Source organism: Mustela putorius, unplaced genomic scaffold, assembly GCF_011764305.1.
Source record: "Mustela putorius furo isolate JIRA1106 unplaced genomic scaffold, ASM1176430v1.1 tig00537297_pilon_pilon_pilon, whole genome shotgun sequence".
Classification (NCBI taxonomy): domain Eukaryota; kingdom Metazoa; phylum Chordata; class Mammalia; order Carnivora; family Mustelidae; genus Mustela; species Mustela putorius.
The window spans coordinates 1,316,009-1,604,366 of record NW_025422435.1 but is presented as its reverse complement, the minus strand read 5'-3'; the positions used below and the strand labels follow the sequence as shown (position 1 = coordinate 1,604,366).

At 39.0% G+C, this 288,358-nt stretch overlaps 1 protein-coding gene across 3 annotated transcripts; it reads left to right on the top strand.

Moving 5' to 3' along the window:
• Window positions 1-138,538: 138,538 nt before the first annotated feature.
• PHKA1 (phosphorylase kinase regulatory subunit alpha 1) lies at window positions 138,539-287,111 on the top strand. 3 transcript variants are annotated; one of them, XM_013048219.2, is made up of 32 exons: window positions 138,539-138,978; window positions 139,757-139,915; window positions 147,309-147,356; window positions 149,200-149,368; window positions 169,971-170,053; window positions 172,855-172,935; window positions 182,574-182,672; window positions 183,663-183,809; window positions 184,774-184,827; window positions 186,349-186,471; window positions 189,634-189,729; window positions 190,634-190,741; window positions 192,665-192,743; window positions 210,463-210,597; window positions 233,289-233,398; window positions 234,359-234,503; window positions 245,706-245,784; window positions 248,387-248,553; window positions 252,805-252,896; window positions 253,408-253,547; window positions 265,412-265,568; window positions 266,221-266,300; window positions 267,546-267,624; window positions 267,735-267,864; window positions 273,007-273,108; window positions 274,097-274,212; window positions 274,349-274,387; window positions 276,014-276,064; window positions 278,582-278,752; window positions 281,104-281,157; window positions 283,045-283,245; window positions 284,455-287,111. In XM_013048219.2, the coding sequence occupies exons 1-32, from the start codon at window positions 138,901-138,903 to the stop codon at window positions 284,626-284,628; spliced, it is 3,546 nt and encodes a 1,181-aa protein (XP_012903673.1). In that variant the 5' UTR covers window positions 138,539-138,900; the 3' UTR covers window positions 284,629-287,111. The 3 variants fall into 3 exon arrangements, with proteins under 3 accessions (XP_012903673.1, XP_012903674.1, XP_044929945.1); XM_013048220.2 differs by lacking the exon at window positions 274,349-274,387; XM_045074010.1 differs by lacking the exons at window positions 274,349-274,387; window positions 276,014-276,064.
• The last annotated feature ends 1,247 nt before the right edge of the window (window positions 287,112-288,358 follow it).

The following is a 288,358-nucleotide window of genomic DNA, read 5'->3' as shown; positions in this document are numbered from 1 at the left end:
CCACACACAGTCTTCATATCTGGGAATAACTGGACAGTGCTTATATGGAGGGGAGAGGGAGGGACACATGCAAAGAGAATCTCTGGGGCCTAAGAAAACCTCTTAGACTCATATAGGTATAGTCCGCTCCCAAGCACCCGACTCAGGCACAAGACTGAGCCTCTTCAACAGGCGACCTCCTCTCTAACTACAGATTGCTCATTTTCATGGTGAGGTTCTCTTTCCCCTTTCCTGAGGTGGTCTTGATGTGTACTGCCTCATAATATCAGCACAGGTAGTCTATCAGAGTGGTTGGAGCATGTATGTCCCTCCAACCCGGCAACATGTAGAAGCCCCGCTAGATATTGCAACACCTAGAATCACCGGGCCAATGGCAAAAATACAGGATGTGTCCTTTAATACCAAAGAGCCTAACTAGCACACAGAAACACCAAAATATTTGTCCCCCCTAACTCATGTGGTCCCCTATACAAAACCAGGAGAGGAAAAAGTACTTGTACAGGGGCTTGCTGTGGCAAAAATACAGGATGTGTCCTTTAATATCAAAGAGCCTAACTAGCACACAGAAACACCAAAATATTTGTCCCCCCTAACTCATGTGGTCCCCTATACAAAACCAGGAGAGGAAAAAGTACTTGTACAGGGGCTTGCTGTGTGAATTCATTACCTTTAGTTGTTGTGGAGATCCAATGCCTTTAATGAAGACTCCCTAGTGAAGCTCAGGTGAGGTAGGGTTCGGGTACAAAACCACATTTGGGAGTCTCAGAGCCCTTTCATGGCCCCTTTCCTATATCCCTGAAGTGCAGCCAAGGTGGGACCCATAGGTACAGAACAGAGGAAGCTGTTAACTTAGTGCAACAGGTTTGCTTTAGGTCTGCTGTCTCAGCAGCCATTCCTGATGGCCTAGGAACCACCTCTCTTCCCACAATGCCTCTGTTGTCCTAACTCAGTGGCCCCCGACTCAATGGGAATGCTCAGCTCCATGTCACTGCTTCTTCAAAAGGCATTGAGATCTCACATCCTGGGTCTCAGCCCTGTCCAAAAGAAGAGAGGAGCTCCAACTCTTAGGGGCTGCAGAGACTGCTGGGCATCTGCTCCCTCACAGCTGCTGTCACATCAAGTCACCAGACACGACTGGGGGCGTCAGGGAGAGTCTGGGCATGCACATGCACGTGCACCTCCCTGTGCGTGCGTGCGTGTGTGTGCGTGTGTGTGTGTGTGTTAAGGATATGAACATTTGTGGAAACAAGAAATGATACGGTAAAATCTGATAGATAACCATCTGATAGATAAAATCTGATGGATAAACACAACTCGGAAGCCACACTCGAAACCTAAGCAGCAGAGATGGGAATTAATAAAGCAGGGCTTGGCAACAAGGAGCCCTCACTTTTGTTCCTCATCCTTGGCACAATTCCACCTTATCTAGGGATTCTCCAAACCGAGAATTTTATTTTCCAAGCCCTCTCCCCCGCCAGGCCCAGAGCCACCTGCCCACTACCCACCAGATGCTGACTGACTACCCAGACACAACCCTACACATCATCTCTCGAAAAGAGTGCCTCTGCTTTTGATTTGGCCTCAGACTGCCATCACCCACTTCAGCCCCTCTTAGCTTAGATACACCACGTGGCCTTCCCTGCCTCCCACTTTGTACAGGCCTTTGGATTCCACAGCCTCGCAGCAAAAGATACTTTCCTCTGCCAACCCCACACTCACAGGATATTCCTCCTTATGCCTCCCCATTAACATCCCTGTTCTCCCTCCTGGGAGAACCGTGATCTCTCTGGCTGACCTTGAGCAAGTCCTCCCCCTTTCTGTGAGCTCAGCACTTTTAGACATGATTGCCTGCATTTTCAGTAAGTCATCTTCTCCCAGCAGTGCCGGTCCTTAAGCCTTCTGGTTCTTCTCTAGCTGTGCAGGACTCAGAATCAGCCAATAAACACCCTCAAATATGCCCTCCCTTATTGTCCACCATGACTAGGATTGAGTGAATTTGTACACTCTCACAGGGGTCCCGTAACCCCATGAACAGTCGGAGCACACAAAGGCAATTACATGGTGGAGGGGGACAGAGAGGTCAGCAGTAGGGAAAGGTGTGGGTCATCAGTTTTCCATCTTTGTTTCTGAAATGTGACTGAACCCAAGTTCTGAGCTCTCCTCCTTTGCTTAGATCCCTACCCTGACCCTTAACTACATCAGCTCCCGAACCCTGAACCCGAGGGGATGGCTCCGTTGGTGAGGAAAGTGGACAGTTCCTCCGGGGGAGGCATGGGATCAGCAGGATCTCCTGGCTCTTATGGCGAACAAGATGACCATTGGCGTGTACAAGCAAGCAAGAGATTACGCATGTTTTGTTTGTGTTTTTGTTTTATCTCATCTACCCTCATTCTGTCTGGTCCTATATCCCAGTGAATCTTGAGCAGCCTTAGGAAGGGGGCAACGTGTGTCCTCTGCTCCGCCAAACATTGTATAGCCTACTGTGTTATAGGGGTTTCATGTGAGTCTGTTTTATTCTCCACTCATCCAAAACAAGGAGGGTGGTATGAACTCTGTTGTGAGGTCACACCAGCAGCATGGTATCCAGAGCCAGGATCTGGTCCCTGGTCGATCCACAACAAGGGCCCTTCCATTACAGCAGTGCAGCCCAAGCACCATTGTTCCCGGCTAGGAGCCATGAGCCCCAGCTCATTGTCTTAAAGATGGGGATTCTGTGGGCAGAAGACACGAGCAGACATTTCTCCAATGAAGACATACAAATGGCTACCAGACACATGGAAAAAAAAATGTTCATCATCACTAGCCATCAGGGACATTCAAATCAAAACCACATTGAGATATCACCTTACACCAGTTAGAATGCCCAAAATTCGCAAGACAGTAAATAATGTGTGTTGGAGAGGATGTGGAGAAAGGGGAACCCTCTTACACTCTTGGTGGGAATGCAAGTTGGTACAGCCACTTTGGAAAACAGTGTGGAGATTCCTGAAGAAATTAAAAATAGAGCTTCCCTATGACCCTGCCATTGCACTACTGGGTATTTACCCCAAGGATACAGATGTAGTGAAAAGAAGGGCCATCTCTACCCCAATGTTCATAGCAGCAATGGCCACGGTCGCCAAACTGTGGAAAGAACCAAGATGCCCTTCAACGGATGAATGGATAAGGAAGATGTGGTCCATATACACTATGGAGTATTATGCCTCCATCAGAAAGGATGAATACCCAACTTTTGTATCAACAGGGATGGGACTGGAAGAGATTATGCTGAGTGAAATAAGTCAAGCAGAGAGAGCCAATTATCATATGGTTTCAATTATTTGTGGAGCATAAGAAATAACACGGAGGACACAGGGAGATGGAGAGGAGAAGGGAGTTGGGGTAAATTGGAGAGGGAGATAAGCCATAAGAGACTGTGGACTCTGAAAAACCATCTGAGGATTTTGAAGGGGCGGGGGGTGGGAGGCTGGGTGAGCCTGGTGGTGGGTATTATGGAGGGCACGTATTGCATGGAACACTGAGTGTGGTACATAAACAATGAATTCTGGTACGCTGAAAATAAATTTAAAAAATAAAATAAAAAAAAAAAGATGGGGATTCTGTACTTGCAGTCCTACACCCAACAGAACTAAAACAGTAAGGGGGTCAGTGTTCCTTAAAAAAAAAAAAAGATTTGATTTATTCATTTATTTGAGAGAGAGAGTGGGGGGGGAGAGAGAGAGAAAGAGGAAGGGCATGGGGAGGAACAGAGGGAGAAGCAGGTTCCCCACCGAGCAGGGAGCACGACACAGGGCTCGATCCCAGGACCCTGGGATCATGGCCTGAGCTGAAGAAAGATGCTTAGCTGACTGAGCCATCCTGGTGCCCCGGTGGCGGAGGAGGGAGTTCAGGGTTCCTGGGTGATAAGGTCACCTAGAGACAGTTGCCACCACTCACTGGCCAATCTCATCCCATACAACACCCCACTGGGGTATTATTCCTGCTAATAAAATGATGGTGGGAACCCAATGAGAGAAAGAACTACATCTGCCATATGCTTCACCTATTGCTCCCTATGGTCCCCCGAGGCAATTCTACAGACCTCCAGGGAGCTCCCTAGCATGGTGTGAAAACCACTGGTCTCGTGCAAAAGATGGAGTTGAATGGTGGGCCTTTCAAGCACAGAATAATGAGAGAGCGAACGTCACAGGGGTCCCCATCAAATCAAACTAATCTTCTGTTTTCTTACTGTTTTGGGGAATGCTACATCTCAGTGGGACTTCCAGCGTGGGGCCCTCAGCTTCCCAGGGTGGGCAGCTCAACCTTTTAGCCTTCTCAAGGGAGAACACACTCCCAAGGACCAGTCCCACTCTGGAGGGACCATCCTCCCTGCACCAGTTATAAAGAGGGGCTTCATAACTGGTGACTGTGACTCCAGTGGTGTAAGGATATGTACTGAGATCTCGCCAGTGGGGGAGGGTGGGCAACATGGAGTTTGTTTGAATCCATGACCCTCTCAGCCAATTTTGTTCATCACTGTCCATCTTCAGACACTCCTGGTGTCAGTCACAGACGCAAGGCAGGCGGACAGAGAAATTGCACTCACAGAATGCCCTCTCACTTGTGGGTTTTAAAATGTGTGCTAAAATAGTAGTGGGAGAGGGGGTGAAGGGAAAGGGCATGCTTTGAGAGACGTTTCACATAGGGTAGGTAGGATGGCACTGTTTTAGTTTGGAGGTGGGCCCGGGTGGGGAAGGGCAAAGAGGAGCCAAGGATGACACTCGGGATTCCAGCTTGAGTGACCTGTGGTCTGGGGTTGCCATTCATCAAGATACGGATCACAGGTGGAGAAGCAGGATTCAGAGGGAGGCAGAAGACATCAGGTCCTGACTTGGACTCTGCTAAAATCCATAGAGCGGATGCGCTGACGACCAGCTACCTTACATATACTTTTAATGACAAAGGAAACCAACAGAATTCTATCCCACTTGTGTGTGTTTTTTTTTACATACATGATCACACACGTAATGAGAGTGTTGTGTTTTGTTGTATAGTGTAAAGGTGGGGCTTGATATTGGTGGCTCTTAGTCATTTGGGGAAATGCTAGTATGAAACTTTGATGTGAATGGAAGAGGCTGCCTTAGGCCCTGACTGGCTACCCAAGAGCTGACAGAACCCTATGTATTCCAGGGGCACCCATAAACCATTTGTGGCACACACCATGGGGGATGGATTACGAAGGTTCGACCTTGGATTACTTGCTCATCAATGTCCTCTGGGGGTGATGAGGGGAAGGTGAAGTATCTAGGCAGGAGCTAGACCTAGAAACCATAATCCTTATGCTCTCTACTTGCCATGAGAACTAAATGAGATAAAACCTGTAGAGGAGGGCCAGGCAAAACCTGGCCCCCAGTAACAGTGACTGGCCATATTTCCCTACAGGACAGAAACCATGATTTTCAGGGGGTGGCGTTTGTAACACTGCCAGGCATACGATCAGCAGTGGGCATTTAATAATGAACAGTGACAATAGTTACCATTCATCTCATATGGACTAGAAACAGCTCTGTTGTGTCTTTTTTTCCCCTGCAGTTAACCTGAATGGTCAACTTGGACTTGTATCATGCTCCATGCTTCTTAATATCTCCCAGTGCTCTTAGATTTACTTCATTAAACTCCACAGCATTCTTGAGGGGTTGAAGACTGATGTTGTTACCCTTTTGTGTGGGGGGAGGGGGACAAGTACTGGGACTCATAGGAACAATAGTGGTCTGCCTCAGGGTAGGGCTATGGGGATTATTTGGGACGCCCTTTCCACAGAGCAGCAGGTGTTGAACCGGGCCCAGAGCCAACACTCAGCAGTTTCCTTGAGGTCAGGCCGTTCAGTGTAGGCTTTGGATCTGATTTGTCCTCCAGACCTGGGCCAGCATCCATTTGCATGAATATCATGAAGACACTAGCAATAGCTGAGAGCTCTTGCTATGAGGAGGATTACGGGCTGACGAAATGACTGCTGGATGAATACCACATCTTCTTTTTCAATCAAGCTGGGGTCCAAGAATCCCCCTTCACTCCAACTCAAGAAGTGAGGGTCAGAACTGTTACTTTGGTGTTAGAGAAGTGGCCAAGAGAGACTCCATTACTTAGCCAACGTCACAGTCAGTGAGGGGTCTGGATCTGCCCTTTAGATCTCCTGACCCTCATTAGAGTCTTCTTCTGTCCAGCAGGCCCCATGTCATGCCCCATTCTTCTGCAACACCTTGTTGTGGGGGTCTAAAGTAGGCTCACTCTTTTGCAGGTAAAAGGGGGATAGTTTTGCTATGTACTTTATTCCCTCTGTGCTTGGGAGGAGGCAGGGGTGAAGAGGGGCCTTAGTGTTTGCTGACAGCCTGCCACGGGCCGGACTCATTACTTAGTTTCCAATTCTTGCACACACAAAGTTAGGATCTCAGATTAGCATCTGGGGGCAAATCATTGTACCTTCTCAAAGTCCTGCTTTCCCAGTTTAAAAAATTGGGGCAAGTATTACCAATTTCGCATGGTTGTGGTGAAGACTAAATAAAGCAGCCAGTATGTACACCCCCCAGATGAAAAGCAGCCATATGAGAAGACACAAGAAGTGCAAAGAGAAGTGGGGTCCTGGGAGAAAACATGTTCTTCAATTAGGACAGACCAAAAATCATATTTACGACGCGCAGAGAACTCTGATGAAACAATTCAAGAAACACACACCCACAAACAACAATAGGAAGGTTAGCAACAAATTGAACAGGCCACGTACAGCATTGCAAATGGCCAATACCAAAGGAATGGGAGCTCAACAGCACAGGCAATAACGGAGACAAAATAGCAAAATGAGTTTACATTTTTCAAGTTGCAAATTGAAAAACATTTTAAAAAATTCATGATGCCAAATGGGTATCACACACTGATGTTTTGTGGTTCTTTGGATTCTTTGGAGATTCTTTGGAGAGTCACTCTAGCACAGAATAACCAACTGTAATATATTTACCCAAAGTCTCCTTCTTCCTGCTGCCACAGACCAAAACCAGAAGCAGTGTGGGACAACGGATGTTTCCTAGCACAGGGCCCTGGGGGCGCGGATGTCATGGCCTTTAGACCCATTCCAGTGTTCTAGTAAGCCATTTTTTGAGCCCCGGACACTCCCCTTGAGCATCCTCAAGGTCAGGACCTTGGGAGGGATTCCCAGAGCCGAGCCTGAGCCTTGATGGAGCAGCCTGACACTCAAAGAATTACAGACAAAGGTCTTGGGGTTCTCTTTGAGACACAGGTTTCTAGATCTGTGCTTCCTTCAATTGTCCTACCCTGGCTTTCACTAACACATGGAGGAGAAACCTGGAGTTTGACTATGCATCGCTAGCAAAGCTAGGGCTCTGCTCATTGGGGAATTGGGGGGGGGGGGGGGGGCGTCCTCAGAAATTTGGCAGAGCCTTCCTATCTACAAACTGAGATTTTGCATATGAGGAGGGGGCTGGTGAGGGGAAAGGGCAACTGACAGTGACCTGGGTTTGAATTTCATTAGAGCTCAAAATAATGCACAAATCAGACTTCCCTTAAGTCTTTGGGCTTATATAGTCATAAAAAGAGTAATGTAAAAGTTGGGAGCCATCAATTCCGATTAGTCCCCTAACCATCTATGTTCTATGTTAATGTAGAGTGGGGAAGCTGGAAGCCTGATTAGAGTGTGTTTAAGTGAGAGTGAGGGAGGAGAAAGGGAAACAATGATATTAGTCAGTGAGGCATCTCAGTACTTGAAGGAGTGGCAGAGAAATGCCTGAACACAGTGTACCTAGCTGCAGGATGGGATGATGGAAATCCGGGCCAGGGAGGCGGGGTGGAGTTTCAAGGAGGGGACAGGCCCTTAACACCTCTACAGCCAGTAGCATGAAGAATTCTGCTGGCCTCGGACAATAACTCCTTTCACACACGCCATGCACATTGCACTCTCAGAAAACATGAACTTCCCTGGCAGTCTGTGGCTGCTGCTGCTGCTGCTGCTGCTGCTGCTGCTGCTGCTGCTGCTGCTGCTGCTGGGTCCTGACCTGGTGAGTCTGATTTCCCTCCAGCATCAAGGCTAGATCATCAGCCCCAGGAGGGCTGGGATCTAGGTCTCTAGAGAGTTCACTGTTGTATCCCCAGTGCCGAAAACTGAGCCTTGTGTGCACATAGTGGGTAGGCCCTCAGCAAACACTTGATGAAAGAAGGAATGTCAGTCCTGGGCAGAATGATTTTTCTCTATTTTCCAGAACAGGACTGACTCAGCTGAAGACACTGTGCCTTTCATGTATTTTTGTCAGCATCGTGCAGAACGCATTCAAAGGCACAGCCTGGCCCGGGGAGCCTGCCGGTCCCCAAGGGTCTTGGAAGAACTGGCGCCAGAGAGCCCTGGCATGTTTCACCAGGTCCTTCGGGTGAGAGCTCAGAGCCAGCCTCTGCCTCTCTCACTGCTCACAGCCAAGCCAGCACACCTCCCCTTCCTGCGCAAGCCAGAGGGCCCCCAGGCCAGGCCTGAATTCCCCGAGGGCTCCCAAGGGCCCAGTTGTCACTCCACTTTGCCCTTATAGGGGAGAATACTGGAAACTCGGAAACTGAGACCACAGGACCTGCACACACCTATGAAGAGTAATCCAGCTCCCCCTCTGCTGCCACATGCCCCTATTTTCCCCGTTCCTCAGTCACTAGGCTTAAAATAAATGGGGCACACTCGATTCCTTTGGCTTCATGATAGTTATTGTCCTTTTACACACCAGCAGCTGCCTCCTGTGGTTTATGGTTTGCCTCTTTTGGTGGGGGCACTGGGGGAGGGTGGTGCTGGGGAGAGGGAGTTACCCCATTACTTAGGCATATGAATCGGTACTCCTGTGCCTTGGAACAGTACTGCTTATTTCTCAGCCGCTGTTGGGATAGGACTGTGTTGACAGAGAGTAATCGTTCCACTGGTTCCAAACACTTCAAAAAGGATGGCTGTTGGACCATGATTGACTGACAGTCATAGGGGTGGCGGACGAGACTAGTGAGTGGAGGGACAGGGAGGTTGGGGTCAGAAGGAGAGGAGCTGTTGCAGAACCCAAGGCAAAATTTTAGAGGTGTGAGCACCACTAAGTTCTAATCTGACCACAACGACTCTCACCGCACCTTTGGAAAGAGTTCCTCACAGCACAGGGCCTCACTCGTCCGTTGCCTCAGGTCAGTTATCTCCTATTGTGACACCATGTCTCTTTGTAAGCTGCTCTAAGTAGTATTGCAGTGAAGTATCAGCAGGGGAAGATCTGAGTCTGGGGAGTACTTCCGGGAACTGGGAAATGTCTGAGATTTTCTGGGACTGTTCTGCTCCTGGCTAAGGCTGTACTAAGGGAGTCCCACCCCCTGCAGTCCATACCCCCATGGCCTAATGGAACCACTTGGTGCCTGGGAAACTCCTGAGCCCACCGGCCTCTCGACTTCCTGCATTTGGCTCCAAGTCACACTGAGGAAATGTGGGGTGCAGAGGCTCTGAGACTCCATTCTTCTCTTGTATTTTCCACTTTTAGAGTACTTTCTCCTATAATGTTCCAAACTTGCAGAAGAACAGAGAGAACAATACAGCAGTCACCACCCATACCTAACACCACTTTGCCATACGTGCTTCAGCTCCCTCTCCACCTTTGAGTTAAATATCATGGACACATGTAAATTATCCCCAGCCCATGCTCACTCATCTCCTTCCTAAATTAGGTCCCCTCCCCGGTGTCGGAATAATCCTAGGTAGGTCTTCATGCAGCTTCGGAGCAGTTCCCCCTCCTGCATGGTTGGCCCCCACATCACCTTAGAAATGGCCCCCTGATGCCTCCCAGTGAACATGGGGGATTCTACACCCCTGAATCCCAACCCAGAGGGCAAAAGCAAGAGCACCACCACAGCTTTTACAGATAACCCAGAACCCAGCCCTCTCCCACCCATAAACTTGTTCTGTTGAGGTGGGCCCCGTCACACTGTGGCAGCTGAGCTCTTCATCTGTTTTATTCAGAGAGGCCAGGAACACCACCCTGGGTCCTGGCCATGCTCAAGTGTTCCATCCACACAGGTAGATGGTCTTTTGCCTGCTGCTGTCTGCACCCCAAGGGCTCAGTGACCATCCCAATGGTGGCGATGGGGAAGAAGGCAGGACCAGGCAGACCTGAGTCCTGATGAGACCCATCCAGTGGGCCTACTGGAAGCTGGCTGGGATAACCAGGCCATACAGCACTGTTCAAGGTGACCCACCAACCATTAGCTCCATCAAGGCACCTGATACCTGCAAGGGCTCACTCTACTGAAACAGGGACAGAGGGTTTGTGTGGTAGGTTGCGTTCTAAAAGGGCTTCTACAGATCCCTACATCCTGGCACTCATTCCCTGGTACAATCCCTTCCCTTTGAGTGTGGGCTAGACCTAGTAACTTGCTTCTAACCAACAGAATTTGGCAAAAGTGATGGCATGCCATTTCTGAATTTAGGCTAGGCCAAGTCTGTGACTTTCATCTTGCTGGAATTCATTCTCTCTCTCCCTGGCTCTTCTTGTGTTCTTGTTCTGATGGAGAGAGCCACATGGCAAGGAGCTGATGGCAGTCTCTGGCCAACAGCCTGAGAGGAACTGAGGCCCTCAGACCAACAGCCCACGAGGAACTGCATCCTGACAGGAGCCACATGAGTGAGCTTGGAATTGGATCTTCCCCCAGTCAAGTCTTTCGATGAGACCACCATCCCTGGGCTGACAGAGACTTGATCGCATCCTTGTGAGAGATGGGAAGTAGAGGATCCCGCTAAGTCATACCCATGGTGGTTCCTGATCCACAAGCCCCTGAGATAGTAACCATGTATCATTTTAAGGTACCATGTTTGGGGGTGATCTGTTATGCAGTGGTGAACAGTAATGAAGGTAGCAGCAATCTCTGGAGGCTAGGGGCAAGAGACAGAGGCCTGACTCAGGCTGGGAAGGGCTTCCCAGGGGCCAGAGTGACATAGAACGTGCCCACATCCTAGTCTGACCTGCTGTCTAGTCCCAGCCTTGTCACTAATCACCTGTGTCACCTTCGGCAAATCATGTAAAGTCTGGCTCAGTTTGTTCTTTTGTACCATTTGACTGATAACCAGCTTGCAGGACTGTTGGAAAGAAACCTGTCAATTTAAAACCCACACGACAGAATGTCTGATAGATACTAGGCCCTCAGTAAATGGCAACCATGAGTCTTAACATAGTTGATCTGGGACCCTGCATGCACCTTACAGGAGCTCTCCAGTGATCCAGGAGGATTTCAGTACTCAATAACAAGCAAACATGCAAACCAACCAACGAAACAGCCAACCAACATGCAAGAACCAAACAAAACCCAGGCAAAAATATCTTTCTACCAAGTGGTACAAAAGCGTTTGTTCTCTAGGAAGGGAGGCATATCAGAGTGGATACTTTTCTAAAAAATTCTGATGTGAGGGAGGCAGTCCCAGCTGAAGGCTATATCCCTTTTACAAAGGAACCAATATTCGCATTTCTCTCCCCCTCTCCCTCCCTCCCTCCATTATTGTTCTCTTCCTTACTCCCTCACTCCCTCCTTCCCTTCCTCTCTCTCAGTTGCCTGTTTCCAAGATCCCATCCCCACAATGCTGCCTCTTCTCACACACTTCACACCTACTAAATACGCAGCACCTTCTTATGATTTCCTTGTTTTAGTTGAGATAAACTCATATCAATATTCTCATTTTGTGCTGGTCTCCAGGTCCCCCAGGCAACAGAGGATAGCCCCTGGTTACTGGCTTCCGGGTGGTGGTGGGGGAAACAGCTCAAATTAGGTGGCCCTCTCCATAATTCCCTAGAGCTGGTGCATTTAGAAAGACCCATTTACACAATATAGAAATCTGCACAGGGATGGGAGCTCAGGACACAGTCCAGACCAGGAATGGAAACATCTTTCTGGACTACCCAGATACAAAATAAGACAATTCTGTAAGAGCCCCTTCCCACTTTCCATCCAGGATTTTTGTCTCCAGGACCTTCCTTCAGACCTTGCACCTAAACATTTGGACTCTGCTTCTCTCCTACAGTTCTCTCTCCTCTCTCTCTCTCTCTCTCTCTCTCTCTCTCTCATGTCTAAAATTTGCCTTCTGACCCCAAAAGGAACGTTCAATTCTACCCTGTCTAATGGTGCACTCCTCTGACACCACAATTTCCCTAACTCAGCTTTCCACTTGTCCTTCTGGTCTTTTGTATTCTTACCCCTATAAAAATTGTCCTTCCTTGTAACCATATCTCCCCAGCCCTTGGTCGCCTGTTCCTCCTCTGCTGTGCACACAAACACACAGGATCCTTTCCCCCATCACAGCATTTCATATGTTAAACTGTCACCTCTGGAGGGTTCATTTACATGACTGTCTCACCCAGACTCTCTTCTCTGGGGCAGGAACAACCAGTCCCTGATGCAGGGATTTTACATACAGCAGGGACCCAACAAATGTTTACTGAAAAAATGAGTGAGTGGGTGTGTTTTCTTCTTTAAGCCTTTATTGTGCCTATACACTCTAGTCAGGATACAATGGTGAGCAGTATCCTTCTTTTATTTCTTCCATCGTGGAGTCCAGAGCTTCCTGCCCAGCAGAAGCTGGATGTTTCCAAAGTCTGGGCTGAGAGCAGTCTTCCTGGAAGTGCCAAAGGCCTTTCTGCATTCCTGAAATGTATGTGATCTGGCCAAGTGTAAGCAGGGCAAAGTGTGTGAGACCACGGAGGATGCAGAGATAGATGTAGCTGCTGCCCTCCTGACAGATCCTAGGCCCAAGAAGCAAGGTTATTAGACCTCCTCACTTCCTCTTTCAGTTCAGGACAGTGCTTGGAGGCAGAACCCTTGGCTGTGATGGTGCCACTCTCCAGCCAGTCCAGTCGATAAACAGGGGGTATAACTTGGCATCAGCATGACAAACTCAAGTGGCAATGGTGAGATTTAATGGAGCAAGACTTGGCAATAAGACTTCACCTGTATTTCTCAGCAACCCCTAACAAATATATTCACCACCACCAGAGGGCTTGACCTACACACACACACACACATACACACACACACACACTCTCACACACACAGAGCATCACACATTATACCCTTACAGGAACAGCCCTGCTGATTGATTTGGATCCTGGCTGTCCTGACCCACCTCAGAACTTCGTTGCAATGATGGCCCATTTGGATCTGTGCACCTGCCTCTTTGCCCAGGCCCTTTGCTTTTGAAGCTTCTCAGCTCCAGAGGAAGACATGTCTGATCTATCAATATGAATCACACTGTTCTCACTCACCATCTGACTACAAATACCCCTGTTCTCATTCTGTCTGCCTAGGGGAGACATCAAACCCCCGTTCAGGTTCAGACAAGCTCCTACCTTGTTCCACTCAGGCCTCAGTTTCCCCGTGTGTAACACGAAATCTTGAACAGTTTGCCTCTCACAACCAGTGATGGTATGCCATTCAGAGGACTGCCTTCTGTGTCAGCCACAGAGACTTGATATAGAATCGCCATGGGCACTGTTGCACTGGGGTCTCTTTTCCATGTGGCTTCCCATTGGGGCTTTTTCCTAAGATGCTGGCTGACACCTCAGGCTCCTCATCCTACCCAGAGCTTCCAACTCCATAGGTCAGAGCTGTGGGGTCAATGGCATCTCCTAGCCCAGGTCTCTGGTGATGAAGGCAGATATCGTGGCCTTAAGCCACACTGAGACTTTTCAGGAGCTTTAGATAATGCCCTGGATATATTCTGGTGCAACCTAGAGGGAAAGAACTTGGAAGGGTTACCCAGGGTTCTGTCCGGTCCCGAATGAACTTCGAGATTTTTAATAACGGCGTTAAAGTGCTCCGGGTCACGCCAGGCCATGATTTTCTAATCCTGTTCTGCCTCCCGTGGCTGACCTCGACTTCCACTAATGCACAGAAGACAAAGCTGGGTCTGGTTGCCTGCCGCTGCACAAACTCAAACTGTGTTGGACCTCTTGGGGTACTGACGCTGGCTGACTTCTTTCCTTACTCACTTAAGGATTTCCCTCCATCGGGCAACCTTTACCGACCCCCAATTTATCACCTAACACTGAGTGTTCAGCCCGAGCTCTCTCAGAATCCCAAAGTCTCTTTCCAACCCTCTCTATTATAATTGTCCAATTTCTTGTCCCCTGTAGTCCAGGAGCTGAGGCGGTAGCTGAGTTTCATTCATCTCTGTATCTCCAGGGCCTGACGTGTGAAAGGACCCAACGGAAGACCAGCCATGCACCCTCACTGTTTATGTAAGGGAGACTTTCACCAACACCTCCCCATAATCCAACCATAAAATTTGCAGAATTTTAAAATGTTGACATCATCAAATGTGAAGGATGAAGAAAAATGGATGCCATCCTATACTATGCCCACGAGTGTGAATTAGTATTGCGTTTTTGGACAGTCACTTGCCAGAGCTTATCAATATCTAAACACATATATCTCTTTCTTATTGAGATATAGTTCACGTACAATAAAAATCACCCTCTTAAGGTGTACAATTCAGTGGTTTTTAGTATATTTTCAGACCTTTGAAACCATCACCAGTCAATTTCAGAACAGCTTCATGATTCCCAAAAGAAACCCCATGTCCATTAGCAGTCATTCTCCATTGCCCCCAACCCTCAGCTCTACAAAACCATTCATCTATTTTCTGTCTTGTAGATTTCCCTATTCTGGAGACTTCATGTAAATGGAATTATACAATATGTGGTTTTTCTGATGGCTTATTTCACTTAACATAATATTTACAAGGTTCACCCATGTTGTGTCATGTATCAGTACTTCATTTTCTTTTCCAGATGAAAATATTCTACTATATGGATATACCACTGATGTCTATCTCTTGCTCAAATAATGGACATTTGGGTTGTTTACACCTTTTAGCTATTTTAAATATTGACATTATGATCAATCCTATACAAGTTTATGTGTGGACCTATGTTTGCAAATTGTTTGGGGCATATACCTAGGAGTGCAATTATTGGTTCATAAGGTTTATGTTTAACCACTTGAGGAACTGCCATACTGTTCTGCACAGGGGTCGCACCATTTTACATTCCCACCAGCAATGTGGGAGAGCTCTAGTTTCTCCACATACTCTCTAGCTTTTGTTATTGTCTGTCTTTTTATTATAGCCATCCTGTTGGTTGTGAACTGGCACCCCACTGTCGTCCTGATTTGTATTTCCTTAATGACTAAGCATCTTTTTGTGTACTTATTGGCCACTGGAATATTGCCTTTATTCTATATTTTTAAAGTTTATTTGTTTATTTGAAAGAGAAAGAGAAAGAGAGAGAGAGAGAGAGTGCATGAAGGGAGGGAATGATGGGGGGAGGGGAAGTAGACTCCCTGTTAAGCAGAGAGCCTAATTCTGAGCTTGCTCTCAGGACCCTGAAATCATGACCTGAGCCAAAACCAAGGGTTGGACGCTTAACCGACTGAGCCACCCAGGTGCCCCTGGAATATTGCCTTTAGAGAAATAGTGATTCAGGTCTTTGCCCGAATATTTTAGCATTTTTTCTAGCTTTACTTCTTTCCATATCGGGCACAATGGACACTGAAGCACAAATCAACAACAAGAAAAAAGAGAGAGAGAGAGATCCACTAGAGATTACTTACATTACAGTTACCTAACAAAATTTATATATTAGTAGACATACATTCAGTTCTTAGGTGTTAGGTTAGCCAACCTTTTTATTTTTAATTTTATAACTGAGATACAACATGAAGTTTAAAGTGTATGAGGTATTGATTCGATACCAAAAGTAGAAATAAAGAAAACAATCCCCTTTACAAAAATCAGAAATGATTACCACCCTGGGTCTTACACCTCCATCACCTCACATTATTATTTACTTTTTCTTTTTTGGGGGGTGAGAATTCTTAGGATCCACACTCAGGGAATTTCAAGTGCATAATACAGCATTATTAACTATAATCACCATGCTGTACATTTTATAAGTCTTTAATCCATTTCAGCTTAATGGCTGTGAGTGGTGTGAGACAGGGATCCAGTTACATTCTTCTGCATGTGGTTTTCCAGTTTTCCCAACCCCATTTTTGAAGAATTATCCTTTCACCGTTGAATATTTTTGGTTCCCTTGCCAAATCTTTTTGGCTTTATAAGGGAGGGATTATTTCTGGGCTCTTAAATCTGTTCCATTGGTTCATGTATCCATTTCTATGCCACCACCACTGTTTTGCTTAAAATGGCTTTGTAGTATAATTTGAAATCAGGAAGTGTGATGTGCCCAGATTTCAGCTTCTTTCTCAGGATTCTTTTGACTCTTCAAGGGATTTTGTGGTTCCCTATAAATTTTAGAATTGTTTTTTTTTCTATTTATGTGAAAAAAATGCTTTAGGAATTTTTACAAGGATTGTATTGAATCTATATCTGGCTTTGGGGAGTATGGACTTTTTAACAGTATTCGTTCTTCCAATCTATGGATGCAGATACCTTTCAATTTGTGCCTTCTTCAATTGCTTTCATCAGAGTCCAGTAGTTTTCACTGTACAGATCATTCACTTCCTTGGTTAAATGTACTTCTAAGCAAAAAAAAAAAAAAATTAATTTAAAAAGTTTATTTCTAAGTATTTTATTGTTTTGGGTGATTTTTGTAAAGGGGATTGTTTTCTTTATTTCTACTTTTGGTAATTTGTTGTTAGTGCATAGAGACATAACTGATTTCTGTATGTTGATTTTGTGTCCTGCAACTTTAAGTTAGCTGATTAATTCTAATAAGTTTTGCAAGACTCTTTAGGATGTTTTCTGTATAAGATTTTTTTTTTTATTATGTTCGATTAGCCAACATATAGTACATCATTAGTTTTTGATGTAGTGTACAACGATTTATTAGTTGTGTGTAACCCAGTGCTCATCACAACACCTGCCCTCCTCAATACCCACCACTCGGTTAGCCCAATCCTTCATCCCCCTCCCTTCTCTAACCCCCAGTTTGTTTCTCAGAGTCCAGAGTCTCTCATGCTTTGTCTCCCTCTCTGATTTCTTCCCATTCAGTTTTCCCTCTCTTTCCCTGTGGTCCTCTGTGCTATTCCTTATGTTCCACATATGAGTGGAACCATACGATAATTGGCTTTCTCTGCTTGACTTATTTCATTAGCACAGTCCCCTCCAGTTCCATCCATATCGATGCAAACGGTGGGTATTCATCCTTTCTAAGTAATATTCCACTGAGTAATATTCCATTGTATGTATAAGATTATATCATCTGCAAACAAAGACAATTTCACTTCTTCTCTTCTGATTTAGATGCTATTTCTTTCTTTCTTTTTTTTTTTTTTTTCTCGCCTGATTGCCCTGGCTAAGACTTTCCTGTACTATGTTACATAAGAATGGGGACAGTGGGCACTCTTGTCTTATTCCTGATTTTAGAGGAAAATATTTCAACCTCTCACCGTTGTGTATGAAGTTAGCTTTGGGCTTATCAGGTATGGCCTTTACCGGTCTGAAGTATTTTCCTTCTACATCCCGTTTTTTGAGAGATTTTTATAATGAAAGGATGTTGTATTTTGCCAAAAGCCTTTTTGTATGAGTTTTAGTTCCATTTTATTAATGGGGTGTACCCCATTTATTGATTTGTGTATGTTGAGCCACCCTTGCATTTCAGGGATAAATTTCACTTGATTATGATGGATTATCCTTTCAGTATCTGGTTGAATTCAGTTTGTGAATATTTTGTTGAGGATTTTTGCACCTATATTCATCAGGGATATTGGACTGCAGTTTCATTTCTTGCAGTGCTTCTGTCTGGCATTGGTACCAGGGTAATGCTGGATATGTGAAATGAGTTTGGCTGTGTTTCATCTTCTGCAATTATCCGGAAGACTTTGAGAAGAATTGGAGTGAATTCTTCTTTAAACATTTGATATACTTCACCAGTGAAACGTTCTGATCTTGAGCTTTTCTTTGTTGGGAGGTTTTTTCTTTTCTCAAAGATTTATTTATTTATTTATTCATTTATTCATTTATTTATTTATTTTAGAGAGAGAACAAGTGCTAATGCGGGGGTGGGGGGGCGCAGACTGAGAGAAATCTCAAGCAGACTCCCACTGAGTGCAGGGCCCAATGCAGGGTTCAGTCCCCCAACCCATGAAATCATGACCTGAACCAAAATCAGGAGTCATATATCCAACTGACTGAGACACCCAGGCACCCCAGGAGGTTTTTAATTACTAATTCAATCTCCTTAGCAATTGGTCCGATCATATTTCCTACTTTTTAATGAATCAGTCTTGGTAGGGTGAAAGTTTCTAAAAATTTAACCTTTCTTTTGGATTACCCAAATTTTGGCATATAGTTGTTGTTCAGTGAACTTTCTTATGATCCGTTGTCTTTCTGAAGTATCAGTTGTAATGTCTCCTCTTTCATCTCTGATTTCTTTTTTTGAGTCTTCTCTCTTTTTTCCGGGTCTTCTAAAGGTTTGTCAATTTTGTGTATTTCTTTGGGAAAACAAAAAACAAAAAAAACCAGCTCTTAGTTTCACTGATCATCTTATTGTTTCTCTGACCTCTATATAATTTGTACCTGTTCTGATTTTTGTAATATCATACCTTCTGATAACATTGGGCTTAGTTTGTTCTTTTTCTAGTTTCAGTTTTAAAATTAGGTTTTTTGTATCTGATCGTTTGCTTTTTAAGGTGGGTGTTTATTGCCACAAAACTTCCCTCTTGGAACTACATTTGTTGCATCCCACACGTTTTGGTATGGTGTGTTTCCACTTTCTTTTCTTTCAATATATTTTTTAATACCCCTTTTGATTTCTTCTTTGGCCCACTGGCTGTTCAGGAGCATGTTGCTTAATTTCCACTTATCTGTGAGTTCTCTAGCCTTCCTCCTGTTATTGATTACTAATTTCACATCACTATGTCTAGAAAAGATACATGGTATGATCTGAATCTTAAATTTGCTTAGTCTTATGTTATGAACTGTTGTATGATGTATCATGTGAAATGTTCTGTTTCCAATTTCAGAGAATGTGTATTCTGCTGCTTTTGTGTTGTACGTTCTGCATATGTCTGTTAGGTCCATTTGGTCTAAGTATTGTTCAAGTCTAAGTTTCCCTTACTGATTTTAGGTCTGGATGATATCTTCACTGTTGAAAGTGGGGTATTCAATATCCCTACTATTATGTTGTTATCTATTTCTTCCTTCACATCTCTTAGTATCTGAAGGATCTCTCAGATCTGCTGGTTTAATATATCTGCTGCTCCAATGTTGGGTGCATGTATATTTACAATTGCTGTATCTTCTTGATGAACTAAAGCCTCAATCATTATGTAATAGCCTTTTTGGTGTCTTGTTACATTTTTGGCTTAATTGTATTTTGTCTTATGTAAGTGTAGTTACTCTTGTTCTGTTTTGAATTCTACTTGCATGGAGTATCTCCTTCTGACTCTTCCCCTGTGCGCTTATTTGCACCCTTTTAGCACAAGTGAGTCTCTTGTAGGCAGCATGCATTAAGTCTTGTTTCTGTTTTGTTTTCTTTTGCTTTTAAATGCACCCAACCATTCTAGATCATATGTTTGGAGAATTTAATCCATTTGTATTTAGAGTAACTCTTGATAAAAAATTTATAAATTCCATCTTATTAATATTTTCTGGTTGTTTTCTTCCTATCTGGCTGCTGCTTTTGTGAACTGATGATGTTCTACAGTGGTATGCTTTTTCCCTTAGTTTTGTTTTTTTTTCCTCCTCATCCCATTTTTTAATTTGTAATATTTCTTTAATCTGAGTATAATTGACACATAATGTTACATTAATGGGTTTAAGACCTAAGTATGAGACCTAAATCCATACAAATCTGGAAGAGAACATAGTTGGTAATTTCTTTGACTTCAGCCCTAGCAACATTTTCTAGATATGTCCCCTCAGGCAAGGGAAATGAACCAAAGCAAAAATAAACCACTGTGACTACATCAAAGTAAAAAAGCCTTTGCACAGAGAAGGAAGCCATCAACAAACCAAAAAGGCAACTTACTGAATGTAGTGGTGTGTTTTGAGTCCCTTCTCTTTATCATCTGTGAATCTGCTATAGGCTTTTGCTTTCTGGTTACCAGGAGACTTACATAAAACACCTTATAACAGTCTGTTTTATGCTAGCAACTTAACTTCAATGACATACAAAATTCTACTCTTTCTTTTCTTCTTTTATGTTTTTGATGTCACCCTCTGCCTCTTCTTATATTGTGTATTCATTAACAAACAATTGTAACTGTAGTTATTTTTACTACTCTTGTCTTTTTACCTTTTATGCTAAGTTTAACTGGTTAACAGATCACCACATTACAGTATTAGAATATTCTGGAACTTGGCTATGTACTTACCTTTGCCGCTCTTTCATATGCTTTCATGTTACCAATTTTCACCCTTTCATTTCACCTTAAAGAACTCCTCTCCACATCTCTTGTAAGGTAGGTCATAGGTCTGGTGGTGATGAATTCCCTCAGCTTTCGTTTGCTGGGAAATCTTCATCTATCCTTCCTTTCTAAAGAATAACTTTGGTGGATAGAATATTCTTGGATGGCAGGTTTTTTCTTTCATCGCTTTCAATTATTATCTCACTCTCATCTGGCCTATAAAGTCTCTGGAGAGAAACCTTCTGAGAGCCTTATTTGTGTTCCCTTGTAAGTTATGGCTTCTTTTCTTTTTCTGGTTTTTTTTTTTTTAAACACATACTGTATTATTTGCTTCAGGGGTACAGGTCTGTGAATCATCAGTCTTACACAATTCATTGCACTCACCATAGCACATACACTCCCCAATGTCCATAACCCAGCCACCCAATTCCTTCCCCCTACCCCCCACCCCAGGAACCCTCAGTTTGTCTCCTGAGATTAAGAGTCTCATATGGTTTGTCTCCCTCCCCAGTCCCATCTTGTTTTATTTTTTACCCTTCCTTCCTCCCACAGCCCCATCTTGTTGTATTTTTTTTCCCTCATTTCCTCCCACAGCCTCAAATACAATGAAATTGTATCTCCAGATTCTTTTTTTTTTTTTTTTTTTTCTTGCGCTCCTGTGACTTCTCTTGGTCTTTCACACACCAGCCCAGGTGCTGCTAGTCTCCCTTTCCTTTTCATAAAGTGGCACTAAAGCTCAAGATTGTGTTCTCTCCCTGGCCCACAGTTTTGGACCAATTTTCTGTGCATGTTCGCTAGCCATCTCCCAAAGGTCACTGTCACTGCCAACAGGTGCTTGCACAAGAAGCCTACCATAGAGTGTGTGTGTGAGAGAGAGGGGGATTGGGGGGGGGGGGTTGAAGTGAACTGAGTACTGGGGCTTTCTGAGGGCCAGTCAGTGTGTATGACTGACATTTCTAATGGCTCATGAGTGGCTTTCTTGGCGTTCACAAATGCAGCTAATAGGATCCATGTTTCTTTAATGCCCTCTGGAGTCCCATCTGCTACTCTCCCTGCGTCTTCTAGGTCCCCTCACCCAGTCAGTGCAGTGTATGATTCAGTAGTCTTCTCCAATGCATTCACACTGCATTTTGTTTCATTTTGATTTTGTTTTTGTTTTCCTTGCCCCAGTGGTGTGCTGTAACTTCTGCTCTGGTTATCTTGACTGCCACAAAAGCTCTCTCCTCTGTGGGTGATTGTCTAAAGCAGGCAAGGATGCTTGTGACATAGGGACAAAGTGAAAGAAAGTTTAAAGAACATATCTGCATTGCTTGATTAGCTTTCACTGAGAATGTATGACATAAGAATTACCTCCATAAGAAAACACAACAAATGAAACAGCTCAAAATTAATTGGCCAAAATAATACAGGTTTTCTGTTTATGACATAAAGTGATAAACGATCTTGGAGACAAGATCATTGCATTTATAACCAGGGTTTCAACATTGACAACATTTCTGAACTCTACTCCCTCACATTGGTGTTTTGTTTTGTTTTGTTTTTTTTGTTTTGGTTTGTTTTTGTTTTGTTTTGTTTTGTTTTGTCAGCTCTCATGCCTATATCATACTCTTTCAAATACTGCAAGTTTAGAAAACCTTTTTGGCATATGTTAGTGCAAGCATACCTATGTTACAATCTCCTCAAAACGGTTTTGGCTATTTTATTGTCCCACATGAACTTGAGAATCAAATATTACAAGTTCCCTCTAAAGATGTGCTTGGATTATCCGCCCATAATTGCATGAGCAATAGAGAGAGATACAGGGAGGATATAATGTATTTACACTAGAAAAACCTCTCTTATTTGAAAATTAATGGACATCTGCTAATTTAAGGATTTCTTTTTGCATTCCTCATATAAGGCTTAGAGGGGTTTTTAAAATATGGCTTTCACTTATATTCATGTAAATCTTATACTAGATGCTATTGCTAATGTAATCCCTTTTTAAAATTTGAGGTACAATTGACATATGATATTGTATTAGTTTTAAGTGCATGACATAATGATTTGGTATAGGTCTGTACTGTAAAATGATTACTGTAAGTTTAGTTAACATCTGTCATGGGACATACTTACAAATTTATTTTCTTGTGATGAGAAATTCTAAGATCTACTCTCTTTGCAACCTCAAATATACACTAAAGTATTGTTTACTATACTCACTATACAGTACATTACATACCCAGAACATATTTATTTTACAACTGGAAGCCTGTATGTTCTGAACACTTTCATCCATTTTGCTCATCCACCAACCCTCCAGATATGTGGTATATGTAAGATACGTATATATCTCATTGTTCTTTTCCTTCATTTGTTTTATGGTTTTGTTTTTTTAAATCTTTTTTAAAAAATTTTTGGTTTTTTTTCCCGTGTTCCAAAATTCATTGTTTATGCACCACACCCAGTGCTCCATGCAGTACGTGCCCTCCATAATACCCAACAGCAGGCTCACCCAACTCCCCACACACCCCCCTCCAAAACCCTCAGTTTGTTTCTCAGAGTCCACAGTCTCTCATGATTTGTCTCACCCTCCGATTTCCCCCAACTCACTTCTCCTCTCCATCTCCCAACGTCCTCCATGTTATTCCTTATGCTACACAAGTAAGTGAAACCATATGATAATTGACTCTCTCTGCTTGACTTATTTTATAAATTCCAGTTAGTTAACATACAGAGTAACATTAGTTTCTGGTATACAACATAGTGATTCAACACTTCCATACAATACCTGGGGCTCATTACAAGTGCACTCCTTAAACACCATCACCTATTTAACCAATCCCCCACCTACCTCCCCTCTCGTAACCATCAGTTTTGTTTGGTTTTTAGTTTCAATTGTTTAAATTCCAGTTAGGTAAAGCACAGTGTAATACTAGTTTCGGGTGTAGAATTTAGGGATTCATCTCTTACATACAACACCCAGTGCTCATCACAAGAAGTGCCTGCCTTACTTAATACTCTTCACCCATTTAACCCATCCCCCCCACCCACCTCCCCTTCAGGTACCCTCATTTGTTTTCCATAGTTGAGGATCTTTTATGGCTTGCCTCTCTTTTTCTTCCCCTCATGTTCTTCTGTTTTGTCTCTTAAATTCCACATATGAGGGAACACATATGGTATTTGTTTTTGCTTAGCATAATGCTCTCCAGCTCCATCCACGTCATTGCAAATGGCAAGATTTCATTCTTTTTTTGCCTGAATAATATTTCATTGTTCATATATACCACATCTTCTTTATCCAACATCAGCTGATGGACATTTGGCCTCTTTCCATAATTTGGCTCTTGTTGATAATGCTGCAATAAATATCAGGATGCACGTATCCCTTTGAATCAGTATTTTTTTGTACTTTGGGTAAATATCTAACAGTACAGTTGCCAGATCATAGGGTAGTCCTATTTTTAACTTTGTGAGGAAACGTCATACTGCTTACCAGAGTGGCTGCACCAGCTTGCACCAGTCCCCAACAACAGTGTAACGGGGTTCCCCTTTCTCCACATCCTCACCAACATATGTTGTTTCCTGTCTGTTAATTTTAGCCATTCTAACAGGTTTGAGGTCCTATCTCATTCTAGATTTGATTTGCATTTCTCTGATGGTGGGTGATGTTGAGCATCTTTTCATGTGTCTCTTGGACATCTGTATGTTCTCTTTGGAAAAAAGTCTATTCATGTCTTCAGCTTATTTTTTAACTGGATTATTTGGTATTGTGGGTTGAGTTGTATAAGTTCTTCATAGATTTTTGAATACTATCCCTTTATCAGATATGTCATTTGCAAATATCTTCTCCCATTCTGAATGTTGCCTTTTAGTTTTGTTGATTACTTACTTCTCTGTACAAAAGTTTTTTATCTTGATGAAGTCCCAATAGTTTATCTTTGCTTTTCTTTCCTTCGCCTCGGCAGATGTATCTAGTAAGAAGTTGCTATGGATGATGTCAAAGAGGCTACTGCATCTTCTCCACTAGGATTCTGATGGTCTCCTGTCTTACATGTAGGTCTTTCATTCATTTTGATTTTATTTTCAAGACTGGAGTAAGAAAGCGATCCAGTTTCATTCTTCTGCATGCCACTGTCCAGTTTCCCCAGCATCATTTGTTGAAGCGACTGCCTTTATTCCCTTGCTTTGTCCAAGATTAGTTGACCATATAGTTGTGGGTCCATTTCTGGGTTTTCTATCCTGTTCCATAGATCCATGTGTCTGTTTTTCGGCCAGTACTGTACTGACCTGATCACTATACCTCAGTAAGATAACTTGAAATCTGAAATTGCGGTGACTGCGGCTTTGCCTTTCTCCTTCAAGATTGTTATGGCTATTGGGGATCTTCTGTGCCTCCATACAGATTTCTGAATGGTTTCTTCTAGCTCTGTGAAACGTACTCGTGGTATTTTGGTAAGAATTGTATTAAGTGTGTAGATTGCTTTGGGTAGTATGGACATTTTAGGGATTTTATTTATTTATTTATTTGAGAGAGAGAGAATAAGCAGGAGCAGGAGGTTGTGCAGAGGGAGAAAGATAAGTGAACTCCCTCACTGAGCAGGGAGCTCCATGTGGGGCTCGATCCCAGGACCTCAGGATCGTGACCTGAGTGAAGACAGATGCTTAAACTACTGAGCCACCCAGGCGTCCCAGCAAAGACATTTTAATAATGTTTGTCCTTCCAATCCACAAGCATAGAATATTTTTCAATTTCTTTGTGGCATCTTCAATTTCTTTTATCAGTGTTATAGTTTTCAGAGTATAGATTTTTACTTCTTCTGTTAGGTTTATTCCTGGGTATCTTATGGGGTTTGGTGCAGTTGTAAAGGGAATTAATTTCTTGAGTTATCCTGATGCTTCATTACTGCTGTATAGAAAAGCAACAGATTTCGGTACATTGATTTTATACCTTGTGACTTTACTGAATCTGTTTATCAGTGCCAGCATTTTTTTTTTGGAGGAGTTTTTGGGTTTTCTACATGGAATATTATGTCATTTGCAAATAGCAAACGTTTGACTACTTCTTTGCCAATCTGGGTGCCTTTACTTCTTTTTGATGTCTGATTGCTGACTAGGACTTCCAGCACTATGTTAAATGACAGTGGTGAGAGTGAACATCCTTGTTTTGCTCCCGAACATAGAGGAAAACCTCTCAGATTTCCCAATTGAGGATGATAGTAACTGTGGGTCTTTCTTATATGGCCCTTGTGATGTTGAGTTATGTTCCCTCTATTCCTGCTTTGTTCAGAGTTTCTATCAAGAATGAAAGCTATACTTTGCCAAATGCTTTCTCTGTGTCTCCTGGGAGGATCGTATAGTTCTTATCCTTTATTGTATTAATGCAGTGTATCATGTCATCTGATCTGTGAATATTGAACCACCCTTGCAACCCTGGAATACAGCCCACTTGATCATGACAAATGGTTCTTTTAATGTATTGTTGGATTTGAAGTGCGGTATTTTGTCTAGAATTTTTGCACCCATGTTCATCAGGGATTTTGGCCTGTAGTTTCTTTTTAACTGGACTCTTTGTCTGGTTTTGAAATCGTAATGTTGGCCGTTGTAGAATGAGCTTGGAAGTTTTTCCTTCCATTTTGGTTTTTGTGGGTTTTTTTTTTTTTTGACTAGTTTAATAAGAATAGGTATTAACTCTTCCTTAAATGTTTGGTAGATTCCGATAAAAATTCCACTGGTATTATTCAAAGAGCTGGAGCAAATAATTCAAAAATTTGTATAGAATCAGAAGAGACCCCGGATCGCTAAGGAAAGGTTGAAAAACAAAAATAAAACTGGGGCATCACGTTACCTGATTTCAAGCTTTACTACAAAGCTGTGATCACCAAGACAGCATGATACTGGCATAAAAACAGACACATAGACCAGTGGAACAGAGTAGAGAGCCCAGATATGGACCTTCAACTCTACAATCAAATAATCTTCGACAAAACAGGAAAAAATAGACAGTGGAAAAAAGACAGTCTCTTCAATAAATGGTGCTGGGAAATCTGGACAGCTATATGTAGAAGAATGAAACCCGACCACTCTTTTACACCGTACACAATGAAACTCAAAATGGATAAAAGACCTCAATGTGAGACAGGAATCCATCAGAATCCTAGAGGAGAACATAGGCAGTAACCTCTTTGATATCAGCCACAGCAACTTCTTTCAAGATATGTCTCCAAAGGCAAAGGAAACAAAAGCTAAAATGAACTTTTGGGACTTCATCAAGATCAAAAGCTTCTGCACAGCAAAGGAAACAGTCAACAAAACAAAGAGGCAACAAACAGAAGAAGATATGGGAGAAGATATTTGCAAATGACCGTACAGACAAAGGTTGATATCCAGGATCTATAAAGAACTCCTCAAACTCAACACACACAAAACAGACAATCATATAAAAAATGGTCAGAAGATATGAACAGACACTTCTCCAATGAAGACATACAAATGGCTATCAGACACATGAAAAAATGTTCATCATCAGTAGCCATCAGGGAGATTCAAATTAAAACCACATTAAGATACCACCTTACACCAGTTAGAATGGCCAAAATTAGCAAGACAGGAAACAACATATGTTGGAGAGGATGTAGAGAAAGGGGAACCCTCTTACACTCTTGGTGGGAATGCAAGTTGGTGCAGCCTCTTTGGAAAAACAGTGTGGAGATTCCTGAAGAAATTAAAAATAGAACTTCCCTATGACCCTGCCATTGCACTACTGGGTATTTACCCCAAAGATACAGATGTAGTGAAAAGAAGGGCCATCTGTTCCCCAATGTCCATAGCAGCAATGGCCACAGTCGTCAAACTGTGGAAAGAAACAAGATGCCCCTCAACGGATGAATGGATAAGGAAGATGTGGTCCATATACACTATGGAGTATTATGCCTCCATCAGAAAGGATGAATACCCAACTTTTGTATCAACAGGGATGGGACTGGAAGAGATTATGCTGAGTGAAATAAGTCAAGCAGAGAGAGTCAATTATCATATGGTTTCACTTATTTGTGGAGCATAACAAATAGCATGGAGGACAAAGGGGAGATGGAGAGGAGAAGGGAGAGTTGAGGGAAATCGGAAGGGGAGGTGAACCACGAGAGACTATGGACTTTGAAAAACTATCTGAGGGTTTTGAAGGGGTGGGAGGTGAGAGGTTGGGGGAACCAGGTGGTGGGTATTAGAGAGGGCACGGATTGCATGGAGCACTGGGTGTGGTGCAAAAACCATGAATACTGTTACGCTGAAAAGAATTTTTAAAAAATGTTTGGTAGAATTCCCCTGTGAAGCCATCTGGACCGGGACATTTATTGGCTGAGAGATTTTTGATTACTGATTCAATTTTATGTGGGTTATTAGTCTGTTCAAATTTTCTATTTCTTCCTGTTTCAGTTTTGGTAGTTTATATGTTTTTAAGATTTTACCCATTTCTTCCAGATTGCCCAAATTCTTCACATGCAATTTCTTCATAATATTATCTTGTAACTGTTTGGATATCAGTGGTCTTGGTTGTGATTTTTGCCTCTCTCCTTTGCGGTTTTTATTTTTTAATTTGGGTCATTTCTTTTCTCTTTTCATTCCATCTTTCAAAGAACGAGCTCCTGGTTTCATTGATCTGTTCTACTGGGTTTTTCTGTTTCTGTATCATTTATTTGTACTCTAATCTTTATTATTTCCCTTCTTCTGCCAGACTTAGGCTTCATTTCTTGTTCTTCTTCTAATTTCTGTAGGTTTAAGGTTAGGCTGTGTATTTGAGCTTTTCTTGCTTCTTGAGGTAGGCCGCTATTGCAATATACTTCCTTCTTAGGATCGCTTTTGTAGCATCGCAAAAGTTTTGTATCATCGTGTTTTCTTTTTCATTAGTTTCCATGCATTTTTAAAATTTCTTCTTTAATTTTCTGGTTGATCCATTCATTCTTTAGTCATATGTTCTTTAAGCTTCATGTATTTGTGGTCTTTCCAAATATTTACTTGTGGTTGGCTTCAAGCTTCTTAGCACTGTGCTCAGAAAAGATGGATGACATGATCTCAATTGTTTTTCCTTGCTGTGGCCTGATTTGTGACTCAGTTTGTGATCTAACCTGGAGAATGTTCCATGTGCACTCAAAAAGAATTTCTATTCTGATGATTTATGATTAAATGTACTGAATATATCTGTTATTATATGTATTTATGCTTATAAGTATATGTATACTGCACACACACATATGTCAGAATATAATCTGTTGATTTTCTTCTTAGATGATCTGTCCATTGATGTAAATGGTGTTTTTATGTACCCTACTATTATTGTGTTATTATCTGTGAGTTCCTTTAAGTTTGTTTCTAATTGTTGTATATATTTGGATGCTCCTAATTTGGCACATAATTACTTACAATTGTTAGATCTTCTTGTTGGATAGACCCCTTTATTATGATATACTGCCCTTCTTCATGTCTTGTTAGTCTTTGGTTTAAAATATAGTTTGTCTGATATAAGTATGGCTACCCTGGCTTTCTTTCTATGTCCATCTGTGTGGTAAATGTTTCTCCATCCCCCCACTTTCAGTCAGCAGATGCTTTAGTTCTAAAATGAGTCTCTCAAAAAATAATTAAAATTAAATTAAAAAATAAATGAAATAATTCTCTTGTAGGCATCATATAGATGGGTTTTTTAAATCCATCCTGACACCCTATGTCTTTTGATTGGAGGATTTAGTCCATTTACATTCAGAATAATTATTGATACATATGAGTTTAGTATTGCCTTATTAATTATTTTGCCATTGTTTCTGGAAATTTTATCCATTCCTTTCTAGTCTTTGTCACTTTTGGTATTTCTTTCCCACTGAAGGAGTCCCCTTTTATGTTAATTTTTGTTTGTCTGGGAAACACCTCATCTCTTTCTTTTCTGAATGATAGCCTTGTTGCATAGAATGTCATTGGCTGCAGATTTTGCCCATTCAGCGCATTGACGATATCATGCCACTCTCTTCCGGGCTCCAAGTTTCTGTGGAGAGATGTGTTTGCTAACCTTATTTGTCTTCCCTTCTACGTTAGGGACTTCTTTTGTCTTGCTGCTTTTAACATTTTTTTCTTTATCTCAACGTTTTGCAAATTTAACTACAATATGTCTTGCTGTTGGCCTGCTTTTGTTGATTTCGATAGGACTTCTCTGTGCCTTCTGGATTTGGTAGTCTATTTATTTCCCCCAGATTAGGAAAGTTTTCAGATTTAATTTGCTCAAATAAATCTTCTGCTCCGTTTTCTCTTCTTCTGCTACTCCTATGATACGAATGTTATTGTGTTTCATGGAGTCACTGAGTTGCTTCAGTCTACTTTCGTGGTTCAATATTTCCCCCCCCCCGTTTTGATCAGCTCCATTACTTTCCAAATTCTATCTTCTATATCACTTATTCATTCCTTTGATTCTTCCATCTTTGGGCTCATTATACCCAGTAACTCTCAGGTAGTACACTTTTCATTTTGTCCTGATTTGCTTTATGCTCTTTTATCTCTGTGGTAAGGGTATCCCTGATGTCTTCTATGCTTTCCTCAAGTCCAACTAGTATCCTTACGATTGTTGCTTTAAATTCTTGATCAGCCATATTACTTATATCCATTTCAATTAAGTCTCTGGCTGTGACCTTTTCTGGTTCTTTGTTCTGGAATGAATTCTTCTGTCTTGGCACTGTGTCTAGGTCTCTGTCTTCTGTCTGTTAGGAAAGCCTGTTATGTTTCCTTCTTCTGAGAGTAATGGCTTCATGAAGAAGAAGTCATATAATGTCCAGGGCTTGGTGCTTCAGGAAGTGTCTCTGGTACATGTGGCATGCCTTCTGCTGTTGTGTTATGGCAGCACTATCCCCCAGGGCAGTCCTCTGCAGAGTTTCTCCTTGCCTGCTGTGGGGAGTTTTGGACCTTGGCCAGAGTGTGGTGAGGTTCAGCTAGGTGTGCTCCGGTCTGCTTGTTAAAAGAGACCTGGTGCTATTTTCACCACAGCAGAAACAGAAGTCTATGTTCATTAGATGTGGTGGGTGTAAGGGTTTGTGCTGGTCTTCTGGGGTAAGGGCCTGCTACACTGGTTCTCAGGCACAGCTGTCTGAGAAAAGCAGCACCAGCGGATTGCCATGTAATCTGTGTAAACAGATTAGGCAGCCAGTGTTATCACTGTGCTGTTTACACTGAGTTAGTTTATGCTGAGGGGCACAGGAATAGAATGGCACCAGCCAGCTCTTTTGTCCCTGGAGAGGGAGTTTGTGCTTGCTGCTCTTAGAGAAGCCCTCCTAGAAGAGCAAACAATTTCTCACACTGCATGCTAGCAATTTTTCTGATCGCTGTTCTCATACTGTCTGTGTCCAGGTTGCTTGTCTGCTTAGAGATATGTAATGTACTTTTGGGTTCTATCCCAGCCAGGCCAGCTAAGTTTTATAAAACTCCAAACTTTAGGGAGCTGGTGTGGTAGGGATTTGTGCTTGTCCTCCAGGGGCAGGTCTCGCCACACTGGGATTGATGCAGGTTTGACCCAGTGGGGCAGTGGCACCACAGCACAGGAGTGTGGGGGTTGGAACAAGCACATCAAAGAGCCAGGGCTCAGCTTAACCACCCTCAGCAGGTGTCTCTGTGCCTATGCTGAGAGGTGGGGGAGGGAAATGGCACCAACCAGCTCTTTTATTGCTCTTTTATTCCAAGAGAGGCAATGCCACCTCTCCTGGATGTGCTCCAAGAAGGGGAACCATCTCTCCCAGTGTATCTTAGGCGATCCTCAGATAGAGGCATCTGCTCCTGGGTTACCTGCCTGCCATTTCTATAGGAGAACTGCAATGCCCTCAGGCATGCTGCAGACTTCTGAAAGTCTATCATTTGAGCCCCACTAGCTGTAAAGATTCACAAAAACCAGCCTCTTTTGTTTTCCCAGCCAATGGCTTTGGGGAAGTGTTTTCCTTGTGCAATCCCTTGGGTGCTCCTCTCTCTCATGCCTCTCTCCAATGAGGGTGCCCTCCCCTCTGCAGCACCTCTGATCCCTTTTCCACACCTTTTACCTTCAACTTTCTGGCCTCCTCAGTTCCTCTGGTTGTGCAGTCAGTTCTGTCAGGTCCCAGATCGATGTCTTGGCTATTCGGATATTCATCTAGCTGTGTTTGAGGGCTGAGGCAAGCCTAGGGTTCTTATCCTACTCTGTGGTCTTTGTCAGATTTTCTTCATCCTTTCATCTGTTGATGGACACTTACATTGTTTCCATGTTTTGGCCATTGTAAATAATTCTGAATTGAACCAGGGGTGATGACATCGTTTCGAGACAGTGATTTTGTTTCCTTTGGATAAATACTCATAAGTGGAATTGCTGGATCAGATGGAGGTTCATTTTTAATTTTTTTTTAACATCACCCATACTCTTTTACATAGGGTAGGCACAAATAATATATGATGATTCTCTTTTCTCCAAATCTTCAACAACCCTTGTTCTTTCTTGTGCTTTGATAATAGACTTTGTGACAGGCATGATGTCATATCACATCTCTTTGTTGTTTTGATTTGCAATTCTTGGGTGATTTGTAATGTTGAGTACCTTTTTATGCACCTGTTAGCTATTTGTACATCTTTTGTGGAAAGATATCTATTCAGATTTTCTATACATTGTTATTCAGATTTTTTTCCTCTTGTATTGCATGAATTTATTATATATTTTGGATATTAACCCATTTTTAAATATATATGATTTAGAAATATTTCCTATCGTTAGTCAGTTGCCTTTTCATTTTATTTAACATCTTAATTCAATTTTATTTTTTTGTGTTCTACGATTCATTATTTTTGCACCGTACCCATTGCTCCATGCAATATGTGCCCTCCTTAATACCCACCACAGGCTCACTCCTCCCCTCATCCTCCTCCCCTCTACAACCCTCAGTTTGTTTCTCAGAGTCCACTATCCACAGTCTCTCATCTTCCCCTCCTATTTCCCCCAGTTCACTTTTCCTTTCCTTTTCCTATTGTCCTCCATGTAATTCCTTATGTTCCACAAGTAAATGAAACTGTATGTGTCGCGGCCAGCATGACAAATCGACCAGGAATGTGAGGGTAAGAGGATGAAGAAAAGAACTCAGGAAGCAGAGAGATGGGGGCAGGAGGAGCACTGAGGAGGATGTCCAACAGTGCTAAGTTTATTCAAAGCATTAAGGCCATATATATATAGTGATAATAGGAGAAGCAATACATCTGTGTCTAGTTAAACAACCACGAGTTCCCATAATAAGTTTCACAAGTAACTATAAGCAGACCTGGTGACGCCAAATGGCTGATGCCAGTACAATTGTTCTGTATTGATACAGCAAACCTGAAAGTAATTTATGGGCTGTACTAGGGCAGCAAAGACCAGCCACGAACTTATGACCCCAACCAAATTGTTCTCATTTGTTTAGCAAGCATGTGGGAAGTCACATAGGTGAGCGCACAACACATAGCACAGACCCTTTCTTAGTGTTAAAGAACCTTTTGTTAACCTAACCTTTTAATAACCTGTTAACCTTTTAATAACCTAAACCTTTTGTTAGGTTATTCAGACTTTAAAGGAGGCACAAGTCAGGCCCTGGTTTGGTCCTCGTCTCAAGCCTTATTGCAGCCTCCCACACGTATGATAAGTGACTTTCTCTGCTTGACTTATTTCACTCTGCGTTGTTCATGTTGTTATAAAAGTTGGGTATTCATCCTTTCTGATGGCTGCATAATATTCCATTATATATATGGTCCATATCTTCTTTATCCATTCATCTGTTGAAGGGCATCTTGGTTCTTTCTATACTTTGGCGATTGTAACCATTGTTGCTATGAACATTGGGGTATATATGCCCCTTCTTTTCACTACATCTGTATCTGTGTGGGTAAATACCCAGTACTGCAATTGCAGAGCTTGGAATAAACCTAACCAAAGAGGTAAATGATCTGTACTTGAGGAACTACAGAACACTCATGAAAGAAACTGAAGAAGACACAAAAGGATGGAAAAGCATTCCATGCTCATGGATTGGAAGAATAAACCTTGTTAAAATGTCTATACTGCCCAGAGCAATCTATATTTTCAATGCCATCCTGATCAAAATTCCACTGACATTTTTCAAAGTGCTGGAATAAACAATCATAAAATTTTTGTCACAACTAGAAAAAACCCTGAATCACTACTGAAATGTTGGAAAAGAAAAACAAAGCTGGAGGCATCATGTTGCATGACTTCAAGCTTTACTACAAAGCTGTGATCATCAAGAGGGCATAGTACTCACACAAAAACAGATGCATAAACCAATGGAACAGACTAGAGAGTCCAGATATGGACCCACAACTCTATGGTCAAGTAATCTTCAAAAAACAGGAAAAAATCCTGTGGAAAAAAGATAGTCCCTTCAATAAATTGTGTTGGGAAAATTGGGCAGCTATGTATACAGAATGAACCTCAACCATTCTCTTACACCATACACAAAGATAAACTCAAAATGGATGAAAGAACTCAACATGAGGCAGAAATCTATCAAAATCCTAGAGAAGAACATAGGCAGTATCCTCTTCGACATCAGCCACAACAAATTCTTTCAAGTCTTGTCTCCAAAGGCAAAGGAAATGAAAGGAAAAATGAACTTTTTGGACTTTATCAAGATTAAAAAGCTTTTGCACAGGAAAGGAAACAGTCAACAAAACAAAGAGTCAACCCACAGAATGGGAGAAGATATTCTTAAATGACACTAGAGACAAAGGGCTGATATCCAAGATGTATGAAGAACTCCTCAAACTCAATGCCCCCAAAACTGATAATCATGTAAAAAAAAAAAATGGGCAGATAACTTGGACAGTTCTCCAAAGAAGACATACATATAGCCTCTTTATTTTGATGATAGTTTCCTTTGCTGTACAGAGGATTTTAGTTCAAAATAGTCTCTCTCTTTTTCTCTCTCTCTTAGCTTAGCATCTCTTCCTTGTTCTTTTGGTGTCAAATCTAAGAAAACTTTTTTTTTTAATTTTTATAAACATATATTTTTATCCCCAGGGGTACAGGTCTGTGAATCACCAGGTTTACACACTTCACAGCACTCACCAAAGCACATACCCTCCCCAATGTCCATAATCCCACCCCCTTCTCCCAAACCCCCTCCCCCCAGCAACCCTCAGTTTGTTTTGTGAGATTAAGAGTCACTTATGGTTTGTCTCCCTCCCAATCCCATCTTGTTTCATTTATTCTTTTTTGAAGAAAAATACCAGGTAGCTTACCAATTATGTTTTCTTCTGGGTGCTTTATTGTTTCTGGACTTCCGTTCAAATGTTTAATCCATTTTTAGTTGAGTCTTATGTATGACGTAAGAATGCAGTTCCTCCTCATCTTTCTCCTCCCCCTCCTCCTTCTTTTCCTCCTGTTCCCCCTTCTCCTCCTACTCATACTCTTCCTCCTTCTCTTCCTACTCCTTCTTCTTCTTCTTCTTCTTCTTCCTCCTCCTCTTTCTTCCCTTCTTTATGTATGGGGCTGCTCAGGTTTCTCAATATCACTCATTGAAGAAACTATCCTTGTCCCATTGTACATTCGTGGTTCCTTTGTCATGAATTAATGGTCTATATATGCATGGGGTTATTTCTAAGATCTCTATTCTGTTGTATATGCCTATTTTTATGCCAATACCTGACTCTTTTGACTACTGTAGCCTTTATATAGTTTATGTAGTTGCTATATAGTTTCACATCAGGAAGTATAATGCTTCCAACTTTGCTTTTCTTTCTCTAGATTGCGTTGGCTATTCAGGACATTTTGTGATTTTACACAGATTTTAGGATCGCTTTTTCCATTTCTATGAAAAAGCCATTGGAATTTTGATACAGATTGAATGAGTCTGTATGTTCCTTTGGGTAGTATGGACATTTTAACAGTATTAATTCTTCTGATCCATGATGATAGAATATATTTCCCTTCATTTGTGTCTTCCTTCATTTCTTTCATCAGTGTCTTATAGTTTTTTAAGTGTTGGTCTTTTAATTCCTTGGATAAATCTATTCTTAGGCATTTCTGATGCAATCATATTTTGGTTTATTTCCTTAATTTCTCCTTCTGATAATTTGTTTGAGTGTATGGAAATGCAACTGATTTTTGTACATTCATTCTGTGTCCTGCAGTTTTACTAAATTCATTTATTTTAACAGTTTTTTTGGTGGAGTCTCTAGAGATTTTTATATACAATATCATATCATTTGCATACAGGCAATTTTACTTCTTCCTGTCCAATTTGGATGTCTTTTATTTATTTTTCTTGGCTAACTGCTTTGGCTAGGACTCCCATTGTTGAATAAAAGGGATGGACTGAGCATCCTTGTCTTTTTCCTCATCTTAGAGAATTGCTTTTAGCTTTTCACCATTAAGTGTGATGTTAGCTGTGTTCTTGTCATATATGGCCTTCATTATGTTGAGATGTATTCCCTCTATAGTTACTTGATTGAGAGTTGTTATCACAAATGGATGTTGTGGGAGGAGAAAGATGATAGGTGAGTAGGAGACCTAAATATCATTGGGTCCCAGGAGTGCAGCTAGATAATTATCAAATCATTCTGAACAACTAAAAAACAAAAGGAGATCAAATGAAAGAATAGCAGCTATTCTCGGAGCAGAAAAACAATCACTTTCTGGAAGGTAGAAGGTGAAGAGAAGTGAATCCAAGGCAATATATGGAAAGATAGGCTGTGGGAAAGGAACTGGTTCCCAGCAAGTGGTAGAGCAGCAGAACACAAAATTGGAAATTTTAGAAGTCTGCTCCACTGAGGAACATCACACCAGAGGTTAAGCAGGAGGTGGAGCCCTTGCTGGGAGAGTGTGGCATCAGGTCCCTTGGGGTCACAAGAAGAATGGTGGTGCCTGGAGTGTGCCAGAGCTCCCAGGTATCACAGTGGGGAAGCCAGCTGCAAAGACTGAGCCAAGGAGTGGGCTCTCAGCTTGAGGTTACCATAAACAGTGATCTCCAGCACAGTTGGGCCACTGCTGTTTGAGCAGGAACCCCACAAGTGGCAGGTCTGGGGAAACCTCCCCCCCCCCCTTTATCCACCAGGAAGAGTGGAGTAGGAGTGTGCAGCAGGAATCTTCTGGGTTTGGAGACTCCAGACAGGGCTGTGTGCCAGAGATAGAAATGGTTGGTCACAGGCCAGATAAGCACAGAGAGCAGCTGGAGACCAACGAGACAGGAGTGACTGACTGCTTTTCTCTGAGGGTGCACTGAGAAATGGGGCCCTGAGCTCTTGGCTCCTCTGGGTCAGAGATTGGGAGGCCACCATATTCATTCTCTTCCTCTAAAGCTGTGCAGAAAGTGTTCAAGGAACACTTGATATGGAGAGTGAACCCAAATCCAAGTAGATTACTTAGCCTGGCCTCTGGCAAGGGTGGGGCAATTCCACCTCGGGCAAAAACATTTGAGAATCACTGCAACAGACTTCTCCATCAGAAGATCAGCAAGAGCATCCAGCCAAGACCAAGTTCACCGATCAATGAGAACTGTGGAATTCCAGAGTGAGGGGAACGCCACACATACAATACATGGCTTCTTTCCTCAGAATTCTTTAGTCTTTCAAAGTTCAATTTTTTATGGTAAATTTTTCCACCTTCTCATTTTGTCCAGATAAGAGTATATGAAGGAGCAAGTAAAATACTAAAAGGGAGGCAACAAACCCAGGAAAATATGCTTTAACCAAATCAGAAGAGATCCCAAATCGTCAGGGGGGAGAAAGGGGATAAAAAGAGGTTCAGAAAGAAAGAAAGAAAAAAAAAGGAAAGAAAGAAAAGAATTTAAAAAAGAAAATAATTAAGAAAAGTATAAAAAATAAAATATATATATTAGATAAACTAGTTAAAAAACGTTAAAAAAGAAAAGAGTAAAAGTTAAAAGAATTTTTAGCAGAAGAAGAGAAAAAAATGAAAAAAAAAAAAAATTAAATTAACTGCATGACTAAATAATCATAGGGAGAAAGCCATGAGTTCCGTGCTTTGCTTTCTCCTCCTCTGGAATTCTGCTGCTCTCCTTGGTATTGAAACTGCACTCCTTGGTAGATGAACTTGGTCCTGGCTGGATTTCTTGTTGATCTTCTGGGGGAGGAGCCTGTTGTAGTGATTCTCAAGTGTCTTTGCCCCAGGCGGAATTGCACCGCCCTAACCAGGGGCCGGGCTGAGTAATCCACTCGGGTTTGCTTTCAGGAGCTTTTGTTCCCTGAGTGCTTTCCATAGAGTTCTGGAGGACGGGAATAAAAATGGTGGCCTCCCAGTCTCCAGCCCGGAGGATCTGAGAGCCCGGGGCCCCACTCCTCAGTGCGCCCTCAGAGAACAGCGCCCAGTAACTCCCGTCTGCCTGACCTCCGGCCGCGCTCCGAGCTCACCGAGCCTGCGACCCCCAGAGCTGTGAGCTCACTGTCGGCTCTGTCTCTGTAGCTGGCTTCCCCGTTCTAATACCTGTAAGCTCTGCGACACTCAGACAGCCCCTATCCTTCTGTGACCCTGCAAGACCTGAGGCCACGCTGACCCCGCGTGGGCTTCGCCCCGGTTTAGCCTCTGGAGCGATGTCCGTCAGCAGCACAGACTTTTAAAAGTCCTGATTTTGTGCTCCATTGCTCCGTTGCTTGCCGGGAGCTGGCCCCTCCCCCCCAGGGTCTATCTTCCCATCGCTTTGGATTCACTTCTCCTCCAGTCCTACCTTTCAGAAAGTGATTTTCTGTTTCTAGAATTGCTGTTCTTCTCTTCGATCTGCCGATGGATTTGTAGGTGTTTGCAATATTTAGATAAGCTATCTAGCTGATCTCCTGCTAGCTGAAGTAGTCTCAGCCTGCTACTTCTCCGCCATCTCGACTCCTCCCCTCCAAAGTTCAATTTTTTAAATGTTCCTTTTTTTTATTCTATTTAAAATTTTTTTCCTTTCCTATTTTAACCTATTTTAACTATTTTATCTTATCAATACCATTTTTAAAAAATCTTTTTAAATTTTCATTGTTATAGTCATATTCTATCTCTTCATTTTATTTAGCCTAATTTTTTATACATATAAGTTTTTCTTTCCTTAAAATATTGGGATACAGTTTCTTCTAACAGATCAAAATATACCCTAATTATAGCATATGGCTTTGTTCTAGTTTTCAGCCTGATCATATTCTCTCCCATTTTTTTTTCTTTGTTCAACCAACTTCTTGTTTTATCGATTCCTTTTTAAGAATCTTTTAAAATTTTCATCTGTACAGTCATAGTCCATCTCTTTATTATGTTTCCCCTTATTTTGTGTATATATAAGTTTTCTTTAAAATTTATTTAAAATTTGGGGAGGCAATTTCTTCTAACAGGCTAAAATACACCCAAAATCAAGTGTGTGGCTCTATTATAACCATGTATATACATGTATATATATTTTCCATTCTTTCTCCTTATTTCTTCTCTCTAGTTTTGGGTCTCTTCTGATTTGGATAGTGTATATTTTTCTGGGGTTGTTGCTACCCTTTTAGTATTTTGTTCTCTGATTCATCTATTCTTATCTGGATAAAATGATAAGGCTGAAAAAGCCACTTCACAAAAAAAAATAAAAAAGAACAAGAGGCAATATCGACAGCTAGGAACCTAATCAATATGGACATTAGTAATATGTCAAAACCAGAGTTCAGAATGACGATTATCAAGATGCTAGCTAGGCTTGACTGAGGGTTGCCAGGGGGAAGGGAGTAGGGAGAGGGTGGCTGGGTTGTGGACATTGGGGATGGTACGTGTTATGCTGAGTGCTGTGAAGTGTGTAAACCTGGTGATTCACAGACCTGTACGCCTGGGGCTAATAATACATTATATGTTAATAAATTTTTTTTTATAAAAAAGGTGCTAGCTGGGCTTGAAAAAGCACAGAAGATACTAGAGAATCCCTTTCTGAAGATACAAAAACCCTTTCCAGAGAAATACAAGAACTGAAATCTAACCAAGTTGAAATTTTAAAAATGTTATTAATGAGGTGCAATAAAAAATAGAAGTTCTTACTGCTAGGATAAATGAGGCAGAAGAGAGAATTAGTGATATAGAAGACCAAATGATGGAGAATAATGAAGCTGAGAAAAAGAGAGATAAACAATTACTGGACCACGAGGAAAGAATTTGAGAGGTAAGTGATACCATAAGATGAAACAATATTAGAATAATTGGGATCCCAGAAGAAGAATAAATAGAGAGAAGGGCAGAGGGAATATTGAAACAAATTATAGCAGAGAACGTCCCTAATTTGGGGACTGGAATAAGGATCAAAATCCTGGAAGTGCAGAGAACTCCCCTCAAATTCAACAAAAATGGGTCAACGCCTCATCATCTAATAGTAAAACTTACAAGTCTCAGTGACAAAGAGAAAATCCCAAAAGCAGCTCAGGACAAGAGGTCTGTAACCTACAGTGATAGAAATATTAGCTTCACAGCAGACCTATCCACAGAGACCTGGTAGGCCAGAAAGGACTGGCATGATATATTCAGAGCATTAAATGAGAAAAATATGCAACCAAAAATACTACATCCAGCTAGGCTGTCATTGAAAATGGAAGGAGGAATAAAAAGCTTCCAGGACAAACATAAACTAGAAGAATTTGAAAACACCAAACCAGCCCTACATGAAATATAGAAAGGGGTCCTCTAAGCAAAGAGAGGTCTCTTACCCTAAAAGTAAGAGACCAGAAAGGAACAGAGACAATATACAGTAACAGTCACTTTACAGGCAATACAATGGCACTAAAGTCACATCTTTCAATAGTTGCCCTGAATGTAAATGGGCTAAATGCCCCAATCAAAAGACACAGGGTATCAGAATGGAAACAAAAAAACAATATCCGCTGATATGCTGCCTGCAAGAAACTAATTTTAGATACAAAGACACCTCCAGATCTAAAGTGAGAGGGTGGAAGACAATTTACCATGCTAATGGACATCAAAAGAAAGCTGGGATGGCAGTCCTTATATTAGATAAATTATATTTTAAGCCAAAGACTAAAATAAGAGATGAGGAAGAAAACTATATCATACTTAAAGGGTCTGTCCAACAGGAAGATCCAACAATTTTAATTATCTATGCCCCTAACATGGGAGCAGCCAAATATATAAACCAATTAATAACAAAATCAAAGAATCACAGTAATAGTAGGGGACTTTAACATCCCTCTCACTGAAATGGACAGATTATGTAAGCAAAAGATCAACAAGGAAATAAAGAATTTAAATGAAACACTGGACCAGATGGACATCACAGATATATTCAGAACATTCCATCCCAAAGCAACAGAATACACATTCTTCTCTGATTCACATGGAACATTCTCTGGAATAAACCACATATTGGTTCATAAATCAGGTCTTGACCAGTACCAGAAGTTTGGGATCATTCCCTGGATATTTTCAGACTACAATGTTTTGAAACCAGAACTCAGCCACAAAAGGAAAATTGGAAAGAAGTCAAATACGTGGAGGCTAAAGAGCATCCTACTAAAGAATGAATGGGTCAATCAGGAAATTAAAGAAGAATTTAAAAATTCATGGAAACAAATGAAAATGAAAACACAATTATTCAAAATCTTTGGGATGCAGCAAAGGCGTACCTGAGAGGAAAGTATATAGCAACACAAGCCTTTCTCAAGAGACAAGAAAGGTCTCAAATACACAACCTAACCCTAAACCTCAAGGATCTGGAGAAAGAACAGCAAATAGAGCCTAAACCCAGTAGGAAAAGAGAAATAACAAAGATCAGAGCAGGGGAATAAGGGTGTATCAGTTGTTAAGCAGCTGCCTTCAGCTCAGGTCATGATTCCAGGATCCCAGGATTGAGCCCCACATCAGGCTCCCTGCTTGGTGGGAAGTCTACTTCTCCCTCTCCCATTCCCTCTGCTTGTGTTCCCTCTCTCGCTGTCTATCTCTCTGTCAAATAAATAAATAAATAGATAGATAGGTAGATAGATAGATAAAATATTAACCAAAAAATATCAGATCAGAAATCAATGAATTAGAAACCAAAAGAATAGTAGAACAGATCGACAAAACTAGGAGGTGGTTCTTTGAAAAAATTAATCAGATTGATCAACCCCTGGCTAGTCTTATCAAAAAGAGAAGAGAAAGGAAACAAATTAATAAAATCATGAATGTAAGAAGAGAGAAAGCAAAACCAACACCAAAGAAATATAAACAATTATAAGAACATATTATCAGCAACTATACACCAGCAAATTCGACAATCTGGAAGAAATAGATGTATTCCTAGAGATGTACAAACTACCAAAACAGAACCAGGAAGAAATAGAAAACCTGAACATATCCATGACCAGTAAGGAAATTGAAACAGTAATCAAAAAATCTCCCAACAAACAAGAGCCTAAGGCCAGACAGTTTCCCAGGGGAATTCTACCAAACATTTAAAGAGGAATTAATACCCATTATCCTGAAACTGTCCCAAAAAACAGAAATGGAAGGAAAACTTCCAAACTCGTTTTATGAGGCCAGCATTACCTTGATTCTAAAACCAAAGACCCCATCCAAAGGGAGAATTACAGACCAATGTCCCTGATGAACATGGATGCAAAAATTCTCACCAAAATACTAGCCAATAAGATCCAACAACCGAGATTAAATGGATTATTCACCAGACCAAGTGGGATTTATTCCAGGGCTGCAAAGTTGGTTCAACATCTGCAAATCAATCAATGTGATACAATACATTAATAAAAGAAAGAACAAGAACTATATGATACTCTCATTAAATGCTGAAAAAGCATTTGACAAAGTAGAGTAACCTTTGTTGATCAAAACTCTTCACAATATAGGGATAGATGGTACATATCTCAATATCATAAAAGCAATCTATGAAAAACCCACAGCAAATATCATTGTCAATGGGGAAAAACTGAGAGCTTTTCCCCTAAGGTCAGGAACAAACCAAAGCTGTCTACTACCACTACTGTTATTCAAGATAGTACTAGAAGTCTTAGCCTCAGCAACAGACCACAAAAAGAAATAAAAGTCATCTAAATCAACGAAGAAGTCAAACTCTCACTCTTTGTGGATGATATGATACTTTATATGGACAATTGAAAAGACCACTCCAAAACCACTAGAAGTCATACAGGAATTCAGTAAACTGTCAGGATATAAAATCAATGAACAGAAATCAGTTGCATTTCTATATACCAACAGCAAGACAGAGGAAAGAGAAACTAAGGTGTTGATCCCATTTACAATTGCACCCCAAACCATAAGATACTTAGGAATAAACCTAACCAAAGAAGCAAAGAATCTGCACTCACAAAACTATAAAGTCCTCATGAAAGAAATTGAGGAAGACACAAAGAAATGGAAAAACGTTCCATGCTCATGGATTGCATATTTGTTCAAATATGAAAATGTCTACACTACCTAATGCAATCTACACAATTAATGAAATCCTATCAAAATACCAACAATTTTTTTCAAAGAGATAGAATAAATAATCCTAAAATTTATATGGAACTGGAAAAGACCCTGAATAGCCAGAGAAGTGTTGAAAAAGAAAACAAAAGTTGGAGGCATCACAATGCCAGACTTCAAGCTCCATCACAAAGCTGTCATCATCAAGACAGTATGGTACTGGCACAAAAAGAGACACATCAATCAATGGAACAGAATAGAGAGCCCAGAAATGGACCCTCAACTCTATGGTCAACTAACCTTTGACAAAGCAAGAAAGAATGTCCAATGGAAAAAAGACAGCCTCTTCAACAAATGGTGTTGGGGAAATTGGACAGCCATGTGCAGAAAAATGAAACTGGACCATTTCCTTACACTACACAAAATAATAGACTCAAAATGGGTGAAAGACCTCAGTGTGAGACAAGAATCCATCAAAATCCTTGAGGAGAACACAGGCAGAAACCTCTTTGACCTGAGCCACAGCAACTTCTTCCTAGAAACATCACCAAAGGCAAGGGAAGCAAGGGCAAAAATGAACTATTGGGACTTCATCGAGATCAAAAGCTTTTGCACAGCAAAGGGAACATTAAACAAAACCAAAAGAGAAATGACAGAATGGGAAAATATGTTTGTAAATGACATATAGGATAAAGGGCTAGTATCCAAAATCTATAAAGAACTTATCAAGCTCAACACCCAAAGAACAAATAATCCAATCAAGAAATGGGCAGAACGCATGAACAGACATTTCTGCAAAGAAGACATCCAAATGGCCAACAGACACATGAAAAAGTGCTCAACATTACTTGGTATCAGGGAAATACAAATCAAAACCACAGTGAGATACCACTTCACACCAATCAGAATGGATAAAATTAACAAGTCAAGAAACGACAGGTGTTGGCAAGGATGTGAGAAAGGGGAACCCTCCTACATTGTTGGTGAGAATGCAAGCTGGTGAAGCCACTCTCAAAACAGTATGGAGGTTCCTCAAAAGGTTGAAAATAAAGATACTCTATGAGCCAGCAATCGCACTACTTGGTATTTACCCTACGATACAAATGTAGTGATCCAAAGGGGCATGTGTACCTGAATGTTGATAGCAGCAATGTCCAAAATAGCCAAACTATGGAAAGAACCTACATGTCCATCAACAGAAGAATGGAAGATGCGCTATATATACACAATGGAATAATATGTAGCCATCAAAACCTCAAAATCTTGCCATTTGTAATGATGTGGATGGAACTAGAGTACATTATGCTAAGAGAAATACATCAATCAGAGAAAGATAATTATCATATGATCTCTTTGATATGAGGAATTTGAGAGGCAGGGCTGGGATTAATGAGTAAAAGGGAGGGAAAAATGAAACAAGATGGGACTGGGAGGGAGACGAACCATAAGAGACTCTTAATCTCAGGAAACAAACCGAGGGTTGCTTGAGGGCAGTTGGGGAGGCATAGGGTAGCTGGGTGATGGACATCATGGAGGGTATGTGCTGTGGTGAGTGCTATGAATAAAAATTTTAAAAAATGATTTGTAGATGTCGAACCATCCTTGTATGCCTAGTATTAACCCCTCTTTTTCATGGTGTATCATGTTTTTGTGTATTATTAAGTTTGGTTTCCAAATATTTTGTTGAGGGATTTTGTATCTATATTCATCAAGAATATTGGCATATAATTTCCTCTTCTTGCAGTGTCCTTGTCTGGTTTTGGTGTCAGGATCCTCTTTACCTCATAAAATGCATTTTGAAGTATTCCCTCCTCTTCTGTTTTTTAAAGAGAGTTATGGAAGGATTGGAATTATTTTGTATTGAAATGCATGGTATAATTCATCAGTGAAGCAACCTGGTCCTGGATTTTTCATTGTTGGTAGGTATTTGATTATTGATTTATTCTCTTTACTAGAAATTGGCCTGTTCAGATTTTCTATTCTACATGGCTCCATCTTGGTAGGTTGTATGTTTTGAGGAATTTAGCCATTTTGTCTAGACGATCCAATTGTTGGTTTATAATAGTTCATGATGGTCTCTTGTGATCCTTTTTATTTCTGTGCTAACAATTGTTATTGTCTCCATTTTCATTAAAAATTTTACTTCTTTAATTTAATTTAAATAAAAAGGTTTGTTTATTCAAACCCTCTCTTTTCTTGGTGAGCCAAGCTAAATTCTTATCAATTTTTAAAATCTTTTTTAAAAAACCCTTTGTTTATTGATCTTTTCTATTGTCATTTAATGTCTATATTATTTGTATCCACTCTTATATTTGATATTTCCTTAATTTTGTGAACTTTGGGCTTTGTTCTTCTTTTCATAGTTTCTTGATGTTTAATATTAAGTTTTTTAATTTGAGATTCTCCTTATTTCCTTGTTTTCTTTTTTTTATTATTATTTTTTTTTTTTATTTTATTATTTTTTTTCATTTAAATTCAATTAGCTAATGTATAGTACATCATTAGTTTTTGATATAGTGTTCAATGGTTCATTATTCACATATAACACCCAGTGCTCATCACATCATGTGCCCTCCTTAATGCCCATTACCCAGTTACCCCATCCCCCCACCCACCTCCCCTTCTGCAACCTTCAGTTTGTTTCCTGGAGTCTAGAGTCTTAGATGTTTTATCTCTGTCTCTGATTTCTTCCTTTCCATTTTCCCTCCTTTCCTCTATAGTTCTCTGCACTATCCCTTATGTTCCATATATTAGTGAAACCGTATGATATTTGTCTTTCTCTGATTAACTTATTTCACTTGGCATCTTAATTCCTATAAGGTTCCCTCTTAGACACTTTTGCTGAATCCCGTCAGTTTAGGTATGCTGTCTTTCCATTTTCATTTGTATCAAGATTTTTTTATTTCTCTTTTGATTTCTTCTTTGACCTATTGATTGTTCACCAGCATGTGGCTTTGTCTCCACATATTTGTGAATTTTCCAGTTTTTGTCCTATAACTCTTTTCTAGTTTTATACCCTTGTATCAAAAATGCTTGATATGATTTTAATCTTTTAAGATTTACTAAGAGATACAGTGTAGTTGGACATAACAATGTACCCTGAGGATGTTCCATACACGCTTGATGAGAATGTTTATTCTGGTGCTGTTGGTTGGAATGCTCTGTAAATATCTGTTAAGTCCATTTGGTCTAATATATCATTTAAGCCCAGTGTTCTGAAATTCATTTTCCATCTGATCTATCCACTGTTAAATGTGGAGTATTAAAATCCTTACAATTATTGTATGGACTTCTATTTCTCTTATTAGGTCTGTTAATGTTTGTTCTATATATTTAGGTGTTAATTTTTTATGTGCGCAGATATTTACATGTATGACTTCTTGTTAGATTGGTCCATTTATCACTATATGTGACTTCTTTTTAGACTCCTATTTAAGTCTTACAATCTATTTTCTATGATATAAGTAAAGTTATCCCTGATTTCTTTTGTTTTGCATTTTCTTAGAATATTATTCCTTCCCTTTACTGTGTGCATGCCCTTAAACCTGAAATGATTCTTTTATAAGAAGCATATAGTTCGTTCTTGACTTTTTTTTTCTTTTAATTCATTCAGTCACTGAATGAATCTGGGTTTAGATTAGAGAATCTAGTTTTGCGATATTTGAAGTGATATTTGAAGTAATTATTGACAGGTATGGACTTACTATTGATATTTGGCTCATGGTTTTCTGGCTGTTTTGTAATTCTTTGTTCTTTTTTTCTTCTCTTGGTCTCTTCTTTTTTGACTTGATTTTTATCAAAATATCAAAAATATCAAAAATAGTGGTATGCTTTGATTCTCTTTATCTTTTGTGTATCTACTATAGGATTATGCTTTGTGCTTACCATGAGGATTATATCAAACATGCTATATTTATAACAGTCAATTTTAAGTTGATAACAACTTAACTTTGAATGCACTCTTAAACTTTATATTTCCAATCTCACCTTCCCAAAACAATTTATGTTTTTGATTAAATAATTTGCATATTTTTACTGGAATCAATTTTAATTACCATTTCATATTATTCTTTATTAATATGCAGAAATGAGACTAACTTTTGTATTCTGGAAATTTGGTGAATTTATTAGTACTAATGGACTTTTTGTAGATTCTTTAGTTTTTCCTGCATATATGTTCATGTCATGTATGACAGAATTAATGTTATATCTACCTTTCCAAATGTATGCCCTTTATTTCTTTTTCTTGCTTAATTGTCCTGGCTAGGTCTTGCAAAACTATGTTGACTAGAAATGCTAAAAACAGCATTCTGTTCTTATTTCTAATCTTGGAGAAAAAGCTTTACCATTTTGTAAGATGTTATACATGAGCTTTTCTTATATGGTTTTTATCACATTGAAGAGTTTCTTTCTAGTCCTGGTTTGTTGAATATTTTTTACCACAAAATATTGTTGAGTTTTTTACTCTAGATTTTTATTTAAATTCCAGTTACTTAATATATAGCACAATATTGGTTTCAGGAGTGAGTAGAATTTAGTGATTCATCATTTACATATCATATCTAGTGTTCATCATAACAATTTCCCTTCTTAATACCTATCAACCATTTAGCCCATCCCCCAACCACCTCCTTCAATCAACCCTCCGTTTATTCATTATTGTTAAGAGTCTCTTATGGTTTTCTCACCTCTCTCTTTTTTTCCCCCTTCCCCTATGTCCATCAGATTTGTTTCCTAAGTTCAATGTATGAATGAATGTGAGTGAAATCATATGGTATTTGTATTTCTTTGTTTGACTTATTTCACTTAGCTCCATCCATGCCATTGTGAATGGCAACATTTCATTCTTTTAGACTGCAGAATAATATTTCATCAGACACACATATATTTATATTTATATTTATATTTATATTTATATTTATATTCATGTCTTCTTTATTCACTCATCAGTTGATGGGCACTTGGGCTCTCTCCATTTTTGGCTATGCTATGGGAGAAGATACTTGCAATGACATATATGATAAAGGGGTAGTATCCAAAATTTATAATGTACTTATCAAACTCAACACCCAGAAAACAAATAATCCCATTAAGAAATGGGTAGAGGACAGAATCAGATATTTTTCCAAAGAAGACAGATGGATTGCTAATAGACACATGAAAAGGTGCTCAACATCACTCAGCATCAGGTAGTACAAATCAAAACCACAATGTGATATAACCTCAAACCTATCAGAATGGCTAAAATTAACAACACTGGAAACTACAGAGGTTGGCAAGGATGTGGAGAAAGGGAAACTCTCAGTGTTGGTGGGAATGAAAACTGGTGCAGACACTCTGGAGAACAACATAGAATTTCCTCAAAAATTTAAAAATAGAAATACTCTATCACCCAGCAATTGCACTACTAGGTCGTTTTATCACATTGATAAAGCTTAAGGATACAAAATAAGGATACAAAATAAGGATACAAAGGATACAAAAATAAGGATGATAAGGGGTAAATGCTCTCCAATGTTTATAACAGCACTATCAACAAGAACATCAAATTTTATCAAATATTTTCTCTGCATCAATTTAGATAATAAATTTCCCCTTCCTTCCATTTATTTGGTATGCTATATTGATTTTTATTATGTTGAATAAATCTTGAATTCCAAGATAAGTCCCATTTGGTCATGGTATATCATCCTTTTAATGTGCTGGTAAATTCTATTTGGAGGGTTTTGTTTGTTTTCCGAAGATCTTTGAAAAAAAAGTTCAAAAGTGATATTTGTCTGTAGTTTTATTTTCCCATAGTGTCTTTTCCTGCTTTGGGTATTAGAGTAATGCTGGAATCATATAGTATTTTGGAAGATTTTCAGAAGGATTGGTATTAATTTTTGTTTAGATGTTTGTCACTATTCACTTTTGAAGATTTTTTCCCCCAAGCTTTTCTTTTTTTCATTCATTTTTTAAAATTTTATTTTATTTTTTCAGCGTTCCAAGATTCATTGTTTATGCACCACACCCAGTGCTCCATGCAATACATGCCCTCCTTAATACCCACTATCAGACTCCCCCACTTCCCCACTCCCTCCCTTTCAAAACTCTCAGTTTGTTTCTCAGAGTCCACAGTCTCTCATGTTTTGCCTTCCCCTCTGATTTCTCCCAATTCACTTTTCCTTTCCTTCTCTTAATGTCCTAGATGTTATTCCTTATGCTCCACAAGTAAGTGAAACCATATAATAATTGACTCTCTCTGCTTGACTTATTTCACTCAGCACAATTTCTTCCAGTCCCATCCATGTTGATACAAAAGTTGGGTATTCATCCTTTCTGATGGAGCATAATACTCCATAACATATATATGGCCCATATATTCTTTATCCATTTGTCTGTTGAAGGACATCTTGGTTCCTTCCATAGTTTGGTGATTGTGGCCATTGCTGCTCTGAACATTGTAGTACATATGGCCTTTCTTTTTACTACATCTGTATCTTTGGGGTAAATACCCAGTAGTGCAATTGCAGGGTCATAGGGTAGCTCTATTTTTAATTTCTTAAGAAATCTCCACACTGCTTTTCAAAGTGGCTGTGCCAACTCGCATTCTCACCAACAGTGTAAGAGGGTTCCCCTTTTTCCACATCCTCTCCAACACTTGTTGTTTCCTGTCCTGATAATTTTGTCTAAGGTGCTATTAGATTGGCCACACCCTGGGAACTCTTATTTCCTGACTTTGGTAGCAATGTTCTGTCAAAGAGACTCATTATTGTACTTTGTGCTTCTTCATTTTCTTGACTTCCTGGAGCTCAAATATAAAAGAGGAGGTAAAAATTGAGAGACAAACAAAGTACATGGAGTTAACAGAAAAGACTTAATCAGTGTCTTGTGTTTCAGGAGCTGGAGGGAGAGGACAATCACAAGAATCATAGACCTTAAAGGTATACAACTACAGGTTAAAAGAAGGGGAGAGAGAAGCACAATGATTAAGCTGAGCTCTTTATTTTTTAACTTAGGGCATAATGTTTTAGTTTTTTAATTTGTGGAAATTTTAAAATTTCATATTATGTGACCTGAATTTTATAGTTGTGTACTTACACAGTGGGTAAGAGAAAGACTTGAACAGATTAGTTCTCCATTTTCTCCTTTAATTTGTCGTATCGGAGAAAATTGGCATGCCAGTGTTTAAATACTAGATAAACCTTGGAATTGGCTAACTATGTTCCAAAATTGTAGAGAGTCACTGTGTGAACAGAAAGGAATGGAACAGAGAGAAAGGATAGCTGGATAGGCCAAGATCAGCACTGCCAGAGCAGTCATGATCCAGGAGATACCTTAAATGAGTCAGCTGAACCAGACAAGACATGTGTAGAGAAGCATTTAGACAGAGGAGGTCTGTTGTATGCAACACATTACAAATGAAGTGGAAAAAAATATGGAAAAATGGAAACAATAGGAAATTAATAATGTAAGTTGAATAAGCATGGGGGAAATCTTCAATCCTCTCAGTTACCTCAGACATTTAAATTTAGTCAACAACAGAAGACAGAATTTTGGCTCTCACAATGATAGACTGCCACATAGTAAGCACTCAGTAAACATTTGTTAACAAATGAAGGAAAAATAAAAGAAAGACTGCCTTCATTTGGCAGTAGCATCTGAGATCATTTGAAGAGTCCTGGATGAACACTAACAATTATTTTATCATAGAATTATTCAATTTGCTGGGACAGATCCCACAATTGTCACAAAAAGTGTTTTCTATTTTAATAAAGAAAAAGAAACTGACCTTTCTATTTGTTTTTCAGATTAGGATCTGTGCCAATAGAAATGGCATGAGGACTTTTCCTACTAGGAGTAAAGAAGTAAAATGAAGCTATTAAGTGAAACAATTACATTATTTAGGATATTTAAGCTCAACTGATGCACCTGCTGGCCAGATTGTGTTTTCTGAGGATAACTTCCAAATAAAAATAGCCCATTCTCAAACAAGGGTGGGGGATGCAAAAGGGGTATCATAGCTCAAGAATCTGATGGTGGAAAGAAGGAGTGGATAGGTGTCTCTATTTTATTTCCTATCACAAACTTCAACCCTAGAGCTGGCCTTGTGTACACATTGTGACATCACTGAAGCAAAGAGCTTGGGGTCTTCCCCAGGTCTGAGTTAAAGAGAGAAATGACATGGCTGGTAGGGACTACTAGAGTGAGGATATTTCCTATCTTTCTACAAGCTGTCAGTGATCCAGATGAGGAGCCTGTGTTCTTTGCTGTATTAATTGATATGCAGAACCAATCTGAAGACAGTGGCTTGCCAAGCCAAACTGCTACTCCTGGCGAATCTTGAAAGACCCCATTCAGGAAAACTCTGGATTGTTTTACAAGGTGCTTTGGATGACAATGTCCCAAACTCTAACTCTCTTGACTTTTTCCCTTCTGAACTGTCTCTCCTTTCTGATAAACCAGGAGAATCCCTAGGTTTTCTAACTTCAAGGTTCTCCCAGGTCCAGCTGATCCTCTGCTTTCTTTCATAGGAAATTTCACAATTTGAGACCATGCATACTACAAACAAAGAACCATGGATATAACTATTCATCTGCAGCCACTTTCCTCTTATTTTTTACTGTTATTCTCTTGGTCATTTTATAATGCTGGCATGCTTGCTTGTTTTTCTATCATCATATTTGTAACATCTGTTTAAAACAGGCAGCACCTTCAGGTGGGATGGGGGTTGTCAGGATTGGTGGGAGTGGGGAATTCACTATAGGGAGCTACTACTCTACTTAGCCCTGTGACACTATACCTCCACCATAGAAGCAGTACTGCCTATTCCCAAGTCATTCATGGAATAAAACTATCATCAATGTACAGTGTTTCAGTTTTTCCCCCGACAGATGTCAGTTCTTATCCTGAGTGGGACTATACCATGAAGAGTTAAAAAAGAAATAACATCTGTCTACTCAGCCTTCAGCTCTCTCTCTATGCCAACACCTCATATGTGAGGGATATGAGCAATGATTCAGGAGAAGCATTAAGACAGAAGGTGTTTCCGGATTCTAGAGAAAGGCCCTAAACTTCATTACTGCAACAAATTCATGATCATCACTACTCTGCTGTCAGAGAGAACCCCGCCAACAGCATATCACCTCCAACATCAGTTTGTTTTTCCTCATTATAAGATTTATTTTTCTTCCTCAGCTTCCCTTGAAAGGTAACAGAACACACATTTTCAAGGAAAGAAGAAAAGTTTTGAAGCATAAGGTCAAAGTCTTTGACCTTAACTTCCACAAACCTGGAGGAGGCCTCCAGAAAATTTGTTTTAGGAATTTTCAAAATATTCCAGAATGAAAATGTATTATTACTTGCTAGATAAAATTATCAAAAGACCTTTAAAAACACTTAATTAGAAGTCTATGTGAACATCACTACTTATAAAAATTCTTTTATCAAAGCCTATTTCTTCCAATTCCACAAGATAAACAAGCCAAAACCATATGCCAGAATCAGTCATTTATGTGTATAAATCCATAAATGAGTAGATTTTAACAATTTAGAGAACACAGAAGAACTTCTCTGAAAAATCTGATGAAAACCATGAACACTCTCTGCTAAAGAATCCTTATACATCCCACAATATTTTTCACAGAGTTCATTGGTGAATTCAATGACTATATGGTGAAAATTAATGCTAACGATACCCAAATTTTATGAGGAAATAGAGCAAAGAACACATCCTAATTCATTTTACAAGGCCAGCATATTCTGGCAACAAACTTAGCAAAAATGTTAAAAGCAAAGTACATACCAATATCACTCATTAGGATAAATGAAAAGTCTCTAATATTGTCAAATTGAACCCAACATCTTGTAAAAAAAAAAAAAAAAAAGGATAATACATCACAAAAAATTAGGTATGACCAAAATATGGTTGGATTAACATTCAAATAGTAATCAAAATGGAAAACTTCAGCTTGTAAAGGACTCTTGTGATGAGGATGAAAAGAAAACTACCAGCTGGAAGGAAAAACTTGCAAAGAACTGACAAAGGTCTAGTATCTAGTATATATCTTTTCTAAAAGCCTCAGAATTAGCAACAACAAAAAAAGACCCCCAAAACTCCAATTAGAAAACAGGCAAAATATATGATCATTTTGCTGAAAAGGATATGTGGATGGCAACTAAATGCACGACAAGATGGTCCACTTCATTAAACATAAAGGAAATGTAAGTTAAAATGACAAGATATCACCACACATCTTACTGAAAAGCCATGATAAAGAAAAACAGTGATAACGACAAAAGCTAGCAGGGAAACATAAAAGCTGAGTCAGTCATACATTGCCTGTAGAAATATAAAATGACACAGAAATGATAAAAAAAAAAAAAGTTGGCAGTTTGTTTAAAAAAAAAAAAAAAAAAAAGCACCGAACATGCAGCTATCATATGACCCAGCAAATGTACGTCTGGGTATTTATCCCAGATAAATGCAAATTCATGTTTATACAAATTTGAGCACAGTTTATAGTAACTTCATTTATATTACCCCCAAATCGGGTACAACCAAGATATCCAACAATAGGTAAATACCACAGTTAATAGGAGTCTGGTTCAAGATGGTAATTTAGAAAAACTCCAAATTCACCATGGACACACCAAATCTACATCTATGTGCAGAGAAATTCTTCCTGAAAAATAACAGGGCTCACTGACCAGCTTCTGTGCAACAAAAAATAGACCACATAGAGAATGGCAAGAGAGAGACATGGTAAAGAAGGGAACACCCCATCCCCAGCATGGCAAACTGAGGGGATAGAAGGGAGGGATCGTACTGAGGGACTATGAGTAGATTTGTCTACCCTGGCACACAGAAAAAAGAAGCTATGGTTTAAAAAAGAAAAAGACTACTATATAAAAGATCCAGTCCTAGAACTCCACCAAAAAACAGGGAAGTTTCTAGAACTCCCTCTAGGATAGAGCAGTTGACAAGTGACACAGTTCATATTTGTCGTCCACTGTAGGTTCTAGCTACTATACTGACCTGCCACCTCAGTGAGCCCTGGAACCCTAGCTCACACCAACTCCAGCCATACCATCAGGGTGACTCACACTGGCACATCCTTGGTCAGTGCTCACTACAGCTTCAGCCAACTTGCTGAGGTGATACAGGCACAAAGTATCCCACAACACTCCAGGCCAACACTATTTTTGCTCAGGACAGTTTACTGGGGCACTCCCAACACAGAATACTCTGGAACCTCCTGGTTCATATCTGCTTTGGTTCCAGCCACCTCACCAGGGTAACCCTGCATGGAATACCCTGGGATACCCTGGCCCATGCTGGCCTTGGATCCAGTCACCCAAGCAGGGTGCCCCTAGCACTGAGCAGCCGTGGACACCATAACACCACAGCTCGCACCTACTTCAGCTACAGCTGTCCTCTCATGGTTCCCTGTGTACCAAGAGCTCTTGAAAACCTTGAATTGCACCTGTTTCAGCTTCAGCTGTTTTCCCAGAGCACCCTCTGCACAGAAAGCTCTGGGACCACCCCGCCCTATACTTACTTTGGCTATAGCTGCCCTGCCAGAAAGCCTTCTGCATGGAGAGCTCCAGGAACACACAGCTTGCTACTACTTCAGCTTTATCTGTCCTTCTAGGACACCTTCTGTGCAGAGAGCCCCAGGACTGTCCCAGTCCATGCCCATTTCATCTCTGGTCATTCCAGTATGGCAGCCCCATTACACTGTTCTGGGACCTCCAGCCCACATCAGACACAGCTCTAGCCAGCCAGCCAAGTCAGCAGGCACACAGTCTACATAGGGCATGACCATTCCTCCACAACCCAAGACCATTCCTTCAAGTTTAGGAGAAGTAGCCGTTCCATGTAATTCATATAAACAAACACAGAAAGTCATGTAAAATGGAGAGACAGGGATGTGCTCTAAATACAAACACAAGGCAAAACTCCAGAAAAAGAATTAAATGAAGAGTTGAAAGTAATTATAATAAATATGATCACTAGACTGTGGAGAAGAATAAGATTCAGAAGGAACTTGAATAAAAAGAGAAAACATTAAAAAGAATCAAAGTTGAAGAATACAATAAGTGAATGAAAAAATATATGACAATGAACCAACAGTATATTAGTGGATGCAGAAGAACAAATCAGTGATCTGGAAAACAAGATAATAAAAACACCCAAGTTGAACTGCAATAAACAAAAAGGAATTTTATTTGTTTATTTAAAATTTTTAATTGATTTATTCATTTAAGTAATCTCTACAACCAAAGCGGGGCTTGAACACATGACTTAAAAATCAAGAGAGGCATGGCCTTCTGACTGAGCCAGCCAGATGTCCCAAGGGAAAAAAAAAATAAAAAGAAGATAAGTTAAGAAATCTTTTTTTTTTTTTTTTTTTTTAATTTTTTATTTTTTATAAACATATATTTTTATCCCCAGGGGTACAGGTCTGTGAATCACCAGGTTTACACACTTCACAGCACTCACCAAATCACATACCCTCCCCAATGTCCATAATCCCACCCCCTTCTCCCAAACCCCCTCCCCCCGGCAACCCTCAGTTTGTTTGATGGCATCAAACAAACACACATTTACATGTTAGGGAGTCCCAGAAAAAAAGAGAGAGAGGGAGGGGCAGAAAACATACTTGAAGAAATAATAGCTGAAAAATTCCCTAACCTGGAGAAGGAAACAGGCATACAGGTTTTAGAAGCACAGAGAGTTCCAAACAAGATGAATTCAAGGAGGTTCAACACCACAACACATAATAATTAAAGCATCAAAGGTTAAAGATAAGTAATAATTCAACAGAGAGAGTCAATTATCATATGGTTTTACTTACTTATGGAACATAAGTAATGACACAGAGGGCATTGGGAGATGGAGAGGAGAAATGACTTGGGAGAAATCGGAAGGGGAGACAAACCATGAGGGACTATGGACTCTGAGAAACAAACTGAAGATTTTAGAGGGGAGGGAGGTGGGGGGGTTGGTAAGCCTGGTGGTGGTATGAAGGAGGGCATGTATTGCATGAAGTACTGGATGTGGTGTATAAAGAATGAATCTTGTAACACTGAAAAAAAAAATAAAATTACAAAAAAAAAGAGGAGGAGTGAATTTTAAAAGCAGCAAGAGAGATGTACAAAGTTATGGGTGAGAAAAACTGAATAAAGCTATTAGTTCATTTTTTTTGGCAGATATTATTCAGACCAGAAGGGAATAGCATGATATATTTAGAGCTTAAAGGAAAAAAAAAAAAAAAAACCTACAACAAAGAATAGTCTACCTGACAACTTAATAACTTCAGAATTTTTTTTAAAAAGTATAAAGAGTTTCCCAAAAAAACAACATTAAAGGAATTCCTAATGACTAAATTGGTCTTATGAGAAATGTTAAAAAGACTTCTTTAAGTGAAAAAGAAAAGCCCATAATTAGAAGAAAATTATGAATAAAAAGATGAAAATGTGACAACATATACATCAAATATGGAGTGGGTGAAAAAGTTTTTAAAGAATGTTTGAACTTAAGTCCCATCAACTTAATATAGGCAGCTATATACTTAAGGTGCTATATATGAACCTCATGGTAACCACAAAGTCAGAACTCATAACAGATACACAAAAAATAAAGAGAAAGAAAGCCAAATATAATATTAAAGAAAGTCGTCAATCGTAAGGAAATATAGCAAGAGAAGTAGAAAGGAATAGAGAAGAATTACAAAAACACCCAGAAAATGTCAAAATGGCAGTAAGTACATACTTATTAACAATTACTTTAAATGTAAATGGTCTAAAAGCTCTAATCAAAAGACACAGAGTGGTGGAATGGTTAAAAAGCAAGACCCATCTGTATGTTGCATACAAGAAACTCACTTCACACTTACACATACATTCAGACTGAAAGTGAAGGGATAGGAAAAAAAACACTCCATGTGAATGAAATGGTTAAAAAGCCATACTTATATTAAACAAAATATTTTTTTTTAGTTTTAAGTTTCATTTAAATTCTGGTTAGTTTGAACATATTAAACATACAGTTTAATATTAGTTTCAGGTGTAGAGTTTAGTAATTGATCACTTACCCTCCACATCCTATGCATTTCACAACCAGTGCCCTCCTTAATACCCATCACCCATTTAACCCTTTCCACCACTCACCTGGCTCCAGCAACCCTCAGTTTGTTCTCTATAGTTAACAGCCTATTTTATGGTTTGCCTCTCTCTTTTTTCCCTTATGTTCATTTATTTTGCATCTTAATTCCACATATGAGTGAAATCACATAAACTTAAAAAAAAGACTGTCAAAAAAGCCAAAAAATTATGATAAAGGAGCCCATCTTACAAAAGAATATGATGATTGAAAATATCTATGCACCCAACATTGTCACCCCTATTTACATAACAGACATAAAGGGAGAAATTTGTGTACAAGAATAGTGGGGGACTTGAGTATCCAGTTACATCAATGGATAAATCATCCAGGTAGAAAATCAATAAGGAAGCAGTCTCTTTGAATGACACATTAGTCACAGGGACATAGCAGAAATATGTAGAACATTTTATTCAAATAACAACAGAATATGCATTCTTTTTAAAGTGCTCATGGAACATTATCCGGGATAGATCTCATGTTAGGCCACAAAGCAAGTGCCAATAAATTTAAAACTATTGAAATAATATAATGCATCACTTCCAACCATGTTCCAATGACATAAAAATAGAATTCAATGACACAGACACAAAACTGGAGAGGAGGATGTGGAGGCTAAACAGCCTGCTACTAAAGAACCAGAGGATCAACAAAGAAACCAAAGAGAAAATAAGATTAACTGACCATATAGTTATGGGTTCATTTCTGGGTTTTCTATTCTGTTCCATTGATCTGTGTGTCTATTTTTGTGCCAGTACCACACTGTTTTTATTAGTACAGCTTTCTAATATAACTTAATGTCTGGAATTGTGATGCCTCCACCTTTACTTTTTTTCTTCTCTCTAGGTTGCTTTGGCTATTTGGGATCTTTCAGGGTTCCACACAAGCTTTAGCATCATTTGTTCTAGATCTGTGAAAAATACTGTTGATATTTTGAAGGGATTGCTTTAAACGTGTAGATTGTGTTGGGCAGTATAGACATATTAACAGTATTTGCTCTTCTAACCCATAAGCATGGAACAACATGGATGGAGTTAGAGAGTAATATGCTAAGTAAAGTAAGTCAGAGAAAGACAAATACCATATGATTTCATTCATATGTGGAATTTAAGAATCAAAACAAACAAGCAAAGAGGGGAAAAGAGAGATGGAGGCAAACTAAGAACCAGAATATTAACTATAAAGAACAAACCAATAATTACTACAGGGGAGGTGAGTTAGGGGATGTGTAAAATAGGTGATGGGAATTAAGGAGTGCACATGCTGTGATGAGCACCAGGGGTTGAATGGTACATTATATTTTATAGCTGAAGCTAATATTACACTGTATTTTAACTATCTGTAATTCAAATAACAATTAAAAAATAAAAATGGAGATGTATGAAAATAAAAATAAAACAATATATAAAAAATAAAGTAAAAAATAAATTTAAAAAAATTTTAAAAGAGGAAAAAAATACATGGAGATAAATAAAAATGAAAACCTAATGGTCCAAATATTTGGGACAACAGTAAAAGCAATTCTAAGAGAGAATATATAGTGATACAGGCCTACCTTGAGACACAAATAATTTCAGTCTAAAGTTATACCCAGTGAAACTAGAAAAACAAAAAAGGAGCAGAAACAAAGTCTAAGGTGAGTAGAAGAAAGGAAATAATAGAACTCAGAAATGAAATAAATGAAATGGAGACTAAAAAATAAAACAATAGAAAAGATCAATGAAGCCAAGAGTTGGTTCTTTCAAAAGATAGAAAATTGATAAACCTGATAGAGGGAGGGGCAAGATGGCAGAGAAGTAGGAGACCCTATTTCAATTGGTCCCCTAAAGTGAGCTGAATATCTACCAGAACACTCTGAACACCCATGAAATCAGCCTGAAATGTAAGATTATACACTTCTGGATCTCTATGGGGGCAGAAGACATCAGTGGAGTGGTAAAGTGGAGTGGGAATGCTGGGACTGATATTGGAGGATAAACAGAAGGGGGAGGAAGCCACCAGAAGTGACCCATTGGAAAGTAATACCCCAATATGAAAGTGCCCTGTGATTGAGGACTAGCATTAACTTGGAGTCTGGTTAAAAGCACTCAAGAAGAGCAAAAGATCTTAAGACCTTAAGTAGTAACTGGTGGAATTGGACGGTCACATGGCCTAAGCCCATGTTCCTAGGCTGGTCACCAACAGTGACCACTCATGCCAGAGTCTGGTGGGGCCTCCAGACTGTGGTCCCTGAGCCCGAGGCTTTCTGCTGCTTGCACCACAACTTGGCTGGGCGCACTCCCTCCTGTGCCTGAGAGAACCCAGCGTGATCTCCCATCAGGGTCCCTCAGCCCACAGCCTTCTGCAACCTGTGTGACCACAGGGTCTGAGCACACCCAGCATGGGCCTGGACTTCAGACAGCAGTCCTGGCAAAGGCAGCCACCAGTAACAGGCTCCCCAGACCAATATAGCTCAAGGTTTTAGTGGCACAGGGGTGCTAAGACAAGCGGGGGCCTCGGGTGACCACTGGGAGGGCGGCTGGGAGGGAGCACCACTTGTGGGAGGTTGCGCTGTTCAGTGGAATTTGCAGAGGGAGAGTCTGTGTGTTCTGGACCACCCAGAGGGCAACAATCTGAGGCTTCTCTTTGAGGTGGAGGTCTGGATGCAGACAGATTGTTTCTTTGCTCTGACCCTCCAAAAAGCCCCCCAAAAAGCTGCCAAAGAACAAAAACCTCTAGAGAACAAAAGCCTGAAAAACCGGATTCCACAGAGCCCAGCCCCTTGATAGTCTGGAGGGTGACTCAACCCAAGCAAGACTGACCAGAAAACAACGGAGCAGGCCCCTCCCTCAGAAGACAAGCCAAAAGAACAAGACAACAACCACCACAAGGTACCCATAAAACTGTAAACAATGAATCTTGGAACACTGAAAAGATAAAATTAAGTTAGAAAAAACTGTAAAACCCCCAAATCAGGGGAAAAATATATTAAGCTCCCTGTATTGCCCTAAAACCTGTATATTTCATAGATACAACTTTTCTTTCTTTCTTTTTTAAAAATTCATTCTCATGATTCTTGCTCTCCTAATATTTTTAACCTACTTACCATTACAACTAGAGGTTTAATAAAACATATTCCATAATAACGTCTTAACTTGAACTTTTTTATACATATACCTGTGTTTTTCTCTTTCTCTTTTCTTTTTTTTAAATATACATATAGATATATGTTTCAGAGTAATCCTTTTCCCCTATTCAAAACTACCCCAATATATATAAACAAGTGTTAATTTCCCTGTGCCTCTGAAAGGTTGAGTTCTTTAACAGAGTTAACAAGTACACCCAGAAAGAACCGAAATAACCTTCCTCACCCACATCAAGGATTTATAACATCCTCCCATCTTATTCTTCTGTCAGAGTTTCTGTGTATTTGTTTTTGTTCTCGTATTATATAAATCTTATCCTTGGGGTTCATTTTGGCTGGCTTCTTTTTTTTTGTCATTTAATTTTGTTGGTCTTTTTGTTTGTTCATTTTTGTTTAATATACCTTATAAATCTTAATTTCAGGCTCATTTTGGTGGGGTTTTCTCTTTTCTCTTTCTCTCTCTCTTTTTTTCTTTTTTCTTTCTTTTTGGTGGTTACTTCTGCTTGTTCCAACACTTTTCAGGGTGCACTTTGCCTGGATCATGATTGATATATTCAGCTATACATCCCCTCAACCACCTCTCACCAAAATGACTAGGAGGAGGAACACCCAACAGAGGAAAAAAATCATAGACTGTGCCCTCTGCCACAGAACTATTAGATATGGACATAAACAGTATGTCAGAAAGGGAATTCAGGGTAACAATTATCCAGGCAATGGAAAGGTTGGAGAAAACCATTAGTGACAACATAGAGTCTCTAAGGGCAGAAGTGAGAGCTGATCTGGCAGAAGTTAAAAATGCTAATAATGAGATCCAATCTAATCTAAATACTCTAACAGCTAGGGTAACTGAAGCAGAATAGAGAATTAGTGATCTAGAAGACAAACTGGTGGAAAAGAAGGATCAGGAGTAGGCCTGGAACAAACAGCTTAGAAGCCATGAAAACGAAATAGGGAAATAAATGATGTCATGAAACATTGCAACATAAGAATTATTGGGATCCCTGAGGGGGAAGAGAAAGAGAGAAGACTAGAAGATATATAGTTGAACAAATTTGGATGACAATTTCCCAAACCAGGGAATGGAAACAAGTGTTCATGTTCTAGAAGCAGAAAGGAAGCCCCCCAAGATCAATGAATCTAGAAAAACCTCCATACACTTAATTGTGAAATTCACAAATCATAATTTTAGACAAGAGGTCCTAAGGGCACCTAGAGTGAAGAGATTTCTTATGTACAGAGGAAGGTGCATCAGAATAACTTCAGACCTGTCCACAGAAATCTGGCAAGACAGAAAGGGCTAGCAAGACACATTCAGGACACTAAATGAGAAAAACATGCAGCCAAGAATACTTTATCCAGAAAGGCTGACATGGATGGAGAGATAAAGAACTTCCAAAAATGGCAAGATTTAAAAGAGTATTTGACCACCAGGCCAGCACTACAAGAAATATTAAGGGAGATCTGTAAAAGAAGAGAGAACCCAAGAGTGACATAGAACAGAAATTTACAGAGGCAATATATAGAAAAAGGACTTCACAGGCAACATGACTTCACAGGCAACATGATGTCAGTAAAAACTTATCTTTCAATAATTACTCTCAACTTGAATGGCCTAAATGCTCCCATAAAATGGCACAGGGTTGCAGATTGGATAAAATGACAGGACAAATCCATATGCTGTCTACAAGAGACCCATTTGGAACCTAAAGATACATCCAGACTGAAAGTGAAGGGATGGAGAACCATCTTTTATGCCAATGGGCCTCAAGAGAAAGCTGGGGTAATGATTCTTATATCAGATAAATTAGATTTTAAGCTAAAGACTGAGGTCAGAGATACAGAAGGACACTACATCATTCTTAAAAGGATAATCCACCAAGAATATATAATAATTATAAATATTTATGCCCCCAATATGGGAGCAGCCAACTACATAAGCCAAGTGTTATTCAAAATAAAGAGTTATATTGATATGAACACATTAATTGTAGGGGATCTGAACACACCATTCTCAGTAATACAGATCATCAAAGCAGAAAATCAATAAAGAAAGAAGAGCTTTGAATGACACATTGGACCAGATGGACCTCATAGATATATACAGAACATTCCACCCCCCCCCCCAAAAAAAAAAAAACAGACTACTCATTCTTCTTAAGTGCACATGGAACTTTCTCCAGAATAGACCACATACTGGGTCACAAGTCAGGGCTCAACCAACACCAAAAGACTGAGATCATTCCCTGCATATTCTCAGACCACAATGCTTTGAAACTAGAACTCAAACACAAGAAGAAGTTTGGAAGGAATTCAAACACTTGGAAGCTAAAGACCATCTTGCTCAAGAATGTTTGGATCAACCAGGAAATCAAAGAAGAACTTAAACAATTCATGGAAACCAATGAGAAATGAAGACACATCAGCCCAAAACCTATGGGGGAATCTTGACAACAGAGGCAAAGTGGTCCGAAGGGGAAATACATAACCATCCCTCAAAAAGATTATAAAATCCAGAATACACAAGATCTCTTTATACCTTGAAGAACTGGAAAATCAACAACAAATTAAGCCAACCCCATGCACAAGAAAGGCAATAATTAAGATTAGAGCAGAGATCTATGAGTTAGAAACTAGAGATGTAATAGAACACATCAATGAAACTAGATGCTGGTTCTTTGAAAGAACCAATAAGATGGATAAACCACAGGCCAAACTAATCCAAAAGAAAAGAGGGAGGACCCAAATTAATAGAATTATGAATGAAAGGAAATAGAACAACTAACACCAAGGAAATGGAAACAATCATCAGAAATTATTATGAACAGTTATATGCTAATTAGTTAAGCAACTTAGAGAAAATGGATGCATTCCTGGAAACCTGTAAACTTCCAAGACTGAAACAGAAAAAAATTGACAACCTGAATAGACCAATATCTAGTAACAAGATTGAGGCAATCATCAAAAACCTCCCAAAAAACAAGAGCCCAGGACCTGATGGATTCCCCGGGGAATTCTACCAAACATTCAAAGAAGAAATAGTACCTATTCACCTGAAGCTGTTTCAAAAAATAGACACAGAAGGAAAACTTCCAAACACTTTCTATGAAGCCAGCATTACCCTGATTCCCTAACCAGGTAAAGACCCCATCAAAAATGGTAATTTAAGACCAATATCCCTGATGAATATGGATACCAAGATTCTCAACAAGATTCTAGCTAATAGGATCCAATAGAACATTAAACACATTACCCAAAATGACAAGGTTGGATTTATCTCTGGGATGCAAGGGTTGTTCAACATTTGCAAATTAATCAATGTGACAGAACAAATCAATAAGAGAGAAGAACCACATGGTCCCCGCAATTGGTGCAGAAAAAGCATTTGACAAGATACAGCGTCCATTTCTGTTTAAAACACTTCAAAGTATAGGGATAGAAGGAACATTCCTCAACTTCATAAAATCTATCTATGAAAAACCCAAATACCAGTGAATACCATTCTCAATGGCGAAAAGCTGACCACTTTCCCTTTGAGATCAGGAACACAACGAAGATGACCACTCTCACCACTATTGTTCAACATAGTAATAGGAGTCCAAGCAACAGCAATCAGACAACAAAAAGAAATAAAATGTATTCAAATTGGCAAAGAAGAAGTCAAACTCTCTCTCTTCACAGAGACATGATGCTTTATGTGGAAAACCCCAAATACTCACCCCCAAATTACTAGAACGCATACAACAATTCAGTAATGTGTCAGAATACAAAATCAGTACACATAAATCAGTTGCTTTCTTACATACTAACAATTAAACCGTAAAAATGGAAATTAAAGAATTGATTCCATTTACAATAGCACCAAAACCATAAGATAACTTGGAATAAATCTAACCAAAAAGGTAAATGATCTATACTCAAGGAACTACAGAAAACTCATGAAAGAAATTGAAGACAAAAAAGATGGAAAAACATTCCATGCTCATGGATCACAATAATAAACATTGTTAACATATCTATGCTGCCCAGAGCAATCCATACTTTCAATGCCATCCCAATCAAAATACCACTGGCATTTTTCAAAGTGCTGGAACAAACAATCCTAAAATTTGTATGAAACCAGAAAAGACCCCAAATAGCCAAGGGAATGTTGCAAAAGAAAAACTAAGTTGGTGGCATCACCTTGTCTGATTTCAAGCTTTATTACAAAGCTGTGATCACCAAGACAGCATGGTACTGGCACAAAAATAGACACACAGACCAATGGAACAGCATAGAGAGCCCATATATGGATCCACACCTCTATGGCCAAATAATCTTTGAAGAAGCAGGAAAAAATATCCAATGTAAAAAAGACAGTCTCTTCAATAAATGGTGCTGGGAAAATTGGATGGCTATATACAGAAGAATGAAACTTGACCACTCTCTTACACCACACACAAAGATAAACTCAAAATGGATGAAAGACCTCAATGTGAGACAAGAGTCCATCAAAATCCTAGAGGAGAACGTAGGCAAGTAACCTCTTTGACATCGGCCACAGCAACTTCTTTCAAACTTTCTTGTCTCCAAAAGCAAAAGAAACAAAAGGGAAAATGAATTTTGGGGAATTCATCAAAATCAAAATCTTCTGCACAGCAAAGGAAACAGTCAACAAAACAAAGAGGCAACCCACAAATGGGAGAAGATATTCACAAATGACAATACAGACAAAGGTCTGATATCCAGGATCTATAAAGAACTCCTCAAACTCAACACACACAAAACAGATAATCATGTCAAAAAATGAGCAGAAGACATGAACAGACACTTCTCCAATGAAGACATACAGATGGCTAATAGGCACATGAAAAAATGTTCGTCATCACTAGCTATCAGCAAGATTCAAACCAAAACCACATTGAGATACCACCTTATACCAGTTAGAATGGCCAAAATTCACAAGGCATGAAACAACAAATACTGGAGAGGATGTAGAGAAAGGGGAACCCTTTTATGCTGTTGGTGGGAATGCAAGTTGGTGCAGCATCTTTGGAAAACAGTGTGAAGATTCCTTAAGAAATTAAAAATAGAGCTTCCCTATGACCTTGCAATTGCACTACTGGGTATTTACCCCAAGGATACAGATGTAGTGAAAAGAAGGACCGTCTGTACCCCCAATGTTTACAGCAGCAATGGCCACGGTCGCCAAACTGTGGAAAGAACCAAGATGCCCTTCAACAGATGAATGGATAAGGAAGATGTGCTCCATATACGCTATGGAGTATTATGCCTCCATCAGAAAGGACGAATACCCAACTTTTGTATCAACATGGACAGGACTGGAAGAGATTGTGCTGAGTGAAATAAGTCAAGCAGAGAGTCAATTATCACATGGTTTTGCTTATTTGTGGAGCATAATGAATAACGCTGAGGACATGGGGACCTGGAGAAGAGAAGGAAGTTGGGGGAAATTGGAGGGGAAGAAGAACCATGAGAGACTATGGACTCTGAAAAACAATCTGAGGGTTTTGGAGGTGTGGAGGGTGGAAGGTTGGGTGAGCCTAGTGGTAGGTATCATGAAGGGAACGTATTGCATGGAGCACTGGGTGTGGTGCTTGAACAACAAATTCCGGAACACTGAGAAGAAATTTTAAAAAAATAAAAATTAAAAAATAATTAAAAATTTAAAAAAGGGGGGGGGAATCCTTTGAGTGGAAAATAGAGACCAAAGGCAACAACAACTAGAAGAAACAAAGCAACTTTACAGGTAATATACTGGCACCAAATTCTTATCTATTAATGAGTTCTCTGAATTTATTTATTTATTTATTTTTGAATATTTTATTTATTTATTTGACAGAGAGAGAGTTCACAAGTAGGCAGAGAGGCAGGCAGAGAGAGAGAGGAGGAAGCAGGCTCCCTGATAAGCAGAGAGCCCGATGTGGGGCTCGATCCCAGGACCCTGGGATCATGACCTGAACCAAAGGCAGGGGCTTTAACCCACTGAGTCACCCAGGTGCCCCAGTACTCTGAATTTAAGTGGACTAAATGCTCAAATCAAAAAATAAGGTATCAGAATGAATAAAAAAAAAAAAGACCCATTCGTATATTGCTTATGAGACTCATTTTAGACCCAATGACACCTCCAGATTTAAAGTGAGAGGGGGTGGAAAACCATCTATCATGCTAATGAACATCAATAGAAGGCTGGAGTAGCCATCCTTCTACCAGACAGATTAGATTTTAAACTAAAGACTTTAATAAGAGACGAGGAGGCCCCCTATATCATAATAAAGGGGTTTATCCAACAAGAAAATCTAACAATTGTAAATATCTATGGCCCTAACTTTGGAGCACTCAAATATATAAATCAATTAATAAGAAATTTAAAGAAACTCACTGGTAATAAAACCGTGATAATACGGGACTTTAACACCCTACTCACATCAATGGATAGGTTATCTAAGGAGAAGATCAACAAAGAAACAAGGGGTTTGAATGGCATGCTCGACCAAATGGATTTCACAGATATATTCACAGCATTTCAACGCAAAGCTGGAGAATACACATTCTTTTCAAGTGGACATGGAACATTCTCCAGAGTAGATCACATACAAGGCCATAGATCAGGCTTCAACAAGTACAAAATGATGGAGATCATACCTTCATATTGTCAGACCACAATGCTATGAAACAAAATCATCCACAAGAAAAAATTTCAAAAGACCTCAAATACCTGGAGACTAAAGAACATCCTACTAAAGAATGGATGGGTTAACAAGGAAATTAAAGAAGAAATTTTAAAATACATAGAAGCAAATGACAGTTCAAAACTTTTTGGATGCAGCAAAGGCAGTCCTAAGAGGGAAGTATACAGCAATAGAGGTCTTCCTCAAGAAGGAAGAAAAGTCCCAAATACGCAAACTAATCTCACACCTAAAGAAGCTGGAAAAAGAACAGCAAATAAAGCCTAAAACCAGCAGAAGAGGGAAACACTTAAGATTAGAGCAGAAATAAGTGATATAGAAATCAAAAACACAGAATACATCAATAAAACTAGGGACTGGTTCTTTCAAAGAATTAACAAAATTGATAAACTCCTAGCCAGACTTATCAAAAAGAAAAGAGAAAGGACCCAAATAAATATAATCATGAATGAAAGAGATCACAACCAACACTGAAGAACAGAAATACAAACAGTGGTAAGAGAATATTATGAACAACTATATGACAAGTTGAGGAATCTAGAAGAAATAGATAAATTACTAGAACATATAAACTACCAAAACTGAAACACAAAGAAATAGAAAATTTGAACAGACCCATAACAAGCAAAGAATTTGAATCAATATTCAAAAATTTCCCATAAACTAGAGTCCAGGACCAGATGGCTTCCCAGGGGGATTCTATTAAACATTTAATGAAGAATTTATTCTCATTCTTCTGAAGCTGTTCCAAAAAAATAGAAATGGAAGGAAAACTTCCAAAGTCATTCTATTGAGGCCAGCATTACCTTGATTCCAAAACCAGAAAAAGACCCCTCTAAAACGGAGAATTACAAACTCATATCCCTGATGAATGTGGATGCAAAAATTCTCAACAGGATACTAGCTAATTGAATCCAGGAGTACATTAAAAGGATTATTCACCATGGTGAAGTAGGATTTATTCCTGGGCTGCAGGTGTGGATCAATATCTGCAAATCAACGTGATACACCACATTAATAAATGAAAGCTAAGAACCATATGATCCTCTCAATAGATACAGAAAAGTATTTGACAAAATGCAGTCTCCTTTCTTTATGAAAACCCTCAGGAAAGTAGGGATAGAAGAAACATTCATCAACATCATAAAAGGCATATACGAAAGACTCATACTTGATATCATCCTCAATGGGCAAAAACTGAGACCTTCTCCTTTAAGTTCAGAAACATGGCAAGGGTGTCCACTGTCTCCACTATTGTTCAGCATAGTACTGGAAGTCCTAGCTTCAGCAGTCCAATAACAAAAGGAAATAAGAAGCATCCAAATGATCAAGCAAGAAGTCAAACTTTCACTCTTTGCAGGTGACATTATACTCTATGATGAAAATCTGAAAGACTCCATCAAAAATTGCTAGAACTGATACACGAATTCAGCAAAGTTGCAGGATATAAAATCAACATACAGAAATCTGTTGCGTTTCTATACACCACTAACAAAGCAGCAGAAAGAGAAATCGAAGAATCAGTCTTGTTTACAATTGCACCAAAACCCATAAGATACCTAAGAATAAATCCAAGTAAAGAGGTAAAAGAACTGTATGCCAAAAGCTATAGAACAGTAATGAAAGAAATTAAAGAACACACAACGAAATGGTAAAACATTCCATGCTTGTGGATTAGAACAAATATTGTCAAAATATCTATAAAACCAAAGCAATCTACACATTCAATGTAATCCAGAAAAAATGCCACTAACATTTTTCACAAAAGTAGAACACACAATCCTAAGATTTGTACGGAACCAAGAAAGACCCTAAATGGTCAAACTAATGTTGAAAAAGAAAAGCAAAGAAGGAGGCATCACAATCCAGGCTTCAAGCTGTATTACAAAGTTGTAATCATCAAGACAGTATGGTACTGGCTCAAAAACCAGACACATAAGATCAATGGAACAGAATAGGGAACCCAGAAATGGACCCACAACTATATGGTCAACCAATCTTCGAAAAAATAGGGAAGAATATCCAATGGAAAAAGACAGTCTCTTCAACAAATGGTGTTGGGAAAACTGGACAGCGAGATGCTTAAGTATGAAACTGGACCACTTTCTTACACCATACACAAAAATAAATTCAAAATGGATGAAAAACCTAAATATAATACAGGAAACCATCAAAATCTTAGAGGAAAAAAGAGGCAGCAACATCTTTGACTTCGGCCACAGTAACTTCTTGGTAGATACGTCTCCAGAGGCAAGGGAAACAAAAGCCAAAATTAATGGCAGGTCTCTTTCAAGATAAAAAGCTTCTGTGTACATGAGACAGGAATCCATCAGAATCCTAGAGGAGAACATAGGCAGTAACCTCTTCGATATCAGCCACAGCAACTTCTTTCAAGATATGTCTCCAAAGGCAAAGGAAACAAAAGCTAAAATGAACTTTTGGGACTTCATCAAGATCAAAAGTCTGCACAGCAAAGGAAACAGTCAACAAAACAAAGAGGCAACCCACAGAATGGGAGAAGATATTTGCAAATGACAGTACAGACAAAAGGTTGATATCCAGGATGTATAAAGAACTTCTCAAACTCAACACACACAAAACTGATAATCATATCAAAAAATGGGCAGAAGATATGAACAGACACTTCTCCAATGAAGACATACAGATGGCTATCAGACACATGAAAAGATGTTCATCATCACTAGCCATTAGGGAGATTCAAATTAAAACCACATTGAGAAAGCCACTGATTTCTGTACATTGACAATGTATCGTGCCACGTTGCTGAATTGTTGTATGAGTTCTAGTAGTTTGGGGGTGGAGTCTTTTGGGTTTTCCATATAAAGAATCATGTCATCTGCAAAGAGAGAGAGTTTGACTTCTTCATTACCAATTTGGATACCTTTTATTTCTCTTTGTTGTCTGATTGCTGTTTCTAGGATTTCTAATACTACGTTGAACAAGAGTGGTGAGAGTGGGCATCCTTGTCGTGTTCCTGATCTCAACGGGAAGGCTGCAAGCTTTTCCCGTAGAGGATGATATTTGCTGTGGGTCTTTCATAGATATTTTTGATGAACACTAAGAATGAAAATACAGAAAGGGAAACTAGAGAATCGATGACATTTACTATAGCACCAAGAACCATAAGATACCTGGGGATAAACCTAACCAAAGAGGTAAAGGATCTGTATTCGAGGAACTACAGAACACTCATGAAAGAAATTGAAGAAGACAAAAAAAAAGATGGAAGACCATTCCATGCTCTTGGATCAGAAGAATAGACATTGTTGAAAATGTCTATACTGCCTAGAGCAATCTATACTTTTAATGCTATTCCAATCAAAATTCCACCAGTATTCTTCAAAGAGCTGGAGCAAATGATCCTAAAATTTGTATGGAATCAGAAGAGACACCAAATTGCTAAGGAAATGTTGAAAAACAAAAATAAAAACAGGGGGCATCACGTTACCTGATTTCAAGATTTACTACAAAGCTGTGATCACCAAGACAGCATGGTACTGGTATAAAAACAGACACATAGACCAGTGGAACACAGTAGAAAGCCCAGATATGGACCCTCAACTCTGTGGTCAAATAATCTTCGACAAAACAGGAAAAAATATACAATGGAAAAAAGACAGTCTCTTCAATAAATGGTGCTGGGAAAACTGGGCAGCTATATGTAGAAGAATGAAACTCGACCATTCTCTTACACCACACACAAAGATAAACTCAAAATGGATAAAAGACCTCAATGTGAGACAGGAATCCATCAGAATCCTAGAGGAGAACATAGGCAGTAATCTCTTCGATATCAGCCACAGCAACTTCTTTCAAGATATGTCTCCAAAGGCAAAGGAAACAAAAGGGAAAATGAACTTTTGGGACTTCATCAAAATCAAAAGCTTCTGCACAGCAAAGGAAACAGTCAAGAAAACAAAGAGGCAACCCACGGAATGGGAGAAGATATTTGCAAATGACAGTACAGACAAAAGGTTGATATCCAGGATCTATAATGAACTCCTCAAACTCAACACACACAAAACAGACAATCAAATAAAAAATGGGCAGAAGATATGGACAGACACTTCTCCAACAAAGACATACAAATGACTATCAGACACATGAAAAAAATGTTCATCATCACTAGCGATCAGGGAGATTCAAATTAAAACTACATTGAGATATCACCTTACACCAGTTAGAATGGCCAAAATTAGCAAGACAGGAAGCAACATGTGTTGGAGAGGATGTGGAGAAAGGGGAACCCTCTTACACTGTTGGTGGGAATGCAAGTTGGTGCAGCCTCTTTGGAGAACAGTGTGGAGATTCCTGAAGAAATTAAAAATAGAACTTCCCTATGACCCTGCCATTGCACTCCTGGGTATTTACCCCAAAGATACAGATGTAGTGAAAAGAAGGGGCCATCTGTACCCTAATGTTTATAGCAGCAATGGCCACAGTCGCCAAACTGTGGAAAGAACCAAGATGCCCTTCAACGGACGAATGGGTAAGGAAGATGTAGTCCATATACACTATGGAGTATTATGCCTCCATCAGAAAGGACGAATGCCCAACTTTTGTAGCAACATGGGCAGGACTGTAAGAGATTATGCTGAGTGAAATAAGTCAAGCAGAGAGAGTCAGTTATCATATGGTTTCACTTATTTGTGGAGCATAACAAAAAGCATGGAGGACATGGGGAGTTAGAGAGAAGGGGGTTGGGGTAAATTGAAAGCGGAGGTGACTCATGAGAGGCTATGGACTCTGAAAAACAATCTGAGGGGTTTGAAGTGGTGGGAGGGGGTGGGAGGTTGGGGTACCAGGTGGTGGGTATTATAGAGGGCACGTTTTGCATGGAGCACTGGGTGTGGTGGAAAAAATAATGATATTGTTATGCTGAAAATAAATAAATTAAAAAAAAAAACATATTGAGATACCACCCTACACAAGTTAGAATGGCCAAAATTAGCAAGACAAGAAACAACGTGTGTTGGAGAGGATGTGGAGAAAGGGGAACCCTCTTACACTCTTGGTGGCAATGCAAGTTGGTACAGCCACTTTGGAAAACAGTGTGGAGATTCCTTAAGAAATTAAAAATAGAGCTTCCCTATGACCCTGCCATTGCACTACTGGGTATTTACCCCAAAGATACAGATATAGTGAAAAGAAGGGCCATCTGTACCCCGATGTTTATAGCAGCAATGGTCATGGTCACCAAACTGTGGAAAGAACCAAAATACCCTTCAACGGATGAATGGATAAGGAAGATGTGTTCCATATACACTATGGAGTATTATGCCTCCATCAGAAAGGATGAATACCCAACTTTTGTAGCAACATGGGCAGGACTGTAAGAGATTATGCTGAGTGAAATATGTCAAGCAGAGAGAGCCAATTATCATATGGTTTCACTTATTTGTGGAGAATAACAAATAACATGGAGGACATGGGGAGCTGGAGAGGAGAAGGGAGTTGAGGGAAATTGGAAGGGGAGGTGAACCATGAGAGACTATGGAAACTGAAAAACAACCTGAGGGTTTTGAAGGGGCGGGAGGTGGGAGGTTGGGGGAACCAGGTGGTCGGTATTGGGGAGGGCACATATTGCATGGAGCATTGGGTGTGGTGCAAAAACAATGAATACTGTTACGCTGAAAAGAAATAAATTATATATATATAATAATTAGTATATAATTATATAATAATTATAATAATATTATAATAATTAATATAATAAAATATATATAATATATATAAAAGCATCTGTGTAGCAAAGGAAACACTCAACAAAACTAAAAGACAACCTTCAGAATGGGAGAAGATATTTGCAAATGACATGTCTTATAAAGGGCTAGTATCCAGAATCTACAAGGAACTCATCAAAATCAACATCCCAAAATAAATAATCCAGTTAAGAAATGGGCAGTCATCATGAACAGACATTTCTCCAAAGAAGACATAAATGTGGCTAACAGACACATGAAAAAATGCTCGACATCACTCATCATCAGGAAAATACCATAAAAAACTACAATGATTAACACCTCACACAACTCAGAATGGCTAACAACTCAGGAATTAACAGATGTTGGTGTAGATCTGGAGAAAGGGGAACACTTTTGCACTGTTGGTGGGAAGGCAAAGTGGTGCAGCCACTGTAGAAAATAGTATGAAGGTCCTTCAAAAAGTTAAAAATAGAACTACCATAGGACCCAGCAATTGCAGTACTAAGGATTTATCCAAAGGATACAAAAATGCTAATTCAAAGGGGCACATGCACCACAATGTTTACATCAACACTACCAAGAATAGCCAAATTGTGGAAATAGCCCAAATGTTCATCAACTGATGAATGGATAAAGAAGATTTTATATATATACACACACACAATGGAATATTACTCCACCATCAAAAGAATGAAATCTTGCTTTTTGCAACAACTTGGGTGGAACTAGAGTGTATTAGGTTAAGTGAAATAGGTCAGTCAGAAAGACAAATATCATGTGATTTCACTCATATGTGGAATTTAGGAAACAAAACAGATGAACATAGGGGAAGGGAGGAAAATAAGATAAAAATTGGAAGGGAGTCAAATTATAAGAAAATTTTAACTATAGAGAATAAACTGAAGATTGAGGGAAGGGAGGTGGAGAATGGGCTAAATGGGTGATGGGCATTAAGGAGGACACACGTTGCGATGAGTACTGGGTGTCATTATGTAAGTGATGAATCACTAAATTCTATTCCTGAAACCAATATTATACTATAGGTTAAATATCTTTCTTTCTTAAAGATTTTATTTATTTATTTGACAGAGAGATACATGGCAAGAGAGGGAACACAAGCAGGGGGAGTGGGAGAGGGAGAAGTAGATTTTCCACTGAGCAAGGAGCTTGATGCAGGGCTCAATCCCAGGACCCTGGGATCATGACCTGAGGTGAAGGCAGATGATTAATGACTGAGCCACCTAGGCACCCCTATATGTTAACTATCTTGAATTTAAATTTAAAAATGTAAAAATAAAAAGTTTATATATATATATATATACATATGTGTGTGTGTGTGTGTGTGTGCGCGCGCGCGTGCGCAATGGAACATTACTTAGCCATGAAAGAGGATGTGATCTTGCCATTTGTGACGCCATGGATGAACCTAGAAGGTATTATACTAAGTGATTTAAGTCAGACAGAGAATGACAAATACCCTATTGTTTTACTTACATGTAGAATTTGATAAACAAACCAATAATCAAAAAGCAGAAAAGTCCCATAAATACAGAGAACAAACATGATTGCCAAAGGGGAGGGTGTTGGGAGGATGGGCAAGATGTATGAAATGGACTGGGAGGAGCAGGCTTCCAATTGTGGAATAAATTAATCACGGGGATGAAAGGTCCAGCTTACCAACCATGTAAGAGGGTTCCCCCTTTCTCCATATACTCTCCAACATTTAGTTTCCTGCCTTATTAATTTTTGCCATTCTAAAGGGTGTAAGGTAATATCTCAGTGTGGTTTTGATTTGAATTTCCCTGATGGCTAATTCAAGTTGGTACAGCCACTTTGGAAAACAGTATGGGTGTTCTGCAAAAAGTTAAAAATAGAACTACACTATGACCCAACAATTGCACTACTGGGTATTTACCCCAAAGACACAGATGTAGTGAAAACAAGTGACATATGCACCCCAATGTTCATAAGAGCAATGTCCCCAGTAGCCAAACTGGAAGGAGCCAAGATGCCCTTCAACAGATGCATGGATGAAGAAGATGTGGTTCATATATACAATGGTATATTACTCACTCATCAGAAAGGATGAATACCTAACTTTTGCATCAACATGGATGGAACTGGAGGGAATTATGGTAAGTGAAATTAATCAAGCAGAGAAAGACAATTATTGTATGGTTTCACTTATATATGGAACATAAGGAATAGAATGGAGGACAATAGGGGAAGGAAGGGAAAAATGAAGGGGGGGAATCAGAGGGAGAGACAAACCATGACAGACTATGGCCTCCAGGAAACACACTGAGGGTTTCAGAGGGGAGGTGGTTGGAGGATGGGTTAGCATAGTGGTGGGTATTAAGGAGGGCACATATTGCATGGAACAATGGGTGTTATATGCAAAGAATGAATCATGGAACACTACATCAAAAACTAATGATGTACTGTATGGTGATCAACATAAGATAATAAAAAAAGGTACCACTTAAGGTATTGTAATAGCAGTGTATGATGAGAGATGGTAGCTACACTTGCGGTGAGCATAGCATAATCTATAGACTTGTCAAATCACAATATTTTATGCCTGAAAATGTAACATTGTGTGTCAACTCCAATAAAAAAATAATAAAGCAAGTCAACTGAAAAAAATCACAGTAAACAAATTGTGATATATCCCTACCATGGAATACTAGAAGCAATAAAAAGGAATGAACTGTTTGTATTTGTGATTGATGAAAATAAAAAGCCGGTGTTGAAAAGTCATGTATTGTTTGATTTCACTTATATATTTTTTGAAGTTTTAGAAGTTGAAATGGCAAAGTTACAGACATTGAAAACAGATTTGCGGTTGCCTGGGGTTATGGGTAGGGTGGAAGATAATTAAGTCATCATGATTTTAAAAGGGCAACATGTGGAAGAATTGTGGTAATAGAAATACCCTGTATCTTGACTGTGGTGGTAGAGACATAAACTTACAAAATTGAAATCTAATGTGACAAAACATAACAGATCCAATATGCGCACGCACACACACACACACACACACACACACACAGAGGAATAAAGGTAAAACTGGGAAAATCTGTACAAGATCAGCAGAGTATAGCAATACCAAATCCTGGATGTGATATTGTACTATATAGTTTTGCAGGATGTTACCATTGACAGAAACTGGACAAAGACCATACAGGATCACATTTTCATTTATCTCAAAATAACAAGTTCAATTTCTCAAAAAAAAATAACCATTGAAAATTCGCTTTCATTCCTTGGTGGACATTAATTATTATTATTATTTTTAAGGATTTTATTTATTTATTTGACAGACAGAGATCTACAAGTAGGCAGAGAAGCAGACAGAAAGAGAGGCGGAAGCAGGCTCCCTGCTGAGCAGAGAGCCAGATGTGGGTCTCGATCCCAGGACCATGAGATCATGACCCAAGCTGAAGGCAGAGGCATTAACCCACTGAGCCACCTAGGTGCCCCTAATTATTGTTTTTATTACTACTACCAGTCACTTTGCAACCTGGGTGGAGAGCAGAGGAGAAAGATTTCAGGAACCTGGTTGTTCATGATTTCATTGAGCCACTGGACCAACCAAATATGAATCCTTCTCAATCTCTGAACTTCTTATTATTCGAAATAATACTTTCCTCATGGTTTAAGACAATTTGAGTGAATTATTTGTTATTTGTTGCTTAAAATAATCTTGATGACATTCATATATCTGTGGCTGTTACTTGAATTTGATTTGCTGCAAGTTCACATGTGATGATTTTTTTGGATGTGTCTAATATGTCCAAGAGTGGAATTTTTTATTTTTTCCTAGAACATATTCAGTTCTCTTGATCTGCATGCTCACAACTTTTACTTAGTCTGATGTTCTTCACTTACATTTTGAATATTGCTTCAGTTGTAACTAGGGTGGATCATCTTCAGGAACATCCATTAATCTAGGGCCCTTTCCCTGTTTTCCCTTGTGCTAATTGCTCTTGTCATCCTTTTTACCCATCTACTTTTTGCAACAGATAGTTTAATTTCCTTGATGCCACTAATACTTGCTTTTCATTTTCCTACACAATACATTGTTTTTTTTCCCTGTTGCCTCAAATGTAGATTTTAAATCTGCTACTACAGTTTACTTTACCTGCCATTTCAGTGATGACTCTGGTTGGAAGATTGAAGAAAATGTCACAAGGGAAGGGAAGATAGTTGAAATAGGATTAAAACTCAGATGTGTCTGCCTCTAAAGTTGGTGCTTTGAGCCACAGTGCTCTTCTGAATTGCTAGTTGATAAGCAAGGAACGAATTTAGTTTTCTGTCACTGTTTTACTTTATAGTTAAAATCTTCAAGTAGAAATTAGTGGTAAGGTTATTTTAAAATCTGATAGACTTATGACTATGACAAAGAGGACAAATCGCATATGGCATGAAGTTTCATTCTGTCAGATTAAGCATCTTTTCATTCTCTCTCTCTCTCTCTCTCAGAATAAAAGAGGAAGGAATTTCTTACTGTGTTACTTGCTCGGGTAATGCCCTGATCCCCATAAATATGGGCCTTCCACCTTATTGGAGTTGGAGGGGATCCAGCTTGTAAATTACAAAGAAAAAAAAGATCATACGGATAGAATTGTCTCATTGGACAACCTTACTTTTCTCCTCTCTGCTCCCATCACTGATAACTGCAGGCATGTCCACTGCATCTAACCCTTGTCCCTGATTTCCTTCCTCTTGGTTCAGTTCTGTATCACATTCTAGGTATTGAGACATTGTTATGTACTGAATGTGTCCTCCCTAAATTTGTTTATTAAAATCATCCTATCTACTGTGATGGCATTTGGAGGTGGAACATTTGAAAGGTCGTTTAGTAAGGTCAGGGGATGGAACACGCATGTGATTAGTGTCTTTATAAAAGGAAGAAAGAAGAAATCTTTCCTTTTCTTTCCATGCACATGCATGGAGGAAAAACCATTCAAGTAGACATAAAGATGACTGCTGTCCACAAACCAGGAAGTGGACTTTCACTAAGAACTTAAAAAAGGAAGAAGGATCATAAAGGCAGTTCAGGGTTCATTGGGGCTGCCACTCCCACCACAGGCCCAGACTAAACAAGCCCAAAGCACAGAGCTGCCCCCACCTTGGATTCAGAGGGCAGGTTCACCACAGAGCACTGTGGCATGGGCAGAGCCTTTGTATAGAGCCATGTGGGTAGTGCCTTGCCCAGTTGAAGGATTGAGGCTGCTCCACTGAGTCTCAGAGGTATCACTTCTACTCCAGTTAGCCTAGAGGGCAGAGCATTGAATGAAAGATCACTCTCACACCTGAAGATCTAATGGATTTGCCTTACTAAATTTTGGACTTTCTTGGGTCCCATCATCCCTTCCTTCTTTCTTATTTCTACCTTTTGGAGTAGAAATATCTATCCTATGTCTGTTACATCATTGTATTTTAGAAGCATATAACTCATCTAGTTTCACAGGTTTATAGCTAGAGACGGATTTACCTCAATATGAATCATACTTTGAGTCTCACCATATCTGATTTGACATTTTGATGAGACTTTGGGCTTTAAACCTGAGATCTAATGTTGGGTAAAAATGAGTAAATCTTAGGGGCTATTGGAATGCAATAAATGATTTTATATGTGAAAAGGACATAATTTTTGGGAAACCAAAGAGTAGAATATTATGGGCTGAATGTGTCCCCCCAGATTTATATTTTGAATACCTAATCCTCAATGTGATGGCTTTTGAAAGTGGGGTCATTGCTAGGTAATTAGATTTTTTTTAAATTTTTATTCTTTATTATGTTATGTTAGTCACCATACAGTACATCACTAATTTTTGATGTAGTATTCTGTGATTCATTGTTTGTGTATAACATCCAGTGCTCCATGCAATACCTACCCTTGCTTAATATCCATCACCGAGCTCACCCATCCACTACCCCCCTCTAAAACCCTCAGTTTTTTTTTTCTTGGATTCCATAGTCCCTCATGGTCCATCTCCTCCTCTGATCCCCCCCCTTCATTTTCCCCTTCCTTCTCCCAAATCCTCCATTCTATTCCTTATGTTCCACAAATAAGTGAAACCATACAATAATTGACTTTCTCTGTTTGACTTATTCCACTTAGCATACACCCCTCTAGTCCCATCCACACTGATGCAAAAGTTGGGTATTTGTTCTTTCTGATGCCTGAGTAATATTCCATTGTATTTATGGACCATATCTTCTTTATCCATTCGTCTGTTGAAGGGCATCTCGGCTCTTTGCACAATTTGGCTATCATGGACATTGCTGCATGGACATTGGCCCTTCTATGAACACATTGGGGTACATGAGGGCCCTTCTTTCCGCTGCCTTCGGCTCACTAAGGATCCTGGGATGTATCTTTGCTCAGCAGGCAGCCTCTGCCTCTCTGCCTAAATACCCAAAATAATAAAATCTCTAAAAATAAATAAATAAATAAATAATACCCAGTAGTGCAATTGCCCGGTCATAAGGTAGCTCTTTTTTTTAATTCTTTAAGGAATCTCCACACTTTGGAAAACAGTGTGGAGATTCCTCAAAAATTTTTAAAAAAAGAGTCTCTTTATTGATTTGCCTCTCTCTCTCTTTTCCCCTTTGCTCATTTGTTTTGTTTCTTAAGTTCCACATATGAGTGACATCATATGGTATTTGTCTTTGACAGACTTATTTCTTTTAAAGTAATACTCTCTAGTTCCATCCACGTCATTGCAAGTGGCAAATTTTCATTCTTTTCTTTTGTCCGAGTAACATTCCAGTGTGTGTGTGTGTGTGTGTGTGTGTGTGTGTGTGTATCCCACATCTTACTCATCTATTCATTAGTCAATGGACATTTGAGCCTGTTTTCATAATTTGCCTACCATAGAAAATGCTGCTATAAACATGGAGGTTCATGTATCATAAATTAGTGTTTTTGTATTCTTTGGGTAAATACCTTAATACCTTGGAGTGCAACTGCTGGATCAGAGGGTAGTTCTATTTTTAACTTTTTGAGGAACCTACATACATGTCCATGTCATATGTGACAGAGTTAATGTTACATCTGCTTTTCCAAATGAAGTCCTTTATTTCTTTTTCTTGCCTAATTGTTCTGACTAGGTCTTCCAAAACTGTATCAAATAGAAATGGTGAAAACATCATTCTTGTCTTATTTCTAATCTTGGAGAAAATGTTTTAAATTGTGTAAGCTGTTATTCATGAGCTTTTCTTAATTGTTTTATCATATTGAAGTAGTTTCTTTCTAGTTTGTTGAGTGTTTTCATCATACAAGATCACTGAATTTTTTCTTCCAAACTTTAATTTATAATTCTAGTTACTTAACATATGGTGTATTATTGGTTTCACAAGTAGAATTTTGTGATTAATCACTTACATATAACACCCAGTGCTCTCCTTTCAAGTGCCCTTCTCACCCATTTAGCCTACCCACACCTACCTCCCCCCATCAACCCTCAGTTTGTTCTCTATTGTTAAGAGTCTCTTATGGTTTGTCTCCCTCCCAATCCCATTTTCTTTCATTTATTCTTCTCGTACCCACTTAAGCCCCCATGTTGCATCACCACTTCCTCTTAATCTCACAAAACAAACTGAGGGTTGCTGGGGGGAGGGGGTTTGGGAGAAGGGGGTGGGATTATGGACATTGGGGAGGGTATGTGCTTTGGTGAGTGCTGTGAAGTGTGTAAACCTGGTGATTCACAGACCTGTACCCCTGGGGATAAAAATATAAGTTTATAAAAAATAAAAAATTATATAAAAAAAAAAGTGTCTCTTATGGTTTGGGACACCTGGGTGGTTCAGTGGGTTAAGCCTCTGCCTTCAGCTCAGGTCACGATCTCAGGATTCTGAGATCGAGCCCCACATCAGGCTCTCTGCTCAGCAAGGAGCCTGCTTCCCCCTCTCTCTATGCCTGCCTCTCTGCCTACTTATGATCTCTCTCTGTCAAATAAATAAATTCTTTTTTTAAAAAAAGTGTCTCTTATGGTTTTCTCCTCTCTCTCTCTTTTTTCCCTTTCCTGTATGTTCATCAGATTTGTTTCCTAAATGCCACATATGAGTGACTATGAATGAAATCATATGGTATTTACATTTTCCTGACTGACTTATTTCATTTAACATAAAACCCTCTAGCTCCATTAATATCATTATACATGGCAAGATCTCATGAGATCCCAGTACAAATATTGAGATCTCAGTACAAATCTTGTGAGATCTCAGACACATCTTACATGATCTCTGCACAAATCTCATGAGATCTTAGTTCAAATCTTGTGAGATCTCTGTCCAAATCTCTAGAGACCTTACATCTAAATCTTGTGAGATCTTATGTACAAATATCGTGAGATCTCTGTCTCACGTTCATGAGATCTCAGTCGAAATCTCACGAGAACACGGTCCAAACCTCCTGCAAATTCAGGCACATCTCACAAGATTTGTACCCAAATCTCATGAGATGTTAGTCCAAATTCTGTGAGATCTTTGTCCATATCTCATGAGATCTCTATCCAAATCTCGTGATGTCTCACACCAAATCTTGTGTGATCTCAGTCCAAATACTGCAAAATCTCAGGCACAACTCACAAGATTATGATCCAAATTTCATGAAATTTCTGTCCAAATCCCTTGAGATCTCTGTCCAAATCCCATGAGAACGCATTCCCAATATCATGAGATCTCAGTCCATATCTCCTGAGATCTAAGGCACATCTCATGTGATTTCTACCCAAATCTCATGAGATCTTAGATTAAATCTCATGAGATCTCTGTCCACATTTTGTGAGAACTCAATACAAATCTTGCGAGATCTCACCCACATCTTGTGAGATTTCTCACCAAATCTCATGAGATCTCATCCAAATCTTGCCAGATTTCATTTCAAATATCTCATGAGCTTTCTACCCAAATCTCATGAGACCTCAGTCCAAATCTTGTGACATCTCAAGCTCATCTTGGGAGATTTCTACCCAAATATCATGAAATCTTCTTCCAAATCTCCTGAGACCTCATCCAAATCTCACCAGATCTCATTCCAAATGTTCTGAGATCTCAAGCTCATCTCTTCAAATTTCATGCCAAATCTCACAAGGTCACATCCAAATCTCACCAATCTCTGCCCACATTTCAAAAGAACTCATCCAAATCTCATGAGATCTCATCCAAACCTCACCCGATCTCATTCCAAATCTCATGAGAACTCAGTCCAATATCACATGATCTAATTCAAATCTTGCCAAATGCCCTCCAGGAAGGGCAGCAATCTCTCTCTGAGGGATCCAAAGGATCTCCTTGCCTCAACTTATTGTGCTGCACTTCTTCCAACTTGCTCCCCCTTCCTGAGTTTGTTCTGTAAACTGGGCTTCCTCCCTCTCTGGGCTACATGGCTTTCCAATATCCTAATTCAGGGCTTTGAAACTTGCCTCTGTCTCAACTGTACAGATTTGTTTCCTTCCCTCTCTGCAACTATACAGATTGTTTCCTTACTCCTCCAATTCTCTTCCTAGTTGTGCAAAAGAGTTGAATGTTGATCTAGCTGTATTTGAAGGACACTGCAAGTTCTCAATCCCCCTACTACTCTGCCATCTTGGAAATGTAACACACACAAAAACTTGTGTCTTAATGACAGAAAGATGTTGTTACTGTAGGGACACTTTAAACACAATGTAGTTTTGAGGGGGTTCCCTACTATGTATACATTTATACTATGTATGCACAGACACACATCTGAGTGAAAACGATGTTACTTGATCGGCTACTTAAGTAGTGTAGTTTCAAGAAGATAAGCTCACGCCTTTCCTAATGTTTTAACACATAATTTTAAAAAACACTATATATTCATGAAAGATGTCCCTTGACAAGTGGTTTAAACACAGTGTTGTTATGAGTTCAACCAATGGCTTTTAGTAGTCTTAGACACATAAAATAGAACGCATGTTCTAAGGAAAAGAGGATGTCCTTTGACATATGGATAAAAAAAAGTGTAGTTTCGAGAATGTATGCACCTGGCATTTCATTGTGTTAAATCTACAGGTGTGAAAATACTTCTTAACTTTATGAAACTGATATTTCCTGAAGATGTTTAAAGATGTTATCGTTTCAAGGAATGAAGTACATGGCCAATTTCTAGGAATTATAAACCTAAGTTTATGAACATATATGTGAGAAAAAGTTGTTACTTAACTGATGCTTTAAGCACAGAGTAGTTTCAAGAAGTTAAGAACTTTTTTTTTTTGCTAATGTGTCTTCACATAATTTTCAAATGAAAAGAAGATGTTAATTCAAGGACACTTTAAGCAGAGTGTAGTTTCAAGGAGGTAAACACATGGATATTTCCTAGTGTTCTACACATTCTATCACTTCTATCACATTTCAGTCTGTTGCTTCCTGATGGCACACAGGGGAAGAATGAGGCACAAACAAGTCATCTGCAAGAGAAAGGGAGCAGGGGACAACAGTAGAAAAGACTGTTGCCCCAAACAACTCCTCAGTCCTGTATTTATTAAATATAGACAGTAATCAACAAAGAAGCCAAAGAAGGCTACACATTAATCATATGCCTTGTAGGTAAACAAGAAGCAAGGCAAAATATATCTGGTCAAGCAGTATAAAGATTATAGAAAGATTATAGTTGAGCAAACACATTCAAATGGATAATCTAATTAGCCATGGGTGCTCTCTGGGGAAGGGGAGATAATGGAAAAATGAAGCAGGTGGCATTCCACACTCAAAAATGAGCCAGACATCCCCAGCTGCTCAGCTTCAAGAATGTATATCATCCTCTCTCCCAGAGGTCTGTTGCCAGTATATGTTTTTCTTAAGGCTGTATCTAAACATGCTTGATGGCTAGTACAATTTCTTGTAAGTTATATTTTAAGTAATACATTGTCCTGAGGGACAGTTACAACAATACTCATATCTTAATGAAGGGAATATGTTACTTGACACATGGTTTTAAGCACGGTGCAGTTTCAAATATATGCAAAGACCAGGACTTCCAAGACTATGTTCAATAACTTGCAAAAGAATGAAACTGGGCTCTTTCTTCCACCATACACAAAAAAGAAACTTCAAATGGATGAATAACCTAAATGTGAGACAGGAATCCATGAAAATCCTAGAGGAGAACAGAGGCAGCAACTTATTTGACCTAGGCTGCAGCAATTTCTTGCTAGACACAGTTCCAAGGCAAGGGAAACTGAAGCAGAAATGACCTATTTGGACTTCATCAGAAAACAAAGCTTTGACATGGCAAGGGAAACAGTCAACCAAACTAAAGGGCAACACATGGAGTGGGAAGAGGTATTTGTGAATGACTTACCAGATAAAAGACTAGTATCCAAAACAGTCAAGAAATCAGCAAACTCAACACCCAAAAACCCCAAAAACTCCACTCAGGAAATGCGCAGAAGACATAAACAGACAATTCTCCAAAGAAGACATACAAATGGTTCACAGACCCAGGAAAAAATGTTCCACATTACTTGGCATCAGAGAGCTACAAATTAAAATCACAAAGAGATACCACCTCACACCACTCAGAATGGCTAACATGAACAATTCAAGAAAGAACAGCTGTTGGCAAGGATGCAGAGAAAGGAGTACTCTCTTATTCTGTTGGTAAGAATGCAAACTGGTGCAGCCACTCTGGAAAACATTATAGGGGTCCCTCAAAAACATAAAAATACAACTACCTGTGACACAGTGATTACACTACTAGATATTTCTCTGAAAGTTAAAAAAGTGCTGATTCAAAGAGGCACATGTACTCCAGGGCTTAGAGCAGGAATGTCCACGGTAGCCAAACTATGGAAAGAATGGAAAGAGCCCAGATGTCCATCAACAGATGAATGGATAAAGAAGTTCACACACACACACACTGGAATACTACTCAGCCAACAAAAAGAATGACAACTTGCCATTTTATGCCAAGCTGAATAAGTCGGTCAAAGACAAGCATGTATGATTTCACTAAGATGTGTAACTTAAGAAACAAAACAGATGAACATAGGGGAAGGGAATGAAAAACAAATTAAGTTGAAAACAGTGAGGCAAACAATAAGAGAACTGTAGGAAATAAAGTGAGGGTTTGCTAGAAGAGAGGAGGCTGGGGAGAATGGTATAATTGGGTGACAGGCATTAAGGAGATGAGTCTAGGAAACTCCAGGAAACAAACTGAAGGTTGCTGGAAGAGTGGTGGTTGGGGAGACGGAGTAATTATGTGATGGGCATCAAGAAGGGCACTTGCTGTGGTGAGTGCTGGGTGTTATATGCAACTGATGAATCACTCAATTCTACCCCTGAAACTAACTTAAGCTAAACTGAACTAAACAGAACAACTCAGCTAAAATTTTTGAGGATTACACAGGCAGTGAATTCTTTGACTTTGTATGAAAATCTTAATAAATCTGTCTCCTGGGGTAAGAGAAACAGATTAAAAACAAAGTATTTGGGCTTCACAAGGAAATCTTCTGCACAATGAAAGAAACAATCAGCAAAACTAAAAGACAGCCTTCAGGATAAGAGAAGATATTTGCAAAGGACCTATTAGTAAAAGGTAGGATCCAAAATAGGTAAAGAAGTCCATGGGCAAAATAACATGAATAGACTTCTCTCCAAAGAAGACATCTAGATGGCCAAGAGACCTATGAAAAGACGCTCAATATTACTCATCATCAGGGAAATACAAATCAAAAATTCAAAGGGATATCACCTCTATCCAGTCAGAATGGCTCAAATTAACAACACAGGAAATGACAGGTGTTGGCATGGATGTGAAGAAAGAGAAACCCACTTACACTGTTGGGGGGAACACAAACTGATGCAGCCACACTGGAAAATAGTGTGGGAATTTTTCCAATAGTTAAAAATGAAACTACCCTACCACTCAACAATTGCATCTCTAGGTACTTACTCAATGGATACAAAAATACAGACTCAAAGGGGCACATGCACCCCAATGTTTATAGCAAGCCTATCAATAATAGCTAAACTATAGAAAGAGCTCAACTGTCCATCAATTGAGGAATGGGTAAAGGAGTTGGGACATGTATAGACATGTAAATATAGTTGTGACCTATGGAGCTAGAGTGTTGTGCTAATGAAATAAGTCAGAGAAAGACAAATAGCATAGGACTTCACTAAGAGGCAAAATTTAAAAAACAAACAGTTGAACATGTGGGAAGGGGAAGAAAAATAAAAGAGAGAGAAGCCAACCATGAGACACTCAACAATAGAGAACAAATGTGGTAGATGGAGGGAGCAAGGTGGGGATGGTCTAAATGGGTTATGGGTGGGCACATGTTACGATGAGCACAGGGCATTATAGGTAAGTGAAGAATCACTAAACTCTTCTCCTGAAGTGAATATTAGGCTAAATGCCAAATAATTAGAATTTAGATAAAAACCTAAACAACAAAAAGGAAACTCAGGATCCTAATCATGTTTTTGTGAGCATGGGAAGGGTTATGCTATTCATAATTTGGCTTCAGCACTATCTTGTCATCATGAGGCCTAGGGCATTTGACATTGTCCAGCAGAGAATGTTTGTGTGTAGGCAGGACCATGCCTTTTTGGGAAAAGCACTGGCCTCATCTCTGGGGCATATGGACATGAAGACATTGCCCCGATATTTCCATTCCTCTTCGAAATGTAGAACTTAACTCTTTTTGGAGCCATTCCCATATTGTTGCACAATTTCTAATGAGGCCTCATTCTCTCCAGGGCTGATGGGTATCCCACACAGCCAGCATCCAAGGATTGGTATCAAGTTCCCACTCTGATCCAGTGGTAAAGGAGAGAAATCAGTGTCTGATATCCCAAAAGAACAATGGCATTCATATTCCTGAGTGCTTGCTTGGTCAGCTGGTGGAAGCGTAGTGCTCAATAACCAGTTGGCTTCCCTCCCCTGGCTGATCCAGATGCCTTCATTATAAAGGACAGATAAGCCATGCATGGGCAGTATGGCTCAGGACCTGGTGAGTGCAGAATATGCCCTTTCAAAATACACTGAACCAAGGCCCCATTCTAAACACTTGAACATCAGTGACAAGCACCCACATGGTTTTGTTGAACCCCTGCTGTCTCCATCTATTAGTGTGATGGGTAGGGAAAACAGCCAAGTCCAGAAGATTTCCCTCTCCTTCTGAGGAGAGAATGTCAGTCTCTTGCCGACAGGGTTCTCCTATGTAAACAGTGGAGAGTTCTCTTTGCTCAAGTTCACAGATGTTAGCTATTCTGGAGGTAGCCCACTTGCCAGGAGATAGATTGTGAAACTCCATTCACCACATTAGGCCATTCTCATCTCTCATAATGAACTTTAACCTGTGTATCCATTTTGACCCTTTTATTCTTTTTTAGGGTTCATTTGCTTGTTTGAGAGAGAGGGATGGAGAGTGCACATGGCTTGGGGGAGGGGCAGAGTGAGAGAATCCTCAAGTAGACTCCCTGCTGAGCACACACCAGGACACAAGGCTCCATCCCACAACCCATGAGACTGTGACTTCATCTGTAACCCAGAGTCGGATGCTTAACCCACTGAGCCAACCAGGTGCCCCTACCCTTTTCTTTTTATCTGAAACTAGATGAACCCAAGAGACCAGTGGCTCAGAGCAATATCCTCTTTTTAAAGTGGGGACTCTCACAGAGTTCTTAAGACTGTGGTTATGCTGTACCACAGGGCCCCTCAAAATTTGGTTTCAGAACAATTGGGACATCAGGAAACTTCAGGTGTTTGAAGAGACTTAGCAGAAAATGTTTATGTGTAAGCCAAACTATAGGGTTTGGGTAGGAGGTGGCCTCATTCCTGGGGCCAGGAGAAACAAAGTTAGTTCTTTCCTTCCCAGGTTTTTTTTTTCTCTTTCCCCATTCCTGTGTGAAATGTGGGACAAGGATCCTCTTGGTAGGCATTCCCATAACCTTCCATATTTCTAACTAGGTCTTTGATGGAGCTCTCACTCACACTGCCATCTTCCGAATATTTTGATGAGTTCTCATTTTGTTTCTGTACTAAGTGAGCATAAGTGGTATCTGATAACCCCCCCCCCGCCGCCAGAAAAGATGGCCCTCCTGTCCCTGTACAGTTGCTGCTGAAAGTATTGTGGTCAGTGCACTGACAATTAGCCATACAATAACCACACACATGCCACTCTCACACCTGCATATACCACATACAAATGCACACCCCACAGACACCACCAAAACAGCAGACACTCACATGCTTCCATCACACACCAACAGCACAAACTACACATACACAGCATGCACAACACATAGCCTGCATACATAGCACCAATACATCCCACACACGTAGAACACATACACCACCTACACACACCACGTGCAGTACACCCATACAAGCCATACGCCATACAACACCACTCACACAGAACACATACATATACAATGCACTCACACTCCACACATAAAACACACAGAATATACATACATCACACATACCACACCTACACCACACACACATAAATACATATTACCACACCATCACCACACATACAGTGCTCTTATGCAACATACACCATGCATGTGACACATACAAACCTCTCTAACAACATACATAGCACATATCTGTAACAGACATACAGAACACACACCAAGTTTGCTACACACATACCCCATGCAACACATGATGCACACCACTCCCCTACTATACACACACCAACCAAAAACCATACACAGTAGACATACACCACACACACACATTTCATTTTCGTCATATACAACATGGTCACACCAAAAATGCCCAATATATTTAACACATATACATCACCTACAAGGAACATAGACATTACACATGCAAACACAGAAGGCACACACAACCCATATCCTACAGAAACTCACACACACCACGGATACCACATTCATACCTCATAAACAACACATTCACCACTCCTATACCACCCCTAGACACCACACATACACCTCACACACACAAAACATACGTCACACACACACTGCCAAACACACACACAATGCCTACAGACATGCAGACCACAAATACTAAATATGCACCACATGTACCACATTCATACACACACACATACATCACACATGTACCACATAATTACACATACATTACACACACAGAAACCCCACATATACCACACAGATGCCAAACACATATACCACAAAATAACCCCAGAAACTGAACACATATCACCCATCATAATTACACTGCACATACAACACCAAAACATGCAAATAACACGCAGACATGTACCATACATATACCACACTCACACATGCACCATGAAAACACATGAACACCACAAACAACACTCATAGTATACACACACCCAAGGGACACCAAACATACACACCACCATCATGGACACATCACACCTACAACACACGCCACCCCAATAGCACAAACACACACCACACACCATACAAATAATACACAACAAAAGATACCACACACATCCCACATGGAAACCACCTGTATAACCTATACACAAGAGATTCATACCACACATAGTTGACCCATGGACTACATGGACATCACAAACAACCTGGATATGACACACACAACACATAAACCACACACACCTACCCACATCATATAGGCCACACACATCACCCTATACAACACACACACTACATACATTCCACACATAACACATATCTCACACACCACATATATACAAAACACAAATCCACCAAAACACCACAAATACACTACACATACACAAACATGCCACTCATTCCCCTCACACACACTACACATGCAATAAGAAATCACCACACACACACACACAAAGAAATCACCACACATACAGCAGCCACACACCCTGCATACACTCTCTATACACCACAACTCTGCCACTTGCCCACACCTCACATCACCACACACTTACCACCGAAATTCAAAGTATTGATCTCACACACATACCAGACATACACCAAATGCACATACAGAAACCACACAAAAACTAACATATGCATAAATACTTTACACAAGGTAATGCACACCACACGTGCAACATAAATTACATACATATACTACATATGCACAGGTCACATAACAACACATGTCACAGATATACCAGAAACTCACAACACTGTTACCACAGAAAAGCATGCCAAACATACACAACATACACACCATATACACCATGCACAATAAACCACACACACCATGGATCTCCCACAAACATACCACATGTAGACCACATAAAAAGGTTCCACACACACACACCACAGATTCACCACACTCAGCACACATACACCACCCAAAACCACACTGTGCATACACTATGCACATAGCACACAAATAACCCATGCACAACACATACACCACAAAAACACTGCAGGTCTATCATCCATACACACCACTTATACCCCACCTGTATGAACTACACAAACACCAAACATACACCATACAAAACACATCTTCATCACACACAAACCACACATACAACACATGAAACACACACCACACACACACCACTCAATTACTGCGCACATACACCACACCTCTACAACAGAGCTATGCCCACATGTTCAACACAACTACATATACTACACATAAACACACAATCCAGAACACCTATCAGACTCACATCACACTCAAACACCATCTACACACACACGCATACACCACACCACACACTACTCCTATAATGAGCACAGAGACAGACACACACACATAAACACACAAAAACACACACAACTGCTTAGTTCTTGGTTGGCAAGAGTCAGCCTGCTGATTCATATCCAGCTTGTCTCGCTCCCCTGGCTGATTGACATGCCTTCATTATGAAGAGAAGACAGTACACCCATGCACAGAACACTTCATGGCATGGCCTGTGCAGAAAGAGCCCTTGTGTGGAATACTGCAACAAGTTCCAGTTAAAGAGACTTGAGATTCGCACCCCCCATACCACCCGTTCTATCCCTAAGCCACTGCTACCTGTATTCACTGATGGGAAGGACAAGAAAAAGAGCCAAGGCCAGAAGCTTTCTCTCTTTCAGCAGGAAAAATTCAGGCCTCTTGCTGACAGGGCTCCTAGGTATAGCCAATGGAAGTTCTCTTTGCCCAAGCCGACAGGAGTTTCTTATTCCTCATATGCTTACCTCACTGGGAAATTGTGCTAGTCACTTCATTTTCAACATTAGCACCTTCTCATTCCTATGGAAGAACTCTGGCCCTCTGTATCCATTTCCATTCAGTGTTTCATCCATACATACAAGGTTCAAACTTGAGGCCATTCAGATCATGTGTCTCAGAGAAATAGTCTCTCTTTTCAACTGGGAGACTGGCTGAGTCTTTGGGCCTATGCATTAAGTTGGGCTACAGGATCACCTGCAATTTGGTCTCAGAAATATATAGACATTGGGAGGGATAGGGCATTTTAATATGCCAACTAGGATGTTTGTGTGTAGGCTGGGCCAGAGGTTTTGAGAAGCAACTGGTCACATTTCTATAGCAAAGGAAACAAAGAGAACCATCTTTCCAGATGTATTCATTCCCACTGGAAGGGGAAACTTTGGCCCTCCTGGTAGCCATTCTCCTAAGCTTGCTGTATTTCCAACTAGACTTTGGTTCACATTCATGGGATACATAGCTGTCACTCACACAACCACCATTCAGTGGTTGGTGGCAAGTTTCCATTCTGATCCTGTCCTAAATGAGAGCAATCAGTATCTGATATCACCACAGAATTTGGTGGTCTTTCTTCTAATTGCTTGCTGCTTCACTGAATAGAATAAATACTCTAAAGGGTAGTCAGTTTGCCCTATTCTTTGACTCATGGAGATGCCTCCGTTCTGAAGACCAGATGGCGAGGGCAGGTAGAGCATTCTCCAGGTCCTGGTGAGTGCAGAAAGGGCATATTCAATGAATATTGACTGAAGGCCCAGTACCAAACACATGAGCATCAGCAGAGAGGACTCGCCTGCTTCCCCTGAACTGCTGCTGTCTCTATTCACTGATTTGAAGGCAAGGAGAAATATCCAAGGCCAGAAGTTTTCCCTCTACTTTAGAAAAAAGAATGAAAGCCTCTTGCTGACTCACTCTCTGGTGTAGCCAGTGGAAGTTTCCCTTTGCTTGAGCCCAGAGGTGTTTCGTATTCCTGAGAAAGCCAAGTCGTTAGGAGAGTGTGCTAGTATCTCTATTCTGAACATTATCCCATTTTCACCTGTCATGAATAACTGTGGCATGTTGTGTAGCCCTTTCCATCCCTTTTCTCTTTTTCACAACCAGACTCACCTTTCAAGAAATTCTGAGCCTGTTTTGGAGCAACTTCACCTATATTTAAACTAGGGGTTCTGGGCAGAGTCCTTGGACTATGGGGTAGGTATGGCCACTGGGCCCCTCAACGATTGGTTCTAGAACTCTCTAGGTGGTTAGAGGCCTAGAGCATGTGAAGGTTCCCAGCAAAGTGTGTTTATGTATAGGCTGGGCAGGAGGTTTTAGGAGGGTGCTGGCATTTCTGGGGCAATACAAACAAATTTAGACATCTCATTCCCAGATGTATCCATTCCTATTCGAAATGTAAAAATTTGGTTTTCCTGTGGCCATTCCCACCACCTTGCTATGTTTCTAACAAGTTCCTGGTTTATATTCCATGGCAATGGGACTCTGACTCATATAGCCAGCCCTCAGGGATTGTTGGTGAGTTCACACTCAAGTGTTCTGCTATGCAAGGGATTCATTGTCTGATATCTCCCCAACCCTGGAAAACCATATCAAACCAAACCAGCTGTGTGGTCTCTGAATGCTTGCTGCTTAGCTAGCTGCAGTGGGAATTGCAGGAGAAAGAGCCAAGGCTGAAAGCACTCTCTCTTCCTATGAATGAACAACACAGGCCTCTTGCTAACAGATTTCCCAGGTGTATCCAGTGGGGGTTTCCTTCAGCCAAAGTGCACTGGTGTTTCTTATTCCTGAGATGGCCAGCTTGCTAGGAAATTGGGCTAGCAACATTATTTCCAAAATCCATAGATGACAGTGTCTTAGAATCATACCCTCTGCTTGAAACGGAGGAGTCCAGCTGAGCCCTTGGGATTGTAGGGTAGGTAGAGCAAAAGGTTCCCTCAAAATTGGGTTTCAGAAGGATGTGGACATCAGATGATCTAGGACATTTGAAGGTGCTCAGTGTAGAATGATTGTGTTTAGAATGGGCCACAGGATTTGGGAGCAAGGTGGCCTCATTTTTGTGATAAAAGACAATGAATTGAAACCTTTGCTTCTCAGATATAGTCCATTCCCACTTAAAAAGAAGGACGTGTCCCTTCTGGTTGACATTCACATTCTCTTGCTGTATTTCAGACTCGATCTTCATTCACATTCAGGGGTGATGGGACTATAACTCATGCAGACAGCATGCAAAAATTGATAAACCATTTCCACTGTGTTCCTATGTCAAGCAAGTACAATCAGCATCTGATAACTCCAGAAAAGATGACCTTCCCATCCTAGAGCACTGGCTTCTCAGCCAGATGGGTAAGCCTGGATATGGGTAGCCAGTCTGCCTCCCATCCCTGGCTGCCCAAGATATTTCCATTCTGAAGAGCATGTGGTTTGCACATGCACCGCCTGCTTCAGGATCTGGTCATCCCAGAAAGAGCCCTTTCAGATACTACCCCAAAGCCTGGTTCCAAACCCTTGAGCCTTAGCCTGAGCAACCACCTGATAAAACTGAACTACCACTGGCTGCATCCCCTGGTTGGAAGGGCAAGGGCGAGAAGTTTTCCTTCTCTTTCCGAAGGAAGAATTCAGGCTTCTTCTCACAGATGTGGTCCATGGAGGTTTCCCTTTGCACAAGACTGTCACCCTCTCTTAGTCTTGAGACAGCCAGCTTGCAGGAAATTGTGCAAGTCACTTCATTTTCAACATTATCCCATTCTCATCCCAAGTGAGAGACCTTGGCTTCCCAAGTAGTTCCTTTCCAACCATTTGATGGATGGTTTCCCAATCTAGGTTCTCCAGGGGTGCCATCCAGATCCAATGTCTCAGAGTGATACCCTCTGCCTTCTACTCAGAATCTGGCCAAGTCCTTGAGACTGTGGGGCAGTTTGGGCCACAGAGCCCCTCTTAACATGGCTTCCCTTTTTCTTCAACCCACTTCTTATCAATCCCTTTTCTAAAATCTTTTTTAATTGTTATCTTAACAGTCATATTCCATTCCTTCATCATATTTATACTTATTTTGTGTGTATATATATAAATTTTTATTTCTTTAAAACCTTTTGGGAGGCAGTTTCTTATAACAGACCAAAATACACCCAAAATCAAGTGTGTGGTTCTATTCTATTCACCAGACTAATCGTATATATTTTTGTCCTTTCTTCCCCCAGTTTTGGGTCTTTTCTAATTTGGTTAGTGTATATTTTTCTGGGGTCACTGTTACTCTTTTAGCATTTTGTTCTCTCATTCATCTATTCTTCTCTGTACAAATGAAAAGGTGGAAAAATTTCAACTCAAATAAATAAATAAATAAATAACAAGGGGCGGTACTGACCTCTAGGGATTTAATCAATATGGACATTAGTAAAAAGTCAAAACTAGAGTTCAGAATGATGATTATTAAGATGCTGGCTGGGCTTGAAGAAAGTATAAAAGATACTACAAATCTGTCTCTGGAGAAATAAAAGAACTAAAATCTAACCAAGTTGAATTTTTTAAAAAGCTATTACTGAGGTACAATAAAAAATAGATGCTCTGGCTGCTAGGATAAATGAGGAAGAACAGAGAATTAGTAATATAGAAGACCAAATGATGGAGAATAAAGAAGTTGATAAAAAGATAGGTAAACAACTCCTGGACACAAGGGTAGAATTCAAGAGATAAGTGATACTATAAGACAAAACAATATTAGAATAATTGGGACCCCAGAAGAAGAAGAAAGAGAGAGAGAGGTAGAAGGTATATGGGAGCAAATTATAGCAGAGAACTTCCTTAATTTTGGGACGAAAACAAACATTAAAATCCAGGAGTCATACAGAAATGCCCTCAAAACCAATAAAAATAGATTAACACCTCCTCATCTAATAGTAAAATGTACAAGTCTCAGAAATAAAGGAAAAATACTGAAAGCAGTTCAGGACAAGAGGTCTGTAACCTACAACAGTAGAAATATTAGATTGGCAGCAGATCTATCCACAGAGACCTGGTAGGCCAGAAAGGACTGACATGATATATTCAGAGCATTAAACAAGAAAAATATGCAGCCAAGAACACTATATCCAGGTAGGCTGCCATTTAAAATGGAAGGAGAGGCTTCCGTTCAAGATGGCGGAGAAGTACCAGGCTGAGACTACTTCAGCTAGCCAGAGATCAGCTAGATAGCTTATCTAAAGATTGCAAACACCTGAAAATCCATCGACAGATCGAAGAGAAGAAGAACAACAATTCTGGAAACAGAAAAACAACCACTTTCTGAAAGGTAGGACCGGCGGAGAAGTGAATCCAAAACGACAGGAAGATAGACCCAGGGGGGAGGGGCCGGCGGAGCAATGGCGCACAAAATCAGGACTTTTAAAAGTCTGTTGCGCTGAGGGACATCACTCCAGAGGCTAAACTGGGGCGAAGCCACGCGGGGTCAGCGTGGCCTCAGGTCCCGCAGGGTCACAGAAGGATCGGGGGTGTCTGAGGGTCGCAGAGCTTGAGGGTATTGGAACGGGAAAGCTGGCTACAGAGACAGAGCCTACAGTAAGCTCACAGCTCAGTGTTACCTTGAACCGGCCGCAGGCTCGGTGAGCTCGGAGCGCAGCCGGAAGTCAGGCAGATGGGAGTAACTGGGCGCTGTTCTCTGAGGGCGCACCGAGGAGTGGGGCCCTGGGCTCTCGGCTCCTCCGGGCGGAGACCAGGAGGCTGCCATTTGTAATCCTGTCCTCCGGAACTCTACGGAAAGCGCTCAGGGAACAAAAGCTCCTGAAAGCAAACCTGAGGGGATTACTCAAACCGGCCCCTGGAAAGGGCGGTGCAATTCCGCCTGCGGCAAAGACACTTGAGAATCACTACACCAGGCCCCTACCTCAGAAGATCAACAAGAAATCCAGCCGAGACCAAGTTCACCTACCAAGGAGTGCGGTTTCAATACCAAGGAGAGCAGCAGAATTCCAGAGGAGGAGAAAGCCAAGCACGGAACTCATGGCTTTTTCCCTGTGATTTTTTTTTTAGTCTTGTAGTGAAATTTAATTTTTTTCTTTTTCATTTTTTGTTTCTCTTTCTCGCCTTCTGGTAAAATTTTTTTTTAACTTTTACCTTTTTCTTTTTTAACGTTTTTTAACTAGTTTATATAATATATATTTTTTTCTTTTTTATATTTTTATTTGTATTCTTTTTTTAAAATTCTTTTCTTTTCTTTTTTATTTTTTTTCTTTCTTCCTTTTTGAACCTCTTATTATCCCCTTTCTCCCCCCTCATGATTTGGGATCTCCTCTAATTTCGTTAAAGCATATTTTCCTGGGGTTGTTGCCACCCTTTTAGTGTTTTACTTGCTCCTTCATATACCCTTATCTGGACAAAAGGACAAGACGGAAAAATTCAACACAAAAAAAAGAATAAGAGGCAGTACCGAAGGCTAGGGACCCAATCAATACAGACATTGGTAATATGTCAGATCTAGAGTTCAGAATGACAATTCTCAAGGTTCTAGCCGGGCTCGAAAAAGGCATGGAAGATATTAGAGAAATCCTCTTGAGAGATATAAAAGCCCTTTCTGGAGAAATAAAAGAACTAAAGTCTAACCAAGTTGAAATCAAAAAAGCTATTAATGAGGTGCAATCAAAAATGGAGGCTCTCACTGCTAGGATAAATGAGGCAGAATAAAGAATTAGTGATATAGAAGACGAAATGACAGAGAATAAAGAAGCTGAGCAAAAGAGGGACAAACAGCTACTGGACCACAAGGGGAGAATTCGAGAGATAAGTGACACCATAGACGAAACAACATTAGAATAATTGGGATTCCAGAAGAAGAAGAAAGAGAGAGGGGAGCAGAAGGTATACTGGAGAGAATTATTGGGGAGAATTTCCCCAATATGGCAAAGGGAACGAGAATCAAAATTCAGGAGGTTCAGAGAACGCCCCTCAAAATCAATAAGAATAGGCCCACAACCCATCACCTAATAGTAACATTTACAAGTCTCAGTGACAAAGAGAAAATCCTGAAAGCAGCCTGGGAAAAGAAGTCTGTAACATACAATGGTAAAAATATTAGATTGGCAGCTGACTTATCCACAGAGACCTGGCAGGCCAGAAAGAGCTGGCATGATATTTTCAGAGCACTAAACGAGAAAAACATGCATCCAAGAATACTTTATCCAGCTAGGCTATCATTGAAAATAGAAGGAGAGATTAAAAGCTTCCAGGACAAACAAAAACTGAAAGAATTTGCAAATACCAAACCAGCTCTACAGGAAATATTGAAAGGGGTCCTCTGAGCAAAGAGAGAGCCTACAAGTGGTAGATCAGACAGGAACACAGACCATATACAGTAACAGTCACCTTACAGGCAATACAATGGCACTAAATTCATATCTCTCAATAGTTACCCTGAATGTTAATGGGCTCAATGCCCCTGTCAAAAGACATAGGGTATCAGAATGGATAAAAAAACAAAACCCATCTATATGCTGCCTCCAAGAAACTCATTTTAAGCCCGAAGACACCTCCAGATTTAAAGTGAGGGGGTGGAAAAGAATTTACCATGCTAATGGACATCAGAAGAAAGCAGGAGTGGCAATCCTTATATCAGATCAATTAGATTTTAAGCCAAAGACTATAATAAGAGATGAGGAAGGACACTATATCATACTCAAAGGGTCTGTCCAACAAGAAGATTTAACAATTTTTAATATCTATGCCTCCAACGTGGGAGCAGCAAACTATATAAACCAATTAATAACAAAATCAAAGAAACACATCAACAATAATACAATAATAGTAGGGGACTTTAACACTCCCCTCACTGAAATGGACAGATCATCCAAGCAAAAGATCAGCAAGGAAATAAAGGCCTTAAACGACACACTGGACCAGATGGACATCACAGATATATTCGGAACATTTCATCCCAAAGCAACAGAATACACATTCTTCTCTAGTGCACATGGAACATTCTCCAGAATAGATCACATCCTCGGTCCTAAATCAGGACTCAACCAGTATCAAAAGATTGGGATCATTCCCTGCATATTTTCAGACCACAATGATCTAAAGCTAGAACTCAAGCACAAAAGGAAGTTTGGAAAGAACCCAAATACATGGAGACTAAACAGCATCCTTCTAAAGAATGAATGGGTCAACCGGGAAATTAAAGAAGAATTGAAAAAAATCATGGAAACAAATGATAATGAAAATACAACGGTTCAAAATCTGTGGGACACAACAAAAGCAGTCCTGAGAGGAAAATATATAGCGGTACAAGCCTTTCTCAAGAAACAAGAAAGGTCTCAGATACACAACCTAACCCTACACCTAAAGGAGCTCGAGAAAGAACAAGAAAGAAACCCTAAGCCCAGCAGGAGAAGAGAAATCATAAAGATCAGAGCAGAAATCAATGTAATAGAAACCAAAAAAACAACGGAACGAATCAACGAAACTAGGAGCTGGTTCTTTGAAAGAATTAATAAAATTGATAAACCCCTGGCCCGACTTATCAAAAAAAAAAAAAGAGAGAAAGGCCCCAAATAAATAAAATCATGAATGAAAGAGGATAGATAACAACTAACACCAAAGAAATACAAACTATTATAAGAACATACTATGAGCAACTCTACGCCAATAAATTTGACAATCTGGAAGAAATGGACGCATTCCTAGAAACATATAAACTACACAACTGAACCAGGAAGAAATAGAAAGCCTGAACAGACCCATAACCAGTAAGGAGATTGAAACAGTCATTAAAAATCTCCAAACAAACAAAAGCCCAGGGCCAGACGGCTTCCTGGAGGAATTCTACCAAACATTTAAAGAAGAACTAATTCCTATTCTCCTGAAACTGTTCCAAAAAATAGAAATGGAAGCAAAACTTCCAAAGTCATTTTATGAGGCCAGCATCACCTTGATCCCAAAACCAGACAAGGATCCCATCAAAAAAGAGAGCTATAGACCAATATCCTTGAGGAACACAGATGCGAAAATACTCAACAAAATACTAGCCAATAGGATTCAACAGTACATTAAAAGGATTATTCACCACGACCAAGTGGGATTTATTCCAGGGCTGCAAGGTTGGTTCAACATCCGCAAATCAGTCAATGTGATACAACACATCAATAAAAGAAAGAACAAGAACCATATGATACTTTCAATAGATGCTGAAAAAGCATTTGACAAAGTACAGCATCCCTTCCTGATCCAAACTCTTCAAAGTGTAGGGATAGAGGGCACATACCTCAATATCATCAAAGCCATCTATGAAAAACCCACCGCAAATATCATTCTGAATGGAGAAAAACTGAAAGCTTTTCCGCTAAGGTCAGGAACACGGCAGGGATGTCCATTATCACCACTGCTATTCAACATAGTACTAGAGGTCCTAGACTCAGCAATCAGACAACAAAAGGAAATGAAAGGCATCCAAATTGGCAAAGAAGAAGTCAAATTATCACTCTTCGCAGATGATATGATACTATATGTGGAAAACCCAAAAGACTCCACTCCAAAACTGCTAGAACTTATACAGGAATTCAGTAAAGTGTCAGGATATAAAATCAATGCACAGAAATCACTTGCATTTCTCTACACCAACAGCAAGACAGAAGAAAGAGAAATTAAGGAGTCAATCCCATTTACAATTGCACCCAAAACCATTAGATACCTAGGAATAAACCTAAACAAAGAGGCACAGAATCTATACTCAGAAAACTATAAAGTACTCATGAAAGAAATTGAGGAAGACACAAAGAAATGGAAAAATGTTCCATGCTCCTGGATTAGAAGAATAAATATTGTGAAAATGTCTATGCTACCTAAAGCAATCTACACATTTAATGCAATTCCTATCAAAGTACCATCCATCTTTTTCAAAGAAATGGAACAAATAATTCTAAAATTTATATGGAACCAGAAAAGACCTCGAATAGCCAAAGGGATATTGAAAAAGAAAAGCCAACGTTGGTGGCATCACAATTCCGGACTTCAAGCTCTATTACAAAGCTGTCATCATCAAGACAGCATGGTACTGGCACAAAAACAGACACATAGATCAATGGAACAGAATAGAGAGCCCAGAAATAGACCCTCAACTCTACAGTCAACTAATCTTCGACAAAGCAGGAAAGAATGTCCAATGGAAAAAAGACAGCCTCTTCAATAAATGGTGCTGGGAAAATTGGACAGCCACATGCAGAAAAATGAAATTGGACCATTTCCTTACACCACACACAAAAATAGACTCAAAATGGATGAAGGACCTCAATGTGCGAAAGGAATCCATCAAAATCCTTGAGGAGAACACAGGCAGCAACCTCTTCGACCTCAGCCGCAGCAACATCTTCCTAGGAACAACGCCAAAGGCAAGGGAAGCAAGGGCAAAAATGAACTATTGGGATTTCATCAAGATCAAAAGCTTTTGCACAGCAAAGGAAACAGTTAACAAAATCAAAAGACAACTGACAGAATGGGAGAAGATATTTGCAAACGACATATCAGATAAAGGACTAGTGTCCAGAATCTATAAAGAACTTAGCAAACTCAGCACCCAAAGAACAAATAATCCAATCAAGAAATGGGCAGAGGACATGAAGAGACATTTCTGCAAAGAAGACATCCAGATGGCCAACAGACACATGAAAAAGTGTTCCATATCACTCAGCATCAGGGAAATACAAATTAAAACCACAATGAGATATCACCTCACACCAGTCAGAATGGCTAAAATAAACAAGTCAGGAAATGACAGATGCTGGCGAGGATGCGGAGAAAGGGGAACCCTCCTACACTGTTGGTGGGAATGCAAGCTGGTGCAGCCACTCTGGAAAACAGCATGGAGGTTCCTCAAAATGTTGAAAATACAACTGCCCTATGACCCAGCAATTGCACTATTGGGTATTTACCCTAAAGATACAAACGTAGTTATCCAAAGGGGCACGTGCACCCGAATGTTTATAGCAGCAATGTCCACAATAGCCAAACTGTGGAAAGAACCTAGATGTCCATCAACAGATGAATGGATCAAGAAGAGGTGGTATATATACACAATGGAATACTATGCAGCCATCAAAAGAAGTGAAATCTTGCCATTTGCGACAACATGGATGGAACTAGAGCGTATCATGCTTAGCGAAATAAGTCAAGCGGAGAAAGACAACTATCATATGATCTCCCTGATATGAGGAAGTGGTGATGCAACATGGGGGCTTAAGTGGGTAGGAGAAGAATCAATGAAACAAGATGGGATTGGGAGGGAGACAAACCATAAGTGACTCTTAATCTCACAAAACAAACTGAGGGTTGCTGGGGGGAGGGGGCTTGGGAGAAGGGGGTGGGATTATGGACATTGGGGAGGGTATGTGCTTTGGTGAGTGCTGTGAAGTGTGTAAACCTGGTGATTCACAGACCTGTACCCCTGGGGATAAAAATATATGTTTATAAAAAATAAAAAATTAAAAAAATAATAAAATAAAATAAAATGGAAGGAGAGATAAAAAGCTTCCAGGACAAACAAAAACTAAAAGAATTTGCAAACACCAAACCAACCCTACGGGAAATATTAAAGGGGGTCCTCTATGCAAATGGAGATCTTAAAAGTAACAGACCAGAAAAGAATAGAAGACTATACGCAGTAGCAGTCACCATACAGGCAATACAAATGACACTAAATTCATATCTTCCAATAGTTACCCTAAATGTAAATGGATTAAATGCCCCAATCAAAAGACACAGGGCATCAGAATGGACAAAAAAAAGACCCATCAATATGATGTCTGCAAGAGAGTCATTTTAGACCCAAAGACACCTCCAGATTTAAAGTGAGGGGGTGAAAAACAATTTACCATGCTAATGGACATCAAAAGAAAGCTGGGTAACAATCCTTATATCAGACAAATTAGATTTTAAACCAAGGACTATAATAAGAGATGAGGAAAGACACTGTATAATACTTAAAGGGTCTATCCAACAAGAAGATCTAACAATTTTAAATATCTTTGCCTCTAACATGGGAGCAGCCAATTATATAAACCAATTAATAACAAAATCAAAGAAACACACTGACAATATTATAATAATAGAGTGCACATTAACACTCCCATCACTGAAATGGACAAATCATCTAAGCAAAAGGTCAACAAAGAAATAAAAGTTTTAAAGGACACACTGGATGAGATGAACATCACAGGTACTTTCAGAACATTCCATCCCAAAGTAACAGAATACACATTCTTCTCTAGTGAACATGGAACATTCTTCAGAATAGATCACATCCTGAGCCACAAATCAGGTATCAACTCATACCAAAAGATTGGGATCATTCCCTGCATATTTTCAGACCACAATGCATTGAAACTAGAACTCAACCACAAGAGGAAAATTGGAAAGAACTCAAAAACATGGAGGCTAAAGAGCATCCTACTAAAGAATGAATGGGTCAACCAGGAAATTAAAGAAGAATTGAAAAATTTCATGGAAACAAATGAAAATGAAAACACAACCATTCAAAATCTTTGGGATGCAGCAAAGGAGGTCCTAAGAGGAAAGTATACAGCAATAGAAGCCTTTCTCAAGAAACAAGAACCTAACTCTACATCTAAAGGAACTGGAGAAAGAATAGCAAATAAAGCCTAAACCCAGCAGAAGAGAAATATAAAGATCAGAACAGAAATCAATGAAATAGAAACCAAAAGAACAGTAGAACAGATAACAAAACTAGGAACCCCTTCTTTGAAAGAATTAATAAGATTGATAAACCCCTGGCCAAACTTATCAAAAAGAAAAGAGAAAGAACCCAATGAATAAAAATTATAAATGAAAGAGAAGAGATCACAACCAACACCAAAGAAATACAAGCAATTACATGAGCATGTTAAGAACAACTATGTGCCGGGACACCTGGGTGGCTCAGTTGGTTGGACGGCTGCCTTCAGCTCAGGTCATGATCCCAGTGGCCTGGGATCAAGTCCCACATCAGGCTCCTAGCTGGGAGGGGAGCGTGCTTCTCCCTCTGCCTCTGCCTGCCACTCTGTCTGCCTGTGCTCACTCGCTCTCTTTCCCTCTCTCTCTCTGACAAATAAATAAAATCGTAAAAAAAAAAAAAAAAAACTATATGCCAGCAAATTTGACAGTCTGAAAGAAATGGATGCATTCCCAGAGATGTATAAACTACCAAAACTGAACCAGGAAGAAGCAGAAAATATTAACAGATGAATAACCAGTAAGGAGAGTGAAGCAGTAATAAAAAATCTCCCAACAAACAAGAGCTGAAGGCCAGATGGCTTCCCAGGGAAATTCCACCAAACATTTAAAGCGGAATTGATACCTATTCTCCTGAAAATGTTCCAAAAAACAGAAATGGAAGAAAAACTTCCAAACTCATTTTACGATGTCAGCATTACTTTGATCCCCAAATCAGACAAAGACACAATCAAAAGGGAAAATTACAGACCAATATCTCTGATGAACATGGATGCAAAAATTCTCACCAAAATACGAGCCAATAGGAACCAACAGTACACTAAAAGGATTATTCACCATGACCAAGTCGGAGTCATTCCTGAACTGCAAGGTAGGTTCAGCATCTGCAAATCAATCAATGTGATATAATACATTAATAAAAGAAAGAACAAGAACCATATGATACTCTCAATAGATGCTGAAAAAGCATTTGACAAGGTACTGCATCTTTCTTGATCAAAATACCTCAAAGTGTAGGGTTAGAGAGTACATACCTCAATATGATCAAAGCTATCTATGACAAAACCACAGCAAATATCATTCTGAATGGGAAAAAAATCTGAGAGTTTTCCCCCTAAGGTCAGGAACACAGCAGGGATGTCCATTATCACCACTGATGCCTCGGAAATCAGACAACAAAAAGAAACAAAAGCCATTCAAATCAGCAAAGAAGAAGTCAAACTCTCACTCTTTGCAGGTGATATGATACTTTATGTGGAAAACCAAAAAGGTTCCACTCCAAAACGGCTAGAACTCATACAGGAATTCAGCGAAGTAGCAGGATATAAAATCAATGCACAGAAATCATTTGTATTTCTATACAACAGGACAGAAGAAAGAGAAATTAAGGAGTCAATCCCATTTACAATTGCACCCAAAATCATAAGATACCTAGGGAAAAATCTAACCAAAGAGGCAACAAATATGTACTCAAAAATCTATAAAGTACTCATGAAAGAAATTGAGGAAAACAAAACGGAAAAACATTCCATGCTCATGCACTGGAAGAATAAATATTGCAAAAATGTCTATGCTACCTAGAGCAATCTACACATTCAACATAATCCCTATCAAAATACCATCAATTTTTTTCAAAGAAATAGTTCAAATAATCCTAAAATTTATATGGAACAAGAAAAGACCTCATATAATGACAGGAATGTTGAAAAAGAAAGCCAAAGTTGATGGCATCACAATTCCAGACTTCAAGCTCTATTACAAAGCTATAATCATCAAGACAGTATGGTATGGGCATGAAAACAGACCCACAGATCAATAGAACAGAATAGAGAGCCCAGAAATGGACCCTCAGCTCTATGGTCTACTAATCTTCAACAAAGCAGGAAAGAACATTCAATGGAAAAGAGACAGTCTCTTCAACAAATGGCACTGGGAAAATTGGACAGCCACATGCAGAAGAATGAAGCTGGACTATCTCCTTACATCACACACAAAAACAGACTCAAAATGGATGAAAGACCTCAATGTGAGATAGGAACCCATAAAAATCCTTGAAGGGAGCACAGGCAGCAACGTCTTTGACCTCAGCCACAGCAACTTCTTCCTAGAAACATCACGAAAGGCAACAAAAGTAAGGGCAAAAATGAGCTATTGAGACTTCAAGATAAAAAGCTTTTGCACAGCCAAGGGAACAGTCAACAAAACCAAAAGACAACTGACAGAATGGGAGAAGATATTTGCAAATGACATACTAGATAAAGTGCTAGTATCCAAAATCTAGAAAGAACTTATCAAACTCAACAGCCAAAGAACAAATAATCCAATCAAGAAATGGGCAGAAGTCATGAACAGTCATTTCTACAAAGAAGACATCCAAATGGCCAAGAGACACAGGAAAAAGTGCTCAACATCACTTGGCATCAGGGAAATACAAATCAAAACCACAGTGAGATACTGCCTCACACCAGTTAGAATGGCTAAAATTAACCAAGCAGGAAGTGACAAGTGTTGGCAAGGATTCGGAGAAAGGTGAACCCTCCTACACTGTTGGGAATCCAAGTTGGTGCAGCCACTCTGGAAAACAATATTCCTCAAAAAGTTGAAAATAGAGTTACCCTATTACCCAGTAATTGCACTAATGGATATTTACCCTAAAGATACAAATGTAGTGATCCAAAGGTCACGTGCGCCCGAATGTTTATAGCAGCCATGTCTACAATAGCCAAACTACGGAAAGAACCTAGGTGTCCATCAACAGATGAATGGATAAAGAAAATGTGCTATATAAATACAATGGAATATTATGCAGCTATAAAAAAAAGAAATCTAGCCATTTGCAATGACGAGGAACTAGATGGTATTGTGCTAAGCAAAATATGTCAATCAGAGAAAGATAATGATCATATGATCTCTCTGATATGAGGAATTTGAGAAACAAGACAGAGGATTACAGGGGAAGGAAGGTAAAAATGAAACAAGATGAAACCAGAGAAGGAGACAAACCAAAAGTGTCTCTTAATCTCAGGAAACAAACTCAGGGTTGCTGGAGGGGAAGGGGTGGGTTGGGTGGGGTGGGTTAAGGACATTGGGGAGGGTATGTGCTATGGGAAGTACTGTTAATTGTGTAAGACTGATAAATAACATAACTGTACCCCTGAAACAAATAATATATGTTTTTTTTCTTTTAAAATACATTGTATGTTAATAAAAAAAGAAAAGGGAAATCTGGTGTTAGCTCCCTTCAATTGCCCCTCTCCATGAATGGATAGAGGCTGCAGTGATTCAGGTATAGTCGTTTGGGACGTCCAGCTGATGCTCAAGGTCTTAGATGCAGGCCATGATGTAATATGTTTTTTTTTTTTTTTTTTTTTTTTTTTAAAGATTTTTATTTATTTATTTGACAGAGAGAAATCACAAGTAGATGGAGAGGCAGGCAGAGAGAGAGAGAGGGAAGCAGGCTCCCTGCTGAGCAGAGAGCCCGATGCGGGACTCGATCCCAGGACCCCGAGATCATGACCCGAGCCGAAGGCAGCAGCTCAACCCACTGAGCCACCCAGGCGTCCCGATGTAATATGTTTTTAAAGGGCACTTTCTGAGCTCACTAGGCCCTTTGGCACACAGCTTATTGGTGACAGTTTGGTTCTTCAGAAGGAGGGCATCTCAAGCTTAAGGAGTGCATGGCCACCTTTCCTTTGGGATATCAAACATGGATGCTCTCACATACCACAGGACTGAAGTGGGAACTCACAATCAATCCTTGGGTACTGGCTATGTGGGTAAAATCTCCCAGGCCCCCATAGGTAAACCAACTCTAAATCAAAAAAAAAAAAAAAAAATCAGCAAAGGGATGGAAATGGTACAAGGAAGGCCAAAAAATCTACAATAAAATTGGGAAAAGGGAATTGGTTTGGGGATTGTATACATTGTGCCATAAACATTGGGGTGCATGCCCCCTTTCAAATCAGTATGTATGCATCGTTTGGATAAATACCTAGGCATGCCATCAATGGGTCCTAGGTAGCTCTTTGGTAATAGGAACTGCCATCCAATTTTCCAGTGGGCCACACCAGTTTTCATTCTTACCAAGACTGCAAGATGGCTCCCTTTTCTCCAGATCCTCACCAACATCTGTTGTTTACATAGTTGTTCACTTTAGCCATTCTGATTAGTGTGCAGTGGTATCTCATTGTGGTTTCAATTTGTATTTCCCTGATGTGAGTGATGTTGAGCATCTTTCCACAGTCCTAAGGGAGAACACAGGCAGCAATCTGTTTGACAAATTCTTGCTAAACATGTATCCAAAGGCAAGGGAAACAAAACCCAAAATGAACAATTAGGACTTCATCAAGATAAAAAAAACTTTTGCACAGCAAAGGAAATGGTTGACAAAACCAAAAGACTCTCCCATAATGAATGGGAGAAGATGCCTGGTAGCATAATTGCTAGCACATGGACATTCCCATCCAGAGGAACTGGGGACCTCTGGCATTCCACAAAGCCCACAGATGCCATTCTGATGTTGGGGTCCAAACGGTGCACTGAAATAGGATTGAATGAGTTTGAGAAACCTTACTGACATTAGATTAGGAACGGTGAGACATGGGAGGTTTTTGTTTTTGTTTTTTTTGTTTTTTGTTTTTTGTTTTTTTTTTGGACAGACAGAGATCACAAGTAGGTTGAAAAGCAGGTAGAGAAGGGGAAGCAGGCTCTCCGCTGAGAAGGGAGCCCCATATGGGGCTTGATCCCAGGACCCCAAGATCACGACCCAAGCCAAAGGCAGAAGCTTAACCCACTGAGCCATGGGAGTGGGTTAGCCACTGGGTTAGCCACTGGCACTAACCCAGGTGCCCCACGGGAGGGTTTTCATTACAGGAAGACTCAAGGAGCCTGAAAGCAGGCTCATCTGAATACGCGGGAAGACTCCCTGGGTACCATCCCAGGCATTCCACCTTTCAGGACAGACTGTGTGAAACTCGTCAACTGCAGGAAGAAGACAGCTCCTGGCTTTGCCAGATCACATGTGATCTTGGGGCAGATCTCATGCAATCTCAGTCCAAATCTCGTGAGATGTCATTCAAGTCCCATGAGACCTCGGGCCACCCAGCAAATCTAGGGTCAAAATCCATAAGGTATCTGGCCAAAACTCTCAAGACCTTGGATGGAACTGGCACTCCCTAGCAGAGCCTGCTTTGTGCCCCTCAGGTAGGTAAGTACCAAACTTTATGAGATCTCAGTCCAAATTTCATGAGAGCTCCAGCACAACTCACAAGATTTCCCTCCAATCTCCTGAGATTTCCCAGGCATATCCCATGAAATTTCTACCCAAATCTAGTGAATTCTCCATTCAAATCTTGTGAGATCTCTGTCCAAATCTCATGAGAACTCACTCCAAATATCGTGAGATCTCAATCCAAATCTTGTGAGATCTCAGGCCCATCTCATGAGATTTCTCACCAAATCTTGTGAGATCTCATTCAAATCTCACCAGATCTTAGTACAAATCTCATGATATCTGAGGTACTTCTTGTATGATTTCTACCTAAATCTCGTGAGATCTTACCCCAAATCTCATGAGATTTCTGTCCAAATATCATGAGATCTCAGTATAATTTTCTTGTGATCGTGGTCCAAATCTCATGAGATCTCTGTCAAAATCTCATGAGATCTCAATCCAAATCATGTAAGATCTCAGGCACTTCTCACAAGATTTTGATACAAACCTCATAAGAATTCTGTCAAGGGGCACCTGAGTGGCTCAGTCAGTTAAGCATCTGCCTTCAGCTCAGGTCAGAATCCCAGAGTCCTGGCATCAAGCCCCACATCAGGTTCCCTGCTTAGCAGGGAGTCTGTTCTCCCTCTGCCTGCTGCTCCCTATGCTTGCGCTCTCTCTCACTCTTGTTCTATCTCAAATTAATAAATAAAAAAATTTTTTAAAGGTGTCAAAATCTCGTGAGATCTCAGGAACACCTCACAAGATTTCTATCCAAATCTCATGAGACCTCAGTTCAAACCTTGTGAAATCTCAGTCCATATCACATGAGTTCTCAGTCAAATCTCAGATCTCGGGCACATCACAGGTGATTTTGACCCAAATCTCCTGAATTCTTAGTTCAAATCTCCTGAAATCTCTGTCCAAATCTTGTGAGATCTTAGCCCAAATCTCTTGAGATCTCAGCCTGACTCTTGTGGAATTTCAGACACAACTCCAGACATTTTGATCCAAATGTCATGAGACTTCTGTCCAAATCTCGTGAGATCTCAGGCACATCTCATGTGATTTCTACCCAAATCTTGTGACATCTTAGACCAAATCTCGTGAAAGTGCTGTCCAAATCTAGTGTGACCTCAGGACAAATCTCATGTGATATCCTCAAATTCTCAGCAATCTCTGTCCAAATTTCGTGAGAATTCATCCAAATCTTGTGAGATCTCATGAAAATCTTGCCAGATCTCAGTCCAAATCTTGTGATATTACAGACATATCTTGCATGATTTCTACCCAAATCTCATGAGATTTTAGTCCAAGTCTCATGATATTTCTGTCCATATCTTGAGAGAACTCAGTACGATTATCATGAGATCTTAGTGAAACTCTCATGAGGACTCCATCCAAATTTTATGAGATCTTAGTCTAACTCTCATGAGATCTCTGTCAAATCTTTTGAGATCTTAGTCCAAATCTTGTGAGATCTTCGTCCATATCTGGTGAAATCTTAGTCCAAATCTCATGAGAGCTCTGTCCAAATATCATAATACCTCAAGCACATCTTGTGTGATTTCTTCACAAATCTCATGAAATCTTTGTCCAAATAGCATGAGATCTCAGTCCAAAACTTGTAAGATGTCAGGCACATCTCATGAGATTTCAATCAAATCTCACTTGATCTTAGCCAAAAGGCCGAGAAGCGATCAATCAAATCTCATAAGACTTTTGTCCAAATGTTGTGAGATCTCAGACAAAATTCAGGAGATTCCGATCCAAATCTCATGAGACTTCTGTCCAAATCAGATGTATTCACCACCAATCCTCTTGCGTAAAAATCCTCTTGGGTAAAAATGAGGAAGGCAAGGAAAGACACTTAACAACTGTCCCATGAAAAGATTTTTTAAAAAGGTATAGAACAGGGTGCCCAGGTGGCACAGTCAGTTAACGTCTGCCTTTGGATTAGGTCAAGATCCCAGGGTCCTGGGATTGAGCCCCAGGTCCTGGCACAAAGCCCCATGTGGGGCTCCTTGCTCTGTGGGACCTGGCTTCTCCCTCTCCCTTGCCCTCACCCTCTGCCTGCTGCTCTTCCACACGCTCTCTCTCGCTGTCAAATAAATAAAATCATTAATGAATAAATAAATAAATGAAAAGTTATAGAGCAGTGTACGTACATGCGTGCACTTGAGTGTGAGCTTTTGTGTGGGGAGGTGGGTGCTGATGCATCATCAGGCCTGAAAGGTTCTGCATAGAAGGGCAGGTGGGACTCAGAAAAATGAAAGGGTCCAGGGCAAAAGGGCTCACTCCTTCTCCCAGTCTCCATCACTTCATTTCTCTTTTCCTCCGTCTTCTTATACTGCATCCTTTAATTCCAGAAACACTCTTTTACCAAAACAGAGGGCACAATTGCAGAGCAGGGTTTTGGTCTTTTCCAGGCAACGCTGCTTCCTTTCTCTGTGAATATGTGGGCTTGTTTATCTACTATCCTGGAGAGAAGGGAATTCCGGATCACTGATTTAAATTACAAATGAGAGAAGGGACGAAAGCACAAGATGGTCCTCAGTCTTGACCTGTGTGCTGAATGCATGGTTATATGGCATTAAATAATGACGATAAGAAGCCTGACTTCTCAAGGCCTGAAACAAGAAAGCATAAGTTGTCATGAGATGTATTCACCACCAGTCCTCTTGGGTAAAAATGAAGGAGGCTAAGAAGGAAGGGGAAAACATGATAGGAAACAGGGCATATCCAGTGAAGCTTTCTGTCTTCGGGTAGGAGTCTCCAGTTTTACCTTTCTTTGGAACATCAGCAGAGGACTGAAAAACAAGGGCAGATAAGATCCGATCCACAGGGACACCTAGGTGGCTCAGAGGGTTAAAGCCTCTGCCTTTGGCTCAGGTCATGATCTCAGGGTCCTGGGAATGAGCCCCACATCAGGCTCTCTGTCAGCGGGGAGCTTACTTCCACCTCCCCTCTCTGCCTACCTCTCTGCCTACTTGTGATCCCTGTCTGTCAAATAAATGAGATCTTTAATTTAAAAAAAAAAAAAAGATCTGATCTACAACAACATACTGTTACCTAGAGTACAAAAAAAGAGACTACTTTTGAAAGACTATTCTGACTGGATGCCTGCCATTTCAAGATTTGAAACTTTCACTCAATGGTTGAGGTAGAGATCATTGTTTAGAAGGTTAATTATTAGCTAATTTAGGGCCTGGCAGAGAAGGGAGTTTTTTCCCATCCGTCTTTGGCTAAACATTTCCCCTAAAACCCTTGTGCAAGAGGGTGGTAATCATGCTTAGCTCAGAGAGCTGCTGGGAGGTTGTATGTGTTTAGCATACACGGGGCACAAAATAAATGCATGAATATGATTCTTCCTCATATTACGTGAGTCCTTCAAAAGGAGGATCTGGGTCTAATTCACCTCCCCTCTTTGATTCTTCTGGCCATGATTGGCTTCAGTGTCCCCCGCTATAGAGTACACATTGGACTAGAATCCAACCAGCATTCACTTGGCCATGGTTGGCCTGAACGGATGTTTTCTTTGGCCCATGTACAGGTCTTAAAGAAGAAACCAGAGCCGACATTTTAAAATGGAGATATTCTACATAGATATCTAGAATTCCGCTTTCTCTCGAAAAATCAGGAGCTGTGGCAGTGCAGAGTCCGCATTCCTGCATGGCAGCAATCGGCTGGAGCCAGGTGGCAGCTGGCCCCTTAGGTAGACCATGCACTGCCAGCTGGCCAGAGCCTGTCTGGACAGCTCCACTCATTTATAAGAACCTGCTTGACGCTGCAGACAACTCAACTTGGGGCCCTCTGGACAGCTGGAAACAGTCTATGCCAGGCGGAAGGTAGGCACTTACTTGCTCAGTGAGTAAAACTCTTTTATCATTTTTTATCTCTCCCGTTTTCTGGTCTAGTCGTGTTAAGAAATCCCAGTTACTGAGTAAGGTGATTCTCACTTTGAAAAGTAAATGGAACATGTCTGTTAGAGTCAGAACAGTCTACTTTATACTGTGACCACAAACAATGCCTCTATCTCACTGCCTTACAACAGCAAGCGTTTATTACTTATTCACACACATAAATGTAGACACGAAATGAAAATATCCTTAGATTTTGACAAGCTTGGACGTATATGTGGGTGCATGGCTATATTTGCAATCACAAGTCAAAAGAAAACTCAGGCATATGAACACCTGATCTCCCACAGACCCTAGTTATAGACTGTTCAGCTTAGATTTCACAGCTCTGTTTTTATAAGAGGCATAAGAAGGCCCCAAAATCTGAGGCAATAAGGAATGGAAGTACAAGAGTATCCACCCTCAGCCAAGGAAATACCCCACATAATAAAAAGGATCTGAAAAGCTTGTAAAAGGATGAGAAGGTTAAAAAAATGTTAAGTATATTCCATATGAAACATTTTGCAAATGCATAAATAGGCAGCACTCTAGTGAGGCCTCCTCTTCTGGGCTTCTAGTTCAAGAGGGAGATGCACCCCAGATGCCCAATAGGCAGAGAAATGGACCTAGCTGGCCTGGGTCGCAGAGAGGGGTTAGGAGGCTGGGGTCCTCTATCTTCAGCAGGATCTGCAGAGAGAGCGGAAGGCATCAGAGCCAGGTCACATCCATTTCCCCACCAGGCTCTCCCCAATCTTTTGTTCCACCCAAACTAGGCTTTCTCACCTGAACTACAGACTACAGCACAGCACACTTCCCCGCTGATTTGCCCATCTCGGGTTTTGCATCATCCAATCTCTCCATCAAAGCCACCACATTTCCTTTTGTGGAGCCCAGGATCTCTGAATATGCTTCCCCCTAGTTCACACATTCCCTGGCTCCTCACCACTCACAGTTTCTGATCTAGCCCCTAAGACTGGTATTCAGGACCTCTGTGATTGGCTGCCTCTCCAGCCTCATCCCCTTCTATTCCCAAAGTTCCGCCTTCACACAAGTTGCTGCTATTCTCACACATCATAACGCACCCAACATTTTGGTCTGGGAATGCCCAGCCTTTCCTCTCAGCCTTCCCAGGCTTCTACCTCTACTCAGACTCCCTCTGGTCCTTCCTCTCCAGGCTCATCATTGAAACTTAGCCACAAAGCACAACGGAACTCTGAAGGCATCCAGCTCCCCCTGGAGACAGGAATCAAAGACCAGATCTCCCTCCAGCCCAGGCTCTTATCACATATGTGTATGCTGCCCACCACAGCAGACTGCAGGGGTGTGGGTAGAGAGTGTGGGTAGAGAGCTCTGGGCTGGGAGTGAGGAGACCTGGTGTTCCACTTGATAGGCTGCATGCCCCAGGGCAAATTCCCTGCCACCAGAAGGACCTCAGTAACCTTGTTTCTCGACGCCAGGACCCTGAGCATTTGCTTGTTGAGCACAGAGCTGGACAAACTGATGATTCACCGAGCAACCAGCGATTGCCATCTCTGGCATCAGACCAAGGAGCTTGCGTACCTGAGCCCTAGGAGGTTCAACCCACCAACCCCGGCCTCCCAGTTAGACCCTGCTTACCACAACGCCCTCCCCTTTCCCAACCATCCCCACCACTCCTTGTTCTCCTTTCAAGGACAAGGCTACCTGTCGCCACACAGGGATGGAGCATGGAGCTGGAGCCAGAAGATGCCTGGGGAGAGTCTCTCAGAATCAGCAGAGCCTCGGCCGCTTCCAGTTTCCGCTGCCACTCTGAGGCGGAATCCGAGTCCTGGTCAGAAGATTCAGGAGCCTGCAATGGAAAGGGTGTGAGAGAATGGGACCTGAAAACCCATACCTCCGCACCTCATGGGGCCAGTGGCCCTTCAGTCCCCAGTTCCATTGAAGGTTCCGCCCACCCCCAGGGGCCTTCATCCCTTCCTATTCACTAATCCTGGCCCCTGCCAGGGTTCTGGACCCCACTATTTTCCCAGGATCTGTGGCTGCAGTAGGACAGGGCCAAGGGCGGCACAGGGCTGGAGGACCAGAGCTGAGTCTCTAGAGACAAGGAAAAGAGGGGCCATGGGATTAAACCCTCTGACAGATACATAATACCAGTAGAGAAACAGGACCAGGATCTTGCACAATCTGGATGTGGGAGTCTGAATGCCTGTTGGCTATTGGTCATTGTGGCTTGCACAAGTCTTTTCCCCTGTTTAGCCGATTTTCTTTTCTATGTCCTTCCTCAACTACTCTCCTGAAACACTAATTCCTGCCAGGATTTTCAAAACTCCCAGGCCAACAGTGATGGGTATGGAAAATCCCAGGTGCCTGTGGTCTAATCTGCATAGCACCTGGAGAAATGGGATCACTGTCCCTGCCCAGGAACTGCTTCTCACCTCCATATTCCCCAATCCCCATAGAACTTGAAGGACCAGCTAGGCTCATCTAATGGCCTGGGAACTTGAAGGACCAGCTTGGCTCATCTAATGGCCTGGGAGCTTTCTCTAATGACCTCTGGACTCTCCCTCTGGGCCCTGTGGCACTCACCATCCTGCCCACCCCCTTCAACAGGACCTTCTCTCCCATCTATCTGTTTCCCCTTGGAATAACAGCCTCCAGCAGTTGAAGTCCTGCTTTGTGGCACTCCTGGATCTAGTCCTCTTGTCTGTGCTATGTCAGGTGTGGGATATTGTCCCTATCAGTACACTGCTAGTACACTGGAAATTAGGCATGGAAATGTAAAGACATTTGTCCAAAGTCTAACAAGTAGGCAATGGCAAGGTTGGGAGAGCCCTGCCCTTGCCTGCTGGTCTGAGGTGCTGCTTCTCCACTCCTCCTCATTCTTCTGGCCCACCTCTTCTCCCCCTGCCACTGCTCCTCTCCCCCCCCCATCTTTTTCTTCCTCATCTGTCACCTCCCCACTTCCTCCTTCCATCTCCCATGGCATTAAGCACAAAGGTTGGGCACCCGATCATACAATATACATTTAGATCCATGGGCCTTCACACTTTACTCACATCCTTGGTAGTGCAGGAGTCTTGTTGGTACTCCTGGAAAGAGAAATTGTTAGTCGCGTCTTCAAGGCTGCTGGAGTCCAGAACCGAGACAAAGAGTTTGGGGTAGGACAAGTCAACAGAGCTCCTTGGGTGCTTGCCTGCAGGAGCAGAAAGAAAACAATGGAGCCGGGCACCATGTTGGCTATGGAGATATGTGTATGGGTATGTTCTTGGATGAGAATAGGAGCCCAAAATGTCAGAGCTGAGAGGACCTTGAAGACCAGTCAGTTCTTACTATTTATTTTCCACCAGCTGAAATGGGGGCCCCGAGAGGAAAAGTACTATTTCCCTAAATTTATGGCAAGCTGCAGAAGAATTAGCAAGGGAACCCATGTCTTCAGGATGTAGAGATGAGTCTGGGTAGTAGGTGAGATGGGAACTTCCTCCACAGGCCCCAGACTCTCCTTATCTCCCTAGGGGTTGGGCAGGTTTGGGTGGGCCTCAAGCTGGGACATGATGTTCTCCTTCCCAGCTATGGAAAGCTGGGGACACTTTGGGTGAGCCTTTCCCTCTGAGCTCACACCACTCTTCCTCGCCCTCAGTCTGAGGTCTCATCTCACCATGGACCATTATGACCCCCAGAGCTCTCCTTCCCACCAACACTTGGTAGATAATATTGATGAAGTTGGATAGGTGGGGCAGCTAAAGGCCCGAGGGGTAATTTGCCAAGGCGACATCAAAATTGGGTAGGAGGACTGGTGACAGAACAGCTCAGTGCTCCCTATCCCCAAACCCAGACACCTTTCCTGGCCAGAGACACTCACTGAGGGCTCCGGCTTGAATGGTCAACTTCTTGACATGGCTGTGAGCTTTGGGAGGGGAGGACTCACTCCTTATCTGTCCTTGAGCCAGGTGCCTCTTTAGGTTTGCCCCCTGATCCCTCTTCAAGGCACTCTCAGCAGGCAAGACACTGTGGTGTTCCCTAAAGTGGGGAATAGCAGGTCTACAGTCAGTCACATTTTGAGGAGGCTCACCACCCCCCCATTGTCAGACACTATACTCACGAGAAGAAGGCACACATGTGACACTCGCAGGCCTTGAAGAGGCAGAAGTGATCCTGGTCCTTGACTTGGTCAGTGAAGCCGTGGTTGTAGCAGCGGGCACAGCGACTCACAGCTCTTTGGGGGCCATGTTCAATCTCCCACGGGGCTCTGGTTTCGAGCCCTGTGGGGGGATCAGAGGGGCAGCAGGGCACAGCAGGCATTTCATTGGGATCCATCATCCTGGGGCCAGGAGTGGAGGTCAGGATGGCCACATGATCCCCTACCCTGAACATACTTCCTCTGCCCTTTGAAAACCCCACCTGAGGTGCCTGGATTCTTCTTCACCCAGCTCATCACTGAAATCAGATCACACCCACCCTTCTCACTCATGCAGCCTCCTTCCCAGGAAGCCCGACTCACGCATAGCCTCATTCTAAGGAACTCTTGGCATGGCTCCTGTAAACTTTCAATCAAATCACTATTCTCCTTGCTTCCCTTCCCTCTACATAGACCCCCTTTTCAGGCATACGCATGCACTCATGTGCCCCCTTTCTTCAATTACTGCCTTCCCCTTCTCGTGTATCATCCTGTACTCTGCCATTCCTCATGATTTTTCCTGTCATGTACTTCCACAATTACCTTCCTAACCTCCTGCATTCATTCACTCCCTACTCATGATTCTAGCTCCCCCCATTCAATTCTATTATTAGTATGTCCTACATTCAACTCTCCTCTCACACCCCATCCTGATTTTCTTCCTGCACCCCACTGTAATCTTAATTCTTCTCTCAGCCCCCCAACACTTTAATCTGACACACCCTTTGTACCACCCCCCCCACGAAATTTCATTATGCTGCTGGACCCCAAGCCCCTCTTTCAATAAGTATTTTTATGCATCCCTTCGATTATTCATTGACTAGATCCTCGCTGAGCCCCCTATCGAATGCCAGACCCTGATCTAGCCAACAGCCAACTCCTCACTGCAGTAATTGTTTTCTTCCACCAACAGAACCCTCTGTGCTCTCATGCAAACCCATGTACTCCCTGCTCAGCCTCCCAACAATCTTCCATGCTCCTCTTCACACTTCAACGGTCAGGCTTGGGTACACTTTCCCCACCCCTCACACCTGGGATGCACCACCTCATCTCAGGCCACCCAGTCATTCACTGCCACTGCCCCATCAGATTCAGAGGATCAAAGGCAAGGGCATGAGTCCTGCCTCAGGTTCCAGAGACCAGGGTTCAGGTGCTGAGGCAAGGGTTTTCCTCCCACAGCCATTCCATGGTTGTTGCATGGGGCGTGGGGGTGGAGAGGGAACGGGGCAGAGTGGAACATCAGGAGGTACTCCACTGAGGTTGGAGGAGAGGAGAAGGAGTTGGTCATCCCGAGCAGGAGGGAGGGAGGAAAGAAGATGTGTGGAGAACGAGGGCCCTATTCCTGATGCCAGCCTGTGGTTACCTCAGCCTCCCGCAAGTCGAAATCCAACAGCAGGGACAGAAGGCGGCAGGGAAGACCCAGCGCTCTCTCCCTTTCCCGCCCTTCCCACAAAGGCCAATGAGCTTCCAGCGCTGCCTTCCCCCTCCCACGGCTGTGACCAGTGACCAATGAGCTTCGAGTTCCATCGCAGTGCACCTACCAAAGCCCCGCCCCTCTTGCCTTCCTCCCACTTTTCCGTGTGCTGGCTTGACTAAGACAGTCAGTAAGTCGTGAAGTGAAGTGAAGTGAAACTTTGTGCTCCCTAAACCTTGTTTCCCAGACTTTGCTCTCTTTGGGTGTGAAATACAATATGTGCATGCATATTTAACTCGTGCCCTTGGTATCCTGTAACTGACTTTTATGAAATTCAGCATGTGTTTTTAAGATTCAACCATATTTCTATGTCAGGGTTTGTCAATGGGAAGGGGCGGGGCAATTCCGCACCCCCAGGGAACATCTGGCAGTGCTTGGAGTTATTTTGGTCCATCTTTGCGTGTCCCTGTGTCTGAGCTCCCTCTTCTGTTCCACAGATAAATTTGCCTATTTCTGTGCCAGTACATCATCTCCATTTTTACCTCCTGATAAGGCATCTTGATCTACCGTAGGGCAAGTCCCCACACCTTATTCATAACCTTCGAACGTATCTTCCTTATCCTTTGCCTTTCGCCCTTCCAGTATAAATATCGGAATCAGCGTGCCTTGTTCCTCGAAAACTCATTTGCCTTATATTTGAGTTGCATTTTCACTAAATCTGCGGATAAGTTAGGGAAGTATTGACTATCTTTAGGACACCCAGTATTGACTATCTTTAGGACACCAACATGGCATGTCTCTCCGTTTATGTGGGACTTCCTTAACGTTTTCATCTTTAGTATTTAATTTCGTCTTTCTGTACATTCAGATCCTGTACGTCTTTTCTTTTCTTGCATTTATCCCAAGATGGGCTAGAGTGCTGTTGCTCTTGTGCTAGTTATCCATTTAAAATGACATTTTCTAATTGTATCTAACTTAGAGAAATCCATTTGACTTTCTAAAAACTATACTGACCTTAAAGCCAGCCACCCTGCTAAACTCTGTGATATCTAATCATTTGTCTATAGATGTTCTGCGGTTTTTCATGAATCTGTGAGTTACAGAAGCCCAATAATCAATTTACAGGTTGCTTAAACCTGTACTCGTTGGCTAGGACATCCACTACAAGGTCGAACAGACATGACCAAATTCGACTTCTTTAGGGTGTCCCTAATATTAAATAGAATGCTGCCTACATTTCCATAATAAAAGGTGTTTGCTGTGTTTCGCTGTTTTCAACCTCCTTCACTTCCTCTCTTTGTTCCTCCATTCCTTCCTCCCTCTCTCCATTCCTTCCCTCTTGTTTCTTTTTCTTCCTTTCTTTTCTTCTTTTCTTCCTTTCTTTTCTTCTTTCTTCCTTTCTCTTTTCTTTTTACCCCTTTTTCTTCCTTTTCTTTCCTTTCTCTCTCTCTCTCTCTCTCTCTTTCTTTCTCTCCCTCTTTCCTTCCTTCCTTCCTTCCTTCTTTCCTTCCTTCCTTCCCTCCTTTCTTCCTTCTCTTTATAAGATTAAGGAGTTTTCCTTATATTTCCAGTTTAATAAGTTTGTTTTAAAAATCAGGAATAGGTAGTGAATCTTAGTTTTTTGTCTCTATTGAAATGATCAAGAGTCCATTTGTTTATTCTGTTAATACAGTGTTATTTGTAGATGCTTTTTTTCAAAATCTTAAATGAAGCTTATAATCACACAAGGACAAAATTCACAAGTGTGTATCTTAATGAGTTTTCAAAAATTAAACATACACATTCAGTTAGCACCTAGAGCTAGCAACAGACTATGTTGGCAACACACAAACCTCTCTCATGACTCTATCTGTCTGTCTGTCTATCTATCTATCTATCTATCTGAATGCGAAGCCAGTTTTGCCCTCCTAGGATAAATGTAACTTCGTTACGGTGGATCATCTTTTGTAGATGCTGGGGGGTTCAGTTTGCTAAAAATTTGTTTAGAACTTCCACATCTTCTGCTCATGAGCAAGATTGACTTGAAGTTCCTCTTTCTCATACACTCCTTGCTGGTTCCAGCGTCAAGGTTTTCTAGTCTTACAGCCTGAGTTGGGCAATAGTTTTTTTTTTTTTCTATCCTCTGGAAGTTTTGGTATAACATTGGGATTGCCTGTCTGGAGACTTTATTAAAACTTGACTACTAAACAGCTGATGTACCTGTTTTCTTCATTTTTTCCCCTTAAAAATGTGGATAATTTCAAACATATACAAACAGGGTTTGCATATAAACTTAACAATTTCCAGGTTCATCACAGTAGGGCTGTGCTCCTGGAACATTAGCTTGCATCAGAATCCAAATAAGCTTGTGAAAACAGATTGCTGAGCTCCACATCTATGGTCTCAGATTTAAAAATCTGGGGTGGGACCCAGAGTTTGCTTTTCTGGCAAGTTCCCTGGGTGACTCAGATGCTGCTGCTGGCGGAACCAGACTTTGAGAACACTGTACAAGAGAGAATAATGAGGGAACCTCCAAGTATCCATCCCTGGGCTGCAACGGTTAACTACTCACAGCCAGTTTCATTTCATTCATATCTTCTCCCCTCTGTCTCTTCCAGATTATTTTCAAGAAGATACCAGAAATCATCTCATTTTATTGTGGAACACTTCATCACACAACTCTAAAATATGAGCAATGCATTTTCCTCAACTGTCTCTTTGAAAATAGATTAAAAAACACACAAAGTTGAAGAGTGAACATTCTTTCACCTAGGTTTCATAATGTCCCGTTGCTTTCTATCTCCTTTTTCTTCTTTTTGCCTAACCACTCAAGTTCCAAACATTTCATCCGATTACATCCATATGTAGCTCCTAAGACCTTGGATATTCTCCTAACCATATAACTATTGTCTCACTGAAGAAATTTAATAGTGGCATGATAACATCATCTAAGTCCATACACGGTCCATATTCCAATTTCCCCCAGTTGTCCCAATGATATCCCTTTGAGGGTCAACAGTTCAATCAAGTATCATACATTGCATTCAGTTGTCATGTCTCTTTAGTATCTTCTAGTCCCAAACAGGCCCTCAACTTAAATCTTCCATGACCATGACATTGTCCAGGAGCCTCGGCCTGTTTGCTTCCAACGTGTCCACAATATGGTTTTGCCTGATATTTTCCTCCCATTTGGATGATTTCTGTTTAACATTTTTGGCAAGGATGTTAAATAGGTGCTGCATAGTTCACATGACATCACATCTGGGAGCTCCTAAGGTCGGTTTGTCTGACAGTCGGTGCTGCTATTGGCATTACTCAGTTTGATCACTTATTTATGGTATCGTTGGACAGATCAGTCCACTGTAAACATCCCTTTGTCCCTCTGTGACTTATAAGGAGTCTGTAGCATGATATTTTGATACCATGTGGGTATATTGTGTGTTTCCTCCCCACAGAATTTCACCTCTTGGCCTTGGTTTTTGTTCCTGCTTCTTGTCTGATTGGGTTATTACTTTGGTGGTTGAAAAATGGCGACTTCTTATTTGCTTTCATAACTTTCTACATTTACTGGTGGACATTTTGCTGTAAAGATGAACATCCCAGTCCCCCAACCCCCACCTTGTTGCTGTTGCTGCTGTTGTGTTTGTAGTAGCAGAGAAAGATGAGAAGCCATTCAGGTGTTGTGTTCAAAGAAACATAAAGAGAATAAAGTGAACAATATTAGGAGACATGTAAACAAGTTTAAGATGAATTTGGCAAGAATTTCTCTAACAGTCCGAACATAGTGACAAAATCTATTGCCTGAAATTAACAACAGCAAAGTTTTTAACAATGATTAAGAGGACCTGAGCTATAAATTTAGTCAGCTGTAAAATGGCTTGGAATCTTTGTGTATGCACACACACACACACACACACACTCTCTCTCTCTCTCTCTCTCTCTCACACACACACACACACACACATACACAAACATTTTAGAAGGGCATATGCTAAAAAATATAAATAAAAAACACTTTCAGTTCAGAATGTTTGTTAGAAAACTCTGGCATCATGTATTACGTTTTACAAAAAGCAGAAGATCTTCCTTTAAGTCTATATAATATAAGACCTTTCTGACAACGTGGAGGGGTAATTAATTCAAAATATTAAAAAAATTTCAAATACCTTATTTTCACCATCACACGAGTTGTGAGATTGAAACCCTGGCGAATTAATACTTTAGATACATTTTGTCTCCAAGGTCTTTCCGTTTTGCAAAGACATGATTTATAGTATAAAAAATTGAACTCATGGCACAGATATTGTGGAATCTGTTCTATCAATTACAAAAAAAATTGAGCTAATTTTGAAACAATAGTTTCTGTCATGAAGACAACAATCTAGTTGTTAGGCTGGAAATCAAATTCATCAGTGTTTTAAATCAAGAATCCAATGTTTTTCTTATTTTTCCTTCCACTGTGTGATTCATATTAAGAACATTGTTACTTAGGTTTCTAAAGTAGAGTATATGTCAATATCATGGACAGAGCAATTAATGTCATTCATTAAATATGTGCAAATGCAGTGAATCATTGGAGGCTAACTTTGTCAGTCTTGTTAGAGGTTTATAAGTTTTATGGATCTTTTAAAAGAATCAGATTTTTGTTTCATTGATTTTCTCTATTATTTTCTGTTTTCAACTTTATTGATTACTGGACTTATTTATTAATCAGACATAATAAAATGTATACTTTGTGTATTGCTTATATGTTGAGTTTTAAAAGCTGAGCTTATAGAAACAGAGAGTAGATCAGAAGAGCTGGGGTTTGTGAAAAATTGGGAGATTTTGTTCTAAGGATACAAAGTTCCAGTTAGAAAAATGCATTATTTCTGGGGATATAAAGCACAACATTTTTATTATAATCATACTGTTTTATACACTTAAAAGTTGCTGAGAGAGTAAATCTTAAATCTTCTCATTACAAAAAATTATAATTATCTGAGGTGATGGAGGTGTTCACCAACATTGTTGTAATCTATTGCAATATATAAATATATCAAATCAACATGTTGTACAACTTCAAATTATACAACATTATATGTTAATCATCTCTCAATAAAGCTTGGGGAAAAGAAATACAGTGCATCCAGATTGGAATTATTGGAAATAAAAATGTCTTTATTCATAGACACCACATTAATCTATGTAGAAAATCCAAAGGAAACTACAAAACAAGCTAATATGACTAAGAGGGTAAATTAACAATATTTCAGAATACATAATCAAGATACAAAAAATGAATTTTATGTCTTTATACTATAAGTAATTAGAAATTGAAATTTTTTTTAAATGTTAAATACCTAGGGGTGCCTGGGGAGCACAGGAGTTAAATGTCAGACCCTTGGTTTCAGCTTAGGTCATGATCTCAGGGTCCTGAGATTGAACCTCATGCTGGGCTCTGGGCTCAGTATGGAGTCTGATTGAGATTATCTCTCCCTCTCACTCTCCCTCCCGCTCTGCTCCTCCCTATCTCATGCCTATGTGGGCACACACACTCTCTTTCTACAATAAATAAATAAAATCTTTTTTAAAAATATAAATAATGTTTTGCACAGCAAAGGAAACAGTCACCAAACTAAAATCCAACTTATGGAATGGGAGAAGATATTCACAAATGACATATCAGATAAAGGGCTAGTATCCAACACCTATAAAGAGTTTATCAAACTCAACATCCAAAGACAAATAATACAGTCAAGAAATGGGCAGAAGACAGGAACAGACACTTCTTCAAAGAAGACGTAAAATGGTTAATAGACACTTGAAAAAATGCTTACTATCACTCAGCATCAGGGAAATAAAAATCAAAACCACAATGAGATACTACCTCACACCAGTCAGAATGGCTAAAATTAACAACTCAGGAAACAATAGATGTTAGTGAGGATATGGAGAAAGGGTAACCCTCTTACATCATTGTTAGGAATGCAGACTGGTACACCCACTCTGGAAAACAGTATGGAGAATCCTCAAAAAGTTAAAAATAGAACTACCCTAAGATCCAGCAATTGTACTACTAGTTATTTATTGAAAGGGTACAAACATAGTAATTCTACGGAGCACATTCACCCAAAGGTTTGTTACAGCAATACCCACAATAGCCCAAATATGGAAAGAGCCCAGATGTCCATCAACAGATGAATGGATAAAGAAGATGTTTTTACACACACACACACACACACAATGGGATTTCTCAGTCTTCAAAAAGTACGAAATCTTGCCATTTGCAACAACATGAATGCCCTTGCTTGTGTTTCCTCTCTTGCTGTGTCTCTCTCTGTCAAATAAATAAATAAAATCTTTTTAAAAAATGAAATTAGTATTACGCTAAGTGAAATTAATGTCAGAGAAATACAAATATCATGTGATTTCACTCATATGTGGAAGTTAAAAAACAAAACAGATGAACATAGGGGAAGGGAAGGAAAAGTAAAATAAGATAAAAACAGAGAGGGAGGAAAACCATAAGAGACTCTTAACTCTAGGAAACAAACTGAGGGTTGCTGGAGGGGAGGTGGGTGGAGGGATGGGATCATTGGGTGATAGGCATTAAAGAAGGCACTTGATGTAATGAGCACTAGTGGTTGTATGCAACTGATAAATTACTAAATTCTACCCCTGAAACTAATAATACAGTATATGTTAACTAATTTGAATTTAAATTAAAAATTTTTAAAAATAAAAATAGTGTTAAAAGGGAGATGGGAGGGTCGGGCAACTGGGTTATGGGCATTAAGGAAGGAAAGGAAAGCAGGTGATGTAATGAGCATTGAGTGTAATATGCAACTGATGAATAACGGAACTCAATATCTGAAACTAATGATATGTTTTATGTTTAATTATTTAAATTTAAATAAAATAAGATGATAATAAAAACCATTTTTAAAAGAATGTTAAATACTTAGTGATCAATCTCTCAAAAAATATGCAACATTTGTAAACCAAAATGTATAAAACATTTCTGAGAGATTTAAGAAAATCTAAATAAAGACTGCACCTTGTTTGGAAGATTTAATATGTTAAAATGTCAATAATTCCTGTACCAAATTATACATTTATCATAATCCCAATCAAACTCCAGGAGGTTTTATTTTCATTGTGTTTAATGCTTTAATTATTCTTGATTGTGGTAAAATATACATGACAAAATTTAGCATTTTAACCATTTTGGCCAGTGATGAAAAGTTTCTAAAATTGGTTGTTGTAAATTTGCACAAATTTGTAAATATACTAAAAACCATTGAATCATATACTTTAAATATGTGAATTTCGTGGTATATGAATAACAACTTGGCAAAGGAGTTCTGTAAAAAAATTGAAATTAGGGGCCCCGGGTGGCTCAGTAGTTGAGCATCTGCCTTCAGCTCAGGTCATGGGCCCTGCATCGGGCGCTCTGCTCAGCAGGAAGCCTGCTTCTCCCTCTCCACTGCCCTTGCTGTGTTCCCTCTCTCACTGTGTCTCTGTCAAATAAATAAATAAAATCTTTTTAAAAAATGAAATTAATTATGTAGAAAATAAAATATAGTAGAATAAATAAAATATAAAACCATTTTTACATTCCAATTCAAATAGATAGTTTTCTCAAGAGCTTGATGAAGTAAGGGGTGCCTGGATGGCTCAGTTGGTTAAGCATCCAACTCTTGGTTTCTGCTCAGGTTATGATCTCATGGTTATGAGAATGACCCCTAAGTCAGGTTCCTTGCTCGGTAGGGAGTCTGCTTGTGGATCCTCTCCTTCTGTCCCTTCCCCTACTCACACTTTCTAAATAAATAAATATTTTTTTAAAAAAGAACTTGATTAAGTAAAATAAGGCAAGAAAAATATATAGATTAGCAACAAGAAAAGAGACAAACATAGATACTAGACACTAAAAGAATTACACGAGAATAGCATTTGTAACTAATCCATGATCAATTTCAAAAAACTCTAAAGAAATGGACATTCCTAAAAATATATATATATAAATGACAAAGATGAAAAGCTAAAGTGAAAAACTTGAATAAACTACTATACAGGAGATTGGAATGTTTGTTGGAAATCTACCATGAGAAAAGACATGAGGACTATATGAGTTCACAGTAGAATTTAACTTTTAAGAATAGGTAACCCTTATCAGGAATGACTGCTAATGGGTATGGAGTTTCTTTGGGGGGTGATAAAAATTTCCTAATATGGATTATAGTGATAGTAGCACAACTTTGTTCAATGGTTTAAAAACCACTCAATTGTGTATTTTAAATGGATGAATGCATTGCATGGTATCTCAATCAAGTTGTTAATATTCTACTAGATTAAATAACAAAATTTGATAGTTTAATTTAAAATAAAAAAATGCAAAAATCAATAGCTTGCCTCTTCTAACACTAAACACTTAAAAATAGAAATCAGGGGAAAATATTTCATTCAAATAATGGCAAAGCCTATAAAATACTTAGAAATAAATCTAATAACACACAGGACCTATATTAAGAAAACATAATCTAATTAAAGAACTATACTCTCATTAAAGAAAATAAAACGAGATCTGGTGTTGGGGCACACACATACATAAAAACCATGGTTTAAAAGAACAGATGATGCATAAAAGAGCTAGCCCTCTGCCAAGCAGTGGGGAAGCTGCTGGAACACTCTCTGGGGGGAGGAGCTGGCAGTATGGTTTATGATCCCCCTCCACCTTAACAGTGTGAAGAACAGAGCCCAGGTGCACTGGCTGGTCTGCCAAATCAGTTAGCCCATGTCTGCAGACCCACACCAGCTCCAGTTGCACAGGGGCACAGAAAAAAGCTGTGGTTGAAACAGTAATTAACATATAAAAGAGCCAGCCAGACTTCAGCCTGTTGGCAGAGGGGTTGCTGGAATGCTCACGGGAAGCAGACAGGTTTACACTATCCCTCCACCTTGAAGGCACAGACCCCAGCTCACACTATTCCCAGTCATCCCACTAAGGTGACCACAGGGCAGTGTACATGAGAACATTCCTGGTTAGTGCTCACTACAGCTCTAGTCTTTGTGCCAAGGTGACACAGGTGCAAAGCAATCTGGAACACTTCAGGCCTACACAATTTTGGCTTCAGATGGATTACTAGGCACCCCCAGTGCAGAATGCCTTAGAACTTCTCAGATGATGTCTGCCTCAGATCCAGCCACCCTAGCATGGTGACCCCTAAATAGAGCACCCCAGGAACGTTAGGGTCAGGTCTGCATTGGTTTTAGCTACTATGCCAAGGCATCTTCTGCATGGCATAACCTAGAACACACTCACCTGCACTGACCTCAGTGCACCTCCAACCAACAGAACAGGGTCCTCCTTGTGCTGAGCATCTTGGGACAACCCAGCTTCCAACCACTTCAGTTTCAGCTATTCTGCCAGGGCACATTTTACACGGAAAGCCTAGGGATCACACCAGCCCATGCCCACTTTAGCTTTGGCTGTTCTGCCAAAGTGCCCCTTGAATGGAGTGCCCTCTAAGACTTCCTAGCTTATACCCCACCTTTGCTCCAAATACCCATTCAGGACACTCACTGTGTGAAGGGTCCAAGAATACCCTAGTTTACACTCTTTTGAGCTTCAGCTATCCTGACAATGTACCCTTTCTGAGTAGAGCCCTGGGTCCTCAAGACTGTGCCCACTTGGATTTCATCACCCCCTGCAAAGAACACACAAGGACATTCTGGCTTATATCCATTTCAGCTTCAGCTGTCCTTCCAGGGTGCCCTCAGTGCACAGAACCCAGAGACACCCTACCTTGTACCCACTTCAGATTCAGCTATCCTACCAAAGTTCCCTCTGTGTGTAGTCTTGGGACACCATTGGCTTGCACACATAAGACACCATGGCTTGCACACACACTAGACTTATCTGTCCTACCAGGGTACCTGCTGCATGGAGAGCCCAGGGAATGCACAGATCTGCACCTACTTCAGCTTTAGCTATCCTGCCAGGGCTCTCACTGAATTGAAATCCCTGGGAACCCCTCCTCACACTAGTCACAGCTCCAGCCAGCCAGCAAAAGTCACCAGACATACATAATTTACATGAGAGACAACCATACACAAGACCATTCCTTCGAGTTTAGGAAAGGTAGCTGTCCCATTAATTCATAAAAGCAAACATAGAGAGTCAAGCAAAATTGGAAGACAGAGGAATATATTCCGAAAGAAAGAATGAGACAAAACCTCAAATAATGAACTAAATGAAATGAAGAAGTGAGGAGAAGAAGATGGCAGCAGAGTAGGAGGACTCTCCCCTCATCCCACAAATACAACTAAATAATTATCAAATCACCCCAAATACCCCAGAAACCAACCTGAGGACTGTCAGAACAAACTACAACTAAAGAGACAGAAAAGGCCACATCAAAGAAGGTAGGAAGTGTGGAGACATGGTTTAGAGGAGAAATGGATTGCAGGTGCTGCAGAGGGGAGGGAGCCATGGTCATGGAATAGGGAAGGCCAAAAAGGAGAATTCACAAGGAGTATATTTCCCCAAAGCCAGCAGTTTGGAAAATGAAAGGGGCTGGATTTTGTGAGTTCTTACAACCAGTGGGCTTAAAGCCTTGACTTTTAAAGGTCGGGGGTCTGGCTGGGATAGAGCCCTGAGGACACTGCCCTGCTCCCAGAGAGAGGGCAGGCAAACAACCCAGGTGCAGATAGGATGGAAACAATGATTTGAAAAAGACTTGGGACCCACAGGTGGGAGATTATTGGCTCTTCTCAGAGCCTGTCCCTAAGAGGTAGCATTCATGGAGGCACCTCTCAGGGAACAAAGGAGCTGGCCAATACCATTTTCCTACCCCACTCTTAGCATAAACACACAGCCACCTCAGGAAACAGTACTGTTCTGACACTGACTGCCTAAGTTGTTTACACCAAGACCCACACCATTATGCTCTGGTAGGACCATTATAAGTCAAACTTACCTCAGTCCCAGTGCTGCCAGTCCCTCCCACAGAAGACCAGCATAAGCCCCTGTGCACACCATGTCTCTAAAGTGTGGAGTTTGGGGCACCTGGGTGGCTCAGTCCTTAAGGAACTGCCTTCGTCTCAGGTCATGATCTCAGGGTCCTGGTTCCCTGCTTGGCGGGAGGCCTGCTTCTCCTTCTCCCACTCCCCCCACTTGTAATCCTGCTCACTCACTCTCTCTCTCTCTCTCTCTCTCTGTCAAATAAATAAATACAATATTTTTTTAAAGTGTGGAGTTTTAAAGGTCGGCAGGATTGACTGTGATAGAGCCCACAGGACACACCATTGCTCCTGGAGAGAAGGCAGGCAAAAACCCGAGCCAGACAGCATGAAAACAGCAATTAAAACACATGGGACACACAGGTGGGAGATTATTCACTCTTCTCAGAATGTCTCCCTAAGAGGCAGCATTCATGGAGATATTTCTCTAGACACAAAGGAGCAGGCTGGTACCACTTCCTTCCCTGGTCACTCAGCATAAACACAGGGCCACTTGCAGGAAGTAGGGCAGCACCCACACTGAATTGACTAACTTGTTTACACCAAGCCCCACAGCACTGCACCCTGATGGCACTGTCCTTTTGAGTCAAGCATCAGTCCCAGTGCAATGGGCCCTTCACCCAGAAGATCAGCACAAATGCTTGCCCACACCACATCTCCCCACCACAGAGTTCTGCAAGGGCCTTGGTTTTCATGGAAGTATATCAGGCATCATGGAAGTATATCAGGCATCATTTAATGAACAGAACAGAGCCCACCAAGTTAAAATTCGTTATACTCTGGCCCAGGACCAAACACTGCCCATAGCAGGCCAGGAGATCCTCTGCAGATGACTGGCTTGAAGGATAGAGCAGTTGAAACAGAACATCAGAGCACATGCAGCACACACTAGAGACACTCCCTGAAGTAGTATTCCTGAAGTACTACTTCCTGAAGTAGTATTCCCTGGGCAATACATGTCTTCTTCCTTATAAAACCATTATCCTCAGGAACAGGAAATATAACTGGCTTTTCTAACATAGAAAATAAGGCAGAGACTTAGACAAAATACCAAGATGGAGGAATTCATCCCAAATGAAAGAACGGATGAGGCCACAGCCAGAGATCTAACTGAAACACATATAAATAACATGCCTGATGGAGAATTTAAAGCAACAGTCATACAGATACACACTGAGCCTGAGAAAAGAACAAAAGAGACACTTCTTCCCTTCTCCCCAGGGAGACCCTTTCCACAGAGGAAAAAAAGAGATGAAAAAAAAAATCAATCGAAAATGAAGAATGCAATAAATGAGACTGGAAACAGGCTTGAGCAATAAACAGCAGGCTGGAAGAAGCAGAGGAATGAATTCGTGACCTTGAAGACAAAATAATAGAAAATAACGAAGCTGAACAAAAGAGGGAAAGAATTATGGAACATAAGAATAGACCTAGGGAACTCAGTGACTCCATCAAATGTAACAGCATTCATATTTTAGGAGTCCCAGAAGAAGAGAGCAAGAAGGAGGCAGAAAATTTATTTGAGGAAATAATAGCTGAAAGATTCCCTAATCTGGGGAAGAAAACAGACATCCAAATCCAGGAAGCACAGAGAACTCCCATCAAAATCAAGAAAAGCAGGCCAACACCAAAGCATATTGTAATTAAATTTGCAAAACTACAAAAGAAAATCCCTGAAAGCAGCAAGACAGAAGAAGTCCTTAACTTAAAGGAAAGACCAATACAATTACAATCCTAACATTTGTACAGGACAACAAAAACCCCAAATAGCCAAAGCAACCTTGAAAAAGAAAAGCAAAGCTGGAGGCATCACAATTCTAGACTTCAAGTTATATTACAAAGCTGTAGTGATCAAGACAGTATGGTACTGGCACAAAAATAGACACATAGATAATGGAACAGAATAGAAAACACAGAAATGAACCCACAATTAATCTTCAACATAAGAGGAGAGGATAACCAATGGAGAGAAGATAGTCTCTTCAATAAAGGGTGCTGGGGAAACTGGACAGCAACAATAAAAGAATAAAACTGGAGCACTTTCTTACACCATACACAAAAATAAATTCAAAATGGATGAAAGGCCTAAATATGAGACAGGAAACCATCATAATCCTAGAGGAAAATGCAGGTGGTAACCTCTTTGACATCGGCCATAACAACATCTTACTAGATATGTCTCCTGAGGCAAGGGAACGAGAGCAAAGTAAACTATTGAGACTTCATCAAAATAAAAAGATTCTGCACAATCAACAAAACTAAAAGTCAACCTATGAAATGGGAGAAGATATTTGCAAATACCTCTGATAAAGGTTTAGTATACAAAGTATATAAAGAGCTTATAAAACACCCCAAAACCAAATAATCCAGTTAAAAAACAGGCAGAAGACATAAATAGACATTTTTCCAAAGAAGATATCCAGGTGGCCAACAGACACACGAAAAGATGCTCAACATCACTCATCTTCAGGGAAATACAAATCAAAACTGCAATGAGATATCACCTCACACCTGTCAGAATGGCTAAAATCAACAACACAGGAAAAAAAGCAAGTGTTGGGCAAGGATGTGGAGAAAGGGGACTCTTCTTTCACTATTAGTAGGGATGCAAGCCGGTGCAGCTACTCTGGAAAACAGTATGGAGGTTCCTCAAAAAGTTAAAAATAGAACTGCCATATGATCCAGTAATTTCAGTACATGGCATTTACCCAAAGGATACAAAAATAATAATTTGAAGGAATACATGCACCCCAGTGTTTATAGCAGTATTATCCACAATAGCCAAATTATGGAGCAAGGCCAAATGTCCATTGACTGATAAATGGATAAACAATTGGTGTGTATATACACAAAAGAGTATTATTACTCAGCCATCAAAAAAGAAATCTTGTCATTTGCAATGACGTGGAGCTAGAGAGTATTATGCTAAGTGAAATAAGTCAGAGAAAAACAAATATCCTATGATTTCACTCATATGTGGAAGTTAAGAAACAAAACAAATGATCACAGGGGAAACAGAGTAGGTAAACCAAGAAAGAGACTCTTATCTATAGAGAACAAACTGATGGTTTCCAGAGTGAAGGTGTGTGGGGGCATGGGTTAAACAGGTGATGGAGATTAAGGAGTGCACTTTTTGTTATGAGCTCTGGGTGTTGTATGTAAATGTTGAATCACTAAATTGGACACACCTCTGTATGTTAAGTAACTGGAATTTAAATAAAAACTAATATAAATAAATAAACACCACACTCCTCCCACAGACTTCTACAGAGAACTTTAAAAAAATAATTTCAGCTAAAAAATGAATATGGAATGATGGAGTTTCACTGTTTTGCAACTTTAAATGAATTAGTGGATCTAGCCATCAAGGGACACCTAGACATTATGTGCCTCTTGATGGGAGACCTCCATATGAGCTGTCTAGACAAGAAAACTGAACGTGAAACTGATTAAGCCTCTAAAGTGAAGCACCAGTTTGTAGGAAATACAGAAGACAGAGAATATGTTAAACAATACCATGGCAATGAAATCAGCAAAGTACTACTGGACAAACAGGCAGATTTCCTCAATAAATTTCAAGGAAAAAAGAAAAGAGGAGAAATCTATGGCTTAAAAGAGACAAATGATTCATGAGCCATATCAATCAAATGCAATGCATGGACCTTGTTTGGATCCTGATGCATTCTTTCTTGCTCTGTCTCTATCTCCATCTCTGACTCTGCCTATCTCCCTCTCTCTCTCTCACACACATACAGGTGCATGCACACACACACACACACACACACACAAGCATTTCTGAAATAGCTGGGAAATTTGAAGAAAGAAAGAATATTTGATGATATAAAGGACTTTTATTTGAGATGCAATGGTATGTAATTACATTTAATAAAACTTCCTTATCTTTTATGGGCACATACTACTTATGGACAAATGGATATGCCTGAGATTTGCTTCAGAATAATACAGGGGGGAAAGAAGGGAAGAGTATAAATGACAGAAACAAGATTATTATTTGATTATTGTTGAAGCTAGGTGGTAGGATTCATTGTATTATACATTCTGTTCTTGTAATAAAATATTTTAAAAATGTTTCCAATTATTAAGTCACAAAGGGATATAGAAATAAAGATATAATCAATAAATAAAGCTAAGAGCTGGCCCTAGGAACGACTAAATAAAATAGACAAACTTTGAAGCAGGTTCATTCTATAAAAAAGGAAAGGAGGCACAAAGAAAGTACATCAGGAGTACAAAGGATGACATAATCCAGATTCAGAGGCAACTTAAAAGTTAAAAGCAGCTTTATAGGGTGCCTGAGTGGCATAAAAAATAATATTACAAGCCAATATAATGTAAAAACAAAAATGCAAAAATCCTAAATAAAATATTAATAAATTGAATCTAGTGCATATTAGTAAATTGAATCTAGTGCATATTAAAAGGAGAACAGACTAATGATCTATCATGACCAAGTGTGCTTTCTCTTAGCAATAAAAATATGGTTCGCCATAAGGAAGCCTATCAATATAATTCACACTAAACAAATGATTCTTTTCAATACATGCAGGAATATCATTCAATAAAATTCAACATTCATTCATAATAATATTAATAACAAAACCTTAGCAAAATAAATTATTTTAATGTAATAAATAGTATCTTCTGGAAACCTACCAAAGACATATTTAATATGAAACATTAGAAACATTAGAACCAGTCCATTAAAGTCAGGAACAAGAAAGGATAGCCAAGTATATCCACTGTAAGTGTTCTAAAGATTTGGGAGGTAAAGATACAAGTGTTACTATTTACAAATGATATGCCTGTCGATCTAGAAAATCCAAAAACATCACCTTCAGACATCTAGTGAATTAACACAGGAAGTAGATATAAGATAAACATACAAAAATATTTCCCTACACATAATAACTAATTAAAATGTAATATATGGGGAAAATCTTAATAGCAACACAAACTACAAAGTACCAAGACATAAAACTTGCCAAAAAAAAAAAAGTGCAAAGCCTTCATGGAGAAAGCTACAAAGTTTGCTAAAAGAAGTAAAAGAAGTCCTGAATAAATATACATTGTCTGTAGACAGGAAAGCTAAATATTACCAATATGTCCATTCTCCCCAAACAAGTCTATAAATTTAATGCAATTACAATAAAAATCAGGACTTTCCTTAGAACTCAATCAGATAATTCTAAAGTTCATATGAAAGATTAAAGCTTGATAATGGCTAAAGCACTGCGATATTAATGAAGGAATGGAAAAACAGATTAGTGGAACAGGCTAATGATCCAGAAAGACCCATAGTTATAATCAAAGTAGCATTTTAAATCAATAGGAAAAGAATAATTCATTAAGTGGTGTTAGTGCAATTGGCTAACCATTTAGGAAAATATTAAGTTAAATTTCTATTTAAACCCACTCCTAAAAATAAATTATAGATGAATTAAAAGAGTAACAGATAAAAAGCTAAACAATAAAAGTATTAGAAAATTTGATAATGTGTTAATGATCTCAGACACAGAAAGGCTTTATTAGTTTTTTAGGGCTGCCATAACAAATTACCACAAACTGGGCAGTTTAAAACAACAGAAAATTATTCCCTCACATTCTGGAAGCCAGAAGTCCAATATCGAGGTGTCAGTAGGGTTGGCTTCTCACAGAGGTACTGAGGGAGAATCTGCTCCATGTTTCTCCCCTAGTTTCTTGTGGTTGCTGGCAATCCTTGGCATTCTTTGGCTTGTAAATGCATCACTTCCATCTCTGGCTCTGTCTTCACATTGCCTTCTCCTTCCTATGTATCTTTTCCTTTTCTTATGAGGACACTTGTCATTGGATTTAGGGACTAGTAGGAAATCAGGCATGACTTCATCTCCAGAACCTTAGTTACATTTGCAAAAGCCCCTTTTCCAAATAAGGTCACATTCACAAGTTCTGGGTGGACATATCTTTTGGGGAGTCACATTCAACCTCATATAAAGGCCTTCTAAAATAAGACAAAAATGAAAAGGCTCATCAATTTGACTTCATTAAAAATGAAAACTATATGAAAACACCATAAAAATGAGAATAGACAGACTACTTATGGCAAAACAAGTACAATATCTTTTAGATTTCTTTTTTAACAAAAACTAAAATGCAGAATACATATCTTTATTAAATTCCTATAAATCAATCACAAAAACAGCCCAATAGAGAAATGACTAAGTATATAAAGAAGTTATAAACTAGCTAAATATAGTATAATAAAACATAAGAAGATGGTTAATGACATTAGTATTCTGGCAAATGAAACTTAGGTAAGATACCACTTTGTACCCATTAGATTGCTCAAAATCAAAGTCTAATGTCAAGTTTTGGTAAGAATGGGTAAGTGGAGACTCATTCACTACTGGTGGGTGCTGATAATTTAAATGGCTTTTTGGTTATATCAAAATTTTTTAAATGCCCATTTCTAAAACATCATTCACAAGATGATATGAGTATATTCTCTGAAGTACTGTTTTTAAGAGTTTATACCTGGAAATAACTATGTAAATGCTCATCAATAGAGAAATGCCTATTTCTGTAGCAAAAATGAGAGATTTTTTAAAAAATTTTTCAATCCCAGATGCCTGGGTGGCTCAGTTGGTTAAGCGACTGCCTTCAGCTCAGGTCATGATCATGGAGTCCCTGGATCAAGTCCCACATCAGGCTCCCTGCTTGGCAGGTAGACTGCTTCTCCCTCTGACCCTCCTTCTTCTGATACTCTTTCTCATTCTCTCTCTCAAACAAATTAAATCTTTTAAAAAAAAGTTTTAATCCCTTAGAAAGTTCCAAGGTCTAAATATATATGAACTTTTTGTATTATAGCAAGTTGTTCTGTTATGTACACACATTAGTACAGATGGCTATTTTGAGACAGTGTAAGCAAAACTGGTTATAACAAATGAATTTGTATTCCCAAGATTTATTTTTCTCTCAGTATGTTATAGTTTTGAGCTACAGTTTTGGAAGGATATATGACAGGTATACTTACCAACTGTGCCTGAAATAATTACATTTTGAAAAAAAATACCACTACAAATCTCTAGCTTCCCGTCATTTCTTCATGTTGAAATTATTCCTGTATGAGTTAGTTTACGTCACATTTCTCAGTTGTATTTGTTTAAAATTTATACCCTGCCTACTTCCCGAATGATTTTAAGATAGCTTTTTTTTTAAGATTCTGTTTATTTATTTGACACAGAGAGAGAGAGATCATGAGAGCAGGAACACAAGCAGGGGAAGTGGGAAAGGGAAAGCATGCTTCCTACTGAGCAGGGAGCCTGATATGGGGCTTGAACCCAGGATCCTGGGACCATGACCTGAGCCAAAGGCAGACACTAAACGACTGAGCCACCCAGACACCCCTAAGATTAAGCTTTCTAAAATTAGTGTATATGAGACAATTAAAAATAACTCAACTCATATGAGTATATGTGAGGGAGGGGTTCTGAGTGGGAAAGTACCTAATTCTTGGTTACTTATATTAAATTTAGCTCTGAACTTCCTGGTAGGAGCACTGAATAAAGAGGGACTATCCCAAGTTAATTAGACCTGACAACTCTTTTCTTTTTCTCATCCTAAATTCTCAAAAGTATTTCTTGCATGGTTTTTACCTATCCAGGAAAAATGTCCTCTACAGAACTTTTGCAAAAGCTGCAGAGGTTTTCCTCATATCCTAATGCATCCTTGAGAATGTCTTTTAATGAAAGTGTTGGCTGATTAGGGGGTTTGGGGTTATGGGGTTATTTTGTTCCTTTTTGGTGAGACTGGGCTAATGTGATTCAGTTATATTGCCTTCTGCTGTGGTAAGAAATAAAATATTTAACAAAGTATTTATTAAAAGATGGCCCCTTTAGCACCTGCAAAAAAAAAAAAAAAAAAAAAGAGTAACGCCTACATAAACCATGGTCTATGATAACATGACTAGATCTCCATGATACAACTTTGCATGACTAGAGCAATCTGCACAAAAGGAGGTAGAGTATAATATTGTTTAGGTAGAGTATAATATTGTTTATATTAAAAGAATACACAAAAAACAAGAATACTTTATATGCATTTCTATGTATATATCTTAATCCATAGGGGAAAAAAATCTGGAAGGATACAAACCAATCTTACAACAGTGGTTACTTTTGGGAAGGGAGATAGAGGAGCCTGTGACTGTGGGTGATAGACATAGGGAACTTCAACCTTACCTGTAATGTTTTAACTTTTTTCATGAAGAATGTGTTTATATAGTACTTCTATTTTTTTTATGATGTTATGTTAGTCACCATACAGTTCATCATTAGTTTTTGATGTAGTGTTCCAAGATTCATTGTTTACATGCAACATCCAGTGCTCCATGCAATATAATTTTTAAAAAATTGAAAGAGAGTAAATGGGAAATGATGGAAAAGATATAGCCTCAGCAGGGAGCCTGTTTCTCTCTCTCCCTCTGCCTGATGCTCTTGAGGGTGGTGCACGTGCACTCTCTCTCTTGCTATCTTTCTGTCAAATAAATACATAAAATCTTAAAAAAATAATAGTGTTTACTTCATATGGTTTTGTATAAAACAAAATAGTACTTGGGAAGGAATAAGGCATATGCATTATTTAAAGGAGAGACCCGTGCTAATGAGGCCAACATAAACCATCATAGTTCTATTTCTCATTATCAACCAGCAGTCTGGTTCTCATGCGTCAGTCTCTTAAGATAATTGGCATGAGTTAGCCTCCTGACTCTGACCAGTTCTGGGGCACTGAGGAGATCAAGTTTCTAAGGCTGAAGGACTAAATACCCAGCCCCGACTGAGGTTGAAAGCACCAAGGTAATGCCATCCAGCCAGGCCTCCTGTTAGCCAGCGAGTTACCTTTCTTGTTGTCACCCAACTTTGGTATTCCTAATCTATTCATACTTCTAAATAACTTGGGGTGGGAGAGGTCTGTGCAGAAGGAATAGAAAGACTAGAAAAGTTACACTAAAATATTGCCAGGTGGCTATGTGTGTGAAGGAAGGTGATTTGCTTTACTTTTCTATACCTCTCAAGTTTTCTTTAGTGAGCGTTTATTATTTTAATATTTTTATAACATTTTTAAATGATGGTAAGGGGAAGAAAAAGGGCAGTAGCTTGAAGGGAACGAGGACAGAGACAAGGCTTCTGAGGCTACAAGCTGGGGGGAAGATGTCAGGGAGTAGGAGCCAGAGCAGGGAAGATCAAGCACTCTTTAGTCGAAAATGAAGTCGTTTTCTCTGGAAAGACTTTTTCTCCCCAGCGCACTTGGGCCTTGAAATGGCTTATTTGCCAGTCCTGGCATATGCTTAGCAAGTGACTGCAATGGAAACTATTTGCTTGGGAATTCTAAGCGAATCACTGTACCTAATTGTATCGTTTACTCGCTGTTGAAACTGAAAGTTCCAGATCTGAGTTCTTGAACATTTCCTCATTCCGAGCCTGATGCTAATTTGAGTAGGGGTGTGCGGGGTGTTGAAAGGGAGGGAGCTTGTGAGAAGAGATTAAATTTACAGAAATAAAAAGGTAAATGAAAATGCAAAATCACTGCAGGCTGGGCAAGGTGGCTAGAGAGGGCTTAGAATTAGAGATTCTCAGAGTTGGATTTGAAAGGTCAGTCTAATTCTTACACTGAGATTCAGAAAGCAGTTGGTACTTAAAACGAGCTTTGAAAAGCGTGCAGACTTTGCGCCAGCAGAGATTAAGCGTGGGGACTGAGGAAAGCAAACACAAGGAGCAATGGCCCTGGAGTCGGACACGCAGCGGAGTGCAGACCGAGAGTACCCCGTGGCAAATGATCGGTGTTACCTACAGGCTTCTTTTCTATCCTCTCTTTAGCCCCTTTATATTCAGCTGAATCTTTTTTGCCTCAGCCTTGTGACCTACGTGCGCACCGGGAAGCCTTCCAAAGCTGTTACACAACCTCCTCCGGCTCCTCTCCAGCCAAGGCTGTCCCGAGGCACTGCTTCGTCCCTGCTCAGTCCCCCACCCGGGGAACTAGTTTGCTCAAAGCACACCACGGGCCCCTCCTTCCCAGGCCTGGCTAGTCACCAGTTTCTAAGGAATAAAGTACCTTAGGGAGTTTTTTCTTGTCTGTTTTGTATCAGAGTGAGGAGTTCAGTCTGAACTTTAACTCAAAAGTATAAAATACAGTAAAATCCCGGATATTCCAATTCTCGAGAACCCGGCCGCGAGCGCGCTTCCTGCCCTAGTAAGTTTGAAGTGGGTCCTAGTTTCCTAAAAGCTAAGCCGGCCGAAGTAACAGCCGCCTCAACATCCTGCATGCACAGCAAGCGTGGAAAACTGAAATAGTCATTGGAGGTGTTTAGAAAATAAACCTCTGAAAACATATTGCCTACGGTGACACATTCTCCGCCGCGGAGCGGGCGGGGGCGCCGAAGACCTGCGCGGGCGAGGCGGGCCGAGCCGAACTCCGAGGACGCAGCGCGCAGCTGCCAGGACCCGCGGAGCCCGCCCCGCCTCCGGCTCGCGTCTCCCGCAGGGTAGGGGGGGCGCAGCCGCCGGAGACCCGCTGCCGGCCTCCGGGCGGGAACCTCGGGGCCACAGCCGTGTCCGGGAGTTCGGCTGGGGATACAGGATCCTCTCCTGGAGGCCGGACGGGAGTAAGGGTGGCAGAGAGACGCCGGGGCGGAGGAGCTGCGGCTGGGCTGAAACCGCGGAAGTCTCGAACAATTGCGGGCGTGCGGTGGAGCCCTAGGGGTAGCCGTAGCGTGAACTGCCGGCGCAGGGCGTGGGCGGTGGGCGGGCTCAGCCGGGGCCTGGCCCTCTGGCTTCCCACCGCGAGGGCGGAGCTGCTTTGCAGTCTCCTGACTTGGAGGGCCGAGGGCCCCCGTGGCACGCAGGCTGTTTGTCTGAGGGCATTGGAAACGCGGCGAGATGAGGAGCCGGAGTAACTCTGGGGTCCGACTGGATGGCTACGCTCGCCTGGTGCATCAGACCATCCTGTGCCATCAGGTAGGTGAAGGGGTGTCGCTTGTAATCATCGAGGATGTGCAGTGTGCTAGCCTAGACGGAGACCGCTGGAGGAACGCCTTGCGTGTAGCAGGTTCTCCCGCCGCCGCCTACACCCCCCCAACCCCCCAAGCTGGGGAAGCGTTAGGGGAGCCTGAAGCTAGGTGTTGGGCCGAGAACCGAACTGTGGACAAGCACAGTTAGTGGGGAGCCCTGAGCCTTGGCTTCTGAGCCCTCCCCTTCGCCCCCTCCCCTTCGCCTCCTCCCTCGTCATTCAAGCCACAGCAGGATTCCATTCCAGGGGGACACTGCTGAAAGAGGTGCTGAAGCTTGTTTATTATTGACAAGTCCCTCCCCTGACCCAGGTTTGGGCGTCATCTTCTTGCCCTCCAGCCAAAGAAGAGAAGTAGGGGAACATTTAGCCATTTTAAGACTAGATTAATGTGAAGATTTGAGGTACTTTGTATATACTGTTAATTATATATATATTTTCTTGTCCTTTGATGCTGGTTTTTAGTTGATAGTTTATTCTTTCTAACTGGAAAGTTAAAACACTGCCTTTCTTTTAACAATACTCACATTTCAGACTCATCAAGCTTCAGCTAGCTTTTCCGCTTATTCAAGATAGCAGTTGCTTGCACTTGATTGGAAGAGGTTATAAAACTCCGGAGTAGTGAAGTAGAAGAAAGACCAAAGTCCCTAAGTAACCCCTTTGATAGGTTTGGTCTCCTCATGTTAACACATTGTGGTTACCTGCCTGTCGTTTTTCTTGGTCTTGCAGAATCCAGTGACTGGCTTGCTTCCAGCCAGCTATGATCAGAAAGATGCCTGGGTCCGAGATAATGTGTACAGTATCTTGGCCGTGTGGGGTTTGGGCCTGGCCTATCGGAAGAATGCAGACCGGGACGAGGATAAGGCAAAGGCCTATGAACTGGAGCAGGTACTTAGAATAAATATACAGGGAGATCTGGAGCTGTGTGTGGTAGTGGGAAAGGGGGTTGAGGGGCAGGGATTAAAGGAAATGTAGCTCCAAGGAGCTAAAAGAACTGTATTTTGCCTTTCTCCCACCCTCTTCACTTTCTTGAAATTACATTTCAAAAAGCTTTCCTGTATTGTACTAACTTTTTTTGGTGTAGTGGAAACATGAAACTTGCTGATTCAGGAGGGAAAGGGCACAGTCTGTTCTGTTACAGTGGAAAAACCTATCCTGGGATCTTTGCAGAAATTTATAATCCTCTTTCTAAGTAACAGTATTTTGCAGCCTTGAGCATATTTATTCTCATTGAGAAGAATATTTGGGGGCAGGTGTCTATCAGTTTACTTCATTTCTTTAAATGATAGGTGGTATTTGTATGAGGGTAACAGACACAAATTTGCAGACCTTCAAACTAGACAGGAGTAAAGAATTTATTTGTTGAATTTTATACTCATGACCTCTATTTCAGAGCTTGTACCCCTCCCTCAGCAAAATAAGGACAGAGTCAGCAAATGCCTTTAAGCCAACTTTTAAGGCCCTTCACCTTTATAGAAAATAACATCCTTTATAGCACTGTTTCGACGGAGGGTGCTTCATTCTCTTTAATGACCCAAAAAATTATATTCTGAGCTACATAGGGTCTCTTAATGTTGTGATACTGTGCTGTCTCTTGTAAGGTACATGTGAATTCTTTTCCTCTAGTGGAGAAGATTCTACACCAGCCATTTGCTCAAGTGGTATCCCTTAGACTTGGGCAATCTGAGCTGTAGTCTTCATCTATAAATCAGAATGTTGAGATTTAGTTATTTTTTAACAGCTTCAGCATATTGCAGGGTTGCAGTTCTTGGCAATAGGGAAGTTTTACCATATTGTCCTCTGCAACAGTAGGTATTCATTATTCCTTCAAGCTGTTATTGAGAGGGACTTGGGCCCTTCAGAAAAAAAACTGCTGGAGTTTTTGCTGTAGCTCAGGAAGTACAGACCAATATTTTTATGACTTATAAAAATAATACATAGCGATTGTAAGAATTTGGAAAATATAGAAGAGTGTTCCAAAAATCCTGTAATCCTACTCTTCCACCCCTGAAATCCTGCATCCTACTGTAATGTTTGGCTATTCTGATCTCAGTATTTTGTTTGTTTTGCTAGAGATTAATATCAGTACCCAGGATTCCATACCTAGTACCATTGGACCAATTTTTTTTTCAATATCATTGGAATAAATCTATTATCTCCTTGTTGACTAGTCATTCTATGAAGTTAACATTTTTCCTTCTATGGTCCAGGAAGAAAGAATTTAACAGAGGAAGGGAGAAAAATTAAGGAAACATTGAATTGTTTACTTAAAAATTTTAATGTCTCATTAAATAGTTTTTAACATGGCCCCAAAATATTTTTCATACTATCTTTGAAATATCTCAAAAACATTACAGCAATAGGAAGCATCTTCAAAAAAAGAAACATTTCTCTGGAAATCATAAAATTTCTATGAACTTTTGTCATGAATTAAAACAGATTTTATTATTAAGTCTCATTAACTTTTTTCCTCAAATCTGACTCAGTTAATTCAGACTAGGGATTAGAAAACCATCTCTGTAAAGGGCCAGATAGGAAGTAATTTTGGCATTGTGGGTCACATGTGGGTTCTGCCCAACCACTCAGCTCTTCAGTTATTGCACAAAAGCAGCCAGAGATTTATTTACAAAACACATGGTGAGCTAGATTTGTCCCTAATCTATGTGAGTGGTTCTAAACTCTGGCTGTACAGTGGAATCATTTGGGAAGCTTTTCTTTTCTTTCTTTTCTTTTCTTTTCTTTTCCTTTCTTTTTTAAAGATTTTATTTATTTATTTGACAGACAGAGACCACAAGTAGGCAGAGAGAGAGAGAGAGAGAGGAGGAAGCAGGCTCCCCGCTGAGCAGAGAGCCAGATGCGTGGCTCGATCCCAGGATCCTGGGATCATGACCTGAGCCTAAGGCAGAGGCTTAACCACTGAGCCACCCAGGTGCCCCCTTGGGAAGCTTTTTAAGAAATACCCTTACTGGACCCCACAATTTAGATAAATCTCTGAAAGTGAAGCCTTGGGGGTTTAATATTTTTTGAAAAATTGATTCTAAGTGCAGCTGGAGTAATGACCACTGATTTGTGGCCAATAAGTGAGTATAGATTAAATCCAGGAAATCCATAAATTAAATTCCCATCTACTCTCAATTCTCCATTACTGTGTGGATTTTCCCAAACCACTGATTGTTAAACATTTTTACCTTTCCTTCCAACTCTCACCTTGGTTTCTCTCTAAGAAACAATGTCAGTTGTTTCTTAAACAAAAAAAGAATTAGGAGACAAGGGTTTAGGGGACTATTTCTATCTTAGATTGTGAATATAACTATGCACATATATGTTGCCCTTTGCTCTTAGATATAGAATATAGATATAGAATATGTGCATAGAATGTAACTATGCACATATATGTTGCCCTTTGCCCTATATATAAATGCCCTTTGCTCTTAGTCACATAGATATAGATATAGAAATATACCCATAAAAATAAATAAGCACACAAATAGACATAGCTCTTTGGATACCTCCAGTTCTGCTTCCTCCTCAGTTTTGTTCTCTTTATGTAGTCTCTTATCTTTTCTCAGGAGTTGAACCATACCCTTTGTAAGAATGACTTCCCAAACTGCATCTTTAACTCTGGTCTCACTTCTGTTTCAAAACCTGATTTTCATTGTCTTCTATTCAGTTGTACCTGGCTTCTCAAGCTCAGAATATCTGAAACCCTGTGTTCTATACTAAAAACAAATAAGAGACTACCGAAAACAGCAACTCAGCATATAGCCTTTATTCTCTTATTGGTGTCCTCGTTCTACATACATCCACCTGGGCAATGTTATTTAGAGAATTTCCTATAGTGTATTTGTGGAACATTAGGTCAAGTAGGTTTGGGAATACATTAAACAGTGGGTTTCTTTACTCCATTATTTCTCAGAATCTTTGATACATTAATGCGCATTTCAAATCTAACATGAGAGTGGGTTTTACAGCCTTTCCAGAATTTCCTGGACTGACTAGTGTTCTATAAAACACTGTCCTTAGGGTGATTTTGACTTGTCCCTTTTGACTTTTGATACATGCAGACCAAAGTCTGTTGATTCTTATAATTTTTCCTGAATTCATCTCCTCCTACTATTCCCTTCTGCCTCAACCACAGTCTAGACTTTCATCACTTAACACTGTTGTGAAGATTTAAATTATATTATTTGCATTCTCAGCAATTTTTCTGTGGCTTTCATTTTCCTACCAGTAAAATCCAGATGTTTTAGATTGATAGGCAAGACTCTCTAGGGCTTGGTTCTACCCTGCTTTTTCAGTATCGTTACATTCTGGTGCCCTGCATTGTCACCCCCATTTCCAACCAGGTTGGTGTCTTCATTACTCCTCTAACAATCCCTTAATGAGAATACCTGACATTTGTGTAAATACTTTTTTTTTACTGCATACTTCCCCATAATTACTAATATTTTATTTCACAGTACCCTGTGATTTAGGTATTATCTACTCCAATTTACAAGTGAATGGACTGAAGCTTGGAGATGAGGCTGGAATTTGGTGGTGCCATGAACACAGCCTGGACTTAATGACTGCAGATTAAGTCTTTGTGAATTTTTCCAACATGGAAATCTGGACATTCTCACCTCTGAACCTTTTTACAGGTTGTTTCTTCCACCCACAGTGCCTGTTCTCTTCCAATCTGAACTAATGCTCCCGTTTCAAAGCCCAGCATCAGTTCTACTTTTTCTCTGGTTTCTGTCCTAAGACTACCACTCAGGTGTACAGTGACCACTTCTTTCCCAGGACTGCTGTCTTGGAACTTCTAGATCACTTGCGGTCTGTACCACTCAACATGTTCACTTTTTCATTTAGCAGACTTTATGTAATTTGTCATATGTGAGACCCCGTACTATATATAAAAACCAAAATGGGACAAAATCTTTATATTTAGCTCTTAACTTCTTATTTTTTAAAATTTTTAATTTACAAAAAAGTTTAAAGAATAGTAAAATGAGCATATTTGCATACACTCTTTATCCAGATTTACTAAATTGTTAACATTTTGTCATATTTGCATCCTCCGTCTCTCAAAATGCATGCACACACACATACACACACATGATTTTTTTGATAAGCAATTTGCCAGTTACTTGCAAACATGGAATATACATTTTTAAAAATAGAGCCTGCTTGGGTCTTGGGTGGCTCAGTAGGTTAAGCATCTGACTCTTGACTTCAGCTCAGGTTAGGATCTCAGAGTCATGAGATGGAGCCCCACATTGGGCTCTATACTGAGCACGGAGCCTGCTTAAGGTTCTCTCCCTTTCCCCTCTCTTGCTCCTTCTCTCTCTAAATAATAATAATAATAAAATAATAAAGTCCACTCAGTCCATTGACTTAAAGTTTTTTTTTAAATTTCATTTATTTATTTGACAGAGACACACACAGTGAGAGAGGGAACACAAGTAGGGGGAGTGGGAGAGGGAAAAGCAGGCTTCCCACTGAACAGGGAGCCCAATGTGGGACTCGATCCCAGGACCCTGGGATCATGACCTGAGCCAAAGGCAGACACTTAATGACTGAGCCACCCAGGTACCCCTGACTCAAAGTTTTATTTCTGAACCTGGTCTCTGTCCCTTTTTCTTAAGGAGTTTATAATCTAATGAGGGAGACAGATATATAAGCAAATAATTAAACAATACATTACACTGTATCTATAGGAGAGAAATACAGTAGAAAGTTCTATGGGACACAGGCAGGAATGTTTTTACTTTGAACAAAGCAAGGAAGGATACACAGAGGAAATGGATTTTAAAGGATAACTAGGAGTTGTTAGATAGACTGTGTTTATATTTTAGTTTTTTCTTTAACTCTTGTGTTCTGTCTCCCCTTTATCTTTATGTTTCACAAAGTCTGGTAGAGTGTTTTATATATTTTAGATGACCAACAAACATCTGATTGTACATATACCTGGAGAGAGATAGAGATGAATACTTACATATATATGTTTGAGTATAGTTATATATCCTTATATGTCAATTTACAAATGTATAGATCCATATTCTCAAAAAGAGTAGGTGAGAAGGTGTCACTTGATGTAGTTATAAGCTCTACTATATGAATGGACATGTATAATTAATGCTAACTAAAGCACTGAAACAGAAAATGGCCAGTTTGGGGGAACACAAAGTACACATAGTTTCCCTCATTCCCATATCCCCATGCTTCCTTTTTTTTTCTTCCCCATGCTTTCTATTAATTTAATCCTGACTTTCAAGTTAGAACTTGAGAACAGAAATGACTGACAGTGGCCATTCCAGGAGGACAAAAGTAAAACCAGGAATTCTCCACTGGGTCCACGATTCCCATGTTTACTATTTAAGTTAAAGAAAACATAGGGGTGACTGGGTGGCTCAGGCAGTAAGTGTCCAATTCTTGATTTCACCCCAGGTCATAATCTCAGCATTGGGTCATGAGATCGAGCCCCCTGTTGGGCTCTGTGCTGGGCATGGAACCTGCTTAAGATTCTCTCTCTGCTCCCTTTGCCCCTCCCCCTCCGTGCTCTTGTGCTCATTCTCTCTCTCTCTCTCTTTCTCTCTCTCTCAAAAAAAAAAAGAAAAAAGAAAATGTAGGTAGCAGTAACAGGGCTTGATGGTAAAGACAGTTGAAAGAATGTGATAGAAACCTGTGAGTATGTGGTGACATATAGAAGATAATTCAGAATTGAATCAAGTTCCCCACAGAGGAGGCTGTGTTTCTCTAACAGCGTGTATTAAAAGGATGGTCTCTTTTTTTAGGGTCAAAGTAGTGATAGAGATTCTCTTTTTTTTTAACTTTGTGACACAGAGAGAGAGAGAGAGAGAGAGAGAATGCACAAGCAGGGGGAGGGGCAGAGGGAGAAGGAGAAGATGACTCTCTGCTGAGTGGGGAGCCCAGTGTGGGGCTCAATCCTAGGACCCTGGGATCATGACTGATCTGAAGGTGGGCGCTTAGCTGACTGAGACACCCAGGCGACCCCCCTCTTTTTTGTGATAGGGATTTTCTTATGGGGTGGCAGTCAGTTTCATTATTTATAATAAATGCTTCATGCTCTAAAGGGTGACGTGATCATATACTGCCTACCTGCTCTCTCTTATGTGTAAACACACGCACTCGCTCGATCTTCCCCCCATGCCCACGTATATATACATCCCTTGATCTGTAAGGGGAGGGCAACACTTGTAGACAGAAATAACTTAAGAAAGGGAATTCTCCCAAGGAAACACCTTTTATTTGTTCTCAGTAAAAGACTACATAAAGACTTGAGCATAATTTAATAGATACTTATCCTTATTATGCCTATTGCTTATAGTCCCACTTCAGTGTTTTGAAGGAATGACAGAATGACCTGGCTCCCAAGCAGATTAGTTTTCAGAGATGTCCTGAGGCCACCTTTGAACTAGCATTCCCTGGAGTAACCTGTTTATATTTCTTTTGGACTGTGAAACAGAAAGCTTAAAGAAATGGAGAAACTGTTTGATACTGTGTTTTTCCAAAATATATTGCGTATCCTTGCTACTGTTGATGAGCCCTTCTAGTGTCATGTACTATAACTAGTATAGCATATTATTTCTCTACTATATTGTAATTTTATTATTATTACTATGTTATATTATGCCAACTAGTACAGTATATAGTTGGTGATCAGAATTTTGGAATGTGAATGGAAAACTGAGTGCGTTAGAAATTGCCAAGCTCTGCTAAGAGAAAGAGTGATGACTTGAGACTGAAGAATGACTGTAGCTTTTTTTTTCATGGAAAAGAGGTTGAGTTGCACTAACTATTCCCCTTTGCACTTATTCTGAATTGAAGTTCACTTATTCTTTAAGGAAAATATACAGATAAATATTTCTGTGAACTCCTGAAGATAAGTCTTGGCTACTTTAGGAGAAAAAAAAGTGATGATGTTGGCTTCTTTAGGGCATAGGATCTATGATAAAATATCCTCATAGCTTTAGGGCTTATGAGCTGTCTTTTCTCCCAGCAAAATGTCCTCTAACAGGATGGTTGGCATGGTTTTATATAAACCTCTTGGAGCTTGGATTTTTTTTTTGACCTGAAAGAGGCACCAACTGCCACTTTTGATTCCACTTTTAGCTGCAATTTAGCTCTTCTGTGTGCCTATAAAGTAAATGCCATGTAAATAGGAACCCAGGATAGGGTTACTTGTTCTGAAAAGGTCATGTACCAACTGCAGTTGCTGACTAAATGTTCCTGCAGCTAGGGGTGTTTATAACAGTCTTGTTCCCATTTATTTCTGCAGAGCGTAGTGAAGCTGATGAGGGGCCTGCTGCACTGCATGATCAGACAGGTATGGCATTGTTAACAGCTCCCTCTCTAATAAAAGCACATTGTAATAGTATCTCTACCCTTTAGGAAATGTTCACAGCTTATATTCTTTCGATTTCACAAAGACAGTGATTTTAGAAAATTTATAGAATCGAGGAGGGGAATGTCGCCCATGATCTCACCACCCTGTTACCACTGGAACGTTTCCTTCCAGTCTTTTTCTCCCCCTGTACAAATGCCTTTTTTGATATACTTCATCATGACTGTACATGCAATTAAGTACATTGAGTAAAGATGATACAGGCATATAAGCCCTCATATAAAACCCTTGGGACCAGATACATTTTAGAATACAGATTTTTTCAGATTTTTCAGTACAGTGCAAATACTAGAATATTGTGCTCTCAGCAGGTCCAGAACAGCACTGCATCATCAAAAACATTAATCTCTCCATAGGGAAACATGCATTTTCACACTCAGTGAAATAAGTAAAGACTACAAATGTCAATTTGGATCAACTATTGCCACCAAACAAATTTTGGCACAGGACTTAGAGAAGAAGAACCTTTATGGCAATATTTTAGATTTTAGGATTAGAGATTAGTGCCAAAGGCTTTTATCTGCTTGGATTAATTTGCATTTTCCTGACCTTGAATGAAGTTGAACATCCTTTCCTGTGTAGATTGAAAACTTGCATTTCCTCTGTTAATTGCCTGTTGGGTCCTTTGTCTATTTTTCTTCTGGGCTGTCTCTTTCATGACTATTTGAGGAGTTGCTATACATTATGGATATTAATGTTTTGTCACATACACTGCAAATTTTTTCAGTAGACTGTGGTTTATCTTTTGGGTTTGCTAATGATTTTTTTCATTCAAAAGGATTTTACTGAAAAAGAAAAAGTGTTTTACTTTTATCCTAGGAGATCTTTACACATGTTGCACACATTGAATCTAAACTGACTTTCTTGAGACCAAGATCACATTTTATTAGAAGTCGAGGCCCAGATTAGTAAAATGACTATCCACAGGCACACCACAAATCTAAAGTAGAAAGAAATCAACTCCAGACTTCTGAACTTCTTTGTCAGTGCTCTTGCCTGTATTATTAGCTCATGGCTATCATTCATTGCTATAATTTCTTTTTTCCCCTTCTCTGCTCCTTTTTTTTTGTATTTTAAATATTTGAATTTTCTATTTTCTACCTTACCAAACAGGTTTAAAGCCACCAACTTCATGAACCTTATTTAAAGGTAGTAGTTTCTACGACATATCAAATGCACATATAACCAAATCTCGGTTTCAGGAACAAAGTCTTTCAGTTGTCCATTGCACGATGTTTCCTTTCTGACCTCTGGTTTCAGCCCTCATTCCTACATTTTTCTCTGTCACTCCATGTATCTCTCTCCAGCAATTTCCATACTCCTTCAAAATAAGTCCCCTTATCCTAATTTCCCTCCAAATTCCTCCCTCTGTTTCAGGAACAAATGTATCTTTTTTACAACTCAGCTGGCTCTTCTTACTAGGCTGTTCACACTCAACCCCTCTGCATCTCAGTGGATATCTGCTGTGGCAGATGGCAGTGGCAAAACAACCGTCCAAAATGTGAAAGGGAGGTAGTGAGTAGGAAATAGTTGGCCTTAACTGGCCTGATTTTGTAATTAAATTGCTTAAATTAAAACAACAACAACAGCAGCAGCAAACTTTCCTGGTGGCCTTAGTATAGGGAAAAATAAGTAACAATCTACTTTAAATATTCACCATCGCCTGTAAACCAACCGCAATGAGATATGTTTGAGTGCTGCAGAAGGATGGCATGTGGGATGATGTTTCTGCATTGCCTGCCTTTACTGTTCTTTTTTTCTTCAGGTGGATAAAGTCGAATCCTTCAAGTATAGTCAGAGTACCAAGGATAGCCTCCATGCCAAGTACAATACTAAAACCTGTGCCACTGTAGTGGGTGATGACCAGTGGGGACACCTGCAGTTGGACGCTACCTCCGTGTACCTGCTTTTCTTAGCACAAATGACTGCCTCAGGTCAGTAGCAGGACAGAGTGGCTGGGAACAACTGCAGTGAGGAGCACTGGCTCCTGCACCTGTGGCTTCTCCGGGAAACAACATAGCCATTGACCTTTCTCAAAGACACCCAATGGAAATACAATACTTTGCACAGTTTTTACAGAGAAACCAACTCTCTGAGATCTAGTTAATATTCTTTTCCCTTGAAAATAAGTCTGGGGTTCTAAGCAATTGTTTTTAAATGGAGAGCCAGGAAATCCGGGGTCTATTTTATTTAGATGGGTATTCTTTGTCTTTCATTAATTCTCAGATACCATGAGATGGTGAGATCAGAAAGAAGGGCCAGGGTTTATTGCTTGTTCTCATGCTATAAACTGAACAGCCTTTAGTAAGTACTAACATAAACTGAATCACCTACTTTCTACTATTCTTTATATATGTATTATAAACAAGGTATCTGTCTAAACGCATCTAAATTACATTAAAGGGAATTAACTTAGGAATCAGAATTCAAATATTTATTTTTTATTATTGAATAATACACTATTTTTAGATGGTTTTGTTATTAGGTTTAGGTCTTTACCTGAAAAAGGAAAATGTAAGAACCAACATAATTCCCTTTTATTTTTCCTAACTTGGGGAGGATGATGAATCTGATCACACTCTGTTTGTAAATTAAACAGGACCTTTTCCAGATCTTCCTGAGTAAGTAAATGTACTCAGAATGCCACATTTTTTGACATTCGAATTTCTTTGTCTTCCTATCTGGCTATAGAATTCCTGAGTACTAAGGGCATTTGGGGCAAGAATTGCCCCAGAAAATTCTTGTTCTCATTTTCTTTCATAAATAAATATTTGGTGATAAAGCCTTCCTTTTTTTTCTAAACCCTCTGGAATGCACAGACCAGAAGCTGAAATACCTTCTATTAAAATGATAACATGGCTGTCCTTATATTCCCATATTTTGGAGGGGAGGTTCCTCCATGAATAAATATATATTTCAGATTTTATACATTTATATAGAATGGCAGCTATAACTTCATTTCCAGCATTCTTTTAGTACCCACTCTGAAGTATTTTTCTACAAAGCAAATTGTCTAAATATTTCTTATAGTTTTGATTTTGAGTCCAGAAGGAATAGAAATATACTAAAGAGGCTTATATAAGACATACTCATTCAACAAGTATTTGTTGATTTCTGACTTAATATTTGATTTTCACCTCAATAAGCTGACTTTGATAGGTGCTTGGAAAAAGATGGATATAATTTGATTGGTCTGGGTGACTGGGTGACTTAGTTGGTTAAGCATCCGCCTTCAGCTCAGGTCCCACTTCAGGCTCCCTGTTCAGTGGGGAGTCTGCTTCTCCTTCTGCCCCTCCCCACTGCTTGTGCTCTCTCATGTTCTCTCTCTCTCTTTCTCTCTCAAATAAATAAATAAAATCTTTTTAAAAAATAAAGGTTGATCAGACCTTTGCAGAATAAATAGTAATAAGTAGAATTTCACAAGTCGGAGAAGGAAAGGGAGTAGCATGACAACAGCACAAAAGTTGGAAAGATACTGGCCACCTAGGTAATACTAGTTATCTTCTATGGCTAGAGAGTAAGATAGATCTAGAAAAATGCCAAAAGGTGAAGCTAGACAGTTGGAGCTAGCTGTTTAAAGGCCTATAAATCATGCTAGGTAGTTTGGAGTTTAGTCTATAGTCATTAGAGAACTACTCAGGGTAAATAATCAAGAAACTTTCAGATGATTGGCTCGGTAGCAGGAGGATAGATTGAATGGATGAGAAAATTAACCTGGAGGACTAGTCAGGAGGTTAGTGGAATACTTTAGGCAAGAAATGATGGAGAACACATGTAAGGCAGTACCCTTGAGGTTGAAAAGGATAGATGTGAGAGGTAATCAGTAGATAATGTATGAAAGATCTTCATGGAAAATTTTCATCTTTCATGTAAGTAATTCTATGCACATGTTTGGACTCTTAAAACCTTGATTAAAAGAGAGGCTTAGTTAGAAGCTGACTGCCCTTCCCCCAAGCAAAATAACCATAAATTGTGAAAATAAATTTATAAAAACCCAGCCATTTAGTCACTGGACATTGTCCGAAGGGCATACGGCAAGCAGAAAAACATTTATTTAAGCAAATCTGAATCTTGATAAAAGCAGCAAGAGTGTAGCATTTAGACTACAACCTACTTCCTCCCTCTCCCCGCTCACCATGACAGAAGCAGTACTCAGCATGAATGCAGCCAAGAATATAAGGCTTCCTCTTCCCCTACCTCCCAGTTTAGGGCTATGATATCTCCCAAAGAGTGGTTTCCAGCATTTCTCATTCTCCCCAACTCTGTGTTACGGAAGCTCTGGTCCAGCCAAGAATAACTAAGGGATGTGGAACTCTACTCCTACTCCTCAGTCCCACCCATGGAGCTTAACCCCAGACAGAGCAGTCCAAGAATAATAGGCTTAGCCCACCTTGCTTGTAGCATGGAGGGACAGACAGGCCACAGACAGAAAAGCTCCATAGTCCTTCCCAAGAAAACTGACTTTATTTGGAACTGACTGTGGGAAAGTTCAAGTCTAAGGGCATTGAAAAACTGGAGGATTTTTTGTTCTAAGAAATTAAGAGGAGTTTTATAGCTCAATCAGAGCAACAAACTAACCCATAGCCTAGCTAGAAGTTTTAGCAGAGAGCCAGGGACAGAGACAGCTAAAAAGAGTTATCCTAGGGTTAGAACAGGTGTCAAAGGCTGGTCTCAAAATCCTGAAATGAGGTTTGAATTTAATTGGATGAGACTGTGGGACAGTTTTTCCTTCAGAACAATATACAGTATAATAGAACAATCAGCTGGCAATTGGTGGAGTTTAACAACTGAGTATGATACCAACAGAGGCAGACACCACAGACTAAAACAAAACTGCGGTCTTCCTTGGTTGACAGTGTGTATGCCCAAGGCTACATCCTCCAGGGAACAGCATCAGAGGCTCCATACTGTGGGAAAAATAGATTTCATTGAAATTGTCCAGCCAAGTCACTAAACAAATAGCAAGTAAACATAAACAAGCCCCATACAGGAGGGTATTAATATATCTAAGGAGTTTCTGCAACATATTTTCTGCATTATCTAGTTTTCAACAAAAATGTATGACACATGCAAAAAAACCAGGAAAGTCTGAGTCAACACACACAAAAAGCAGGTAACAGAAACTGCCTTTGAGAGGAACCATTATGTTGAATTTAGGAGACAGACTTCAAAACAGTTACTATAAAAATGTCCAAAAATCTAAAGGGTACCATGCCTAACAAAGTAAAGGAAAATATGATAAAAGCATTTCATCAAATAGAGACTATCAATAAAGAGATAAAAATGATCCAAATGAAAATCTTGTAGTAGAAAAGTATAGTAACTTATTTTTTTTCCAAATTTTTATTCCAATTGCAGTTAGTTAACCTATAGTATAATATTGGTTTAGAGATAGAATTTAATAATTCATCACTTACATCTGACACCAAGTGCTCATCATAACAAGTGCCCTACTTAATACATATCTCCCATTTAATGCATCTCCCAACTACCTCCCTCCATCAGCCCTCAGTTTGTTCTCTGTTAAGAGTCTCTTGTGATTTGCTTTCCCTCTCTTTTTTCCCTTCCCATATAGTCTTCCATTTTGTTTCTTAAATTCCACATACAAGTGAAATCATATGGTATTTGTCTTTCTCTGCGGCCAGATAAAATGCTTATTTCACTTAGCATAGTACACTCTAGCTCCATCCACCTCACTGCAAATGACAAGATTTCATTCTTTTTGATGGCTGAGTAATATTCTGTTGGGTATATATACCACATCGTCTTTACCCATCAGTCAGTGGACATTTGGGTTCTTTCCATAATTTGGCTATTGTTGATAATGCTGCTATAAACATCAGGGTATATATACCCCTTTGAATCTGTATTTTTGTATCCCTGGTAAGTGCCTAGTAGTGTAATTGCTGGCTAATAGGGTAGTTCTGTTTTTAACTTTTGGAGGAACCTCCATACTGTTTTCCAGTGGCTGCACCAGTCTGCATTCCCATCAGCAGTGTAAGAGTGTTCTTTCTCCAAATCCTCACCAACATCTGGTGTTTCCTGACTTAATGATTTTAGCCATTCTGACCAGTGTGAGGTGGTATCTCACTGTGGCTTTGATTTGTATTTCCATGATGATGAGTGATGTTGACCATCTTTTCATGTGTCTGTTTCCCATCTGTATGTCTTTTTTGGAAAGATGTATATTCGTGTCTTCAGCCTACTTCTTAACTGAATTAATTTGTTTTTTGGGTGTTGAGTTTGATAAATTCCTTGTAGATTATGGATACTAACTGTCCTAAAGGAAAGATTCACGGCAGCCATACTCTTAGTTTCAAAGGGAAAAAAACACTATTGATATTATAAAAAATCTAATAGAAACAGAAAGAAGAAAAGGGAAATCTGCACAGAGATGAGGGCAATAGTAAGCAGTAAAGGAGTATAAGACAGAGTTATATCAAATTGAGTACTTACAACATCCAATCTCCTTAGTTGGGGAATCCCCTTGGATATAGCTAGGCTGGAGACCTTATTGAGAGACCTGGACAGAGTCCTTACCTCAACTGAGACTTCCAACTGACCATCCCCATAAGGGCTGTATTTATAGATCAAATGACATGGCAAGTGATGGGGGTCTGAAGTTAGACAATCATTTGTTTACGTGCAGTTTGGAGCAAGCTGCATTCCTATGTTATCATTTATTTACATAGTCAGGGATCCTGAGCTAGGTATGCTTGCCTCCCATCCCAGATTCCACTGGGGGGCAGCAACCCAGCCTGGAGCTGGAAAGGATGTAAGGCAAAATTTATAGTTCTTGGGATCCAGACCAGAAGGGCCAATTAGCTGACCTGGAGTCCAGCTAATGTCAACTAATCAGGCTCCCGAGGTTACTTATGCAGCACAAGTATCACAAATAACATTCTTTAGCCAACCTGTGTAGGTGCAGGTTGGGGTAGTCAGTTATGCAAAAGAAATCATAGAAACCTCTATCCATATAATACACTAACCCTTTTCAGATAAGTAAATTGCAAAATCTTCTGCCATTATATATATTACCTTTTAGGGATTTTTTAAAAGATTGTATTTATTTATTTGAGAGACTGAGTGAATGAGAGAGAGAACACAAGCAGGGACAGAGGGAGAGGGAGAAGCACACTCACCTGCTAAACAGGGAGCCCAATGCGGGACTCAGTCCCAGGACCCTGGGACCATGACCTGAGCTGAAGGCAGACACTTAACTGACTGAGCCACCCAGGTGCCCCTGTTGCCTTGTAGTTTTGTTAATTGTTTCCTTCTCTCTACAGAAGCTTTTCATTTTGATAAGTCCCAGTAGTTCATTTTTGCTTTTGTTTCCCTTGCCTCCAGCAATGTGTCTTGTAAGAAATTGCTGTGGCCAAGGTCAAAGAGGTGGCCACCTGTGTTCTTTAGGATTTTGATGTCTCACATTTAGGTCTGTCTCACATTTAGGTCTTTCATCCATTTTGAATTTATTTTTGTGTATACTGTAAGAAAGTGGTCCGGTTTCATTCTTCTGCATGTTATTATCCAGTTTTCCCAACAGCATTTGTCGAAGAGACTGTTTTTTTCCCCTCACTGGATGTTCGTTCCTGCTCTATTGCAGATTAGTTGACCATATAGTTTTGGTTCCATTTCTGTGTTTTCTATTCTGTTCCATTGATCTGTGTGTCTGTATTTGTGCCAGTATCATACTCTCTTCATGAGTACAGTTTTGTAATGTAGCTTGAAATCTGGAATCATGATGCCTCCAGCTTTGCTGTGCTTTTTCAGGACTGCTTTGGCTATTCAGAGTCTTTTGTGGTTCCATACAAATATTAGGACTATTTGTTCAAGCTCTGTGAAAAATGCTGGTGATACTTTTGAAAATTTCACTTGAGAGGCTAATCATATTTGAGCTGGCAGGAGGAAGAATCAGCATACTTGAAGATAGGTCAACAGAGATTATTCAATCTGAAGAACAGAAGAAAATATAATAAAAATGAATAGAACCCAAGAGAAAGGTAGAACAAGATTTAGAGCATCAACTCATGTGTAATGAGAGTATCCAAAGGAAAGTAAGGAGCAGAAAATATATTCAAAGAAATGGCTGATTACACTTCATATTTGATGAAAAACATTGATCTATACATCAAAGAAGCTTAATGATCTCCAAGTAGGATAAATAGAGATCCACACCCAGAAAGAATAATAGTAAAAATATTAAAAAGCAGAACATCTTCAGAGCAATATGAGAAAAAAGACTTGTCATGTACAAGGGAACCCAAATAAAAGTTAGCTGACTTCTCTTCAAAAAGAAAAAATAGAGGCCCAAAGGAAGTAGAATATTGCATTATTCAAAAAAGAACCTGTCAACCAAGAACTTTTATCCAACAAAACTATCAGAAATGAAGTGAAATGAAGACATTTTCAGATAAATAAGACCTGAAAATTTGTTGCTGGTAGACCTATCTCATAAGAATTATGAAAGAAGTTCTTCAGGTTGCAATCAGGTGACCCCAGATAGTAATTGGAATCTGTACAAAAAAACCAAAGTACTTGTGAAAGACAAATACCATATAATTTCACTCATATGTGGAACTTAAAAAAACAAATGAATGAAGAAACAGACAAAATGAACAAACAGACTCTTTTTTTTAACTTTTTTATTTTATTATTTTTTAAAGGTTTTATCTATTCATTTGTCAGAGAGAGAGCGAGTGAGAGCGAGCACAGGCAGACAGAGTGGAAGGCAAAGTTAGAGGGAGAAGCAGGCTCCCTGCGGAGCAAGGAGCCCAATGTGGGACTCGATCCCAGGACGCTGGGATCATGACCTGAGCCGAAGGCAGCTGCTTAACCAACTGAGCCACCCAGGCGTCCCCAAACAGACTCTTAAATACAGAGAACAAACTGGTAGTTGCCAGAGGGGAGGTTGGCTGAGGGTGGGAATAGGTGAAATAGATAAAGGGGATTAAGAGTGCACTTAACTTGGGGCACCTGGCTGGCTCAGTAAATAGAGAATAGGACTCTTGATCTCAGGATCATGAGTTGAAGTCCCATGTTGGGCATAGAGCTTGTTCAAAAATATATGTAAAAAATTTTTTAAAAAGAGTACACTTAATGAGACCTGAGAAACATATAGACTTGTTGAATCATGGTATTGTATACATGAAACTAATATAATACTGTATGTTAATTATACTTGAATTTTTTAAAAAATGAAAAAAGAGAAAAAGAAAAAAACAGTGGTAAAAATAATTATAAAATACAATATAATTACATAGCTCTTCTTTCTTAACTGATCTAAAAATCAGTTGTATAAAATAGTATAATTGTATCATTGTGGCTATAGTATCTATAATATATTTGATAATGAGAGAATTAAGGAAGTGTGGGGAACAAAGCAATATTGAATTAAGGAAATAATACCAAATGATAAATCCACAGGAACAAAGGAAGACCACCAGAAATGGTAAATTACATTATTAATATTATAAAATATAAATATCTAATTTCCTCTCAACTTTTTAAAAAGATATAAAATTATATAGAGAGATTTGAGATGATGGCAGCTGAGTAGGAGGACCCTAAGCTTGTTTCATCCCACAAACACAACTACATAACTATCAAATCATTCTGAATACCCTGGAAATCAATCTGAAGACTGACAGAACAAACTCCACAACTAAGGGACAGAAGAAGCCACATCAAAGAAGGTAGTAAATGTATAGACATGCTTTAGGGGAGAAACAGATCATGGGTGCTGCCAAAGTAGCTGTGGTTGGAGAGAGGGAAAGAGGGAGGAGCACATTAGAATGCACAAGGAGGACATTTCCTCAAAGCCATTGGCTGGGAAAATGAGAAGTGCTTACTTTTGTGAGTTGTTGCAACCAGCAGGGCTTAAAGACCAGAGCTTTAAAGATCAGCAGGCTTGGCTAGGATGGAGCCATGAGGGCACTGCCCTTCTCCTGGATAGAAGGCAGGCAAATAACCCCAGGGGGACAGATGGTATGGAAACAGCAATCTGAAGGACACTTGGGGGCACACAGAAGAGAGACAATTTTCACTTACTGGAGCATGTTCCTGAGAGGCAGAGTTCAGAGAGATGCCTCTGTGGGGACAAAGGAATTGTATGGCCCCTCACCATAAATATAGAGCCACCTGTGGGAAGCAATGCATCGCCCACACTGGCTGCCAAACATGCTTACAGCAAGCCCTCCCTTCCCTGCGTTCTTGCGGGACTGCCCTTCTCAGTCAGCCTTGCCTCAGTCCCAGCATGGCAGGTCCCTTGCCCAGAAGACCAGCAGAAAAATCTGCCCACACCATGTCACCCAACCAGAGTTCAGCAGGGCTTCAGTTCTTCTGGAAATGGTGTCAGGTCTCATTTTACAACCAGATGAGAGCATTAGTTAAAACTAGTTAAAACATGCCACATTATGGTCAAGAACCAAACACTGCCCACTTCAGGCAAAGAGAGCCTCTGCAGATGCCTGGCTGAAGGATAGAGCAACCAAAACATGACAGCAGATGCATGCAATACATACCAGAGACATATCCTGAAGCACCGGGCCCTGTACACTGTATGACCTCTTCTTCATAAAGCCATTATTCTCAGGAGCAGGAAACATACAAGCTTGTCTAACAGACAGAAAAAGCCAGAGACTTGGACAAAATGCCAAGATGGAGGATTTCATCCCAAATGAAGGAACAAGATGAGGTCATGGCCAGAGATCTAAGTGAAATAGAAGTAACATGTATCATGGAGAACTTAAAGCAAAAATCATAAAGATACTAGCTGAGCCTGAGAAAAGAATGGAAGGCTCTTATCACAAAGATAAAAGAAGTAAAAAAGAATCAGAAAGAAAAAAATGCAGTAACTGAGAATGGAAATAGGCTTGATGCAATGAACACAAGGCTGGAAAAGAAGAGAAATGAATAAATGATGTAGAGAACAAAATTAAAAAATAATGAAGCTGAACAAAAGAGAGGAAGAAAAATGATGAAACACGAGAATAAACTTAAGGAATTCAGTGACTCCATCAAATGTGATAACATTCATAATGTAGGAGTGCCAAAAGAAGAGAGAGAGAGAAGGGGACAGAAAGTTTATTTCAGGAAATAATAGCTGAAAACTTCTCTAATCTGGGGAAGGAAACAGACATCTAGATCAAGGGGCACAGAGAACTCCTATCAAAAATCAACAAAAGCAGGTCCACACCAAGACGTATTGTAATTACATTTGCAAAATATACTGATAAAGAAAAGAATCTTTAAAGCAGCAAGGGATGTAGGGAGCATGGGGCCCTGTGCTTAGACTCCTGCAGCAGAGGTTGGGCCTGCCCTTCTGGAAGCAAGGGAGACCTTATCATCTCACAGCCTCTGAGTCTCTTCCTGAAGTGCCTTCTTCCTGCCACCTGCAATGGAGGAGGAGGGGGAGGAACACAGGACTCCCCACAAGAACCCATCACCAACCCCCCTTAAGACCATGTCCCCCCAGCTCCCTCATAAGCCTATCCAACATGCTTTCTCTCACTCTCGGACCTCACAGGCTACAGGCAGAATGGACCTCTGGGTTTCCAGATTAAAAGTGAATCAACAACAACAATAACAAAGGAAGACAAAAGAAGTCCTTAACTTAGAAGGGAAGACCCATAAGGCTAGCTGGAGATTTCTCAACAGAAACTCAGCAAGCCAGAAGGGAGTGGCATGACGTATTCAAATGCAAAATGGGAAAAATCTGCAGCCAAGAATCCTCTATCCAGCAAGGCTATCATTCGGAATAGAAGGAGAGAGAAAGAGTTTCCCAGAGGAATAAAAACTAAAGGAGTTCATGACCACTAAACCAGCCTTGCAAGAAATATGAAAGGGAGACTCTTTGAGTGGGAAGGAAAGACCAAAAGTCACAAACACAAGAAAGGAACAGAGAAAATCTCCAGGAACAATGACAGAACAAGTAATAAAGTGACACTAAATACATGCCTATCAATAATTACTCTGTATGTAAATGGACTAAACACTCAAATCAAAAGACAAAGTGTCAGAATGGATTTTTAAAAAAGAATCCTCTACACTGCCTACAAGAGACTCATTTTAGACCTAAAGACACCTGCAGATTATAAAGTGAGGGGATAGAGAACATTTTTCATGCAAATGGACATCAAAAGAAAGCCAGAGTAGCAATGCTTTTACTGGAGAGGGTAGACTTTAAACACTGTAGAAGAGATGAAGAAGGGCACTATATCATAATAAAGGGGAAAATCCAACATGAAGATCTTAAAATTGTAAATATTTACATACCCAACATAGGAGGACCCAAATATATAAAATAATTCATAGCTAGCATAAAGGAACTCATTGATAATAATAGTAGGGGACTTTAACTGCCCACTTATGTCAATGGACAGGTCATCTAAGCAGAAAATCAACAAGGAAACAATGGATTTGAATGACACACTGGACAGGATGGACTTAACAGATATATTCAGAACATTCCATCCCAAAGCAGAAAAATATACATCCCTTTCACGTGCACATGGGATGTTCTCCAGAACAGATCACATACAGAACAGATTTAGGTAACAGATAAGGCCTTAGCCAGTACTAATGAGATCATACCATGCATCTTTTCTGACCACAAGGCTATGAAACTTGAAGTAAACCACAAGAAAAAATTTGGAAAGACCACAAATACAGAGGTTAAACAGCATGCTACTAAACAATGACTAGGTCAACCAGGAAAAGAAAGAAGTTTTTTAAAATACATGGAAATAAATGAAAAGGAAAACACAATGGTCTAAAACCTTTGGGGTGCAACAGAAATGGTCGTAAGAGAGAAGTATATAACAATATAGGCCTACTTAAGAAGCAATAAAAATCTCAAACAGCCTTACCAAAAGGAGCTAAAAAAAAGAACAACAAAACCTAAAACCAGAAGAAGGAATGAAATAATAAAGACCAGAGCAAAAATAAATTATATAGAAAATTTTAAAACACAATAGATCAATGAAACCAGGAGCCAGTTCTTTGAATATATTAATAAAATTGACAAACCTCTAATCAGACTTATTAAGAAGGAAAGAGAAAGGACCCAAATAAATAAAATCAAATGAGAGAAGAGAAATAACCAACAACACAGAAATACAAAAAATTATAAGAGAATATTATGAAAGACTATATGCCAATAAATTGGAGAACCTGGAAGAAATGAATAAATTCCTAGAAACACATAAACTACCAAAACTGAAACAAGAAAATATAGAAAACTTGAACAGACCAATAACCAGCAAAGAAGTTGAATCAATAATCAGAAAACTCCCTACACACAAAAGTCCAGGGTCAGATGCTATCACCAGCGAATTCTACCAAACATCTAAAGAAGAGTTAATACCTATTCTTCTCAAACTATTAAAAAAAAACTGAAAAGGAAGGAAAACTTCCAAATTCATTCTGTGAAGCCAGCATTACCCTGATACCAAAACCATATAAAGACAGCACAAAAAAGAAAAGTGCCAGCCAATATCCCTGATGAACTCTGATGCAGAATTATCACAAGATACTAGCAAACCAAATCCAACTGTACATTAAAAGATTCATTCACCACAATCAAGTGAGATTTATTCCTTGGTAGCGAGGGTGGTTCAAAATTCTCAAATTAATCAACATGATACACCACATTAGTAAAAGTATAAGAATCATATGATCCTTTCAATAAATGCAGAAAAAAATTTGACAAAGTATGACATCCGTTCTTATTGATAAATCCTCCAAAAGTAGGATTAGAGGGAACATACCTCCACATCATAAAAGTCTTATGTGAAAAAAAAAAAAGCACAGCTAATACCATCCTCAATGTGGAAAAACTGAGAGTTTTTCCTCTGTGGTCAGGAATAAGTCAGGGATATCTACTCTCACCACTGATATTTAACATAGTATTAGAAATCCTAGCCATAGCAATCAGACAACAAAAAGAAAGAAGAGGCATCCAAATTGGTAAGGAAGAAATAAAATTTTCACTACTTGCAGGTGACATGATACTGTATATAGAAAACCTTAGCAGCACCTGGATGGCTCAGTTGGTTAAGTGTCCAACTTGTGGTTTCAGCTCAGGTCATGATCTCATGGGTCATAGGATTGTGCCCCACATCAGGCTCCCCACCCAGTGGTAAGTCTGCTTGAGATTATCTCCCTCTGCCCCTCACCTAATGCTCCCCCACCCCTTAAAATAAATATATCTTTAAAAAAGAAAACTGTAAAGAGTCCACCAGAAAATTGCTAGAACTGATACAGAAATTCAGTAAAGTCACAGGGGTAAAAATATCAACATACAGCAGTCTTTTGCATTTTTATACACCAGTAATGAAGCATGGAAATCAAGGAATCTCTCCTGTTTACAAATGCACCAAAAACCACTACTAACAAACCTAACCAAAGAGTTTATATAAAAGACCTGTACTCTGAAAAACTATAAAACAGTGATGAAGAAAATCGAAGATGACACAAAGAAATGGAAAAACATTCTATGCTCTTGGATTGGATGAAAAAACATGACTCAAATGTCTGTATTATCCAAAGCAATCTATACAGTTCATGCAACCCCTATCAAAATACCAATAGCATTTTTCACAGAGCTAGAACAAACAATTCTAGAAATTGTATGGAACCACAAAGACCCCAAATAGCCAGAGTAAACTTGGGAAAAAAAAAAAAAAAAAAAAAACAAAGCGGGAGGCATCACAATTTCAGACTTCAAGTTATATCACAAAGTTGTAGTGATCAAAACAGTATGGTACTGGCACAAAAATAGACACATAGATTATGGAACAGAATAGAAAATCCAGAAATGAATCTACAACTATATGGTCAGTTAATCTTTGACAGTGAGGGAAAGAATATCCAATGGAAAAAAGACAGTCTCTTCAACAAATGGTGTTGGGAAGACTGGGCCGCAATATGCAGAAGAATGAAACTGGACCACCTTCATACACCATACACAAAAATAAATTCAAAGTGGATTAAAGAGCTAAATGTGAGACAGGAAACCATCAAAATCCTGGAAGAGAACACAGGCAGTAACTTTTGTGACATCAACCATAGCAACTTCTTACTAGATATGTCTCCTAAGACAAGGAAAACAAAAGCAAAAATGACTATTGAGACTTAATCAAGATAAAAGGCTTCTGCTCAACAAAAATTAACAAAACTAAAAGGCAGCCTAAAAAATGGGAGAAGGCATTTGCAAATGATGTATCTGATAAAGGTTTAGTATCCAAAGTATATAAATAACTTATGAAACACAACACCTGAAAAACCAATAAGCCAGTTAAGAAGTGGGCAGAAGACATGAATAGACATTTTTCCAAAGAAGACATACAGATGGACAACAGACACACGAAAGATGCTAAACATCATTCATTGTCAGAAAAATAGAAATCAAAACTGTAATGAGATATCACCTCACACCTCTGGGAATGGCTAAAATCAACAACACAAGAAACAACAAGTGTTGGCAAGGATGTGGAGAAAGGGAACCCTCTTGCCCTGTTGCTAGGAAGGCAAACTGGTACAGCCACTCTGAAAAACAGTATGGAGGTTTTCCAAAAGTTAAAAAAAAAAAGAAGAAGAAGCCTACCATATGATTCAGCAATTGCAATACTAGATATTTACCCAAAAGATACAAAAAAGTAATTCAAAGGAATACATGCACCCTGATGCTTATAGCAGCATTATCAACAATAGACAAATTATGGAAAGAGTACAAATGACCATTGATCAATGAACGCATAAAGATGATATGGTATATGTTATACCATCAAAAGCCATCAAAAAGAATGAAATCTTGCCATTTGCAATGACATGGATCCATATGATTTCACTCATATGTGGAATTTAAGAAACAAAATAGATTAACATATGGGAAGGGAAAAAAGAGAAGGTGGCTAACCATAAGAGGCTTTTAACTACAAAGAACAAATATTTGCTAGAGGGGATGTGGGTGGGGGGATAGGCTAAATGGGTCATAGGTATTAAGGAAGGCACTTTTGTGATGAGCACCTGGTTTTATTTTTTTATTATGTTCAATTAGCCAACATGTAGTACATAATTAGTTTTTGATGCAGTGTTCAACAGTTTGTTAGAGCAATGGGTTTTATATGTAGGTGATGAGTCACTAAATTCTACTCCTGAAACTAATATTACACTGTATGTTAACTAACTAGAATTTTTTTTTATTTCTTTTCAGCGTAACAGTATTCATTGTTTTTGCACCACACCCAGTGCTCCATGCAATCTGTGCCCTCTCTAATACCCACCACCAAGTTCATTTAAATAAAAACTTAAAGAAAAAAAAAGAAAAAAAAGGAAAATAGGGATAGACATTAAAAAATCAACAAAAATAAAATGAAAATGAAAAAAAATAAATAAACTTAATTGCTTCCTTAAAAGTCTTATCTCCAAATACAGTCACTTTGGGGATTAGGGCTTCAACACATCGGTTTCAGGGTGACACAATGGAGCTCATAGCAAGCACTTAAGGAAAATATAAGAGTAAATCTTCCTGACCTTGAATTAGACAAAGCCAAATTAGACATTACATCAAAAACCATAAGCAACTAAAGAAAACACAAGCTGGAATTTATCAAATTAATAACATTTGTGCTTCAAAGGATCTCTTCAAAAAACTTACAAGCAACCCGGAATATGATAGAAAGTATTGACAAATTACATATCTGATAAGGGACTTGTATCTATAATATATAAAGCATTCCACAGATCAATAATAAAAAGATAATCTAATTTTAAATAGGCAATGAATCTGAGTTGACATTTCTCCAAAGAAGATATTTAAATGGGCAATAAGTACACAAAAACTGCTGAACATTATTAGTCACTAGGCAAATGCAGATCCCAATAATGACATACCACGTCACACCCCCTAGGATGGCTAAAATCAAAAAGACAGAAAACAACAGATGTTCCTGATGATATGGAGAAAATGGAATCGTCATACACTGTTGGTGGGAATGTAAAGTGGTGCAGCCACTTTGGAAAATAGTCTGGCAGTTCTCAAAAGGTTAAGCAGAATTACCATATGATCTAGCAATTTCACTCTTAGGTATATGCCCAAAAGAAATGAAACAGTGTTCACTCAAAAGCTTGTGTAGATACATGGATGTTCATATCAGTATTATTTATAAGAGCCAAAAAGTGAAAACAACCTGAATGTCCCATCAACTGATAATTGGATAAATATGGTACATTCACAAAATGAAATATTCTTTAGCAATAGAAAAAATAGAAGCATCGATACATTCTACAACACGGATAAACCTTGAAAACATGCTAAGTGAAAGAACTCACACACAAAAGGCCCCACGTTGTATGATTGTGTATATATGAACGTCTGGTAGGGCACATCTATGGAGACAAAGTAGATTAGCAATTGCTTAGGTGGAGGGAGAGGGAGATAAAGTCTTGAAAGGAAATGGGGAATGACTGGTAATGGGTACAGGGTTTCTTTTAGGAGTGATGAAAATGTAAAATTGATTGTGGCCATGTGGGTGAATTATATGGCATATGAATTATATCTCAATAACATTTTTAAAAATGAAGGAGAGGGGCTTATTGATAGATGAGGACAAGTCAATGTAAGTGGAGTAGAACACTGAGTTGGCCTCATTTCTGAGCTCTTCATGTTTTAGTATGCTTTAAATAGCACTGCCATCTTTGGCCAGCTCTACTTCATTTCACTTCTGTGTATCCTCTGTTCTTCAAGTAATGTCATGGCTCCACAAAGGGGACAGGATGCAGAGATCCTGAATGTATGGTATTGCCTCAAGAGACAGGTCCCTCTCCTGTGGTTAACAGGGTTGTTTAAGAGCATTCAATAAGTCATTATTGAATGAACATTTACTGTTCAATATTATTTAATACCATTCAAAGACTATGTGAGATACTTTTAGGGACTATAAATATAAATAAGAAATGGTTCTTTCCTTCAAATTTAGGTATAGATTTATTTATAGTACAAAGTAAAAAGTAAGTTCATTACAGCAAGGAAAATAAAATTCTGTGAAACACAGAGAGAGGAATCAGTGACAGCATCACCAAGGAGATACAATTTGAGCTGGGCCTTGAAAGAACAGTTAGGATTTCAAGATTTGGATGAGGCAATTTAAACAATATCATGAACAAAGGGAGAGATAATAAAAATGTGACTTTTGTATTGTGTAGTGGGGGCACCTGGGTGGTTCGGTGGGTTAAAGCTTCTGCCTTTGGCTCAGGTCATGAACCCAGGATCCTGGGATTGAGCCCCACATCGAGCTCTCTGCTCAGTGGAGAGGCTGCTTCCTCCTCTCTCTCTCTCTCTGCCTGCCTCTCTGCCTACTTGTGATCTCTGTCAAATAAATAAATATATTGTATAGTGATTTGTTAGCTGTGACACAAGTCTGAGAGATGGACAAAACCATTTTCACACCCTCTGCCTTCTCTCTGTCTCTGAGCAAGCACTCTGGCACACAAAGGGGATAAGATAAAACTGTGAAGCTGATGTCCAATATTATATCTATCATCTCTTTTTCCTCTCTCTAGCAAAGATGTTAAGGTCATTACTGCTACAAGAAAGACACATTGCTAATGCAACTGCCCTGTGCTACAGTTGCTAGTTTTGACAGAGCCATGCATCAGGAGGAGTTTGTAGTCTAATGATGTGGATCATACAGTCCTTTTTGGCTCTAAAGTTAGAGATCAGGAGGAGTTTGTAGTCTAATGATATGGATCATACAGTCCTTTTTGACTCTAAAGTTAGAGTTCTGTGATCTAAAACATCTGTTAATAGATCAAAGATTTAAATGCAAAAAAAAAAAAAAAGAAATTATAGGGGTGCCTGGATGGCTCAGTCAGTTAAAAGTCCAACTCTTAGTTTCAGCTCAGGTCATGATCTCATACATGGGTCATGGGATCGATCCCCACATCAGGATCCATGTTCAGTGGGGAGTCTGCTTGAAGATTCTCTCCCTCTGCCCCTCCCCCACTCACTCTCTTTCAAATGAATAAATAAATTTTCTTAAAAAGAAATTATAGAAGTACCAGAAACAGTCATGGGATAAACCTTCTTAATTAAAGAGTCTAAGAATAAAGTAAGATAAAAACAAAGACAGAAGCAAACCAGAAGAGACTATAAGGAACAAACTGTGGGTTGCTGGGGGGGTGGTGGGTGGGAGGATGGGATAATGGAATGATGGGTATTAAGGAGGGCACTTGATATAATGAATATAATGAGCATTGGTACTGGATATTATATTTAAGTGGTGAATCATTAAATCCTACCCCTGAAACTAATAACACACTATATGTTAACTAACTTGAATTTAAATAAAATCTTAAGGAAAATAAATAAAAATTTCTGATAAGAAAAATATACTGTAAACAAAGTCAAAGTTCAAACTAGGAAAAATACTTGCAACAGATATGATGAATAAAAGGATAATTTCCTTAATATTCATCAGTATGTCAGTAACTTGAAAACCAGCAATTCCATGGAAATTGTGAAGGACACAACCAAACAGTTCATAGGAAAAGAAACGTGGATTGCTTATAAACATATAAAAAGACTCACAACCTGACCCACAATTAAAAGAACTACAAATTAAACTACAGAGGTTTTATTTCTCCTCCATTACAGTGGCAAAGATAAAAAATTTTTATTAAAGCCTGTGTTGACAAGGGCATAGGAAGTAGGTGGGCAGGGCTGATTGGTATGTAAACTGTGGAACTTCTTTGCAGAATAACTTGGTGATGATTATTAACCTTTAATATACACATGGTGAAGTATTTAGGGAGAAGTGTATTGATATTTGCAACTTTGTATCAAAAAAGATGGATTGACATCCAGATGGCCAACAGACACATGAAAAAATGCTCCATATCACTCGGCATCAGGGAAATACAAATCAAAACCACAATGCGATATCACCTCACACCAGTCAGAATGGCTAAAATCAACAAGTCAGGAAATGACAGATGCTGGCGAGGATGCGGAGAAAGGGGAACCCTCCTACACTGTTGGTGGGAATGCAAGCTGGTGCAGCCACTCTGGAAAACAGCATGGAGGTTCCTCAAAATGTTGAAAATAGAACTGCTCTATGACCCAGCAATTGCACTATTGGGTATTTACCCTAAAGATACAAACGTAGTGATCCAAAGGGGCACGTGCACGCAAATGTTTATAGCAGCAATGTCCACAATAGCCAAACTATGGAAAGAACCTAGATGTCCATCAACAGATGAATGGATCAAGAAGAGGTGGTATATATACACAATGGAATACTATGCAGCCATCAAAAGAAATGAAATCTTGCCATTTGCGACAACATGGATGGAACTAGAGCGTATCATGCTTAGCGAAATAAGTCAAGCAGAGAAAGACAACTATCATATGATCTCCCTGATATGAGGAAGTGGTGATGCAACATGGGGGCTTAAGTGGGTACGAGAAGCATCAATGAAAGAAGATGGGATTGGGAGGGAGACAAACCATAAGTGACTCTTAATCTCACAAAACAAACTGAGGGTTGCTGGGAGAAGGGGGTGGGATTATGGACATTGGGGAGGGTATGTGCTTTGGTGAGTGCTGTGAAGTGTGTAAACCTGGTGATTCACAGACCTGTACCCCTGGGGATAAAAATATATGTTTATAAAAATTACAGTTAAAAAAAATATGGATTGATGGATAGATATATATGTGATAGAAAATTATACTAAAATGTTGATGCTTGAATCCAGATGATGTGCATACAGATGTTCACTGTAAAATTCTGTCATTTTTTCTGTTTGTTTGAAAATGTTCACAATACAATGTTGGGGAAAAATAATATGCATAAGTCTGTGACTCAGCGATTCTTCTAAGAATTTACCCTGGGGAAAAAAAGAATTTATCTTGATATACTGGTACATGTGCACAAAGATATACATACATATACATATATGTATGTACATGTATACATACACATACATATGTATATATGTGTGTGCATATGTGTGTATACACATATGTACATATACATATATGTATGTGTATGTATGTATCTCATATTCATGTATATCATTTGTATCATATGTGTATTTATTCATATATATATATATATTATTACAGCATTAGTTATAGTGATTTAGGTACAACCTAAATGTTTTCAATAGGGAAATGGTTATATAATTAGCCATTTAGTGAAATTCCATGTGGCCATTAAAAAAAATAAGGCAAATATCTTTAAAATTATTTCCAAGATATATATGAAAAAAGCAAAGTACAGTATAGTATACAGCTCCTTGATACTTTCTATATATGTGTAATATTTCTCTGAAAGGATACAGAGGAAACTGGTAAGAATGGTTTCTTTTTTTATGTAACAGGATTTTTATTAAGTATTACATAATTAAATAATCATTTAAATATTAAATTATGTGACGGGATCACTTCACATATCACACAAACATTACAAAATGTGAAAACACAGACTCCTTCTGCCTCCCTGGAAATCTTAGCATTTGGAATACCTCATGCAGCACTTCAATCTTTTAACATATAAATGGATCTCTTTTTTCAGGTCTATCAAAGTATAATTTACATACAATAAAATCTATCCATTTAAAATGTACATTTCAATGAGTTTTAACAAATGTTTAGTTAAACCTGTTCTGTCTTGTGTTGTTAATTTTAGCCATTCTGACTTCTTTCAGAGAAGAGATTTGGCAGGGGGAAACTGATGTGATTCTGGGTGGGAGAAAGACTTTCACTGTATGCTTATTGGTATTTCTTTATTGTGGGGGGGGCAGAAGAGGGGAGAGGAGATTTGCTTTTGTTTTGTTTTGTTTGAGAGGATATCATTTTTAATGAAATGTATCATACTGTACATATTGGGAAGCAGTAGATCATCTTGGTTAGGAACTCAGTCTCTGAAGTGAAACATAAGTTGATAGTTGGGTCCTGGTTTCACTATTTATAGTTAAATGGTCTTAGGCAAATATTTAATCTCTCTAAGCCTCATGGAGAAAATAGAGGTACCCACTTCTTAGGGTTGATGTAAAAATTAAATTGATAATTCATGCAAAACACTCAGTTTGTAAGGTTTAACTATCTTGTATAGTTTACATTTAGAATAATTATCATTTTTTACTCCAAGAAGTAAAAAATCATAATCTTTTTCTATTTCTTGCTTAGTATTTAGACTCTTTCCACCTCTTTTTTGAAATATTTGTCTTTCTTCTTCCAGATACTTTAAGGCACATTATAAATTAATTCCCTGTAGAATTAGGAGTCTAAGATTTTCTGTGGAAACCTACAAATAATAGTTAAAATACTTCCATGTTTTAATATGCTGGTATCTCACATAATCAAAGACTAGCTTAGGTCTGACTTGTGGTTTTGCTTTTATGGTTTAGGAATCAAACTGCCTCTCATTGTTCCATTACTTAAAAAGTAATGGGATCAGTTAGTTCCTGTGGCTGCCTATAAAGCCTGTAGTGATAATTGACCAGCTCTGTAAAATTATTGTCTTTTTTCCTCAGGACTTCATATCATCCACAGCCTAGATGAAGTCAATTTCATACAAAATCTTGTGTTTTACATTGAAGCTGCATATAAAACTGCTGTAAGTACTCATAATGGGAATTGACTTTAAACATACGATGTTTCTAAAAATGCTGAACAATCCATTCCTTCTCCTAATGCTGCCCCTTATAGTGAACCAATCTATAATGCTTCTGGCAGAAATTGCCTTCAGCCTCTTTCTTTGCTAAGCTCAGTGATCCTGTTTGCCTTCTCTCCAAAGAAGTTACAGAGGAAAAGTGTCAAGATGCCATGCTTGCACTCCTGTCAAATTCTGTAATATCTCATGTCATGTATTTGGGAATTTGGAACTAAATTGTGGTCTTATTTTAATGGTCTGTGGTCTTAAATAGGAGCAAGATGGCTAGGGAGTATAATGGGTCAATTAGCTACTTAGAAATAAAATGTAGTCATATGTTTAATATTATCTGTAGACATTGATTCAGTGCTTACTATACAAAAAATAGTTCCTTTTTCTCACAACTACTATATGAGATAGGTTTATATTAAATCATAATGTATTTAACATCTCTCTCAGGGATCAGTGTTCTTCAATGCATAATGTTCGTTGTTTTGAAAATGCCTGTGTCACAAATAGTCCAATTTTTTAGTCGTCTATTGTTTAATTTGTTTAGTTGTTTTTTAGCTATTTTAGATGGGAGGGTAAACTTGTGACCTGTCAGTTCATATTTGTTAGAACGATAAGTTTGCATAGACATATTTGATGCAAGAGGACAGTATTTGTTGACTGATCACTTTGCCTTCTGGTACCATAAGCCTGCTATGGTCCAGGGTACAGGTCAGTGTTCTCTCACCTCTCCACTGAAGCCAGGGGTTGTAGCAGTAGAATTAATGATATGTGCCTTCTTGTACTCTAATCTTGCTACACAGATTAGGGTAGAGCTGGGTTTGAGGACAAGTGAGGCTAGCCATGGGATAAATATGACTTACCTTCCAGAAGCTTCACTTTAACTCAGAGATTTGATATAAAAAGTAATTTAAGGTAAATATAGAAACAAATATAGGGGTGTGTGTGTGTGTGCGTACACATCTATATTGCCAAATTCTGTTCAATGGGAGGGCATAGAAGCAATGACACCACAGTGACAATGAGCACCAGTACCTAGGTCTTGGATTGTAACTATTCATTCTGTAACAAAAGAAATCAGGATTCCTTGTAAAAGTGGTTGTTTCTAGGGCTGGGGGGAGGAAAATACAAAATCAACAACAGTATCTTGTAGTGACAGAAAGTGAGGAAGTGTACAGAAAGAATGGGGCATGTCTAAAGGATGCAGGAGCCAACCTGGAAGAATTCCCAATGGCTAAAGCTGGAATAATTTGAGCAACAAAACAAATAACAATAGTATTTTATTATAACCCGGAGAATAACCTAAATATCTCTAAGTTCATACTGATATAAACAAGTGAATAAATGAATGAGGGAGAAAGAAAAGCCCTTTGTTAGAGAAGGATTGCAGTTAATGACTGTAGACGTAATGAAGGAACTAAAAAACCACCACTGAAACTACTGTAATAATTGTTGCAAACAAGATTCACCAGGGGATGCTAAATTAGTGGGTAGATATTTGAGGAGATACAGGGTATTTGCACAGTTGTATCTTTCTCAAGATAGTTACTAATCATAAGGGGGATAATAGTAGCAGTAGAACAGAGAAACCCACAGACACCATCTTAACCACATCTTAACCACATGATTAAGGTTAACATCACCATAATAAGACATATCAATATCATGTACTCCCTTGATATGATACAGTGAGAAGGACTCAGCATAACATCTATAGAAATCTTGACAAAAAATGCACAATCTTTATCTAATGAAGAAAAAATATCAGGTGAACTTAAATTGAGAGAAATCTATACAATATCTGACCACTGATCTTCTGAAAGTGTCAAGGTCATGAAAGACAAGACTTGAGAAACTGTAACTGATTGGAAAAGACCATGGAGTTATGACAAATGTAGCATGATATTCTGGATTGGATCCTGGAACATAAAACAGCTATTAGTGGAAAAACTGGTGAAATCCTAACAAAGTTCATAATCTGGTTACTAGGATTATACTAATGTTAATTTCTTAGCTTTGATAAGTGTACTATGATTATGTCAAGTGTTAATGTTAGGGGAAGTATAGTGAAAGGTATATGGGAACTCATTGTAGTATTTCTGTAACTTCTCTGTAAATCTAAAGTTATTTCAATAAAATGGTTTTTTTTAAAGTAATAGAAAATGTTATCTTTATATTACCAAGGGGCCATATACAGCTATGGTTAAGAATTTACACTTTGGACAGAGAGTACTTGGACTCTAATCCTAGCTATGTCACTTATTAGCTGTGTGGCCTTGGGTGAGTCACTTAACCTCTCTTTGCACCTTAGTTTCATCATCTATAAAATATAAGGATTAAGGAAGATAGTGGTATAAAGTGCATAGGTTAGTGTATGGTACATTGTCAATGCCAATCAAGAGTAAAATTAGAATAGATATTTAAGATGAAAACCTAGGGTGCTGCTTTCTAGAACCCCTGAGTTTCTGCCTTGAAAAATTTTGAGAAGTATTTCTCTACATGGACCGAGTTATAATTCTTAGGCCTGATCAACTGTTGAGGAGTCTTCCAACTTATCAGAGGTGCCAACAGAATTTGAAGCTACTAGGGAAAGAGCTATAGGGGCAGCCAACTCATTGGTATCTCCCTATTGAGCATCATGGGTACACATATGTATGGCGAATTACTACTAGTGTGTCTTTTATTCAAGAGTTATGTGTCTAGTATGCATTTAGTAGTGATGACTTGCTAATTGTATGCTCATTATTTTATGCTAGGATTTTGGGATATGGGAACGTGGAGACAAAACCAACCAAGGGATCTCAGAATTGAATGCCAGTTCAGTTGGCATGGCAAAGGTAATTTTCCTTGCTTTGTTTGTACCAACTCTGGGGTAAGGAAATACACCTTTACCATAGATAAAGGCTTAACCTGAATTTGGATCATTATCAATTTGTTCTTTTAAGACACAGGAAAAATTCAGATTCTCCAATAGAACTATGGACATGTAGGGAAAAATTTATTTCATTAGCTCCATATTTGCGTATCCAACTGCTTTTGTAGCATATCTCTATTTACATATACCACAGAGATCTCCAAGAACATATTTTTTTAAAAGATTTATTCATTTATTTGAGAGAGAGAGAGAAGTGAGTGCACATGCACATGGGGGCCGGGCAGAGGGAGAGAATGAATCTCCAGCAGACTCCCCATTGAGTACAGAGCCCAAATCAGGGCTTGATCCCACGACCCCAAGATCATGACCTGAGCTGAAATCAGGAGTCAAGACACCTAACCAACTTTGCCACCCGGGCGCCCCAGAGAGCATGTCTTAAACTAAACTCATCTTCTCTACCATTATAAAAACAAAAAGAGGCCATGTCCATACACCAGTTGACAAAACTTGATTATCAGGAAACATTCTGCCAATCCTGAACCCCCCCTCACTCTCCTGCATCCCACATGTCATCATCATTATCATCATTACTAAATTTCCACTTCACTCCATCCTTTCCTTCCCATTGCCACTACCTTAATTTCAGCTCTTATTTTTGGAGACAACAAGAAGCAATAAAATAGAATAGCAGGAATAGGATCAAACATATCTATTATAATGTTAAATATGCATGACCTAATTGAAACTTCCCCTGCCGAAAGACACTGACTGATTCTAAAAAGATAATACACCCTTTGTTTATTGCAGCATTATTTATAATAGTCAGGATATGGAAGCAACCTAAGTGTCCACCTATAGATAAATGGATAAAGATCTCACACACACACACACACACACACACACACACACCCCACATATAACACACATACACAATGCAATATTACCCAAATATAGAAAAAAAAAATCTTGCCATTCATGACAACATGGATGGATGTAGAGGGTATTATGCTAACTGAAATAAAACAGAGAAAGAAATAGCATATGATTTCACTTATAGCTGGAATCTAAAAACCAAAACAGTTAAAAACACACAAGAAGAGCAACCTAAATTTCCAACAACTGTTAAATGGTTAAATAAGTGAGAGAATATTATGTTGAAATAAAGAATTTTCATAATATGGAGAAACATTTATGCTCTGATATTCTAACCACATTTTATATGAAACATGATCTCAACTATATGCAGATTTGCATAAAGGAAACTAATAGGAAAACTCAAAAATATTAACATTATTTTGAGTGATTTTTTTGCCTTCTCTATAATTTTTTATATTTTCAAAATATTCTATAACAAGTATGTTTTACTTTTATAATTAGAAAAGTGAGAAATTAATAAACAAATTCTATTTAAAAAAAACTTCTGCCTTGATGACTAGTAACCTTCATCTTTAAGTCAATCATAGTATCTTTTGTCTTCAACATTTTTTTATAATTTTTAAAAATTTTTTATAAACATATAATGTATTATTAGCCACAGGGGTACAGGTCTGTGAATCGCCAGGTTTACACACTTCACAGCACTCACCAAAGCACATACCCTCTCCAGTGTCCATAACCCCAACACCCTCTCCCTTCTTCCCTCCCTCCCCCCAGCAACCCTCAGTTTGTTTTGTGAGATTAAGAGTCTCTTATGGTTTGTCTCCCTCCCAATCGCATCTTGTTTCATTTATTCTTTTCCTGCCCCCCCAAACCCCCACACTGCATCTCCACTTCTTCATATCAAGGAGATCATATGATAGTTGTCTTTCTCTGATTAACTTATTTCGCTAAGCATTATACCTTCTAGTTCCATCCACGTCATCACAAATGCCAAGATTTCATTTCTTTTGATGGCTACATAGCTTTTCATTGTATATATATACCACATCTTCTATATCCATTCATCTGTTGATGGACATCTAGGTTCTTTCCACAGTTTGGCTATTGTGGACATTGCTGCTATAAACATTCAGGTGCACATGCCCCTACAGATCACTTACATTTGTATCTCTAGGGTAAATACCCAATAGTGCAATTGCTGGATATTAGGGTACCTCTATTTTCAACTTTCTAAGGAACCTCCATGCTGTTTTCCAGAGTGGTTGCACTAGCTTGCATTCCCACCAACACTGTAAGAGGGTTCCCCTTTCTCCGCATCCTCGCCAGCATCTGTCATTTCCTGACTTGTTAATTTTAGCCTTTCTGACTGGTGTGAGGTTGTATCTCATTGTGGTTTGGATTTGCATTTCCCTGATGCTGAGTGATGGGGAGCACTTTTTCATGTGTCTCTTGGCCATCTGGATGTCTTCTTTGCAGAAATGTCTATTCATGTCCTCTGCCCATTTCTTGATTGGATTATTTGTTCTTTGGGTGTTGAGTTTGCTAAGTTCTTTATAGATTTTGAACACTAGCCCTTTATCTGATATGTCGTTTGCAAATATCTTCTCCCATTCTGTCAGTTGTCTTTTGGTTTTGTTAACTGTTTCCTTTGCTGTGCAAAAGCTTTTGATCTTGATGAAATCCAAATAGTTCTTTTTGCCCTTGCTTCCCTTGCCTTTGGCGATGTTCCTAGGAAGACGTTGCTGCGGCTGAGGTTGAAGAGGTTGCTGCCTGTGTTTTCCTCAAGGATTTTGATGGATTCCTTTCTCACATTGAGGTCCTTCATCCATTTTGAGTCTATTTTCATGTGTGGTGTAAGGAAATGGTCCAGTTTCATTTTTCTGCATGTGGCTGTCCAATTTTCCCAAAGCCATTTGTTGAAGAGGTTGTCTTTTTTTCCATTGGACATTCCTTCCTGCTTTGTTGAAGATTAGTTGACCATAGAGTTGAGGGTCTATTTCTGGGCTCTCTATTCTGTTCCATTGATCTATGTGTCTGTTTTTGTGCCAGTACCATGCTGTCTTGATGATGACAGCTTTGTAATAGAGCTTGAAGTCTGGAGTTGTGATGCCACCAACTTTTGCTTTCTTTTTCAATATTCCTCTGTCTATTTAAGGTCTTTTCTGGTCCGTATAAATTTTAGGATGATTTGTTCCATTTCTTTGAAAAGGATGGATGGGATTTTGATAGGGATTGCATTAAATGTGTAGATTGCTTTACGTAGCATAGATATTTTCACAATATTTGTTCTTCCAATCCATGAGCATGGAACATTTTTCCATTTCTTTGTGTCTTCCTCAATTTCTTTCTTGAGTACTTTGTAGTTTTCTGAGTATAGATTCTGTGCCTCTTTGGTTAGGTTTATTCCTAGGTATCTTACGGTTTTGGGTGCAATTGTAAATGGGATTGACTCCTTAATTTCTCTTTTTTCTATCTTGTTGTTGGTGTAAAGAAATGCAAGTGATTTCTGTGCATTGATTTTATATCCTGACACTTTACTGAATTCCTGTACAAGTTCTAACAGATTTGGAGTGGAGTCTTTTGGGTTTTCCACATATAGTATCATATCATCTGCAAAGAGTGATAGTTTGACTTCTTCTTTGCCAATTTGGATGCCTTTAATTTCTTTCTGTTGCGTGATTGCTGAGGCTAGGGCTTCTAGTACTATGTTGAATGGCAGTGGTGATAATGGACATCCGTGCCCTGTTCCCGACCTTAGTGGAAGAGCTTTCAGTTTTTCTCCATTGAGAATGATATTTGCGGTGGGTTTTTCATAGATGGCTTTGATGATATTGAGGTATGTGCACTCTATCCCTACACTTTGAAGAGTTTTGATCAGGAAGGGATGTTGTACTTTGTCAAATGATTTTTCAGCATCTATTGAGAGTATCTTATGGTTCTTGTTCTTTCTTTTATTAAAGTATTGTATCACTTTGATTGATTTGCAGATGTTGGACCAACCTTTCAGCCCTAGAATAAATCCCACTTGGCCATGGTGAATAATCCTTTTAATGTACTGTTGGATCCTATTGGCTAGTATTTTGGTGAGAATTTTCACATTTGTGTTCATCTAGGATATTGGTCTGTAATTCTCTTTTTTGATGGGATCCTTGTCTGGTTTTGGGATCAAGGTGATGCTGACCTCATAAAATGACTTTGGAAGTTTTCCTTCTATTTCTATTTTTTGGAACAGTTTCAGGAGAATAGGAATTGATTCTTCTTTAAATTTTGGTAGAATTCCGCTGGGAAGCCATCTGGCCCTGGGCTCTTGTTTGTTTGGAGATTTTTGATGACAGTTTCAATCTCCTTACCAGTGATGGGTCTGTTCATATTTTCTATTTTTTCCTGGTTCAATTGTGGTAGTCTGTATGTCTCTAGGAATGCATCCATTTCTTCCAGATTGTCAAATTTGCTGGCGTATAGTTGCTCATAATATGTTCTTATAATTGTGTGTATTTCATTGGTGTTGGTTGTGATCTCTCCTCTTTCATTCATGATTTTATTTATTTGGGTCTTTTCTCTTTTCTTTTTGATAAGTCTGGCCATGGGGTTATCAATCTTATTAATTCTTTCAAAGAACCAGCTCCTAGTTTTGTTGATTTGTTCTATTGGGTTTTTTGTTTGTTTGTTTGTTTGTTTCTATTTCACTGATTTCTGCTCTGATCTTTATTATTTCTCTTCTTCTACTGGGCTTGGGTTTTCTTTGCTGTTCTTTCACCAGGTCCTTTAGGTGTAGGGTTAGGTTGTATATTTGAGACTTTTCTTGTTTCTTGAGAAAGGCTTGTGTTGCTATATACTTTCCTCTGAGGACCGCCTTTGCTGTGTCCCACATATTTTTAACAACTGTGTTTTCATTATCGTTTGTTTCCACAAATTTTTTCAATTCTTCTTTAATTTCCTGGTTGGCCCATTCATTCTTTAGAAGGATGCTCTTTAGTCTCCATGTATTTGGGTTCTTTCTAAATTTTCTCTTGTGATTAAGTTCTAGCTTCAGAGCATTGTGGTCTGAAAATATGCAGGGAATGATCCCAATCTTTTGATACTGGTTGAAACCTGATTTATGGCCCAGGATGTGATCTATTCTGGAGAGTGTTCTATGTGCACTAGAGAAGAAGGTGTATTCTTTTGCTTTGGGATGAAATGTTCTGAATATATCTGTGATGTCCATCTGGTCCAGTGTGTCATTTAAGGACTTTACTTCCTTGTTGATCTTTTGCTTGGAAGATCTGTCCATTTCAGTGAGGGGAGTGTTAAAGTCCCCTACTATTATTGTATTATTGTCGATGTGTTTCTTTGATTTTGTTATTAATTGGTTTATATAGTTGGCTGCTCCCATGTTAGGGGCATAGATATTTAAAATTGTTAGATCTTCTTGTTGGACAGTCCCTTTGAGTATGATATAGCATCCTTCCTCATCTCTTATTATAGTCTTTGGCTTAAAATATAATTGATCTTATATAAGGATTGCCACCCCAACTTTCTTTTGATGTCCATTAGCATGGTAAATTGTTTTCCACCCGCTCACTTTAAATCTGGACATGTCTTTGGGTCTAAAATGAGTTTCTTGTAGACAGCATATTGATGGGTTTTGCTTTTTTTTTCCCCATTCTGATGATCTGTGTCTTTTGATTGGGGCATTTAGCCCATTAACATTCAGGGTAACTATTGAGAGATATGAATTTAGTGCCATTGTATTGCCTGTAAGGTGACTATTACTGTATATTGTCACTGCTCCTTTCTGGTCTACTACTTTTAGGCTCTTTATTTGCTTAGAGGACCCCTTTCAATGTTTCCTGTAGAGTTGGTTTGGTGTTCACAAATTCTTTCAGTTTTTGTTTGCCCTGGAAGCTTTTTATCTTGCCTTCTATTTTCAATGATAGCATAGCTGGATATAGTATTCTGGGCTGCATGTTTTTCTCATTTAGTGCTCTAAATATATCATGCCAGTTCTTTCTGGCCTGCCAGGTCTCTGTGGATAAGTCTGCTGCCAATCTAATATTTTTACCATTGTATATTACAGACTTCTTGTCCCGGGTTGCTTTCAGGATTTTCTCTTTGTCCCTAAGACTTGTAAATTTTACTATTAGATGGTTGGGTGTGGACTTATTCTTATTGATTTTGAGGGGGCTTCTCTGTACTTCCTGGATTTTGATGCTTGTTCCCTTTACCATATTAGGGAAATTCTTTATAATAATTCTCTCCAGTATACCTTCTGCTCCCCTCTCTCTTTCTTCTTCTTCTGGAATCCCAATTATTCTAATGTTGTTTTGTCTTATGGTATCACTTATCTCTCGAATTCTCCCCTCGTGGTCCAGTAGTTGTTTGTCTCTCTTTTGCTTAGCTTCTTTATTTTCTGTCATTTGGTCTTCTATATCACTAATTCTCTCTTCTGCCTCATTTATCCTAGCAGTATGAGCCTCCATTTTTTAATGCACCTCATTAATAGCTTTTTATATTTCAACTTGGTTAGATTTTAGTTCTTTTATTTCTCCAGAAGGGGCTTTTATTTCTCCAGACAGGGTTTCTCTAATACCTCCCATGCCTTTTTCAAGTCCAGCTAGCACCTTGAGAATCATCATTCTGAACTCTACATCTGACATATTACCGATGTCCATATTGATTAGGTCCCTAGCCTTCAGTACTGCCTCTTGCTCTTTTTTTTTGTGGTGAGTTTTTCCGCCTTGTCATTTTGTCAAGATAAGAATATATGAAGGAGCAAATAAAATACTAAAAGGGTGACAAAGACCCCAGGAAAATGTGCTTTAACCAAATCAGAAGATACCCCAAATCGTGGGGGGAAGAAAGAGGGTAAAATGAAGTTCAGAAAAAAAAATTTTTAAAGAAAAAAATGTAAATATATATGTGTGTATATATATATATACATAAAAATATAAAATAAAATATATATATACACATAAAATATAAATATATATTTATAATATATACACATATATATATTAGACTGATGATTAGAACAGGGTCACCCACTTACTTTGGGGAGTATTTTGGTCTCTTAGAAGAAACTTAGAAGAAACCCAAAATTTTAAAGAATGAAAACCATATATAAGAGTAAACACAATGAAGGGATGGAATATGAGTATAAAGATGAATTTTTTTTAATTTCTAAAAAAGGAGTTGATAAGATAAGTTGGTTGGGAGAATAAAGAAAAAGTGGAGAGAATTTTCTCAGGCTGGAGACTAGAATAAAGCCCTGTGCTAGATTTAGGGTATATTTTGATCTAGTAGAAGTTGTACCCCAAATTTTTTTAGAAGAAAAAACCCTATGTATATACAAAAAATAAAGTTAGATACAATTAAGGATAAAATATGACTATAATAATGAAAATTCAAAAAAGATTTTTTTTATGAAAGGTATTGTTAGGATAAACTAGGTAAAAAACATTAAAAGAGGAAAGGATAAAAGTTAAAAAAAATTTAGCAGAAGAAAAAAAGTAAAATTTAAAAAAGTTAACTTTATATGACTGAAGAATCATGGGGAAAAATCCATGAATTCCATGCTTTGCTTTCTCCTCCTCTGGAATTCTGCTCTTCTCCTTGGTAAGTGAACTTGGTCTTGGCTGGATTTCTTGTTGATCTTCTGGGGGAGGGACCTGTTGTAAGTGCTTCTCAAGTGTCTTTGCCCGAGGTGGAATTGTACCACCCTTACCAGGAGCCAGGCTAAATAATCCACTCAGGTTCGCTTTCAGGAGCTTTTGTTCCCTGAACACTTTCCATAGAGTTCCAGAGGACAGGATTGAAAATGTCGGCCTCCCAATCTCCGGCCCAGAGGAGCCAAGAGCTCAGGGCCCCACTCCTCAGTGTGCCCTCAGAGAAAAGCACTCAGTCACTCCCGTCTCCCTGGCCTCTGGCTGTGCTCCAAGCTCACCCCAGCCTGTGAACAAGCTTCTCTGTCTCTGGCACACAGCCCTGCCCGGAGTCTCTGAACCCCACAGATCCCTGAGCTCTTCCAGGGGGATCTCCCCGGATCTTGTGGGGTCCCTGCTCACAGAGCAGTGGTCTATGCCACGGATCACGATAAGGTAACCCCCAGTTGAGAGCTCACTCCTCGTCTCCGTCTCTATAGCCCACTTCCCCACTCTAATACCTGTGAGCTCTACGACACTCAGCCCTGATCCCTCTGTGACCCCGCAGGACCTGAGGCCATGCTCTCCCTACCTGGGCTTTACCCTGGATTAGCATCTGGAGCAATGGCCCTCAGTGGAGCAGACTTTTAAAAATCCTGATTTTGTGCTCCGTTGTTTTGCCGCTTGCCAGGATCCGGCCCCTCCCCGCTCAGTCCATCTTCCTGTCGACTTGGATTCATTTCTCCGTGGGTCCTACCTTTCACAAAATGGACAGTTTTCTGTTTCTAGAATTGCTGCCCTTCTTCTCTTCTATGTCCTGTTGGATTTGTAGGTGTTCACAATGGCTTGATAAGCTATCTAGCTGATCCCCTGCTACATGATGTCATCTCAGCCTGCTACTTCACCACCATCTTGACTCCTCTCCCCCAATCATGGTATCTTTTTAGGGTATTCACTTCTCTCTGCAAACTCAGTGATGTGCCGATAACTAATGGCTGTTGCATTTTAATATCTTATATCCACACAACTTCTAGCATTTTTTATGTGCTGGTGTCATAATTGCAGCTGCCCTACCAAAAGAGTGGTTTACTGTGAATTCATCTGTGCCTTATTCAAATTATTTTTAAAGTATGGTGCTTGGCTTGATAATGCTATAACTTTATCTATCTATGTTGTATCTTTTTTTTAATGCATTTTTAAAGAATTCAGCCACTGGAGAAAAAATAATAAAACAATAAGATTTTAAAAATAAAATAAAATATGTATTTATTGAGATGTAATTGACATATAACATTGTTTAAGTTTGGAGTGTACAACATGTTGATTCAGTACATTTTTATTGCAAAATGATTACCACCAAAGTGTTAGGTAACACCTCTGTCACATCATATAATTATTGATGCTATTGTGAGTAGGATAGTTTTCTTTATTTCTTTCTCCAGATTTTTTTTGTTGTTAATGTACAGAAATGCCACTGATTTCTATATGTTGATTTTACATCCTGCAACTTCATTGAATTCATTGATTGGTTCCAATACTTTTTGGAGTTGGATAATGACAGTTTTACTTCTTCCCTTCTGATTTAGATGCCTTTTGTTTCTTTGTCTTGCCCAATTGCTCTAGCTAGGACTTCAAATATCATGTTGAATAAGGGTATGGGGGGGCATCCTTGTCTTGCTCCTGATCTTAGAGGAAAGCTTTCAATTTTTCACTATTTTTTTGTGTTCATTTGAATTCCAGTTAGTTTCAGGTGTGCAATATAGTGATTCAACACCTACAACACCCAGTGCTCATCACAGCAAGTGCTAGCTGAGGGTTTGTTATAAATGGCCTTTATTATGTTCAGGTATGTTCCTTCTATACTGAATTTGTTAAGGATTTTTATCATGAAGGTATGTTTGCAACCTCAATCTTAACTGTCTCTGGGATAATATGGTAGGCAAAGAAAAACTCAGAGGCCACTGGAAATAAAGAATGCTACGTTGTTTTTTCTGTTCTCCTATTCAAAATGACTTCGTATGCACTGATATGATACTGGGGTACAGGGAGAAGAAATCCGTAATTTTTGTGGGAAAAGTACTTTCTTTGCTTTTCATAGGCAGCCCTGGAAGCCCTGGATGAACTGGACCTGTTTGGTGTGAAAGGTGGACCCCAATCAGTTATCCATGTCCTGGCTGATGAAGTGCAGCACTGCCAAGTAAGAGAATAATGAACAACTTTATAGAAAATGTTATTCTTACCCAGACTCAGAATGAGCATAGCCTTGAGAATAAAGAGACTTCAGAGTACATAATCTGATTTATTACCATGTGCCAAAAATGTTTTCCCCAATCTTTCTGTGCTAAGAATAAGCCTGATATAGCATGAACTATAACATAGATCATAGTACTGTTCTCTCATCCATGGTTATAAAAGGATCCCATCATAGTATGTGGAATTCTCCACTGTTGTCCTATCAAGCGCCTATGGGGTCTCCTTCTTTTCTAAATACACCAAGAGAACAAGAGGTGACTTATTTTGAGAGTTCTTGATAGTGGCTTTGAAACATTCTCTTGTCCCCAGTTGACTCTAGGTTTAGATGTTTGGAGATTAGACTGTTTAAGTGGTAAATATGTATCTTTAGTTTTGTTTAGGGGTACTCTTTGTATTGAAAGAGTTAGGTTCTTCTCATTGGTGAAATGTCTTTCTCCATCTTCAACCCCTGATTAGATAATAATAACGAAAATAAACTCATCTTCTCACTTTAAAAATGTGAAATTTTCCCTGGAAGAGATAAATGTCAGCAGTGTAGAAGCTGAGCCTTCCACATCCTGCTTTCTCAGCAGCTACATTTTCTCTTATCTTTACACTTCAGTGGTTGCTAATGGAGCAAGGGGATTGTGGACAGATGATGTATAGAGTGTTCTTTATCCATTAGCAGCTGTTTCAAAATCAGGATTGGGAACCATTGAGAGCAGTATTAAGACAAAGGATGATGTACAGAAATAGCTAGTTTTCTAAACTCTCACTTAGAAGGTATTATTGAATTATTATTGAATTCACCATTGAATATAATTTAATCATTATTATGGTAGATTTTCTCCCAAATGATCCTCTTCCACATTGATCTTTTGACTAAAGCTGTCAGTTTTATAATCCCAAGTTATTTGCTAATGTGCCACTTTTGACTTCCTTTCTTCCTTTTCAGTCTATCCTTAATTCAATACTCCCCCGTGCTTCAACATCCAAAGAGGTAGATGCTAGTCTGCTTTCGGTTATTTCCTTCCCAGCCTTTGCAGTAGAGGATAGCCAGTTGGTAGAGCTCACAAAGCAAGAAATCATCACCAAGCTTCAGGTATGTCCATATGTGCCCTTCTTTTCTTTAAGGCTTTGACTTAAAGGACAAATTAATACTGTTGGGGGCCTTGAGTCAGTGATTTAACCAAATGATCAGAGTTAACACCACCAGTAATAAAACATACTGATGTCATGTACCCCTGATACAGTGCCCTGAAAAGTGCACAGCACCAGTGTGGTGTCCATGCAAATAATGCCTTATCTCAGTCTAATCATGAGAAGACACTAGACAAAACCAAATTGAGGGACATTCTACAGATAACTGATGAGCTCTTCAAAAGCATCAAGGTGATAAAAACAAGGAAAGACTGAAGAACTGTCACAGGTTGGAAGAGACTAAGGAGATATGATAACTGAATGCAGTAGGATCCTGAAATGGATTTTGGAACAGGAAAAAAAAAGCCATTAGTGGAAAAACTGGTGAAATCCAAATAAGTTCTCTAGTTTGGTCAATAGTATTGTACAAAGGTTAATATTTTAGCTTTGATAATATAGAAGGACAGTGGATAAAGGGTAACAGGGATTCTCTGTACTGTTTCTGCAACTCTTCTGTAAGTTTCAGATTATCTCAACATTTTTAAAAAAATATATGTTGTCTTTTTTTTAAAAGCCTGTTGCTCTCTTATGAGCTCTGTGAGTAGGACAACACAGATTAGTAATTGGGCTGTTATAGACTTACACTGTGGTGGAAAGTGATGGAGAAGATAATATTAGAAACTCTGCTTTAGGGAAGAGCCTGTAACTTAGCCCTCCTTAAACTCACATTGATTGCTGAAATCAGTTTCTGCTGCTGGTCTGATATCAGAGGTTTTTTTTTTTATTACATTTTATTGTTTTTTTAAATACTATATCTGTGTTGGTGATAGGTCGGCACATGTAGCTGTTGCAAAGGATGTATTTCTGATGCATTATATGACTGCACCAACGTACATGCTTCTGACTTCTTTTCTCTGCATTCCTAGGGCCGTTATGGTTGCTGTCGCTTTCTACGAGATGGATATAAAACTCCTAAAGAGGTAGATTTCTTTTACCCAAAATGAGTCCACGATAGAATGAGTCACTACTCTCTGCAGTCCATTCAGAGAAAATACTTAATAGTATTATACGTTGGCTACCTGAACATATTTTTTTTTTAAAAAGTACTCAAAAGACAAAATACTAAGCTCACTGGTGATACTCAAAATAATCACACAATAAGATCAAAATAACTCATGTTTGCTACCTTCGTTGGGCTTAGTTGCCAGGTTCAATTTGTGAGTCTTTGTGGACTAAATAAATTATAGAGGAAGGTACAGTCCTTCCACTTCTTTTTTTTAAAAGATTTTATCTATTTGACAGAGATCACAAGTAGGCAGAGAGGCAGGCAGAGAGAGGGGGAAGCAGGATCCCTGCTGAGCAGAAAGCCTGATGCGGGCCTCGATCCCAGGACCCTGAGATCATGACCCTGAGCAGAAGGCAGAGGCTTAACCCCCTGAGCCACCCAGGTGCCCCCAGTTCTTTCACTTCTTGCAGCTGGTTGGTTTCAGGAAAGAGCTACTGATAGATGCTTAAATTAGTGGATGAAAGTTTAAGCAGAAACAGAATATTTGAATAGTCTCAAAGTATCTCCCTTCCAAATATTTCATGATTACTAAGGGGAAAGGCTTTCCTTCGATAGATCTTTCTGGCCCTTTTCCACCTTTTGCAGTTGGTTAGTTCTAAACAGTACCTGATCTTGAAAAGTTAATATCTTCTGTTCCACTAATCAGAAGTTCTCTGCAGAACTGTCAGTGGAGAAAATTATTATTAAAGAGAATGAATGGTCAAGAAGAAGCACTTCACTGGCAATGTAAACATTGTTTAAGGCTTTTTTTAATCATTGAGCTCAAACTCTTCTGGTCTACTTCCCTTCTTCCACTTTATTCTTTAGCCCTATTGATTTCTATCTCTACCAACCAATTAAAATTATGCTTCAAAATATCATCAAAATCTCCTAAGTGATCAATCCATTAGTCTTTACCCCATCCTTATTATACTTGACTTCTCTGTAGTACAGTACTGTTACCTACCTGTCCTCCATTTTCTTGACATTCTCTTCCCATTTAGTTTATACAACACTACACTATCCTAATTCTTCACTTTTTGTTTTTTCCTCACCATACTATGAGGGTTTACCAAGATTCTGCTCTTGGGTAATCTGTTCACTATATGTATGTATTACATCTGTAATTTGTGCTTCAAGTGTTACCTCGACGAGCATGGTTCCTGAACCCTTGTATACATTTCTATTTGTATGTTCTGCTGCTACCTCAAACTTAACAAATATAAAATCACAATGAATCTCACTTCTACATATACCTACCCATGGTATCATTGTTATCCCAGTTCTACTAGTTACAAGTCACATCACAAAGTACTCTCAAAGGGAGGGAGAATCTGTACATGCCCTGCCTTCTCTGAAATAATCAGAAGCAAAAAGCTGTATTGTGATACCTTTGAATTAAAGACAGATGGCTGACTTTGCAGTGATAAGATGAACTTTATTGTGTTTTTACCAGGATCCCAGTCGCCTATACTATGAACCATCTGAGCTGAAGTCATTTGAAAACATTGAGTGTGAATGGCCACTGTTCTGGACGTACTTTATCCTCGATGGGGTCTTCAGTGGCAATGCAGCACAGGTAATATGCTGGGGAAAGAGACTTTCAGCAGAATGTTTTTAGTATGTCTTCCTCTTTCGGTTAATGGCTGTGCTGACCCTGTGACCAAATGGAAGTCTTCCCTAATAGGGAAGAGACAGAGTCTTCTAGAGTCTTCTAGAGACTGATACTTGAGGGCACTAGGTTAAGAGTTGGAAGGCCTTTATGTTGCCATTATTCAGACTTGGCTTTTAACAAACATAGAGAGCAAAATGGCAAGCTCTGTCCACTTGCTTCAGTTGTTAGAGGTACTTGACTTTTCTTCCTGGCTGTGTGTGTGTGTGTGTGTGTGTGTGTGTATGTATATATAAAATCTTGGAAATGGTGTTCTGACTTTAGCCCCCACACACAAAAAAAAACAACGACCCATTTGTCTGGTCCTTGCCCCCACAAACATGACCATCATCGCTTTTTTGGTATATATATACAATGGAATACTATGCATCCATCAAAGGAAATGAAATCTTGGCATTTGCAACAATGTGGATGGAACTAGAGGGTACTATGCTTAGCAAAATAAGTCAGTTGGAGAAAGACAACTATCATATGATCTCCCTGATATGAGAAAGTGGAGATGCAACATGGGGGGTTTGGGGGGTAGGCAAAGAATAAATGAAACAAGATGGGATTGGGAGGGAGACAAACCATAAGAGACTCTTAATCTCACAAAACAAACTGAGGGTTGCTGGGGGAAGGGAGGTAGGGAGAGGGTGGTGGGGTTATGGACATTGGGGAGGGTATGTGCTATGGTGAGTGCTGTGAAGTGTGTAAACCTGGCAATTCATAGACCTGTACCCCTGGGGCTAATGATACATTACATGTTTATAAAAAAAATTTAAAAATTATTAAAAAAAAACATCTTTGGAAAATAGTGAGACTGGGAGATTTGATCAAGGAAGTTTAGAGTCAGGCATTCTACAAATTGGCTATGGTCTAAACTTGAACATAAATCCAACACATTTGGAAGTCATTTATACTTGGCTACATAAAACACAATTTTGTGTAATTTTAATGCTTTGGCCAATATTTATCTGTAACTGCCAATATCACTTAAATAATAGGGCTACACCAAAGTTTCATGGGCCGCAAAGTGCTGTTTTACTCTAAATTTCCATAAATTAAAAGCCCTTTTAAAGAAAGCAAATGAGCGGTAATAGAAATAACCCACCGTATTTTGATTCTACCATTTTTCTCAGTCCTTCCCAAATTCCACAGAATTTTTTATAAGAAACTTTTCTTCCTCAAAGAAAGATGCATTTATCAAACGTGCCTACTAAGTACAAAGCACATTCAGGCTTTTTGGACTCGGGGCGGGGGAAGAGTTGGGAAACCTGGATTCTTTTTTACTCATTTTTTTCCTGCTTCCCCCTGACTCTTGTTTTTAAAAGTATTTATTTATTTATTTGAAAAAAGAGAGAGAGCACAAGTAGGAAGGAGGATCAGAGGGAGGGGAGAAACAGACTCCCCAGTGAGCACGGAGCCCAATGCAGGGCTCTATCCCAGGACCCTGGGATCATGATTTGAGCCTAAGGCAAGGTTTAACTTCCTTCCTGACACTTGAGTAGCCCAAATATAGTCATTGAATTCTTTGGTTTCTCTGTATACAATGGAAATAGTTTTTCCCTTCTTTGAAGAAGATGTCCCTAAAGTTGTTTTTTTTTTTTTTTTAACTTCACAGCTGAAGATATACCATACGCACAAGAGACAGTTCAGCTATAATGACATATATGTTTCTTGAAAATCACCATCTCTGCATATTTGAGAAATAAAAACTATAGGTCTCATGGGAAAATGAGGTTGGGACACAACATTTAAAAAGTTTGCCAGAAGTACATAAAAAATTATAGGAACCTGATAAGCACAGCATTATAACTTTATGCACATGAATTTGTTAAGAAATACATAAATACCACAGTAAATATGGCACTTGTACCTTGAAAAATACCTTAGGTTTGCTCACAGATAAATGTACACCCATGTTCCTGCCAGCTCACCTGACGGCTTCCCATGCCCACCGCCCTGCATGCCAGAGGAAAGGAACAAGAAAGATGGCAAAAGAGTGAAGAGAAGGAGAAAAAGAACATTGAACAGGCAGGATGAATACAGAACAAATTGAGGAGAAAGGGGAAGAAAGGAAAGAGAAGGGAAGGTACACAGAGTCATGGAGCTAGGCTGGCTGTGGGAAGGGAGCAGCTCTGGAGTGATTTTGAAGCAGTAGAAGGAGTGTTACCTGAAATCGGACAGAAAGTTCTAACATGGAATATGCATGAATGTGGTTCATTGTCCTCCTGAGGTGTGTGCATGTGTGTGTTTTGGGTGTTCTTACTTGGGCTCAGTTCAGCTGAGTGTACTCTCATGTCAAAATTGTGCATAAGCAGAAGTCGAATCCGGGTTCTACTCAAATTGTCCCTCTTACATCAAACACATTGGAATCAATTTGTATTTTCAAAAAAACTGTGATAGAACTGTTTTTTCCACCATAAATTATAGTGCTTTTGTGTGTGTGTGTTTGTTTTTGCTTTTTATGTATTACTACTCTAATCTACAACAAATTGTTAAACAAACAAGCAAAAAAAAAAAAAACAATGAACTTCACTACAATGGAAACTTATTTTAGCAGTTAAATGTAGTTTTAAAAGCCAGTACATGTAAAGGTAAGAAGCTCGATTTTGAGTAGTGGATAAAAACAGGCCAGTGGAGGCAGGCTGACTTGGGCTCAAATCCAGACTCAACCTTATACTTGTTGTGTGATCTTCCACAAGTTCATAACCTCTTTGAGCCTCATTTTTTTTTTCAGTAAAAAAGGCTTTAATTGCATATACCTCCTAGGATGGTTACTAAAATTAAAGGTGTTATATGCAACTAATGAATCATTGACCAAAACGTCAAAAACGAATGATGTGTTATATGTTGGCTAATTGAATTTAAATTGAAAAAATTAAATGTGTTAAAGCACACAAAATTTCTAGCACAGTATCTGGCCTGTAATACACATTTACTAAATGCTACTCTCCTTTCTTCTCCCTTGCCCTAGGTGAATATGCTCCTTTGCAATAGGAACTTCTTCGGCTTTAACCCTCCCTGAGGTGTACATTTCCCCAAAGGAAACACTATAAACTTTTTTTCCCTTTCTTTTATTTACAGGTTCAAGAATACAGAGAGGCTCTTGAAGCAGTCCTCATCAAGGGCAAAAATGGAGTCCCACTTCTGCCAGAGCTATACAGTGTTCCTCCAGACAGGGTGAGTTGGACATGCCTTCGTAACATGGAGCTGGGAGAAAGAGGGCCATACCTCAATGGGACTGCTCCATTTGGGTCAAATAATTTCTAATTTTCTGACTTTAATATTCTCAAAGTGAGTCTTTTGGTATAAATGATGAAAATATGATTTTAGACCTTTGAAAATAAATTTTTAAAGCAGTCTCAGGTATGGCGCCATTGCATAGTAAGAATAGGGCAAGACCAAACGTGACAATGGTAGTTTCATGGGTGTGTTACTTATCCTCAAACTCATCAGGATGCATACATTAAATGTAAGGGCCTTTTTATATGTCAACCACACCTCAGTTTTCAAAAATTAATTGTTCAGAGATCGATTAAAAAAAAAAACCTTAAGGCTGAGAATGATACAGAGTTCAGTAGGCAGAACTAGAGTGAAGTTCTGTGTGAACTCTCAGGATTTGGTATTCTCTGCTTTGAGGCCAGTAATCTGGGATTGTTTACAACATACTTGTATGTCTTCATTTTCCTGCAATGCCAGTTGGGAGCACCATTGTTCGTCTTCTCCATTCCAAAGGAGCATTAGCCATGGGAGAGTCTCTGTCTTCCATTCAGGTAGAGACGGTTGGAATAAGCTCCCAGCAGCATCAGCAGCATCATCTGAGAGCTTGTTAGAAATGCAGTTCTCGGGCTTTTCTCCACACCTACTCAGTCAGAATATGCCTTTGGACAAAATCCTCAGGTGATTTGTATGTATACACATTTAGAGGAGCCTTTCCCTAGACTGGAGTCATAGGGCTTAACTTTTCAGTGAATTGTATTTGTAACTGTTCTATAGGGTATGAGTCACAATCCAGATTCAGCCTTTCTGTTGTATCTTTAACCTTCCATCACCTTTTGTGTGGCTTCTTTATCTTTTCCTTTAGGTTGATGAAGAATATCAAAATCCTCACACTGTGGACCGGGTCCCCATGGGCAAGTTGCCACATATGTGGGGTCAGTCTCTGTACATCTTAGGAAGCTTGATGGCAGAGGTAAGGGGAAACTTCAAGGCAACTGCACTTTTTTTCTTCTTTAGTCATTATAATAATCAGATTTGTGAGTAGCTCATTAAATCTGGATCTTTCTTTTGTCCTTTATATTCTGCCTTAATTATATATTTTCCTCCAGGTCAGGTCCTTAGAGTGGAAGCATGACCAATCCTTAACTAAAATCTTTTCCCCCTGGCAACCATGTCTCTCATACTGCCCAGGGCATCTTACTTTGGCACCGGACTTGGAGCTGCTCTCCTATCAGGGACTAGATCTTGCCCTTTCAGAACAGCCCCCCCACACACGGTGCTTTGCCTGGTGATGGATGCATGCACTTGTGCTTAGATGGTAATGATGACTGATAATGGATTTAAGTATTAACTTTTTCAAGAAGTATAATTTTTCATTATTTAATTGAATAAACTGATTAGATAATTTTAGGTACCATGAAAAGTGGTTGGGAACATAATTTTTAAAAATTTATTGTTTGTATACTTTTTGCTGTGGGGCTTTTTAAATGTTTTTTTATGTTAAATTCAGTTGAAACAACACCTTTTTGCCTTTTTTTTAAAAAGATTTATTTATTTCTTTACTTGAGAGAGAGCACTCTTGTGTAAGCAGGGGGCGGGGCAGAGGGAGAGGTAGAGAAATCCTTAAGCAGATTTCCTGCTGAATGTGGAGCGCCACACAGGGCTTGATTCCAGGACCCCAAGATCATGACCTAAGCCAAAATCAAGAGTCAGATGCTCAATGACTGAGCCACCCAGGTGCCCCTTGGTTGAAACAGCTCTTAGTGAAGCACTTGGGAATTTCGTACTTAACGTCCAGCTTATTTTTGATATTGTCAGCTATAGTAAGGGCCCTCTTTCTCAAAGTTTTCCAGATTTATAGACAAATCTATTTCCCCATTGTAGGTTCTTATGGTAACCTATAAGTGAGGCTCCTAGAAGATCCGAGGTGGTACTTAGCTATCCTTTCTGAGCCATATTCTTTGACCTGTTTATGTATGACTGTTTATTTTCTGCAGCTGTTTTTTGTTCACTCTGTTTTGGATTTTTTTCTCAGTTTTATTGAGGCATAATTGACATACATTAATGTGAATTTCAGGTATACTGCAAAAAAGGTTTGATTATCTTTAGTTGATATTATGAATAATATAGCAATAATGAGCAGAAAGATCTGCTTAAAGTAATCTTGACCTGATGACTTTCTCATTAAATTAAATGTGTGAAAAAGGAGGAGGTGAATGGTGTTTTTAAGGGTAAAATGGGTGAATTCATCCCATTTCATCAAGGACAGAAATTCAAGTCAAAATGTATCTGCTGGAGTGTCTGAGTGGCACAGTCAGTTGAGCATCTGACTCTTCAGTTTTGGCTCAGATTATATCAGTGTCCTGGGATCGAGCCCCACACTGGACTCTGTGCTCAGCCCGGAGTCTGCTGGAGATTCTCTCCCTCTCCCTCTGCTCTTCCCCCTGTGCACTCTCTCTCTCTCACACACAAATAAATAAATATTTCAAAAAAAAAAAGATATCTGCTGATCAGAAAGTATAGCAGTCACATGAACAAATGAGAAAACAACAAAACTTAAATTATTGATGATAAGCATTGTGATCTGATTGTCTGATTATATACATCCAGAGAAGGTGGAGGTATAACTAAAAAAAAAAAAAAAAACCTTTCTGCTTGTCACTTGTATTTCCAACAAAGAACTTGTGGCCACCACCAGAAATTAATTCCAGAAGAAATTAATTTGAATGTGAATTCGGGGTTTAGACTTTTTTATATAGTGAAGCTATTTGTTTCCTTTCCATACCTGCCTCTTACATGTTAAAGGGCAGGTTTTTGGCACTGGACATTGTTTCTCCTCAAACATTAGCTTTTTCTTTGAGAAATAATAATCTGTCTTTTTATGGTTTTTCTTTAGGGATTTTTAGCTCCTGGAGAAATTGATCCCCTAAATCGAAGGTTTTCTACAGTACCAAAGCCAGATGTTGTGGTTCAAGGTATGGATTTTTATTCCCAGCAGCAGAAACTTTATATTAACGATCTGTGTTGGACTAGTAAATGAAGACTTTGCTGTTTATCATTGGTTTTGTTAGGCTTCAAAAAGTATACAGTGAACTCAGTTCTTTTTGGTTTCAAGATTGCTATTAATCATGAACAAAATGCTTTGTAAGTGATGTTGACACTCTTAACCACTTATTACTTCTAGAAACTCTTTTCAGTTGTCATGATATTGTAGCCTTTAGATTCTTTCTTTCTGAACATTCCTTCTGTGCTTTTTCTGTTAATACTCCTTTCTTCTCATGCCCTTTTAATGGTTGTATACTTAATCTTACATTGTTGTCTCTGTATTTACACTCTATGTTAGTTTGCTAGTGCTGCCTCCTTCAAAATACATTTGCTTCCATGGATTCAACTATTCCTTCTTTGGAGAGTACTGAAAACCTTTATTTTTTGTTCCTAACAATTAATTTAAATTTTGAGGTTATCTACTCTATGCAAAACACTGAGCTAAGGTCTATAAATTCAAGTCCCAATATCTATGAAACATCTTTATCACTGATACTTCAAATGTAAAACTGACCTCTTTTGTCTCCATCCCATCCTTTTCCCTCTCTCATGATAAGTAGATCTTTCTACCTTCCTTATCTCTTGTCATTATTATTTTAGTCTCCTAGGATATAAAGTTCCAAGTGATTTTTTAAATTATTTTTATTAACATATAATGTATTGTTTGCACCAGGGATACAGGTCTGTGACTCATCAGGCTTATACATTTCACAACACTCACCATAGCACATACCCTCCCCAATGTCCATAACCCCACCACCCTATCCCTACCCCCCACCCCCAGCAACCCTCAGTTTGTTTTGTGAGATTAAGAGTCTCTTATGGTTTGTCTCCCTCCCAATCCCATCTTGTTTCATTTTTTCCTTCTTGACTCTCCAGCGACCCAATCCAGTACTAAGCTCCTGTAAAATGTCTCTGGTCACTTGACTTCTGGGTTGGTGCTATATGGGAAATAATCCTGTGTATTTTATTCATCCCTTCCCATAAGATACTTTGTTCTCCTTCGAGGCTTATGCCATCTGGCGGTATTGATCTCCTGGTTGCTCTAATTCATTCATTTAGCATACAGCCTTCCTCTTCTTCCCCAATTCCTGCCATAGTGCTAGATTTCAGCATCATAATAAGTACTAACATTTTAGCCTTAAATTCTTGGATACCCATAAATCTAGTGGCCTTTCCCTCCACCTCTATGTTATCCACTCATTTTGAGGACCAAACTTTAGAACTATTCCACCTCATATATCTCCCATTCCAGAAAATTCCAGTTTATGGTCATAGCTATACATTATTTCAGTTTTCTTTTTCTGGCCCATGGCACTGTATCTATTGTCTCTGAGTCTGCTCTTCCCTATTTGTTGATAATTTAAATATCTTAATCACCCATGCACCATAATTCTACTATACCCACCAGAAAAAACATATCAATCAATCTTATAGTCTGTATTTTCTTTTTTTATTAAGTTTTTTATTTTAATTCCAGTATAGTTAACATACAATGTTATATTAGAATCAGGTACAATATAGTGAATCAACCATTCTATACCTTACTCAGTGCTCATCACAATAAGTGTACTCTTTAATCCCATCACCTATTTCAACCATTTCCCCCACCACCACCAAGCTCCCCTCTGGTAACCATCAGTTTTTCTCGATAGTCTCTTTCTTGATTTGTATCTCTTTTTTTCCTTTGCTTCTTTTTCTTAAATTCCATGTATTAGTAAAATCATATGGTATTTTATCTATCTATCTATAGATAGATAGATAGATAGATATACATACATACATACATACAGATAGATAGATAGATAGATAGATATAGATAGATAGATAGATAGATATACATACATATATACCACCTCTTCTTTATTCATCTATCAGTAGACATTTGGCTGCTTCCATAATGTTGCTATTGTAGATAATACTGCCATAACACAGGGATGCATATATCCCTTTGAATTAGTATTTTTATATTCTTTGGTTAAATACCCAGTAGTGTGATTAAGGGATCTTTGGATAGTTCTATTTTTAACTTTTTAAGGAAACTCCATACTGTTTCCCACAGTAGCTACAGCAGTTTGCATTCCCACCAACAGTGTAAGAGCTTTTTTTCTCCATATCTCAACACTTGTTGTTTCTTATGTTTTTTATTTTAGCCATTCTAACAGGTGTGAGGTGATTATCTCATTGTAGGTTTGCTTTGCATTTCCCTGAAGATGAATGATGTTGAGTATCTTTTCATGTGTCTGGTGGTCATCTGGATGTCTTATTTGGAGAAATGTGTTTATGTCTTCTGCCCATTTTTTAATTGGATTATGTATTTTTTTGGGTGTTGACTTATATCGGTTCTTTATATATTTTTATACTAACCCTTTATCAGAAATATCATTTGCAAATATCCTCTCCCATTCAGTAGCTTGTCTTTTAGCTTTGCTGTGCAGAAGCTTCTTATTTTGAGGTAGCTATAATAGTTTATTTTTGCTTTTGTTTCCCTTGCTTTTGCAAACAGATCTAGAGAGAAGTTGCTCTGGCCTAGGTCAAAGAGGTTGCTGCCTGTGTGCTCCTCTAGGATTTTGATAGTTTCCTGTCTCGAATTTAGGCCTTTAATCCATTTTGAGTTTATTTTTTTGTATGGCGTAAGAAACTGATCCAGTTCCATTCATTTACATGTAGCCATCCAGCTTTCCCAGTGCCATTTATTAAAGAGACTGTTTTTCCCATTGGGTATTCTTTCCTCCTTTGTTGAAGATTAATTGACCATATAGTTGGGTTTATTTCTGAGCTGTTCTACTGATCTATGTGTCTATTTTTATGCTAATACCATACGGTTTTGATTACAAGAGCTTTGTAATACAACTTGGAGTCTGGAATTGTGATACCTCCCATTTTGTTTTTCTTTATTGAGTTTGATTTGCTTATCTGGGGTCTTTTGTGGTTCCATGCAAATTTTAGGATTGTTTGTTCTTGTTCTGTGAAAAATGCTGTAGGTATTTTGATAGGGACAGCATTAAATCTCTAGATTGCTTTGGATAGTATAGATGTTTGAACAATATGTGTTTTTCTAAGCCATTAGCATGGAATGTCTTTCAGTTTCTTGGCATCATCTTGAATTTCTTTCATCAGTGTTTTAGGTTTTCAGAGTTTAAGTCTTTTACCTTTTCAGAGTATAAGTCTTTTACCTTTTTAGTTAAGTTTAGTCATAGATATTTTGTTATTCTTGGTGAAATTGTAAAAGGGACTGTTTTCTTAATTTCATTTTCTGTAGCTTTGTTGTTAGTATAGAGCGATGCAAGATTTCTGTACATTGATTTTGTGTCCTGCAACTTTTCTGAATTCATTTATCAGTTCTAGTAGTGTTTTGGTGGAGTCTTTAGGGTTTCTATATAGAGTATCATGTCATCTGCACATACTGAAAATTTTATTTTTTCCTTACCAATTTGGATGCCTTTTATTTCTTTTTGTTGTCTGACCACTATAGCTAGGACTATCCAGTACTATGTTGTATAAAACTGGTAAGGGTGGACATCCTTATCTTTTTTTTTGGTCTTTTTATACTTTTTTTTAATTTTTAATTATTTATAAACATATATTTTTATCCCCAGGGGTACAGGTCTGTGAATCACCAGGTTTACACACTTCACAGAACTCACCAAAGCACATACCCTGCCCCAATGACCATAATCCCACACCCTTCTCCCAAACCCCCTCCCCCCAGCAACCCTCAGTTTGTTTTGTGAGATTAAGAGTCACTTATGGTTTGTCTCCCTCCCAATCCCATCTTGTTTCATTTATTCTTCTCCTACCCACTTAAGCCCCCATGTTGCATCACCACTTCCTCATATCAAGGAGATCATATGATAGTTGTCTCTGCTTGACTTATTTCGCTAAGCATGATACGCTCTAGTTCCATCCATGTTGTCGCAAATGGCAAGATTTCATTTCTTTTGATGGCTGCATAGTATTCCATTGTGTATATATACCACATCTTCTTGATCCATTCATCTGTTGATGGACATCTAGGTTCTTTCCATAGTTTGGCTATTGTGGACATTGCTGCTATAAACATTCGGGTGCACGTGCCCCTTTGAATCACTACGTTTGTATCTTTAGGGTAAATACCCAATAGTGCAATTGCTGGGTCATAGGGTAGTTCTATTTTCAACATTTTGAGGAACCTCCATGCTGTTTTCCAGAGTGGCTGCACCAGCTTGCATTCCCACCAACAGTGTAGGAGGGTTCCCCTTTCTCCGCATCCTCGCCAGCATCTGTCATTTCCTGACTTGTTGATTTTAGCCATTCTGACTGGTGTGAGGTGATATCTCATTGTGGTTTTGATTTGTATTTCCCTGATGCCAAGTGATATGGAGCACTTTTTCATGTGTCTGTTGGCCATCTGGATGTCTTCTTTGCAGAAATGTCTGTTCATGTCCTCTGCCCATTTCTTGATTGGATTATTTGTTCTTTGGGTGCTGAGTTTGCTAAGTTCTTTATAGATTCTGGACACTAGTCCTTTATCTGATATGTCATTTGCAAATATCTTCTCCCATTCTGTCAGTTGTCTTTTGATTTTGTTCACTGTTTCCTTTGCTGTGCAAAAGCTTTTGATCTTGATGAAATCCAAATAGTTCATTTTTGCCCTTGCTTCCCTTGCCTTTGGCGTTGTTCCTAGGAAGATGTTGCTGCGGCTGAGGTCGAAGAGGTTGCTGCCTGTGTTCTCCTCAAGGATTTTGATGGATTCCTTTCGCACACTGAGGTCCTTCATCCATTTTGAGTCTATTTTTGTGTGTGGTGTAAGGAAATGATCCAATTTCATTTTTCTGCATGTGGCTGTCCAATTTTCCCAGCACCATTTATTGAAAAGACTGTCTTTTTTCCATTGGACATTCTTTCCTGCTTTGTCGAAGATTAGTTGACCGTAGAGTTGAGGGTCTATTTCTGGACTCTATATTCTGTTCCATTGATCTATGTGTCTGTTTTTGTGCCAGTACCATGCTGTCTTGATGATGACAGCTTTGTAATAGAGCTTGAAGTCCGGAATTGTGATGCCACCAACGTTGGCTTTCTTTTTCAATATCCCTTTGGCTATTCGAGGTCTTTTCTGGTTCCATATAAATTTTTAGAATTATTATTTGTTCCATTTCTTTGAAAAAGATGGATGGTACTTTGATAGGAATTGCATTAAATGTGTAGATTGCTTTAGGTAGCATAGACATTTTCACAATATTTATTCTTCCAATCCAGGAGCATGGAACATTTTTCCATTTCTTTGTGTCTTCCTCAATTTCTTTCATGAGTACTTTATAGTTTTCTGAGTATAGATTCTGTGCCTCTTTGTTTAGGTTTATTCCTAGGTATCTTATGGTTTTGGGTGCAATTGTAAATGGGATTGACTCCTTAATTTCTCTTTCTTCTGTCTTGCTGTTGGTGTAGAGAAATGCAAGTGATTTCTGTGCATTGATTTTATATCCTGACACTTTACTGAATTCCTGTATAAGTTCTAGCAGTTTTGGAGTGGAGTCTTTTGGGTTTTCCACATATAGTATCATATCATCTGCAAAGAGTGATAATTTGACTTCTTTTTGCCAATTTGGATGCCTTTCATTTCCTTTTGTTGTCTGATTGCTGAGTCTAGGGCCTCTAGTACTATGTTGAATAGCAGTGGTGATAATGGACATCCCTGCCGTGTTCCTGACCTTAGCGGAAAAGCTTTCAGTTTTTCTCCATTCAGAATGATATTTGCGGTGGGTTTTTCATAGATGGCTTTGATGATATTGAGGTATGTGCCCTCTATCCCTACACTTTGAAGAGTTTGGATCAGGAAGGGATGCTGTACTTTGTCAAATGCTTTTTCAGCATCTATTGAGAGTATCATATGGTTCTTGTTCTTTCTTTTATTGATGTGTTGTATCACATTGACTGATTTGCGGATGTTGAACCAACCTTGCAGCCCTGGAATAAATCCCACTTGGTCGTGGTGAATAATCCTTTTAATGTACTGTTGAATCCTATTGGCTAGTATTTTGTTGAGTATTTTCGCATCTGTGTTCCTCAAGGATATTGGTCTATAGCTCTCTTTTTTGATGGGATCCTTGTCTGGTTTTGGGATCAAGGTGATGCTGGCCTCATAAAATGACTTTGGAAGTTTTCCTTCCATTTCTATTTTTTGGAACAGTTTCAGGAGAATAGGAATTAGTTCTTCTTTAAATGTTTGGTAGAATTCCCCCGGGAAGCCGTCTGGCCCTGGGCTTTTGTTTGTTTGGAGATTTTTAATGACTGTTTCAATCTCCTTACTGGTTATGGGTCTGTTCAGGCTTTCTATTTCTTCCTGGTTCAGTTGTGTAGTTTATATGTTTCTAGGAATGCGTCCATTTCTTCCAGATTGTCAAATTTATTGGCGTAGAGTTGCTCATAGTATGTTCTTATAATAGTTTGTATTTCTTTGGTGTTAGTTGTGATCTCTCCTCTTTCATTCATGATTTTATTTATTTGGGGCCTTTCTCTCTTTTTTTTTTTTTGATAAGTCGGGCCAGGGGTTTATCAATTTTATTAATTCTTTCAAAGAACCAGCTCCTAGTTTCGTTGATTCGTTCTGTTGTTTTTTTGGTTTCTATTTCATTGATTTCTGCTCTGATCTTTATGATTTCTCTTCTCCTGCTGGGCTTAGGGTTTCTTTCTTGTTCTTTCTCCAGCTCCTTTAGGTGTAGGGTTAGGTTGTGTACCTGAGACCTTTCTTGTTTCTTGAGAAAGGCTTGTACCGCTATATATTTTCCTCTCAGGACTGCTTTTGTTGTGTCCCACAGATTTTGAACCGTTGTATTTTCATTATCATTTGTTTCCATGATTTTTTTCAATTCTTCTTTAATTTCCCGGTTGACCCATTCATTCTTTAGAAGGATGCTGTTTAGTCTCCATGTATTTGGGTTCTTTTCAAACTTCCTTTTGTGGTTGAGTTCTAGCTTTAGAGCATTGTGGTCTGAAAATATGCAGGGAATGATCCCAATCTTTTGATACCAGTTGAGTCCTGGACCGAGGATGTGATCTATTCTGGAGAATGTTCCATGTGTACTAGAGAAGAATGTGTATTCTGTTGCTTTGGGATGAAATGTTCTGAATATATCTGTGATGTCCATCTGGTCCAGTGTGTCGTTTAAGGCCTTTATTTCCTTGCTGATCTTTTGTTTGGATGATCTGTCCATTTCAGTGAGGGGAGTGTTAAAGTCCCCTACTATTATTGTATTATTGTTGATGTGTTTCTTTGATTTTGTTATTAATTGGTTTATATAGTTTGCCTGCCAGGTCTCTGTGGATAAGTCAGCTGCCAATCTAATATTTTTACCATTGTATGTTACAGACTTCTTTTCCCGGGCTGCTTTCAGGATTTTCTCTTTTTCACTGAGACTTGTAAATTTTACTATTAGGTGATGGGTTGTGGGCCTATTCTTACTGATTTTGAGGGGCGTTCTCTGAACCTCCTGAATTTTGATGCTCGTTCCCTTTGCCATATTGGGGAAATTCTCCCCAATATTTCTCTCCAGTATACCTTCTGCTCCCCTCTCTCTTTCTTCTTCTGGAATCCCAATTATTCTAATGTTGTTTCGTCTTATGGTGTCACTTATCTCTCGAATTCTCCCCTCTTGGTCCAGTAGCTGTTTGTCCCTCTTTTGCTCAGCTTCTTTATTCTCTGTCATTTGGTCTTCTATATCACTAATTCTTTCTTCTGCCTCATTTATCCTAGCAGTGAGAGCCTCCATTTTTGATTGCACCTCATTAATAGCTTTTTATATTTCAACTTGGTTAGATTTTAGTTCTTTTATTTCTCCAGAAAGGGTTTTTATATCTCTCGAGAGGGTTTCTCTAATATCTTCCATGCCTTTTTCGAGCCCAGCTAGAACCTTGAGAATTGTCATTCTGAACTCTAGATCTGACATATTACCAATGTCTGTATTGATTGGGTCCCTAGCCTTCGGTACTGCCTCTTATTCTTTTTTTTGTGTTGAATTTTTCCGTCTTGTCATTTTGTCCAGATAAGAGTATATGAAGGAGCAAGTAAAACACTAAAAGGGTGGCAACAACCCCAGGAAAATATGCTTTAACCAAATTAGAGGAGATCCCAAATCGTGAGGGGGGAGAAAGGGGATAAAAAGAGTTTCAAAAAGGAAGAAAGAAAAAAAAAAGAAAAAAGAAAAAAAAAGAAAAGAAAAGAATTTTTAAAAAAGAAAACAAATAAGAAAAATATAAAAAAGAAAAAATATATATATTAGATAAACTAGTTAAAAAACGTTAAAAAAGAAAAAGGTAAAAGTTAAAAAAAAATTTACCAGAAGGTGAGAAAAAAAAAATGAAAAAGAAAAAAATTAAATTTCACTGCAAGACTAAAAAAAAATTACAGGGAAAAAGCCATCAGTTCCGTGCTTCGCATTCTCCTCCTCTGGAATTCTGCTGCTCTCCTTGGTATTGAAACCGCACTCCTTGGTAGGTGAACTTGGTCTCGGCTGGATTTCTTGTTGATCTTCTGGGGGAGGGGCCTGGTGTAGTGATTCTCAAGTGTCTTTGCCCCAGGCGGAATTGCACCGCCCTTACCAGGGGCCGGGGTGAGTAATCCCCTCGGGTTTGCTTTCAGGCGCTTTTGTTCCCTGAGCGCTTTCTGTAGAGTTCCGGAGGACAGGATTACAAATGGCAGCCTCCTGGTCTCCGGCCCGGAGGAACCGAGAGCCCAGGGCCCCACTCCTCCGTGCGCCCCCAGAGAACAGCGCCCAGTTACTCCCGTCTGGCTGACCTCCGGCCGCGCTCTGAGCTCACCGAGCCTGCGGCCGGTTCAAGGTCACCCCGAGCTGTGAGCTTACTGTCGGCTCTGTCTCTGTAGCCGGCTTTCCCGTTCCAATACCTGCAAGCTCTGCAACACTCAGACACCCCCGATCCTTCTGTGACCCTGCGGGACCTGAGGCCATGCTGACCCCGCGTGGCTTCGCCCCGATTTAGCCTCTGGAGCGATGTCCCTCAGCGGAACAGACTTTTAAAAGTCCTGATTTTGTGTGCCGTTGCTCCGCCGCTTGCCAGGAGCCGGCCCCTGCCCCCGGGGTCTATCTTCCCGTTGCTTTGGATTCACTTCTCCGCCTGTCCTACCTTTCAGAAAGTGGTTGTTTTTCTGTTTCCAGAACTGCTGTTCTTCTTCTCTTTGATCTGCGGATGGATTTTCAGGTGTTTGCAATCTTTAGATAAGCTATCTAGCTGATCTCCGGCTAGCTGAAGTAGTCTCAGCCTGCTACTTCCCGCCATCTTGACTCCTCCCCCCTGGTCTTTTTATACTCTTGGACATCCTTATCTTTTTTGACCTTAGGGGAAAAGCTCTCAGTTCATCCCCATTAAGGATGATGTTAACTATAGGTTTTTCATTAATGGTCTTTATTATGTTAAGGTATGTTTCTTCTAAACCTATTTGTTTTAGGGGTTTTTTTTTAATCATAAATGGATGTTATACTCTGTCAAATGCTTTTTTTTTGCATTTATTGAAATGGTCATAGGGTTCTTATCCTTTCTCCTACTGATGTGGTGTATCACATTAATTGATTTGTAAATATTGAACCATGCTTGCCTCCCAGGAATAAATCCCAATTGATCATGGTAAATGGTTTTTTTAATGCATTGTTGGATTCGGTTTGCTAATATTTTTTTGAGGATTTTTGCTTGTATATTTATGAGAGATACTGGCCTCTAGTTCTCTTCTCATGGTGTCCTCATCTGGTTTGGGTATTATGGGATACTAGCCTCACAGAATGAATTTGGAAGTTTTCTTAGGCTCTTCTAACTTTCAGAATAGTTTGAGAAGAGTATGTATTAACTCTTCTTTAAATGTTTGGTAAAATTCACTTGTGAAGTCCTCTGGTCCTGGACTAAATGTTTAGTAGAATTCGCTTGTGAAGCCCTCTGGTCCTGGACTTTCTGTTTTTTATGTTTATTTGGTTACTGATTTAGTTCAAATTTACTATTTCTTCCTGCTTCAGTTTTGGTCGGTTATATACTCCTAAGAATATATCCTTCATATTTCTGTGGTGTCGATTGTTATTTCTCCTCTTTCTCCTCTTTTATTTCTGATTTTCTTTGTTTGGGTCTTTTCTGTTCTTTTCTTGATAAGTCTGGGTAGAGGTCTATCAATTTTGTTGTTCTTTTCAAAGACCAGCTCCTGCTTTCATTGTTCTGTTCTATTCTTTTTTCAGTTTGTGTATTATTTATTTCTGCTCTAATCATCATTGTTTCCTTCTGTCTGCTGGTTTTGGGTTTTGTTTGTTCTTTTTCTAGCTCCTGTAAGTGTAAGGTTAGGTTGTTTATTTGAGATTTTTCTTGCTGTCAACATCCCTCTTAGAATTATTTTTGCTGCATCCCAAAGATTTTGGACCGTTGTGTTTTCATTTTCATTTGTATCCATGGAATTTTTTATTTCTTCTTTGATTTCCTAGTGGAACCCTTCATTATTTAGTAGCATGTTATTTAATCTCCATGTATTTATGCTCTTTCTAAATTTTTTCTTGTGGTTGATTTCTAGTTTCATAGTGTGGTCAGAAAAGGTGCCTGGTATGACTTGGGCCTTTTTAAATTTGTTGAGACTTATTTTGTGGCCTAACATGTGATCTCTTCTGGAGGATGTTCCATATGAACTTGAGAAGAATGTGTATTCTCATGTTTACGATGGAGTGTTCCAAAAATATCTGTTAAAATCTTATGGTCTAGTGTATCATTTACAACCACTGTTTCCTTGTTGATTTTCTGTTTGGATGAACTGTCCATTGAAGCAAGTGGGGTGGTAAAGTCCCCTACTATTATTGTATTCCTGTCAGTTAGTTCCTTTATGTCTGTTATTAATAGTTTAATGTTTTTGGGTATTCAATGTTTGGAGTATAAATATTTATAACTGTCATATCCTCTTTTGGACTGTCCCCTTTATTATTAAATAGTGTCCTTCTGTGTCACTTGTTATAACCCTTGTTTTAAAGTCTAGTTTGTCTGATATAAATATTGTTACATCAGCTTCCTTTTGACCTCTATTTACATGATAAATGTTTCCCTATCCCTTCACTTTTAATCTGCAGGTGTCTTTGGGTCTAAAAGGAGTCTCTTATAGGCAGATTATAGATGGGTCTTGGTTTTTTATCCATCCTGTCACTCTGTGTCTTTTGATTGGAGCATTTAGTCTATTTACTTTTAAAGTACTTAGTTAGATATGTATTTATTGCAGTTTGGTTACTTGGTCTGTGGTTGTTTTTGTAGGTTTTTCTCTGGTCCTTTCTTCTCTTGCCTTCTTTCATGGTTTGTTGCCTTTCTTTAGTGATACACTTGGGTTCCTTCCTCTTTATTGTTTGCATATCAGTGGTTTTGGATTTGCAGTTACCATTAGTTTTGTGTATAACATCTGCATATAGCAGTCTATGTTAAGTTGATTGTTTACATTTAAACCCATTTTTTATTCTTGTCCCCCCACATTATTGTATATGGTATCATATTTTACATCCTTTTATTTTATGAATCCCTTGACTGTTATTTACAGAAATACTTATTTTTACTGCTTTTGTGTTTTTTACTTTTGATACTCTCACTTATGGTCTTTCCTTTCTACTCCTTTCTTGTAGAGCTCATTTAGTGGTCATGAACTCCTTTAGTTTTTATTAGTCTGAGAAACTCTTTATCTCTCCTTCTATTCTGAATGATAGCCTTATTAGATAGAGTAACCTTGGCTGAAGATTTTTTCCTCTCAGCATTTTGAATATATCATGCCATTCTCTTCATGACTGCAAAACTTCTGCTGAAAAATCTAATAGACTTACGGGGTTTTCCATATAAATGTCTTCCCTCTTGCTGCTTTTAAAATCCTTTTTTAATACTACTTTTTGCTATTTTCATTAGTATGTATCTCAGTGTGGACTTCCTATGGTTGGTTTTTGTGTGGGGATCTCTATGCCTCCTAGATGTGGATGTTTTCTTCTCCAGATTAGGGAATTTCTTATTTCTTCAGATAGATTTTATACCTCCTTTTCTCTCTTTTCTTCTGGGATCCCTATAATGTGAATGTTATTACACTGATGGCCATCACTGAGGTCCCTAAAATTATTCTGTTTGTATACTTTTTTTCCCTCTCATTTGCTCAGCTTGGTTACTTTCCATTACTCTGTCTTCCAGGTCATTAATTCATTCTTTTACTTCCTTTAGCCTGCCATTTATTGTATCAAGTGTATTTTTAATTTCCATTATTGTTTGTTTCACCTATAATTGGTTCATTTTTATGTCTTTGTTAAAGGTCTCCCCAATGTCCTCTACTCTTTTCTCAAGGTCAATGAGTACCTTTATGATCATGACTTTAAATTTTCTATCAGGCATACTACTTATATCTGTTTCACTTAGCTCTCTTGCTATGGTTTGGTCCCTTTCTTTCTTTTGTGACATATTCCTGTTTCCTCATTTTGTCTACTCTCTGTTTCTGTGTTAAGAAAGTCAGCTACTTTTGTTGCTCTTAATGATATTGGCCTTATGAAGAAGAGGTCCTATAGAGCCCTGCAGTGTAGTGTCACATTCCCAAGGACCTGGCTCTACAGGGAGTATCTTCTATGTGTGCTGTGTATGCCCTGCTATTGAGTCCTGGCCTCTTTTTCCTTCAGTCCAGTTGTCTGCAGAGGCTCTCTTTGCCTGTTGTGGTCAGTGTTTGCTCCTCAGTTGGGTGGGGGCATGTTTTAACAAGGTGCACACCTGTCAGCTTGCAAAATGAGATCTGCCACAACCACTGGAACTTCAGCCCCACAGAACATGTGGATTGGGAGATAAGGTGTTGGTGGGGTTTGCACTTGTATTCTGGGGGAGGAGACTTGCAGCACCATGACTGAGGCAAGCGTGACTGGAAAGGGCAAATCTGCCCCAGCACAGGAGTGAAAGGGTTTGATGTAAGCAAGTTAGGTAGCAAGTTTCAGAGCTGTGCTGGTTCCTGGGCATGTGATTATGTTTTTTGCCGAGGGGTAGAACCTCCTTCATTCCTAGAAGGGTCTCTCTGTGATCCCTGCCTCTCCAGGACATGCTCTCAGATGAGTAAATAACTCTCCCTCCCATCTGCCCCCAGCATTTTCAAACTGCTGCTTCCATGCTGTATCTCTGCTGGCTGTTTGTCCTGTAGTCTTTTAAAGGGCAGGGACTCCACTTCCTAATGCTCTCTGGGTTCCCCCAGAACCAAGATTCCTGATTTTGTTTTTAAGATTTTATTTATTTATTTGTCAGAGAGAGAGAGAGAGAGAGCGAGAGTGAGCACAGGCAGACAGAGTGGAAGGCAGAGGCAGAGGGAGAAGCAGGCTCCCTGCGGAGCAAGGAGCCCGATGTGGGACTCGATCCCAGGACGCTGGGATCATGACCTGAGCCGAAGGCAGCTGCTTAACCAACTGAGCCACCCAGGCGTCCCAAGATTCCTGATTTTTTAAATTCCAGGCTTTAAGTCCCGCCGGTTGTTAAGAATTCACAAAATTCAGCCCCTCTCACTTTCAAAGCCAAACATGGAGATTCATCTTCCCTGTTCAGGCTTCCCAGTGTAACAGTCTGTTTTTTGCCCTTCTCTGTGCCGCCAGCTTCCTCCCCACTGTAGATGGCCATGGTCCATTTTGTAGTGAAGAAAGTTGGACTTTCTTTGGTGTGGCCTTTTCTCTACCTTTAGTTGCAGAGTTTATTCTGCCAGTCTTCAGATCATTTTCTGGGTTGTTTACACTGATGTGAGTGTTATTTGGTTGTATCTATGGGATGAGACAAGCTGAGGGTCCTCCTACTCTGTCATCTTCCTACCCTCTTCCATTCTGCATTTTCTGATCCTGTACCTGGCCTGCTAAAACTACTAGAAAAAAAATCACGCAAATGAGCAGATGTAATTCTGCACTGTAATTCTGCACTGTGATTCTGCAGTCTCCAGCTCAACTAGACTCACAGTGCCTCTTGCTGCTCCTTGTTCTTACTGTTACTCAGCATTTTCATTTTTTTTCAACCAGGATTCCAAATATGTTTTCAGCCCCATCCCTTACTTTCATCCTCTTCTTGGCCTACTTTTAAAAGCAGCTTCCTTCCTTCCTTCCTTTGGTCTATCTTAATCTAGCTAGATAATCTTAATATTCTGATTGTTGTCAGTTTCCCAGTCCCCCACCACAATCTTGCTTATATTTTCACTCATCCTTGTCTCCTTTTCTCTGGTCTTAGAAAGGGTGTTTCCTTCTAATGCTTGATCCTATCCTCTTCTCCAGCATTCCTAGAAACCTACCCTTTCCTGTTTCTTCAAACTCTTCCTCTCTGTTGGTTCTGGTTTTTAGTTTATTTACATATTCATCTCCCTCTATTTATCCTTTCTTTCCTTTCTCATCTGAATTTCTACTTTATATTCCATGCATTCTACATTCCTTTCCAGTCCTGCTTAATATTCCTCTGAAAATGTTTTTGCTTAAGTTATTGAAAAATTCAGTAGGTATCTTTCAACCTACATCTTAGTAGATCTTTCTGTTTCACTTATTGTTTATCTTTCTGGAAACTCTTAACTCCCATGTCTTCTGTGATACCATCCCTTGGATCTTCTTCAACCTAAAATTTGCAATTTTCTGTCTCAATCTGGGCTTCCTATTTTCTTTGCCCCTTAAGTGTTGGTATTTCTAGTTCTGTCCATTGACCTTCTGACTTAGAATATTTGTTCTTGTCTCTCAGTCTCCTCCTATTCCAAATCTTCTCCCTTTTCTTATCTCCTTGATTCTTCGTTCTCAGGAGATGACTTCACCTCCTATACCATAAAGAAAATATAAGCCTTGGGACAAAAACTCATTTCTACACCAGGCTTTTCTTCATCTGCCCATTTCTTATATGTTGAGCTTCCTCAAGGTTATATTCTGGGTCCTCTTTTCTTTTTCTCTATGCATTCTCCTTGACCCATCTCATATCTATATGCTAATGACTCCTGAATCTATATCACTGTTCTTTAAGATAGCCCCACTTGGATGTTTTACATGCACTTGAAACTCAACATGTCTAAAATTACTCCAGCTGCACCCTCCTACTATTATATCACTCATGCCTGCTTTTCTCCCTATGTGCCTGTGTCATTAAAGGCACAGCATTCTCTTACGCATTCTCTTAGTTACGCATATAAATACCTGGGGAATCATTCTCAATATCTCCCCCCTCTCACCTCCTATATTCAATCAGTTAACAAATCCTGATTTGTTTACCTTCTAATTGACTCTGAAATCCATCTAGTCCTCTCCAGTATAAATGCCATGATCCTAATCTAAGTAATCAGCATCTCTCACTTGCCTTAGGGCAATAAATTTTTAAGTGGTATCCCTGTCTTCAGTCTAGGCCCTCAACAGTCTATCAGTTTATTCTTTAATCATCAAACATGAATATTTTCTTTTTTAAGGTACAGTTATAGACATATTAATCCCCTGATTACAACTCTCCAAGGGTTTTCATTGCCAACCTCCTTCACATGGCTTATAAGGCCCTTTATGATCTGGTGCCTGACCCTGTCTCCGTTGTAATTTTTTGCAATGACCCCTTCACACTCCATGCTTGTGCTGTAAAAAACATTTTATAATTCCTAGATCTGCCCTGTTCCATGTCGCCCTTGAACCTTTGTCTATGCTGTTTCTTCTATCTAGAACAACTCCCTTACTTTACCTTCTCCTCTGCCAGATTAATTTCTATTCAGCCTTCTAGCAGAACTCAGTATCAGCGTCATTTTCTCCAGGGATCATGTCTATCTCTATACTCCCTGCATTTGGCTCTACTTAGCACATAGGTGGAATTTCCTAAATATTTTATTAAACATAAAGTTTTAAAAAAAAAGCTCCGCTGTTGGGGTTGAAAGTGTTCCTAGCACCCCAAAATATTGTTCATTTGATTCTCTTTCAATGCATTGCCCTCTGCAGAGCCCTGAAGCTCAGTAGAATGCAGTTGGGTAATCATTGCCCAAAGAAAATTACAAAATCCTTAAAGTGAAACATATGTATTCCATAAAGATCTAGCCTCTGTCTGCCTTTCTGGATTCTTTTTTTTTTTTAAACCACTGTGCAAAATATTTTATGCAACAACAATATTGGAGTATATGTAGTTCTCTTTACCACCACACATATTCTTTATTCATTTCCATGTTTTGTGATTATCATGTACTTTATACCTAAAATGGATTTCCCCATCCCTATTCCCTTCTTTCTCCTGGCTAAAGTTCATTCTTTCAAACTCAGCTTAGACATCATCTCTTTCAGAAAGCCTTTTCTGAAAGCACTCTCCTCCTGTCCCAGACTTGATAGGTGTCACTCTCCAGGGCTTACAGTGTTTTGTGCATCTCTCTAGTTACCTAGCAGCTTATTTTATAATTGGCTTATGTGTATGTCACTTCCATCACACTGTAAGCTCTTAAAGAGAGAGACTAACTTATCCATCTCTTTATCCTTAGTGCCAAAATAGTACTTTGTCCATTTAGGTGCTTAGCAAATGTTTGTTAATGAATGAATGGATGACCATGTGTGTTTTCCTGGGCTTTCCTTAGCCCACTATCATTCTTCCTTTGTTTCTTTTCCCTGGAGAATCTTTGTCATTTTCATGTTTCTAGTTATAAGTAATCGAGATTGTGATATGTCCAGGGGGCCCTATGATTGCCATAAGCTGCATATCCTGACCCAGACCAACAGCAACACAATACCATGAGGCTCCCAAGATAGAAAGACACACACACACACACACACACACACACAAATATACACGAAAGATAATAGCAAAGAAAAAGAAAGTGCACTCTGTTAACTAGGTTTTTGTTCCAAACACTCAACATAGAAAATACTAGTAAACTTAAATGAACCAAATGGTACCTTCATTTTCACATAAACCCAATTCAGCACATTCACCAGCACTGGAGAAACAGAAATAGGGCACATATTTGCTCTCAGTCCTTAGTGTCAAGCTAATTGAGGCCCCACTCAGATTATTAGCTCCCAGCCAGGTATTTGTCCCCTAGAGAGAACGTAAAAAGAAGAGTCAGGGAGCTGGCATGGCCTTCTCCCTTGTGACTGTGATAAGCACTTCAGAAAAATGAATATAACAGGAATAAAAGGGAGCTGTCCAGGCTTGGCAGGCTCAGAATCTAGAGCCTACCCCCCAACCCCAAAACAACCATATGCAGTTTTAACTATTGCATCTCAATTCTTTATTCCCAGTTTCCCTTGTCTTCTACCATTCTCTGGCTATAGAATAATTCTTATTATTTGGGTGTTCTTTATTATCCTCAAAATCCTGTCTGGTCTTAAGGATATGAAAGAGCCTTGGAACCAAAGCTGTAACATACCTTGTGTTGGATTTTTTTTTCCCCTATTAAATGTGGAATCTCAGGTATAAAGAGTATGGAATTCTCTAGGAGCACCTTGCACTTAGCCAAAAAAGCAGAATCTAATACTTTAAGCATGAGTCCTTTTTCCTTTTCAACTTAGATAATTGTGTTATGTACCTAGCATGATACTTGTTTCATCAAACTTCCTCAATAACTGTTAATTTCCTCCCATTTTCATTCTCTTCCATCCAAAAGAAATTATGTGGCTTGAGAGATTTTTAGGTTCCTATTGAAATAAAAGTTTCTGTTGACTTCATCTTCTTTCCTTTCTGTAGTTTCCATTCTAGCCGAGACAGAAGAAATCAAGGCCATTTTGAAGGACAAGGGGATTGATGTGGAGACCATTGCTGAGGTATACCCTATCAGAGTACAACCAGCCCGTATTCTCAGCCACATTTATTCCAGCCTAGGTAAGGAGATCAGCCTTAATAATCAGTCATTATAATAATCAAAGCATTATTCAGTACAGACTGGTTTCTTTTCTTTTTATTTTTTTAATCTTGTACTGCTTTATTAAACTGGATCTGAGAAGGAATTCAGAGTCTCTGGAACTTAAGTTTCTAACCCAGTATATCCCGAGCAAGCTTGATAATTTTGAATGTGTTTATGAATCCAGTATATAGGGTGTTACTGTTAACAAACAGTACTGTATCTTCATTCCAAGTGCATGCTTAGCTAACATGTTCTCCCCTTTCTTGAGGCATATATTTCCATTCTGAATACATGTTAATTTTATGTAAAGCAATAGCCAAGGAATATTTTTTTAGGTCTTTTATACCATGTCATGTAATAAATTGGTTGACAATATTACAAAATTCATCTTAATCTAATACTTATTTTAATTATTACTCAATTTTTATCTAATTTATTAAACTTAAAAATAAACACATTAAGCAGATTACTACAAATTACGAAGTTATACAATTTATTACAAATTTGACATTAAACAAATCACTGCACCTTTAACTTAAAAAAAGGCTCTGCAAATTTCAAAACTACTCTTGTGGAAGACTGATTAATGGCCCCCAAAAGCATATAGGTCCTAATTCATGGAACCTATGAATATTATATAGCAAAAGAGACTTTGCAGGTATGATTAATGTAAGGAGCTCAAGATGAGGAGGACTGTTCTGGATTTTCCAGGTAGACCTTAAATGTAATCACAAGTATCCTTATAAAATGAAAGCAGAGGGAATTCAGACAATAAAAGGCAGTGCATGTGACAACCGAAGCAAGAGATTGGAGTGATATAGCTATGAACCAAAGATTTGCAAGGAATGACCAGCCCCTAGAAGTTAGAATTGGCAAGGAAGAGACTCTCTCCTGGAGATTCCAGAAGAAACCAGCCCTGTTGACACCTTGATTTTATTTTCAGTCCTAAAAGACTCATTTTGGGCTTCTGACCTCCAAAATTGTAAGAAAAGAAATATGTGTTGTTTTAAGCCACTGAGTTTATAGCACTTTATTAACAGCAGGAATAGGAAGGTAATACAGATTTTGGTACTAGGAAGTGGGGTGATACTGTAACAAATATTTTAAAAAGTGGCTTTGGAATCAGGTAATGGATAGAGGCTGAGAGAATTGAGTCACATGATAGAAAAAATCGATACTGCTTTAAACACACTGTTGGTAGACATAAGGATGCTAAAGGCATGGCCAGTGAGGGCTCAGAAAGAAATTAGAAACATGTTATTGCAAACTTGAGGAAAAGGATCCTTGTTGTAGTGAACTGTGTCCTGTTTTATGTGGAAAATACAACTATAAATTATGATATTAATATGGATATGGGCATAATATAATATAATATGAGGATATATATAATATAATATAATATAATATAAGGATAATTATATCCCTGGATATGAAGGAGATTTTCAAGCAAAGTGTTGAAATCATGGCCTAATTATAGTACAATATTATAAATGCTGTAGTAATGGTGTTATGTATAAAGCACAGGGCAAAGAGGATAGATCTGGGAAAGTCATAAAAATCATGATTTGATAACTTATCAAATGGGTGAATCTTCAAAATTTTATCATAGTTACAATTTCACAATAACAAAATTGCTTTAAGCATACATCAAATGACAACTATAATACAAAAAAAGAGAGATTTCTTCACCAGGTGTGTTCATATATATGTATATGTTAACTAAATGGGAATGTTTGCCTCACCTCAAATATTGCATTTCATGTATTTCAGTTCCAAAATATATTTTTAAAACATTTTTAAAGTACGAGATTAATTGGGGCACCTGGTGGCTCAGATGGTTCCAACTCTTGGTTTTAGCTCAAGTCGTTGATCTCATGGTTGTGGAATGGAGTCCCATTGGGCTCCATGTTCATTGGGGCATCTGCTTCTCTCCTCCCTCTCCTTTTGCCCTCCCCCTGCTCACCTGTGCTCGCTTACTTGCTCTCTCTTAAATAAATAAATAAATAAATCTTCTTTAACAAAAATACGAGATTAATCAGATTTAGGAACATAAGAACTTCATAAATATTCAACTTAGATCTTTATATAATTCTAATTCTTTTCTAATCTGTTAGTGCACATAGATACATTTACAGTTACAGTGTATGCATATTAATTTGTGGTTTTTTCACTTACTCTTTCATGTGAGTATTTTTACATACTGAAAGAACTATATATTATTCCTTCAAGCTAAACTAATTATTCCCTAATTATTGGGTACTTGAATTGTTTCCAATGTTTTTGTCATTCTGTGAATGCCTTTGTATAGGCTTTCTTATGTATACTTCTGTTTCTTTGGAGTATATTCTCAGAAAAGGGATTCTGGATAAAAGAGTATGGACAACTTTGTAGTTCTTATTTTATGTTGCCAGACTATTCTTTAGAAATACCAACCAATTTTTAGTGGCATCAGTAAATACAAATTATACCTTTTTATTTTTACTACCCCACCAACATTGAATTTTTATCATTTGTTTTTGTTAGATTAGTAGTATTACTACACATGCTATTTTAATTGCCTTTCTTTAATTCCCAGTGAGGATATGCATTTCTTCACTTTTGCTCTACTTTTTTTTTGAAGTTGTGTTTCCTATGGCTTGCATATCTAGCAGGATCTGCACGTTTTCATATATAGTTAACAATTCTCTTTTTCCATTTTATTTTATTTCTTTTCAGTGTTCCAGCATCCATTGTTTATGCACCACACCCAGTGCTCCATGCAATATGTGCCCTCCATAATACCCACCACCAGGCCTACCCAACCCCCACCCCCAAAACCCTCAGTTTGTTTCTCAGAGTCCAATCTCTCATGGTTTGTCTCCCCATCCAATTTCCCCCAACTCACTTCTTCACTCCATCTCCCAATATCCTCCTTGTTATTCCTTATGCTCGACAAATAAGTGAAACCATAGGATACTTGCTCTCTCTGCGTGACTTATTTCACTCAGCATAATCTCTTCTTTAAGTATACCTTATGGTAAGCTTTTATCAATGAAGTATATATTTTCTGTTCTGTAACTTTCTTTAGATAATTATTTTCTTGCCTTTGTGCAAATTTTTGAACATCAAGTACATCCATTTTATCAGTTATATCTTTCATTTCTTCAGGAATTGTAAATTTATCTCCTAGTTTCATTTGAATAGATGTGCTATTCTCATTTTCTTCAGTTTTCATAAATAGTAAGTTATGATTACAAATTGAAATGTACGTGTTGAATGAAGGGAACTGGAAAGTAGAAAAAGGCACAAAGGAAAAAGATAAAAGTCACCTATAATTCTAACACTCATAGGAAGCCACTGTTTTTGTTTTGGAATATTTGCTTCCAATCATTTTTTTTTGTAAAATAAATACACACTTGTTTTTTAGAAAAACAGTGTCAGAAAGAACAGTTTTTGCTATTTGTACTTTGCAACATAGTAATAATGTGTGATGAACCCTATTATCTTTTTTTAAATAACCTTTTACAACGCTATTTTAATATTTGTGTTAGCATGATTTCAGTTTTTTAGACATAAAGAATATTGCTTACTTTGCTGAGGTACTCTTCTCTTCAGGGTTTTGGCTTCTCAAGTCCTGGCCACCTTAATTATTTTCTAATGCCCTAGATAATAAATTGTTTTTATAAATTAAATAGACTTTTTTCTATTTATTTTGTAAATTATATATATTCCTTTATCACTTTTCTATTGGAAAATTGTCAATTTCTTATTGCTTTAAATAAGATTTTTTATATATTAGGGATGCTAATACTTTTTCTTCCATATGTTACTGCAGTACTTTTCTATTTTATTATTTGCCTTTTAATTTTGTATTTAATTTTGATATGTTAAAGTTTTACATAGTATAATTGTCTCCTTTTTGGTTTCTTTACTGTTATGCTTAGAAAGATAGATTCATCCCTATGTCATATACATTTTCACCATATTTTCTTAGTTCTTTACAGTTACAATTTTATATTTAGCTTAGTCTAGAATTTTAATTTTAGTTTACCTTATGATGTAAGAATCATAATTTGTTTGCCAAATACTTAGCCAGTCTTCCCAGCACTATTGATTGAATAGTTCATATAAAGAGTTTTGAAATGTCACCTTAATCATTTACTGTACATATATAGACTCTCTAACACATGTATGTGTGTGTATGTTACTTTTTGGTGCTGTTGGTCACAGTTTCTCCTTAGCACTACACTTTTTAAGTTTTCAACCTTCAGCCTCTTTAATAATTGGGGAAATGTAAGATGAAACAACAATGAAATAAAAACTTTTTGTCATCAATTTTATAAAAGTTAAGTTTTATATTACCCATTACTGGTGAATATGTGGAGAAATGGACACTCTTAGCACTCCTGGTAGTAGTGTAAATCAGAGGTAATTTGGCATTACCTATAAATTTTTTTTTTAATTTTATACACATATCTTTGACTAACAACCTTACTCATAGGAATCTACCCTATATAGTACTCACACATGTAAACAAGGATACATGTACAAAGCTATTCATTACAACATAATTTGTAATGACAAAACAACAATTAGGAGCAACCTAATGTGTATGAACAAGAATGGTTGAATTATGTATGATATGTTGTGCCATAGTTAAAAAGAATAAGGTAGACTTTCAGCTTCCAGCTGTGAAGTGGTTTGTATCAGACTACTCTTCATACTAAGAACAACTATAATAGCTGTATTTAAAAGATATAGGTAAATAAGGGCATTAGAAAATAATTAAGGTAGCCAGGACTTGAGAAGCCAAAACCCTGAAGAAAAGAGTACCTCAGCAAAGTAAGCAATATTCTTTATTGTCTGTGCAGTTTCCCTTTGAGGCATTTTCTTCTTCTTGAGCTGTGCTTGCATGGGATGAGAGGCCAAGAAATGAAGGATAAAGTCTCATGCTAGGAAAACAAAACTTTTATTTCAGGAACTTTCTTTGTGGAAGAAGCTGTGATAAACACTCCAGTTTTTCAGTTGAGTCCCTTAAGGGTGAGCTACACCCTAAAAGTAAATGCAAATCACAAATAGACCAGTTTCCAGAAAGCCTAAAACACAAAGCCTAAAACACAATCTTCTCAGTCACTGAATGGACTAAGGTGATCTGCTAGTGGTGTATCTACCTGCCAAAATAAACTAAATCACCTCTGGAAGAAAATAATATTATCTAGAGCCTCTACAATTCTTTGTATAATGTGTTCAGCATTGAAAATATATAATAAGATATGCTAGGAAACCAAATAAACAAAAGCCAAAAAAATACAATCAAAACAGATATACAGACCTCTAATTAACATAGTATTGGAAGTTCTAACCAGAGCAAGTGGGCAAGAAAAAGAAATAAAAGGCATTTAAGTCAGAAAGGAAAAAGTAAAAATGTTTGCAGAGTACATGGTCTTATATGTAGAAAACCCTGAAGATTCTCCTAAAAAAAAAAAAAAACAATTTCAGCAAAATTGCAGGATTCAAAAGCAACATGCAAAACTTAGTTGCATTTTTAGGCATTAATAATAAATAATCCAAAAGGAAAACTAAGAGAATAATTCCATCTACGAAAAAAAGGATCAAATAGAATTCCAAAACTAAAGATTACAGTAACTAGTATTGGGAATGCAATAGATGGGATTAGCACCATATGAGAAACAGCAAAAGAGAGGATTGGTGAACTGAAAAATAAGTTAGTAGAAAATATTTAGATTAAAGCCCAAAAGAGAGACAAGAATGGAAAATTGTAAAAGCATTACAAGACAGATATAGTAGAGGGTCTGGAGCCCAAGAATAAGAGGAAATAATGGAACAGAAAATGTATTTGAAAAAATAATGACTAAAAGCTTTTCAAAACTGACCAAAGATATTAATTCACACATTTAAAAATGCTAAAAATCCATCCATGTTGTCCCAAATGGCAAGATTTCATTTCTTTTGATGGCTGCATAGTATTCCATTGTGTATAACATGGATGGAACTAGAGCGTATCATGCTTAGCAAAATAAGTCAAGAAGAGAAAGACAACTATCATATCATCTGCCTGATATGAGGAAGTGGTGATGCAACATGGGGGCTTAAGTGGGTAGGAGAAGAATCAATGAAACAAGATGGGATTGGGAGGGAGACAAACCATAAGTGACTCTTAATCTTACAAAACAGACTGAGGGTTGCTGTGGGGAGAGGGGTTGGGAGAAGGGGGGTGGGGTTATGGACATTGGGGAGGGTATGTGCTTTGGTGAGTGCTGTGAAGTGTGTAAACCTGGCGATTCACAGACCTGTACCCCTGGGGATAAAAATACATGTTTATAAAAAAAATTAAAAATAAATAAATTAATTAATTATTAATTTTAAAAAATGCTAAAAATCTGTGAACAAGATAAATACAAAGAAAAAAACCTAATCCTTTAATAATCAAACTTCTGGAAATCAAGAAAGAGAAAAAAATCTTAAAAATAGCCAAATTTAAGAAAAGATACATTGCTTTCAAAGGAACAATGATCAAACTTATAGCTTACTTTTCAACAAACCAATGAATTCCACAGGACAATGAATGACACCTGTAAATTACTTGGAGAAAATAACTGCCAGACTAGAATTTTATATCCAGTGAAAATATCCTTCAGAAATAAAAATGATATGGGGTGCCAGGATGGCTCAGTTGGTTAAATGTCTGCCTTTGGCTCAGGTCATGATCTCAGGGTCCTGTTATTGAGCCCCATATTGGGCTCTCTGTTCAGCAGAGAATCCGCTTCTCCCTCTCCCTGTGCTCCTACCCCCTGCTCATGCTCTCTCTCTCTATCCCTCTCCCAAATAAATAAATAAGTAATCTTTAAAAAGAAGAAATGAAAACAATATAAAGTCATGTTCAGTAAGTAAAAATTGAAAATGTACCACTAGCAGACTCATAATAAAAGAAATACTAAAGGGATTTCTTTAGCCGCCCCCCCCCAAAAAAAATCCCAGACAGAAGAATAGGAATGCAGGAAAGAATGAAGAGAAAAGGAAATAGTAAATATAAAAGACTATTGACTGTTTAAAGCAACATTAATAACAGTGCTTTGTGGATGAAATAAAAGTAGAGATGAAATAAATGACCCAAGTGGCAAAAAAAAAAAACAAAAAAAACTGTTTAGGCAGAAAATGAATGGAGTTAGTGTTGTAAGATTCTTGCATTATTCAAGGAATAGTAAAGGTACAAATTTAAGGTACACTCTAATCAGTGAAGGATGCATGGTTTAATCTCTTGGACAGCTTTTCTCAAATAGTTTTCCACAAAATCAAACTACTAGAAAATGGGGTTTTTCAGTTCCCCTATGGGTTGCACATACTAGTTCCATTTTTAAATGCAAAGAAGGTAAGTTAATACAGACAATCAATGCCTTAAAAATTAGAGCATAATACTCTGATGGAATCTGGTTGAGAAGAGCTGTTCTGGAGTAACCATCAAAGGGGTAATGAAAGAATTACAAGCTAGTGGGGTTAAAATGATGTATTAAATTTTTTGATTAATCCAAAATTAAATGAGGAAAAGAAAGGAACAAACGGAAATTCTGTAGTAATTTTTAAGATTTAGGTTTGCTCGGAGATGAAGTAGGAGAACCCCAAAGTTCACTTCGTCCATGAATGCAACTAGATAACACTCATATCACCATAAGTAGCCCAGAAAAATGATCTAAAGACTAGCAGAACAAACTCCACATCTAAGGTAGAGAAGAGGGCACATCATGGAAGTATTAAGGGCAAAGATATGATTTAGGTGAAGACAGATCATGACTACCTGTGGTGAGGATACAGCCAATGGTGTGGAGAAGAGCAAGAAACAGATTTTCACACTGGGAAGCATGCAACAGGAAGTACAAATCCCCATAACATTTACCTTTGAAAATGAGAGGGATTGAATTTCATTAGTTCCTAAATCCAATGGGACTTAAAGCCTGGAATTTACTAGAGCATATCATGCTTAGCGAAATAAGTCAAGCAGAGAAAGACAACTATCATATCATCTCCCTGATATGAGGAAGTGGTGATTCAACATGGGGGCTTAAGTGGGTAGGAGAAGAATCAATGAAACAAGATGGGATTGGGAGGGAGACAAACCATAAGTGACTCTTAATCTCACAAAACAAACTGAGGGTTGCTGGGGGGAGGGGGTTTGGGAGAAGGGGGTGGGATTATGGACATTGGGGAGGGTATGTGCTTTGGTGAGTGCTGTGAAGTGTGTAAACCTGGCGATTCACAGACCTGTACCCCTGGGGATAAAAATATATGTTTATAAAAAATAAAAAATTAAAAGTCAAAAAAAAATTAAAAAAAAAATAAAGCCTGGAATTTTAAAAATTGGTAGGCTTGTCTCTGGGTAAGCCCCAAAGGCAATAGGAAGCTGAGTGCCCCCCTCTCCGCAGCCCCGCTGCCAAAGAGGCAGCACAACAAACAGCCCATGCTGATACAGCATAGAACCAACAGTTTGAAAAACACCAGGGGCAGAAGGGATGGTGAGTGATTTGCTTATCTTGAAGTGTGGCCTGGAGAGACAGGGATCATGGGGAGACCCCTTCAGGAACACAGGAGCTGGCAGGTGCTATTTCACTCCCCCAGCCAGCATAAACATTGGCTACTTATAGAAACCAGCACAGCACTGACACTCGTTACCTAACTTTCTTACACAGGCTCCCTCCTCAATGTGTCAGCATATCTAAGCTTCCCAGTCCTGCTGGCCTTGGTCCAAAGGATATCAAAAAAGAAAGCCAGGGCAGCAATACTTATATCAGACAAAATGGAATTTAAACAAAGACTATAACTATAATATATATAACAAACATATCAGACAAAATAGAATTTAAACAAAGACTATAACTGTAATATATATAACTCTAATATATATTGATAAAGAGGACTACCCAATAAGAGCATATTAACAATTGTAAATATTTAGGCACTGAACATGGGAGCAACCAAATACATAAAACTATTAAGGAAATAATGAATATCAATATAACAATAGTAGGGGATTTTCCCACTCCACTTAACACTGATGTGCATATCATGCAAACAGAAAATCAACAAGGAAACAGGCTTTGAATGACACATTGGACCATATGGATTTAGCAGATATTTTCAGAACATTCCATTCTAAAGCAGCAGAATACACATTATTTTCAAGTGTACTTGGAACATTCCCCAGAATAGATCACATATTAGGCTACAAAACAAATTGCAACAAATTCAACAAGATCAAAATCATACCATGCAGCTTTTCTGAACATAATGCTATGAAAATAGAAGACACAAGAAAAAATCAGGAAAGAACACAAATACATAGAGGTTTAAAAAAATGCTACTAAACAATGAATAAATCAACCAAGAAATAAAAGAAGAAATTTTTAAAAGCACATAGAAACAAATGAAAATGAAAGGACAATGGTCCAAAAAACACTTGGGATGCAGCAAAAGTGGTTCCAAGAAGAAAGTTTATAGCAATAAACACCTCAAGAAGAAAAAAAAAATGTCAAAGGGAAACAACCTATCCTTACACTTAAAGGAGCTATAAAAGAAAGAACAAACAAAACACAGACACAGCAAAAGGAAGGAAATAAGATGAGAGCAGAAATAAATTATATAGAAACTAAAAAAAAAAAAACAGTGACACAGATCAATGAAACCAGGAGCTCATTCTTTGGAAAGATCAACAGAATTAATAAGCCTCTAGCCAGTCTCGTCAAAAGGGGAGAGAGAGAGAGAGAGAACCCAAATAAACAAAATCAGAAATGAAACAGGAGAAATAACAACTGACACCACATAAATGCAAGAGAATATTATGAAAAACTATATGCCAACTAATTGGACAATTGAGAAGAAATGGACAAATCCCTAGAAGCATGTAACCTACCAAAACTGAAGCAGGAAGAAACAGAAACTTTGAAAAGACAAATTACCAGAAATAAAATTGAATCAGTAGTCAAAAATCCCCCCCCCCAAAAAATAAAAGTCCAGGACCAGAGGCCTCCACAAGCATATTCTATCAAAAATTTGTGAAGAGTTAATTCATGTTTATCTCAAACTATTCAAAAAAAAAAATTGAAGAAGGAAAACTTTCAAATTCATTCTGTGAGGCTAGTGTCATCCTAATACCAAAATCAGATGAAGACACCACAAAAAGAGAACTATAGGCCAATAACTCTCATAAATGTATGTGCAAAAATTCTCAACAAAATATTAGCAAACCAAATCCAACAAAACATTAAAAATCATAGCGAACGATCAAGTGGGATTTATTCCTAGAATGCAGGGATGGTTTAATATTCACAAAAGAATCACATGATGCATCACATCAATAAGAGAAAGAATAAAAACCATAATTCAATAGATGGAGAAGAAGCATTTGACAAAGTACAACTTCCATTTATGATTTTTAAAAACCTCTCTTGCAACCTGGGTTTAGAGAGAACATACCTCAACATAATATGGGCCTTGTATGAAAAACTCACAGCCAATATCATACTCGGTGGGGGAAAAATAAGAGCTTTTCCTGTAAGGTCAGGAACAAGACATGAATGTCCACTCTCACCACTTTATTCAACAAATAGTATTGGAAATCCTAGCCAAGCAATCAGACAACAAAAAGAGAAGTCAGCCCAGTCGGTAAGGAAAAGTTAAATTCTCACTATTTGCAGGTGACATGATACTATATATAGAGAACACTAAAGAGTCCACCAGAACACATAAATGAATTCGGGCAAGTCTCAGGAGATAAAATCAATGTGCAGGAATCTGTTCATTCCTATACATTAATAATGAAGCAGCAGAAAGTAAAATGAAGGAAACAATACCATTTAAAGTTGCACCAAAAACAAAACAAACTATTGGGACTACATCAAAATAATAAGCTTCTACAGAGCAAAGGAAGCAGTCAACAAAACTAAAAGGCAACCTATGGAATGGGAGAAGATATTTATAAATGACATATCTGATAACAGGTTAGTATCCAAAATATTTAAGAACTGATAAAACTCAACACCCAAACAACAAGTAATTTTAAAATGGGCAGAAGACAAATAGACATTTGTCCAAAGACTTACACATGGCAAACAGGCACATGAAAACATGTTCATCATCACTTCCCATCAAGGAGATGCAAATCAAAATTACAATGAGCTCTCATCTCATACCTGTCAGAATAGCTAAAATCAACAACAGAAGAAACAGAGTGTCGGTGAGGATGTGGACAAAAGAAACTCTCATGCGCTATTGATGGGAATGCAAACTAGTGCAACCACAGTGGAAAATAGTATGGAGAACCCTCAAAAAATTAAAAATTAAACTACCCTATGATCCAGTAAAGGAACTCTCATGCGCTACTGGTGGGAATGCAAACTAGTGCAACCACCAGTGGAAAATAGTATGGAGAACCCTCAAAAAATTAAAAATTAAACTATCCTATGATCCAGTAATCACACTACTAGGTGTATACTTAAAAAATAGGAAAATGCTAATTCAAGGTGATACATGAACACTTGGGTTTATAGCAGCATTATTTACAATAGCAAAATTATGGAAGCAGCCACATTTCCATTGGTAAATGAATAGATAAGATAGGAGAGAGGAGGATGACAGCAAAGTCTAGGCTAACCTCACCCCTCAAATACAACTAGATCACTATTAAACCATCCTAAATATCCCAGAAATCAACCTGAAGACTGGCAGAACAAACTCCATAACTAAAAGAAGTAAAGAGGCCACATTGAAGTAGGTAGGAAATGTGGAGATGTGGTTTAGGGGGGAAACAGATCCTGGCTGTTGCAGAGGGAATGGAGCCATTGTCTTGGAGAAGGGTGAGAGGGAGGGGAGCTCACAAGGGAATGCACAAGAAGAATGTTTCCCAATAGCCATTGGCTTAGAAAGCTAGAGCAGCTAAATTTCGTGAGTTCTTAGAACTAGCAGAGCTTGAAGCCCGGAGTTTTAAGTGTCAGCAGGCTAGGCTGGGATAAGACTCCAGAGAGCACTGTGCTGCTTCTGGAGAGAAGGCAGACAAACAACCCAGGGGAATACAGCATGGAAATAATGATGTGAAAATTGCCTAGCGCACACATTGGGGACATTATTTGCCCTTCTTGAGTGTCCCTGAAAGGCAACATTCATGGAGAAACCTGTTGAGGAAAAAGCTGGCTGGTACCATTTCCTTCCTCCATCCCCCAGCATAAACACAGAGCCACTGGCTGTAAACAGCCATGCAGATACTGGATACCCAACCCCTTGCATTACAGTGGAACTGCCTTTCTCAAGCACATTTTCCTCTGTCCCAACACAGCTGGCTCCTCCCCCAGAAGACCAGCACAAAAGACTGCCCACACCACATGTCCCAAACAGAGAGTTTTACGGGGCCTCAGTTCTCACGTAAGCGGTGTCAGGTCTCATTTCACAAGAGGACTAGAGCACACCAGTTAAAACTCATCACATTCAATCCAGGGAGGAAACAATATCCACAGAAGGCAAGGAGAGCCTCTGCAGATGACAAGCCAGAAGGATAGAGCAATAGCAGACACAATAGTAGAGCACACACAATACACACAGAAATTTGCCAAGCCAGAAGGGAGAGGTATGATATATCCAAATTGCTACATGGGGAAAATCTGCAGCCAAGAATCCTCTATCCATCAAGGCTAGCATTCAGAATAGAAGGAGAGAGAAAGAGATTTCCAGTCAAACAAAAACTAAAGGAGTTCATGACTATTAAACCAGCCCTTCAAGAAATATTAAAGGGGGACACTTTGAATGGAAAGGAGAGACCAAAAGTGATGGTATAAAGGCAGGGAACAAAAAAAGCAGTAAAAAATAAATAGTTCTGTAAAAAATCATTCAAGGAACCCATTTTAAAAAGGATATAAAATATAATAACTTGGACTTAAAATGTGTGGAGTAGAGGAGAAAAGAATGGGTTCAACCGTAATTGAACATCAAGTTACTATAGAATGCTGCTTGCAAAAGAGGTTATATACAAACCTAAGGATAACCATATATCAAAGACCACTCATAAATTCAAAGAATACAGAGAAAGAAATCCAAATATATCACTAAAGAAAATCAACAACACAAGAAAGACAAGAGAGGATCAGAGAAAATATACAGAAACAGGCAAAAAGTAATAAAATGGCATTAAGTACATAGCTATCAATAATTACTGTGAATGTAAATGTACTAAATACTCCAATCATAAGACATAGGGTCTCAAATGGATAAAAAAACAAAAAAAAACAAAAAAAAACCCGTCTATATGCTGTCTACAAGAGATACATTTTAGACCTACAGACACCTACAGAATGAAAGTGAAGGGATAAAGAAGTATTTATCATGCAAATGGATGTTAAAAGAAAGCCAAAGTAGCAAACTTTGGACAAACTAGATTTTAATAGACACACTAAGAAGAGACAAAGAAGGGCACTATATAATCACAAAGGGGCAATCCAACAATAGGATATACAAATTATAAGTATTTATGCCCCCATTATGGGATCATCAAAATATATAAAAATATTTAATAATAAGCATAAAGGAACCCATTGATAACACAATAATAGTAGGGGACTTTTACGCCACACCCACACCAATGGATAGAGCATATAAACAAAATCTACAAGGAAAAAAATGGCTTTGAATGACACACTGGTCCAGTTGAACTTATCATATCTATTCAGAACATTCCATCCTAAAAAAAGCATTCTTTGCAAGTGCAAATAGAACATTCTCCAGAATTAATCACATAATAGGCCACAGAACAGGCCCTAACAAATACCCTAACAAATACAAGAAGCTTGAAGGCATACCTGCACCTTTCGTGACCACAATGCTATGAAAGTAGAAGTCAAAAACTGGAAAGATCACAAATACAGGGAGGTTAAATAACACCCTACTAAACAATGAATGTGTCAATCAGGAAATAAAAGAAATAATTTAAAAACACATGGAAACAAATGAAGATGAAAACACAATGGTCCAAAACCTTTGGGATGCAGCAAAAGCATTCATAAGAGAGAAGTTTATAGTAATACAGACCTATTTCAAAAAACAAGAAAAACCTCAAACAGCCTAAACTTACACCTAAAGGAGCTAGAAAAAGAACAAAAAACAAAGCCTAAAGCCAGAAGGAGGGAGGAAATAATGAAGATTAGAGCAGAAATAACAACCAAGGGGCACCTGGGTGGCTCAGTGGGTTAAAGCCTCTGCCTTCGGCTCAGGTCATGATCCCAGGAACCTGGGATCAAGCCCCGCATCGGGCTCTCTGCTCAGCAGGGAGTCTGCTTCCCTCTCTCTCTGCCTGCCTCTGCCTACTTGTGATCTCTGTCAAATAAATAAAATCTTTAAAAAAAACCAACAGCACAGAAATATAATTATAATAGAATATTATGAGAAACTATATGCCAATAATTTGGACAACCTAGAAGAAATTAATAAATTCCTAGAAACATATAAACTACCAAAGCTGAAACCATAAGAAATAGAAAAGTTGAATAGACTAATAACCAGCAAAGAAATTGAATCAGGAATCAAAACTCCCAACAAACAGAAGTCCAGGACAAAATGGATTTACAAGCAAATTCTACCAAACATTTAAAGAAGAGTTAATACCTATTCTTCTCAAACTATTCAAAATATACAAGAAGAAGGAAGACTTCCAAATTCATTCTATGAAGCCTGCACTACCCTGATACTATCACCAGATAAAGACTCCACAAAAGAAGAGAACTACAAGCTAATATCAGTGATGAACATAGATGCAAAAGTCCTCAACAAAATACTAGCAAACCCAACCTAAAAATACATTTAAAAAATCATTCACCATGGTCAATTTGGATTGATTCCTGGATTGCAAGGCTAGTTCAATATTTGCAAATGACATATCACTTTAAAAAAGAAAGGATGGAGGCACCTAGGTAACTCAGTCAGTTAACGTTCTGACTCTTGATTTTAGCTCAGATCAAGATTGCATCGTGAGGTTGGGTCCTGCATCAGACTCCATACTGGATGTGGAGCCTGCTTAAGATTCTCTCTTTCCCTCTCCCTCTGCCCTTCCCCTCCCTCTAAAAAAAAAAGGAAGGATAAGAACAAAATGATCATTTCAACATATGCAGAAAAAGCATTTGACCAAGTACAACATCCATTCATGATAAAAAAAAAAACCCTCAACAAAGTTGATTTAGATGGAATATACCTCAACATAATAAAAGCCATATTTGAAAAAAAAATAGATATCATCCTCACTGGGGAAACACTGAGATCTTTTCCTCAGTGGTCAGGAACAAGGATGTTCACCTTACCATTTTCTTCAACATAGTACTATAAGTCCTAGCCACATCAGTCGGACAACCCAAAGGAATAAAAGCATCTATATCAGCAAGGAAGAAGTCAAACTGACCCAAAAGATCCCACCAAAAAACTGCTACAAGTGATAAATTAATTCAGTCAACTCACAGGATACAAAATCAATGTCCAGAAATCTGTTGCATTTCTATATACCAATTATGAAGAAGCAGAAAGAGAAATTAAGGAATCAGTCTCATTTACAGTTGCACAAAAAACAAAAAGATACCTAAGAAAACCTAAAAAAAAAAAAGAGGGCAAAGACTTCTACTTTGAAAACTGTAAAACACTGATGAAAGAAATTGCAGATGACACAAACAAATAGAAAGACATTCCATGATCATGGATAAGAAGAAGAAATATTGTTAAAATGTTTTACTTCCTAAAACAATCTACACATTTCATGCAACCCTATCAAAATACCAGCAATATTTTTCAAAGAGCTAGAATAATCCTAAAATTTGTAGGGAACCAGAAAAGACCCCAAATAGGCAAAGCAATCTTGAAAAAGAAAACCAAAGCAGGAGACATCACAATTGTGGGCTTGAAATTATATTACAAAGCCGTAGTGATCAAAACAGTATCATAGTGGCAGAAAAAAATAGACACATAGATCAGTAGAGCAGAATAGGAAACCCAGAAAAGACCCCACAACTATATGGTCAATTAATCTTCAACAAAGCAGAAAAGAATATCCAATGGTAAAGACAGAGTCTCTTCAACAAATGTTGTTGGGAAAACTTGGCAGCGATGTGCAAAAGAATGAAACTGGACCACTTTCTTACAAAATAAATTCAAAATGAGTTAAAGACCTAATTTTGAGACCTGAAACCACAAAAACCCTAAAAGAGAATATAGGCAGCAACTTCTCTCTTTTTTTTTCACACTTTTTAAGTAAGCTGCATGTCCAATGTGGGGTTTTAACTCACCACCCCAAGATCAAGAGTCACATGCTCTACTGACTCAGCCAGCCAGGTGCCCCATGCAGGAATTTCCTTGACATCAACATTAGAAACTTCTTTATAGATATGTCTCCTGAAGCAAGAGAAACAAAAGCAAAAATAAACACTGAAACTATATCAAAATAAAAGGCTTCTTCACAGTGAAGGAAACAATCAACAAAACTAAAAGGCAACCTACAGAATGGGAAAAGACACTCGCAAATGACATATCTGATAAAGAGTTAGTATACAAAATATATAAAAACCAACACAACTCAACACCTAAAGAACAAATAATCCAATTAAAAATGGGCAGAGGGCTTGAATATACATTTTACCAAAGAAGACATCCAGATGGCCACAGACATATGAAAAGATGCTCAAATCACTCATCAGAGAAATACAAACCAAAACTACAATGAGATACCACCTCACACCAGTCGAATGGCTAACATCAACAGGGAACAACAGGTGTTGGCGAGCATGTGGAGAAAGGGGAACCCTCTTGCACTGTTGGTGGAAACGCAAACTGGTACAGCCAGTTTGGTAAACAGTATGGATTTTCATCAAAATGTTAAACATAGGAATGCCTGGGTGGCTCACAGGGTTAAAGCCTCTGCCTTCGGCTCAGGTCATGATCCCAGGGTCCTGGGATTGAGACCTGCATCAGGCTCTCTGCTCAGCAAGGAGCCTGCTTCCTCCTCTCTCTGCCTGCCTCTCTGCCTACTTGTGATCTGTCAAATAAATAAGTAAAATATTTTTTTAAATGTTAAACATAGAACTACCCTGTAACCCAGCAATCACACTACAAGTTATTTACCCCCAAAATTTAAAAAAAAAATACTAATTGAAAGGGACACATGTACCCTAGTGTCTATAGAAGCATTATCTATAATAACCAAAGTATGGAAACAGTCCAAGTGTCCATCGACTGATGAATGGGTCAAGAATATGTGGTATATGTATATATGCAATGGAATATTAGTTGGTCATAACAATGAATGAATATTGCCCTTTGCAATGACATGGACAGAGATAGAGTACTATGCTACATGAAATAAGTCAGTCAGAGAAAGACAAATACCATATGTTTTTACTTAGGTGGGATTTAAGAAACAAATGAGCAATGCAAAAAAGAGAAAGAAACAGACTCTTAAGTACAGAATGGAAACTGATGGTTATCAGAGGGGAGGTAGAGTGATAGGTTAACTAGATGATAGGAATTGAGGAGTGTTCTTGTCATGATGAGCACACCAGGTTATTTATGGAATTGAGTTATTATATTGCACACCTGAAACTAATATAACTATGTTAGCTAACTGGAATTAAAATAAAACTTTTTAAAAATGCAAATAAAGAATGAAACAATGTAAGACTTAAACCCAAACATTCAGTAATTATGTTAAATATAAATGGACTAAATGTTTCAGTTAAAAGAGATTTGTCAAACTGGATTATAAGGTAAAACCCAACTTTATGCTACATAAAAGAGTCTTACCAGAAGTATAAGGATACAGATTGAAAATAAAAGGATATTGGGGCATCTGGGTGGCTAGTGGGTTAAGCCTCTGCCTTCGGCTCAGGTCATGATCCCAGAGTCCTGGGATCAAGCCCTGCATTGGGCTCTCTACTTGTTGGGGAGCCTGCTCCCCACCCCCTCCGCCTGCCACTCTGCCTACTTGTGGTCTCTGTCTGTCAAATAAATAAATAAAATCTGTATAAAAAAAAGAAAAGGATATAAAACAATATTCCATGCAAATTGTAAACAAACTGAAGCTGATGTAACTATGCTAATGTCAAAGTATACAAAAGGCAAGAAATATTAGTAGAAACAATGAAAAACATTTTATGGTAGTAAAGGGTCAATTAAACAGGAGCTATCTTTTTTTTTAAGATTTTATTTATTTATTTGACAGACAGAGATCACAAGTAGGCAGAGAGGCAGGCAGAGAGAGAGGAAGGGAAGCAGGCTCTCTGCTGAACAGAGAGCCCGATGCAGGGCTCGATCCCCGGACCCTGGGATCATGACCTGGGCTAAAGGCAGAGGATTAACCCACTGAGCCACCCAGGTGCCCCTAACAGGAGCTATATTAATCTTTAATTTTTATTTATATAATAGCATAACCTCAAAATATACATAGCCCCCCAAAAGAGAAAAACTACTTACGAATAACGCATGGATTAAAGGAGAAATGAGAAGATGGGGATTTAGAGATCATTTTCAAATAAATGTATGCATGGGTGTTTTAACATTTATAAATCAATCAATATATCCCAACACAAAGAGAGAATAATGGAGAAAAAATGTGAGCATTTCAATAGATGCAAAAAATTGGTAAATTTTAATAGCCATTCATATAAAAATATTATAGGAGTCAAAGGAAACTTCCTTAAATGTTATTAATAAGGGATATATTCTGAAAACCTAACATCACACTTAGTGGTAAAATATTAAAAGTTTTCTCACATTAACCCCATTTCAGACATCAATAAGATGTCTGAAATGCCCACCACCACCATTTCCTTTTGGTATTGTACTGGTATGTATAGCCAGTGGAGCAAGGCATGAATGTTCATAGAAGCTTTATTTATAATAACAGAATATGAGGGGGGGGGCTCAAATGTCCATCAACAAGTGAATGGACAAATACTGATACATTCATACTCTGGAATATTATACAGCAATGAAAACAAATGAATCAGTTGTATATACACCAATATGAATGAATCTCATAGATAAGATGTTGAGTGAAAGAAACCAGATACAAAAAGTACAAATTTTATGCTTTTATTAATATAAAGCTAATAAATGTACCTACTTATTTATGGTGATTGATGTTTGAATGTGGTTAACTTGGAAGCTGGGGGATGTCAATAACTGGAAAGGGGCACAAGGGAGGCTTCCCATAGTGCTGATAATGTTCCATATCCTTTTTTTTTAATGGTTTATAAACATATATTTTTATCCCCAGGGGTACAGGTCTGTGAATCACCAGGTTTACACACTTCACAGCACTCACCAAAACACATACCCTCCCCAATGTCCATAATACCACCCCCTTCTCCCAAACCCCCTCCCCCCAGCAACCCTCAGTTTGTTTTGTGAGATTAAGAGTCACTTATGGTTTGTGTCCCTCCCAATTCCATCTTGTTTCATTTATTCTTCTTCTACCCACTTAAGCCCCCATGTTGCATCACCACTTCCTCATATCAAGGAGATCATATGATAGTTGTCTTTCTCTGCTTGACTTATTTCGCTAAGCATGATACGCTCTAGTTCCATCCATGTTGTCGCAGATGGCAAGATTTCATTTCTTTTGATGGCTGCATAGTATTCCATTGTGTATATATACCACATCTTCTTGATCCATTCATCTGCTGATGGGCATCTAGGTTCTTTCCATAGTTTGGCTATTGTGGACATTGCTGCTATAAACATTCGGGTGCACGTGCCCCTTTGGATCACCACGTTTGTATCCTTAGGGTAAATACCCAGTAGTGCAATTGCTGGGTCATAGGGCAGTTCTATTTTCAACATTTTGAGGAACCTCCATGCTGTTTTCCAGAGTGGCTGCACCAGCTTGCATTCCCACCAACAGTGTCAGGATATAAAATCAATGCACAGAAATCAGTTGTATTTCTCTACACCAACAACAAGACAGAAGAAAGAGAATTTAAGGAGTCAATCCTTTTTTTTTTAAGATTTTATTTATTTGACAGACGGATCACAAGTAGGCAGAGAGGCAGGCAGAGGGAGAGGAACGGAAGCAGGCTCCCCGCTGAGCAGAGAGCCCCAAACAGGGCTCGATCCCAGGACCCTGAGATCATGACCTGAGCCGAAAGCAGAGGCTACTGAGCCACCCAGGTGCCCCCATATCATTTTTTTAATGTTCAATTAGCCAACATGTAGTACAACATCAGTTTTTGATGTAGTGTTCAATGATTCACAGTTGCATATAACACCCAGTGCTCATCACCACATGTGCCCTCTTTAATACCGACCACCCAGTTACCCCATCCCTCCACCCCCTCCCTTCTGTAAACTTCAGTTTGGTTCCTGGAGTCCAGAGTCTCTCATGGTTTGTCTCCTTCTTTAATTCCATATCTTGATTTGTGTTGTGTGTTTACTATATAAAAATTCATTAATTTTTAAATTTAAGATTTATATACTTAACTTCATGCATATTATAAGATAAGAAATTACCCCCCAAAATACTCTAGTGTCCAGTGATGAATGAAAAGATCAACATAACATGGTATGCACATACAATGAAAAATTTTTCAGCCTTGACAAAGAATTAAATTCTGACACATAGTACAGAATGGATGAACCTTGAAGATATTATCCTAAATGGAATAAACCAGTCACAAAAAGACAAATATTTATGATTCCACATATATGAGTTACCAAGAGAAGGCAAATTTTTTTTAATTCTTTTTTTTTAAGATTTTATTTATTTATTTGACAGAGAGAGATCACAGTAGGAGAGAGGAAGGGAAGAGATCACAGAGAGAGGAAGGGAAGCAGGCCCCCTGCTGAGCAGAGAGCCTGATGTGGGACTCGATCCCAGGACCCTGAGATCATGATCTGAGCCGAAGGCAGCGGCTTAACCCACTGAGCCACCCAGGCGCCCCAAGAGAAGGCAAATTTATAGATACAGAAAGAATGGTGATTGCCAGGGACTGGCAAGAAGAGAACATGGAGAGTTATTGTTTAATGGGTACATTTTCAGTTTGGGAAGATGAAGAAGTTCTAAAGTTGGGTGGTGGTGATAGCTGTACAACATTGTGAATGTACTTAATGCCACTTATTAAAAATGATTAAAATGGGACACCTGGATGGCTGAGTTGGTTAAAGCATCTGCCTTGGGCTCAGGTCATGATCTCAGGGTCCTGAGACTGAGCCCTGTGTTAGACTTTCTGCTCAGTGGGGAGTCTGCTTCTCCCTTTGCCCCTCCCCCTGCTGATGCTCACTTGCGCACGCGCTCTCTCTCTCTCTCAAATAAATAGAAGATTTATTTTAAAAAAAATAAAAATGGTTAAAATGGTAATATTATGTATATTTTACTACAATAAAAAAAGGAACAAAATAGAAGGAGCAGTGGATAAACCTGCTTGTGATATCAATCTAAGGTAAAATGTGTGCTTTCCAGAGTGGATCCTAGAATATGACCAAAGCATTGACAGGTCTATGGCTCTGTTCCTAAAAGTGAAGCAGCACTAAAAATGTGCATCTTTGATAAGTTTCATACTTAGGATAAAGCAGGGGCAATAATAAAATCCCCAAGAAAAATGTGTTCCAATTTTTAAAAAGTGATAAAGTTGTCAGTACTAACATGAAATTATATTCAATATATTTTGGGGAAAAGGAGTTTGAGAACAAGCTCTTTGTGTATAGTACTCTCCTATGTTATACAGCATATCCTGTGTTATAAAAGGGGAAAAAGTGTGAATAAATAAAGTATTTCTTCATTATAAGAGGTATTGATGTAATAATTGCCTTTTGAAAGACAAGAAATTCAACTACATGTAACATAAACATTAATTATCAGATAGATTCTCATTTCAGATTCTAATGCTAAACTATAAAAAAGAAGACATACTCAGGGAAATAAGGTATGTGTGTGTGTGTGTGTACATACATACACACATACATGATATTTAGACACACGAACACATTCTGTTTAAACTTTCATTAAAATTATGTGTTTTATAGCTGTCTGATAGTTCATGTATTCCCTTTCTTAAGTTTTCAGAAATGTTCCTCTGCCAAGTGAATTTTACTCTGTGTATAAGTTTCATTCCACAAAACTTCCTATGAGACATAATCATATTAAATACTTTTACTTATTTGGATAAGATGTGTTGTTCATTGAATTAAAATATGTTAGTACTATGCAATTAAAGGAGATCAAGATAAAATCATTTCCATTTTTCAGTTTAGTATGCCATCTTTAAGTTGATGAGGTTTTGTTTAGCTTTATTGAAGCATAGTTTACATTAATGTTTGATAGTATGGCTTTTGCAAGTTTTCGTGGGACTTAAGGAAATTCAGCATATAAATATCAGTAATAGAATTCTATCTTTCATAGAACTATTAATTTTCATGTGCATTCTTTTCTCTCATATATAAGACTGTGTGACTTCTTTATAAGAGCATAAAGTCAAGAACAGAGATAATTGCATACTCTTTCTCTTAGAAAGTGGTTTATATGGCCTTGTATGTGACATGGACACTAACTTTAAGACACAGAACTTAGTTTGTTCAATCAGAAAGTCTAAACCTAATACAAAAAAACCCCTATTTGTTGATTGGATTTGTGCCCTAGAAAGATCTTGAGCATTTCTCAATTCAATCTCAGGATGCAACAGTAGAATGAAACTCAGTGGACGACCATACAGGCATATGGGAGTTCTTGGAACTTCAAAACTCTATGATATTCGGAAAACTATCTTCACCTTTACTCCACAGGTGGGTGGAATGAGCTTTAGTATGAATTGAGATGAATGGAAGTGAAACAGAAACATTACAGAAATAAAACATTTATTAGAGTTAGAACAAGTATTAAGGTTCATGGGGCCTTGCCCATATTAAGTTGCTTAATAAATATTTGTTGAGTTGGACTGAATTGGAGTTGTAGCACCAAATAATGCCAGATGATTATGGCTACCAAGAGTAGTCCTGGCTGTTGCAGAAACAGTGACTAGGGATTTTATAAATGTTGGAGTACTTTAAAAAGTACTCCTTTTAAATGTTAAAAATTCAGACTGTATTTGCCCTTTATTAACAAAATATAATATTTTTTATTTAGCTACTGAATTATGTGTTCTCTTTGTTTAGGGCAGGGGCCCTTTTTACATGCCTGGAAATCATTCAAACAAAAATGTCAGTACTGTTTTAGCCATGGTTATACACATTATTGGCCTGATATTTATTAGCCACATTACATCAATAAGCCAAATTATATGTGTGCATAAGAAACTATTTTCTGGACCGAAAGCTGAAACTCCCCATTTGTCATCATAAATCTGAAATTGTGCTGCTGAGGTAGAGACAGAAGAGTAATGGACTACAGATCATGTTTCTGGCCTTGCTATTTGCTAGCCATGTGACTTTGTTAATCTTTTTAGTGTCACTTGGCCTTATTTTCATCTATTAAAAGAGAAGCCCTGACTCATTTGTTATATAATGAACTAAAATTTTGTACTCGAAAACACTTTGTAAACTACTACACTGTAAAAATGCCAAAAACTATTATATGTACCAATGGACTATCAGATTCTTTGGAAAGGACGAGGCACTAAAAGTTGAGGATATTGTTGCCTCTGTGACATGTTCTATAGCCCTGTGAATATGTGAGTACTTTAAAATATTACTGGACAGTTGTAAGAGCAAATTATTCTGAGCTGTCATTTTTCCTCTTTTTCTCAGTTTATAGACCAGCAACAGTTCTACCTGGCTCTGGACAACAAGATGATAGTAGAAATGCTTAGAACAGATCTCTCCTACCTCTGTAGCCGCTGGAGGATGACAGGCCAACCCACCATCACCTTTCCTGTCTCACATACCATGCTTGGTAAGGTTGTATGAGGCAAGAAACAAACGTATTTTTGGAATAAATCATGTGGTTAGCCCTTCAAATGCTTAGAGTCACTGGAGAGCTACTCATTATCATTTGTTCTTTCAATAGTTATATATTAGTCCCTATTTTGTGCCAGGCACTTATTTAAGCACTTGGGATACAAAGGGTGAATAAGGCAGATGAGGTTTCTGCTCTCATGGGGCTTATGTTTTAAAATAAATATGTAACATGAACCAGTGCACAAGAATATACCAGATGGTTTGAGGGCTATAATTCAAAAAATGTAACAGAATAACTTGGGGGCTACCTGGGGACTAATCGGTTTTTAGGTCAATTTTGCCAAAACGTTATTAATGCAATTCAGCTTAAAGATAGTAATAATACATTCTCCATTTGTCTTATTCCAGTGGAGCATCAAGATTTTATAGATGAGTTCCCAGGCTTATCCTTCCAAGGCTTGCCTAACTGAAGCAGTAAAATTTAACAGGGAGAAGTGAACAGGCCTTCAGTTTATCTTTCCCTTATTGGCTGGGCTTCCTGACATTGCCTATTTGAAACTAGGTGAAAGGATTTATTATTTTCTCAGTTCCTGGAGAACTAGAGCCAATACTGAAGCTCTGCTTCCTTTCTGTGTCTTTGCAATCACTTCCAAAAGCCTGTTTGTACTGCCAGAGTACATAGAATTCCTTTTCATTAGAGAAGAATCCCTTCTCATAAATCATTCAATGTCCAGTCAGACTGCTAGGGATATTGGTCACATCTCTAAAGTGCTTCAAAAACAGAGAAGTGTAGAAAGTAGGGTAGTCTTTCTTCTTTTTGATTTTCTTCTTTATTTAAGCCAATTAACAAGTCTCTCATTAATAAACACTATATTCCCAGAATTGTCTTGAGAAAGTATAGAGTCTAATTGGAGAGGCAAAGCTGATACAGAGAAATAATAGAAAACAATTGAAGACAGCTTATAAAGAAGTGCCAAACCATTATATTAGTATTTTAAAATGAAGGTGATCACATTGTTAAAGAGAATTTCTTGATTGAGGTGGGACTTATCAAGGCTTCTGGGGATGGGTAGAATTCATACGGAGGACGAAGAAGGAAAGGCACTTTAGGTAAGGGGAAAATACCATGAATGATACCTAAAGACAGGGATGAGCTTGACTTGTGAGTGAACAGTGGAGAGGCCAGCCTGCACAGAGTGGCTTTGCATGTTGGAGTATAATTATCAACAAAATTGGATGAGATGAGGTCAGATTGTGAAGGCATTGAAAGTAAGCTGAGGTATCTAATGAGATTTTCTCAGAAGTCTGAAATTATCAAAAAGTTTTTGAGCAAGGAGTGACATGATGAAAGTGGTATTTACAGAATATTGATTTGATGACAGTATACATTGTAGTGAGGAGAATTTGATATCAGAGAATAATCTAGGTTTGAGATGATGAGAAGATACATTGGATTGGTGGTAATAACAATAGAGTGGGAAAGAAAAAAATATGGGAGTCATTTTAGACAACACCTGCAAGTCAAACATTGGCTAACTAGATATGGGATATGAATCAAGGTGATGTGAAGATTTAGAGACTAGGTCAATAATGCTGCCATTGATAGAAGCAGAGAAATTCTATAGGAAGATGCCAATTGTAAAGGGACAAATGGAATTTATGATGACAAAGACATTTCAAAATTGAAATATCTAACAGATAGGGTGAGATACACAACCATAGCTTGGGAAGAAAAATAAAAATAAAGATATAGATTTAAATCACAAAGTTTTGATACTTGGTACTTGGTCACACAACAGAAACAGCAGTTATAATAGCAGTAGTAACTACAATATTTCTTGATCATTTTCTTTGTGCTAGGCACTGAGCTAAGTGCTTTCAATGCATCATTTTGAAATCTCTACAACAATTATATTCAGGTAGGTAGTATTAATAGCCCCATCTTATAGAGTCACAAAGCTTATAACAGTCAGGCCTCTAACCAGGTCTGTCGGTCCCCAAAGCCTACATTACCAACAGCTCTGTGTTTTTGTCAGTGACAATTTTGTGCTGGTGAAATGAGAATGAATATGCTAGTGATCACATTAAAATGAATTAGTTAGGGGCACCTGGGTGGCTCAGTGGATTAAGCCTCTGCCTTCAGCTCAGGTCATGATCTCAGGACCCTGGGATTGAGCCCCAAATCATCATCGCATCATCAGGCTTTCTGCTCAGAAGTGAGCCTGCTTCCCCCTTTCTCTGCCTGCCTCTCTGCCTGCTTGTGATCTCTCTCTCTCTCAAATAAATAAATAAAATCTTTTATTAAAAATATGAACTAGTTAAATTATCATGATAAAGATTTCCAAAATACATATAAGACCAAAATCTACCTAAATGCTACTTACAAAAGATATCCCTAAGATTATACGGGAAAAACAGAAAATAAAGGACTGTGTAAAGATAAATCATGTAAATGCTAACAAAAAGAAAGCATTGGTGACAACACTATTAAAAATAGTAAATATAATTCAGGACACAAGTCAGTAAAAGGGACAGGAAGGATATTTTATATTGATAAGAGTTACAGAGACAAAAAGCAGAATCAGATCTATAAATACTGATTAAAAACTGATGGTTGCCAGTAGGGAGGGGGTTGGGGGATTGGACAAAATGGGTGAAAGGGAGAAGGAGATATAGGTTCCCAGTTATGGAATGAATAAGTCATGGGAATCAAAGGTACAGCATAAGGGGTACAGACAATGATATTGCAATAGCAATGTAATGGGACAGATGGTAAGTACACTTGGGGTGAACATAGCATAATGTATAAACTTGTCAAATCACTGAGTTGTACACATGACACTAATGTAACATTGTGCATCAACCATACTCAAAAAGGGAGTTACAGTATAGCAAGATGATATAATAGCTTTAAACTTTTATTTATACAATATCAATGAAGTGTATAAAGCAGATATTTAGGAAAACTTAAAGACAATATGATAAAACCATTGTTCAGTCATAGTGGGAAACCATAACATATTTATATCAGAATGTCACAGATCAATTGTAAAAAAAATAATAAAAGATATAGAGGGTTAACAAGCCTGATTTTTGTATTTATGGGTATATATAAAACCATATCCAAAAAGAATACACAAAGGATGTTTATTTTTTAAAAAGTAGAAATCATATAGATGATATTGCCAGACAGGCATAAAACTAACACAAGAGTAATTTTGAAAAATCTGACCATGAAGAAATTAATTTTTTTTACAAATGATTTTTAAAGAGGACATCAAATATGAAATTAGTGTTTTAAAATAAAAAATAATACTTATCAAAACTTAAGAGATTTGACTGGAGTCATCTTTGGAAACTTTCATATCTGTAAACATTTTGGGGCAAAAAAAGGAGTTCCAGTTTTCAGACAAAATGTAGTAGACTCACTTCGCCCTATCTCTCCTGCTAAGTACAGTTAAAAACCCTGGACATTATCTATAAAACAAATGTAAGAAAACTCTGAAAGAAGGGAGACTGGCTAGGGACTTTGCACCTGAGAAATGACAAAACAGTGAGTATTTCTGTCTCATATATTCTGGACTGGATGCTGGAGAAATTTTTATCCCAGAAATCCAAATGGTGCAGGTTTTAAAAGGCCCAAGAAAAACCTTTCTCTTCTAGCCAAAGTAACAGGAGAGGGGCAAACTAGCCAGACGAAAACTTTCAGACAGTAACTGTCCTCCTCTAGTCAAAACCATAGAAAAATACTGCAGCCCCACCCCACTCCTATAACTAAAGACTGAGTCCCCAAAAGAGACCCTAGACTTCTACCTTCACAGAGCTGTGAAGAAGCACCCCTCTTCTTCCTTAGGGGTAGTGTCTGAGAAGTGCTAGTGGGCAGCTTAGACTTTCATCCTTGCCCAACAATAGAGGAACCTCCTTCCACACCCACTATCAGTAACAAGGCAGTGCTCCCTTCCCTGCTGCACAGTATCAGAAGAGACCTGCTGAGTCAGAAGATTCAGTATGATCCAAAGTCTCATAAGATGATACCCCATATTTCCAGAATACAGTAGAAATCACTTTTATACCAATATCCAAGAAAATCTTAACTTCAATGAGAAAAATTGATCAGCAAACACCAAAACCAAAATAATGGTTGTTGGAACTGTGACAAAGATTTTAAGGAGTCATCATAGAAATAGCTTAACAAGAAATTATGACTGCACTCCTCTTGAAACTTGAAAGTGGGTAGTCTCAACAAAGAAATAGAAATCCTCAGCAAAGAAATTGAAGATAGGAAGAATCAAAAGAAAGGTTTAGAACTGAAAATGACAATAACTAAAATGAAAAACTCACTAAATAAGCTCAGTAGCCAAAAAGAGATGATAGAGTAAACTTGAAGATGTAATTATAGAGCACCAGGAGGAATTAAGATGTATGGAAGAAATTTACAATCAAGAAATGTAAATAAAGAAATGCAATTAAAGCAAGAGAAAGACTGACATAGAAGGGAAAAGAGATGAAGATTGGTCGATAGGAGATGGAAGAACAAATGAGACATTAAGGAGAAGCAAGTTATAGCCAGATGGCCTACAAGGATCTAAGAAAAGGAGACATGGGAATGGGTGGTGGAGAAACAAACAACATAGGAGAGCCCTGTGATTCGGGGGCCCAGAAATTTCTGCCTCTAGATGGTGGTGGTTGGCATAGGTTATGAAGCTAATCCTGGAGTTCCACCAGCCACCATGAATAGCGCCGTGATGGGAAGCAGCATATGTACTTAGCATTTGGGGCAGAGAGGTGTGAGACCTGTGGGTGGACAGGGTCCTCAAGGAATGAGGCCTAGAAATACAGAAGGATGTGGCAGAGGGAGAGAAGAGTATGAAGGCCCAAACAAAAAGCCCTGATTTTAGATGTGTATCTAGGATTTCATTACAATTTGTTCTTGTCATTTCTTTTTTTTAGTAATAAAGCTGCCTTTTTATGGATATTAGCAGTTTATTGACCTAATATTGGTAAATGGTCTGGTTGGACGTACAATTATGTAATGCAGTGTTTCAAATGGGAGTTTTTCCTTATTTCTTTTTTTAAATTTTTTATTTAAATTCAGTTAATTAACATATCTTACTAGTTTCAGAGGTAGAGGTCAGTGATTCATTAGTCTTTTTTAATACCTACTGCTCATTACATCACATGCCCTCCTTAATGTCCATCACCCAGTTATCCCTCCCGCCGCCCTCCTCCCCTCCAGCAGCCCTCAGTTTGTTTCCTATAGTTAAGAGTCTCTTATGGTTTATCTCCTCTCTAATTTCATCTTGTTTTATTTTTTCCTCTCTTCCCCTATGATTGTTTTGTTTCTTAAATTCCACATATGAGTGAGATTGTATGATAATTGTCTTTCTCTGCTTGACTTATTTTGCTCAGCATAATACCCTCAAGTTCCATGCACATCAGTGTAAATGGTAAGTATTCATCCTTTCTAACAGCTTGAGTAATATTCCATTGTGTGTGTATGTGTGTGTGTATATATATATATATATATATATATATATATATATATATCACATCTTTATCCATTCATCTGTCAGTGGACCTCTGGGCTCTTTCCATAGTCTGGCTATTGTGGACATTGCTTCTATAAACATTGTGGGGCAGGTGCCCCTTCAGATCACTACATTTGTATTTTGTGGGTAAATACCTAGGAGTACAATTCATGGATTGTCGGGTAGCTCTATTTTCAACTTTTTGAGGAACCATACTGTTTTCCAGAGTGGCTGCACCAGCTTACATTCCCACCGGTATAAGAGGGTTCCCCTTTTCCCACATCCTGGCCAACATCTGTTGTTTCCTGACTTGTTAATTTTAGCCATTCTGACGGGTGTGAGGTGGTGTTTAGCCATTCTGACAGGTGTGTGGTGTTGAGCATTTTTAATGTGTCTCTTCGCCATTTAGATGTCTTCTTTGGAGAAGTGTCTGTTCATGTCTTCTGCCCATTTCTTGATTGGATTATTTGTCCTTTGGGTGTTGGGCTTAACAAGTTCTTTATAGAATTTGGATACTAGCCCTTTATCTGTAAAGTCATTTGCAAACATCTTCTTTCGTTCTGTCAGTTGTCTTCAGGTTTTGTTAACTGTTTCCTTTGCTATGCAAAAGACTTTTGTCTTGAAGTCCCAATAGTTTATTTTTATCTTTGTTTCCCTTGCCTTTGGATATGTGTCTAGTGAGAAGTTGCTGCAGCCAAGACCACAGAGGTTGCTATCTGGGTTCTCCTCTAGGATTTTGATGGATTCCTGTCTCACATTGAGGTTTTTTATCCATTTTGAGTTTATTTTTGTGTATGGTGTAAGGAAATGGTCCAGTTTCATTGTTCTGCATGTGGCTGTCCAATTTTCCCAACACCATTTGTTGAAGAGACTGTCTCTTTCCATTGGATATTCTCCCCTGCTTTGTCAAAGATTAGTTGACCGTAGAGTTGAGGGTCCATTTCTGGGCTCTTTATTCTGTTCCATTTATCTATGTGTCTGTTTTTATGCCAGTACCATACTGTCTTGATGATTATAGCTTTAAAATAGAGCTTGAAGTCCGGAATTGTGATGCCACAAGCTTTGGGTTTCTTTTTCAACATTCCTTTGGCTATTCAGGGACTTTTCTGGTTCCATACAAATTTTAGGATTGTTTGTTCCAGCCCTGTGAAAAAAGTTGACGGTATTTTGATAGGGATTGCACTGAATATATAGATTGCTCTTGGTAGCATAGACATTTTCACAATATTTGTTCTTCAAATCCATAAGCATGGAATGTTTTTCCATTTCATTGGGTCTTCCTCAATTTCTTTCATGAGTGTTCTGTAGTTTTCTGAGTACAGATCCTTTGCCTCTTTGTTTAGGTTTATTCCTAGGTATCTTGTGGTTTTTGGTGCAAATGTAAATGGGATCAACTCCTTAATTTCTCTTTCTTCTGTCTCATTCATTGCTAGTGTATAGAAATGCAACATCTTTCTGTGCATTGATTTTAGATCCTGCCACATTGCTGAATTCCTGTATGAGTTCTAACAATTTTTTGGTGGAGTCTTTGGGTTTTCCACATAGAGTATCATGTCATCTGCAGAGAGTAAGTTTGACTTCTTTGCCCATTCAGATGCCCTTTATTTCTTGTTGTTGATTGTACCACAGCTTTCTTTTGATGTCCATTGGCATGATAAATGGTTCTCTAGCCCCTCACTTTCAATCTGGAGATGTCTTTGGGTCTAAAACTAGTCTCTTGTAGGTGGATTTTGCCTTTTTATCCAATCTGATATTCTGTCTTTTGATTGGGGCATTTAGCCCATTTACATTCAGAGTAGCTATTGAAAGATATGAATTTAATGCCATTGTATTACCTGTAAAGTCACTGTTTCTATATATTGTCTCTGTTCCTTTCTGGTCTGTGTTACTTTTGGGCTCTCTTTGCATAAAGGATCCCTTTTAATATTTCTTGCAGGGCTGGTTTAGTGATCACAAATTCTTATAGTTTTTTGTTTGTCCTGGAAGCTTTTTATCTCTCCTATTTTAAATGACATCCTAGCTGGATAAAGTATTCTTGGCTGCATATTTTTCTCATTTAACACCCTGAATATATCATGCAAGTCCTTTCTGGCCTGCCAGGTCTCTATGCATATGTCTGCTGCCAATCTAATGTTTCTACCATTGTGGCTTACATACCTCTTGTCCCAAGCTGCTTTCAGGATTTTCTCTTTGTCTCTTGAGATTTGCAAGTTTCACAGTTATATGTCAGGGTGTTCACCTATTTCTATTGATTTTGAGGGGGGTTCTCTGCGTCTCCTGGACTTGAATGCATGTTCCCTTCCCCAGATTAGGGAAATTCTCTGCTATAATGTGCTCCAGTGTACCTTCTGCCTCTCTCTCTCTCTCTCTCTTGCCTCTTCTTCTGGGATCCCAATTATTCTAATATTGTTTCACTTTATGGTATCACTTATCTCTCAGATTCTCCCCTTATGATCCAGTAGTTGTTTCTCTCTCTTCTTCTCAGATTACTTATTGTCCATCATTTTTTCTATATTACTAATTCTCTCTTCTGTCTCATCCTAGCAGTTAGAGACTCCATTTTTTATTGCATCCCATTAATAGCCTTTTTTTTTATTTCAATTTGATTAGATTTTAATTCCTCCTTTTTCTCCAGAAAAGAATTCTCTAGTGTCTTCTATACTTTTTTCAAGCCCAGCTAGTATCTTTATAATTACTCTGAACTCTAGTTCCAACATCTTATTTATGTCCATACTGATTAGGCCCCTGGCAGTCAGTACTGCCTTTTGTTCTCTTTTCCAAGGTGAGTTTTTCTGTCGTGTCATTCCTGCAGAGAAGTGGTCATTTTTCTATTTGTAGAGTTGCAGCTATTCTTTTCTTAGATCTCTGGTTGAATTCAGGGTGTTCAGAATGATTTGATAGCTGTCTAGCTGAATTCCTGGGACCAGACAAGACTAAGATCACTGACTCCTCTGCATCTTGGACATTGCCCTATTTCCTTTTTTTTAAAAACTGTATAATGTCCTTCAAGCTATGCTAATATACCTTGTGCCGCTAAATTTCCAAAGTGTACCAATTTTTTCAAATAAATAGAAAAATAATTATAAAAATCATAAAATTATAAGAGAATATCAAATTTAATTTTGTAAATCCAGATTAAATTAACAAATTTTCTATAAAAGTAAATCATATAAGAATAAGCTTAATAAGAGACATGGACAGAATCATGAGAAAAATTATGAAACTAATGAAGAGCATTAAAGGAGATTTTAATTGCTAGAGAGACATACCATGTTGCTAGATGGAAACAGTTAATATTGAGAGGATGTCAATTCTTATTAATCTATCAATTCAGTGCAATTCCAAATCAAAATAAGAACTCAAATTTTTATGAACAAACTGAATCTAAATTTCATATGAAAGAGAAAATGTACAAGAATAATCAGATTTTTTAAAAATTAAAAATGATGGGGCGCCTGGGTGGCTCAGTGGGTTAAGCCGCTGCCTTCGGCTCAGGTCATGATCTCAGAGTCCTGGGATCAAGTCCCGCATCAGGCTCTCTGCTCAGCGGGGAGCCTGCTTCCTCCTCTCCCTCTGCCTGCCTCTCTGCCTGCTTGTGATCTCTGTCAAATAAATAAATAAAATATTTAAAAAAATTTTTAAATGATGAGAGAAGACAGCCACTATAATTAAAATAATGATGAAGGTTACAATCCAGATAGAGGCCAAAGAACATTATCGGTAATAGCCAAATTAGGGAAAGAGCCCAAATATCTATCTGCTGATGAATGGATAAAGAAGTTGTAGTAGGTATAGATAGATAGATAGATAGATAGAGGAATATTACTCAGTCATCAAAAAGAATGAAATCTTGGCATTTGCAAGGACATGGTTGGTGCTAGAGAATATAATGTTATGTGAAATAAGTCAGAGAAAGAGAAATACCATATTATTTTTCTCTCATATGTGGAATATAAGAAACAAAACAAGCAAGCATAGGGGAGAAAAAGAGAGAGAGAGAGAAGCAATCCAAGAAATAGACTCTTAACTGTAGAGAACACACTGATGGTTACCAGAGGGATGTGGGGGCCTGGGTTTATTTAACCCAGGTGACAGGGATTAAGGAGGGCACTTGTCATTATGAGCACTGGGTATTGTATGGAAGTGATGAATCACTAAATTCTATACCTGAAATTAATATTACACTGTATGTTAACTAACTGGAATCTAAATAAAAGCATGAGAAAAAATATATAAATAAATATATTTGGGAAAATCCATTAAGGCCTGCTACTTTACATTTTATGCAAAATTAAATTCTAGATAGATTAAAAATCTAAGCAAAAATAAATAAATAAACCTTTGAAAGTATTATGAGGAAATATGGGAGAATGTTTTTGTGATCTTGAGCTAAAGAAGACTATGCTTTGCAAGACACAAAAAAGGAAAAAATTGGCAAATTCCCCCAAAACATAAAAATTTAAATAAATCTTTTATACAAAAATGAACTGTGTTTGAGGTAGAAAGGCAAATAACAAAGTAGGCATTTTCCATACATATGCCAGAGAAAATGGTAATATTCACAAAACATAAAGAGCCTTTGAAAGTCAATTAACAAAAAGATAAACAATAGAAGAAAGGGAAAAGGACATGAACAGGTAAATCATAAATAAATACAGATAGCCAGTATATACATGAAAACATGCTCAATCTTACTAGTAATAAAATAAAAAAATAAAAACAGTATCTTTTAAGTATCAGGTAAACAAAGATTTAAAAGATCATTATTAAAGATATGGGAAAACAGCTGCTTTCTATACCAATGGTGGAAATATAACTGGCACAACTTTTTTAGTGGGAAATTTTGACAGTCTCTATACAATCTTTAGTAAGTGTTCCCTTTGTCCTAACAGTTTTACTTATGAGAATGTATCCTAAGGAAATTACAGAATAGGTGCACAAAGATTTAAGTACAGTGATTTTCATCACAGTGTTGCTTATAATACAAAAACAGTCTAAATGTCTGCTATGGAATCTTTTTTAGTTTTTACAAAGGATAAGTTAGGAAAAAAATGGATCACAAAAGAGTAAGTATTGTATGATCCCCTGCACATAAAGTCAGGTAATTGTTAGCCTTCTTTATTTTGTATGCCTACACACATACACACATACACAAACCAAGTCTGTTTACATGAGATAATATATAAAATGTTTAACACAGGGCTTGGCACCTAACATTAAACAAATGGCTATTGTTGTTGTTATTATTGTCAACTTTCAGTAACCATTAAGTATTCTGCCATCAGGCACTGTGCTAAGTATAGTCTTTGAGGTACTCTGTCTGTTGGTAATCGCCCTCACCATGGGTAGAATGCCCCAATGGGTAGAATTGCCCATTCTACCATGTTGTTAGCTCTCAGATCAATTGTTGAAATAAAAGGCACACAATGAGGAGCATCTTATCTGTACCATTACCACCAGAATGTTGGTTTGAAATAATTGAACTATTCCCCGTATTTCAAAGTTAAAACCGCAGAAAAAATGTTCTAAAATTCTCTTCATTTCACATGGAGCATTAGGTGTTATTTGCAAACAGTGACTCATGGAACACGACATCAAAAACTAATGATGTACTACTATATGGAGATTAACATAACATAATTTAAAAATAAGATTCTCTTCATTTCAAGATGAAGATGGAACCAGCTTGAATTCAAGTATTCTAGCGGCACTCCGAAAAATGCAAGATGGCTACTTTGGTGGAGCAAGGTAAGTAACCTTTACACACCTTTCAGTGAAATGAAATGAAATTTGGAAGCTGGTTATAGTAATGGTAGACTTGTGGTGCCTCTCTCTGTGTCTTTTTAAATTTATTTAAATTCAATTAGCCAATACATAGTATATCAGTAGTTTCAGATGCAGTGTTCAGCTATTCATCAGTTGTGCAGTTCAGCTATTCATCAGTTGTGCAGTATAGCCCCATCCAATGAGTTTAGAAGAACTCATTTTTGATAGATCAGATCAAAGAATTTAATGTTATAGAGAAGGCTTAGAATATTTCCCACCCTGTTCTTTGCCCAAACCTCATAAATCAGTGGACTGGAAAATTTATTCTTTCAAAAGCAAAAAAGTTACTGAACTATTAAACTCTGGCTGCTTTTCTTTTCTCTAAGTTTTTAGTTTGAAAAATTTCAAACTTGCAGACATGTGCAAGAATGGTATTGAACACCATATACCCTTCCTCAGGATTTACGTGTTGTTAACATCTGTCTCACTTGTGCATTCTCTCCCTCCTCTTCCTTACTCTCCTCTTACTCCTCCCTCCCTTCCCTTCTCTACTCTCCCCCCTCTCACAGATACATATGTGTAAATGTACACACATACACATACACACATGCATACACTTTAATTGCTGAAGTATGAGATTTAGCCAGAAGCATCATGACTATTCAACTCTAAACACTTCAGTTTGTCTTATGAGGACAAGGATATTTCACATATAGCTACAATATAATCATCATACTCACAAAATTTAATATTGATAAATTACTCTTGTTACCTAATCTAGAGTCCACATTCACAGTTAGCCAATTTTCCCAATATTAAAAAATATAGCTTTTTTTCCCCATTCTGAGACCCAATCAAAAATCACACATTGGCATTTGGTTATCATATCTCCTTGATGCCTTTTAATCTAGAACAGTTCCCCAGGCTTTTGTGAACCTTTCATGACAGTTTTCAACACAGTTTTGAAAAAGAAAGGTCAATTATAATGCAGAATGTCTTTCAATTTGGTTAAAGTGGTATCTGGTAGGTTTTTTCATATCCTTTCTATGATAGTCTTTACCCAGTTTTATCTTCCATTGGTGAATCCATTATTACTAATGGGGTTTTAAAGTGATGGTTCTCTGTCTCTATCATCCTGTGCATATATATGTGTTAGAATATCCCCTTTTATTTTGTATTTTTAGTGTAGCATAGATTCGTGGATTCTAAAGGACTTTTTTTTTTAAGTTTATTTATTTATTTATTTGACAGACAGAGATCACAAGTAGGCAGAGAGGCCGGCAGAGAGAGAGGAAGGGAAATAGGCTTCCTGCTGAGCAGACAGCCCAATACAGGCTCGATCCCAGGACCCTGGGATCATGAGCTGAGCCGAAGGCAGAGGCTTTAACCCACTGAGCCACCCAGGTGCCCCAGATTCGTGGATTCTGATTTTATTCAATAAGCTATGCTCCCTTTCTGTCATTGTTTATTTCAATGTTCAAATTATCCAAGGTCTGGCCTTTGGGAACTCCTTCAAGCTGGCTTCTTTTTCTTCTTTTTTACATCTGTTTTGAATAATGGTCTTTATTAAGTCTGTCCACCAATTCTGCTTTCAGTGGGTTTTTTGCTTGAACAGTGACCCATGGCTTGCCTTGCTGAAGGCAGAAGGACAGCCTCTCCAGTCTGTGAAAGGAAGTGGGAAGCGCAGTACTCCTCTTCATGGAGAGGAGGACATGTTCCTTCCTTTGAGAAAATGACCAGACTTAGTCCTTGTGCTAGATTCCTTAGTTGATTTTGTCCTGAATAGATACAGGATGTTGGTAACAGCCATAGCAATAATGTTCTCCGCCCAGTGCCAGACTGTGTTCTTGAGAAAATCAGTATTATTAATTTACACTTTGGGTTTTGCAATCAGTTTTTTAAGTAGGGGAGGATATAACCTACAATCCTCTATAATTCATAAGATTTTCAGATATCATCTTTCAATTTCAAAATGATCTTTGAGTATTTTTTTTAATGATGTGGTAGGTTTATGATGATTTCTCTTCCTTCTGTCCCAGCTTCTCTGCAGCTAATGGAGATTCTGGCCAGACATTTAACATAGTTAACAGCATAGTATATGGAAGTGAAGGAGAGCAAAACTGATCTGCTGGTAGATTGTGAACCCATAACTGTGGCCTTCATTAACACAGCATCCCAGCCTATACTACACCATGCTAAGGAGTGCATAAAATTTTATATTTACAGGGGCGCCTGGGTGGCTCAGTGGATTAAGCCGCTGTCTTCGGCTCAGGTCATGATCTCAGGGCCTGGGATCGAGTCCCGCATCGGGCTCTCTGCTCAGCAGGGGGCCTGCTTCCTCCTCTCTCTCTCTCTCTCTCTCTCTCTCTGCCTGCCTCTCCGTCTACTTGTGATCTCTCTCTGTCAAATAAATAAATAAAATCTTTAAAAAAAATTTTATATTTACAAAATTTATAGTAATATATAAAAGCATTAGCAGCCCCCCAACCAAAAACATTCTAGGTATCCCTTTTCTCACTGAAATGTGTTGTTTTAAAATGATTTCCTCTGATTTTCTGTTTTCTCTTTGCCCTGTAATTGTCAGGATTCAAACGGGTAAATTGTCAGAGTTTTTAACAACATCTTGCTGCACACATTTGAGCTTCATGGATCCTGGACCCGAGGGTAAGCTGTACAGTGAAGATTATGATGATAACTACAATGAGCTGGACTCTGGCGACTGGATGAATGACTATGATTCAACCCATAATGGTAAGGGAGCATCATAAAGGCAATGGCCTTGCTGGGCAAGAATACGAAGTATTGTTGAGCATCCTCCTTAATATTTCTCACTGCCAGAAGTCTCACTCCTATTTAATACACCTAGATTTCTACTTTTGTTTGGCTTCACTTTTCATCCTTCTACTTACCTTTGGTTTCTGGTCTAATATCCCTGTGGTGATTGTGGAGTATGGAGTTTGACTATCTCTTACTAAGGTCAGGGAAGATTTCCGTGCTGGGTATATGAAATGGCTGGTGATTTCAAAATGAGAGGAAGCAGTGGGGAGTGAGAGATATTTAATCAGGTACGTAGTAGGAGAACTATACATATAGAGTACTGCTTTTTAACATTTAAAAGCATAAAATTAAGAAACTCAGAGTGCTTTTTATATATAATGTTACCAGGGCCAATGGGAATCTCTAGGGAGGTCTACTTAGTTTGAAAAAGCCTATTCCGTGTGCCTATTGCTTTCATATTGCAAACTAGACAAATAAAACACAACCAATCTAATTGACTACTAAGAATATAAGGATGATATAGTGAGAAAACATCATAAGGACATATATTTAAAGTGGCTGAGAAACACCCAAAGTGTTAAAACACTAACCTAGGCAAGGCAAGAATTACATTGTTTGAATCCCAAAGGAAGAAGGGCCAATAGGAGCAAATTCTTCTAGCTATCTGAAGTACAGTTTGCCTGCTTTCATTGTCTGGGTATTTGCCTATTAGCCTGTTTCTTAAGGCAACAAATTTCTTTATCTTGAGAGTGGAATGTTAGAGAAAAGAAAAAAAATGAATTGGCTTTCCTTAGTGAGGTGGCAAGCATTATCTCATATACAATAAACCAATACATTATCAGTCAGAGGATGATTTTCTTTTTTGGGCTCAGCATTTACTCACCTAAGTACCATTTAATTCACTCTGCATTTGTTTCTGTAAAATCGAAAACCATGAATCTCTTCACTGGAAAAATACATTAAATTCAAAGTTATTTCCTGTCATTAATAATTACCAAATATCTAAGATATCCATCTTGGCATAAACAAATATTTTGAAAAGCAGACCAGAATAATCATATTGTTTGCTATTCTATGGGTGGTTGTGACTCTCCTCTGTAGCACTTATTCTTTTAGATTACTTTCTAAAATGTTATCTTTGTAATGATATGTATTACTATATTTGGTGTTATGTATTCGGAGTCACTCTCTGGTTTTGCTCATCAGGGGTCTCCCAATGGCTGCGCTTATCGCTTGCCAGCCCTGCTGTACCAAGAACACTTCTCTCCATATTATTCATAATCCTCCACTCAAGTATCTATATTGTTCAAGGTTATACTCATTGTCGTTAGGATTTCACTAAGAATGAGTTCCATTTTTACAGCTTTGCTAGTTTCCATTAATCATATCAAAACAGGAGCCCCTGGGTGGCTCAGTTCATTAGGTGTCTGCCTTTGGTTCAGGTCACGATCCTGGAGTCCCAGGATCAAGTCTTGCATCAGGCTCCCCACTTAGCAGGGAGTCTCCTTCCCCCTCTGACCTGCCCCCCTCTCATGCTCCCTCTATCCAATAAATATATAATTTTTTAAAAATCACATCAGAACACAGAAAAACATCTGGAGAGATCACTGAAGATGATCAAAAAAGATGAGGCATAATTGGCCTCACAGACTTTAGTAGTAATTCGAATACTGTGCTTTTCCAGCTATTAATTTTGCAAATGCTCTTGTACAATCTGAAATATTAAGATCCATGAGAAGAGAATGTTATAGGAGGTATATAGGAGTGTGAGAGTCCAAGAGGATAGGGAACATATCTATCTTCTTCACCACTGAAACCTCAGCACCTATATACCCCCCAGTACATTGTGGGCAATAAATAGTTGGTGAATAAATGAATACAGTAATGAAAAGGACCAGTGTGTGGCCAGTAATCTTTTTGACACCAAGGTCACGCAGAGATTGTTCTTTTCGTTAGCAACTGTAGCCGCCATTTATGGGATTTGTCTGTCTTTAGCTAGGTTCAGTGTTTAGTGGAAGATTTTTGCCTTTGCTCACCAAAGTCTCCTCCTACCAGTGAGACTCCAAGGGCCCTATTCCGCTCCTCTGCCACCACTGCTACCACCACCAGCCCCATCACATGTACAGGCGCAGATTGTGAAATCTTTGCACCACCTGTCCTATAATAAGCTCATACTGCTTTCAAGGGCCCTAATATTGTGAAAGCAAAGTTGAAGAACAGGTAGGTCCTCGTAAATGGCCCTAGTTTCTAAAAGGTAAAGCTGCAAGACAGTACAGTAATCACAACCTTGACCCCCGCCATGATCTAAAACAACCTACTTCCGGTGCTGTGTCATGGGCACAGGAGCTGAACATTCTAGTTGGTGGGGCAGATTGTGAAATAACTAAAATGTTCGTTTTTTTTCTCTTCCCCCTACCCCCACTAACCTTGCAGCTCGCTGTGGTGATGAAGTTGCTCGTTATTTAGATCACCTTTTGGCGCACACTACTCCCCATGCTAAACTAGCCCCTACCTCACAGAAGGGAGGGCTAGATCTGTTCTGAGCTGCTGTGCAAACAACCTGCGATTTAATGTCCTTGGTGACCAAGGCCAAGGAGCTGCATGTGCAGAGTGAGTAATGCCACGACTCACTGGAGTCAGGCACAGGATTGACGTGCAGCCCAGGATGGCGGTGGGGTGTGTATTACAGTGTAAGCAGAAGCTCTGTTTTGTTCAGTGCTTTATCCTCAGCATCTCAGACAGAAGGGACATGTCAGGCACTCAAATATTTGGAAAGTTAGTGAATTGGGTATAATTTTGCTATCGATAGTGCTATGCAGTCTGATTTAACCACTACGTCATGAAAAGCAGCCAGAAAAGAGACATGGAGCATTTTAACATCTGTATTAAATGATGGAAGAAGGTGTTTCCTTTGGGAAAGTTACTCCTTCGGAAGCACTTTTGTTTAAAGAGAAAGCACTGAAAACTATTACAAGCTAACCTCGCAACGAAGAGGGAGATACTCTCCCTTAAGTAAGCTCCATCTGGTTCCCTAAGGTCAGCTGTGGTATTTACAGTCAGTTGTTCCAACAGTGTAGAGCTGTGTTTCTCAACTACAGTACTCATTCCTCAACAACTCTGTCATTGTCCTCCCCGTGACCACTACCCCACTTTGGTAGGTATTGGCAATGAAGGGTGTCTTCTACTACACATTGCTAGGCTAGGAGTAGTCATGGTTCCTAAGAGTAGTCAGTGCCTCTATGGTAGCTGCATATGAAGGGAAGAAGGGCTCCTTGGCCACACCGAGAGGACCTAAATGGTAACATTTTACAGATGATGAGAATGATTGAGACGCATGTTCTTGCTGTCTAAAACTTGATTGACCATTACTAACCACAAATATTAAACATGAATCATTTAACATTGAGAACAGGGAAGAGCTCAGCATACCCTTTAAGGATGCTACCTTGACAAAGGGCTTATGTGAAGACATCAGCTTTATTAAATTATACTTCTAGATTGTGAATCAGGAAACTTGAGCTTAATTCCTGGCTCTGCTACTTACTTGCTTGAACAATATTTTGAGCTCTGTATGCCTCATTCTGTATCTGTAAAATGGTGAAAGTGACAAGACAGTCTCTCCTTTGAGGTTATGGTAAGTATTTGGACTATAAATAAAAATATTAGGAATATCTCAAAGTAGGTCAGCCACTACATTTTCTGACTCCCTACATAGGATCATCCATTTGTCTATTTTCAAGAAAACCCAACTGCTGACAGCCAGATATTTTCCCAAGGCAGTACAGAAAATAGAAAACAGAATTGGGTTCTTTCTGTTACATGTGGTATTCTATCAAAGTATCAGTAATAGCACCATTGTGATATTGATTACATTCATAGGCTTTAATATCTTAAATGGCCATTTGATGCTACAGTTCTAGGCATTCCACTGAAAGTATGTTTGATTGAACAATCTTGAAATTATCTGATATTCATATTTCTTTTCTGTGATATTAGCAAGAAACGATAAATTTCTCACTCTTGTTCTATAGAGAACAGCTCCTGTGCAACTTCATTTTGAGGGGAACTGTGAATTGTTTTTATTTGAATTCAGTTAGCTGACTGATAGTACATTATGTGTTTCGGGTGTAGTGTTCAAGAAGTTATCAGTTGCATATAACTGTGAATTATTTTTTTAGTCTCCTAAGTTATCTAACCTTTCCCATAAATGTCAACCTCTTGCAGATGTTCACATGTATCTTCCTACAAAGATATTTCAGGCCTCCCGGCCTTCATTCAACTTACTTGACTCGCCTCATTGCCCACAAGAGGACCAGGTAAACTTGCACGTGAGATTTTTTTCTGTCAGCCATTCACAAAACTGCCATCTATATGGTGAATAACAGAACAAGCCATTATGATTTCTGCTGTAACTGGTGGTAGACAAAATGCTACCCTGGTGAAGGTATACTCCTTTTTATTTCACTTTCATTTTGTTTTCATTTTAAATTCAATTAATTAACATATACTGTATTATTTGTTCTGGGGTCTTATATAACACCCAATGCTCATTACATCACATGTCTTCCTTAATGCCCATCACCCAGTTACCCCATCCCCCAACTCCACTCCCCTCTAGCAGCCTTTTCTAGCCAGGCTCTAAGAAAACTGAATTGCTACATCATTCATTTTGAAGGTTTCATTGTTTTTGTTTTACTTCTTATCAAAATTTAGGGAATTCTTATGGAAAAGGTTTAGAGGTGAAAAGATCAATACTCTAGGGCATTATTTAAGTTGGACACTTGTGGACTTAATTTTTTTTTCTTTTTATCGTTTCTCAAACTAAAGGTTCCCTCTGTTCATGTAGAAATGCATCTTCCCAGAGACCAGTCTGGGGAGGTGGACTTCAAGGCACTGGTTTTACAGTTGAAGGAGACCTCCAGCTTACAGGAACAAGCTGATATCCTTTACATGCTGTATACTCTGAAGTAAGTGATAAATATTCTGTCTCCTTTCATGTTCACGTGGAGAGGAAGTAAAATATAGTAAATACAGCTCAACTTTGGAGTGTCTGGATTTGAATTTTGCAACCTACACACTGTGTAACCTCAAGTCTCAGTTGTTCTCATTTATAAAATTTGGATTATACCAACCTCATAGAACTGTTGTAAAGATTAAGCAAGATGCAATATCTGCAAAGTCTCTGATACAATGCCTGTTACATAGTAGGTGACCAATAACTGTTATGCTATTTATGGTTATTTCAAGCCTCCTTTATTTGGTAAAAATCCAAAGATAAATAAATACTTAACTCAAAAGGAGTATGAGCACAGAGGCTTACAGAAAACAATAAACTAGCATTTCTGAGTAATTTGCTATGTGTCCAGAACCCTGGTAGGTACATTATATGTAAGTACCTCAAACTCAGTATGCCCAAATTGAACTCCCTCCTATCCCTCACTTCCCCTCCAAATATAACCTGAACTTCCTCATTTATTAATGTAGTCATCAACTTGAAGAAGCAGGATGGGCTCCCCTCCCCTAAATTTGGTTTGGATATTGAGACTGATGATACCAACCATGTAGCAAAAGAGTGTAAAATGTTTATTACTCACATAATGAGACTTCTTGGAAGAGTGGAACAGATTCCCACGTTGGTAAAAAAAAAAAAAAAAAAAGATTTAAGTGAGCAGGGAAAGTAGGCTGTGTTGGGCTTTTATTATGATTAGGAGGTGAGGCTGGGGAAAAGGTTCTTAACCAGCACCGAAGGACAGAACCCTTGGAGTTCCCTGACATCTTGCCCAGGTGTAGGCTGGAAAGGAAAGAGGGGTGGTAGGACTTGTAAGCAGTCAGCAGTCAAACATTAAAAGTGGAGTCACATTCTGAAATTCTGCATCCTTGTGGTTGAAATCAGCACCTACCTAATCAGCAAGCTTCGCCCCATATCCAGTTAAACACCAAGGTTATTCAGTTTTTCCTCTAAGTATTTATCTTCTGCACCGCTAGCTTGGCTACCTTCACTCACGTCTGTGTCTCTCACCAGGACTATTGCTATGGTTTTCTAACAAGTCTTCCTATTTCTGCCTTGTTCTCCTCAATCCCAGCCTCCACAGAGGAGAGTAACTTTTCTTTTTTACTTTTTAGGACAGAAACATCTAAATTTCTACAAAAATAGAGAGAATAGCATAATGAACCCTTGGGGCCACATCACCCAGCCTGAACAATGATAAACATGTGGTTAATTTTGTCCCATCTATATTCTCGCTTTCTCCCAGATTATTTTGAAAAAGAGACCAGAGGCTTTATCATTTCATTCCTAAATATTTCAGTATTATTTCTAAAAGTCAATGAAGCTCTTAAAACATAACCACAATGGGACTTCTAGTTCCAGACAAGATAGAATACATGCATCTCTCTCTGTTCCTTCTGCTAAGTACAAGAGGACATTATTTAGAAAACAAACATAACAAGGTGTTAAAAGGTAGAAAGAAGAAAGAAGACTGGTTAAGGATATCAGGCTCTGAGGATTGACAAGGTGGTTACCACATTACGTACCCAGGTTTTTTTGTCACCTCATATATCCTGCGTCAGATGCTGGAGAAGAACGCCGATGGGCACAGATGACCGGAGCCTTCAGAAAAACCTGTTCTTTCTAGACAAAGGACCAGGAAAGGGCAGACTAGCAAGACAGACAACTTTTAGACAGTAACTGCTCCTACCATAGAAAAATCTGCAGCACCGACTTGCCTCCTCTACCTTCCCCTACTGCCAGGGTGGTGTCAAAGAAGACCAGGTAGTGATCTGGGACTTTCAGGCCCTCTAGGCTGTAATGAAGTCCCCTGGATTTGTCTGACTCCAGACCCCATGCTGCTTCCAGCAGATCCTGGTGGTTAATGAGAAAGTGAAAAACACATCTGAAAAGCCGACCAGCCCCAGAATCAAATTTTTGCACAACCAATTGTATCAAAACCAGCCCAAATGTATTTTTAGCCATTCGGGGCTTGCCTGCTCTTCACACTCCTTGAAACCTACTCCACATCTGCCATAAGAGTTAAGCCCAGGGCCACAAATACCCCAAACCACTGCTCTCTACCCTAGAGAATCCCCAACAGTGCTACTGAAGGACATCACCTAGATGTGTAACTTCCTCTTCCCCTCTCCCCTGGGAGTTTCCTTGCCCTGATGCATTCTGGAAGGTAGAGCTGATGCTCTAGCTAAGCCTCTAGACAGTCTCCTGCTGTGAGGGACTTCCCTTCTCATACAACCCTAAGTGCCACCCAATAAACCTTGTTATGTGCTTCTACCCAAAAAAATGACATGGGGTCTTATTATTTTGATACCTCTGCTTCTTTCGTTCTTCCTTTAGGGTGAGGCATATCTTTTCAACAAATACCTGTTGAGTGCTTATTATGTGCCAGGCACAAGGCTAAATGGAAAATAATGAAAAGATAGAGAAGGTAAAACGAGATAAGGGGTAAGGACAGAATGACTGTAGCTTGAATGAAAACTGAAGATTCAGTCAGGTAGTTGATACCAGCAAACAAAGGGAGTTGTACCTGAGAAGCTTCTACTTTCCCACCAAGTCATATCATCCACGGTTGACTGCCAGCTCTTCTGTTCCTAACGTGGGTTTTCTTCATCTAATCCTGTATTACTAACTTCACCATAACATCTGATTGAACCTGCAGTCTCGTGGCATCACAATCCCGGACTTCAAGCTCTATTACAAAGCTGTCATCATCAAGACAGCATGGTACTGGCACAAAAACAGACACATAGATCAATGGAACAGAATAGAGAGCCCAGAAATAGACCCTCAACTCTACAGTCAACTAATCTTCGACAAAGCAGGAAAGAATGTCCAATGGAAAAAAGACAGCCTCTTCAATAAATGGTGCTGGGAAAATTGGACAGCCACATGCAGAAAAATGAAATTGGACCATTTCCTTACACCACACACAAAAATAGACTCAAAATGGATGAAGGACCTCAATGTGCGAAAGGAATCCATCAAAATCCTTGAGGAGAACACAGGCAGCAACCTCTTCGACCTCAGCCGCAGCAACATCTTCCTAGGAACAACGCCAAAGGCAAGGGAAGCAAGGGCAAAAATGAACTACTGGGATTTCATCAAGATCAAAAGCTTTTGCACAGCAAAGGAAACAGTTAACAAAATCAAAAGACAACTGACAGAATGGGAGAAGATATTTGCAAACGACATATCAGATAAAGGACTAGTGTCCAGAATCTATAAAGAACTTAGCAAACTCAACACCCAAAGAACAAATAATCCAATCAAGAAATGGGCAGAGGACATGAGCAGACATTTCTGCAAAAAAGACATCCAGATGGCCAACAGACACATGAAAAAGTGCTCCATATCACTCGGCATCAGGGAAATACAAATCAAAACCACAATGAGATATCACCTCACACCAGTCAGAATGGCTAAAATCAACAAGTCAGGAAATGACAGATGCTGGCGAGGATGCGGAGAAAGGGGAACCCTCCTACACTGTTGGTGGGAATGCAAGCTGGTGCAACCTCTCTGGAAAACAGCATGGAGGTTCCTCAAAATGTTGAAAATAGAACTGCCCTATGACCCAGCAATTGCACTATTGGGCATTTACCCTAAAGATACAAACGTAGTGATCCAAAGGGGCACATGCACTCGAATGTTTATAGCAGCAATGTCCACAATAGCCAAACTATGGAAAGAACCTAGATGTCCATCAACAGATGAATGGATCAAGAAGAGGTGGTATATATACACAATGGAATACTATGCAGCCATCAAAAGAAGTGAAATCTTGCCATTTGCGACAACATGGATGGAACTAGAGCGTATCATGCTTAGCGAAATAAGTCAAGCGGAGAAAGACAACTATCATATCATCTCCCTGATATGAGGAAGTGGTGATGCAACATGGGGGCTTAAGTGGGTACGAGAAGCATCAATGAAAGAAGATGGGATTGGGAGGGAGACAAACCATAAGTGACTCTTAATCTCACAAAACAAACTGAGGGTTGCTGGGGGGAGGGGGTTTGGGAGAAGGGGGTGGTATTATGGACATTGGGGAGGGTATGTGTTTTGGTGAGTGCTGTGAAGTGTGTAAACCTGGTGATTCACAGACCTGTACCCCTGGGGATAAAAATATATGTTTATAAAAAAATAAAAATTATATTAAAGAAAAAAAAAGTGAAGTTCAGGAAAGTTAAAAAAAAAAAAAACTAGTATTCCAGGTAATGTCAAACCACCTGAGTAGATTGTATAGATGTGCTGCATGGGTTTTAATACACTTGGAATTTTGCCCAATATTCCTCATGGATTTAAGAGTGGAAGTGGGGAGGTGGGGTTTCCTATCTCTGTTGATTAGCATTCCTTCTGCAAATTGTCTGTTTATAACCTTTCTTTGTTCTCTATTGAGTTATTTATATTTTTCTTATTGATATTGCATATCACTATTTTGTTTATTATGCTTGCTGCAGATATTTTTTCCAATTAATTTGTTAATTACTTATATACATTTCTCTATGCAGAGGTTTACTTTTTATATCATCAGATCTGTCAGACTTTTCCTTTTTGGCTTTTGGATTTCTTTTCATGCATTCCCCCCCACCCAGAATTTTAAAAATATTTTAAATACCTTTAATAATTTTTAAAGAAATTTCTATGTCAGGGCACCTGAGTGGCTCAGTCAGTTAAGCAACTGCCTTCCACTCAGGTCATGAACTCAGAGACCTGGGGGAATCAAGCCCCACATTGCATGGGGCTCTCTACTCAGCAGGGAGTCTGCTTCTCCCTCTCCCTCTGCCCTCCCCCTGTGTGCTCACTCTCGCTCTCTCTCAAATAAATAAATAAATAAAATTTTCTAAAAAAAAGCTATCTTTATGTCCTTAATTCTACTTGGAATTTATCTATGTCTTCTTACTCAGCATGTCTAAACTAAACTCCACTTCACTTTCTTGGTTATAAACCTACTGCTCCCTAACCCTGTTATAGTATCAACATTCTTTTAGTCACCCAGACTTGATATTGTGTTGTCATCTTCAACTCCTCTTAATCTCCTGCCTCTCCCTGCAACATCGCCACTACCATTGGGAATCAGTGGCCAAATATACATCCTCTTTGATCCCATTTTCAACTTTTATCTACCATTGTTCCCTCCTCACAATGTGAATACTTTCACCAAAATAGCCCACTGCTTGTCATAACCAAAACACAGGCCATACAAGATTTCTTTCCACACCTTGGCTCATGTTCTTTCCTCTACCTGGACTTCTTTCCTTTACCACACCCCATCTCTCCTTGTTGGAATTCTAGCTGTCCATCAAGGCCTAGTTCATCTGTCATCTCCAGAAAGCTTTCTCTGACCTCTAGGAATAAAAAGATTCATCCTTAATTATGAGATCTCAAAGCATGTACTCTTTTTTTGTATTTTTTTATTAAATTGATTTATTTATTTTCAGAAAAACAGTATTCATTATTTTTGCACCACACCCAGTGCTCCATGCAATCCGTGCCCTCTATAATACCCACCACCTGGTACCCCAACCTCCCACCCCCCCGCCACTTCAAACCCCTCAGATTGTTTTTCAGAGTCCATAGTCTCTCATGATTCACCTCCCCTTCCAATTTCCCCCAACTCCTTCTCCTCTCTAACACCCCTTGTCCTCCATGATATTTGTTATGCTCCACAAATAAGTGAAACCATATGATAATTGACTCTCTCTGCTTGACTTATTTCACTCAGCATAATCTCTTCCAGTCCCATCCATGTTGCTACAAAAGTTGGGTATTCATCCTTTCTGATGGAGGCGTAATACTCCATAGTGTATATGGACCACATCTTCCTTATCCATTCGTCCGTTGAAGGGCATCTTGGTTCTTTCCATAGTTTGGCGACCGTGGCCATTGCTGCTATAAACATTGGGGTACAGATGGCCCTTCTTTTCACGACATCTGTATCTTTGGGGTAGATACCCAGGAGTGCAATTGCAGGGTCATAGGGAAGTTCTATTTTTAATTTCTTGAGGAATCTCCACACTGTTCTCCAAAGAGGCTGCACCAACTTGCATTCCCACCAACAGTGGAAGAGGGTTACCCTTTCTCCACATCCCCTCCAACACATGTTGTTTCCTGTTTTGTTAATTTTGGCCATTCTAACTGGTGTAAGGTGACATCTCAATGTGGTTTTAATTTGAATCTCCCTGATGGCTAGTGATGATGAACATTTTTTCATGTGTCTGATAGCCATTTGTATGTCATGATTGGAGAAGTGTCTGTTCATATCTTCTGCCCATTTTTTGATAAGTTTGCCTGTTTCGTGTGTGTTGAGTTTGAGGAGTTCATTATAGATCCTGGATATCAACCTTTTGTCTGTGCTGTCATTTGCAAACATTGTTAAAATGTCTATACTGCCTAGAGCAATCTATACTTTTAATGCCATTCTGATCAAAATTCCACCGGTATTCTTCAAAGAGCTGGAGCAAATAATCCAAAAATTTGTATGGAATCAGAAGAGACTCTGAATCGCTAAGGAAATGTTGAAAAACAAAAATAAAACTGGGGGCATCACTTTACCTGATTTCAAGCTTTATTACAAAGCTGTGACCACCAAGACAGCATGGTACTGGCATAAAAACAGACACATAGATAGACCAGTGAAACAGAGTAGAGAGCCCAGATATGGACCCTCAACTCTATGGTCAATTAATCTTCGACAAAACAGGAAAAACTATACAGTGGAAAAAAGACAGTCTCTTCAATAAATGGTGCTGGGAAAACTGGACAGCTATAAGTAGAAGAATGAAACTCGACCATTCTCTTACACCATACACAAAGATAAACTCAAAATGGATAAAAGACCTCAATGTGAGACAGGAATCCATCAGACTCCTAGAGGAGAACATAGGCAGTAATCTCTTCGATATCAGCCACAGCAACTTCTTTCAAGATATGTCTCCAAAGGCAAAGGAAACAAAAGCGAAAATAAACTTTTGGGACTTCATCAAAATCAAAAGATTCTGCACAGCAAAGGAAACAGTCAAAAAAAAACAAAGAGGCAACCCACGGAATGGGAGAAGATATTTGCAAATGACAGTACAGTGAAAGCATGTACTTTAATATTATTCATTTATCTATTTTTATTTTGACCATTTCAAATGTAGAGAAAAGTTGTAGGGATAGTACAAAAAAAATTTATGGATGTCCTTCACCCAGATTCCTCCAGTTTAATCTCTCTTTCTCTCATTCTCTCTGTCATCATATATAGATATAGACATAGATATGGATAGAGATATAGATATATCTTTTTCTGTATCATTTGAGAGTAAGTGGCAGACATGATCCCCTTCTACCCCTAAGAATTTGAGTGGCTGTTGTGTATTTCCTGAAGACTAGGAATTCTCTTACATAAGCATAGTACATTTGCGATAATCAGAAAATTAGGGGCTCCTGGGTGGGGCAGTTGGTTACGTGTCCAACTCATGATTTCAGCTCAAATCATGATCTCAGGGTCCTGGGATGGAGCCACACATTGGGCTCCCTGCTTAGCTCAGAGTCTTGAGATTCTCTCTCTCTCCCTCTGGCCTTCCCCCCACTCTTGTACTCTCTAAATAAATAAAATCTTTAAAAAAAAAAGAGAGAGAGAGAGAGAGAGAAAGAGGGCACCTGGGTGGCTCAGTGAGTTGAGCCTCTGCCTTCAGCTCAGGTCGTGATCTCAGGGTCCTGGGATTGAGGCCCGCATCGGGCTTTCTGCTCAGCAGGGGATCCGCTTCCTCTCTCTGCCTGCCTCCCTGCCAACTTGTGATCTCTCTCTGTGTCAAATAAATAAATAAAATCTTTTTTTAAAAAAAGAATTTTTTATTAAAAAAAGAAAAGAAATTAATGTTTAAACAATACTATTACCAGGATGCCTGGATGGCTCAGTTGGTTAAGCATCTGCCTTCAGTTTGGGTCATAATCAGGGTTCTGGGATCGAGCCCCACATTGGGCTCCTTGCTCAACAGGGAACCTGCTTCTTTCTCCCTTTGCCTACCACCCCCCTGCTTGTGTGCACTCTCTCTCTCTCTCTGACAAGTAAATAAATAAAATCTTTTTAAAAAAATGATACTATCTAATCTACAGACTGTATTTGCCAGTTTTCCCAGGAATGTCTTTACAGCAAAAGAAAATGTAAGTTATGCATCTCATTCAATTCTCATGTGTCCCCAGTCCCCTTTAGTCTGGAACAGTTCTTGAGTCTTTATTTTTCATATTAGGGGCATTTGTGAAGCACACAGATGAATTATTTTTTATAGAATGTCCCTAAATTTTGGTTCATTTGGAGTTTGCTCATAATTAAATTCAGGTTATGCATTTTGGGCAGGAATACCACTGCAGTCATGCTGAGTTCTTCTCAGTGTAACATATCAGGAGGGCACATGGTGTCAATGAGTCCCATTGCTGGTTTTATCACTTGGTAAGGGTAGTATCTTCCACATTCCTCCACTGTAAAATCTTTATGTTGCATTTTGTAATTAAAAAGTGTTGTGTGGGGACGCCTGGGTGGCTCAGTTGGTTAAGCAGCTGCCTTCGGCTCAGGTCATGATCCCAACGTCCTGGGAACGAGTCCCGCATCAGGCTCCTTGCTCAGCAGAAAGCCTGCTTCTCCCTCTGCCTCTGCCTGCCATTCTGTCTGCCTGTGCTCACTCTCCCCGCCCCCCGCTCTGATAAATAAATAAAAATCTTTAAAAAAAAAAAAAGTGTTGTGTGGTGGGGCGCCTGGGTGGCTCCGTGGGTTAAAGCCTCTGCCTTCAGCTCAGGTCATGATCCCAGGGTTCAGGGATCAAGCCCCGCATCAGGCTCTCTGCTCAGCAGGGAGCCTGCTCCCCCCGCCCATGGCTGCCTCTCTGCCTACTTGTGATCTCTGTATGTCAAATAAATAAAATCTTTTTTTAGAAAAAAAGTGTTGTGTGGGGACTCCTGGGTGGCTCAGTTGGTTGGATGACTGCCTTCGGCTCAGGTCATGATCCCGAAGTCCTGGGATCGAGTCCCACATCGGGATCCCAGCTCCACGGGGAGTCTGCTTCTCTCTCTGACCTTCTCCTCGCTCATGCTCTCTCTCACTGTCTCTCTCTCTCAAATAAATAAAATAAATAAAAAATCTTTTTTAAAAATGTGTTGTGTGTAGATATACTTTGGAACTGTAAATATCCCGTTACTCTTCAAACTTTCATTCACTGTTTTTTTAATCCATTGTTGACTCTTCCTCTGGTACTTTGCATTTCATGTTTTTAAAAATATATTTAATATGTTAAATTCATATTTATTATTTTAATATATTTAGCATAGTAAATATGTTATATAGTACATGTTTCCTATAATTTAATATATTGAATAGATATTACATTATCATGGCTCAAACTTTTTGAAGTGCAAAACGATACAGGGAGAAGATAAAAAGTCTTTTTCCCACCTCTGGTCCCCAGATATCTGGTTCCTCAGCTCATAGGCAGTCAGTGTTATTGGTTGTTTGTGTATCCATCCAGGGACAGTTTATGCATATGTAGGTAAATAAAGCATATATGCATGTAATTTCACACCTGTTTCACCAAATGGGAGCATAGTATATGCACTGTTCTGTACCTTGCTTTTTTTTCCCTAAAACTATTTTTCTTGAAATTCATTACATATATATTCCATTTATCTGTGACTGCTTAACAAATAACCCCAAAACTCAGTGGCTTAAGATAATACAAGCAAAAAGTGTTTAGATTATCTGTCACAGCTCTGGAGCTTGTCCCAAGCTCAACTAGGCAGTTGTCATGTGGGATCTCATTCAGCTGTGGTCCGACAGCATCTGGGGCTGAAGTCACCATGAGGTTGTCCACTCATATATACTGGTTCATACTGGTTGTTGACTGGCACCTCACCTGGGGCTGTCACCCAGAACACCTACAAATGACCTCTCCCTTACATCTCTCTACTTCCTCACAGTCTGATGTCTAGGTTCCAAGAGTATGTGCCCCATCAAAGGACCAAGTGGAAGCTGCCTTAATGTTTATGACCTAGCCTCAGAAATCATACAGCACCACTTTCAACTTACCCACAAGCATGCCTGTGTTGAAGGGGAGAGAACACAGACACCCCCCCCACCCTCTTCATGGAAAGACTATAAAAGTCACACTGTAAGAAGAGCATGTTAGATGGAACATCGTTGGAGTCATGTTAAAACATAAAATCTGTCACAATCTAGACCTACATCATATTTTCCTAATAGTTCCACAGCTTCCATTGTTTGTGACCATACCATAATTTAACCAGCCTCCTACTGAGGGACATTTGGATTGTTTCCCATGATTCACTATCCCAGGCAATGCTATAGCAAATATCCTCACTGTGTATATCATTTCTCATGTGTGGAGTCTATCCTACAGATATGCCAGAATTAAAATTCCTAGATCAAAGAATATAGTTTTTTTAGAATATAGATTTTTAATATTAATACATATTTTCAAATACCTCTCCAGGGAGAGTACCCCAATTTTCACTCCCACCAGCAAGATATTGAGAGTACCTACTTTCCCAAAGCCTTACCAATGCAGTGTTATCAAATTTGGGGTTTTTTGACAACATGATAGACTTTAAAAAGTGTTATCTTGGTGTAAATTTTGATTTTCTCTTACTGTGTGTGTGATCAGACACCTCTCTATATTTAAAATTCATCAGTATTATGGCACCTGGGTGTCCCAGTCAGGTAAGCAGCTGCCTTCAGCTCAAGCCATGAAAATAAATAAATAAATAAATAAATCCATGAGTATTTGACCATATTTTCTTATCTGTCTTTTCTTTTTTTATTATTATTATCTATTTGTTGCAGTTCTTTCTTTCAGAGAGATCATGAGCGGGGTGAGGGGCAGAAGGAGTGGGAGAGAGAGGGAAGAGACTCCCACTGAGTGTGGAGCCCAATTCAGGGCTTGATCTCATGACCCAGAGATCAGGACCTGAGCCGAAATCAAGAATCTGACGCTTAACCAACTGAGCCACTCAGGCTCCTTTGTTGAATTTCTTTATATGAGGGAAATTGGCCTATGAATTGTAAATATTTTTCTATTTGTAGTTTGTCTGACAACTTTGCTTACAGTGGTTTTCTGCAAAATGTATTTTGTTGTTTTTATGTATATAAATCACTATTTCTTTTATGGCTTCTTTTTATAGATTATAGTTAAACAGTACTCTTCCCCCAGAGTTATAAAGTAGTTCTCCCAAATTTTTTCTAGTACCTTTACGCTTAAATCTTTGATATACTTGGAATTCTGATATAAGGCATGAATCCAGCTTCTTTTTCAGATGGCTACTTGATTGTCTTAACATTGTTTAATAAATAATCTACCTTCATCTTAAATTAAAGTTCTCAATTTCACAGCACTTTACATATATTTTATGATACTTCACAGTTGACTTGTGTTATAGTAATCTTTACAACAATAATGTGTATGTATCCTTTACAAATAAGCACACATCTTTTTCTTAAATCTCTATTAGTTTCCTAAGTTTAGCGTACTTCCTGAACTTTCAATAGTTAAAATAAGTCTTTGACTTTGTTTTCAGCTACGTCAAAGCCTGTAAAGAGGGTAAAAGAACGCGTTTTGTCAAAGCACACCTGTAACTAAGACTTGTTCTCATCTAGGTATTTGGGTTTCAGGGGCAACTATTAATCATACATTTACAAGGATTCCTAGTAAATAATTTTTATTGCCTAATGAAGAAGACCTATCAAAAACAGGTGTGTCTGTTATAACACGGAAACAAATGATTGTTGCCAGCAGCTTTACTTAAACTAATGTAGGTCTCTCTTTAACATTCCAGAGGACCTGACTGGGACCCTGAATTATATGATGAAGGGGCTACGACAGTCCGAGAGCTGCTTACTGAGCTCTATGTCAGAGTTGGAGAAATCCGTCACTGGGGCCTGACACGACACATCTCTGGGATCCTAAGGAAAAAGGTGGAAGCACTTGATGAGGTACTATAAATTCTGCTTGAATTGATACCAAATCTAAATGGAGGGGCTTTTTAAAAATCAGTTTCTGTAATTGATTTTTTTAAGATTTTATTTATGTATTTGAGAGAGAATGAGAGAGAGCATGAGAAGAGGGAGGGTCAGAGGGAGAAGCGGACTCTCCACCAAGCAGGGAGCTCAATGTGGGGACCCGATTCCAGGACTCCAGGATCATGACCTGAGTTGAAGGCAGTCACTTAACTGACTGAGCCAGCCAAGTTCCCCATACTTGATTTTTAAGGCAAGCACAACATCTAATCATTTGAGATGTCGTCTTTCTGGCATAAAGTTCCTGATACTCAATTCGTTTTTTTTGTCTCTGAATGTCAAGTGCACAATACCAAAGTTTATAAATGATAAGATGTTATAAATGATAAGAATTCTACAGCTTAAGAATGAATTTACAGTAGGCTAAACTTCCTATCTCTTAGGAGATAAAAATACCTCATTGTTTCTTCTTAAAAATCTCTCTCTTCAGATCTACATATTTCCTGAAAAAGATGGTTTTGTGTCTCAATAAATTAAGGGGAAGCAGAGGTCTGTGGGCCAAGAGTAATTGTCATGGAAAGCTAAAGTGGTATGGGAAGGATAATGCTGTTATGCTCTCTCTTCGTAGGCCTGCACAGCCCTTCTCTCCCACCAGAAACATTTGACAGTGGGACTCCCTCCAGAACCTCGAGAGAAGACCATCTCTGCGTGAGTATGGTTTTTGGTTGGGTCCGATCAAGCTTCTCTGAGACTTTAAGGAGCTGTGTGAACTGACCACAATTCTCTTTCCCTAATCTGTTACTGAATGATAATGGCCTACATGTGTGGGCTTCTGTCAGAGACACTTGGCATGAGAATGTTGATAATGACAGGGCATGAGTGAATGAAAGAGTATATCCACAAGAAGTAGTATGCAAATGTAGTTTGCTTTTTATGATTTTTTTTTTTTTTGGTCGTGGTGATGATGGTTTTTGTTTTTGTACTTGTTTTTTACTTATTGGTTTTCCTGAGCCTTACATCCAAAGGCAGTCCAAAGCAGGGCAGGCAACTAGAATTAGCATCCACAAAGTATCTGCTATACTCTAGACTTTCTTCCAAGCCTCTCTCTTTGACTTATAGATGGCTATTTTCTCCTTATGTCTCTTCACAATTCTTCCCTCTATATGTGTCTTTGTGTCCAGATTTCCCTAATTTTTATATAAGATCACTAGGCATAAAGGATTAGGACCCAATCAATGATCTTACTCAAACTTAATTACCTCTGTAAAAACCTCATCTCCAAATAAGGTCACACTCTGAGGGACTCTAGGCTAGGATTTCAATATATGAACTTTGACAGCACACAATTCAACCCATAATACCTTACTCTTAGCAAACAGAACCTTTTTATCACAAATCAGATCAATTTTTGCCACTACTGTGGCAATCCAAAAGAAGATGGCATTGTCCATGCCCCATTCCTCCAGAGTGATTAGTATCAAAGGAGAGTCAGAAGTGTGGGAAGAGGTATGCTTATTTCTGTGTGTGTGTGTGTGTGTGTGTGTGTGTATAAACTGATGAAACTATAAAATCAATATAACTAAGGTATGATCATAAAATAACAAAATGGTTTCCAAAAGGCAAAGCTTAAATTTAGTTTATTACTTTCTGGCCATAATGGTTACTTGTCATATGTTTAGAATTAACCATGAAAGACTGGTCTGGAAAGACCTCGTGGGTGATTTTAAAATAAAAGTTTGAAGAAGAAAGGCAATCCAGCTTTAGAGAGGAAAGAGGAGAGCTTTCCTGAGTTGACAGAGGCCAAAGTGGTTTGGGGAGGCAATGAACTTTTAAGGACTGAAAGAACCAAATGCTGCCAACAATGATTAAACACTGAAGGTTTTTTATTTTCTCTGTGTACTGAAGCTTAAACAGTGACAGAATTTTGTCTTTCTTCACCATCTTCTCCCTCAGACCTCTGCCCTATGAAGTGCTCACTCAGCTGATAGATGAAGCCAGTGAAGGGGACATGAGCATCTCGATCCTTACACAGGTGAGCAGAATTATGACATCTAATATGGTGATTGATATTTTTGTTTTCATTTGATCTGGTGCTTTGTGAGACCTGGACCATAATTTTTTCTATATTCATTCCACGCACAGGAAATAATGGTATATCTAGCCATGTATATGCGAACTCAGCCTAGCCTCTTTGCCGAAATGTTTCGACTTCGAATTGGTCTAATCATACAAGTTATGGCTACAGAACTGGCCCACTCCCTCCGATGCTCAGGTACTCATTTTAGTAACTATTTTTGGCAGAATTCATTATTAATGTAGGGCTATTGTGTTTTGGATCGGGAGGGAAAGAAAGTGAAAACATTTTATTAGCAGCTCAGAAGCTGCATATAGCAATCTTGTTCCCATGTTAGTCAACTTCTATTTCTACAAATCACGAGACTGGTATTATGACAGATTTATGTATTTGTTCTGCAACTTTACAATTCCACCTCTTGGGGGCTCTGCACTCCAAATTACATTCTTTCCAACTTCTAGTGTGAGCCTAAGTATGCATCAAATTTGAGTGTGACAGACTGGCTTTGATTCTGACTCGGGCAGTGCAGTTTCTTTTTTTTTTTTTTTTAAGATTTTATTTATTTACCTGACAGAAAGAAACAGAGCACAAGCAGAGGGAGCAGTAGGCAGAGGGAGAGAGAGAAGTAGGCTCTCCTCTAAGCAGGGAGCCTGATGTGGGGCTCGATCCCACTGAAGCCGAAGGCAGACACTTAACCCACTGAGCTATCCAGGCACCTTGGCAGTGTAGTTTCTTGACCCCAGATTAAGTCACCACATCAGTGTGATCATATTGTCAGTATTCTGTCTAGTCAATAACAGGATGGAATAAAGGAATGCCATATTTCTGTTGATATTTACCTGACAGTACTCTCCTTGAAATTAACTGTAGGTGTATTGGCAAGATAACAGGTTTAGTTAGAGGAAAAACAGGGGTCTATGGAAGCTGTACAAAATTGTATAAAGTGTGAGGGAGGGAACGGGACTGCCATGGTGTGACTATTTTTTTTTTCATTGGTATTTGTTTGATTGCAATAAGAATGGTGAAATAACAGAGATAGAGATTGTATTAAAAAATGATATTAGAGTTGCAAAACTCAATTTTAGCCATTATTTCTGTTACCTTTCCCCGAAAGGCTTTTAATTGAGCTATTAACAAGTAGCTAAATTTATTGGCTTGAGTCTAACCTAAATTACATAATTAATATTAAAATAACCTTTTGAAGGAAAAGAGCTAATCATTATTTTATACCTACCATATGTTAGACTCTGGGGATTTTTGCTTTCTATTTACATATATTATCTCATTTAATCCTTATGACCATGCTCTGGAGAAGATATTTGTGTTCTACTTTTAAATAAATCATCTGAATCTCAGAAAGATTAAATAACTTGCCTAAAGTAACTTTACTTGCCTAGTAAATAGTACCATTTGAGTCAAAGTCTGCCTGATTACAAATGATTTCCAGCTCAGCACATTGTTATGGATTACATGTATTGCACATATACATATATTACATATATACACACACACATATATACATGTATTACATATACACTCGCACACATATGCAGGGATGTTTTATTAGGGTCTAATTATTTAAAAGATTATTTATTTATTTATTTTTGGACAGACAGAGATCACAAGTAGGTGGAGAGGCAGGCAGAGAGAGAGGGGGAAGCAGGCTCCCTGCTGTGCAGAGAGCCTGATGCGGGGCTCGATCCCGGGACCCTGGAATCATGACCTGAGTCGAAGGCAGAGGCTTTAACCCACTGAGCCACCCAGGCGCCCCAGGGTCTAATTTAATCATAAACCCCATTCATCAGTTATCTTTCATTTCCTATTACTGATTTTTTTTTCCCTGTGGATTCATCAAAACCATGGCTCTTCTTATACAATGAAATCAAGATCCCTGGGTCTGATACTCGAAACGCCAACCGTCCTACCTCCTATTTTCACAGTATTTCCCACTAATTTTATCAGTTACCATCCTTGGAGACTGATGTCTCCTCTGATTTCCAAAGCATTTATTGTCTACAATTCTCATTTGGTACTTAGTATAGACATTTTTTTAATTATTTATCTTGTTTACATGTGTAATCTCTCCCAAATAGCTGTTAAACTTCTCAAGGTCAAGTACTTGTCATAACTGTTTGTTACTAAAGTCATGACCTACATGTAGTAAGGTGGTTATTATTTTTTCTTTTTCAAGTTTTTATTTAAATTCTAGTTGGTTAACATACAGTGAAATATTAGTTTCAGGTCTAGAATTTAGTGGCTCATCATTTACATACAATACCGAGCGCACATCACTACCAGTGCACTCCTTAATTCCCATCACCCATTTAACCCATCCCCCTGCTCACCTCCCCTCTAGTAACCCTCAGTTTGTTCTATATAGTTAAGAGTCTGTTTTCTCTCGCTTCCACCCCGCCATGTTCATCTGTTTTGTTTCTCAGATTCCACATGGGAGTGAAATCATATGGTATTTGTCTTTCTCTGACTGACTTGTTTTGCTTAGCGTAATATTCCCTGGCTCCAACCACATCATTGCAAAAAGCAAGATTTCATTCTTTTTGATGGCTGAGTAATATTCCATTATATATATATATTTATATATATATGTGGTTAAGCCTCTGCCTTCAGCTCAGGTCATGATCTCAGGGTCCTGGGATTGAATCCCGTATTGGGCTTTCTGCTCGGCAGGGAACCTGCTTCCTCCTCTCTCTCTCTGCTTGCCTCTCTGCCTACTTGTGACCTCTCTCTGTCAAATAAATAAATAAAATCATATATATATATATATATATATATATATATATATATATATATAACAAAAGCTTCTGCACAGCAAAGGAAATAGTCAAGAAAACAAAGAAGCAACCCACAGAATAGGAGCAGATATTTGCAAATGACAGTACAGACAAAAGGTTGATATCCAGGATCTATAAAGAACTCCTCAAACTCAACAAACACAAAGCAGACAATCATATCAAAAAATGGGCAGAAGATATGAACAGACACTTCTCCAATCATGACATACAAATGGCTATCAGACACATGAAAAAATGTTCATCATCACTAGCCATCAGGAAGATTCGAATTAAAACCACATTGAGATATCACCTTACACCAGTTAGAATGGCCAAAATTAGCAAGACAGGAAACAACATGTGTTGGAGGGGATGTGGAGAAAGGGGAACCCTCTTACACTGTTGGTGGGAATGCAAGTTGGTGCAGCCTCTTTGGAGAACAGTGTGGAGATTCCTCAAGAAATTAAAAATAGAACTTCCCTATGACCCTGCAATTGCACTCCTGGGTATCTACCCCAAAGATACAGATGTAATGAAAAGAAGGGCCATCTGTACCCCAATGTTTATAGCAGCAATGGCCACGGTCACCAAACTGTGGAAAGAACCAAGATGCCCTTCAACGGACGAATGGATAAGGAAGATGTGGTCCATATACACCATGGAGTATTATGCCTCCATCAGAAAGGATGAATACCCAACTTTTGTAGCAACATGGATGGGACTGGAAGAGATTATGCTGAGTGAAATAAGTCAAGCAGAGAGAGTCAATTATCATATGGTTTCACTTATTTGTGGAGCATAACAAATATCATGGAGGACAGGGGGTGTTAGAGAGAAGGGAGTTGGGGTAAATTGGAAGGGGAGGTGAACCATGAGAGACTATGGACTCTGAAAAACAATCTGAGGGGTTTTAAGTGGTGGAGGGTGGGAGGTTGGGGGAACCAGGTGGTGGGTATTATAGAGGGCACGGATTGCATGGAGCACTGGGTGTGGTACAAAAACAATGAATACTGCTATGCTGAAAATAAATTAAAAATAAATTTTATATATATTTTTATATATATATATATATATACATATATTTTTATATTCTCCACTTCTTTATCCATTCATCAGTCAATGGACGTTGGTGCTCCTTCCATAATTTGGCTTTTGTTGATAATGCTGCTATAAATATTGGGGTGCAGCTGTCCCTTCGAATCGCTATGTTTGTATCCTTCAGTTAAATACCTGTAGTGCAATTGCTGGGTCGTTGGGGTAGCTCTATTTTCAACTTCTTGAGGGACCTCCAAATTATTTTCCACAGTGGCTGTACTAGCTTCCATTCCAACCAACAGTGTTAAAGAGGGTTCCCCTTTTTCCACATCCTCACCAACATATGTTGTTTCCTGGCTTGTTAATTTTAGCCATTCTGAGTGGTGTGAGGTGATATCTCATTGTGGGTTTTTTTTTAAGATTTTATTTATTCACAAGGAGGGGGAGAGGGAGAAGCAGACTCCCCAGTGAGCAGGGAGCCCAACTCGGGGCTTGATCACAGGACCCTGAGATCATGACCTGACTGGAAGGCAGACGCTTAACCTACTGAGCCACCCAGGTGCCCCACTCATTGTGGTTTTGATTTGTACTTTCCCAATGCCAGGGGATGTTGATCATTTTTTCACATGTCTATTGGCCATTTGCCAATAGTATTTCTTCTGTATTTAGATATGTATTTCACATGTCTAATGGCCATTTGCCATTTCTTTTTTAGAAAAATGTCTCTTCATGTTTTATGCCCATTTCTTGGGTAGATTATTTGTTTTTTGGGAGCTGGGTGTGATAAGTTCTTTACAGATTTTGGATACTGGCACTTTATCTGATAAGGCATTTGCAAATATGTTCTCCTATTCTGTAGATTGCCTTTAGTTTTGTTGACTGCTCCCTTTGCTGTGCAAAAGTTTTTATCTTGATGAAGTCCCAGTAGTTCATTTTTGCTTCCTTTCCTTGCCTTTGCTGCAACGGTGGCTCAACATCTGCAAACCAATCAATGTGATACACCACATTAATAAAAGAAAGGACAAGAACTATATGATCCTCTCAATAGATCCAGAAAAAGCATTTGATAAAGTACAGCATGCCTTCTTGTTTAAAACTCTCCACGGTGTAGGAATAGAGGGAACATACCTCAATATCAGAAAAGCCATATGTGGGAAACCCACAGCAAATATCATCCTCAACAGGGAAAAATAAAGCTTTTTCTCTAAGGTCTGGGACACAACAGGGTTATCCACTCTCACCACTGCTATTCAACATAGTACTAGAAGTCCTAGACTCAGCCATCAGACAACAAAAAGAAATAAAAGGATAAAAGGCATCCAGATTGGCAAAGAAGAAGTTAAGCTTTCACTGTTCACAGATGACATGACATTCTATGTGGAAGCCCAAAAGATTACATCCCAAAATTGCTAGAACTCATACAGGAATTCAGCAAATTGGCGGGATATAATATCACTGCGCTGAAGTCAGTTGCATTTCTATACACTAACAACGTCCTAACATTTCTGATGAATAGCTGAGGAAGCCACAGACAGCCTCATGAATCTCAGTCCTTCGGCCATGAAGAACCTCCTGCATCACATTCTCAGTGGCAAGGAGTTTGGAGTGGAACGAAGTGGTAAGATTTGAGTAATGGCATTTCCATTTTAGAGTGTTAGTTTTATCCCACTGATTTTAAAATGTTTTTCTTTTATCAGAGGAACCTTTCCCCCAACTAAATAGAAACCCAATATACGAAACAATTAAAAGCAAAGCTGTCTTCTGGAACAAGATTTGGAAACTACTGTATGTCTCTTTTTTTCTCCTTAAATGATATATCCCCTAAGTAGATTACTACCATGTTTTATTTTGAACTGTTCTATCTATTCCTTTACATTATCCTAAATGTCCACTTTAGGACAACCAGCAGCCCATATCACTTGAAACTTTCTTGTATTCCATTTGGCAATAATTCAATAGCATTTACAGTGGTGTGCCTATGTGTATGAAGCTGTTACAGTACATCTGATACATCCTTTCACCTTTGAATTCAGACACATCTTGGAGTCCATCACAAATTAATCCTCCACCTGCACTTGGTGGTTTGTCTGTGGAATTTGGTATCAAGCACCTAAAACAGGGCAAATGAAAAAGTTTATCTCTCATGCTCAACTTCAGGCTTAGGATAAAGAAATATACAATGTCAGGTGGATGGATACTAGACCCCAGAGTGGTAAAAAAAAAAAAAAAAATATATATATATATATATATATATATATATAAAGCAGTGCTTCTCAAGCCTTACTGTGCATAAGAATAACCTGGGAAACTTGCTAAAATGCAAACTGCTTCAGTTTGACAACTGAACAAACTGAAGCAACCTTCTTCAGTTTGACAACAGTAGGCCTGGAGTGGGACCCAAAATTCAACTAACAAGCTCCTAGGAGATGCTGATGCTGCTGGTCCGTGGACCACACTTTGAATAGCAAGGTTATAGTTGGTTGGTTGTTTTTTATTATTATTAACATAAAAGGAGGACACATATCCAAGTCTTTTAAGCATGGTGGAGAAAATAATTTGAACCTAATTATCCTCTCTCTTTCTCTTTAACCTGTCATGCTATGTAGTTCGTCCCACTGATTCAAATGTTAGCCCTGCTATCTCTATCCATGAGATTGGTGCTGTTGGGGCAACCAAAACAGAACGAACTGGGATAATGCAGTTAAAAAGTGAGATAAAGCAGGTAAGACATCTTGATATCTCGGGAGATGAGCTAGGATATTGTCATGTTTAAGAATCTTCTTTTGGAATCAGACTTTGTTGGGATGGTGTGTTTTGTTTCATATCCTGCATTTAATCAGAGCCATTTTTTTTTTCAGGTGGAATTTCGTAGACTATCTGTCTCAACTGAGAGTCAGGTGAAACAACTAGGGACCCTTTAACATAATTTAACCTGCCTTTAGGCATGTATAACATGCATGAGTTCATGGCCTTTTTACAAATAAGATAATAAACCACACATCAGCTTGTTTGATTCTCCATTGTAACATTCATTTTGCAGATCATTTTCTTCTTCTAGACCAAACTATTTTACTAATTTTAGGAGGGAGGTAATTTGTTTCTGATAACAAGAAATTGAAACCCTGAATTCTTCTTGTTTAAATTAACATATAATTTTGGAATGAATTTTCTTTATGAAACTAGTCTCCAATTCCTTACTTTTAAGAACAGGTATTAGAGAGAACACCAGATGAGGTGAGGGCCTTTAAAAAAATCTACTTTCAGACATTGTCCCCAAATTAGATTTTTATCATTGTCATGATAGAGGCATATGGAAAGTATGTGGACACATAGAGGAAAAAACATCTAAATCAGCCTGGGAGTTGGTGGGAGTCCTCGAACATCATACTGTAGCCTCTTACTCATCTTTCCCTGCATATGAGAATAGGCAGATTATTGTGCTCTAGAAAGAAATATTTAACATAAACTTCCATAGCTTCTTTCAAAACTCTGGGAAATCATGTAATTTCAGAGTCTTTGAGTTGAGAAAGTACTGAGTGGGTCTCCCCCAGTAGCGCTTTTTATGAAAATCTTAAAACTACTCCTCCTGCCTTCCAAATTGATTTATGGTAGCTTGCAGAATTAGCACATCCAGAGGAGGAGAAACAAAATGGAAATTTTATTTGTTTGGGGTTTTGTAGGAATCAGAACCATTAAGGACAAGAATGAGGCCAATGCTTGAAGTTCAATTTGAAGGAAATTATTCAGATTTATATTATGCAAGGGCAAGAACTGAATGGAATAAGAAACGGCTTTGAAATAGAAAAGTGGTCACTTCTACAGGTTTTTTGGCAGATAATTTGGATAATCTGAACATTTTTCTATCTGAAAGGTGAAAGAACTATGCTTCATACTGAAGAGTTAAACTGATGTTGTTGTCAAACAATCCTTGTTTTGGCCAAGGGTGATTGGCTAACCATTTTACAGTTGTTTATAGTCACACAGTATTACCTACAAGTTCATTATTTATTTAGAACTTGAACATGTTCCCAGCTAGATTACTATGATATTAAGGACTTGACCTATGCAGCTATATCATTTAATTCTTTTTTTACACATCTACTACCTATAGGACTTCAAGAGAGGCCAAATCATTAGGGCTGTAATTTTGATGATTGAGAGTGCTAAATTTTCATTACTTTCTAATTTCTAATTATTGATTTCTGTCTTTACCTGCCTCTCTGGTATTTCATATTGTTCTAAATCCTTTTCTCTACCACTCACCAATGCCCTTTTTTCTGATCATGGAAAAAATATTTTTAAGGGTCGGTATTTTTTTGTTTGTTTTGTTTTGCTTTTGGTTTTGGTTTTACTCTTTACCATGACTTCTAGAGTAAGGCTATTGCATCAGCGTTTTAAATAACATGCTGGCTAGCTACTTGAATTGTCTGTAATTTTATTCTACTAATAACTTTTAAAAACACAAATGTTTGCCTTGCCTCATCCCTTTGAAAATCTTATTTTGTCAATTTTTTTTTTTATAGTCCAATGGTGGTCATCCCTTGGGTATAGATTTGATGTCATCGTCTTTTCTGGTAACTGCTGTTATATTATATACCAATCATAAGTGCTTTGAGTGTGCTGTTATGTAAGTCATGACATATACTGACTGACTGAAAAGATAAACAAATGAATCAAGAACAAAAAAATAAGTATATAAATCAACTTCATGTGTGGGAATAAAATCTTTCTATTTGTTTTCCCAAAAGGGTAGGGAAGGAGATTCAACTCCAGCCTCTTCTATTTCAGAAAGCAAAATTCAATTTAATAAGTACTTGCTAAGTGTCTGTTTATACACTTATTCTTTCAAATACTATAATTAATCGCATGCCTACTATCTGCCAGGCACTGTGCTGGATAGTATCAGCAACCCCTAGGAACTTCTTAAAAATGTAAAATCTTGATCCCTACCCTAGGCCTACTGAATTAGAAAGGTTTGGGTGAGGCCTAGCAATCTGTGCTTTAATAAACTTTCTAGGTGATTCTGAAGCACTTTTAAGTCTGAAAACCACTGGATTGGCTATTGTTCTGATTATTAATTTATTTAGTTAATATTAATTGAGTGCCAGTTTTGTGCCAGGCACTGGAAATACAATAGAGAACAAAACATATTTCGTCCTTGCACTCATGAAGGTTACATTTTATGTTTTATTTATTTGTTTAGTTGACAGAGATCACAAGTAGGCCTAGAGGCAGGCAGAGAGAGAGGAAGGGAAGCAGGCTCCTCCCTGAGCAAAGAGCCCAACACGGGGCTCAATCCCAGGACCCTGGGACCAGGACCTGAGCCGAAGGCAGAGGCTTTAACCCACTGAGCCACCCAGGTGCCCCATGAAGGTTACATTTTAGGAAGACTGATCTCCGATTAAATGTCGTTGGTTTAAATCAATGATTCATAATGTAATGGACTATGATTTCAGATTTCTTAAACTGAAGATATTAAGGCAACTCCAACTTTGTTTTTTTTTTTTTAAGATTGTATTAGCTATCATGGGTCCCTTGAATTTCCATATGAATATTAGGATAAGCTCATCAATTTCTGCAAAGAACCCAGTTGGGATTATGATGATTGTGTTCAATCTGTAGATAAATTTCAAGAGTATTGCCATCTTAACAATGTTAAGTCTTCTGGGGGCACCTGGGTGGCTCAGTGGGTTAAAGCCTCTGCTTTCGGCTCGGGTCATGATCCCAGGGTTTTGGGATCAAGCCCCGCATTGGGCTCTCTGCTCGGCAGGGAGCCTGCTTCCTCCTCTCTCTCTGCCTGCCTCTCTGCCTGCTTGTGGTCTCTGTCTGTCAGATAAATAAATAAAATCTTTAAAAAAAAAACAATGTTAAGTCTTCTGACCTATGAACATGGGATTTCTTTCCACTCTGTAATTTCTTTCAACGTGTCTTAAAGTTTTCAGAGTATACGTTTTATCCTTCTTTCATTAAATTTATTCCTACGTATTTTATTCTTTCAGATGCTATTTTAAATGAGATTGTTTTCTTAGTTTCATTTTCAGATTATTTATTGCTACTATTTAGAAATATGGTTGATTTTATACTGATCTTATATTGTACAATTTTACTGAACTCATTTATTAGTTCTAATTGCTTTTTTGTGAATTCATTCTATATAAGATCATGTCACCTGCAGATATAGTTTTACTTCTTCCTTTCCATTCTGGATGATGTTTATTCCTTTTCTTGCTTAATATCACTGGCTAGAAACTCTGTTACTATGCTGATCAGAAGTAGCAAGAGTAAAAAACATCTTTTTTTGAGAGAGAGAGAAAGAGAAAACATAGATGGGGAGAGGGGGAGGGGCAAAGGGAAGAGGGAGAAAGAGAATCATAAGCACCTCCACTTCCAGCACGAAGACTGATGCAGCACTTGATCTCTCAACCCCGAGATCATGACCTGAGCCAAAATCAAAAGGTGGATGCTTAACCAACCAAACCACCCAGGCATCCCTACTTCTTTTTTAATACAAATATTTATAACATAAATTTCTATTTAAGCACTGCTTTAGCATCCCTTAAGTTTTTCTATGCTGTGTTTTCATTGATCTCAGAGTGTTTTCTAATTTTCCTTGTGATTTTTTTTCTTAAACCACCAGTTATTTAGGGGTATATTATCTGATTTCCACATATTTGTAAATTTCCTAAATTTCCTTCTGTTACTGATTTCTAATTTCACTGTAGTCAGAGGACATGCTTGGTATGATTTCAGTTCTTTTAATTTGACTGAAGCTTGTGTTGAAAGCACCAGACTAAGGCATAGACCAGCTAGAAGTTTAACAGAGATAACCAAGGATAGAGATAGCTAAGAACCTCCTAGATGATCAATATTTCTATGGCTCCTTTTAAGTATCACTAGATTGCTTTCTAAAAAGATTGTATCTGTTTACATTGTTGCTAGCTATTCACAAGTCTACTGGCTTCACTGTAACTTCTTTATCTTGGAAGTTACACTTAATATGTGGTTTCTAATTCTATAGTGTGTTTATTACTCTGTTCAGAGGAACAGAGATGACTTTTTCTTCATGTTCTTTCCTCCCCTTTTCTCCAAAGTCACCTGGAACACCTGTGGCTTCAAGTAGTGGGCCTTTTCCTAGTGCATTTGGTCAACAGACATCTAAAGATAATCGTCAAGGTCAGTGGCAACGTCGAAGAAGGCTAGATGGAGCACTGAACAGAGTGCCAGTTGGATTTTATCAAAAAGTATGGAAAGTTTTACAGAAGGTGAGAATAACATTGTAGACATCTCTTTATTTTCCCCCTTGGTATCCTCAGGCCCTTTGGTTGGGATATGACATGACTGTGACATCACCACAATTATATAAATGTCATAAGCTCTTATGGACAAAACATAGAAGAAGATCTCATTAGCAAAGTTATTTGGGGTTTTTTTTGGTATTATTTATGATTCAGTCTCTTTCTATTATTGTTGTTATAGTCTTGTTTATAAATTAGATTTCAAAAATTATGGCTTCTCTGCTGTTGGCCATAGTTGAACATTGTCAGACATTGTGATACATTTGCTGCTTATCAAATTTGGCCACAAAGAGCCCACTTTCTTTGTAGCTACTGTAGAGTGGAAATGTTTTTTTGTAGCAATGTGCTGACACTATTGTGAAATGACTGTGGTATCTGAGGAGTTAGTGTAAGAATCTATTAAATTTTTTCTTGGATGAAAACTACCAAATAAATCCAAGATCCTAGTGATGCTAATGGCCCAAAGACTCTGTTGGCATGGCCAATTTTTGTTTTTCTTTAAAAGGCTTAGCTTGCCAAAGATAGTTAAGGGGACCTCACACCATTATGACTGTGACAACTTTAGAGGGCCAGGCAGTCCACTGTATTCATTCATGGGTCTCATTTATAGTTTCTTAGATGCCACTTTCTGCCTCATTACCGTTGACAAGGACCTGAAGAAAATTTCATCCAGAACTTCAAACCCTTTAGTTACATTTTCCCCCTTAGTATACTGATATTCATTCTTCTAGGGACAGAAACAGGTGATCTTTGGGAAAGGTAAAAGTTGATTCTTCAGACTACCAGCTCTGGCAATCTTCTTTTCAAAGAGTACTTAAAACTTTCTTTCCTCTCTCTAACATCTACAGACAGGTATTTTATCTGTACAGTTATGCCTGTGCTGTGGCAATTCTATTTCACAAACATGTAGTAAGTGCTGTTCTACCCCAGATACATGGAAGGTATGTGTTTTTGTCATCAGGGAGTTTAATCCATAGTTACTTTCTTAAATAGCAGCGATAATGCAAAGCTAAGATGTGTTATGATAAAGGTGCAAAACCTTAAGGCCTTGAGACTGTAAGAAAAGGAACATTTAAATGACTAGGAAGATTGACTATTTTGTGGCAGAATCAAACCCTGGACTTGGAACCCTCATGTAAGAGGAAAAACAAATGCCCTCTGCTTTGTCATTCCACTCCTTTTAGAGGATGAATGTAACATAATTACTTTGCACATATGCTTGCAGGCTGGTAATTCTCTGTACAAAGACTGTCATTTGGCATATGAAACATGGGATGGAAGTATCTGGTACTAGAGTCAGTAAACCTATGGGATTGGAATCTTTGTGGCTTACTATATACTGTTTTGACTTACATAACATCTAAAATGGCAAATCATGGGGCACCTGGGTGGCTCAGTGGGGTAAGCCACTGCCTTCGGCTCAGGTCATGATCTCAGGGTCCTGGGATCGAGTCCAGCATCGGGCACTCTGCTCAGCAGGGAGCCTGCTTCCTCCTCTCTCTCTCTCTGCCTGCCTCTATGCCTCTATGTGATCTCTCTCTGTCAAATAAATAAATAAAATCTTTAAAAAAAATAAAAAAAATAAAATGGCAAGTCATTAATTCCCATTGCTTTTTAATAAATGAGTTGATGGTGAGAGAGAAGATAAAATGTCATTCATTTATGTAGTATTTCTTAAGCATCTGCTGTGCACTAGGCAGAGTCCTAGGTGTTAACAGCGAAAGAGCAAAGAACAAAATAGACAACAATCTCTGCCCTTATGGTGCTTGCATTCCCCCAGGGAGAGACAAACAATAGAGAATAAACATAATAAATAAGTAAATTATCTAGAATGTTAAAAGATGATAAGTACTATGGAAAAAGTACTGCAACATGAGGGCATCATCAACAGTGCTGATGGGGGATGCTTCACTAGAAAATACGGTAACTATACATGTCTGCAAGTGCAGGTTTTGAGTTTTCTTCAGCCTAAAAATCTTTCTGAAAGCCAATTAGTGATGTGTCTGGGACCTAGCATGAGACCTCTCAGATAGTCTCTGAATCTTTGGGGCTAGTCTCTCCCAGAAGGTAGACCTTCTCTATCTTTCCCACTCCTTTAAATAGAGGGTAAACCCTGCATGTCCTATAGTCCACCCATGCTTCTTGCCACACAGTAATTACAACCCATTGGCAAGGATACTTGGGCTGCAGGGCCTTTCACTGGCCTGGGATTACTCAGCATCTACCCAATGGAGCATACTTAGAAATACTAAGTGTCTCCTCACAGGCCCCAGTTGTCAGTATATCCTTGGTGACAACATGTCTTTGCTGTCTTGCAGTGTCACGGACTCTCTGTGGAAGGTTTTGTGCTTCCTTCTTCAACCACTAGAGAGGTGAGATTTTGTGTCTTTCACATTTATGTGACTGATTGTATAGCTAAAGTATTTCAGGGATCATTTTTTTAAATAATTGTTCTATGACTCCAAATCAACTAAATGTGGGGTGCATTAGAAGAAAAGAGAGAATGTTTTTTGAAAACAGAATGGGACTATGAGAGAGTAATTACATATTTTATGAATTATATAAGGACAGCCTCATTTAGTGGTTGACTAAATTAGGCTGGTTTGTGTGAGTGTGGCCAGAGTCAGAGAGGACAGACAAGATGGAGATCTAAGAATGGATGACCTCTCATGTTCCCATCCTTCTCATCCCCACCTTTCTCTAGTAGGGTTCCTGTAGACTTTCAGATGATGAACTAGTGGTCCTCAGCTCAAACTGTATGCCACAGCAACCTGAGCGCCCACCTCGAATTTAGCAGATTAAAATTTCCAGGGATGGGGCCTGAGCATCAGTACTTAAAAAAAAAATCCTTAGAATGAGCCTAATATGTAACTATGGTTGGAAAACATTGCCATGAACTACACACATATGTTATCAGGTGCCTTTATATTTCCCTCTGGCCCAATCACATTGAAATGATAAAAATAGCCTTTATACAAAACCAACAAAGGAACTAGAATTAGCAAATTAGGAATAGTAAGATTGCATAGTGGAAAATTTTCAAAAACACTGGCGTTGTTGCAGATAATGGCTGGAGGGGCCAGGGGAGAAAGCTAATGCTATGCTTCAGGGTTTCCCTCTTACCTAGAGGCCTCTTCTCTAATAAAGAACACCGTGTCTTCTATTTGTTCTTTCTCTGCTTTTAAGCAAGATTGAAATATTAGTGTAATTAATAACAATACATACCTGAATGGTACCTTTACGAGTCTTCAAAGTACCTTCACATGCTCTTTTCTTTGATCTTCAACACAGGTATATGAGACAGCCCAAAGAAGGGATCGTAATTCCCAATTTATAGAAAAGGAAACAAATTAAGGGAAACAAATTGCTCAAGGTCATAAAACTAGTAACTGACAAAGACAGGACTTGAACCTTGGCCTTTAAAGCCCAAATCTCTGGGCTGCCTGGGTGGCTCAGTCATTGAGCATCTACCTTAGGCTCAGGTCATGATCTTGGGGTCCTGGGATCGAGCCCCACATCGGGCTCCCTGCTCAGCAGGAAGCCTGCTTCTCCCTCTCCCACTCCCCCTGCTTTATTCCCTCTCTCACTGTCTCTCTCTGTGTGTCAAATAAATAAATGAAATCTTTTAAAAAACAAAAATAAAGTCCAAATCTCCAGTGCCACCATATACTCAATACAGTTTTACCCAAACTTATTCCTCAATCCTGTTCACCCTAAAGTTACTTTTTTATTTCTTCCTGCCTGCCCATTTTAATCTAACAGTATATAAATGTTCTACATAATTCTAGTCATCATGTAAATACAACTTTAAGTTCAACTTAGATTTTTCTTTTATGCACAGTCGTCATATTTACTCTCTTAAATGACTCTATAAAAACTCATGAAGTTGCTGTCCCATTATGTGCCATTATTTACACAACCATTCCCGTGTTTAGATTACTTTTGGTTTTACACTTGTGACATGCTGCTGTAAACACTCTTGCACATGGGGCCATTTTTTTCCTCTCTTGAATTATTAACTTAGGATGAAGGCTCTGAAATAGGACTGTGGGTTAGAGGGCACTGACACTTTTATGACTCTTGTTATTCATTGCCATATTGCCTTCCAAAAAGATTGAACCAATTTACTCACTCAGGTACTTTGAAGGAGACTGAGCAGAGCTCTTGGCTACTCTGTTTTTACTGCCTTTCAGAATAGGCGATTGATGCCTCCCAGATGATGGGCTCTTAGAAATTGATTCTATTTTTCTCTATCACAGATGACTCCAGGCGAGATTAAATTCTCTGTTCATGTGGAGTCGGTCTTGAATCGTGTACCTCAGCCCGAGTACCGCCAGCTTCTGGTTGAAGCCATCCTTGTCCTCACTATGATGGCAGATATTGAAATTCATAGCATAGGAAGCATCATTGCTGTGGAAAAAATAGTACATATTGCTAATGACTTGTTCCTTCAAGAACAGGTAAGCAAACGGCAACAACCCTGTTGTTTCCTCACAGGGGAATGTCTGACACTAACCTGACTGCAGAGCGCTTCATGAAGCCAAGGTCACTCTCTTGCACTCTCTTTCTCATAGCTCTCTTCTGGGCCCCCTTTGTAGTGAGTGGCTTTGAGCTCTGAGGGCTAAAGAAGTAGGTGGTGGGAGGACCTCTGTCTTTCACCAAGTGTTTTGCTATTGTATTAGATGGTAAAGTTGCCCAGAACTCATGAGGCTTTTATGCTTTTCATCATATTTCATTCTTATCAATTGATTTTCTGTAGCAAGAAGGACTTAGTAAGAAACTGTGGGATAGCATATCCTTTTTTGGACTATTAAGGAAAAGAGGTTTGATTTTTGCCCTGGTTTTGGTTTTGTTTTTGCATTCACTACTTACCTATAGGACAATATTAAAGTGAAACTTTTAATTCTACATTTAAAATTTTTCTTAATAGATCTTCTTTCAGGAAATTAACCCCGTTTAAGAAATGCAAACTTTTTATTGAAAGCTTTCCAAATGTTTCCTAGATGAAGAGTAGGAATACTAAGGTGAAGGCCATGCACTGTTGTCAACAGGAAGATCTCCAAAATGTGTTAATAGGTGTTTCGTTTTATTCGGCACTGTGGGGGAATGCAAAAGAAATCAAAATTATTTTTATTTTCCAGGACAGTCCTCATTTTAAAGATTCTGGATTGCTTTTAGTCCACATATCAAAAAGAAAAAAATGTGATCCCTTTTAGGCATAAACTCTAGCTTGGAAAGCTTACAGTCTATTTGAATTAAGTTGACTTGGAAAGAAATCAGGATCAAATGCAAGATAAAATAATATGGGTTGAAATCAGTGGTACTAGAAAGATTCAGACCAAAGTCCTTCTGGGGTGATTTGTCGTTATTAACATTTGACACTTAACAGACACAACTCATTTAATTAACTGTTATCTTTAACTTTCAAGAATTCTAAGCAATCAATACAAACAGTGCTATAGGACTGGGGACCTAGTGAAAACTGCATGTACAGAAATTCATATTTAACATATTGTGCCAAACTCTGATCCCTTCCCACCTAAACAGCCTAAGACCCAACTAGTTGGCAATGGGGAGGAGGCTCTGAGTTATCCTAATCAGGACTTTAATCAGTAGGATAAGTAATCTTGCCTTTCCCCTGTGTTCTCCCACCCTTAAAAACCAAACAGAAAACCCTCGGTGCCGATGACACCATGTTGGCCAAGGATCCTGCGTCTGGCATCTGTACTCTTCTGTATGACAGTGCACCCAGTGGCAGGTTTGGCACCATGACCTACCTCTCCAAGGCAGCTGCCACCTACGTGCAGGAGTTCCTGCCCCACAGCATCTGCGCCATGCAGTGAGGCCTTTGGGCCCTTGCTGCTGGGAGCCTTTTGACAGCTGGTTCCTGACTCCATTGATCGTGCATGAGACTGAAGCATGTCGGCCTGATCACTCCTCCCCTGCCCTTTTCCATTCCATCCCACCGAAGAAGAACAGAAAGTTCTGATAAACTAATTGCTTTAGAAGTGAACCATGGCCTGGGGGGATACGCTGCCCCCCCCCTCTCCGTCCTAGGCCTTAATTCTTTCACAGTTCCTGAGAGTTTGCATGTGTTTTTATTCTCTAGATCTGTTACAAACGTAGTTTTCTAACTACTGTTTGGAGTTTACCGCTGAAGTTTGGTTTTTCTCATGTGTAGTTTTATTGTGTGAATGAGTGGGGGCTGCTTTGGGACATTCTTCCAAGTGGGTAAACCCTGAATTGTTGGATTTTTATACTGCCGTAACTTGGAAATACCTATTCTAAGTGCCTTTTCTGGGGAAAAGAGAGTACCAGATCGTTGTTTCCTTCTTTACTCACATTTTGCCTCCCACAGAGTGGTGAACTCCTTTCTGTGTAGAATTATCCTCCCTGTTTTTGTCTTCTCTGTATCTGCATACATAATTGCTACTCTCCCTTTGGGGAAATATCAAAAAATGCAAGTGCAGCATCTATATTTAAGAATTTCTGTATTAATTACAGAAATTGATGAAGAATTGTGAAGATAACTGGTACTCAGAGATGTATTTGTAGCAGAAAATATAGAATAACCTGGGAGCCAGGAGCCCAGTTCCCAAAAGGAAAGGAAAAGAGAAGATGCCTGTGTGGCATCTTACACCAGGGGAGTAGAGAAGGAATCAGAAGTTGGTTATTGCCCTGAAGAGAGCCTTGTGCTCCAACCTTTGTCTATGAAGAGTGGGCTGACACACAGCACGCATGGCAATTGAAGTCTCTGTCTTTGGCACACTGGAACCCGGCAGTCCAGTCTACAGCTGCCTTACCAAGCAGTCCTTCCTTGGTGGTCCTTACTTGTGTCTCTGTCTCACTCGCCTACTCACTTTCTCCAGCATCCAGCCCTAGACCTGCCAGCAACTCCCTGCCTTCCTATCTGTTCTGAAATTCCTCACTTGCATTTTCACTCACTGATTCTAGTTAGTGTTCGTAGCTATGCGTATTTTGGTGTCTGTGGGCTTCTCTCTGTTTCTTGTAAATGCCTATATTTGGGTACATGTCTAAGCATACATGGCAATTTTTCTAAATATAAGTAGTTTCGATGTGTCTGTATATCTCTCTGTATCTACACTGGGCAGACTATGTAAATACGTGTTTGTTACATGGATGGGGGGTGACCGTGGCCTCCAGGCTGACGTACCCAGGGTAATGGAGGGCTCCTTAAGTCATTTTCCCTAGTCCCATGTTAAAGTAGCCTTGTTTGAAGAATGCTTCTCCTAACTTTCCGCCTTAGTTCAGGCTGCTGTAATAGAAGACAGTAGACTGGGTAGCTTAGACCACAACCACTCATTTTCCAAGTCTCTGGAGGCTGAGGGGGTCCAGGGTGGAGGCACCAGCAGATTCAACACCTGCTGAGGACCATCTTCCTGGATTGCAAAGGCCACCTTCCTGCAGTCTTCACATGGCAGAGAAAGGGATGGGCAGGGCAGGTACTCTCATCTCTTCTGCTTCTCAATAAGGGCACTAATTTTGTCATGGGACGAAATTACTTCATCTAATCCTGATTACCTTCGAAAAGCTCCCACCTCTAAGTACCATCACACTGGGGATAAGACTTCAAGGTATGAATATCAGAGGAAGATACATATTCAGTCCATAGCCCTCTCCTTCCCCTTATTTATGTGTAAAAACTCTACTTAAATTCCCTGTTTGCACTCAAGTAACTGCCTACACAATCCTTTCCTTTCTCTCAGAGTTTTCATATTTTTCTCCAAGAATGGGGATGGGGACACGGAGCACTTTAAACAATTCTCACTGAACCAGTGACAATCTTTTGAATACATGAATAAGTGAGCATAGGAAATAGGGTGAGAGAAAACAGATAGTGGAAATAGATAGATAGAGGATAGAGGATAGAAGATAGAGGATGGCTGACCTCTTTAGTAGGTCTCTTAGAGCAAATGGAAATACACAGTACGTAGCTCTCGGATCACGTGATTTTCTAATCGCTGATAAAGAGAATTTACAACCTGTTCTGAAACTGTTGGTCTTTTCACTGGCTGCGAGCATGCACAAACCACAGGAAGTACGTCTGGAGTGGCACCAGGTGAAAACCGCCACTCTCTCCCCTGCTAAGCTAAGTTGCCTGAACTAACCCATCACTATGCTCTCCATACAGTGCTACTTCACACTGAAAGCAACTTTTTGGAAAACTCTATTTGTGTTTTCTTCATTTTAAGCATGTGGTACTAAAAGACACCTTGGACCTTTTTTTTAAAAGCTCTTATGTTTTGAAAATAGAATTAAAAATTGGAATGTCCAATTAAATCACATCTGATGCCAGTGTGCCAAATTTTATGTGGTTTTTTGTGATTGGAGTTTCTTTGGTGGCTCTCTTTTACATACTCTGTTTAACTGTACAGTACAGCCAAAGCTCACTAATTGGGTCAAAGTGGAATAATATTAACACAGAAATCCTATATTATACATTATAGAACATGTTAGATAATATATGTAAAGAAATGCACTTTTATCTTTCAAACACATACCCACTCAAAACTAGGTTCACTAAATTAAAATGGGCTTAGTGACATCTTTAAGGGACCTGTTCTTTTTTTTTCCCCAAGTTTTTATTTAAATTAGTTACCTTACAGTGCTGTATTGGTTTCAGGAGTAGATTCTAGTGATTCATCACTACATATAACACCCAGAGCTCCTCATAATGATAGGGGACCTGTTCTGATGAATGAATAAGACTGATTTTTACTCAGAATTACAACTGTGTGCAAATGGTGCTTCTGTACCACTGGAGGGTACTTAAAGATAATTTGGTCTCCTAAGTATTATAAATATTTGGCAGAATCTTCTTTATACTACCTATTAACCTTTGTGTAACAAGTGAGGGTTTATTCAGTAAGGATGAACCAGTCTCCAGTCCCATCCTGGTTAATTAGGTTTTACTACACTGTGGGAATTTTATGCAACTGGTGGGGAAAAAGTTGTTGTTCTTAGCCACAGCTCACAAAAACCTCTACTATCCCCCATTGCACTTCCCAGTTAGTGTAGGTGCCTAGTACCTACACTAATGCAGTGGAGATAAATACAGTGTTGTCCACATTTAGTCTTCATTTCCTATTAAACCTGAGTGACCTTAGGGCTTGGTTTGCCCAGGACAGTCTCCATTTATGCCTGTTGTCCTGGCATAATTATTAATAGCACTCTTTGTCACTCTCAAAAGTGTCCCCAGTTTGGATGATACGATTGCCCTATATTTAGCAGAAGTCTGATTTCTTTTAAGGCTAGGCTTCAAGGGGCACCTGGGTGGCTCAGTGGGTTAAAGCCTCTTCCTTCGGCTCAGGTCACGATCCCAGGGTCCTGGGATCGAGCCCCACGTCGGGCTCTCTGCTCCTCAGGGAGCCTGCTTTCTCCCCTCTCTCTGCCTGCCTCTCTGCCTGCTTGTGATTTCCCTCTCTATCAAATAAATAAAATCTAAAAAAAAAAAAAAAGGCTAGGCCTCAAAACCAAGGACCTATTCTCAAACCACAAGCAATACTCTTGCAGTAGTGGTGTGGGGTAAGGAAACAGTGTGGGGAGACTTTC

Coding starts and splice junctions, on each gene's coding strand:
- PHKA1 (XM_013048219.2), top strand. CDS start 138,901: ATGAGGAGCCGGAGTAACTCTGGGGTCCGACTGGATGGCTACGCTCGC. Junction 147,357..149,199: donor TGCACTGCATGATCAGACAG/GTATGGCATTGT, acceptor TTTTTTCTTCAG/GTGGATAAAGTCGAATCCTT. Junction 276,065..278,581: donor TGATGTCATCGTCTTTTCTG/GTAACTGCTGTT, acceptor TTTTCTCCAAAG/TCACCTGGAACACCTGTGGC.